Genomic DNA, 281,667 nt, shown 5'->3' with positions numbered 1-281,667 from the left:
TTGTCTTGTGAGAAGAGGAAAACTGTTTCTGTTTGTCAAGATAGGAAAGATAAAAGAAGGAGAAGGTACAAGCTGAGTTTGGACAAGTTAAGTTTCTAAGGTAAGAGGGGTATTTGTGGATCACCTGAAAAGAAGCTGCCCATGAGGGTCTGGAGCTCAAGAGAGACATCTGGGCTGGAGCCAGGGGGAGTCCTGAGCTTTCAGTTGGTGGCCAACTAGGGGGAAGGTGTAGCAAGGGCCAGAAGGGACAGGAAGAACCCTGAGGAATCCCAGTCCCAAAAAGGCAGGCGAAGGAATAGCCATGGAGCAGAGGAGGAAGGAATGGGCCTCTGTAGAGGCAGAAAAGCCAAGGGAGGAAATAATTTCAAGATCTAAGGAAGGGCTAAACTGTGCTATGGCCACCCCTGCGGGACACATGAGGAAGAGCTGTATGTACTGACAAGGAGGAAAGTCCATGCATGAGGTTTTCTAAATAAACCCAGCAACTTCATTCATTTGCCTTATGTTTATTGAGGGCCTGCTAGTGCTGGGCACTGTTCTAGGCCCTGGGAATTTATTAGTGAGCAAAACAGCAAAATCTCTGTCCTCATGGAGCTCACAATATAGTAGGGAAGACAGAAATAAGATAAATAAATGAAATACACGGTACATTAGAAGGTGACAAGTGGTGGCCGGGCACAGTGGCTCACACCTGTCATCCCAGAACTTTGGGAGGCAAAGGCGGGCAGATCACCTGAGGTCAGGAGTTTGCTACCAGCTTGGCCAACATGGTGAAACCCTGTCTCTACTAAAAATACCAAAATTAACTGGGCATGTGATGTGTGCCTGTAATTCCAGCTACTCAGGAGGCTGAGGCAGGAGAATCACTTGAACCTGGGAGGCGAAGGCTGCAGTGAGCCGAGATCGTACCATTGCACTCCAGAGCAAGACTCTGTTAAAAAAAAAAAAAAGAAAAAGAAAAAGAAAAAAAAGAAAAAAGGTGAAAGTGGTAAGGAGAAAAAAATAAAGCAAAGAAAAAAGATATGAAGTGCAGGGAGGGTTGAGATTTCACATAGGGTGGCAGGGAAGGCCTCACTGAGAAGGTGACTTTTTTTTTTTTTTTTTTTTTTGAGACAGGGTCTTGCTCTGTTGCCCAGGCTGGAATGCGGTGGTACAATTCTAGCTCACTGCAACCTCAACCTCCTGAGTTCAAGCAATCTTCCCACCTCAGCCTCCCGAGTAAGCTGGGACTACAGGTACGTGCCACCACACCTGGCTAATTTTTCTTTTTTTTTTTTTTTTTTAGAGAGGTGGGGTCTCACTGTGTTGCCCAGGCTGGTCTCAAACTCATGGGCTCAAGTGATCACCCACCTTGGCCATCCAAAGTGCTGGGATTATAGATGTGAGCCACTATGCCTCGCCTATAAAATTTTTTTAAAATTAGCTGAATGTGGTGGCATGCACCTGTGGTCCTAGCTACTCAAGAGGCTGAGGTAGGAGGATTGCTTGAGCCTAGGAGGTCAGGAGATTGAGGCTGAGGCTGCAGTGAGCTATGATTGCCCCACTAAACTATAGCCTGTGTGACAGAGTGAGACCCTGTCTCAAAAAAAAAAAAAAAAAAGAAAGAAAGAAAAAAGCCAGGATGAAGAGGTTATTTGTGACCTCAACAAAAACAGTTTCCTTGGAGTTGTGGAGACAAAAGAAAACTGACAACTGATAACTGACAAGCATCTTACATGAGAGAGTTGAAAGTAAATAACTGTTTCGATTAGGACAGGAAAGGGAAGGAGAGATAAGGAGGACCCATCAGGGGAGGAGGACTCCAGACTTTTTTAGATGGAGGATACTTGATGGTGTTGGCCAGATAAGAGGGTAACTGAAGGAGGAGAGAGAGTTATTAAGATGTGGCAAATAGAAAAAAAAATCACTAAGACTGTTAAAGGGAATGCCCAGGGAAAGAGTTGGGCACTTCTTGGAGCCCAGAGGGAAGGTTGTCCAGGCAGAGCTGTTGGCACTTGGCTGGGTGAGGGCTGGGGAAGGGCTTTGGAGGCTGGCCAGTGCCCAGCGGCTTCAGTTACAGAGTAGCCAGCTTGTCCTGGTATCATGACCATCTGTACTTTTCTGAATTCCCACTATACTGTGAGGGCAAGAACCACACCTGATTTATCCCCCTGGTGCTAGCACACAGTAGGTCTTTAATGTTTTTTTGAACCAATAAATAGGTTTTCTTTGTAATAAAAGAGATCAAGGCCGGGTGCAGTGGCTCACACCTCTAATCCCAGCACTTTGGGAGGCTGAGGCAGGAGGATCATTTGAGGTCAGGGGTTCGAGACCAGTCTGGCCAACATGGCGAAATCGCATCTCTACTAAAAATTAGCTAGGCGTGATGGTGGGTGCCTTTAATCCCAGCTACTCAGGAGGCTGAGGCAGGATAATTGCTTCAACCCAGGAGGCAGAGGGTGCAGTGAGCTGAGATCGTGTCACTGCCTTCTAGCCTGGGCGACAGAGTGAGACTGTCTCAGAAAAAAAAAAAAAAAAAAAGAGGACAAAGCATCAGCTGAATGTGAAGGGGGCTGGAGGCAGGGAGAGTGGTTAATATTTGGGGCTGCTGCTGTGGAGAAGGGACAGGATGGTGGCCAGAAACAAGTGCAGGATTTCCAGGCAGCTCTGGGAGGCCTGCTGAGCAGGGAAGCATCAGGATGTAGTGCTGTCAGGCACCAGGGCTGGTGATACTTTTTTTTTCTCATGAAACTCTGGGCAGCTCAGGAGCATGCCGAGAAAGCAGATGGATTTCGTGTAATGTGAGTTGACCTGCTGTCATTCTCTCAGTGGTGGCCTGGAAGAGCTAATGTAGCTCCCCAAGGCCCTGGCTTCATTCCTGGAGAGTGTCTTTGCCTTGGGTGGGCTCATCGTTTGTGTTTGAAACTGCTGCTGACCAGAGCAAATTAGTATTTAAGCCTCAGCCCAAATGTCATCTCCAGGGACGATCTCCCTCCTCTCATTCTCCCCTGGATCCCTGGCAGGGGGTACCAGGGCAGTGTGCTTCCTGATTTGTGATGGTCTGGGTCCCACCAAGACAGCCTGGGCTGGGGGCGAAGCATTTGCTCTAGCAGAGCACACACTGGGAGGGTGAGAGCCAGGTTGAGCCATCAGGTGTCCACCAGTATGCCTTCAGTAGGATTGCTGAGGCAAGGAGAGCAAGAACAATGGGGATGGCCAAGACACAGGGTTCTGGAGGCCAGCAGAAAACTAAAGGAATGTCACCCTGGGCGGGCAAGGTGAGTGAGGTGAGAACAAGGAAGAACTAGGTAAAAGTTGGCAGTGAGAGACCGGAGCAGGCTGCTGGTACCAGGTGGCTCAGGATTTGGGCTTTGTAACGCTGGTATTTTGCCCTTTTATCTTATTCTTAGCATATTTTGCTTGACTGAGGGCAGATTTCTTAAAGGGGTGGTCAAGTTGGTCTGTGTATTATTTTAATTAATACTTTTTATGTGTGCTTGCCTGTTGAACTCTGAACTCTGGCAGGCAGCATCCATGCCTTCTTTACCTTCATGCCCATGGCACACTGTAAGCGCTCAGTAAATCTTTGTTGTGTAAATGACCCCAGTGTTCAATTGTTGAGGAACTTCTATAGTCATAACCTGGGCCAGCAGGATCCTGAGAAGTGAGCCAGCCCTTCCCCTCCCCTCCAAGTGGGACTTCACAGATAAGAACAAATTCTACAGGCCCCAAATCCATAATTCACCAGAAAAACAGACACTTTCCTTTATCTAAAATGAACTCAGCCTGCCTGACCTGGAGTCAGAAGGCCAGACTAAGTGAACTCTTGTGCCTTCAGGCACCTACCCAACAGCCATTCTCTTTCTTTTCTAACAGACTCCAGTTTTTTCAGATAGCAATGTGCCCAGCCCTAGAGGCAAATCATTGTTTTGTCATGTGGGAAATTATCTTAATGCAATGTAGCTTCCAAGTACCCTGTCAGGTAAGCTGTCTGGAGATCATGAACAGAAAGACTCACAGACCAATTTAAGATACTTAAGTCACCCTGCTTATTGATCCAATTTAAAGCGTACAGTGAGAAGCTAGGGGAAAGAGGTGGGGTAGGTTAACCCAGTTAGGGTATGGGGTAAGCAAGTTGGAGGGAGCATACTGCCTGAATCCTGTGTTCCAGGGTTCACATACTATCCCTCTATATTCCCCCCAACCCCTGTCTCTCTCTCTCTCTCTCTCTCTCTCTCTCTCTCTCTCTCTCTCTCTCTCTCTCTCCCTCTCCCCCATTATCTGTCCACACTGACAATGTGATTATGAAAACAAGAAAATAAGAGTTAGCTGGGTGCGGTGGCTCACACCTGTTATCCCAGCACTTTGGCAGGCCGAGGTGGGAGGACTGCTTGGGCCCAGGAGTTAGAGACCAGCCTAGGCAACATGGTGAAACTTCCTCTCTACCAAAAAGATACAAATTAGCCAGGCCTGGTGCACACACCTGTAGTCCCAGCTACTTGGAAGGCTGAGAAGGGAGGATTGATTAAGCCCAGGAGGTCGAGTCTGCAGCAGTGAGCTGTGATCACATCACCGCACCCCAGCCTGGGCGACTGATGGAAACCCTGTCTGAAAAAAAATAAATAAATAAGTAAAGTGAGAAAGATAAAAGAAAACAAGAGTTAAGGTTGAACAAAGGGGCTCAGCAAACAAGGTGCCTAGAGCTAACAGGCTTTATCAAAGAAGCCTAGGGGCAAATACACTGGCTAGACCCATAGCATATAATTTACCTGCCAAGCAGCTGGGAAAGAGTACAGGAGGGACCAGGATGGGATCAAAGTGGGAGTCTCTAAGGGGACCAATTTGAGGATGACAGTTGTCCATCTGGAATTAGCATGATCCTTGCCTTATAACTGGGGGTTTCCATCCCTTTCTATCTCCAAGTAATACTCTTGTGTGTTCTATCCTTTTAAATCTAAGCCTGACACCCATATGTTTCATGTATTCTATGTCTAGCGTGTCTCTCAAGTTACCAACTTACCATCTATTCTTAACACAGCTTTTGAATTTTGCCTACTGTTTTTTGTTTTTTCTTGCCTGCTACAGTAAATTTAAATATTCTCAGTAATACAGCCAACACACATTCCATTAGTCCAGGCCAACCTTTGGCAATCCTTTATATTCTGTGTGGTCAAATGACTCAGTTCTGGTCACTGAGATCTCAGGGGGCATTTTTAGTGGGGGATCTGGAAAGATTTTCTTCCTTGATGAAAGGAAGAGCAATGCAAGGAAGAAGACTTTTGTCCCCTTTCCTCTCTTCCTGTGTCTTCCACATCTGAACCAGTGGCTGGCACATAACAGACACTCAACAAATACTTTGTTGAGTGAGTGAATGATGGATGCTGGTGCCTAGTCTTAACAGCTGTGACATTGAACTTGTCCTTCATCTTCTGATCAAGCTTCATTTCTGGGTCCAGGGTTGGGAAGGTGAAAGCAGGGTGGTGGAAATAAATCTTGTGATGGTAATTTATTATAATAATAATATTAGCAGCAGTTAACATTTATTGAAAAGCTTCCTCTGTGTCAGAAATAGTTTTAAGCACTTCACATGTAATCCTCACAATAACCATATGAGGCAGAAATTATTATTATCCTCATTTTGCACATGAGGAAACTGAGCACAGAATATAAGTTTACTTACCTGAGATCCCTCAGCTGGCAAGTGATGGCCCTGGAATTAGAATTCAGACAACTGAGTTCAGAGAGCACACCCTTAGACACAGTGCCATTTGTATTAGGGTTCTATTGCTGCCACAAACGTTGTGGCTTAAAACAGCACAAATTCATTGTCTTACAGTTCTGGAGGTCAGCAGTCCCACAGTCTTCCTGGGCTGAAATCGGGGTATTGGCAGGACTATGCTCCTTCTAGAGGCTGTAGGGTAGAATTCGTTTCCTTGCCATTTTCCGGTCTAGAAGCTGCCCAAATTCCTTGGCTGGTGGCTGCATCACTCTGATCTCTGCTTCTCTCATCACATCTCCTTCTCCGACTCTTCTGCTTCCCTATTATAGCGCAGCCCTATTACAAGGGCCCTTGGGATTTCACTGGGCCCACCTGAATAATCAGGGATAATCTCTCCATTTAAAAATCCTCAATTCAATCATATTTGCAAAATGCCCTTTGCCATGTAAGGTAAGATATTCACAGGCTGTGGGGATTAGGAAGTGGACGTCTTGTGGGGGGCCACTATTCTGACCACCATACCATCTTGCCTGTGGGTATGGGTCCCATAACCCATACTGCGCTAGGTCCTGGATCAACAAGTCCCAAGTCCTGCAGCAGAAGTTCTGCCGTGAATGGAGGTGTATTCCGTTCAACCTTCTTCCACTTCCCCAAAGGCTTCTGCCTGGTTACCACTCCTTCACAATCCAGCCCCCCTGCTCCCCACCCCAGCAGGCAAGGAACACTTAATAAACAGGTGATATGAACCAAGCAGATGAGTGCTGGGCCTTGGCCTCTTGTTCATGAGTTCATCTAGACTGGATTCTGTATGTTAATCAGGTCCTTAGCTTTCTCCATTTTCATTCCCCAGTCAGATGGCCTCAGCCTTGTGGTGTGTGTTTTCTTTATTGTGAATTTACCGTCATTTCTACTTCTAATTCAACTTAGAGTAATTTCTCTTAGCTCCCTTGAATCCTTTCTTCCAATCTCCCTGGCCAGCCCCTTGGTTCTAGGTAAAACTCTACCTCTCAGCTGTCTGAACTCGGACTCAGTGGTTTCCCTGGATTCCTCCCAGCAGCAGCCTTTTCCAGACCCATTTTGTCTGTCTGAATACATTTCCCCCAGAGAGGTGGTTTGTCAGACTTATTTTTAGCTGCGGAAAAACCCTTTGTTGAAATGAAAGCCTTATATATGAAGCAGGCGGGATGGCGCTGTTTGGGGAGGTTGTAGAGCTCCACCAGATGAGTGTTTGTCCCCCATGGCCCCTTTTGACCCAGTTTGAAAAGCATTGCTCTGCAGACCCCTCTCGTTTTAAATCTTGCCTTGCTGATTTGCCTGTCCTTAGTTAACTGTCTCCTTTCCTGATGGCTTCTTCTAGCACCTTAAACAGCATGAAGCATTCTTTCTCTCTCTGCACTTCCCTCATGCCCTCTGAAGGTCACATTTTTCCAAAAAAGCAAAACACTTTAACTTCCTCATCTTTGCCTAGTGGTGTCACCATGTGGGGCTTCCTCTCACCTGCTTGTATCCCACCTGTTCATGGCTGCAGAGATGGAGACCATGGTGATATGAGCTGGAGCTGGGTGGCCTCTCTGTAATGGGAGCATCTTGAAGTCCTCCACTTCTATAGATTGTAGCTGTTTGGTTACGGGACAGTTGACATATTTTTTTTCCAGATAATTTTTTTTCTTTTTAAGATGGAGTTTCACTCTGTCACCAGGCTGGAGTGCAGTGGCGGGATCCATGCTCACTGCAACCTCCACCTCCCAGGTTCAAGCAATTCTCCTGCCTCAGCCTCCAGAGTAGCTGGGATTACAGGTGCACACCACCATGCCCAGCTAATTTTGTATTTTTAGTAGAGATGGGGTTTTGCCATATTGGCCAAGCTGGTCCCAAACTCCCGATCTCAGGTGATCTGCCTACCTCAGCCTCCAGAAGTGCTGGGATTACATCCATGAATCACCGTGCCCGGCCCCCCTTTTTTTTTTTTTTTTTTTTAAGAGACAGGGTCTCACCCTGTACCCAGGCTGGAGTGCAGTGGCTTGATCATAGCTCACTTCTGTTTCAATCTCTCAGGCTCAAGTGATTCTCCTGCCTCAGCTTCTTGAGTAGCTGTGGCTACAGGAGTTCACCACTATACCCAGCTAATTTTTAAAATTTTTAGTAGAGATGAGATATCTTTATGTCTTCTGGGCTGGTCTAGAACTCCTGGGCTCAAGCCATCTTTCTGCCTTGGCCTCTGAAAGTGCTAGGATTACAAGTATGAGCCACTGCACCTGGCCCAGAGAATTCTTTTTGGCCACAACTACGTTAAAAGAGCAGAATGCTTCCACCTGGGAGAGGCCCAGGGTTCTAGGGGAGGCCATGGGCAGAATCTTTGAATAAGTTTCGTGGAGCTCCTTGTAAAGCTGCTGTCAATGCCCTGTCCTTAGACCCTCTGGGCCAGGCTTGGAGTGGGGTCTGCTCCCCTGCTGGCAGTTCTGGACCATAGAGTTGCTGCAGGGATCCCTGTGGACTCAGGGACTGGAGACCTGTGGGTGTCTCTGGCCCATTCCCTGAGGGCACCCTGGACCTCATGAAACTTGAGGCTTACATTTCCAGGTCACTCACTTGCTTGTGTCCCTTCTAAGTCCTGTTCTTTTCTCATTCTAAATAAGTAATTACGTCCATATCTAATTTTGTCTTTATAACTGTGTATTCTTTTAAATTAAAAAAAAATTTTTTTTTGAGACGGGGTCTCGCTTTGCCACCCTGGCTGGAGTGCAGCGGCGAAATCTCAGCTTGCTGCAGCCTGGATCTCCTGGGCTCAAGTGATCCTCCCACCTCAGCCTCCCAAGTAGCTGGGGCTACAGACCTGTGCCACCACACCCGGCTAAGTTTTTAATTTTTCATAGAGATGGGGGTCTCACTATGTCGCCCAGGCTGGTCTGGAACCCCTGGGCTCAAGCAATCCTCCCACCATGGCATCCCAAAGTGCTGGGATTACACATGTGAGCCACCATGCCATGCCAGTGTATTCTTTTCCTAAAAGAAAGCCTTCCAAATCCCACAAGCTTTAGGCTCCACAAAACCTGGCTGCATCCCTGAGAACCCTGGATTCAGGACTGTCTCAGGGAACCCAGGGACTCATGGGCTAGGCGTGCCTCTTCTATGAAAAAAGGCAGAGATTCTCATTTCCAGGGCTTTCCAAGGTGTCCCTGGTGCTCTGTCTCCAGGACATCCATGCTAAATGCTCTGGTAGAAGGCAGGGAGGCATCCTGCAGCATGAGGGTACACTGTGGAATTCCGAGGCACAGGACAGCTATAAACCCATGAGGCCAGGGAAGGGCTGCTTTCTGCTGGCTGTTCCTTCTGTGCCACATGGCTCCCTGTACCCAGCCTCAGTACAAACTCTTGCCAATCTTTCTGGCACGCATAAGAAAATTGTTCCTTCTCTCTAGGCTAACTTTTCCATCAGGCCAGGACTCCTGATCTAGGCCTCAACCTGGCAGCACTGCCATGAGACTGTAATTCCTCAATCTGGCTTTTAAGAATTCTGGTTTTCAAAATGGGAGAGTTTGCCTGCCAGCTGAGACATCTCGGGACTTTGGAATTCAGTAGGCTCTTCGAGTCTGTTCTTGTTTTGTATTGTTTCGGCAGTCATTGGGACAAGTCAGACCTCAAAGCCAGAAGTAACATGTGCTGCTTTAAAAATGTGCAGAAAGCCAGGCATGGTGGCTCACGCCTGTAATCCCAGCACTTTGGGAGGCCAAGGTGGGCAGATCACTTGAGATCAGGAGCTCAAGACCAGCCTGGTGAACATGGTGAAACCCCGTCTCTATTAAAAATACAAAAATTAGCTGGGCATGGTGGCGGGTGCCTGTAATCCCAGCTACTCGGGAGGCTGAGGCAGAAGAATTGCTTGAATCTGGGAGGCAGAGGTTGCAGTGAGCCGAGCTCAAGCCACTGCACTCCAGCCTGGGCAACAGAGCGAGACTCTGTCTCAATAAATTGATAAATAATAAAAATAAAAATGTGTAGGGACACTGCTGCTTACAGATTATGGATGAATGCTTCCCCACAGAACTTCTCTTTCTCAATTCCTAACAAAATCAAAGAAAGTAAATAAAACAAGGGAGTAAAATCTATTATCAGCAACCAACACAATAAACTTCCAAATTGACATCTAAAGAAAGACGTAGAGGATTCTGGAGTGGCAAGGAATGGCACCACACGTCTCTGCTCCCTACCCTGTCCCGAGTGCCCAGAAATGGACCAAAACCTGAACATTCTTCCTATGGCTCCTGAATCTGAAAGGAAGCAGATGTGAGTCATGCCCTGTCTTCTTCCTCTTCTGAATGAGCTGTATTAAAAAGCATGCCGGGGGGAGATGGGGAAGCAGGGAGCACGAGCCACCAAGCTGACTTGGCTGATGGAAATAAAGTCTCCAGAACAACACTCCCCATGGGGAAACTGATCCTGAGTTCTGCCCCTTCCTCAGAAAAGGTGTATAGAGTCCTGCTTTCCACCCCAGTTAGGTGGCATGAGCCCGTACAGGACATTAAAAAGGCTCTCAGGACAGGAGCATGCTGAGGCATTCCAACAAAGACCACAGGCTGCTTCAGCTCAGCTGTCCCATCCAGACTACCAAAAAGTGTAGAGAACCTAAATACTCAGCCTTCTGCTTAGCTCAGAGGGAAAAATAGGGTCTCAAACAGTGGGGAGACGTCAGTAAGCTCTTCTCCCTGCTGCTGTGTTACAGTGGCATAAAGAAGGTCTGGACAGAGCCACCAAACCAGAAAGAAAAGAAATGGATGCAAACACATGGCAGCAAAATATTAATGATAAATAAGGGGAAAAACAGAGAGCGAAAGATGAGGGCTCCTCCCCACCCCTAAAAAAACTTAAGGAATTTCTTGCAACTGCTTCATATTATGAAATGACTTAAGAATGTGAATTTAATAAAGTGGGGGCTCAACGATAGGATGCTAGAACACAAGAATGGGATGGAAAGGCAACAAGTTGAGGACAAAAACATATTATTATAGACAAACAAATTAGAACTAACAAGAAAGAGAATGGGCCCCATTGAAACTCAAATTACTGAATTAGGGCAGCTAAACTAGGCAAAGAGATTAAAGCAATTAGAATTAGTAGAAATGAAAGACAGACAAAGCTGATCTGATATAAAAATTAATTAAAATCCCTGAAGAAGGAAAACCAGAAACAGAACCAAAAGAGAATTCCTTTAATGGAGAAACAAACAGGTAAATTTCAAAACTAAAGCTGCAGATTGAAAGAACACACTATATTCCAGAAAAGCTTGATTTGAAATGTTTACTACTAAGACATCTTAGTTAAGTTATTGAACCTAAAAAAAAGATGAAGAGTGACTTCTTTAGGCATTCAAGCAGAAAAAAATGTCTCCTATAAAGGGGAAAATTCAGGCTGGCCTCAGGCTTCTTCCCAGAAGAAAAAGAGGCAAAACCTACCACATTCAGTGGGAAAGATGAGACTCAAGGATATTATACCCAGCCAAGATATGGTTCCAGTATCGAGGCACAGACAGATACTGTTAAACATCGAAAATACTTCCTGGAAAAACAGCTTAACGATTAATTTAGTCCATGAAGAGATGAACAAAAATAAAGAACTTGCAAATGGAAAAAAAAGCCTTGGTAAGAAGACTAACGATGACCATTGAATTCATTTTAATTCAGAATATTTATCAACTAACTATGAAGTTATGTTTACAAAACAGAATATGAGTGTTATAAACATGGATAATGTAACAATAATATGTAACTAAACTTAGGAAGCAGGTCAGTCAGAGATGGAAAGAATCATGAGAGCGAATTTTTCAAAGCAATGAACACACTGAACACACATACACACACACACACTCATATGTCACTGAAATGTGCATTTTAAGAAAATAACTCTAACCTCAGTGTTTTTTACAATTTTTGTTTAACCTCAGAGGTATCTTTTAGGAAGTAATATCTCTTGTGGTCAAGAAACATTCTTTGAAGTTCAACTCTTTCTTCAGTTTCAACTTCTTTGTCTTCTTTTAAATTCAAGTAAAATTAAGTACTTTTAATTTAAATAGCATCTGTATTATGGCCCAGATTCCTATAAAGTATCTCTATTATCTTTCCTCCTATCAGTAAATATACATAGAAAGTTTTCTGGAATGATATAAATGTAGTGTTCATGATGGTGATTTCTGAGTGGTGGGATTGGGATAATTTAATATTCTCTGTATTCAAATTATTTAAAATGTACATATATCACTTAAAAACATGAAATTTTTCTTTAAAAGGGGTGGAAGGCTAAGAAATTATCTGTGGCTGATTCTGTTGGTGTATGGCTGATTATTTTCTTGCTTGTCATTTTTTATATTTTAATTTTCTAATAAACAAAAATTTCATAGTATTAGAAAAAAAGATTTTCAGGCATCTCACTGGAACGGATAGTCCAGAAACAGACTTGGCAGAGATGGCTGCAGCCTCCCAACATCTGCTCTCCTCTAACATTTTATGGACTTTTTAGCTGTGCACATGATAGCCAGAATAAAGACCCCATTTTCCAGCTCTGGCCAATAGCATGTAAGCAGAAGTGCCACATGGCAGCTTCTGGAATCCTCTGAGAGTTGGCTCATTTGCACTGTATTACTATCATTGCCTCTTGCTGCCTGGAATGCAGATATCACCATATTGGACCATGAGAGCAAGACCACGTAAGGCCAAGCAACAAGAAGAAAGTGTGCGTAGAGAGTCACATAAGCCCTGGACTACCTACCTGGACAATGTAAGAAAGGAAGACATTTCTATCTTGTTGAAGCAGCTGAACATAATCCTAACTGATGCACAACCTGCACACACATACAGAAATGTCGTCTGTGATACCATTTGCATTGTACATCAGAGGGGAAAGATGAAACAACTGGTTTGGCATACACATACACAAATTGCCTAGATGTGAAGGAGTTAAAAAAAAGTTTTTAAAGAAAATTTATTCTTTTCTCACAAACACAATATCTTTGTGAAGTTAGGGAAGGGTCTTTATTTTTAGAAGCCAAAGTAAAAATAATAAATAAAATAACAAGTACACTTGACAACATCAAAAATTTAAACTTCTACATGACAAAAGAAAGTATAAACAAAAGTAAAAGACAAGCAAGAGGCCTGGAGGGCAGCATTTCCTGAAGCGAAGTCTTGTCATGTTCAAGTTCAGTGTGGTGCTGGGTATGTATGCAGGGTAGAGACAAGGGGCAACAAAGTGTGGGTAGAGCTGTATATTCCCCTTTCTTTTGCACAGAAAATGCATATTAGCTGATCAAAAGCTGAGGACTTCTACAGAACCCTGTCTGTGTATGGAACTCAGCATTCCCCAGTTATTTGACGGTGAGACCAATCTTTTTGTGGTAAAATCTATGAACTAACCTCTAGGTGTATACGAAACACTCAGAAATGCTGCCATAAGAAATAACACTTTGCCATGTGAGAAATGATCGTTATATTCACCTTTTGAGCCCTCATAGATAATTCTCACTCTTTTATAAGTTCTGACCAGCAGCAGCATAAAATGAGAGAAATTTCGGCATTGTGGAATAGGAGGAAATTCTCCTGTTTACTCCTACAGAGCAGAGTGAATATATCCCAAAAGAAGGAAGTCACCTGTACTCTGAGCTTTTCCTTCTCATAGCCACTGGCCAGGACTGTAAGAAGTACATGTTTTGAAATATTTCCGATTAGAGATAAAAGACCATTTTGAAGATAATTTAGGGCTAGTCCCAGAGAGTTGTAATGCAGAACTGCCATACGGATGGCAGTTGGTCGTGATTTCTTGTTAGTTATAGGGAAAGAAAAAGGAAACAGTAGATACAGTCTAGGATGATCAATTCAGTATTGACCACACATTCTCTGGGCTCTGAGATTAAGGCCCTTGTAGTCTAGAGAGGGAGATTTTATTTAATATTATATTTTAAGTACAACTTAAAGCCCTTTACTTATGTTATTTAATCCTGTAACATAGGTGCTATACTTGTTCTCATTTTTAGGACCAGGGAAGGGAGGCATAGTTAAGTAACTTGCCTAGCTAAGGTTAAAAAGCTAGCAGGATTCCACCAGGAAGGTTTGCCATAGATCCAGCTACCCTAACCACTGCTCTGCTCTATTTCTTGTAGATAACTTTAATACAGCATGGGAAACAGCAACATAGAGAGAGGAGCAAAGTGAAAACATTGTCAGGAAGGTCCAGCGGGAAGTCAGTCCACCTTGGGGACAAGCTACAGTTTGCCTGGGAGAGTGAGGAGGGGAAAGCCAAATCAGGGTGACAAGGTCAAACAGCAGAGAGGGGGCTCCTCTTAAGCCAGGTGTGCTAAGTCGAACGTGGTCTTTAGGCACCTCCAGTCAGCACAAGTTTCTGAGTAGGAGAAACAGGTCAGGTTGCTTCTCAGCATACTGGGGTGAGGGGTGTGTGTGGAGGGTGGACCAACCTGGGATGAGGCCAGTGGGGGGTAGGGGGCAAACCTTGCCACATTCCCAGAAAGAGCAGAGAGAAAGGCAGAGGGAAGAGAAAGAAACGGGGTTTCAGAGGATTTGGGAGCTGCTTTTGTATAGATTGTCAGTGAGAAGGATACAGAACCTCCTGAGGCCTCCGACCCTGGCGTAAGTGTTAATTTTCTGAACGTTTTGAGCAGTGACATTAGCGGAGAGAACGTGCACGCACTGGGAGTGGTCATCCTCTTTGCACAATGGTGGAACCATTAAGACGTTGTCCCAAGCCCTTGGGACAGGCAGGGTGATGGACACTTGCAATCTGACGCCTTGACCGTCGAGCTCCGCTTTTCTATTGCAGGAATCCCAGCCTAAACTGCGCATCCTGCTCGTTGGTTGCACAAGGAGCCGAAGGCTGGTCCCTTGCCCGGGAAGGCCGCCTGGCCGGACGCGCGGGTCCCGCCGGGGTTCCCGCCTTAGCTCCGGCCGGAGCATCAGGTGGGGCCCAAGACACCCGCAGACTAGGCTGCCGCGGCCTCTCCCGGATCCGACGGGTCTCCCGCAGCTTGTCCACACTCTGGTTGGTGGTCCCAGCACATTTGCAGGCTCCAGCGGGTGGAGACGGCTTGGTGGGGGAGATCTCTAGGGCGCACGCCGTGCCCCACTTCCCCCTTACGGGAAAGGCTTTCCAGCGCGCGGACCCAGGAGACTCTCACCTAGGCTCGGCCCCAGGCTCCAGGGGACACGCAGAGGCCCGCCGGGCACCAGCCCCGAGCCCCCCGACACTGCCGTCCCGGTCCCCCAACGCGCGGACTACAAGTCCCAGCAGTCCCCGCAGCTGGCACCTCCCGCCTCGCCGCGGAGACCCCCGGCCGTCCAAGCGGCGGGGCTCCGGCTGCGCTCGTGGCCGGGCCGGGCGGGGAGGCCGGTCCCGCGGGCGGGGGCAGGGGCGGCTCCGCGGCTTCTCCCGCCGCCGCCGCCAAGGGGAGTTTCCAGGAAGTGGCCATATTGGATCCATTCAGCCGCAGCCGCCCGGGCGGAGCGCGTCCCGCAGCCGGCTGGTCCCTGTCGCTGCCCCTGCGCTCGTCCCAGCCCACCCGCCCGGTGCGGAGCTCGCCATGGCGGCCACCGACCTGGAGCGCTTCTCGGTGAGGGCCCCGCTGGGCCACGGCGCGCGCGGGAGGCGCGGGGCGCAGGAGGGGCCGCCCTGCAGCTGGCGGGGGGCGCGAAGCGGGCTGTCAGCGCCTCACGGCCGGGCCTCGACACCGGGCCAGCTCGAGGACCCCGGCGCGGGCTCTCGGCCGCGCTATCGGGGGGTCCCGGAGCGTCGGGCGGCCTGCCTTGCCGGGCGGCTGGTCGGGGTCGCTTCCTGGGGCGCAGGCAAGGCTAACCCCTTTCGCGGGAAGGAGCAAAGACCCGCCTGGCTCCGGGCAGGTGCGAAGATAGAGTGGCGCCCGCGGGGCCGCAGGTGAGGGTCCGGGACACTCCGGACCCTATCGCCCAGGGTGTTTCTTTCTGCACACTTGGGGAAGAGTCCTAGCCGCACAGGTGCTGCGGGATAGGTACAGCCGGGGAGGATGGAGGCCCCAGGATCCGAGAGAGTCTCCCACACGAGCCCAGGACAGTTGCAGACTTGAGTCCTGAAGACCCTTGGCCTGCTTTTCCTTCCTCCCCCGCTCCCCTCTGCCCCGCTCCCCACGCCGGAATCCTGGGTGCGACTCCAGGCAGGTCAGGCCTCAGTGGTCGGGTCTGCGGCAGCCATTCGCCAGGAGCTGGAGGGATTCCAGACTCAGCCCAGTGGGCGTTTATTTGGGCTCCAGTCCAGGTCCTCAGAAGGTTGATGTCCCTGGTGGTCCCTGCAGGGGTCTCACTGGGCCTGAGCCTGCCGACAGCCAACTTACTAAAGGCTTTCATAATTCACTCGCGGGAGGGAGGCCTTTGGGGGGTTGTATCTGGACATCCCCTGCTGTCTAAGGCTGGATCTGGGTGTGTCTGGGAGGCTAGGCTGTGACAGTGAAGGAAGCTGTGTCCTCTTGCCAGCATGTAAGGCCCTGGTCGGCTGGAAGGGGGAGGAGGGGGAGAAGGAGGAGGAGGAGGAGGGAGGCCCAGGGCTGTTGGAGGGAAGGGGGAATTCTGAATATGTGAACGATAACGAATTGGTTCTGGGGCTAAATAAGGGAGCCAGGACTTATGTAATTAATGCTATAAATACCGTCATCCCAATTTATATATGTAAATTTTCCATTTAATCTGAAAATACATTTCTTATTCTACTTTGGAAATGTGCATGACTAAAGCAGGAGCTCTTGGTTTCATAATTTCTAGACTCGGGTGTTTTATTCCCATTGGAGAGGGGGTCGTATGTCAGTTAAGTAAGTTTAAATACATGAGGAACAGATTCAGAGGCTGGGCTACTCAGAGATTCACTTCGCCCCGTATTATAAATTGGAATTTATGTACCGGAGGAGGGCAGTGCCTGAATCCTAACAGACCTGCTGATTAGCTGGAGGCCAAGAGACCCGTGAGTGCCTGGGTGTCTCTGCATGTGTGTCTGTGTGCATTTTCTGTGCCCAGCTGACCAGAAAGTTATGTCTGGGTCTTGTCTGTGGCCAGAGGTTTAACAGTTGATGTTGCAGGTGGGAGAGGTATGTAGAGAAACCAGAATCAGACAGCCTGATAGGAATCCTAGACACTCCTTGTTGGCCATGTGACCTTGGGCAGGTTATTTAACCCCTTGGTGCTCTCATGCGTATAATGGGATAGAAATATTTCTTCCCTCATAGGGGTATTGTGAGGATTCAACAAGAGAATCCAGGGGAGGTACTTAGCCCTGTGTCTGGCACATGGTAAGGACACAATAAATAATATATGCTACCTATTGTCCACGTGGATGTGAGGACTGGCCCCCTATGTAAGAAGGGAGCAGAGGATGCATTTGCCCTGTTCATGGCACTCTCTGTAGAGCTTCCATCCCTGCTCGTCCAGAGATGGTCCTCAGAGGGTTAGCTGAGAGGCCATGCTGTGGGCTGGTCAAGCCTTCCCCTGGGGTCCTGTGTTTGCTCTCGGACCATTCCTGTGAGGAGTTTTGGTATTAGCTGCGGGGTGGCCAGGGCACAGAGAGGGGACTGACTCAGGCAAGGGCGTAGAGCCTGAGCGCAGGGCCTTGGTTGCTATGCCAGCTTCAGCTGGAGGGATGGACACCTTCCACACCCTCTGCACTTTGGGCTGTCAGCCTCCTGGAAGGGCTTGGATAGGGTTGGATTTGGGTGGAGACCTTGGGTGGAGTTTGGCCTGAATTTAAGTCTGGACTCCATTCACCCTTCCTGGCTTGTCATCTTGGGAAAATCATTTCTGCCTTTATCTTGCTGTAAAATGGGCAGAGCCACACTGGTTCCTCAGAGAGTTTATGGAGGGTTAATTGCAGTCCGTGGCATGTTTGGAAATATGCTGAGGTGTCTCGCAAGCCCCAGGATGTGATGGAGCCATGACAGGTCTACACTGTCCCTCTGGCCAGCTCAGTGGTCAGTCTAGCCCTGCAGGCCTGAGAATTGTCCTGACCTGGAGCTTAGACGGCATACAGAGTTGTACTTTGAGATGGATGTGTGCTGGGTTCCTGTGTCCTCACATAGCATGGTGTACACACCACAGGCCAACAGCCTTGGCATCCTGACTGGGCTCTGCTCCACCCTAGATCAGTATTGGGGTAAGGGTTGGCATCCCCTGTGTGTGGGTGTGTGGAGCAGCCCTCTGAGGAGGGTGTGTTGCCTCTTGCCTTCCTCGGGCAGCCAGATTCCTGTCCACTCTTGCTGTGCCCCTCCTCCTAACTGGAACCTTGACTCTGGGGCTCAGCCCTTTCTTCCCCGAGGGCCAGCTCCGGTGTTTTCTCCTGCCAGAATCTCACAGGTTCAGACCCCGTGGTGAGCAACCCTTTAGGGCTTGGGGAAAGTGAAGCTGAGGGGGAGAGGAAGAAACGTGCAGCACACAGCCTCACACTGGCGTTCTTCCCAGCCAGTCACTTACCCCCATCTCTGCTTTATCCCCAGCACCATCTGTCACTTCCGTTGTCACCCCTGCAATCTTGATACTTCCCCAAGAAGCGGGCTCTTCAGGGAGTACCTAGTCCCTCCTGAAGCAGGAATTGAGAGCCCGCACCCAAATGAGGCTCAAGGTCTCTGTCAGAGTGATATCTCCCCATCTTGTAAAAACGGCCAGTAGCCTCCTTGCTGAGCCATGCCGAAGAAAAACGGGAGCTGAGCAAGAGATGCCCGTGCAGCTCCCAGGGCACATGTGAGCACCACCTGCAGAGCTGCAGCTCTGCCCTCTCCCCCAGGAGGTGAGTCTGCCTGCCCTCCCTCTCTCTTGGGCATCAGACCATGCTATGTGTGCCCACCTTAGGAAGGTCTCCTTGGGGTCTTGATTGCAGTGGGTCAGAGCTGCGGGGCTGATGGAAAGCATTGGTCATTCCAGGGAGCACATGCTAAAAGACTGACCATGATAGGAACAGAGAGGATGGCAAGGAGGAGACCAAGCTCAGGGCCAAGGAGGAGGGAGACTGGATGGAGCCTGGGAACCCAGGGTCTGACTTGTGTCAAAAACCTTGGATGGCAAGGAGGGCAGTGGGTGCTTTGAGCGCATTATCTTGTTGATGCCAACAGCCCAAGGTTGGGTGAGGATGCAGACTTTGGTCATTGGCTAGCAAAGGTAGGGGGAACAAGATCCAAATTCCAATACCAGAGATGACAGAGAGGGTGGATACCTTGGCGTTTTGAGCCCTCGGATGGGCTAGGTGGAAGCATATATTATATTTGGGGCAGTAACTACCACGAATGTCTCTGTGGCTCAAGTCCAGCTACCAGAGGCGAGCAGCTGCAGGATGGTAGAGCAAAGGGCCTGAGGGCCAGCTGGCCTCTGTGTGTCCCTTGCAGCCTCCCCAGCCTTCCTGCCTCTGTGCTGCCAGCTTGGGTTTCAGGATCCCCAGGCATGGCCCCCAAGGCAAAAGCTTTGCCAGATAACCAGATGCAGAGCTATGCATGCAGGAGGGAGACACATCTGCCTGGGGAGGAGACGCCCTCCCAAGGTCTCCATGCCCTTGTGGTAGAGCTGGGGCACTCTGTTGGCTTCTTTTGGAGCCATCTGAACCTTCAGAGCTCCTGAAAGAACTGGCTGGGAAGAGGCAGCGGAGGACGGGGCAGGGGGCATCTTGGCTCTGCGTGCAGTTGCCCTACATGTTCTTGGGGCAAATTAGATATTCTCCTCAGGATACACGGCTTTCAGGTGTTCCCTATCCTAGAGGTCAGATTAGAGGGACAGAACCAGCAGAGGAAGGTACAGGGGCCCATGTCTGCTGGCAGGTGGCTGGCTGTTTTCTGAGGGGGCTCCAGGGCTTGGGCTGCCTGATGCTTGGGGTTCAGGAGGGGCTGTGGGTATGGACCCAAGCCCACTTGCCAGACATGGCTCTTGGGCCTGGGTACAAACCTGACATTCTGCCTGGTGTTGGAGTGAATGGACAAGCAGCAGAGAAGTATAGCAGTGCCACCCCCATACCTCTGCCAACCCGTATTGGTGCCCATGCATTCCTCCGTCCCTTTCCAGCACTGGCATCCATCGTGGGGTTGGACAGAAGGCGGGGCACCTTTGCTGCCCACATTCTCCCTCCAAGGGTTTCATTTGCTGTGAAACAGAGGCTGCCTTCTCCTGCCAGTGATACCCAGACCACTCGTGGCTTTCCCTGTTACAAGGCAGTGGTGGCTGCCACTGGAGTCCCTGAGCTAAGTAAGAAAATATGAATGCCTGGAGTTCTAGTACATTCTGCAGCCCAGAGCACCTTCCCCATCTCCTCTGTGGTGGGATAGACCACTCCCTCTCAGGCAGCACAATAAAGGCCAAGAATGTGTCTGTCCTAGGCCTGGGGGTTGGGGTGGCGAGTACTGGCCCAGCTACCAGTAACTGTGCTCTTAGCTTCCTGGAAATCTGATTTTGATGGGAAAAGCTTGAAACACACTATCCCAAATTAATAAGCTCCAGCCTGGCTGGCTGTGTGCAGAAAGGAAAGACAGTGCCTCTTAGTGAGACAGAGAAACAGAGAGAATGGAGTATTGGGGTCAGGGGATGGTTTTGCTCCCAAAATTCCTTCTCTTCCCAGGATGGGTGGAGTAGGACTGGCCTTGTGAGGATGATTGGCTTCCTGTTACCTTGACTGCCGTCATGTTGGGACCATGGCGGGTGATCCTTGCTTGAATCTTCTCTCAAGTTTTCTGTTGCCACTGTAGGAGAAAGATGCTTTGGCTCCCAGGTGTCCTCTTGATTTGGGACAGGTATATCCTGCCTCTATTCTTCCTTCCTGGCCCCGGGTAGCAGCATCCCACCCCCACCCTCCCACGTATGTCTCCTTGGTTATTTCCCGTAACCTCTGACCTGGGCTTAGAGGCTTGCTGTGGAATCCTGGGACCAGAGCCGAAGCCTTTCCTGGGAAAATTCCTAGGATTCCTCTCAGGCTCAAGGACAGTTGTGCTTATGACCGCGACCACGGGTTCTGGCTAGAGGCCTCTGCTCTGGCTATTTAAGGCCCAGGCTCCTGGGAGGAGCTGGAGCCGGGGCTAGCATAGTTTGTGCCAGGAACATGGGTGGAGAAAGCTTCCAGTGGTCCATTGACTCCTGAGTCCATTGCTCAGTTACTTAATAGGGCCACCCCCAGGGCTGGAGCTCCCCTGGGGAGTGGGCTTCCTGTCTGCCTGACTGGGTGTACAGGTGAGTGGGTGCTAGGCATGGGAGCCCAGAGGAAGAAAAGCATCCAAAGTCCAAGGCACTGGAGAACTCTGGAAGGCCTGAGGTCTGGGGGCTGCTCTTTGTCCATTACTCGGTAGCCAATCCACCTATGGTGGGGTATCCTTTCTACTCCCACTGCAACAACCAGCCTAGTTTGGGGGTTTGGATCACAGGGGTCTTTATTTACCCACAGCTTCCCCGGCTCTGTTGGTTTAGAGATTCAGTAGATTTCCAGTTCCTTCTGGATAAAAACCTGTTTTTGTGTGTTGGCAACCATGAGATGCAGTTTCTTCCCAGATCCCACCTTGTTTCATGGTAAAAGGGACAGCTCCTCTTGGCTGGTGATGAGGGCTGCTCTAGGAGGCTCAGACAGAGCATTTCCTATCAGGAAAAGGGCGTCCTAGTTATCCACTGGGCTGCGTAACAAAATGCTGTTCTCTACTTTGTCTTGGACGGCCGGGCATGGAGGCACGCAGCCGGCCTGAGAAGTTATTGTTTTGGTTGTTGTCTTTGATGTGCCAAAGAAATGATGACACAGAAGCCTGGGGCCTGGCTCAGGAGCCAAAAGCTTGTTAGTGATTAGAGAGGGGATAATGGCCCCATGGAGTTTCTCATTGCATATGTAGAGCTCAGAGCTGCCAACTCCCTCTATCCTGGGACTTTGAAGACATATACAACGCTCACCCCTGTGTGAGCACCTCAGGGAGCTGGGTGTGTGGAATGAGCCAGAGGCTTTGGGTCCACCTCTCTCTGGGGTCCAAGTTAAGTTGTCCTGCCTGAAGGCTCCTCCCCACAGAGCAGTCTGCCATGGGGCTTCCTGACTTGAGAATGGAGCCTGGCTGCAGGGTCCGTCCAGCTCACCCTCCCACCAGAGCCAGCTTACAGACCAGCAGGCCTTTGGCCCACACCAGCCCCCTGACATGTTGTATTGGGCCCTCATGGTATTCTCAGTTTGTATTGGTTGTCAATCTTTAAAAATTACAGAATTTCACATAAAAATATAGATTTCTGGGCCAGGCATGGTGGCTCACACCTGTAATCCCAGCACTTTGGGAGGCCAACGCAGGTGGATCACCTGAGGTCAGGAGTTCAAGACCGACCTGGCCAACATAGTGAAACCCCGTCTCTACTAAAAATACAAAAATCAGCCAGGCGTGGTGGTTGCGTGCCTGTAATCCCAGCTACTGGGGAGTCTGAGGCATGAGAATTGCTTGTACCTAGGAGGCGGAGGTTACAGTGAGCTGAGATCACACCACTCCAGCCTGGGTGACAGAGCCAGACTGTGTCTCAAAAAATACATACATACATATATATACATATATACATATATATATATATATATATACACACACATACACATATATACATATATATATATATACATATATACATATATATATACATATATACATATATATATATATATACACACACACACACACACACACATATATATATATGTGTGTGTATATATATATATATATATATATATATATATATATATATATGTATATATAGAGAGAGATTTTTGGGTTCTCTTTAAAAACGGGAAGATTTGGCAACACTAGATCTGTGTTCCCACAGTTGGCTGGCGTTGTGGAACTGTGGCCACCATGGATTGAGCATAAGCACAGGCTCTCCAGTTCTCTGCCATTCCCACCTCTCCCCGGGAACCCCCACGCTTGGCCAAGTTAGTGGCTGTCTTTCATCCAGCAGGCGGGGAGTGATGTGACTAGAAGTGTGGGTTTCACAGTCATGTTGTCTCCATTCAGATCCTGGCTTTGCTCTCCTGAGCAGTGTGGTCTTGGGCAAATTACACACTCTCTTGATGCCTCTATTGTCTCATCTAGACAATGGGGAGGCTGCTACGGCCTATGTCATAGGGCTGATGTGTGGACTAAATTAGATTAAATTAGGGTTGCGCAAAGCAAGCATGCAATACATGTTAGTTATGTCTGTTGTTGTTGCCATTGTTATTAAGGTGCTGCTCCCCTTCACCTATATATGTTACCTGCCTGGCTTCTAAAGGCATTTGAGTTTAGGCTTAGCCCTCTGAGGTCAAGGATCTGATGTCCTCATCTTTTCACTGGCAGCCATCTCAGTTCCTGGCACACAGCAGACATGTCCAGTGCGTGTGTGTTGAGTGACTGAATGAATGAGTTGGAAGCCTGCTAAGAACAGGGGAGGCAATGTAGCAGAGTGGTTTGGGACAAGAGCTTGGTCTGTTCTCAGGTCCCTGCTCTGCCCTGGTTAGTTCCCTAGCTTCTGTGTGCTTCAGTTTCCTCCCCTGTAAAATGGGGATAATCATGGAGTCTGTCATCCACAGTGAGGAAGGACCAAGTGAGAGCCTGGGTGTAAATCACTTGGCTTAGTTCACACATGGTGGTCCTCAGTGAGGTGTTGGTATCATCCCAGACGTCCCTTCCTTCCTTTGGTTGTGAATACTGAGATGTTTTACCTTCCACACTGTCCCTCCTTTCCTGGCTCTCCTCGCTTTCTCCCTGTTCCTCTGCATCCAAAGAGTTTTACTTTGGATCCTATGGCACCGAAGATGTTTCAGTTGCAAGTAATAGATAATACCACTCAACTAGCCTCAGCAATAAAGAGGATATGGCCAGGGGGAAGGGGAAAAGCCCAGAGATAGGGCAGACTCTGGCTCCCTCTTTTCTCTGTGATTTTCTTGGCTCTGCCATCCTGTGAGTAGACTGCAGCCTTAGGCTAGCTCCCCTAATGGTCTCAAGATGGTCATAAAGGCTCAACCTGCGTCACTTGCCTGTACTTGCACCGATCATGGCATCACGCTGATGGGCTCCCACCCTGGGAGTTGGAGCTGTGGTCTCACCCACCAAATTGCAGGGCTGGTAGCCACTGGGTCACCTGACTTTATTTCTGAGTCATGGTAGCTGAGATGTGCAGGAGGTCCTTCAGGGGCTGCTGGTTCCTCCTAGGTTGTAACCCCACTCAGGTTGGTAGAGATGCCTGGAGCAGGCACCCTGGAGTGAGCAATGCAACTTAGATCACATGTCGATGCCAAATCTATGATCAGGGAGTTGGCATTAGTGAGAGTTACCCCTCGGTAAAGCCTGGAGGTCAGATCAGTCTCCTGGGACCAGGTAACAACACTGCCTCCATCAGGGCCAGTGGCCATTCTGTGTGTGTACGTGTGTGTGTGCATGCATGCTCCATAGACTCATACCCCTGACTGGTCCCCGGGGCTCCTAAACAGGTATTGCCCCAGATGTGTGGCCCCTGCGATAACAGAGTGTAGCCTGGGTAACAACTTAGGGATGATGACCTCCCTGTACCCCACACTTCCACAGAGAGAGCCAAGCTGTGTGAGAGGAGGCCACTCTGCAGTTGCTGTGTGTGGATAGGTGGTTTATGTGAGACCCACCCCAAGAACCCCCAGTGCTACACTTAGCCTCTGGGGCCTAGAACTGTAAGAAAGTGGGGGAAAACAGGAATGGAATGGCCTCTGCTTCTCAGTAAGTGCTCTGCGGCTGCGTGTGTGTGTGTGTGTGTGTGTGTGTGTGTGTGTGTGTGTGTGGTTTCCAGACACAGCTGACTTGGTGGGGTTTGGCGGCAGACTACAGGATGTTGGATTGCATCCTGATTGTGTCACCCCTTGGAAGAAGAGGATGAATAAACACATAGCCTTCTCTGCAAGCACAGCACGCCTTAAATTTTGGAGATTTTCAGTCTTGCCTGAAAAGAAAAAAGCTCTAGACCGACTGTGTCCTCCATTTGATCCTCAAGCCGACACAAGGAGGTGGAACAGAGACTAAATAATGAAGCCCTGTGTAAGGTGGGCAGGTGCTCTGATGCCGTAGCAGTTGGAGGCTGTGTTCAGTAACTTATAAATGGTAGCATTGTCCAGCATGTTGGGCATAGTAATGGGAGGGAAGGAAGAACAGAAAACCTGACCTCCCCAACCTGCAGCCGACATCTAGAAGCTTATAGAATAGGTGGAGAATCAAGATGCATTAAAAAAGGATAACCAGTAGTACTAGGAAACAGGATAACTGCCAAGTGAGGGGTCTGGAACGTAAGTGCTTGGGGGCCAGGTGAGAGTGGGTGCCAAGGGAAAAGTAGAGTAGCTGTAGAGCCGAGGGGAGGGGCAGAGTTTGAAAAGAGAGCTCAGAGTTACCAGCTGGGCTGGAACCAGGCCAGTGAGGAAGGCCTGGAACACCATGCTAAGGGCTTTGGACCTGACCCAGCACCTCCTAGGCTTCATTAACTACTTTTATGTGGGCACCAATGAGAGGAAACTGCCTTTGGGACCTCCTTGTCCAATTATGTTTGCAGCCCTAAGGAGATCTGGGCTTGAGTGGGGAGATTGGGACATGATGCTTTGGGGCTAGGTGATGGGGAGAAAGGGTCAGCTATAAGAAAAGAGGCTCCGTTGAGAGAGAGTCATGGGAGAAAGCAGGTTTAGGGGTAGCCCTGACTTGTTTGAGGGGATGGTACAACTGCCCAGAGGGGCCATGTGGGGTCTAGGTTGCCAGCACCCACACTTGGGAGTCGTTGATGCAAGGCTGCTGTGGGGAGGTAGACATCAGTTGTGCAGAAGGTTGGGTTTGAGTGCCAAGGTTCTCTGGTTGGGAGGGAAGGATGGCCAGAGGGGTTCAGGCCAAGGCAGTGGGCTGTGGCACAGGTCAGCTGCTCAGGTGCTGAGGAGATGCTTCTGTGGGGCAGGAGTCAGGGCCCCCTGTCGGTTCCTGACCCCGAGCCTGTATCCACATCTGCACAAGGGCTGCCACTGGCCCTATCTCCTGGGCTGTCCTTAGCTGGACCTGCTTCACCACCCTGCGGCTATGGGCAGGAGAGACTCTGAATCCGCTGCCCCTTCCTCTCCTTCCTCTTTCTAGCTGTCTCAGGGCAGTGGGGCTCAGGAATGGAGGAGGCATGACTCTGCACAACATGGAGCTGCCTAAGGTCTGCCCTCCAGAGGGGCTGAACCTGGGAACCTTCCCTCGGGCAGCATTTTACCCCATTCCAGGGAGTCAGAGAAACCAGCCACACAAGTTGGAGTGTGACCATGACCCTCTGCTTTGGGTCCTCGTGGTTTCTTTTTATAGAGCGGTGGGCCACCTCCAGTGGCCCCAGCTCACTCGGGGCCTGCCGCTCAGCCCTCTGCTAAGGCCAGGCCTCCACATTCTTACCCGGAACCTTCTGTCTAGACAACCAGGGCTGAGATGGGGGTGGAAGGGTGGCAGGAGTCAGGAGCCAGGAGCTGGGGGTCTCTAGAGAATACCACTGAGGCAGAAGGGAGGAGGCCTCAGAGTCTCAGTCCCTTTGAAACCCACCCCTGAGCCCCACGGGGGGGTTGTGTGAGTGAGGGCCGGCTCCTTTAGCAGGGTCCATGCATGAGTCCCACACGTGGGTGTGTGAGGAGCAGGGGTGAACATGGAGGGCTACGAGCCCAGCTGATAGAGAAGGCTCCTCTGAGGGAGCATGCTTGTGAGGGGTTTGGACCAGACGTGGCCCTACTTGAGTCCTGCATCAGTGGGAGGGCCTGGGAGGACTAGGCAGGGGCAGCATCCCCCGTCTCCTAGAGCTGGCTGCAGGAACAGACACACTTTCCAATCTGGTCCTCTGGGACCATCTGGGGCCTCCTCCTGAGTAGGAAAACAGGTGGGCCCTTATGGGTAGCAACCACAGCCCCTGGGGCCACCTATGCCAGGAGACATGGAGCCCTCAGCCCAGGCATCCCTGGCCATCCCAGGTGGAGCAAAGCTACAGAGTGGAAGGGCCTTTCCCCCTGGGGGCATCGGGCTCCCTCTGGGGAAACTTGGCCTGGAGTTGGTGCTCGGGTGTACTCAGGGTGTGTCTGAGATTTGTTGAGAATTCAGACATCGGGTGGGGCTGCTTCACTGTTTTAACTCAGATTTAGCGCCCACCCCGCAGCTTGACCTTTCTTCCCCAGTGGGCTCATGTCTTGCTTTATTTCTCTCTTGGCAGAATGCAGAGCCAGAGCCCCGGAGCCTCTCCCTGGGCGGCCATGTGGGTTTCGACAGCCTCCCCGACCAGCTGGTCAGCAAGTCGGTCACTCAGGGCTTCAGCTTCAACATCCTCTGTGTGGGTGAGTGTCAGGGCCTGGCCTCAGACAGAGGGTGGGTGAGAACCTCCTGGGAGAGGGGGTGCTTCTGGCCCCCTGTTGAGCTGCAAGGGGGCTTCCCAGGCAGAGTGAAACTTTGGGGGTGTCAGGACGAGGATTTGGTTGGTGTCTCTGCCAGAGTCAAGGATAGAGTTAGAGCCAGGGCCTGACACAGCATTGTCATGAAGAGTAAACTGGATCGGGCACATGAAAGTGCTTTGTAAACTGTGGGTGTTTATCACAGAGATTTAGGTTCATTTATTCATTTGTTTGTTCATTTAAAAAACATGTACTCATTTACTGCTTCCCACCCTGTGTCAAGGACGTTATGGTAAACAGCTCTGCCCCTCATCACCATATCCTATGGTAAGTGCTCCAGCACGCATGTGAACAAATAACAGCCCCAAGCAGAGAGGCTCTCGGAGGTTCCCTGGGACTCCCAGAAGGACACAAAGTGCTCTTCTGGTCCCTCTGCAGGTGTCCTTCGGGAAGCAGCCCATCCTGAGTTCCCCCAGCTAAAGCCATGTGGAGCTAGGGCTGTCCGGGGCGCATGGGTTGAGCCACTGGTGGCTTTAGACCCTGGCCCTCTTGGTCCCATGACCACCCTGGTCCCAGGAGGGGTGTTGTGTAGAGCAGGTTATGTGTGAGGTGATTGGGTCTGCAGTGGTGTCTACACAGCTGCCTGGCTCTGTCTCTTCCCTGCTCCCTGAGGAAATACATCACATATCACACACAGCTATGTCTTCTGTCCAAGTTCACCTTTTGGCTCTTCCTTCCACAGGTTATTTCTGAGGCCACAGGAAAAGATAGTTCCTGGGGAATGGGGGTGATGAGGGATGGGGTGGGCGGCCTGCCCCTTTCTCTTATCCAGGGGCCATGGATGCCTGAGCCCTGCCTGGCCTAGCCACCAGTCAAGGACAGCCCATTTCCAGCCTATGACACCCACTTCTTCCCCTCCTGTCCTCACTGCCCAGGGGAGACCGGCATTGGCAAATCCACACTGATGAACACACTCTTCAACACGACCTTCGAGACTGAGGAAGCCAGTCACCATGAGGCATGCGTGCGCCTGCGGCCCCAGACCTATGACCTCCAGGAGAGCAACGTGCAGCTCAAGCTGACCATTGTGGATGCCGTGGGCTTTGGGGATCAGATCAATAAGGATGAGAGGCAAGAGGCGGGAAGGGCGGCCCCACCCAGCCTCCTCCCACCCCACCTACATTGGCCCCTATAACAGTAGCCCAGCCCTCACACTGCAGGGGGCCAGGGAGGGCCTCTTGGGGAATATCTGAGGCTCTGTGGTCACCAACAGACCAGTTACTCCTTTAGGTGTCTGGAGAAGGGGTCAGCTGCCTGTATCCAGTCAGGGATCTCAGGCAGAAGCTGTTCCCAGAAAGAAAAGGCCAGGGGGCAGCCTGGCTTGGCCCCGAGCCCTGAGCCCCCCAAGCCCCAAGCCCCTGATCTCAGCTGGCAGCCTCCTGGGTGATGGAGCTGTCTGTAGTTACAGGCCCATAGTTGACTACATCGATGCGCAGTTTGAAAATTATCTGCAGGAGGAGCTGAAGATCCGCCGCTCGCTCTTCGACTACCATGACACAAGGATCCACGTTTGCCTCTACTTCATCACGCCCACAGGGCACTCCCTGAAGTCTCTAGATCTAGTGACCATGAAGAAACTAGACAGCAAGGTATCCCTGTCCCCACCTGCTGTCACAGGCTCCATAGTCTTCTGCTGCGATGCGATGTGGTGGCTGCCTCATGCCTGAACACCATGGTCCTCAGGGACCTGGTCGGGGGCTTGTGGGTGGCCCCCCATTGGCTCGGTCCTCTCTCTGTCTTGCGTCTGTTCCTCCTGCTCCAGTGGCCCCCAATGCTCTGGGCTCATTCTCCAGAGTCCTGTGCCCTGGGTCTGACCCTGAGCCCCTTGCTTGCAGCTGAATCATTCTCATTGTCAGCCCCTCCCGCTCCCGATAGTGTTTGTTCCCCTTCGCTCCAGGGAACCTCCCTTCCCATCTCAGCCTCTTCTCTGCTCATTTTCTATCTCTCAATTCCTAATTTCTAGCTCCTCCTTTCACTTCCCCCTTCCTCCCTGACATAAATGTCCTTTGGTTCCTTCTGAGCCCATCAGGGAGAGGAGAGTTAAGGCCCAGAAATGGGATGTGAATGAGGGGTGGGTACTGTAGGGGTAGAGAAGGGAGGCAGCTTCATGGGAAGGACTGGAAGTGCTGTGCATCTTGAAGGGCATGTGACCCCACATCCCTTGTCAGCTCTCACGTGACTGCCCTCCCATCTCAGGAGTTCATTTTTATTGTAAAAAACGGGATAGCCTGGGCCTGGGAGATTTTGGGATCTTCTTATGGCTACTGCTGATGGGTCCTTTTACCTGCTTAGTGGGGAGCATAGCCCCCCCACCACTCCTTCTGTTAGGCCCCAGGCCAATTAGGACCTTCAAAGGATTCTGGGTCAAAGCTGGGTATGCCTAGGGGGACCAGTTTTGGGGCTGGATGGTGATTTGGGGGAACCAGGGCTGTAAGAAGCACTGCAGCCAATTGTTGAAACTCATCAGAATGGCCACAGGTGGCTGGGTTTGCACTATGGCTGCCCGTGGGAGTGGCTCCATCTCTCTGGCCTCCTTCCCCCTGCCCAGGGATATGGCCTGGGCATGTCTATCCATATCCTGGGCATGGCATGGGAACCACCGCTCAAAAGAGCCAACCAGCCTGCTGTCCCCTCCCCTGATCCTGGCAGGTGAACATTATTCCCATCATCGCCAAGGCTGACACCATCTCCAAGAGCGAGCTCCACAAGTTCAAGATCAAGATCATGGGCGAGTTGGTCAGCAACGGGGTCCAGATCTACCAGTTCCCCACGGATGATGAGGCTGTTGCAGAGATTAACGCAGTCATGAATGTGAGCGTTGGGTGAGGGCCTCAGGGCCCTGGGGCCAGAGGGCGAGGAGCCGGCACAGATCTGACACAGCCCCAGGAGACTCTTGTTCCCCAGGATTCCAGCCTTAGCTTCTCCAGGACAGAAGGGTGGGCATCTGGAGCTGGCCAGTCCTACATCTGTGGGCAGGGGACAGGAAGAATCTGATAGTGGGCCTACACTGGGGACCCCAGGTTTGGGTGTCATAAGATCTGGACTCATGGAGGAGCCTGGAAATGGAAGCAGTTGAGCAGGCTTAAGGGTTTGGGAACCTGGAAGGGAGCCAGGCTCACAGGTCCTTTCAGGAAGCTCTAATGGCCCCTGGGAGGCCCGAGTGCTGAAAGAACAGCCTGGAGAATCAGGAGCACCAGGGAGGGGGTTGAGGGTTCAGCCCACTCCCCTGTTTGGAGTTCTGGGACATTTCTCCAGAAGAGAGCCAGGAAGTAAGCATCTGGCCCTGGAGCCTTTGTTCAGGTCTGGCTGCCCCTCCCTAGGACCCAGGGGCAGGGAGGGAGAGTCTGCCATTAGTCTGTGTCAGCTCAGGGCTTACGCATACCCGGGCCCCTTTCCAGGCACATCTGCCCTTTGCCGTGGTGGGCAGCACCGAGGAGGTGAAGGTGGGGAACAAGCTGGTCCGAGCACGGCAGTACCCCTGGGGAGTGGTGCAGGGTGAGTGTGGACAGGAAATGCATCCTGGGGGTAGAACTGAGTTCCCTGGCCTGCCCTGCTGCCTGTAGTACCCTGTGCTGTTTCCTCCTCATGCCCACCTGCGTGCCTACCCTGACTCTGGAGTGTGCCCGCCTGCATGCCTGCCTGATACCCCACCGGCCCTCTGCTTTCAGTGGAGAATGAGAATCACTGCGACTTCGTGAAGCTGCGGGAGATGTTGATCCGGGTGAACATGGAAGACCTCCGCGAGCAGACCCACAGCCGGCACTACGAGCTCTACCGGCGCTGCAAGTTGGAGGAGATGGGCTTTCAGGACAGCGATGGTGACAGCCAGCCCTTCAGGTGACAGCCTGAGCCAGAGTGAGCCTGTCTTCACAGCTGTGGCCAGACACACCACCCTGGCATCTGTTCCCTGAGGGACCCCACATCCTCTTACCCCTCGTGCCCACATGATTCTACTTCTCTGGCTCTGCCCTGCCCTATCCCATTCCGTCATAATCCCATCCTTGGCCTCTTTTCTCTGGGTCTCCACAGCCTACAAGAGACATACGAGGCCAAGAGGAAGGAGTTCCTAAGTGAGCTGCAGAGGAAGGAGGAAGAGATGAGGCAGATGTTTGTCAACAAAGTGAAGGAGACAGAGCTGGAGCTGAAGGAGAAGGAAAGGGAGGTATGTGCCAGGCTGGGGGCTGGGATGGGGAAGCTGAGGGAGGGAAGGCCTGGCTGAGGGTAGAGGTGGGGGTGCCTTCCTGGCCCAGGCTCAAGCCCTCCTCTTGCTCCCCGCATCTTCTGCCCCCTTTCTGATGCCAGCTCCATGAGAAGTTTGAGCACCTGAAGCGGGTCCACCAGGAGGAGAAGCGCAAGGTGGAGGAAAAGCGCCGGGAACTGGAGGAGGAGACCAACGCCTTCAATCGCCGGAAGGCTGCGGTGGAGGCCCTGCAGTCGCAGGCCTTGCACGCCACCTCGCAGCAGCCCCTGAGGAAGGACAAGGACAAGAAGAAGTAGGTGGCAGGCTGCGCCTGCGCTGGCTCCTCTTGCTCCTGTGGGCTCTTGCTTTCGTTCTTGTCCCTCACCTCCCTTCTCGCTCTCCTGCTCGCCCTCTCTTACCCCTTTCCTGTTTGGTTTTCCCTCATCTTCAGTGGCTCTCCCCCCAGCTTTCTTGGTTGCCTTTTTCTTTCACTAGTGATCCAGTGTCTCGCCGTCTGGATTGCTCTGATACTCATGCAGTCTCACTTGCACAGGCAATCTTGTGCTCCCCCTCCCTCTCCCTTCTCCCTTTTTCTCTCCTTCTCTTCCCCCTTCTTCCTCTTCCTCCAACTTTCTTGCTCACCCATTCGCTCTCCCATAGCCCCCTTGGCAGCTGTGGCCCTGTTGCAGCGTGGTGAAGGTGGGGCTGCACGGGTGAGGAGCAGCGTGGAGAGGGCGAAGCTGCAGGGCTCTGGGAATGCTGGGAATGGTCTTTCAGGCCAGGGGCGGGACAGGACCTGGGAATGTCAGCATCTCCAGCCAGATTCCAAAAGCCGTGGTGGTTTCTGCTTGGACACCTGTGGCGCATCCCTCCTCAGTCTGTGGGGCAGTGGTGTGGAGCCCGTATTGGCTGGCAGGTGGTGATGGAGAACTGCGGGCACTCGCGCCAGCCAACACTGGCCTCCTGGAGACTGGTCACCACACAGCTGTTCTGAAGGGCCCGCAGGGCTTAAGGGAGGAAAGCGGCTTCCCACAGGGGCTCTGTGGGTTCTTTTGGGGAGAAGAGCTGCCCCTCAAGTAGAGGCTGGAGTTGTTCCTGCAGAGTGGAGAGAGGAGAGAAAGACTGGATGGCAGGGAGGCCTTTCCCAGCACCAGGAGTGCAGTCAACGGAGTAGTCAGGTGGGGACAACTATGAGTCACTTCTCCCTGGCGATCTTCATAGCCTGTTTCCACACCCTTAGCTGGAGTCCAGATGTCCTGGCTTCTGGGGCTCACCCTCGCCCACCCACCTCATTCACAGCCATGCTATGTCACACTGTGGGGATCCCATCCATCCCTGCTTCTCCCTGCCCCGGCCTATCTTGGGTACCATCCTTCTCTTGCCAACCTAGGAACTAAGCAGGTGAACCCAACCTGGCCGTCATTCTCGGGATCCATTTCCTCCTGGGATATTTGGGGATGTGTATGCCCAGGCCCTTCCTTCCTTGGTGGCAATGGAGCCTAGCCATTAGGGCCAGCGGGAGTCTGTGACCCAGGTACTGGCACCCAAAGTGACTTTGCCCTGCTTCCTGCCATCTTGTTAAAGAAAAGGTAGCCAGGATTCCCTAGGAAATAAGCTGTGGAGAAACCACTCAGCAACTGCAGACAGGGGTCTGTGGCCAGTTCAGGGTCTGAGGGCCAGTGAAGGTGGGTGCAGGCAGGCTGAAAGGACACCAGCACAGCCCTCGGGGTGGGGGCTTGTCACTGGTGTCTGGTCTCCCTGCTTTTCCCATGTGGCCTGGGCTCCATGATACGTTCTCCAGGCCTGGGCCTGGAAAACAGGTCTTTCCTGTTCTCTGGACCTGCTAGAAAGCTTCAGTCAGTTTGGTCCCTGGGAGAGAAAACGCTCTTCCCATGACGGCTCTGTGGAGGCCAGGAATGGGGTAGGTGGGTTGACTGGGAGTACTCCTTCCTGCCGCCCTGGTCAAGGGACTAGTGTGAGTCGGGAGTGCATTTTTGGAATGGGGGCAGGGGTGTTTTTCATGACCATTTATTTGAGTGGTTTTGATTGGTTATGCATACTCTTTAAATTTGAATCCAAATTTTTTGCAAAATTACTTCCCAATCAGATCTTGACCCTTAGCCTGGGACACCACAAACTGAGGTGAATTCTCTGCTTTGCTCGTCACAAATGCCAAACTGACTGCCCTTTCACGGTGTCCATCTTGCTGTCTTTTGCTTCTGTTTGATTTGGTCTGCATATCTTTTAATGTGTCTGTTTTTGTTTTGTTTGTTTTATTTTTATTTTTCAGTTAACGCACGCACAGACTTACATGTCAAGAGTGGACTTTAGACTTTCATGTGTTAAGTTGCTTGAGTTACACCTTGTGACCCTTCTCCCATAACATGGTGTGAGGACGGACTGGGAGCCGGTACAGACTCCAGTGTTTACAGCCTTGCTTTCCTCCCACCGACCCTGGCCCCAGGCTGCCCCGGGCCTGGCGGGCCACCCCTCTCTATGCAAACACGTAAAAGCCATGAATGCTGGAATCCAAAACTGACGAGGTTTATTTTTTTCAGAGCCAGTGGCTGGTCTTCCATTTACAGTGTCACTATTCCCTGACGGAGCTGTTATGTGCCGCTCTAGCGAAGGCCCCAGCCGGGATGCTAGGCCTAATTGTTCAGCGTGGAGATGGCAACTCACGTGGTGCCCTAGGTGCAGCTGCGTGGTCTGGTATACATGCTGCAAAATTCACCCAGTTCCCCTCATTTTAATTTTTCTAACCTACAGCTTAATTTTAATAACTTTAAAACACTTCTAAATATTTATTTTGGCACCAGCGTCAAGACAAATAATATCCTCTCCCATTATTTTCATAAGTAACACAGATTCCCTGATTTTTAAAAACTAAAAATACAGCTAAACCTTTCTTATGTATAAAGTATGCCTATCATATACAGGGAGAGGTGGGTAATAAACTTCCTGTAATGACAGTGTTTGGCATTTCTTTATGGATGGAATTGGAACATGAACAAGACCATGTCCAGCGTTTTTACTGTGAATGTAAATGGAACAGCAGCCCAAAGCTGTTGTCTGTGCCCCAGAGGTGCTACCTGTAGACAGGGACCAACTCCATGTGTGTGTGTTAAGTGTTTGACTCCAATTAAGACTCCCAAGCAAATCCTGCATATTCCAAATGTAAAGAGTACTCAGTGGGAAAAAGGTTGTTACCTCAAAGTCATTGCTTCTTTCCTGGCTGGGTCACAGGGTGAAGAGATGAAGGTGTCTGATGTATATAGACAATTAGGGAAAAATGAGCGGCAAAGGAGCTTTCCCCTTCAGCTGCACTCTAAAGGGGAACATTTTAAGGAAGTACTAGCAGCTTTGACTCTTCTATGCTCCTGTTGGTTTACAAGCCACCAAGAATGTCAGTGTTGAGAATACGGCCTGGTAAAATGGGAGATGTAAAATGACTAAATGAAAGGAAGGGTAGTTTTAATGTTGAAGCACCGTGCTGGGCACTGGAGCTACCCAGAGGAATGCACAACGCTCCCCTCAAGGAGCTCACAGTCTAGCCTACTCCCTGGCTGGAAGCCTCAGGAAGACGTGCTAATTTATTGTGGAATTGGTAGTTTGCTTTTCATGCCCCTGTCTTCCTTCTCATGACCATTTCCCCCTTTCTGTCTGGCTTGCATTATTGATTTCCAGGACCAAGTCCTGGCTTCCTCCTGCCTTCCTGAGATGATGTTCTGCTCAGGGAGAAGTGGAGGGGTGAGCTGTGTGTGTCCACCGAGGCACGGCCAGGAAGAGGCAGCCTTTACCTGTGAGGGGCTCCATGCTCCAGCAGCAGAGCAGGTTCTAGTGACAATTCAACTTTTTATGCTATGACCAGGGGTGGATCTAAATTTTATGGGGCTGAAAGCTTGAATTATTTAGAAAGACTTCTTTAAGAAAAACAATGTTAATATAAAATTAGGTACAGGGTCTTGGAAGGGGCCCTGAAGATTAAGCTTCCTTAGCGTCACAATAAGTCCGTATCTGGTTGCAATTGAAAACTGATGCTTCAGTGAGGGTATCTAAAAAGGTAAACTGGCATATCCAGGGCAAATGTGGGCTGCCAATGGCTCATCTCTAGGGTAATTTTATGTCTGAAAGTGTATGCAGTTGGGTCAGAGCATGACCTTTAAGATAGCCTCTCTCAGCTAACATATTTATGAAGATGAGGCCTGGTGACCCAGCAGGTTCATTGGATACATAAGAAATGAGAATTCCTGGTTCATGGGCCAACCTAGGACTCTGGAGTATGCAGACTTGGCCATTCGTCCATTGTGGCCTGCGGGTCGCACCCCAGGCATACTGAAAGGCCATACTCGTGGCTGGCTGCCTGCGGGCCTAAGCCTTCCCAGGATCTTCAGGACACTTGACAGACTTGTGTTTTCTGGTCTGAGCTGCCTCCACAGGTCCCTCCAGCAAGCCTCACTGCACCTCTCCCCTGCTGTTTGTGTTTGGAATTTTGTCTTCTTTAGCTGAGACCAAATTAAACCTTGGTGCATAAAGTGAGCTTAAAACTTGCCACTGTTTAGTAAGTTAGCCCCCATAGAATGTGACCCTGTCTGCAGAGTCTCATTTACCCCTCTTTTTCTCATTGTCATTTGTTGGCTTTATTAGGGCTGTCTTACAGGATCATGTTGGCATTTACTATCATGTCTTTATCATAAACCATGTTTGTTTGAGGTAGAAGAATCACCATATAATTCGTTGCCCAAATTGGGACTATTGAGAGAGAAAGGGGATGCTATTAATTACACCAGATCAAAAGGCATAAACCAGACCTGTCCCAGGCCGATGTGGAAATATGTTCTTTCTAGTTGTGGGTACCCTGATCTAGGTGGTTTGTAATTGTGCATTACTGACTGCATATGTTTGTGTATGTGTAAATGTGGGCTCCCTGTTAAGTGGGGCTCATGGATACGAGGCCTGAGGAAGTGTGGCTTGCTAGTCTGTTACGTTAACATGCTTTTCTAAAATTGCTTCACGTGTTAATTCATTTACTCCTGCATTCATTGACTGTTTTTGTTCTTTTCCATTCACTTTGTACTTATTTTTTTCATTAAATTTTGCATTTATTTTGAGTTTTTGTGGTGTCTTTTTTGGGCAGTAGCTTTTCTGATTTAACGTTTCCTGAGCCCATTAATCTGCTACAACTGTGGTAAAATACAGCTTGTCTGTTCTTTGAATTTTGTGGAGGTTGATCTACTTCTGTAGGAATTGTTTTAATAGGAAACCCTGCTACAGACATCTGTGAAAGGCTCTTGCATAGGTGGGGGATGGAGGGAAGAGTCACAGGAAAGTTACAGGAAGGTAAAGGGGCAGCCTGTGGTCCATGAATCTTTATTGGTTAACTGGGTGCAGGACATGAGAAAAGGGGCACCTGCCCTTGAGGAGTGTTCCTCCTTAACACAAAGGCTTGCCACGGGACTACTAATATTCGAGTGCCAGGACTGCTCGGAACCATATTACATGCATTAACTCCTCTAATCCTCATCCTAATCCTATGATTAGGGACCATTCATCCCCATTTTATAGCTGAAGCACAGAGGTTTAAGTAATTACCCAAGGTTACATGGCAAGTAACTGGAGAAGTTGAGATTTGAACGCTGGTAGTCTGTACCCTTAAATCCTGAGCTACACCTGCTCCTTGGCATCTCAATGGAATGATGGAAGAGTAGTGAAAGTGTGGCTAGTGTTAAAGTACACAGCCTGATGGTGTGGGCTGGTGGACCTGAGACTGTTTTTTAGAGGTAGAAAGCCCTAGGGGACAGGCAAAAGTGGCTGAGGAAGAGCAGACTGGTGAAAAGAAGTGATAAAAAGTATGTGGGTTTGTTTTTTAAGGAGCTTTCTCCATTGAGCACTAGGTAGGTTTGGGAAGACCAAAATGAGAAAATGGGGACCCCTGCAGGGAGAGTGGTATGAACACATCCCTAATGCAGGCATAGCTCAGCTCTACTTGTGCAGGCAGCAGGGAGGCAAAGTAAAGTATTCACCAAGCTTTGAAGGACAGAGACTCTCCAGGAAGCCAGGGGGAGGAGGGCCTCCTAGGTGGTGGAAACATCATCAAATGACTTGGCTCATTCATTTCAGGGAAGTACTGTTTGGACAAGTTTAAGACAGGTCTATGATGCTCCCCCTGCCCTGTTCCTCCCTGAGCCCACCTACCTTTCTTTCTGCCATAGCATCTGCCTCTGAGCTTTTTCCATCTCCATTTTCTTCAGCCTCATTCCTTCACCAATCCCTGCCTTTCAATAGCTGGGGTCAAAAGGAAAATAGATTGTATCCATATTTCTCCCTGAGAAATGTTTCCCAATCTCTGAGTTGAGGTGGGATAGGAGTTCCTAATGTCAGAAAAGAATATTAGAGGGAAGTAGGATGGGACCTGGGGCCCCACGGCAAGCTTGAAAAGCACATAAGATTTTTAAAAATCCACGAGTGGGACTTCGGCAATACAAAAGTGAGCTTCCCTATAGAAGAGTTCTATCATTTATAGAAAGCCAGAGCAGAAGGTTGTCTCTTACCCCAGTCCTAGGACTCACATGTCTACCCTCTGCTTTCTCCAAGAGGTTTGAGTTGGATCAGCTCTCAGAATCCAGCTCACATCCATAGCCACCTGGTTAAGCAGCAGATGTCTTCCAGCAGTTCCCCTAAAGCCTGGGATGCCTAAACTGGTATGGGCCCTCAGGATGTCCTTCTGCCTCATGCACTGTGGTCCCACTTACACTGGAAGGAAGGAGGCAGAGGGCACTCAACGGCCACCACTGGAAGCTGTGAGCAGCATGGCCTCAGCATCTCCATCTGTAAAATGGGTTCTGGACTAGAGGAGAGTTCTTGATATGACCTAGGAGATAGTGTTCCAAATGTATCTGACTCTCGCAAGGCTAAATGCATGGTAGCTCAAAATAAGACTCATACAGGATCGGAAGCAATTAAAGTGTAATTTTAACGAAAGCACCAACAAGCAAAAGTGTGTCAAGAAAAAATACAGATGTATACTAACTCTATAATATAGACAATTATAGTATATCTGGCCCTTGACCACTTTGCACCTAGTAAATCTTTCCCCTCCCACCCCATGGCTTAGCACATTTACACAAACACACCAAAAAAAAAAAAAAAAAAAAAAAACCATAGTTCACAGTGGAAGACTTCACAAACCACCTCTGAATGTGTGGCTCAGTCATTCATGCCCCCAACACAACTTACACAGCCCCAGCTGGCATCTTTGTCAGCTGCACTCCCCTGCTTAGAGAATGGCTCTGTGGTAGCACAGCATGAGAGAGGCAGCCGGCTCCTCCTCCTGGCAGCACTGTGGTTGGAGCAGGCTTGGCCTCAGAACCTGCTCATCCCAACAGAAAGCATTCAGAGCTGTGCCTCCCATCACAGGTGTTAGCCTATAATACCCATTCATTAGCACAAAATCCCTCTAGTTAAACTAATAACTGAAACCACTTTGCTTAAGAGTAACAAAGGAAAGATATGCCTAAAGCTTGCTCAAGTTACATTAAACAAAGCATACTTTATAATCCAGTCCTTGTAAAGGGAAGACATAAGTCATAGCCATGGTTGGGTAAATGCATCTGCAGAGACTGTCCCATGTGAGGAGTGGCAGGCAGGGTAGTTGGGACTGGAAGCACCACATATGTGTTTGGGATAAGCCTGGGAAGTTGGAAGGACCTGGCCAGCTCTGGCAGGTAGAGCAGCAAGAACTGGTCAGAGCTAGCCCCAGCCCTTCAGCCCTGAGCCAGGCCTGCCTCTTGGTTTCATATTCCAGCGCTCCCAGGGGCCAATGCCAACCCTTGCTGGAGAAGGAAGGTAAAACAAGCTGCCATTTGAACATTCATTCATACTCCCTGGCTTCAGGCCCAGAGGAGAAAAAGGGAAGACAGGGTCATAGTCTATCAGACCACCCTGACCTCTACTGACCTCAGCCTGCCTTTCCCCTCTCCCCTTTATTTTTTTTCCAAGGGCTCAGTTGGGAACTTTTTCTCAGTTGCTCTTCCAGAGCCACCTTCCCTTTTTACAGGATTCATAACAAGCCAAAGAACTCATGGTAGTCCAAGCAAGGAGGTTTCACACTATGCTCTGAAAGCCCCGGGGTGGAGGCAGAGGGGCTAGTTGGCAGGTGACACAAAGTTGTCTGTGCAGGAGGATGACTGAAGACTTCTCAGTTGCTGCATTACAAGTTCCTTGCAGCAGCTGTACTGCATATCACCAACCTGTATTAGAATAGAGTGGCCATCTTCAAGCAGAACCATCATACATTCTAAGAAATTGGCAATTGAGTGCCAAAATGTTAGCATGAAGCAAGTTCAGGAAGGTCCAACCACCCAACTAAGGACCACTAATCCTACCATCTCAGGGACATCCATTTCCAACCTCAGTAAAGTTGTCATTAGTCTAACTATGCATTCCATCCTAACCTATCTGTTCTGAGGGATTCTGACACACCCCTCTCCTCCTTGTGCCCCCACAATGCTTGCCTCATGGTACCCCTGTACCTGGTACCACACACTCATACAAAGGAGAGGTGAAGGAGTTTAGAATTTATGCTCCTCAGTATTAAGCTCAGGGTTGCTTCCTCCTAAGCCAGACATACCCCTGACTCCCCACAGTCCTCTTGGCTACAAGGGCTCCCATTGAGATAAAGATTCTCTCACTCTCAGAGACCACCCCCATTGGTCCAGTGAAGGGAACACATGTCCCATCTCAAGTGCATAGAGCGTGACCAAGTGTGGAAAGCCTAGCCTTTGGGCAGACTCTTTCCAGGGTTATGGCCAGAACATTTTCCAGAGGCTACAAGGGCAAAGGGTACCCCTTTGGGGTCAGAGTGTGTCAGCTAAAGGGGCAAAACACAGAGCCTGGTCTGGGGCAAAGTTGATGTCTACCTGTGCTTTCTTTAGCAGATCAGATATAGGAGCACACCAGCCGGGCATGAGCCTCTCCAGCTCTAAGGTGATGATGACCAAGGCCAGTGTGGAGCCCTTGAACTGCAGCAGCTGGTGGCCCGCCATACAGTGCTGCAGCTGCCTGGTCAGGGATGCGACGTGGAGGGAAGGATTCCTCTGAGGCAGCAGCTCCAACACATGGGGCCAGCTCAGGACCACCAGGGCATGGAACTGGAGACCATGGTTTTTAATGTTAGAACAGAAAACGCCATACTTTTCCTATATCAATGATCAAAAGTGCAAACAATTTAAATTTCCATCAGGGAACATCAAATGTTGCCCAACCCTTTTCATTCCTATCCATGGCTCCGTAAGGGGCTTGAGGCTTAATGCCCATCCTGTGGCCAAGCTGAGCTTCCACTCCGGGACCAAAAAAAAAAAAAAGTCTGCTTTGTGACATCATCGTTATGAGCGGAAAGTACCTAGATGACAATGTTTCCATTCTGAAAAATAGAAACATACTATTCAAGACCAAGGTAGCAGAAAAGTTACTTGTATCTGCTTATCATAAGACGAAACTCTGCAACTTGGCAACGGTGGCCAGTTTTCGTAATGAAACAGTCTTTAGTAATTTAATCTTCATGCTTCATAACAAACCAAAACCCCATGAGATTTCCACATTGCATAATTTTGCCTTACTAACAGAATCATATCCTTAAGGATGACCATCATTCCCCCAACTAAAACAAATACAAACTAATGTATGATATTTTTTTAAGTGCCAGATCAATATGGTCTAAAGCTTCAATAAGGATTGTGTGTAGGTGAATAAAGACAGCTAAGTGAATGTGTGTAAAGTGTAGCAAAAGCAGACAGATATTTATGTACAGTATTCATAGAATGGAAAGTTAAATATTTTTGCAGTGTGTATTTAAAAGAGAAACTCACCATAATAGTGCCGTCTAAAAATCTTTGTAAAGTTAATTTAATGTCCTTTAGAAGTGGGAGTCTGGTGGAACTGTGTTGGATTTAAGATACCTTTTCACTCTTCCGTATGTCATGAGCCTTGTGCGTCACCTCACTGTGGTGCATGTGCAAGGGCGTGTGCACGCCTGTGCTTTGCCATCCCATGTTGTAAACAGCTGTTCCAAAGGCACAAACGAGTTTAGGGTAGACTCTGTAAACACCTCCTTACTCACTATAGTCAAGAAGTCCAGCGGCGTCCCAATATAGAGGTCCCAGTGCAGTCTGTCCAGAATAGCCAGCTCCATCCTCAGCAGCTCATTCGGGGAATAGTCAGAGCCATAGTGCTTTGTGAAGTCTTTTACTTGTGGAATAAACTGTAAAAAGAAAATAAAGAGGCCAAAGCCCTACATCATGTCATAGTAGCTTTTGTTTTCTTACCCATGGGGACTGGGCATTCATGACCTTAGTGGAGTTGTCTTCCTGTGGCCTGCCACAGAAAATGCTTCTGAAAGAAATACTAAACCAGATCTTGGCTATCTGTCAAATCCTCAGGTAGTTATGTAGTGAACATCACATGGTCCCCCTCTGAAACCGGGTCTTGATCCCCCAGCTGCATGCTAGCTCATACCCAAAGGTGCTTTGGAGGCTGGGGCTGTGCCATCTCCCCTGTTCAGCTGCAAGAACTCACCCCAAGCTTTCCAGGAGCCATGGGTTCTGCCTCTCCCTATTCCTGATCCCTACCGTGGGTACTGGGCATAGAGAAAAAAACTATGCTTTTGAGCTTCCTAGTCTGTACCAGACACATTGATAAAACCTCCTATGGGTTTTTTAGCATCGCAACTGCAAACACATTTCCTTCAACCTTGATTGAAGGTGGTTCAGTTCTGGAAAAACTATGGCTTTTCCCACAGAGGGACTAATGAGGCTTGTCTATGAGTAAACATTTGAGTACCAAGTACATTAAAGGCTTGATCCTATGTTTTTAGATAAACAGAAGTATTACTATAACCTCCAGAAAAAGGGTCACTTGATTTTTAGTTGGACAAAAGCAACTTGGGCATTAATTCTATTCTAATAAACAGGAGTTTAAAACATTTTTATTGAAGGTTTGGAACTGGACACACAACTTCTTCCCTGCCTCCTCAGACCCAGAGATCAGCTAAGGGTGACCCCCGTGGCAATGGCAGTGATTTCACCATCCCCAAACTGGGAGAAGTTGGAGGGAGGTAGGAAAGCTTGGAAAGGGTATTAGGAGATGATCTCCTCCTGAACAGATGCCACAGTGAAATTCAGCCATCCAGCCATGCCTGAAATGCTCATGGGCCCCTTGTACTTTACCCCCAGCACATGGCCCTCCTGTCCCTCTCAGGGGTCCCAGAGTTCCCAAGGACCAGCTTCATTGACACAGCCAAGTCCTCAAGTCTCAAGCAGCTTTCTTAGACATAATTGCTTGGGGTGGATGTTAAGTCACATGGTTTGGGAGGCCTTTTTCCTTGCTCAACAGCAGATGCCCCTGTTTAGAGAGAGGTAGCATCTGTCATCAACCAGTGAGGCCAGATGTATCTGTCAAGAGTTCAGGTCTCTAGGTTTGGTGGGCCAGGACAGTTCAGCTGCTCTACTTGTTCATTTGTGGGGTCTCAAAGCCTGACAAGCCGATGGAAGGGATAGCAGAGATGCCGGCAAGTTGGTGACTTTTTCAAAACATCCACCATACCTAAGGGCACAGACCTATCAGGAAACTGGAGTCCTCCAATGTTACACCCCTATACCTCAAGTGCAGCCCAGTGTGGACTTCCAAGGATGCATACCTCCTCTTCTTCATTAACTTTTGCAGCGAGCCTCAAGGAAGTAATTGTGGCGCAATGCAGGTATTTCTCTTTTACCTGCAGTATGGAACAAACACATTTGAGCAGAATATGAATGCCAGAAACAAACTGAAAAGCATCTGTGTTTGTTTTCTTTTATACACTTTTTTGACATGGAGTCTCACTCTGTTGCCCAGGCTGGAGTGCAGTGGCATGATCTTGGCTCACTGCAACCTCCACCTCCTGATTTTGAGCGATTCTCCTGTCACAGCCTCCTGAGTAGCTAGGACTATAGGGGCGGGCCACCACACCTGGCTAATTTTTGTATTTTTAGTAGAGACAGGGTTTCACCATGCTGGCCAGGATGGTCTCCAACTCCTGACCTCAAGTGATCCACACCCCTTGGCCTCCCAAATTGCTGGGATTACAGGCGTGAGCCATTGCGCCCAGCCGTTTGTTTTAATAAGCTTTTTTTTCCCATTTTTAAAAGGCTCAATTTCTCCACAAGACAGAATGTTAGTGCCGTTTTTAGATCTGACCAACGAAGATGCTCCTGATTTCAGAACTGCAGATGACTGGGCAGTATTCCTTCATTTCGGGACTGACTGGAGGTGGGAAATATGGCACCTTCTCAGGGAACCCAGTCTCATCCTAGCCTCAAGCTGCCCTCGACAGGTCGAGACAAGCACATCCTACCTCATTACACAGGAAGCCCTTTCCCAGCTAGGTCCTCTCACGCTCCCCAAGTCCAATCCTGATGACTACATGACCCTGAGACAGCCAGTGTAGGATGTGGAGAGGTTCCAACACCAGCTCTTCCACTCGGAGCAAGTTAGTTTATACACCTTGGTTTTGAGCATCTGGAAACCCTCACCTCTCAAGCAGGAATGGGGAGCAAAGGTTAGTTTCTTCTCTCACCATCTGCCACCGTCCCTCAGAGGCCTCCCTACCTTCACTGAAATCAGGAGGCGGCCAAAGATGGTGAGGGCCAGGTTAAAAGTGGACTGGGAGAAGTAAAAGGTGTTCTGAAGCCGCAGGAGCCACAGCACGACTTCCTCGAAGGCGTCGCAGATTTCATCCTGCTAGGAAGAAGAGCAGGTGGGGCGAGGAAGGTCGCTAGCGGCCACTCCTGGTCCCCCAGCAGCAGGAGCCTCCTGCTTAAGGTGCGGGGGGTGGGGCAGTGAGAAGTCCCTTCCTCTGCATGCCCGCTGGGAGTAAGCGCCCCCCGGCGCAGCGGCTCACCCATCACCCCCACCCCTCGCGCCCACTTTTCGTCGTAGGCTGAGTTCCTTGATTCAAACAGGCCCTCTTCCGAAGGCCCTGCTAGCAAGACGCCCTCCTAGAGAGAAGCTGGTGGATCCAGCCTCGTGCCTCTCGTGAGGGGCCACACCTGGGGAAGGGCCCGGCCTCCAGTTTCAGAACACCCGAGCGCGGGTGCAGGTGGAGGCCACATCCGCCTGCCGTGCACGCGCGAGGAGGGCCACGCGGCAGCGACGGGTACCTGGGGTTTGCCGCCCCGCCACAGGCGCGCCTCGCGGTCCTGGGCCAGCTGCAAGTGGCAGAGCAGCCGGCGCTCGTCCAGGTCGCCTTCCAGGTTGCGCGGCTTGCGGGACTGTGGAGCCGGCCGCGGAGCTTGCTCTGGGGCGGCGGCGGGGACCGCGTCTGCGGTTTTCCCGGCTGGCGCCGTACCGCGCCGGGGCCGCACGGGGACTGCTGCGGACGCCGCGTGGAGGGAGGCCGCTCCGGGCTGGCGGGTCCCAGGGCACCTGCTCCGGTTGCTTCGGGGCAGAGGGGCCTCCCCCGGAGACGGCGGGAGAGGAACGCCCAGGGCTGTTTCCTCCAGACCGGCGCCGGGACGCCCGCCTGGGCTCTGGACGGCGCTGACCTCTGAGCTCGACGGCTGCGGCGGGAGCTGAGCGCCCGAGGCCATGTCGTGAGCGGGATCCTGAGTCTGAGTTGCCGCTTAACCCGGCATTTTATAACCCAGCTCCCGGAACACTGCAGCCTGGGGCGCCGCCGGGGGAGGTGGGGAGGCGGGCTCGGCGGGCCCCACCCACAACGCTCGCGGTGGAGCTACCTCTGGCGCACCGGGCCGCGCCTCGCCTCCTGGGCACTCGCCCCGCGGGTGGGCGGCGCGCACCCAGGATGCGGCAGGACTGGGCGCGCACAGGCGGGTGGCGGACCCCCTCCCTTCCCTCCATCCCCGCTGCTGCCTAGCGCACGCCTCCTCCCCCCTGCCGGCCGTGCTCCCTGAGCAGAGCCCCCAGCCAGGGGTGGGGCGGCTGGAGACTGCGCCCGCCTTGGGCCAGGACTCCCGGACACAGACCCTGGGTCTTACCTCACATTACACACTTGGGGACACAAGACCAGGTAAAGAAGCAGCGAGAGCGCCCTCCTCAGACAGGCTTGAAATGGAATTCCAGACGCGCTGTGTGATCTCATGCATGTGTCGTGACCTCTCAGAGCCTTGGCTACCTCTTCTCCGAAAAAAAAAGTGATAATACCTCCCTCACAAGGTGATTCATTCATATACATATATGTTTATGTATCTATACATACATATATAGCTATAAACGTATAATAAGGAAAATCATACAAATCATATATATGTATACACATACATACATAAATTTTAGGGGTGGATCTTGCTATGTTGCCCAAGCTGGAGTGCAGTGGCTATTCTCAGGTGTGATCGCAGCACACTACAACCTCAAACTCCTGGACTCAAGCTACCCTCAACCTCAGCTTCTCAAGTAGCTGAGACTTACAGGTGCACACCACCACACCTGGCTCCTAAGTTATATTTTGTTTAAAAAATTCATTACATTAAATGTATATTAAAAATATATGGGAATACCAGAAGGACAAGAAAGAGAGGAACAGAAGAAATATTTGAAACAATAACGACTGAGAATGAATATTTCCAAATTAATGCCAAACACCAAACCACAATTCTAGGAAGCTCTGAGAACATTAAGCAAGATAAATGCCAAGAACTACACCTAGACATTCCTATTTAAACCGTAGAAAATCAAAAGAAACTATCAACAGAGTCAGCAGACAACCTATAGAGTGGGAGAAAAGTATTAGCAAAGTAAGCATTCGACAAAGGTCTTAATATCCAGAATCTGTAAGGAATTTAATTAAACAAGCAAAAAACAACCCCATCAAAAAACAGGCAAAAAGACATGAATAGACTTCTCAAAGGGAGATATACAAGTGGTCAACAAACATGAAAAAATGCTCCACATCACTAATCATCAGAGTAATGCATCTCACACCAATCAGAATGGCTACTATTAAAAAGTCAAAAACCAACAGACGCTGGTGAGGCTGCAGGGAAAAGGGAATGCTTATACACTGCTGGTGGTAATGTAAATTAGTTCAGTCACTGTTGAAAGCAGTTTAGAGATTTCTCAAACAACTTAAAACAGTACTATTCAACCCAGCAGTCCCTTTACTGGGTATATACGCAAAAGGAAAATAAATTGTTCTACCATAAAGACACATACATTTGCATGTTCATCACAGTACTAGTCACAGTAGCAAAGACATGGAGTCAACCTAGGTGCCCTTCAGTGATCGACTGGATAAAGAAAATGTGGTACATATACAATATGGAATACTATGTAGTCATTAAAAAGAATGAAATCATGTCCTTTGTAGCAAACATGGATGAAGTTGGAAGCTATTATTCCAAGCAAATGAACACAGGAACAGAAAATTATATACTACATGCTCTCACTTTTAAGCGAGCATTGAGTACACATGGACGTAAAGATGGCAACAGTAGACACTGGAGGCTACCAGAGCGGGGAGGGAAGGAGGGGACAAGGGTTGGATAACTATGGGGTACTGTGCTCAGTACCTGGGTGACAGGATCATTCATACCCCAAATATCAGCATTGCACAATATACCAGAATCTAAAATAAAAGTTGAAAAAAGCCTGCAGGAAATCAAGATTAAAAAAAAAAAATCTCAAAAGAAGCTGGCCTGTAATCTCAGCACTTTGGGAGGCTGAGGTGGGCGGATCACTTGAGGTCAGGAGTTCAAGACCAGCCTGGCCAATATGGTGAAACCCTGTCTCTACTAAAAATACAAAATTAGCCAGGTGTGGTGGCACATGTCTGTAGTCCCCGCTACTCAGGAGGCTGAGGCACAAGAATCGCTTGAATCCAAGAGGTGGAGGTTGCAGTAAACTGAGATCATGCCACTGCACTCCAGCCTGGGTGACAGAGGGAGACTCCATCTCAAAAAAAAGAAAAGAAAAGAAAAAAGAAAGAAAGAAAGAAAGAAAGAGCAAGCAAAGCTGGGAGCAGGAGCTGGGTAGGATGAGGTGGAAATAAGATAAGGTGGGATAAGGATAAGAATCACATTGGACTTGTCTTCGGAAATCATGCAAGCAAGAAGAGAGTGGGGTGAAATATTTAAAATTTTGAGAGAAAACCCCCACCATCCTAGAATTCTGTATTCAGTGAAATTATCCTTCAGAAGTGAAAGAGAAATACTTTTACAAACAAAATTGAAGGTATTTCTCACCAGTAGACCTGCTTTGCAAGAAATGTTAAAAGAAATTTTTCAGAGAGAAGGAAAATGATATAGGTCATAAATTTCGACATAAAGAAAGAACTTTAAGGAATAAGTGAAAGTAAAATAAAACTTTTGTTTTTCTTATTCCTAATTGATCTAATAATCATTTATTCAAAATAATAATAATGTATTTGATGATTGTAGGTTATGGATAAGTTGAATGAATGACAATAATGATACTAGCCATGAGAGGGAAGAATTAAGAATACTTTGTTTTAAGTTACCTGCATTACCTGGAAAGCAGTATAATGTTACTTGAAAGTGGACTTGAATTAGTTATAAATGTATATTGCCAACTCTAGGGCAACCAGCAAAAAAAGTTTTTAAAAAGTATAATTCATATGCACTAAGAAAGGAGAGAAAATGGAATCATATAAAATGCTAATAACACCAGATGGTAGCTTGAATCCACAGGAAACAAGGAAGAGAACGAGAAATAATAAGAAGATTAATATTACAAATTATAAATATAAACTTGGCTCTGTTTTCTTCTCTCGGCTACTTTGGAAGATTTAAAATACATAAAATTTTATAACATAAAGTTATAACAAAGTATTGTTTGGTTTATAACATGTAAATGTAATCCATATAACAATAATAGCACAAAAAGAGGAGGAGGGAATAGAGCTATACGGGAGTTACATTTATATATGTCACTGGAATTCAATTATTATAACTCTGAAGTATTATAGATTCTGATAAGATCTATATTGGAAGCCCTAGAGCTTTTTTTTTTTTTTTTTTTTTTTTTTGAGACGCAGTTTCACTCTGTCACCCAGGCTGGAGTGCAGTGACGTGATCTCAGCTCACTGCAACCTCTGCCTCCCGGGTTCAAGCGATTCTCCTGCCTCAGCCTCCCAAGTAGCTGGGACTACAGGAGCCCACCACCATGCCCAGCTAATTTTGTATTTTTAGTAGAGACGGGGTTTCACCATATTGGCCAAGCTCGTCTCAGACTCCTGACCTTGTGATCCGCCCACTTTGGCCTCCCAAAGTGTTGGGATTACAGGCATGATCCACTGTGCCCGGCCTTTTTTTTTTTTTTTTTTTTTTTTGAGACGAAGTCTTGCTCTGTTGCCCAGGCTGGAGTGCAATGGTGCGATCTTGGCTCACTGCAACCTCCGCCTCCTGGGTTCAAGCGACTCTCCTGCCGCAGCCTCCTGAGTAGCTGGGATTACAGGTGTACGCCACTGTGTCTGGCTAATTTTTCTGTTATTTGTAGAAATGGGGTTTTTCCATGTTGGCAAGGCTGGTCTCGAACTCCTGACGTCAAGCGATTCACCTGCCTCTGTCTCCCAGAGTGCTGGGATTACAGGCATGAGCCACTGGGCCTGCCAAGAAAATAACTTTAAAAAATAGTAAACCAATAATTAAAGAAATTCAAATGTTAAACTATAAAAGATTCACATAATGAAAAACCATTGAAGGAGGAACAGAGGAACAGAAAGACAATATGACGTATTAAAAAACAAAAAGCAGGCTGGGCATGGTGGCTCACTCCTGCAATCCCACCACTTTGGGAGGCTGAGGAGGGAGGACTGCTTGAGCCCAGCTGTTTGAGACCAGCCTGGGCAGCATAGAGAGACCGCGTCTCTACCAAAAAAAAGAAAAAGCAGGGTGTGGTGGCACACACCTGTGGTCCGAGCTACTTAGGAGGCTGAGGCAGGAGGATGGCTTGAGGCTTGAGCCCAGGAAGTTGAGGCTGCAGTGAGCCTTGTTTGTATCATTGCACTCCAGCCTGGGTAACAGAGTGAGGCCCCATCTCAAAAAAGGAAGGAAGAAAGGAGGGATGGAGGGAGGGAGGGAAGGAAGGAAGAAAGGAGGGATGGAGGGAGGGAGGGAGGGAAGGAAGGAAGGAAGAAAGGAGGGATGGAGGGAGGGAAGGAAGGAAGGAAGGAAGGGTGGAAGGGAAAGAGGGAGGGAGGAAGGAAGGGAAAACAAAAAGCAAAATGGGAGACTTAAATCTAATATTATCAATAATAACATTAAATGTGAATGGGCTAAATAATTGTATTAAGTCTGCTAGGGCTGTGTTATGGACGGAATGTTTGTGTCCCTCCCAAATTCATATTTTTTTTTTGTTTGTTTTTTGTTTTTGAGACGGAGTCTTGTTCTGTCGTCCAGGCTGGAGTGCAGTGATGCCATCTCGGCTCACTGAAAGCTCCACCTCTTGGGTTCAAGAGATTCTCCTGCCTCAGCCTCTCGAGTAGTTGGGACTACAGGCACATGCCACCATGCCCGGCTAATTTTTGTATTTTTAGTAGAGACAGGGTTTAGCCATGTTGGCCAGGCTGGCCTTGAACTCCTAACCTCAAGTGTTCCTCCCGTCTTAGCCTCCCAAAGTGCTGGGATTACAGTAGTGAACTACCACACCCTGTTGCAAATTCATATTTTGAAACCCTAACCTGCAATGTGATGGTATTTAGAGATGAGGCCTTTGGGAGGAAATTAGGGCTCTCAGACATCATGAGGGTGGGACCCTTGGGATGGAATTAGTGCCCTTCTAAGAAGAACTTGCTCCCTATCGCTCCCTATCCTCAGCTTATTCTGTGAGGCAAGTATCACCCTGATGCTCTAACCAAGAAAGAGAGAGAGACAGAGAGAGAGACAGAGAGACAGAGAGAGAGCCAGAAAAGAAAACAAGGTTGGTTTTAACATCTAAAAATCAATATGTATCTGATAAAGGACATAAACACATTATATCAGAAAAAGCATCTGACAAAATCTGACACTTTTTCATAATAAAAAACACTCCACAAACTAGAAAATGTTCCAGCATAAAGGGCATTTATGAAAAACCTGCAGATAACATCAGACTTAATGGTAAATGACCAAATACTTTCCACCTGAAATCATCAATAAGACAAGAATGTCTGTGTTCACAGCTTCTGTTCAACAATGTACAGGAGAGTCCAGCTAGGGCAATTAGTCAAGAAAAAGAAAAAGCATCCAGGTTGGAAAGAAATCATATCATCTTTATTTGCAGATGATATGACTTTGTATATAGAAAATCTTAAGGAATCCACTAAAAAGAAAGTTCAGGAAAGTTGCAGAGTACAAGATCAATGTACTATAAAAGTCAACTTTATTTCTATACACTTTAATGAATAATCTGAAAATGAATTTTAAAAAACAGTTTCATTTACAACAGCATAAAAAGAATAAAATATTTGTTAAAAAAATTAGCCGGGTGTGGTGGCACGTGCCTGTAATCCCAGCTACTCGGGAGGATGAGGCAGGAGAATCGCTTGAACTCGGGAGGGAGGTGGAGGTTGCAGTAAGCCAAGATTATGCCATTGCACTCCAACCTGGGCCACAGATTGAGACTCCATCTCAGAAAACAAACAAACAAACAAACAAAAAATAAAGTATTTGGGAAAAATATTAATATAATCAAAAAATGTAAAACTTATACATTGAAAACTACAAAACATCACTAAAAGAAATTAAAGAAAACCTAAATAAATGGAAAGACATTCTGTGTTCATGGGTAGGAAGACTTAAATTGTTAAAATGGCAATACTTTCCAAATTAATCTACATATTTTGCATAATCCCTGTTAAACTTCCAGCTGTCTTTTTGCAGATATCAACAAAGTGTTCTTGAAATTCTTATAGCAATTCAAGGGATTCAAAATGGCCAAAACAATCTTGAAAAAGAAGAAAGTTGGAGGCCCCACACTATATAATTTCAAAACTTACTACAAACATGTAGTAGTCAGGACAGTGTGGTATTGGTATTAGGATGGACTATACATCAGTGGACTAGAATTGAGAGTCTAGAAATCAATGCTCACATTTACGATCAGTTTAACAAAGGTGCCAGTTCAATGGGGTAAAGAATAGGTTTTTCAGACAAGATCAGGCTCTTTCAGGGTGGTATGGCTGTAGACAAGAATAGTCTTTTCAGCAAATGGTTCTGGGACAGCTGGATATTCACATGCAGAAGAATGAATCTGAGTCCCTCCATCACACTCTATACAAAAATAAAATAGTACCGGGCATGGTGGATCACGCCTGTAATCCCAGCACTTTGGGAGGCTGAGGCGGGTGGATCACTTGAGGTCGGGAGTTTGAGACTAGCCTAACCAACGTGGAGAAACCCTGTCTCTACTAAAAATACAAAATTAGCCGGGCATAGTGGCGCATGCCTGTAATCCCAGCTACTCAGGAGGCTGAGGCAGGAGAATTGCTTGAACCCGGGAGGCAGAGGTTGCGGTGAGCCAAGATCGCGCCACTGCACTCCAGCTTGGGTGACAGAACGAGACTCTGTCTCATAAACAAAAAACAAAAAGCAAAACAAAACAAACAAACAAACAAACAAAAAAACAAACCCCGGGCCGGGCACGGTGGCTCACGCCTGTAATCTCAGCACTTTGGGAGGCGGAGGCGGGCGGATCACGAGGTCAGGAGATTGAGACCATCCTGGCTAACACAATGAAACCCCGTCTTTACTAAAAATACAAAAAAAAAAAAAAAAAAAAAATTAGCCAGGCGTGGTGGCGGGCTCCTGTAGTCCCAGCTACTCAGGAGGCTGAGGCAGGAGAATGGGTGAACCCAGGAGGCGGAGCTTGCAGTGAGCCGAGATGGCACCACTGCACTCCAGCCTGGGCGACAGAGTGAGACTCCGTCTCAAAAACAAAAACAAAAAACCCTGAAAAATAGGTTATAGACCTGAATGTGACAGCTAAAACTATAAAACTCTAGGTAAATCTTCATAATCTTGGGTTAGGAAATGGTTTCTTACTTATCAAAAGCATAGTGACAAAAGAAAAAATATGTAAATTGGACTTGATCAAAATTTAAAACTTTTGTGCTTCAAAGGACGATATCCATAAAGTAAAAAGAAAACCCACAGAATGGGGGAAAATATTTGCATGTCATATACTTGAAAAGGGCTTTGCATTCAGATTATGTAGAGAACTCTTACAGCTTAATAATGAAAAGGCAAATAAAATGGGTAAAGGGTTTGAATGGACATTTCTCCAAAGAAGTTATACAAATTGCAACAGCACATGAAAAAAAATGCTCAACATCATTATGATCAGGGAAATGAAAATAAATAAATACTCCAGCAAGATACTACTTTACACAAAAGTGAGTGTTGGCAAGGATGTGGAGAAATTGTAAACTTTACATGTTACTGGTGGGAATTTAAAATGGTGCACTACTGTGGAAAACAACTTGGCAGTTCCTCAAAATGTTAAACATTAGCATTACCAAATGATCCAGCAATTCTACTTCTACATATGTAACCAAGAGGAATGAAAACATAGGCTCATACAAAAACTTGTAGCAGCATTATTCACGATAGGCAAAAAGTAGAAACAACCCAAATATCCATCAATGACAAATAGGTAAAAAAACATGTTATAGCCATGCAATGGAATATTATTCAGCCATAAAAAGTAACAAATTGCTGATATATGCTATAATAGGGATACAGCTTGAAAACTTTGTAAGTGAAAGAAGTTACTCACAAAAGGCTGCATATTGTGTAATTTCATTTATATGAAATGTCCAGAATAGGCAAATCCACAGAGATAGAAAGTAGATTGGTGGGTTGTCTAGGTCTGGGATGTTGGGAGTGGGGTGGGAGGAGGGTTGCAGAGAGCAAGGGGGAGTGGCTTATGAGTACAGAATGTCTTTTTGGAATGATAAAAATGTTCTAGGTTATGGTTGCACAACTCCATATATAGTAAGAACTATTGACTTGTACAATTTAAATCGGTGATTGTATGGTATGGTGTGTAAATTATATCTCAGTAAAGCTTGTATGTGTGTATATATAAAATATTGAATGGTGATAGGTACTATGGAGAAATATAAAGTGGGGAGGGAAAAAAAGAAGAGTTTGGGCTGAAGGTTGAAATTTTAAATAAGGAAATCATGTTAGGGTTCACTGGGGTTATGTGAACAAAGACTTTCTGGAGGAGGTGAGTGGTCAGGTGGTTTTTTAGGGAAAGAGCTGTCTAGGCTGCCTGGGTTTGGACCTGGGCTCTGCCATTGTTTATATGTATGACCTTGGAAAAGTTATTTAATGGTCCTGTGCCTCAATTACTTTATCTGTAAAATAATAATAAATAGTATCTATTTCAAAAGGTTATTGTGTGGATTAAATGAATTAAAAAACGAAAGCATGTAGAACAGTACACTGGCACTATGTAAAATGCTTTATCTTTATTTCTATCAGTTCCTACTGCAAGCTCACAGCCCTTGCATGCTAAGATGGAAGCACGACGGGAATGTTGGATGAAGCAAGGAGGCCAGGTGGGGCTGGTGCAGAAGAAGCAAGAGGGAGGATTGTAGGGCTTGTGGCTTTAGCTTTGTAAGATGGGAAATCAATGGAGGGTTTTGAGCAGAGAAAAGAGAAGATCTGATTCATGTTTTAGCACCAGCACTCTGGCTCCTGTCCAGCACACTGAAAAGGGACAAGGACACACAATCAAGGAAACCAGTTCTGAGCGATTGTAGTAATGCACGTGAGAGACGATGGTGGTGGTAGAAGTGGCCAAATTCTGGTTCCACTACAAAGATAGATACAACAGGCTGTATTTAAAGATAGAATATTGTGTATGAAAGAGACTGCAATTTTGACCTGAGCAGTTGTCGGAATTAAGCTCCCACATATTGAGATGAAGAAAGTCTGAGAGGGATGAGAGAGAGCCCTTTTAAATTTTTTGATGGGGGTGGAGTGGGTAGTGGGGCGATTGATGGGGGATCAAGATTTCAATTCTGGACATGATTAACTTGAAATGCCCATTACACATTCAAGTGGACTAGAAAGAGGATGGACGGATCACTGGTTCTTTGACCAACACGTATAAAAATCCCACTCTGTGCCAGGCTCTGTGTGGGCTCTGGAGATAGATGTGAGAATACTAACAATCTCCTTAAGAGAGCTCACTTTCTAATGGTAAGACAGGTCATGAGGAAGTTAGCAATCAAGCGAGGTCAGGTAGGTAAGGTCTTCAATTCTTCGGATGAGACAAAATGTACAATTGCTATTACTGATTTTAATATTCCGGGTATTGCAAGGGCCAGAAGACGGGCCTAAGAGCAGCTCCTCCTCCCAACCCCGGGCTGCCAGGTTACCTCCGCCTCAGTGCGTGCCACATTTCTAGCGCAGCAGAATGGCAGCATTGCGCACGCGCGGCCTCAGTCTGGCGTCCTAGGAGATGGACTCGGAAAGCCTCCGCGCAGGCGTAATTCAAGGGCCGAGAGAGCCTGAGACTGGGCTTGGGGCGGGGCGAGCTCGGAATGCGGCTGCGCACTGGGCGCTCTCGCCCGAGAAGCCGCAGTCTCGAGAGCGTCAACGAGGTGTTTCGGTAGTCTCTGGCCATCCTTTCTGCGCACCCGGTGTCGCTGGGCTGCACCCCGGGCGGGGACGTCCGCCGGGCACGGGAGGGGGCCAAGATGCCGGTGAGGAGAGTCGCTTCGCTTCTGGGGTTTCTTCTCATCCTAGCGGCCTGGCCCGGGGGCGCGGCCGTTGCCATGGAGGCGCGGAGCCGGCAGGCGGCCTGGGTGGGGCGGGGCAGGCTCGGTCGTGCGGTGGAGGTGGTTGGAGAGCCTGGCTGGTCAGCCCCGGGGCCGCGGGGGTCCGGCCGGCCTCGACAGGGACCTGGGGTCAGGCCCTGCCGCCCTCGTCGCTGCTGCATCCCGTGGGGCCTGCGCCGCTTATCAAAAAGGCGCTGTGCTGGAGGATGCGCTCTGGCTCGCAGCCCTTCCTGCTGAGCGGGGCGTCTGGGGGTGGCCACGGTGGGGCTCTTTGGATGCTGCACACCTGGTGAGGCCTTTGCGCCTCGGAGCAAGCGCAGGGAGGCAGCGGAGCGAAGGCTGCCTGCCCCTATTCCAGGCCCCATACTCCGAGTCTCCTAGCCTTGAGCTGTCATTGCTCTTGTGGCGCTTTAGCTTATGATGCAGAATGAAACCCGTAGGTGTCTTTGTGTGTGTGGCGGTGTTATGTTTATCTTCCAGGATTTCACAGATTGTTATCGTGAACTTAATAATGGGGCCTTCTAAGACCCCTTATTAGGGGTCATGGAGGAAAATTGAGCCATGGCCGCTTATTTAGTGGTTGTGAGGCCTCGGATAATTATTTAATCTGTCTGGGTCCTTAGTTCCCATGTAAACTTTACCTCATGGGGTTGTTATCCGCGTGAAATAATACACAGGAGACTAGAAGGACAGTGCTTGACATTTAAGATTAAATGCTCTATATTTGTTCTGTTCACTGCTTTCAAGTTTTAATTCAGTAAATATTGGGCACCAACCACATGCTAGGCCCTGAAGATACAACATTGAGCAACACCAGTCAGGTTCTTGAACTTGGAAAGAGAGAGGCTTGCCTTCTTGGGCAGAGGTGAAAATCATACATATTTACAGACGTAAGACACAAAACCTTAATAATGAAGTGGGTGGGTATCCTACAATAGAGAGAAGTAGATTCTGGTGAATTGGAATGTATTGCCATGTAAGAATGATGGTCTGCAGATGATAACAGGTCATTTTTTTTCCTCCCAAGAAGAGACTTTAGAAATTATTTTTGTGAAATTTCTCAATTTTAGCAACTAATTCAAAAGCTCTTTAAATACTATGAACCAAACAAAAGAAATTTGTGGGCTGAATTCAGCCTCTTGACTACCTGTTTGCAACCTCTGGTGTAGACAGAAAGACATTAATCAAATAAGGAACAAGCAAAAGTAAAATTTGTGTCCAGGAAGGGGAGAGCAGGGTGCTCTCTGAGCCTATAAGAGTATTTGACCTAGTCAGGAAGTCTTCCCAGGTGAAGTGGCTGTTGAGTTCTGAAGGATAAGTAGATGTTAACTAAGTGAAGAGGGGATTGAAGATGGTTCTAGGTAGAAGGAACAGCACATGGAAAGGCCAGTGGTGAGGAGCATGGTGACAAGAAAAGGCCAAGCAGCTCAGTGTGGCTGTGGCATGGATGAGCCAGGCAGAATATCTTGTGAAATAAGCCCAGTGAAGCAGACGTGGGTGGAAGCCAGACCTTACAGACCACCTTAAGGATTCTGGTTTTTGTTCTGAGATCTATGGGAAACCACTGAAGAATTTTTAAGTAGGAGAGTGACATGATTAGATGTGTGTTGACACTGACTGCTATTTGGAGAATAGGCAGTAGGGCAATCTGATTAGATTCAGGAGTATAGTTAGGAGGCAGTAATCCAGGGCCAAGATGATGGTGATTTAGACTAGGGTGATGAATAGATGAGAGGAATAGGATGAGAGATAGATAGAAGTGTATTGTACTGATATAATCTGTTACTTGTCAGTGACAATGTCAGAGTCAATGACAATGACTCATATTTGTTTCTCTTCAATGCTTAGAAGAGAATCTGAAACAGTAGGAATTTAACAAGTATCTGTTCAACTAAACTGTCCTTTTCACTTCAATAATAGGATTGTGTTTCATTATATTTTCTTAATCATAAAATTTCAGAAATGACGGGGTGCGGTGGCACATGCCTGTAATCTCAGCACTTTGGGAGGCCGAGGTGGGTGGATCACTTGCGGTCAGGAGTTCGAGACCAGCCTGGCCAACATGATGAAATTCCGTCTCTACTAAAAATACAAAAATTAGCTGGGCATGGTGATGGACGCCTGTAATCCTAGCTGCTGGGGAGGCTGAGGCAGCAGAATCGCTTGAGCCTGGGAGGCAGAGGTTGCAGTGAGCTGAGATCACGCCACTGCACTCCAGCCTGGGTGACAGGGTGAGACTGTGCCTCATAAATAAGAAAAAAAAAATTCAGAAATGGAAACTTTACATATACAAATGCTTATAAGGTTAGGTAATACTAAGGCATTTTTCTTTGCCATTAGACTTTCATTTCTGTCTTTATCTTATTATTGTTTTCTGTAGAGAAGATAAGCCATATATGGATATATTACATGATAAAAACCATTTTACAGATGCGTGATAGGAAATAAAACTAAAGTCTCAGGGGAAACAAAGGACCTACTATTTTCTTGAGTTAAAGTTGTTAACCATGTTCACATGTGTTTTCCTACAGGCAGGAAACGCTGGGTCAGAGACTTTTGTGCAAAAAGATGATCTATAATATACTGGTTCAGTTTCTGCTTGTACAGCCTTTGCCACAAATGTGAACTAGCTCTTCTCTCCCTTTTACATTTTAAAAGAAACGATTTTCCTTTTTGTATCTTTTAATAAACTTTTCAGCTATATGTAAGATCTTTAATTGCATTTAACAAATACCTGTGAAGTGTTTAATGTGTGCAAGGCACTGAGTTGGAAAAGTAGCCTTTTAAAGTTTATAAATTTAATCTGATGAGGGTAAAAATTAATGTTCTTTTCATTATTTGTAAATATTATCTCCAACAGATCAATAAATCAGAGAAGCCAGAAAGCTGCGATAATGTGAAGGTTGTTGTTAGGTGCCGGCCCCTCAATGAGAGAGAGAAATCAATGTGCTACAAACAGGCTGTCAGTGTGGATGAGATGAGGGGAACTATCACTGTACATAAGACTGATTCTTCCAATGAACCTCCAAAGACATTTACTTTTGATACTGTTTTTGGACCAGAGAGTAAACAACTTGATGTTTATAACTTAACTGCAAGACCTATTATTGATTCTGTACTTGAAGGCTACAATGGTAAGTGAATCTTTACTTTTTAAAAAACTCCCTTATTGAGACATAATTACTGTGCCATAAATTCACATATTGCAGCTGTGCAGTTTGATGAGTGTAGTAAATATATACAGTTGTGAAACCATCATCACAATCCAGCTTTAGAACACCCTTGTCATCCTCAAAATTTCCTTTATGCCCATTTGCAGACCCACCCCCAAGCAACTATTGATCTGCTTTCTGTCACTATAATTTTGCCTTTTCTTGAAATGTCATATAAATGATGTCATATAATATGTCACCTTTTTTATCTGTTTTCTTTCACATCAAATAATGTTTTTGAAGTTTATCCTGCTAGGATTTTCATAGGGATTGTGTTGAATTGTCATTCTGACAATATTGAGTCTTCAGTCCATGAACATGATACTTCTCTTCATTTAAAACGTTGAAACATTAATGAATTATGGACAGGGTCTTGCTCTGTTGCCCAGGCTGGAGTGCAGTGGTGCAGTCATAGCTTACTGCAGCCTTGAACCTGGGCTGAAGCTATCCTCTCACTTCTGCCTCCTGAGTAATGAGAACTACAGCTGTGCGCCACCACACCTGGCTCATTTTTTTGTTTTTGTAAAGACTGGGTCTTGCTGTGTTGCTCAGTCAGGTCTTGAACTCCTAGGCTCAAGCAATCTCCTACTGAGGCCTTTCAAAGCCCTGGGATTTCCCATGTCAGCTACCATGTCCAGCTTCTCTCCATTTATTTATATCTTAATTTCTCTCATCTGTATTTTGTAGCTTTTAGTGTACAAGTATTGCACTTGTTTTGATTAATTTATTCCTAAGTATTTTTTTGATGCTATTGTGAATAGGATTGCTTTCATAATTTCAATTTTGGATTGTGTGTTACTAATATATAGAGATGAAATTGATTTCTTTAGGTAGCTTTTGTGATAAAATTCAAATATCAAATTTATGATTTTAACCATTTTACACTTTATAGTTCATAGGTACATTTACAATGTCGTACAGCTGTCACCGCTGTCTGTTTCCAGAACATTTCTATCACTCCAAAAAGAAACCCTGTATCCATTAGCAGTCAGTCACTCCCAATCCATTACCACCTCCCTTCCCCCAACCCAGCAACTACTAATTTACTGTCTATATCTATTCTATGAGTTTGCCTATTCTGGACATTTTCTATAAATGGAATTATATGCTATGTGGCCTTTTGTGAATAACTTCTTTCACTTACAGTGTTTTCAAGCTTCATCCCTATTGTAACATATAAACATATATCAGCAATTCATTACTTTTTTTTTTTTTTTGGAGACGGAGTCTTGCTCTGTCGCCCAGGCTGGATTGCAGTGGCGTGATCTTGGCTCACTGCAACTTCTGCCTCCTGGGTTCAAGCGATTCTCCTGCCTCAGCCTCCTGAGTAGCTGGGACTACAGGCGCCCGCCAACACACCCAGCTAATTTTTTGTGTTTTTAGTAGAGACGGGGTTTCACCGTGTTAGCCAGGATGGTCTTGATCTCCTGACCTTGTGATCCGCCTGTCTCAGCCTCTGAAAGTGCTGGGATTACAGGCGTGAGCCACTGCACCTGGCTGATTTTTGTATTTTTAGTAGAGACGGGGTTTCACCATATTGGCCAGGCTGGTTTTGAACTCCTGATCTTGTGATCCACCCGCCTCGGCCTCCCAAAGTGCTGAGATTACAGGCGTGAGCCATTGCACTAGGCCAGCAATTCATTATTTTTTATGTCTGAATAATATTGTATAGATATATCATATTTTGTTTATCCATTTATTAGTTGGTGAACATTTGTTGTTTCTACTTTTTAGCTATTACAGATAATGTTACTTTGAACATTCTTTTACAGATTTTTGTGTGAACATATGTTTAGTTTCTCTTGGGTATATACCTAAGAGTGGAATTACTAGGTCACATGGTAACTTTGTTTAATGTTTTGAGGAGCTGCCAAACTTTTCTACAGTAGCTACACCATTTTATATTCCCATCAGCAATGTGTGAGGTTTCTGATTTCTTCACATCTTTGCCAGCACTTGTTACTGTCTTTTTGATGACTGCCCTCTTAGTACCCACAGTTGATTTTTGTATATTGACCTTGTATCCTGAAACTTTGCTAAACTTATTAATTCTAGTAGTTTTTTTATGTTTTGGGTTTTTTGTAAATTTTGTAGGATTTTCTACTTGTAAGAATATGTTGGCCAGGCACAGTGGCTCACGCCTGTAATCCCAGCACATTGGAGGCCGAGGCAGGCAGATCACGAGGTCGGGAGTTCGAGACTAGCCTGACCAACATGGTGAAACCCTGTCTCTACTAAAAATAAAAAAATTAGCCAGGCATGGTGGCACGTGCCTGTAATCCCAGCTACTCGGGAGGCTGGGGCAGGAGAATCGCCTGAACCTCGGAGGCGGAGGTTGCAGTGAACCAAGATCGTGCCATTGCACTCCAGCCTGGGTGACAGGGCAAGACTCTGTCTCAAAAAAAAAAAAAAATGTTGTTTGCAAGTAAAGACAGTTTTTACTTTGTCCTTTCCAATCTCCTTTAATTTATTTTTGTTACCTGATAGCACCTGGAGGCTAGAACCTCCAGTAAATTAGAAGTGGTGAGAGTGGACATTTTGGTCTTGTTCCTGATCTTAGGGAAAATGCATTCATTCTTTCACCAGTATGATGATGTCTGTAAATTTTAACAGATATCCTTTGTAGGTTTGAGGAAGTTCCCTTCTATTCTTAGTTCGCTGAGAGTTTTTGGATTGTATATTGGATTTTGTCAAATGTAATTTTTTTTCTGCACCTATTGAAATAATCTTTTTTTTTAAGGTTTGTTAATATGGTCAATTACATTGATTGATTTTTGAATGTGAAACTAGCTTTGCCACTTGGTCATGATGCATTATTCTGTTCATATATTGTTAGATTTATTTGCTAAATTAAAAAAATTTTGGCATCCATGTTCATGAGGGATGTAAGTATATAGTTTTCTTCTAATGCATTTTTCTGGTTTGGGTATTGTGATAATGCTAGTTTCATAGAATGGGTTAGAAAGTATCCCCTTCTTTTCAGTTTTCTAGAAGAATTTGTCTAGAATTGGTATTATTTCTTAAATGTTTGGTAGAATTCATCAGTGAAGCCATCTGGGCTTGAAGTTTTCTTTGTGGGAAGGTTTTCAACTATTGATTCAATTTCTTTAATAGACATAAGACTATTCAGATTATGTATTTTTTCTTTTTCTCTTTAAATCAGGGTCTCACTCTGTTACCCAGGCTGGAGTACAGTGGCACAATCACAGCTCACTGCAGCCTCGACTTCCTGGCCTTAAGCAATCCTCCCACCTCAGCCTCCCCAGTAGCTGAGGCTACAGGTGTGTGCTACCACGCCTGGCTAATTTTTTCTATTATTATTATTTTTTTCTTGAAACAGGGTCTCACTCTGTCGACCAGGCTGGAGTGCAGTGGTGTGATCATGGCTCACTTAGCGTCTACCTCCCGGGCTCAAGCGATCCTCCCACTTCAGCCCCCTGAGTAGGTGGGACTATATGTGTGTGCCACCGCACCATGCCCAGCTAATTTTAATTTTTTTTTGGTAGAGATAAGGGTCTCACTATGTTTTCTAAGCTGGTCTTGAACTCCTGGACTCAACCAGTCCTCCCACCTCAGCCTTGCAAAGCACTGGGATTACAGACATGAGCTACCGTGCCCGGCCAGGTTATCTATTTTTTCTTTTTTTTTTTTTCTTTTTTTGAGACAGAGTCTTGCTCTGTTGCCCAGGCTGGAGTGCAGTGGCGCGATCTCGGCTCACTGTCTCCTCTGCTTCCCCGGGTTCCAGCGATTCTCTCGCCTCAGCCACCTGGGTAGCTGGGATTACAGGCACACGCCACCATGCCTGGCTCATTTTTGTAGTTTTAGTAGGGACGGGTTTCACCGTATTGGCCAGGCTGGTCTCAAACTACTGACCTCAGGTGATCCGCCTGCCTTGGCCTCCCGGAGTGCTGGGATTACAGGCGTGAGCCACCGTGCCCAGCCAGTTTTTTCTTAAGTGAGGTTTGGTAGCTTGTCTTTCACGGAATTAGTCCGTTTCATCTAAGTTGTCAAATTCATTGGCAAAAGGTTGTTTATACTATTCCCTTATTATTCTTTTAGTATGTTGAATGTAGTGGTATAACTTTTCTCATTTTTGATATTGGTAACTTACGTCTTTTCTTTTTTTCCTGATTAGTCTGACTAGAGGTTTATCTTATCGATCTTCTCAGAGAACCAGCTTTTGGTTTTATTAATTTTTCTTTCTGTTTTTATGTTTCCTATTTCATCTATTTCTGCTCTGATCTTTATTTTTTTTTCTTACTTACTTTGGGCTTAATTTCCTCTTTTCTTTCTACTTAAAGTGGAAGCTGAGGCCATGGTTTGAGACCTTTTTTCCTTTCTAATATGGGAGTTTAATGCTATAAATTGCCACTGAGTACTGTTTTAGTGTCATCCCACAGATTTTGACATACTATGTTTTCATTTTCATGTAGTTCAAAATACTATTTTACCTCCTGATTTATTCTTTGATCCTGGGTTATTTAGAAATGTGTTATTTAGTTTCCAAATATTTTTAAATTCTCTAGAGATTTTTGGTTATTGGTTTCTAATTTAATCTCAATTTAGAGAACATATTTTTTATGGCTTGAATGTTTTTAAATTTATTAAGACTTGTTTTATGACCCAGAATATAGTTTTGTTGTTGTTGTTGTTTTCTGTTTGTTTTGTTTTTTTCAAGACAAGGTCTCACCCTGTCACCCAGGCTGGGGTGCAGTGGCACTATAACGGCTCATTGCAGCCTCAGCCTCCTGGACTCAAGTGATTCTCTCGCTTCAGCCTTCCCAGTAGCTGAGACTACAGGAGCATCCCACCATGTCTGGCTAATTTTTTTTTAAATTTAGTTTTAATTTCAATAAGTTTTTGGGGAACAGGTGGTGTTTAGTTACATGAATAAGTTCTTCAGTGGTGATTTCTGAGATTTTGGTGCACCCATCACCCAAGCAGTGTACACTGTACCCAATGTGTAGTCTTTTATCTCTCACTCGCCTCCCACTCTTTCCCCTGAGTTCCCAAAGTCCGCTGTATCGTTCTTACGCCTTTGCACCCTCCTAGCTTAGCTCCTACTTGTAAGTGAGAACATACGATGTTTGATTTTCTGTTCCTGAGTTACTTCTCTTAGAATAATAGTCTCTAGTTCCATCCAGGTTGCTGCCAGTGCCATTATTTTGTTCCTTTTTATGCATGCCTGGCTAATTTTTAAAATTTTTTGTAGAGATGGGGTCTCACTGTGTTGCCTAGGTGTTGCCTAGCTGGTCTTGAACTCCTGGGCTCAGGTGATTCTCCCACCTCAGCCTCTCAAAGTGCTGGGACTATAGCAGGAGCCACGGCACCCAGCCCAGAATATAGTTTATTATATTTATTTATTTATTTATTTATTTATTGTATTTTTTGAGACAGAGTCTCACTCTGTCACCCTGGCTGGAGTGCAATGGTGCGATCTTGGCTCACTGCAGCCTTCGCCTCCCAGGTTCAAGCAATTCTTGTGCTTCACCTTCCCGAGTAGCTGGGACTACAGGCATGTGCCACCACACCCAGCTAATTTTTGTATTTTTAGTAGAGGTGGAGATTCACCATGTTGGCCAGGCTGGACTCAAACTCCTGACCTCAAGTGATCTGCCCTCCTTGGCCTCCCCAAAGTTCTGGGATTACAGGCATGAGCCACCCCGCCTGGCCATAGTTTATTATCTTTAAATAATAGTAATAATAATAAATAGTGCCTATTTTTTAGGATTGGGGTGAAAGTTAAATAAGAATGCAAACATAGCTGGGAGGTGCACCTGTAATCCCAGCTATTTACAGGTGGATTACAGGCAGGAGGATTCTCCTGAGCCCAGGAGTTTGAGGCTGCAGTGAGCTATGATCGTGCCACTGCTCTCTAGTCTGAGTGACAGGGCAAGACCTCATCTCTTAAAAAAAAAGCATGTAAAGTACATGACCTAGCACATAGCAAATGATCAGTAAGTGACAGCTGATGTCCTTATAAAGCTTATTTTTTATTTAATAATTTAATGTGTCTATTCTGAAATGCAGTCTATGAGCTCATGATATTTTCTGCTTCAAGTGCAGTGTTATATTCCTAATAGCAGAGTTTGAAATACTTAGTCAGTTTGAAAAAATTAAGACTTTTTTATTCCCATGTGTAAAAAATGGCTTCTGGTATGATTCATTTATTTTCACGGAAAAGTCTGAAAAGTGTGTTATGATTATTTTCACAAAAAAAAGTCTGAGAAAAGTTGAGGTTAACTGAATAGAGTAGTATTAGTTGAGGAACCGTTTTCATATATGCCATCACATCCAAGGCTATCTTTTCTTACTACACTGTGTCCTGACCAACTACTCCAGCCCTCTGTTTCCCCACATCGACCCTTGGTTTTCTCCAATTCTTCATCCACAATATAGCCATAGTGATCATGATGTCACTCCTCTGATTGAAAAATCATTCTATGGCTTCATGTTGCTTTTAGGATAAGGTCTAAAAAGTTTAATACCGTCCTTATTATACTGTGTGATTATGGCATTGTCAGTTTCTCTAGCTCTGCCTGCATCCATCTTCCCTTTCCATCTCTGTTTCTTCCATTCTGGTCTCATTTCAGTCCTCAAAATTTCCATTCTTTTTCTTGGCTCTTGCTGTCCACACTGTTCCTATCTGATTCTTACTTGTATTTCAGATCTAAACCTTACCTCTTCTGGAAAGTCCTCCCTGACCCCCTCTCCTTTTTCCCATTACAATTCCTGTGCCTAGTTGATGTCCCTGACTCCCATCTAGAACTCCCTGTTTCTCATTCTGAATACTCATCATCATGATAAACCCAAGATTATACACATCATAAGATTAGGGATTGTGTTTGTCTTGTCACTGTGTCTCTAGTGCCTAGCACAATGCCAAACTCAGGTGTGTGGTAAATGTTTGTTGAATGAATGAATTTGGGTATTTAGAAAGTTGAGATTTTATCTTTAGTTACCTGTAATAATTGTATTGTCATCTTTTTGTTAACTCTGTTTCTTACAGCTGTTACTTTAAAACAATTGTTTAAAAACACACTTATTTTAGGATTAAGAAAAAAGCTATCATTTTACTGATACTTTCTATGAGGTGTTGTGTTGGTCACTTGAAGGAAATTGTCTCATTTGGTTCTTACTATCAATGGCGAATTTTCTTATCCCCATTTTACGGTTGAGGAGACAGTCTCTAGGTAGATAACTTGTCCAAGGTCAGTGGCTAAAAAGTGGCAGATGTGGTTTGAGACAGGTCTTCCTGCTCTAGAGCCTGTATTCTTTTTCTGTGCTTATACTGCCTTCTCCAGTTTAATGTCCACAATAAGTACTTTATATACACATGACAAGAAATGTCTCATAATTAGATATACTGGAAGATTTTTGCATTTAGGGCTTGGGATGCTTTTTATTAATTCTTAGGGATATCTCTCATTGACTGCTGTAACAGTGCTTTGTGCTTGTGGTACAGAGTACGCATTGTAATTGTTGATAATAAAGGTGAAACTTGTGCTAGAATAAATTTTGAATCCAGGGGAGAAATTACATCACAGTGTCAAAGGAATTAATTTTAAGAGCTATTGTTCTGTAGCATTAGACTTTAAGAAGTAACTGATTCTCTTCATCATTTTCAGGGACTATTTTTGCATATGGACAAACCGGAACAGGCAAAACTTTTACCATGGAAGGTGTTCGAGCTATTCCTGAACTTAGAGGAATAATTCCCAATTCATTTGCTCACATATTTGGTCATATTGCAAAAGCGGAGGGTGATACAAGGTAAAAGGGAATTCTTTTATTTTCTGATATTGAGAAGTACAAACACTGGAAAGGCACATAGGTATAAATTTTATAAACATATTTTAAAACCGTTCTTATGAATATTTCACTCTTTGACTTTTTAAAAATGATGTTTTATAGATTTTTGGTTCGAGTGTCTTATTTGGAAATATATAATGAAGAAGTTCGTGACCTTTTGGGCAAGGATCAGACACAAAGGTTAGAGGTAAGGATAATTGAAATTGGTGGAGTACTTTTTCCAAAGCAATAGAATATTTGCTAAATTAAGGTCCCCCTTCTTTTTTTAAACAAAAGTTGCTTTTTATATTTTAAATAATCTCGTACATATATAATGTCGTACATCTGCAGACATATCTGGGGATAAATTACTGAAGCAGGATTGCTGAGTCAGGTGGTAAATTATTGGTAAATTTGATATTGCTGCATATTTTAATATTTTAAGATGTGAGACATACAGCAAGGAAAAGGTTAATACTGGAATTTTAGTTGGATTGCATCACCAGTAAAATAGAGGAGAATAATGTATGTAGAGTAACATGTAGAACAGCAGTAGCTGCCATTGTAGAATAATATAGAGCATTTGTAGAACAGCAGCCAGCATTACTGAGCTCTTGCAATGTGATATAGGCATTCAGTGCAGTAATTGATGGTTGTTGGTAGTAGTAAATAATTTATTTCATTTAATCTTCCCAGCAGTTCGATTTTACTGATGTGGGAACTGAAATTTAGAGGGGTTTCTTGACTTGCTCAAGGTCATATAGCAAGTGAATGGCAGTATCATCTAGGATTAAGAAGGTGGTTCTAGCAGTCTACCATCTTAGCTTGAATTCTGGCTCTGATCTTGAGCAAGTTACTTAATCTCTGTGAGTCTTGATTTGGTCATAAAAATGGAAATAATAATGGTATCCACTTCGTAGGATTATTACCAATACTAACAGATGAAAGTGTTTAAATCAATGCCTGACATAATAAATATTAGCTTTTTTTTCTTTTTAAGTTTACTGCATAAACTGAGTTTTTGGAGCAGTGTATTACAGTGTTAAGGATTGTTTGTGCTTGTTGGACCTCATGAAGCCTTATTCTCTGATACCATTTATATAGCAAATATAGAAACAAATTTCTTTGTTGCTGGTTTTCAACTTTAGTTCTGATTAATTCTGTGCTTTCATGTCCTAAAAAATTTGTTGTGTTATGCAAATTCTAGGAAAAAATCATTTGGAAAGAACATTTCCATTTTTGTACCAGTAATTATAGATCAGATTTATTCTCAGGAACATTCTTGTCAATGGTTCTCAACTCTGTTAGACCCAGTGCTCCTTTTTTTTTTATTTTAGGAAAGTTTTTTTTATTGTTGTTATAGTTTTTAGGATTTCTTATGTTCCATTGCTTTAATTTTAATTTAGGGGATTCCTGTTATGCCAGGGAGTTTTGAACCTCCATTGAAGATTGTAATCCCTTTCTTAGAATGATTTTTTAATATATATATATATATATATATATATATATATATATATATATATATATATTTTTTTTTTTTTTTATTATACTTTAAGTTCTAGGGTACATGTGCACGACGTGCAGGTTTGTTACATATGTATACATGTGCCATGTTGGTGTGCTGCACCCATTAACTCGTCATTTACATTAGGTATATCTCCTAATGCTATCCCTCCCCACTCCTCCCACCCCACAACAGGCCCCGGTGTGTGATGTTCTCCTTCCTGTGTCCAAGTGTTCTCATTGTTCAGTTCTCACCTATAAGTGAGAACATGTGGTGTTTGGTTTTTTGTCCTTGTGATAGTTTGCTGAGAATGCTGGTTTCCAGCTTCATCCATGTCCCTACAAAGGACATGAACTCATCATTTTTTATGGCTGCATAGTATTCCATGGTGTATATGTGCCACATTTTCTTAATCCAGTCTATCATTGTTGGACATTTGGGTTGGTTCCAAGTCTTTGCTATTGTGAGTAGTGCCACAGTAAATGTGTGCATGTGTCTTTATAGCAGCATGATTTATATTCCTTTGGATATATACCCAGTAATGGGATGGCTGGGTCAAATGGTATTTCTAGTTCTAGATCCCTGAGGAATCGCCACACTGACTTCCACAATGGTTGAACTAGTTTACACTCCCACCAATGGTGTAAAAGTGTTCCTGTTTCTCCACATCCTCTCCAACACCTGTTTCCTGACTTTTTAATGATCGCCATTCTAATTGGTGTGAGATGATATCTCATTGTGGTTTTGATTTGCATTTCTCTGATGACCAGTGATGATGAGCATTTTTTCATGTGTCTGTTGGCTGCATAAATGTCTTCTTTTGAGAAGTGTCTGTTCATATCCTTCACCCACTTTTTGATGGGGTTGTTTGTTTTTTTCTTGTAAATTTGTTTGAGTTCTTTGTAGATTCTGGATATTAGCCTTTTGTCAGATGAGTAGATTGCAAAAATGTTCTCCCATTCTGTAGGTTGCCTGTTCACTCTGATGGTAGTTTCTTTTGCTGTGCAGAAGCTCTTTAGTTTAATTAGATCCCATTTGTCAATTTTGGCTTTTGTTGCCATTGCTTTTGGTGTTTTAGACATGAAGTTCTTGCCATTCCTATGTCCTGAATGGTATTGCCTAGGTTTTCTTCTAGGGTTTTCATGGTTTTAGGTCTAACATTTAAGTCTTTAATCCATCTTGAATTAATTTTTGTATAAGGTGTAAGGAAGGAATCCAGTTTCAGCTTTCTACATATGGCTAGCCAGTTTTCCCAGCACCATTTGTTAAATAGGGAATCCTTTCCCCATTTCTTGTTTTTGTCAGGTTTGTCAAAGATCAGATAGTTGTAAATGTGTGGCATTATTTCTGAGAGCTCTGTTCTGTTGCATTGATCTATATCTCTGTTTTGGTACCAGTACCATGCTGTTTTGGTTACTGTAGCCTTGTAGTATAGTTTGAAGTCAGGTAGTGTGATGCCTCCAGCTTTGTTGTTTTGGCTTAGAATTGACTTGGCAATGCGGGCTCTTTTTTGGTTCCATATGAACTTTAAAGTAGTTTTTTCCAATTCTGTGACGAAAGTCATTGGTAGCTTGATGGGGATGGTATTGAATCTATAAATTACCTTGGGCAGTATGGCCATTTTCACGATATTGATTCTTCCTATCCGTGAGCATGGAATGTTCTTCCATTTGTTTGTGTCCTCTTTTATTTCATTGAGCAGTGGTTTGTAGTTCTCCTTGAAGAGGTCCTTCACATCCCAACTCCTTTCTAAATAACATACGTTTTTGTCCTGAAATAAAACTCATATGTGACATTAATAAAATCTACCTATACACATACTTTTTAAAAAATTCGTATACTACCCTACTGTAATATAAAGGAGAATACAAGTAATTAAATATAAATGCTAGTATTTAGATATGTAAACACTTAGATATGACCACACTTAATGACATAATAAAATAGAGGCATATAGAATCATCAAAATTGTAACAGCTACAAATGCAGTGTCAACAGGTATGTTGTATTGTTGATCTAAACCCCTTGATTGGTGTTATTGCCAATGACATGGTCTTTTACAATAGTGACTAGCTCTTGGTAGAGTTTGGAGCGAAATAAAGCACAATTCTTCCCTCAGTTTTTCTGTGTTCTCATATTATTGCTATATGGAAAAGCACTTTGTCTTTATATGTGAAATAAAGTTACATATGACAGACTCAGATATAATTATCTGGGTCTAGACTCAGATAATTATAAGTAGTTTTTTTACCATGTGAATATCTGGTAGGACATTCAAAATTCTGTGGGACAGTTCTTCATTGGGTGAGACTGTCCCACTTATTTCAGGATGTTTAGTATTCCTGGTCCCTGCCTGTCAATAACTACAGTGTCCTCAAGTGAACCAGAAACTCTTGCGCAAATTTCTAAAATATTCTAGGACAAGAGGGTAACTGCTTCCATTGAGATCCATTGTTATAAACTGTGTTTGTCATAGATATTGAATTCCTGTGTTTTTTTTGATAAAAATTCTTTGGTAGCATTTCCATCCAGTTTTTTAACTTTCACACATTTGGAATTATATTTTCTTTCTTCATCTTTCATATCTAGTCAGTTATTAGTTGAATACACTTATTAATTGAATTTTGAATTAATAGCATATTGTGATTGGAAGACCACTAGTTTGCAGACAGATGTCAGTTTGAAGAATGTCCATTTTCAGTCTGCGGTGAGAATGAACACAAAAACTGAGAGTAGGTGCTTAAAAACTTCCATAGCAATTTGACATTGCCAAGGCATCCAAGTGCATGATTTTTGTATTTTACAAAATTATCATATTACAAATATGTACATCCTTTATCAGAGATTTTTTGAGAAGCATTGATATAGACCAGTAATTTTCAAACCTTTTAAAAGGTGTAAAGCATTTCAACACTTTCATCAAACCAAACCTTATGTGGAAGCTCAATGTGTAAAATTCATGAAAGCGCCCTTCTCTTTAGAACTTCTCTGGGCCTGAAGACCCCTAAACTCCTACAGTGGCCGCCTCAGTGCCACCATGGACCCTCTAGGGCTTTTCAGAGCAAGGTCTGAAATCCACTGGCTTATAGAGATCATCATACTTTTTTTTTTTTTACTACTAATAGAATTAGGGCTTAATTTATATCCCATGACAGATAAAGGATTTTTCCTAATTTGTAAATTTATCTTATCAATTGTTATAAAAGGCGCATGCACACACACACAACATTGAAAATCAACGACTGGAATGTTGAGTGTCTACCTTTATAACGTTTTCCCCTGGAATTGTTTATCAGATTTTCATTTGTCTTCGATGTCTATGAGGTCTTCCTACCCGTGGAATGGCTTTTCCCACTGGCAACCACAGGCCTCTGCCTCAGTTTCACTTTTTATTCTTTTGGTTTGTAGAGATGACTCTGAGCCTTCCAAAGTGAATTTTGTTTATACAGTGCCACTTGTATTTTAGGTAAATCCATCCTAAATACATTTTTCAAATTTGGTTAAAATTTCTCATAAGGTAATTCACAGAAAGATCATATTTTAACATTGATACTATAGATCTGATTATTTCCCTCAGTTGCTTGAAATTCTCCAAATTATTCTTACCATAAAGACCAAAAACTATTCTAAACTTGTCTCTGTCTTCCTATATAACCAGATATCTCACCTATTTTTCCCTGTTTCCTGCTCTCTCCAGCCACATTGTCTTTTTCGGTTTGTTAATTTTTTGTAAGTGCCTAGTTTTTTCTTATTTCAGGATTCTTGCACATTTTCTTCTTCTCCTACCTCAACTGACTAACTGCCTCCTTTTTATTTAAAGAAATTTTAGCTTAAACATCATCTTGGGGAATTTTATCCTATCTCCTTCACTAGCTTAGTAGTGTTCTGTACTTTTTCTGTATTTTTCTTCATGTCATCACAATTGAAATAAAATAATTTTTATGTGTAATTCTTCATTTGTATGTTCTTCCTATAGACATCTCCATGCGTGTAGGAACAGTGTCTATCTTATCAGTATATTCCCTCTGTCTAGTAGAGTGTCCAACACATAGGAGATACTCAATAAATAATTGTGGAAGAGTTATTGATATAGTATAAAGTCTTAATTTTTTTTTAGGTTAAAGAAAGACCTGATGTGGGAGTTTATATCAAAGATTTATCAGCTTATGTGGTAAATAATGCTGATGATATGGATAGAATTATGACGCTAGGCCACAAAAATCGTAAGTATAGTGTGTAATTGTGATTAAGCATCTGTGTGTTGAGTAGGCTGGTTTAGAAGCAAATTTGGTATGGCACTTTACCCTGTAGAGACTGGATTTTTTAGGTTTCTTGAAAACCATTCCACTTTGATTATTTACCATGTAGAGAGCATAGATGAATGAAAGATACCACAAATCATTTTCCATGCCGAGCAAAATTTTGTTTCTTTTTAGTAGCGCCAATCTATGCAACTCTCATACGGCTGTCTCTTGGTAGCTATAATAGTAAAATTGGTAATGTTTATTGAGCTCTTAGTGGAGAGTGCTTGTGCTAAGTGCTTCATAAAGATGCTCTCTTAGTCCTCACAGGAGACTATGAAGACATTAAATTCTTACTTTATGAATGAAGAAAGTGAGACTTAGTTTAAGTAACTTGTCTAAGTACTATAACTACTAAGTGGTAGAGTGAGTGATCACACCTAAGCCATAGCCACGCACAGTGGCTCATGCCTGTAATCCCAGCAACTCGGGAGGCTGAACTGGGAGGATCATTTGAGGCCAGGAGTTTGAGACCAGCCTGGACAATAGGGAGCCCCTGTCCTAAAGAAACCCACCTGGAAGAAACCCAAAAAACCTAGGCCAGTAGTCTGCATTAACTAGGCACTGTAATGCTTCCCTTTTGTTGACAAGAAAAGCAAAACAAAATTTAAATTAAAAAATTGTATTCTTTTTAGTAATTGTGTCACATTTTTAGTCTAAAGAGTAGGAAGCTTCAGCGATATTATACAGATGCCTCAAACCTAGTACTGGTGATGCAGCTAATAGCAATTAGAAATTAGAGGTGAAAAGTCTGGTCGCGGTGGCTCACACCTGTAATCCCAGCACTTTGGGAGGCTGAGGTGGGTGGATCACTTGTTTGAGACCAGCCTGGCCAACATGGTGAAACCCCGTCTCTACTAAAAATACAAAAATTAGCTGGGAGTGGTGGTGGGTGCCTGTAATCCCAGTTACTCGGGAGGCTGTGGCAGGAGAATCGTTTTAACCAGGAAGGCAGAAGTTGCAGTGAGCCGAGATCGCGCCACTGCACTCCAACTTGGGCAACACAGCAACCAAAAAAAAAAGAAAAAAAGAGGGATTAGAGGTAAAAGATGAGAAATAGGAAATGAAAAATTTTTATAAGTTTCTGTGACTTGACGATAGATATATCAAACCCAAGGAAATCAAACAACAAAACTTCAAAAATCAATTACATTCTTATGAACCAATTAATAGAAAAAGACCAAATCTTAATAGAAAAATTAGCAAAAAATATGTATGTTATTCGTAGAAGAACTAAGCACAGCAATAAGTATGTGAAAGGCTGTTTAACTTCACAACTAATCAGGAAAATGCTAAAACAAGATAGAGAGAGATGTTTCACCCATCAGATTAGATGAAGGATATGTAGGTTGGTGAGACTTTGAAGAAATGGGCACTGAGGATGGAATATAAATTGGTGCAGCCTATTTGAAGGGCATTGTTAACAGTATCTGTTGACATTTTAAAATACATTCCTTTTGACTCTGTGTTTCTAATTTTAGACATTCTGGAAAATATTTTTAGATGTAACAATCTAAATAACCTTCAATAAAACCCTGATTATGTAAATGATGACACAAAAATACCATAGACTGTAATAAAGCTGTTAAAAACAATGAGTTAGGCTGGGTGTGGTGGCTCATGCCTGTAATCCCAACACTCTGGGAGGCCAAGGTGGGCAGATTTCCTGAACTCAGGAGTTAGAGACCAGCCTGTGCAACATGGCGAAACCCCATCTCAACTAAAAATACAAAAAAATCAGCCAGACGTGGTGGCTTACGCCTATAATCCCAGCTACTTGGGATGCTGAGGCAGCAGAATTGCTTGAACCTGGGAGGCAGAGGTTGCAGTGAGCCAAGATAGCACCACTGAACTCCAGCCTGGGCAATAGAGGAAGACTCTGTCTCAAAAACAAAACAAAACAACAACAAAAAAAACAACAAGCTGAGTGTGGTGGCTCATGCATATAATCCCAGCACTCTGGGTGGCTGAGGCGGATGGATCACTTGAGGCCAGGAGTTTGAGACCAGCCTGGCCAACCTGGTGAAACCTCGTCTCTGCTAAAAATACAAAAATTAGCTGGGCGTGGTGGTGCGCACCTGTGATCTCAGCTACTCAGGAGGTTGAGGCCGGAGGATCACTTGAACCTGGGAGGTGGAGGTTGCAGTGAGCCGAGATTGTGCCACTGCCCTCCAGCCTGGGTGACAGAGGGAGACCCTGTCTCAAACAAAACAACAAAAAAACCCAGTCAGGTAAATGTGCCTACACAGAGCTGGAAGATTTTCAAAGTATGTTTGTCAGTGGGGGGATAAAAGCAAATTGTAGAACAGTATGTATGTACTGCCTTACCCCATTTATTTATATGTGAAAAATTGTTAAACCATATATTTATTTGGGCAGTGTGTGTGTGTTTGTGTCTACACGTATGTATATAAAATACAGAATGAAAGGACAGATTGTAGTGGTTACCTTTAGAGAAGGAGAAATAAAATTGGGGAAAAGGAATGTCAGGAGCTTTCACTTTATGCTTTCTGTATGCTTTTATTAAAAAAACAAATACCAGAAATATGTTAATTATTGGTTATTTAATTAAAAATTTTAACACAAGATTTCATTCATAGAATGAAATTAATTTAATTCTCAGGTAGTTAATTGGAGCTTTTGGTCACTTCATTAAAGATTACCCTTTTAATGTTTCAATTATAAAATCAAAGCTTGCACAGAAAAATGCTGCATGAATGTATAGTAGGAAGATAATTTTGGCATTGAGTAAAATTAACTTTAAAATACTTTGGAATTTAAGAAAAAAACTAATACAGGTCTATTGTAAAAAAATGTTTTTTGTTTACACAATATATTCATATATTTACACATATGCAAATACTTTGCATATTTTGAATGGATTTTTTTTTTTTACAGAAGTAGGATTATGTTATGTATTTCTTTCTAACTTGCTTTTATTTTTAATTTATATGTTATGGACATTTTTCCACGTTTTTAGATCTACCTTATTTTTTTTAATGCTGCACTGAATATTGTTGTATTGTCTAACATATGTGTGCAAGTATTCCTGTGGTTTATATGTTCAAGCTGGAGTGCAGTGGCGCAATCTCAGCTCACTGCAACCTCCACCTCTCGGATTCAAGTGATTCTTGTGCCTCAGCCTCCCAAGTAGCTAAAATTCTCTTTATTATTATTGTTTTTTACTTCCTGCAGTACACCAGCATGCATACTTCTCTTTAGATAGCTAAATCAGCAATAATTTTTCCAATTAATGTGGTTTTTTGGTGTAAATTAGTTATTTTTTAGGCAGTATTACTAGGGATTGAAATTATTTTTTGCTAAAGTTATGTCTTTAATATGAGAAACCTTACAAATTTGTTATCAACAAAGTATAAGAGAAATTTCATGTAGTGGCTAAGTACACACCCATGCCTTTATGGTTTAGCCATGCTCTCTGGCTTTTGATTGTGATAAAATTAAGTGTTTTAAACTGTTCAGGATGTTTAATTATTTTTAAAGGCACTCTCTGTTACACTTTTAAAGGATTTCGTTTATTTATTAAAGGTTCTGTTGGTGCAACTAATATGAACGAACATAGTTCCCGTTCCCATGCCATCTTTACAATTACTATAGAATGCAGTGAAAAAGGCATTGATGGTAACATGCATGTCAGGATGGGGAAGCTCCATCTTGTAGATCTTGCTGTAAGTAACAGGACACTGCTTAAGGAATAACTCTTTCTTGTGATCCATTTATTTTATAAATGAATGAAAATTAAAGTGAAAAGGTATGATTTACATATGATTTTTAAGGTGTTACTTGTGTATGTTTATTATTTATTATGGAACATTTCAAATGTATATGAAAGTAGATAGAATAGTATAGTGATCCCCCATACACTGATCACCCAACTCCCAACAATCAGCTCATGGCTAATCTTGTTTCATGTACTCTCCCCCACTTCTTCCTTTCCTATATTATTTTGAAGTGAATTCAGGCATCATATCAGGTTTTTTACTGTTACATTACTTTTTAATAAAACCTTGGGAAGAATATTCTATTTTTAAAAAAATTTTAGCTTTACTTTCATCTCTGTTTATTGCTAGGGTTCAGAAAGACAGGCAAAAACTGGAGCTACTGGACAGCGCCTAAAGGAAGCTACAAAAATCAATCTTTCACTTTCCACCCTTGGTAATGTAATTTCTGCCTTGGTTGATGGAAAAAGCACTCATGTGCCTTATCGTAACTCTAAACTGACTCGTCTTCTTCAGGATTCCTTAGGAGGAAATTCAAAAACCATGATGGTAAGACTTAATTGGTGATATAGTTAACATCAGGCAAATTTAAGATTGTAATTTATGCCAATAATTGATACGTATCACATTTTTTAAACTTGATTATTTTACTTTTTTTGACTTGTGGTTGTCCTTTTTGTGGTACACTCGTGTATTAGCCCATAATAGTGTCCTTTGGAAACTCATGTGGTTGACACTCTCATTTTCGAGAAGGCCAAGGGTGCATATGTGCTTTAAATGTTTTTGATGTATTTGTAATGGTAGTATTAATTTTAACTCTGTCAAGTGTAAAATGATTTGTTTCATATTTCTAATTCAATAGTGTGCAAATATTGGGCCAGCAGATTACAATTATGATGAAACTATCAGTACATTACGGTATGCCAATCGTGCTAAGAATATTAAAAATAAAGCTAGAATTAATGAAGATCCAAAGGATGCTTTGCTGCGTCAGTTCCAGAAAGAAATAGAAGAACTGAAAAAGAAGCTTGAAGAAGGTAGCTTTTCCTCAAAATATTAATCTTTATGTTGGCTAAAAATACATTGTTGAACCACTAACTGTTCTAACAAAAGCCCTCTATTAAACCTTTTTTGAGCCTCTAACATTGGTAGTTAAATGAATATTTCTAGAAAGTGACTTGGTACTTACATACTTTCGCATTTTCATATTAAGCTTAAGTAAAATTACATAATATTTGTGTATGTGGTTTTTTAAAAACATTTGCATGATGTTTTGTAGATTTCATATGACCACTTTTTAAGGAATGAATGTTTATTTGTCTCTGTATAAGAGCAAATTCTGCAATGTATGTATTTAGGTGAAAATGACCAGAATTCTGGCATTGCAATCAATATCAACTAACTATTGTTTGAAGTAAAGCAAGATATTAGACAGTCATGAGTAAACCAAGTTTGCTATAAGGAAAAATGCATTGCATGACCTTTAAAATATCCTTTCATACCTAAATTTGAACATGAGATTGTATTTTGGAAATTCTTTTCTAACAATATCATGCTAGAAAGTTGGAAAATTTGAAGATCTTATTTATGAGAGTGAGACGCTTCCCAGTCATTAAGTGCTGAGTGAGTCCTTGCACCTTAATGCGAGAAACAGATCCTTTCTGATTGGTACAGAGCTCCTTCGCGAACCACGTAAACAGGGCTTTGGTTTCAAAGCACCTTTGTAGTCTGTGAGAAGACTGACTAGATCAGAGGTGAAATTCAGAGACGCCAGCATCACAAATGTTTAGAGAGGGTACTTATTTAGTAAACAAGTAGTTATTGAGGAAAAGCAGTAAGAGAACTGTTAGATAATGAAATTTGGTGTTTTAAATGTGACCACTAGGTGGTATTTATAGCCAGTATGTTTTAAAGATTTTTAATTTCTTAGCGATGTTAACGGTGAGTGCATACTTTTATTTTGCTGACTTTATGTTTTACATTTTTTTGTTGTGGTAAAATATACATGACATAAAATTTATCATTGTAACCATTGTTAGTTAAGTGTACAGTTAGTGGCATCAAGTATATTCGCATTGTTGTGCAACTGTCACCACTATTCATTTCTAGAAATTTTTCATCATCCCAAACAGAAATGCTGTGCCCATTTAAGTAGTAACTTCCTATTCTTTTCTCCCCCAGTCTCTGGTAACCACTATTCTACTTTCGGTCTCTATGAATTTGACTATTCTAGGTACCTCATATAAGTAAAATCATGGAGTATCTACTTGTGACTGGCTTATTTCACTTAACAGAACGTTGAAGGTTCATCCATATTGTAGCAAGTGCCTGAATTTTATTCCTTTTTAAAAAATTGTGGTTAAACTTGCATAACATAAAGTTTACCATTTTAATCACATTTAAGTCTACATTTCTGTGGCATTACATTCACATTGTTCTGCAGTTATCCGTCTTCAGTTTTCTTCTTGCAAAATTGAAACTTTGTACTCATTAAAAACAGTATGTACCCATTCCTCCCTTCCCCTAGTTCCTGGCCAACAACCATTCTGCTTTGTCTATGAATTTGACTGCTCTGGGTATCTTACGAAAGCGGAATTGGTGGGGCGCAGTGGCTCACGCTTGTAATCCCAGCACTTTGTGAGGCCGAGGCGGGTGGATCAGTTGAGGTCAGGAGTTCGAGACCAGCCTGGCCAACACGGTGAAACCCCATCTTTACTGAAAATACAAAAATTAGCTGGGCATGGTGGCTCTCGCCTGTAATCCCAGCTACTTGGGAGGCTGAGGCAGGAGGATCACTTGAACCTGGAAGGTGGAGGTGGCAATGAGCCGAGATTATGCCACTGCACTCCAGCCTGGGTGGCAGAGTGAGACTCCCATCTCAAAAAAAAAAAAAAAAAAAAAAAAGAAAGTGAAATACAGCATTTGTCTTTTTGTGACTGGCTTATTTCATTTAGTATAATGCCTTCAAGGGTCATCCGTGTTGTAGAATGTATCAGGACTTCTTTTTAATTCTGAATAACATTCCATTGTGTATATACTACATTTTGTTATCCATTCATCCACCAATGGACAGTTGGTTCTTTCCACCTTTTGGCTATTGTGAATAATGCTGCTATGAACGTGGGTATACTAATACCTGTTTGAATTCTTGTTTTACCATTTTTGGGGTATGTACCCAGCAATGGAATTGCTGGATTCTATGATAATACTGTTGTTAATACATTTCAGTTCATTTTTGCTCTTATGACATTTCTTTTTATAATCTAGTTAATGGAGTTGATCATATCAACAATAAAAAAGTAGGCAATAGCATTAAAATAATAATTTTTAAACTTAAAAATTATTGTAGGCTATATGCAACTTGCAAACATGATATGGAGAGTTCCTATCTACCCTTCACCCAGCTTCACCTCATGTTAACATTTTTTATAAGCATACAACAGTTATTGAAACCAGGAGATTTACATTGATATAGTCTTATTAACTAATCTGTGGACTTTATTCAAATTTGGCCAGTTTTCCTTCCAGTGCCTCTTTTTCCTGGTCCAGGATACAATCCAGGATCACACACTGCATTTATTTGTCATGCTTTCTTTGTTTTGTTGTTGTTGTTGTTGTTGTTGTTTGTTTTTTGTTTTGAGACAGAGTCTCGCTCTGTTGCCAGGCTGGAATTCAGTGGCACAGTCTCAGCTTACTGCAACCTCTGCCTCCCTGTTCAAGCGATTCTCCTGCCTCAACCTCCTGAGTAGCTGGGACTACAGGCACATGCCACCTCGCCCAGCTAATTTTCGTATTTTTAGTAGAGACAGGGTTTCACCATGTTTGCCAGGATGGTCTTTATCCTCTGACCTCGTGATCTGCCTGCCTCGGCATCTCAAAGTGCTGGGACTACAGGCGTGAGCCACCATGCCCGGCCATGTCATGCCTTTTTAATGACGATGTCTAGCACACTTGTTCTTCAGTCTAATTCCCCAGTCTTTCTTGATCTTGACATTTTTGAAGAGTACTGGTCATATATTTGTTGAATGTTCATTAATTTGGGTTTGTCTACTTTTCTTTTATAATGACCCTGCAAAGTTTCTCCACTGCAAATCTATTGTTTTATGTTTCCATTCGTAATTAACATGTATCTTGTGGGGGATACTTTGAGACTGCAAAGGTCCTGTTTCTTGTCATACTTTCTTCTACTATTTTTAGTATTCATCAATAGTTCTTGTCTGCAACAATAATCCTGTGGCATTTGCTCAATGTTATTTTCTATTCTCATCATTTCTTCCTTGTTTAGTGTTTAGGATTCTATTGTATGGAAGAACAGCCCCTTCATTCCCATTTGTTTATTTATTCAAGTATTTATCTTATTTAGATCATGGATTATAATCCAGTGTTATCATTATTTATTTTGTTCATTGAATTGTTCCAGCTTTGGCTATTATGAGATCCTTCAGAGTAGTTCCTGTATTCTTTCAGCATGTGCTCATCAGTTTTTTTGAGCATTTGATTACTTTTTGGCACTACAAAAGGTTTTAGGTTTATCTTGTGTCTTCCTTGCCCAATCTTAGAATCATTCACTTCTCTCTGGTCCCTTCTGTAGGAGAATGGTATTTAGAAACCCAGTTTTGGGCACTAGCTGTGCTCATTACTACCAAGATGTCATTGTTTCTAAGCCCGAAGAAAAAAATATTTTTCAGAAATTTCTTCTCCCAAGACTCTGTGTTCCTTTCCATCTTGTACTTACAGGTACAATTATTACCTGGTTGTGATTAGAGTATATTTTACTTTTTTCTCCTCTATTTTATTTTGTTAGACATTTCATATGTAAACAGTGGCATTTAAAAATAGCTAATTTGAAGATGATATAGTGCTGATCTGTTTTATTGGCTTCATCATTCCTTTTTTGTTTTTTATCTTTAAGTTAATGTGTAGTTAACACTGTCTTTGTACAAATAAGCACTTCTTTTTTTGAAAATATCTTGTGATACAGTCCTAAAAGTGGGATCATTGTTACATGACAGTTCTGTGTCTCTTAAAAATACAGATTGAATGAATTATTTGAAATCTTAAACAGGAAGCTGTTTTAGAAGAAATTGTTCCTCAAAAGTGATCACATTTTTAAAAGACTGAATTAGTAACTCTACCACATAATTTATATATATATTTAAAATTATACATAAAGAAATGATTTGAATATTTTTATTTTTTTTTTTGAGACAGAGTCACTCTGTTGTTGAGGCTGGAGTACAGTGGTGCCATCTCGGCTCACTGCAACCTCTGCCTCCTGGGTTCAAGTGATTCTCCTGCCTCAGCCTCCCAAGTAGCTGGGATTACAGGTGCATGCCACCAAGCCCAGCTAATTTTTGTATTTTTAGTAGAGATGGGGTTTTGCCATGTTGGCCAGGCTGGTCTCAAACTCTTGGCCTCAAGTGATCTGCCTGCCTCAGCCTCTTAAAGTGCTGGGATTACAGGCGTGCGCCACCTTGCCTAGCCAGAATGGTTTGAAATTTTAAGTGGGTCAGAATTTAACTTCTCTTTAGAGACTTTAAAAATAAAGTCTTTTTGGATATCTCATCTGTGTCTGAGATTGGCATATCTGTTATACTTTCTAGGAGCATTTAAATAGTATTTAAATTTGTTGTTTGCAGTAACAAAAATCTGAGGAAGAAAGCTGATATAGGTATTTCCTAAATAGCTAATGACTTCGTACAGGATAAAAAACATTGTATTAAATTTCTGTCCAAGGAGAAGAAATATCAGGCTCTGATATCAGTGGGTCAGAGGAAGATGATGATGAAGAGGGTGAGGTTGGAGAAGATGGAGAGAAAAGGAAAAAAAGAAGGGGTAAGTTCTGTTTAGTAATCTGATTTGTAGAAATTAGGTGGTTTCACAAGGTGGTAGAGTGCATGACTTTTATTTTGCCGTTATCTGTTTAATATATTAGATAACAATTAGAACAGAAGATGTATGCCATTTACCTGGTTAACTTTGCATTTTTTCTCCTGTATTGATCCGTTTATAGCTGACTTTGAATATATGTTCTGTTTTTTTAGAATTTAGAATTGTAAGACTCTATAATACTGGGTATGCCATTTTAAAATTTCCTGTGTGTTTTAATTTTATGTAGGGACTTACATCTGTGTTAGGAACCTAAGTTTTTTTGTTTGTTTGTTTGTTTGTTTGTTTTGAGACGGAGTCTCATTCTGTCGCCCAGGCTGGAGTGCAGTGGCGCGATCTCGGCTCACTGCAACCTCCACCTCCCAGGTTGAAGCGATTCTCCTGCCTCAGCCTCCCGAGTAGCTGGGACTATAGGCAAATGCCACCTCGCCCGGCTAATTTTTTGTATTTTTAGTAGAGACGGGGTTTCACCCTGTTAGCCAGGCTGGTCTTGATCTCCTGACCTCATGATCCATCTGCCTCGGCCTCCCAAAGTGCTGGGACTACAGGCGTGAGCCACCATGCCTGGCTGGAACCTAAGTATTTTAAGGAAATTAGGATAATGTGGAGTTTTTCCACAAACAAGATTAGTCTTTAAAAGTCATTGAATTTTTAAATAGTAAATTTGTATGAGGAATTCCATTTTTAAATTTAGTTCTTTTTCTTTATAAAATGTATTCTCATTCTCACTCTGTTGTGGGGGATTTGTTGCCACGTGTGAATTAAGACTGTTTATTATGATCAGAATATAGATAATATGCAAATGAAATGGACATATTATAATGGCCTACATTTCAAACCTTTTTACCATAAATATTTATTTCAGAACTCTCTTCCATTAATGTGGTCATTGTTTTCAAGCTGGTGCATATTTTGTTTGTCTTATTAAAATGATTGTGCTAAAAATAAACCCATCACTGCTTGATTAGGAGTCCCAAATTTAAAAACTATAAAGATTTTGTAACTTCAAAAGACAGAAAAATAATGATTTATGGCAAAAATTGGCAAAATGTCTGCTGGCTAAATCCAGCTCACCACCTGTTTTTGTAAATAAAATTTTATTAAAACAGCCATGCTCATTTATTTACATATGCTCTATGGCTGCTTTCACATGAAGCCGTATGGCCTGCAAAGTCTCAAACACTTATCTGTCCTTTTGCAGAAAACGTTTGCCTGATTTAGAGAAATTTTTTTTGTTCACACCTAGTTTTTCACAGAGTAGATTATTATTTTCAAAGCTAAAGCTGATAACAGATTTGTTAAAAATAAAATTTTAAATAGAAAAATGCCAGTAATATGTTAAAATATTTAACAATAATGTATCTTCCTTCCAGGCTTAGAAATTTAAAAATTTTCAGTGAGCCTTTTGAAAGTTTTGCTATCAAACCTTAAACATATTTGATAGTTTGATATTTTGGGGGAGGGAGAGACTGAAAGTGGAGATAGACTAACCTATTATGAAGGGTAATTTATCACTCCTATAATATTTATTGTGTATGACTTTGAGTTTTAAAACTCCATTCCTTTAACTTATCAACCTAAATAGTTTCAGTAGACTAAAATCTCACCAAATGACTTCTTTATTTTTTATTCTTGTCATTTCAACCCTTTGAATGATTAGGCTTTAGGTGACCAGTAGGATCTGCCCACAGTAGTTGCTTAAAGCAGTACACTTTCTAATTCCTCTGTATGGCTTTGTAAAGTAGAGAATATTGGATAAACTACCAAGATTGGTTTTTAGGAAAGTAAATTTTGGTTCTTTAATACAAAGCTTGATTGTCCTTTAAAATTTTTTTCTCTGAAAACTGAATTTTTCTCTGTGTGTGTGTTCATTTTCTTGTTTCCTCTTTCTTTGGTTCCTGTTGGGCTCATTTCTTTGTTTTCCAGGCAGTAGCAGCAGCAGTAGTTCAGACTCCACATGTTCTGTCATAGAGAAACCTCTGGATAAGTTCTTGCCTAGTGAGTGGTAGCTCTTACATTCTCTAACAGAGCTTTGGCTTTTCCATAACCCATGGGCTTCATTTGAGCAATGCTGCACCACTCCCTGTCATTACCTAAAGAATACATGTTGGATTCCTCAGTAGAACAAAGCATGTGATGATTCCTCCACCCCCTTTCATTGCTTCCAGTTAATCATAATTGTTAAAACATAGGCTTTAGCTTATGTTTGAGACAATGGAAGAGAGATTCATGCTTTTGCAATTGAGATAATGTAAAGAGAGCTAGTAAGCTGTATAAAAGAATAATTCTTATGCTTATTTTTTAGGTTTCATGACACATTTCTAATCCTGCTCAGAATAAGGGACACGTAACATCAAATCTTGTATTTCTAAAAGTACAAATTATATTTGAAGTACACCAGTGCCCATTATAACATGTCGTACAATTACAAATTTTTTACACTTTGGTGTCCTATTCTTAGTGGTAGCTTAAGATTAAAGGCTCCCAAATAAAGAAAAACATAAAGCTTGAAGCAAGTAAAGATGAATTGAATAGTGTTTTATTTCAAATGGACATTTATCCATATTTCTGTATTACCTGATAGATTTTAAGAAAAGTTCTTTCTTTTTTTTTTTTTTTTTTTGAGACGGAGTCTTGCTCTTTTGCCTAGGCCGGAGTGCAGTGGCGCAGTCTTGGCTCACTGCAAGCTCCGCCTCCCGGGTTCACGCCATTCTCCTGCCTCAGCTTCCCGAGTAGCTAGGACTACAGGTGCCCGCCACCACTCCTGGCTAATTTTTGTATTTTTAGTAGAGACGGGGTTTCACCGTGTTAGCCAGGATGGTCCCGATCTCCTGACCTCATGATCTGCCCGCCTCGGCCTCCCAAAGTGCTGGGATTATAGGCGTGAGCCACTGCGCCCGGCTGATTTTAAGAGATTTTCTAAGGTATGATTAGAGAATGCAGAATCACGTGGATTTTATGCAGGATCCATCTAGACTTATTTCAAACTTAAAGGCTTTTGTTAAAACAATTTAATTAAGTTGAAAAGTGTTATTTAATTTAATTTATTTATATTTTATTTTCAGAAGAAAGGGGAGTAGTGTTGCTTTCTTGTACCAGCCTGCAGCTTACTGTCTTTTAAAGCATTATCTATATACTTACCCTTTCAAAACTAATGACAAAAATAATTGCTTATTGTTCTTATGCTTTTAGCTTTCTAGAAGAATAATTCCAAGAATATTAGAAATCTCCTTCTCTATTGACAATTTGTAGGCAAGTTACCAAAACAATTCATTTCAAAGGATAATTTGTAAAATACTTGGAATTGCATTAGAAACCACATAGAGGTATTACTTTGTATAATAAACTGTGAAATATGCGAAAATATTTGAGTGGGAGGCGTTGCAATTTAGTTTTCTGTTTTAAAACTTAATTCTTAAAGAGTAGTTATATGAAAGTATGTTATGAAATGAGTTGTACTTTGTTCAATTCAAGAAGTTTTAATTCCTATTTGCGTACCTAGCACATAATTTTTTTCTTGTAATGTGGGCGTGTTGGTGAAGTGGAGAGATGGTTGTCCTAGCATGTGGTTGCTGTGTGTACCTTCCCTTTTAAATATCTCAATGGCCTTTTTAAAAGGTGTTTCTTGCTTGAGTCCTTAATTGGCAGTGACTCCTGTAGAATCATTGTTTATAATTACCCTTAAAAATCTACTAATAGAAGGAATGTAAGTTTGTTACTGTACAGGTATACTTCATTTTATGTAATAATTTTATTTTCTGGAAAAAAAAAAAAGCCCTTAATCCGGTTGGGAAATCGGATGTATTGGGAGAACTTGTGTCTTTAAAAATTCTTCATTAGACCTTTCTGTTAATCAAATAATCAGTGGAAATTACTGTAATCTAATTTATCTGTTGGATTGGTTCAGGTTTTTGTGTTAGATTTTCTTAAAGTGAAGCATGCCTATAATAGATCCATATACTAAAAGAAATATTGAATTGGGACATTTTTGATATGGACAGTGTGAATTTTGTCACTTTAAATGTACTAGTTGTTAAAATTGCCTTAATTTTCTGTTTTGCCCTTTTAGATTACTTCCCAGATCTTAGCAGGTTCCTAATTCCATGTCTTCTGTTAGCATAACCACATGGTGTTGAACTGTGACCTTTGCAGGACTTGGGGAATCAGTGTGAGATCTTGAGATTGACTTGAGTTATAATCTAAGACTAAGTTAACTTTAATATTCTTGCTTAAATGACATCTCTCGTTGTGTTGAATATGCTTTCTTTTTACATGGGCTCTATTTCAGTTTTGATAACGGTTTGATTTTTATTTCTACACTTAAATGAATGCTATTATATATTTTTCTTTGTTTCACAAGAGAAATAATGTTTTCCTTTTTTTCCTCCTCATCTCTGTGCGTATTGCTTCCTGTCTGCGATTTGCTTACTACTTCTTATTGCAAGATCAAGCAGGTTGGTGTGATTGATTTGCACTCCACATGGTACAATTATTTATCCTATAAAGAACTATGTTATTTAAATACATTAAATTTTTAAAATTTAGTAGTTTTTTTACCAGGTAAGTATCTATCTTTTGTATTTTTAACAATCTTTCAACTTTAGCTTTTAAAAAGAACTTCATTTTTTTCCCTAAATTCTTAAAGACTCATTAAGCCAAAGTTTGGAAATACAAGTGTAAATTATTTCACATTCAAACATTTTTCTCCTTTTTTCTTAAAGCCAAGAATCAAATACCTGGTTATGCCGTGGTTGCTTATGTAATAAAAATGAAATTAATTCAATTAGGACTGCCCTGAAGTTCTTCCCCTTTGACTTACCCTGGCCGGTTAACGTTCACAATATTGGTTAGAGCACATGGCAAAGGGCAATAAAAAAATGTTGCTACTTATGTCTGGTTTAGTTAAATACTGTTTATGGCATTAACTTTTAAAAATATTTATTTACCTGAAATTTTGTGCTGAATTTTATCATGCATTGTTAGAAATAGATTTCTTTTTTGTTTGATTGGTTTAAGAAGGTTTTTTTAAAAAAAAGTCCTTTGAAAAATACATATAAAAGTGACTTTTACTGATGTCACATTTTTAAATACCTGGTTAGGAGAGTTAGCACATATTCACATTTAGCTTAAAATATTATTTGTGGAGAAATATAATGATTTGTCAGAGTGATTCTGGCTAAAGTAATATGTTACTTAAATATTAGGCTTTTGAAACTAACCCTGGCTATATATCTTTGATTGTCTTCATGAAAGTGTTACAAGACCACAATAAGATTTTTGCTGCTAAAGTATCAGTTTGGAAACATACCTGAATGGTTTTAAATTACTAATGTAATGCATTAATGCATGAACAGTTATGTGTCTTTGTATTTCCACATGTAAAATCTTTTTATTTAAAAAACTTTTTATTTTACTGCTTCTTAATGGGTTTTGAAACTGTTTTTAACTATTGAAACAATTAGAACCCTTGAAGCCTGTACATACTACTGTTCATATGTTGATTAGATCATTTCCTCTATACTGTTAGCATCAGTGTCTTCATGCATTTATTATTTTTGTCTTAACATATGTCCCATTTTGTCTTTAAATATTTATAATTCTCAGGTGGAAAGGAAGTTACACTTTTTTAAATGCGTATACTTACTATATACCTGAACTGATACTTTTCTCCTTCAAATTTCTAAGACATAGTATGACTGATGGGATAAGTAGTTTGGGAATAGTAGTTAAATTATTTTAAAGTTATTTTTTAACAGCTAATTCAAAAGATTCAATACAGATGACTGTGCCAAACAAGCCAGTAAATAGAATCAGTCTACATCCTGACTTTTGGAATGCAATGAATCACACCACACCAAAGCATGAATTTGGATCAGTGCTTTTATTTACTCTTTTATTTCATTTGTCTTGTGTCTTAGGTTTGCTCTGGACTTACAGTTCTATACAAATAATGTATTTTAAACCCTAGAGTTTTTTACATAATTTTGTCATAAAGAGTTAAAGCCTATTAATGATTCTTCATTTCATAGTTCCTGAAAAAATATACTCAGTTATATATCTCCATCATAATTATTTTTCAGTTCTTTTTCCTTGTTAGGTGGTGGGGGTTAGCTTTTGGGTGGAGACATTAACAATTTATACACTCTTATGATTTACACTCTTCTTCTGTAGTTCTTTGGGAAGGAAGTTAAGAATGACGGAAAGGTTCTAGGAGAGCCTCAGACCAATTCTGTGAAAAGTGTTATTGGTTTTCTGAAGGAATGTATGTTTCTAAGAAACTGTATGACCAGAAATGAATTGTCTTTGATTCAGTTTCATCACCAGTTTAATAAGCTAGTTTTATTTTCTCTTTTTCATTTGGATTTTGTTATTTTGAAATTCATTAATAAACTTTCTTTGAGCACCTATTACATGTATGTAAAATACTTTATTAGACATTATTAGCAAAAATAATCAATTGGAAGCCATATTCCAGCTTTATTATTTGGTAGTATTTCTACTTATATTTGACACTTGGCATGTTTACTCTGACTTAGGGAGCCTTCGGGTCCTGAGTTTGACATAATAACAAGCTATTTTAGTTGTTCCTTTAGTGTATGATGATATATCTTGACAGCTCAGCAACTGTGAAATGCTTGGTTAATTACTGTGTATGTAACTGTTACATAATTACATAGTATAGAATTTTTTCCTTTAAAAGTATGCTGTGAAATAAAATACTTTAATGTTATTAAACAAAAATTTTAGAAAAACTCTGAAAAATATATTAAAACTACTTGATGTAAATTCTGCCTGATATTTTCATCTGTGCATTTTATACCTATATATGACTTTTATTCACTTGTTTTATGTGAACTTGGGGAAGATATTTTAAGGAGTCGCTTGATTTTATACTTGGTTATCAGGAAAAAGTAACTGAAGAATCATGTTGCTTTTTTTTTAACCTATATTTGTTATCTGGGGACATATATATTTTTTAATTTGGCTTTCCTGTTAATCTTTCTTTTCCTATTATTTAGCTCATCTATTTTGCTTCTCTTTCGCTTTTGTTCTTAGTTATCATTGTACAATTGGACAACAGTTTGAATTTAGCAATGAGTTATAAAGTTCTAGGAGCATAATAAATGGAAATGCATGATATTATTGGTTTGATTTCCTTAAAATATTGATAATTGGTTTTGTATTATTGAGGAGTGTAGGCATTTCTATATTGAAGGAGGTAATTTATATAAGTCTGAAACATTGATTCATTTTAGTGATTGTTGCAATTAAATGATTCAAATAGGAAAAAAGAAAGTCTCCCCAGACAAGATGATTGAAATGCAAGCAAAAATTGATGAGGAGAGAAAAGCACTTGAAACAAAGCTCGACATGGAAGAAGAAGAAAGAAACAAGGCTAGAGCTGAATTAGAGAAACGGGAAAAAGATCTTCTTAAAGCCCAGTGAGTATTATTGAATTGAGATGAATTCATGATTTAAATTTCTGTTTTTTCCTAGGATATATAAAATAGGAAAATTGAATAGTAATTAAAAGCTTGGATTTTTGTCTCCAGTGTAGCTATTTTGGATAGAAGGGTCCATTGTATATAGTGTATTTCTAAAAACTAGATCTATTTTGGTTATTTTATTTCCGTGTGATAGGAAAACATATCAATGAATTAGAATGAGTTATAAATTAAGTTAGAAATCGATACTACACAGTGGTGTAATTTGGCAGAGATGTTACATAATTATATTTCTATTTTGAAATTGTATATCCAAATTTTAAATTTTGGGAAATGATATTAGTAGAATAATAGATCATCAGTGAATATAGAGTATTCTCATTCTAATCAACAGACAAGAGCATCAGTCTTTGCTGGAAAAATTATCTGCCCTGGAAAAGAAGGTAATTGTTGGTGGGGTTGACTTGTTGGCCAAAGCTGAGGAACAAGAGAAACTTCTTGAAGAATCTAACATGGAACTGGAAGAAAGGAGGAAAAGAGCAGAGCAACTTCGCAGAGAACTTGAGGAAAAAGAGGTAATGTGACTTTCTGTTTTTAGTTTGGTATTTTGCCAGAGAGATTTAACTTTTCTAGTGGAAAGCTAAATATCTATAATCGTATTGAAATTTTAAAGCATATTTATGGATTGCTTTGAAGATCAGATTTGCTAAACATTTATGTCATTTGTTAAAGAATTAGATATTTGATTTTACAAAGAAATTTATTCTGAAGTTTACTAATTTTTGTCATAGCAAGAACGCTTGGATATTGAAGAAAAATATACCAGTTTGCAAGAGGAAGCACAGGGAAAGACCAAGAAGTTAAAGAAAGTTTGGACTATGCTGATGGCTGCAAAGTCAGAGGTTGGTTCTCTTAGAAATTACCTACTAATGCAGTTCTGGATTTTTTAAAAGGGAGTTCTTTGATTAAGAATTTATAAATAATCATAATGTGAGCTTATAATTTAAAAGAAATAAAATATTTCTTTATGTGCAATTTTTAATTTTATCTATTAGTCTAAATTGTTTCTTTTCAACCTTAACAAATAGTGTAGAATAGATGCTGATAGTGTCACGCTGTTTATCATTTTTATAAAAGAACTAGGTAAGCTCTCACAAGGTTTCTTAGACAAGCATCCTATGTGAGATGGTGCTGTTTTGTAGTTAAAGTCTTGTTTGTTCATAATATTTTTATGGATTTTCTGGTAGATGGCTGATCTCCAACAAGAACATCAGAGGGAAATTGAAGGCCTACTGGAGAACATTCGGCAACTTAGCCGGGAGCTTCGACTTCAGATGCTTATTATTGATAACTTTATACCTCGGGATTATCAGGTAAAAAGGAAGTTCTCTGACCGAGATAGTCGCTTGACTGGGATTAAGGAACAAAGATTTCTAATTTAACTGATGATAAATACTTAATACTTCAGTTATTGAATGTACAATTTTTTGAACAAATGCCATCACATTTCACTTTAGTTGTTAACTTTTAATACATAATCTCTGTTTGAGTATCTAGCCTTTTAGACGAACTCAGATTCATGTATATGTGATCAGAATCAAGGTGTAGGTCCCATTCCTTCATTCAGCGCCCATTATCATACAAGTAGAATAAATGGAACCTCTGTGCTGCCTTTTTCTCCCTGCTGTGGGTGCTGATTCTTTGTGTGTGTGTGTGTATATGGTAAAATATAGATAACATGAAATTTACCATCTTAGCTATTTTAAGTGTGCAGTTCAATGGCATTTAGGACATTCACATTGTTGTGCAACCTGTACCATCATTCATCTCCAGATGGATGCTAATTCTTAGTACTAGTATAATTTTAAAATCTCAGCCTCTATTTTTTTTAATCCAAAATTTGTCTTTCCAGTGCATTTTGGTAAACTTTAACATGATTTTTTTTTTTTTTTTTTTTGTCAGGGAGACAGAGTCACTTTGTTGCCCAGGCTGGAGTGCAGTGGTGCAATCTCGGCTCCCTGCAACCTTCACTTCCCGGGTTCAAGTGATTCTCATGCCTCTGCCTCCCGAGTAGCTGGGATTACAGGCGTGTACCACCACACCCAGCTAATTTTTGTATATTTAGTAGAGATGGGGTTTAGCCATGTTGGCCAGGCTGGTCTTGAGTTCCTGAGCTCAGGTTGATCTGCCCGTTTTGGCCTCCCAAAATGATGGGATTACAGGTGTTAACCACCATGCCTGGCCAATTTTTTAAAAATCTGTTTTGAATCTCAATACAGTTTTAAGAAATTTGTCTGAAAATAAGTCTTAGTCATTTTTTTTTTTTTTGGACCTCAGGTACATGGAATTAGTCCTGGGTTCATGGTACATTCTCCTTATTGGTCCTTGGATGGCCTGCTTTTATTTAGTTATTTTGTAATGAACTCATCACCCAAAACAATATCTAGGACCCTGATAATAACTACTTCTAACCAGTTTCCCCTTCCCTTATTTCATTCCTTTGCCTCTTCCAACCCAAGGTAATCATTATCTTGATTCCCAAGTTTCTCATTCTGTTGTTTTTTCATTTTCATTTAGTTTTATTTCATCTGCATGCATTCCTAAGAAATATGTATTTTAGAATTTATAAAAAGGTTATATCAGTATATAATGTTTTGAGACTTTTATTACTCAATGTTATTAAGATTTTAGTTTTATGACTTCAATATTTTAGATGTTATTAAATATTAAAAATAGGCTATCTTTCACCCTTTTAAAAGGAAATGATTGAAAACTATGTCCATTGGAATGAAGACATAGGAGAATGGCAGCTAGTGAGTATTACCTTCATTCTTTCACGTAATAATTAAAGAGTACTTCCTATGGTCTAGAAATTGTGCTGGCTACAGTGGGGAGGAACATGGTCCAGTAGATGAATCAGATGAGAATCCAGTAGGGCAGATAAAATATTTTTCTAATTCCATGTAATTAATTGTAACATACAGATCATGGTCTGGGTGGAAATGGTCAGAGTTAGGGGCTATGTGGGACTAAGTGACCTCTGGGGCCCTTTCTGCTCTAGCATTCAAATCATGTTTTACTAGTGTAATGTTAGGATTTCTCAGTTATTTGCCTAACTCACAGTATTGATTACTAATTAAGACATTTCTCTGTCTCTCCCTTTTCTTTTTTTGAGAAATGTGTTGCTTATACAGGAAATAACATGAGGAAGCAAACCCCAGTACCTGATAAAAAGGAGAAAGATGTAAGAGTACTTAAAAAAAAACAAAACAAAACACAAAACTACTGTTGTTTCTTTATAGGAATATGAGTCATTAAATTGTATTATCAACTTGATATCTGTTAATCAGCTCTGCTGAAAAATGGGCTGATACTTTTGGGAATAAAGGCTCTAGGATGGGGTGATGAGGAGGACAGTTCTGCTTACCATCAGTCTTGATGTCAGGCTTATTCCCACCACAAGAGGGGCATGGACTCACTCTTTGGAGTCCTCTTTTCACTACCACTCTGGGTCGTAGGATTATGGGTGGAGACTAGAATGTGTCTTTCTTTCTCTTCAAAGCTAGTTCTAGTCCTAGGTCAAGAAGAAGAGGGAGCGGGCCGGGCGTGGTGGCTCACGCCTGTAATCCCAGCACTTTGGGAGGCCGAGGCGGGTGGATCACGAGGTCAGGAGATCAAGACCATCCTGGCTAACACAGTGAAACCCCGTCTCTACTAAAAAAATACAAAAAAAATTAGCCGGGCGTGGTGGCGGGTGCCTGTAGTCCCAGCTACTCAGGAGGCTGAGGCAGGAGAATGGCGTGAACCCAGGAGGTGGAGCTTGCAGTGAGCCCAGATCGCGCTACTGCACTCCAGCCTGGGCGACAGAGTGAGACTCCGTCTCAAAAAAAAAAAAAAAAGAAGAAGAAGAGGGGGCAGCTTTAAGAAAAACAGCAACAGTTTTTATGTCCAAGGAAATTTATAGTGTGTCAGGGCTTCTTACTCACCAACCTTTATTAAGTACATTTTAGATACTGGGATTAGAAGATGATGTCATTAGACATTTCTTTGGTTTTAGCTTCTGTGGGTTTGATCAAGGAGTTTATTCAGTATTTTAAATCTTCCCCCAAATCTGGCTTTAACTCTTTGCCTTAAGAGTGCTTTGTGTTTGTTTCTTTTACTTAGCCCTTTGAGGTGGACCTTTCTCACGTGTATCTTGCCTATACTGAGGAGAGTCTGCGTCAGTCTTTGATGAAACTAGAAAGACCACGAACTTCAAAGGGGAAAGCAAGGCCAAAGACAGGGAGAAGGTAAGGACTGTCCTTGAATCTGGTAAAACGAAGGCATTGAGGTATTCTAATTAGATACATGTACAGGAAGTTAAAATTTATTTAGTTAAAACATGATACATATTTTGGCTGATTTATTAAAAATCAAATTCCTGGCTGGGCACAGTGGCTCACGCCTGTAATCCCAGCATTTTGGGAGGCCGAGGCAGGTGGATCATTTGAGGTCAGGAGTTTGAGACCAGCCTGGCTAACATAGTGAAACGCTGTCTCTACTAAAAATACAAAAGTTAACCAGGCATGGTGGCGCATGCCTGTAATCCCAGCTACTGGGGAGGCTGAGGCATGAGAATCGCTTGAACCCAGGAGCCGGAGGTTGCAGTTAGCCGAGATCATGAGATCATGCCACTGAACTTCAGCCTGGGTGACAGAGCAAGACTTGGTCTCAAAAAAAAAAAAAAAAAATCAAATTCCTTATGTATTAGAATTTGAGTAAATAAAATCTGGCCAAAGAATTAAGGTCTTCCAACTTCTTAGGCTTCTGAGTAATAGAATTTATTTTTAATTCACTCTGTTATTTCCAAATGTATAATGGGTTTAATTCCTTAATTCTTAGACTAATTCTTCTTATGAAATGCTAATTAATTTGCCTGTTTGGTCTCCCAAGGTATTGTATTCAGCTGGTTAGTTTTTCTGTCAGGTGCCCCAAGAACCTTGATTTCCTCAGTCACCAGCTAAGGAGAACTTCCTTGGACATTTCCCCCTCTCCTTTGGGCACTGGTTTTGACTGTTGGGTAGTCTGCGTGTATCATCACATAAGCTCAGGGAAATCGGGATATGGGAGTCCTGGGCTGGAGCTTATTTTTTTTTCCTTTCCCTTTCCTACATCAAGGACTGTTCAGTTTATTTAAGCTGATTTTAAGACTCTGGGGCTCCTAAAATGTAGGAAATAATAAGCTGCTTTTTTCCCTACTTTGAGTGCATGGACTTTCAAGTTACATGTGGGATGAAGTTGTACGGTTTTGATATCTTTGTGTTACATAATCTCATAGACATGACTTAACACTTATAAATTTGGGATGGTTGAACTCAGGGTTGGGCAAACAGTTGAATATTAAAAATGTACAAATTTTTACATTCTTTAGCATTTAGGTGAGGGGTTAAAAACTTTCCTATACCAACACATGCCAAGCATATTGTAGTGAAGCAAATCAGTTCTAAGAAACATGAGTCCCTTTAGATGTATCTTTTTTTCCATTTTTAATAAAATGACAGTGCAAGTGTGATGATAAATGGTAAGACATTTGTCCCCAGCGTAGGAGAAAAATTGGCAGTGGTGAGCAGTCCTGTCTAAAGTGAGTGGCTGCTATTCTCTTCCTAGTTATCTATGGAAATAGAGGGCTCATTGTTTCTGGATCTTCTGTTTTCTTTTCTTTTCTTTTTTTTGAGATGGAGTCTCACTCTGTTGCCCAGGCTGGAGTGCCCTGAGTAGCTGGGATTACTGGCACCTGCCACCATGCCCAGTTAATTTTAGTATTTTTACTAGAGATGGGGTTTTGCCCTGTTGGCCAGGCTGGTCTCGAACCCCTGACTTCAGGTGATCTGCCCACCTCAGCCTCCCAGAGTGTTATGATTACAGGCATGAGCCACCGTGCCTGGCCTGGATCTTCTCTTTTCTAAGGAAAAGCCAGAAATTCGAATTATTTACTTGAGATCTGTCAATTTTACTTTTTTTTTTTTTAACTATATGGACCCTAAAGCAAATGAATAAATAATATGATATTTGAATACGTTTTCCAGAACATCCATTTTAAGATACGTCATTTTTTTAGTTTAACATTAAAAAAATCGTGTGGCCCAACATTATATGAGCCAAACTCACCATCTCTGTATACTGGAATTGGCCTGCTATAACCATGGAAACCCTAAGAAAATGGTAGCCATAAACATGGACAAATACATGCATTAAATGGTTTATTGATGCTATGTTACATTATATGATATGTTCAATGTGATGTTCCTTGTTAGAAACACATAGTTAGATGGGCTAGGCAAAATTGCAATAAATATAATACATTAATGTAGCATTTCCATAAGTCCCTACATATGCATCAGGTATTGCCTGAGATGATTTGTTTCTGATTTCCTCTGAATCCACTTGCACCTTTTGAGTACCTCAGAAGAGATAATCAGGAAGTTCAAATCTGGCAAGCATGCAGCTCACTTGGCCTGGCCACATGACCTAGTCTAGTCTTGGAAATTATCACCTGTCCTATCCTTCACTATCTGGCATAATGGGGTGGGCTGCCATCCTCTTGCATTTACTTTAAGTTAGCTTCCCGTAGCCTGAAAAGGCGAGCATTAATTGAACACTTACCATGGTCAAACGTGTCAAATTTTGGCTTGTTTCCAGACTATACAGGCCACCCCATAGTTTCTATATAATGTTAAATGTTTGCATTTCAGTCTTTTAGGAAAGCATTCATGATTGCTTTTTTTCTTCTCCAAACAGAAAGCGTTCTGCAAAGCCTGAAACTGTAATTGACTCTTTACTGCAGTAAATGTTACAGACTTAAAGTCACAATAAAAATTAGTGATATTCTCATGCCTGGACAAAATCTTTAATTAAAACAGTGAAGACTTCTCTATAATTTCAATTAATGGAAGTTGTAGATCAATGAATAAGACTGGAAATAATAATTTGCTTAAGAACTTTTAGTCTACATATATTAATATAACATTAAAATTGTACAACTGGTGATTGTTCAAATTGTTGTACTACTACTCTTCAATTGTACTGTGCAGGGAAGTTGGGGGAACAGTTCATACTATAGAGAGTTACAGTTTAGATGTATGTGTAAATCGATTAGCTATTTATCCAACTACTGTATATTTAGGTAACTAGAATTTCAAAATAGAAAAAAAAAAACTGTGTCCTGTTTTGCACATAGAAAGAAGCAGATCAGATTGTCCTATGTTGCGCTGTTATATATGAATGTTTGGACTGTACATCTAAAGAATGATTCCGTCCTAACACCCACCCAGCCTGTTTGAACACATTCTAATTGTCTAACATTTGTTGCATTTTAAGTATGAGATGACTGATCTTATGAATGTTTTGTAGAAAATGTTATAATTTAACAGTCTTTGCGAGTATACATGTTTTTTAACAAGTTGAAAATGTTTCATCTGAACCTTTCCTAACTTTTTTTTGCCAGTTTGAGTTCAAATCAAATACACCTTAAGTTCTGGTTTCATGTTCTCTTGAAACATTGAATTGTACGTAAATATAAAGGATCTACTGTTGCGGAAAATTAAGAAGCTAAATACTGCTCAGTTATCTTTGCCTGCGTGTATATTTTTAAAAATTCACTCTGAAGTGTTATGGATGCTTTTCTTTGAGTTCTAAATTTTGGTGGGAATTACTTTATGTCTCCCAGTTAAGAAGAGTCTCCATTTTCCAGAAAATACAGCTAAGCAAGAAAAATATCTTTTAAATACTTTGCCTTTAAAACACTTTTTTATTTTGTTTTTCTATTTTAAAAATAAAATATTATTTTCTGAATTTCTTCTATTGGGTAATCCAGTTAGACCATATTCCTCTACAAATAAAAACTATGTTGATTTCATAGTAAAGTAAGTTGTAATAGAGATAATTATTTTTTTCTGTTGTTAGCTGCTTATGAAACTTTTATTGTATTTTTTTAAAGTTATGCTACTCCTGGCCGGGCATGGTGGCTCACGCCTGTAATCCCAGCACTTTGGGAGGCCGAGGCACGTGGATCACTTGATGTCAGGAGTTCGAGACCAGCCTGGCTAACATGGTGAAACCCTGTCTCCAGTACAAATACAATAATTAGCTGGGTGTGGTGGCGCACACCTGTAATCCCAGCTACTTGGGAGGCTGAGGCAGGAGAATCACTTGAACCTGGGAGGCGGAGGTTGCAGTGAGCTGAGATGGCATCACTGCACTCCAGCCTGGGTGACAGGGTGACACTCCACCTCAAAAAATAAAAATAAAATAAAAATAAAGTTATGCTACTCCTAAACCACTTAATATATGTTTTGTGGTTTTCAAAATTATGTAATCAGCCCTGAAACACATTGGTTGAAAATATTTTGAGACTTTATAAGTTAGTATTTATTAAATTAATATTATTTTAATAAGTTTTGTTAAATCCTAGTTTAAATGACAAAGCTGTGTATAGAGTAGGGGTGAGTGAAGGTGGAGTACTCTTGAGGTGGCGATAAAAATGTACCCATAAATTTAAAGTCCATTCTGTAATTGGAATACTGAATGTCCTGTGTGTGGTGAACATTTTCTAGGTGATTAGAATTGCATTTCACTGGCTGCATTTGTTTGTGGTATGTAAGATAGCTAGAAATTTATTACTTAACTCTGTGGGGCATTGTTTAGATACTGTGAAGAGTTGAGGTAAATATGTGTCTTGTAAAAGCTTTGTGTGATCAGAATATTTTGGTAATTATAAAATGTTTTTGATGATACACATTTAACTCTGTTAGTAATTACTCTAAAGAAATCTTAATTTTACCAGTTTAAAAAAAACGCTTCTTTTTAAAAGTTCATGTTTCTAACCTTTAACAATTCAGTTAATAGGAAAGGAGTAACTTTTAAATCAAGCTTTAAAACATGGAAATTTAAGCCAGTATGTTAGATATTTTTTCTATCCCACCCTACCATGATAATAAAAATAAATCTATAAAAAGTCAAAATAAAAAGCCGATCTATAAAAAGTCAATTGAGAAGTTCTAAAAGCAGGCTACTATAGCAGGGGTGTTTGTTTTTTGTTTGGAGACGGAGTCTGGCTCTATTACCTAGGCTGGAGTGCAGTGGGACAATCTCGGCTCACTGTAACCTCTGTCTCTTCAGCCTCCTGAGTTGCTGGAACTACAGCTGTATGCCATCATGCTCGGCTAATTTTTGTATTTTTTTGTAGAGATGGGGTTTTGCCATGTTGCCCGGGCCTGTCTTGAACTCCTAGAGCTTAAGTGATCCACCCGCCTCAGGCTCCCGAAGTGCTGGGATTACAGGCATGATTATAGGCCTGAGCCACCACACCCCGCCTACTATAGCAGTTTTTTAAAAAAAGCATTATGTTAAAACTGATTATACCAGATGGACATTAAATATCCATCTCAGAAATACCAAAATTTGATACATAAGCCTGGCCTGAATATCTTTTTTTTTTTTTTGAGACGGAGTCTTACTCTGTCGCCCAGGCTGGAGTGCAGTGGCGCGATCTCGGCTCACTGCAACCTCTGCCTCCTGGGTTCAAGGGATTCTCCTGCCTCAGCCTCTTGAGTAGCTGGGATTACAGGTTTGCGCCACCACACCCAGCTAATTTTTGTATTTTTTTTTTAGTAGAGACCGGGTTTCACCATGTTGGCCAGGCTGGTCTCACCTGACTTTGTGATCCGCCCGCCTCAGCCTCCCAAAGTGCTGGGATTACAGGTGTGAGCCACCACGCCTGGCCTCAAGCCTGGTCTGAATATCTATATGCAAATATGGGACACTGACTTCAGAGCTATTCATTTAGCTCCAGTCATAGCAATTCTGTAGTTTCCTCACATTTACTGTGTCTTTGTCCACAAATGAAATATGTTGTAAGGTCAGTGTTAATTTCGTGAGACGATATAGATGAACACACTTGCTCATTTTTTGAAATAAATATGCAGATTTAAAATGAGTGGCACATATATATAAATAGGTTATTGAATGGGTATTCTCTTTTCCCTTTAATTTAAAAAGTGATATTTATTTATTAAAAGGAGCATTGGTAGAATTATTGGTTTATAGTATCTTCTTTAATAATCCTTACAATTACATATACTAATAGGATGTTAAAATTATCATCGTGTTTCCTATTTGTGTTTAGATTCTTATAAAGCATGAGATGAGTAATCAAGGGAAGGGTCGCATCTCCATGTTTGCCCCATGAATAGAATCCATTTGACAAGCCATTTCATTTCCTTTCTGGAGAAAGGGAGTTGTTTTTTTTTTCTTTTTACAGCAAAAATTTAAGGTTTTATTGGGGGAGGGGGTGGTGCTACTTCCTCTGTAACATGTTTTTAAAACTATGATTATGGTTTTTGGTTGTTTTTTGTTTTGTTTGTTTCCTTTTAGTCTGTTTTTAATATCCTTCCCCTTAACTCTTAAGGAAAGTCTTCTTTCCTACAGGGCTGTGAATTAAGGAATGGGTAGCGTTTACATTTAAGTACACCAATGTCTGCCCAATTTCCTAATGTATACATTTGTTTTATTTTAAATTATTTTTTGTTCTTAAAAATACTAGAAGAAAACATAGATGTTTCTAGTGCCTTTGAACTTATACTGTAGTCTGACTAATTTAATGAATAACTTCAGTAGCATTACTATAATACTGTATGCTGGCCAAAATTACAAATTACAGTTTGTTGCATCAGTTTCAAAAGCCATGCTTTCATTGTATTTTATGTATAAATTGTATTTGTTCAAGTTGTATATATTGGTATTGTATGTATACATGCAGCATGGTTAAATAAGAATAAAAATCTTTTACCTAATGCCTGTAGTAGTGGTCTGCTGCTTTTCTCAACTATCTTTGTGGTTACTTCCACCCTGATATTAATGAGCAGGTTCTTTGTGCTTGGCATCTCAATTTGTGGTTAAGAGAGGCCTGTGTAGTTTCACACCCAGAAACGCTTAATGTTGTGGGTCTTTTAAGCAGAAATCATGAAGCAAATCTGGGAGAGATGTTATTTACATCTTTAAACTTTTAGGTTTGGCGGTACATGTGAAGGTTTGTTACATAGGTAAACACATCTCATGGGGTTTTGTTGTACAGATTATTTCATCACCCAGGTATTAAGCCCAATACCCAATAGTTATCTTTTCTGCTCTTCTCCCTTCTCTCATCCTCTCCCCTCAAGTAGACTCCAGTGTCTGTTGTTTCCTTCTTCGTGTTCATAAGATCTTATCATTTGGCTCCCACTTATAAGTGACAACATGCGGTATTTGGTTTTCTGTTCCTATGTTAGTTTGCTAAGGATAATAGCCTCTAGCTCTATCCATGTTCCCACAAAAGACATGATCTCATTCATTTTTATGGCTGCATAATATTCCATGGTGTATATGTACCACATTTTCTTCATCCAATCTGTCATTGATGGACATTTAGTTTGATTCTTTGGAGAAACTTTTTTTTTAATTAAATTTTATTTTATTTTATTTTAAATTTTATTTTATTTTATTTTATTTTATTTATTATTTTATTTTATTTATCTTATTTTTTGAGACAGAGTTTTGCTCTTGTTGCCCGGGCTGGAGTGCAGTGGCACAGTCTTAGCTCACTGCAACCTCCACCTCCTGGATTCAAGCAATTCTCCTGCCTCAGCCTCCTGAGTAGCTGGGATTACAGGCATGCACCACCATGCCTGGCTAATTTTGTATTTTTAGTAGAGATGGAATTTCACCATGTTGTTCAGGCTGGTCTCGAACTCCTGACCTCAGGTGATCCACCCGCCTCAGCCTCCCAAAGTGCTGGGATTACAGGCCTGAGCTACTGTGCCCAGCTGGAGAAATGTTTTTAAATGTGCTTCTTCTCATTGATAAACTGTATTTTTCACCAAAAATACTTTTTTTTTTTTGAGATGGAGTTTGGCTCTTGTTGGCCAGGATGGAGTGCAATGGCACGATCTCAGCTCACTGCAATCTCCGCCCCCCAAGTTCAAGTGATTCTCCTGCCTCAGCCTTCAGAGTAGCTGGGACTACAGGCATGCACCATCATGCTTGGCTAACTTTGTATTTTTAGTAGAGACGGTGTTTCTCCATGTTGGTCAGGCTCGTCTCGAACTCCCAACCTCAGGTGATCCACCCACCTCGGCCTCCCAGAGTGCTGGAATTACAGGTGTGAGCCACTGTGCCTAGCCCCAAAAATACTTCTATCTGAATTTTGTTATCCTTTTCATTATGTGTTTGAGAACAGAAACCAATTCTCAGGTCATAACTTAAGGAAGTGTGTATGTAGAATGTATTCTATGAAAGGTACCATTACTTAGTGGTAACAGTGCCATGATCTCATTCAGAAGCTTGAAGTATCTCCAAGACAATAACATTACTTGGGTTATTGTTAATCATGTTCTTTTGACAAACATTGATTACCAGGCACTGTGACTGGCAGGCTTAAGAACTTCAAAGTAGAAAATGAGAAATTTTGATTTGTCAACAAGTTTCAAAGGACTTTAAATTTTTATTTTTGTTTTTATTTTTTTTTAGAGTCTTGATCTGTTGCCCAGGCTGGAGTGCAGTGGCACGATTTCAGCTCACTGCAAGCTCCGCCTCCTGGGTTCACGCCATTCTCCTGCCTCAGCCTCCCGAGTAGCTGGGACTATAGGCATGTGCCACCACGCCCGGCTAATTTTTTGTATTTTTAGTAGAGACGGGGTTTCACCGTGTTAGCCAAGATGGTCTTGATCTCCTGACCTTGTGATCCGCCTGCCTCGGCCTCCCAGAGTGCTAGGATTACAGGCATGAGCCACCGCGCCCGGCCTGAAATTTTTATTTTTTAATTGACACATAATTATATTATGAGATATATCGTGATGTTTTGATAAAATACATGATGATCAGATCAGGGTAATTAGCATATACATCTTCTCAGACATTATGTCCTTGTGAACACTCAGTATTTTCTTTTCTAGCTATTTGAAAATGTTGTTGTTTACTATAGTCATTCTACAGTGCTATAAAAACACTAGACCTTCTATCTAGCTGTAATTTTGTGTCTCAAATGACTTTGTTTTTAAAGACAGGGTTTTGCTCTATTGCCCAGGCGTGAGTGCAGTGGTGCGTTCATAGCTCACTGCCCCCTTGAACTCCTGGGTTCAAGCAATCCTTCTGCCTCAGCCTCCTGAGTAACTAGGACTACAGGTGCATGCCCTCACACCTGGATAATTTTTTATTTTTACTTTTTATTTTTTGAGACAGAGTCTCACTCTGTTGCCCAGGCTGGAGTGCAGTGGCGCAATCTCAGCTCACTGCAACCTCTGCCTCCCGAGTTCAAGCGATTCTCCGGCCTCAGCCTGCCAAGTAGCTGGTACTACAGACGCAACACCATGCTCGGCTAATTTTTGTATTTTTAGTAGAGATAGGGTTTCACCATATTGGCCAGGCTGGTTTCAAACTTCTGACCTCGTGATCTGCCTGCCTCAGCTTCCCAAAGCGCTGGGATTACAGGCGTGAGCCACTGCACCTGGCGTCAAGTGGCTTTTTTAAAATGTGTTTTTTGTAGGGGTGGAAACTCCTCTGGTCATTCCAGGGGTCTTCCTCTCCCCCACTTCCAGCTTATGTAAAACTCTTACCTGTGTGTAGAACATGAAGACAAAATTAAAGGCCTGCCCTGGCATGTACAAGATAATAAATCGTGCTGCCTTTTCCCCCTTTGCCCCTCTTCTGCAATTGAGTTCTGGAGCTATGGTGTCCAGTTTCATCAAGCGATACCACTGAGCCACTCCCTTACAAACGCGTCTGTTACTGCCTGTGTTGTCGGGATGCTGCTGAAGACATTGTCCATCCTATCATCTTGTGAAGATTCTCGAGAAATTTCTTTTAAAGCTAAGTACCAGATTATTATATCAGACTATTTTCTCCCCGCATATATAAAAAGAGTGAAGTAAAATAATGCGTTTTCCACTGTGCTTTTGCTGATAGGACTATAATATCTGATGACCTGCTTATAGTCTTATTTTTCTCTGGATCATCATTTCCTCCTACTCCCTTTCTGCTTTGGTCCTAATAATGTTATTTTCTGTCTTAATCTTTTCCAATAAATCACTTTGAATCCATTTTTAAAACAAGGTAGAGTAAAAATCACTGAAGACCACCGTTAGCCTGTGCCTTTACAGAAGGAGTTAACACAGTTCTGAAGCCACAGCCTGAACTTAAAGCGAGCTGGAGGAGCCTTCCAAACACATTTATTAATTATTATCTCAATTTCTCTGTCTTAAGCTGTTTCATTTGCAAAGCAAATCAGGTATTCAGTCCTTTTTCGGAAGTTGAACAAATGTGTGGGAAAATGATTACGAAGAGGCTACTTCAAAAAGAACCTGTTTCCTCTCAGCATTTATCTTGGGCTTCCTGTGACCCAATCTTCAAGTGACTTTTATCAACGTTATCAGAAGATCAGATTGTCTCACCCAAACACGTTTATGGCTCTGACTAAAGAATATGACAGATCAGATATTCCTCTCCACCTGCTCCCCTCCCCCATCCCTTTTTAGAGGGCTGGGGAAATTTTAGTTTTTAATCAAAGGCTTTATTTCTCCAGTTGTGCAAAGGAATTTAACTGGGACTTTACAACTGAATAAAGTATTTCTCAGAGTCGATACTAATCTTAGCAAGAGGATATTGCCTAACCCAACCTAAAAGCAGCAGAGTCATTACAGAAATATTATGTTGGCCTTGATTTCTACCCCACCATGAGTTATGCTACTCACCAGGTAGCCTGTTTTGTTTTTCATTTTTAGAGACAGGGTCTCACTCTGTCACCCAGGTTGGAGTGCAGTGTCACAATCATAGCTTACTATGACCTCAAACTCTTAGGCTCAAATGATCCACCTCAGCCTCCCAAGTAGCTGGGACCACAGGTGTCTGCCACTACACTTGGCTAATTTTTTAATTTTTTGTAGAGATAGGAGCTTGCTAAGTTGCCCAGGTTGGTTTGGAACTCCTGGCTTCAAGCAGTCCTCCCGCCTTGGGCTCCCAAAGTGCTGAGGTTACAGGCGTGAGCCACTGTGCCCAGCATGTGCCCTGTTTTAAGTGTATCTCCTGCTGTAGTCCGTTACATGTGCACATCTCTTCTGTGTTTACTGTGTACCTGCTCTATGCTGAGAAGAATGTCTTTTCAAAACTCACACCCTCCCTTAGGAGAGAGAGGTGGCCACATGAATGGAGAATGACTGCATAGCATGCTGAGGGCTGTGGTAAAAGAGGCTGAATGGTGAGCTGCCAGGTACGGCATCCTTCCTGTGCAGCTGACATGGTGCCTGACACATGTCTGCCTGACCAAAGGGGCAGAAGAGGCTTCTCAGGGGAAGTTCTGTTTGAGGTCTTCAGCAGTTCAACAGCTGGGGAAAGGTATTCCAGGAGCGAGTGAGTTTGGATGCCATGTGCGTTGGTGGTGTGCTTGAAGTAGAGCAAACGGGGTGGAGGCAAATGAGCCTGAAAAGGAAAGAGATGGGACAGGATCCTACTGTGGAAGAGTTTTCTGTAAGCAGTGGGAAGCCACAGAAGGATTTTAAGTGGGCCATTCACATTGTGTTTTATTTTGAGACAGGGTCTCACTGTCACCCAGGCTGGAGTACAGTGGCATGATCAAGGCTCACTGAAGCCTCAACCTCCCAGGCTAAAGCAATCCTCCTGCTTCAACCTCCCAATTAGCTGAGAGCACAGCTGTGTAAAAATTTAATTTTTTTTTTTTTTGTAGAGACAGGATGTTGGCCAGGCTGGTCTCGAACTTTTGGGTTCAAGCGAAGCTCCCATCTCAGTCTCCCAAAGTGCCGGGATTACAGGCGTGAGCCACTGCACCTGGCCTATTTGTGTTTTAGAAAAACAACTGCTGGGCCGGGTGTGGTGGCTCACCCCTGTAATCCCAGCACTTTGGGAGGTTGAGGCAGGTGGATCACGAGGTCAAGAGATTGAGACCATCCTGGCCAACATGGTGAAACCCCGTCTCTACTAAAAATACAAAAAAATTTACCTGGGCGTGGTGGCATGCACCTGTAGTCCCAGCTACTTGGGAGGCTGAGGCAGGAGAATCACTTGAATCCCGGGGGCGGAGATTGCAGGGAGCCGAGATCGCACCACTGCACTCCAGCCTAGTGACAGAGTGAAATTCTGTCTCAGAAAAACAAAACAAAACAAAAAGAAACAACTGCTGGAGAGTTTGTGAAGGATTAGAGGGAGCAAGACGGGATGCTGGTTGGGATGGTGGTTGGGAGAGCAGATGCTATACACACCTGTGTCCCGGAGGTGGAAAGGGTCATCAGCCAGAGGAGTAACCGCCCTCTCTTCTCAGCTGTTTTGCTTGCACTCGTGATTGGTATAAACTGAGGGAGCAAATGTGTGTCCTCTTATTCACGTTGCCTAGTAAGTACCCAGGTGTGCAGTGAGCATACAAAACATCAAAACATATTTTCGTTTGGCTGAACTCTGGCTAATCAGAAACTAGAAGGAACAGACAGCTTAGAGACTTAAAGTTGGACTAGGAAGAAGTTGACAGGATGGATTAGAAGATAGCCACTTTAGGCTGGGTACAGTGGCTCATGCCTGTAATCCCAGCACTTTGGGAGGCCGAGGTGGGTGGATCACCTGAGGTCAGGAGTTCAAGACCAGCCTGGCCAACACAGTGAAACCCCATCTCTACTAATAATACAAAAAAATGAGGCAGGTGTGGTGGCAGGCACCTGTAATCCCAGCTACTCAGGAGGCTGAGGCAGGAGAATTGCTTGAAGCTGGGAGGTGGAGGTTGCAGTGAGCCAAGATCTCGCCACTGCACTCTAGCCTGGGTGACAGAGCGAGACTCTGTCTCATTAAAAAAAAAAAAAAAAAAAAAAAAACAACAACACTTTAGAGAGCCAAGGAGAGGGTGTCTGGGTACTTAGGGCAAAAGCCCAGTTGAGGAAACGCTGGGCGTGACAGCTAACTGGGGATTTTAGTACTCCACCTGGGAATGGAACTCAAACTTGAGCTAATAAATTGAATCTAGAAATCAGCCCCAAGGCTAGAGAAAGTGCCTGCCTTGCTCCTAGTGGAAGCTACTAGAAACTGAGAAGCCAACCCTGTGTGTCATAGGCCAGGCTGTGCCTAGCTCCATAAGGAAGCTCTGCGTTGTGCTTAGCCTTGAGATTCCCATCCTTAGATAATGTGGGCACCCTGAGATTATGTGAAGGAGGGCAGAGAAAAACCAAGAGCAGGGTCAATGACATGGACAGCAACAAGCAGAGCCCCCTTGGCATTTGTAACAGAGGTGACCCTTTGTAACTGTAGCCCAACAATGTTTCCATAAAAGACAGCCATAGATTTGAGCCAAATCATTTTTTGATTCATTTTTCCAATAAATAATTATTACCCCCTAGATGCCAGTTACAGATAGTTTATTCATTGGCAAAAGGTGGAGGTATGATAGCCAGGAGGGAAAGGTTCAGACTTACTGTCAATGTCATATTCCACACACAGACAAAAGGCATGTCCCATGAAGCAGGCACGGGCTGTGGCTGAGTTTGCTACATAAATGTGCTCAGATGACAAGCATCTTAACTTTCACTTAATCCTGAAGGTTTTTCACCCTCTGTTTTTTGTTTTGTTTTTTTTTTTTTGAGACAGAATCTCGCTCTGCCGCCCAGGCTGGAGTGCAATGGCACGATCTTGGCTCACTGCAACCTCCACCTCCCAGGTTCAAGCGATTCTCCTGCCTCAGCCTCCCGAGTAGCTGGATTACACGTGTGCACTAGCATCCCCAGCTAATTTTTGTATTTTTAGTAGAGACGGGGTTTCGCCATGTTGGCCAGGCTGGTCTTGAACTCCTGACCTAAGGTGATCCGCCTGCTTCAGTCTCCCAAAGTGCTGGAATTACAGGCGTGAGCCACTGCGCCCGGCCTCACCCACTGTTTTTATAAGTATCCCCCTCAATTTGTGTTCTCATTGTCTTCGGAAATTCAAAGGCTTGTTGTTGTTGCATGTTTGCATCCAGAGTCCAGGACTGCCTGACTGGGAGTAAATGGAAATGTGAGTTGCATCTTGCCTAATGAAGCTTATGTGATGACAGACCTGCTTAGAGTCTGCATGTGTCCTTTCCATGGCGTGCTCTAAATCTTCCTACTTTCCTTTACCATCCTGTCCTCATATACAAACTGTAACCCACTACCCATATCCTGTGGCAGACTACAACTCACATTAGCCATTGAATGCAAATGAGCCTCAATCAAAGAAGAAAGGAAATTAAAATTTACAGTATGTGTCTTCTCCGGTTGGCCTGAGGAGCCTCCATGACTCTCATAGCTATTTATTGCCCTTGGCATGCTGGTATTTTATGTGGGCAGGGTGAAACTGGCTGTGGTCAGGGTGAGACTTGAAGCTTTTGATTTGTTCCCTTATTTTGAAAGGGTTAAAAAGATGTTACATGTTTTGGTGTAATTTTAGTACTCATATTAATTTTGTCACATCTCTGTAAGCGAGGATGAAAAGAGAGTGCTCAATCACTGTTACTAGATCCATATTCTTACAGAGAACAAGTCTTCAAAAGGCAAGTTTTGATGACACTTGGGTTTTTTTCCCCCTTTTAATTTCTTTTAAATAACAGCTTTATTGAGATAGAATTCACCTACTACGAAATTTATCCTTTTAAAGTGTACGAGTCAGTGCTTTTTAGTATGTTCATAGAATTGTGCAACCATCACCATTATCTAATATCCGAACATTTTCATCACCCCTGAAAGAAACCCCACCCCCCATTATCAGTCACTCCCCATGCCTCCACACCCGCCTCCCACCCACAGCCTGTAGCAATCAATATTCTATTTTTGCCTCTGTGGATTCTCCTGTTCTGAATAATTCATATCAGTAGAATCATACCATATGTGGTCTTCTGCATTTGGCTTCTTTCCCGTCACATACTGTTTCCAAGGTTCATCCGGGTTGTGGCCTCTGTCAGTACTTCATTTCTTTTTATTGACAAATAATATGCCATTGTATGGATATGCCACTTTTTGTTTATCCATCAGTTGATTGACATTTTGGTTGCTTCTACTTTTTTTTTTTTTTCTTTGAGACAGGGTCTTATTCTGTCGCTCAGGCTGGAGTACAGCAGCGCAGTCATAGCTCATTGTAGCCTCAACCTCCCAGGCTTGAGCCATCCTCCCACCTCAGCCTCTCCAGTAGCTGGGACTACAGGCATGTGCCACCATGCTCAGCTAGTTTTTTGTAGAGACAGGGTTTTGCCTTGTTGCCCAGGCTGGTCTTGAACTCCTGGCCTCAAGTGATCCTCCTGCCTCGGCCTCCCAAAGTGCTGGGATTACAGGTGTGAACCACTGCTCCCAGCCACTTCTACTTTTTTGCTATTATGAATAATGTTGCTATGAACATTTGTGTAGAGGTTTTTGTGTGGACATGTGTTCCTAGTTCCCTTGGGTATATACCTAGGATTGGAATTGCTGGATCGTAAACTATTTTATCCTTTTGAGGAACTGCCAATTGTTTTCCAAAGTGACTACACCATTTTTCAATCACTCCAGCAATGTAGGAGGGTTCCAATTTTTCTACATCTTCACCAACAGTTATTGTCTTTTAAATGTTATTTCTTTAATGAAAAAACTTCATTTATGCACATAACACACACACACACACACACACACACACACACACACACACACACACACACACACACACACACACACACACACACACACACAGACTTATAATGGAAAGCCGAAAGTCTCCAGCCCTGTTTCACCCCTCCTTAGTCCAAGTCCCATTCCCAGCAAACCATCTTCCATTTTTATTTTTAGTTTTTCCAGTGACTATCATTATAATTCCAAAGATTGCTTGATTCATTATTTTTTCTTCTCTTTTTATTATGAAAACTTTCAATTATGTATAAAAGGAGAATAGTATAACCAACCCCCTGTACACATCCCCAGCTGCAACAACTGTCAACCCATGACCACTTTTACCCACTGTTTTTTGCTTTATCAGTGTTAGATGTCATACATTGATTTCCCTATTGAAGAAAGAGAATTTACCTAATTCTATCACTTCCAAATTTTTATAGTAAATTATTTTTAGTTCTTCTATTACCTTTGTGATTTTGATAAATCCCTAAACCTTGTGTTCTTGTTCCATCCACTGTGCACAGTGTTATTTAACTGCCCTCTTGTCCATGCAAGCTGGAGATAGCAATGCCCACCTCTCTTTTCTTCTGCTTTCACCTCCCAGCCATTTCCAGCTATAGCTCTTATATTATTCAGTGGATAGCAATTTATAGTCTGTTCTCCAACCATCATCAAGTCTTCTGTGCTTTGTCTATTGGTTGGTTCTAAGACTTGAGAATCAAGAGAATTTACATTATTATGACTTTAAATATCGTTCACTGTAGAGCCATATGGTGTACTGAGGATTACTTCTTTTTTCTGTAGACTCAGTATAACAATCCTTGTGCCAATGGGGGAAGAACGTTTTAGACATCCAGTTGATACCTTTTCTGTTCAGAAATATATGGTAATCCATAGCACTCTTGGACCCAAGGTGTCTTATTTACATCTTGTATGGCCTTGTGTTCTTTAATTATCTTGTGTGTTATGTCCCTAACTCGAGAGGGAACCCCTCGAGGGGGAAGTGGTCTTTCCTGTTTTGCTCCCATAGCATTTATAGTCTCTTGGTAAACTAAATTGATTTCCCTAAAAGTTGCAAACCATAATTTCATTTGTCAAGTAAACATAGCCAATACATTAAATGCCATTGCTGTTAGATTCTATATATACTTTATTTTATGATGAGTTATAAATATATAAATACTTAAAAAATAAAGCTATCAAAAACTCATAAATTAAAATATTCAGCTCGAACACTTTGAATATTTCTCTCTCATGATCGTCTTTAGCCTTTCCAAGAAGTTTTCCAACGTACTCTGGTTGGCTTCCTTCACAGGACAGGAATTCTGCAAAAGAAACATTTCATTAGCTTGCATTGGTAAGCATTTGTCTTGCCTGCCTGTCTACTTGATCAAGCCTACTGTGGCACTTGTCACCTGAACACTTATAAAACCAAGGCCTCCAGTCTAGCCTGACTGGGAGTTGTCTCTATCACTAGGCCAGCAGGTTTTGCCTATTTTGGGTGCATACTACTTACACTTCTAGAAATGGTTACTGTATACCATTACCTATCTGCTTTTGGGGTGGGTGGCGCGGGGGGGAGTGCAGTCTCTGGAGAGGTGTGTCACAGCTAGGTGCTTGCTCAGAGGGTGGAACTTGAAGATGCTGGCTCAGACCTGCCCGGTGCTCTACTGGGCCTTCTGCATGACTGCCTGGACTGCTGAGAGAGATTCAGTCATGTGGCCCTCCTGTGCCATTAAACAGCAGCACCGCAGCACAGCAGCCCTAAAGGTGGGAAGGATTCCAGATGCTACCCCCAGGCCACTGCTTCAGTTTGAATCTCAGCTCTACCATTTATTAATTGTATTGCTTAGGATGTACTACTTAATTTATAAAAGCTTCAGTTTCTTTTGTAAAGTTGGGACAATTGTTTGCCTACTTGCCTGCTTCATAAGATAATGGAGAGAATTAAAAGAGAGAACATGTGTTGTGCCAAGTTCCTATCCCATGACCTATCCCATTGTCTACAAGGTGATAGGCCCAGAGAGGGGATACATGTCCTTGTTCTCCTCTAAAGCCAATTAATTCCTCCACTCGATATTAGATAACATCCACTCTGGGCTACAAGGACTTCTGCCCCCTAATGATTCTTCCTCTTTCTGCTCTCTTCAGTTCTTCCTGCTCCACTGGACCATTCCCCCAGGTGCATTAACATGCTGGGTATACCCCCAACCTTAAAAGAGCTTCCCTCACTCCATAACCACCCTGCAGCTGTGGGTCAGTTTCTCTGCAGCCTTATAGCTAAACATCTTCAAAGAGTGTTCTGCCCTCACTGTTCCTTCTTTGTCTCCTCTCGCCACCCTATCCTCGGTGAGCCCACTCCAGCTGGGCTTTCCTTCCTGCCTCTCCATTTACATCAGCCTCACCCATGGCCTCCATCAGCCAAACCCAGGGGCCTTTCTTGGTCCTCACCTGACCTGTCCTTTCAGTACATTTGACACAGTCAACCCTCCCTCCTTGAGTGTCCTCAACGGCTTCCTGGGGTACCGCCCACTCTCCAGTGTTCTCCTGCCTCACTGGTCACTCCTCCTCAGGCCCCTTGGCTGGATCCTCCTCTCCTGACCTCCATGTGTTGATCTCAGGCTCAGTCCTTTGATCTCTCCCTTTCTGTCATTCAGATTTTCAGCAGTATCTATCTAAGGACTCTCCTTTTTGTATTGCAAGTTCTGACCTCTCCCCTAAGTTCCAGACTTTTCTAACCATCTTCTCAACACCTTCACTTGGCTATCCAAGAGCCACCTTACATGTACGATGTACAAAATTGAACTCTTGATCTTCTGCTGAACCTCCAGCCCTGCCTTGCCGCCAGTCTTTCATCTCTCTGTAAACAGTACTGACCATCGCCAGAGGGGTTTGGGCAGGAACAAAGAGGTCATCTTTTCCTCCCCTGTATCTTACCCCCTACAACCGATCTGTCAGCAAATCCTTCTGGTTTTATTTTTAGTCATATCCCAAATCTGTTCACCTCAACTGCTCCCATTCTGTCCACGCCACCATCATCTCTAGCCTGGTTTACTGTGGTAGCCTCCCAACAGGCCATCTTGCTTCATTCTGTCCACGCCACCATCGTCTCTAGCCTGGTTTACTGTGGTAGCCTCCCAACAGGCCATCTTGCTTCATTCTGTCCACGCCACCATCATCTCTAGCCTGGTTTACTGTGGTAGCCTCCCAACAGGCCATCTTGCTTCTATGCTTTCCCCCTTTCAGCCTATTTACCACACAGTAGCCAGACTGACCCTTTTAAATCACGTAAATCAGATTGTACAGTCTTTGTCCTGCCCAAAGCTCTGCAGGTGTTCCCTGCCATACTCGTGGTGGAATCTAAAGGCCTTGTGTGATCTGCTGTCCTGGAAACTACCCCTCACTCACTCTGATCCAGCCACACTGGCCTTCCTACTGGTCTTTAAATACAGGAAGTTAGTTCATTTCCATCCTAAGGCCTTTGCATACCTCCTCCTTCTGCCTGGAATGGTCTCCCTAGTTAGTCATGTGGCCTGCTCCCTCAATTCAAATATCTGCTCAGATAATGTCACCAGCTCCTAAGTCAGCCCCCTCCCCCATGACTCTTATGTTCTTTATTTCTATGTTTTTCTTTGTAGCACGTATCACTGCTGGCCATCATTTTACATGTTTGTTTTTCTAACTCTCCCATTAGAACATTCCATGAGAACAGGGACTCGGCCTGCGTGTCTTTAGTGACACGTCCTCAGCACCTAGAACCACACCCAGCACTTGTGGAACTTCAGCAAATACTTATTGAATGAGTGAATGAATGAATGGGTTGACCAAGGGTGCTGCAGCTCCTAAGGAGTGTTTAGAAGTGAGGCTGCTGTCCACCAGGAGCCACGCGGCCGGCTTGCCAGGAATACAGTGCAGCTTACCAAGCCCGCCAGGCCCCAGAGGTTCCTGTCGAGCCGTTTCAGGAATCGGATCAGCTGCTTGTGCCTGTGGAACTGCTGTGCAGTCGCACCCAGGCAGCGAGTGTCCTTCTCATGGTGGCTGTAGAACTGCCGGAGCACAGTCGCAGCCCTGCAGAAGGTTTCCTTCTCAGTTGTGTTCTGGAAAGACAAATGCCACAGATAGCAATGTGCCAGCTCCATTTGGAGGATGGGAGAGAGATTTTTCCTCTTGATTTCTTCTTTCCAGGAGGACAAATGGAGGTGAGTTTGCTCAACTACAGACCTGTCTTCAAGTATTCCACTGAAGGAAGGCTGCTTGCCACAGACATAAACCTCTGTCAACAACCTCTCCCAATTGCAAACGCAGCAGCCTTCTCCCCAGAACCTCCCAGTTTCCTTTCTCTTGGAGGATTTTGCCGAAAGGGTACCTGAATAAAGTCATCCCATGAGGAAAAGGCACAGTGGGGACTAGAATGCAGGACCATCTGTCGCTACAGCCCACGTTCTGCGTCCGTGTCTCTATACCTCATGAGCTATTCTGCTATGAAAAGTGCCCACATGAGCTCTCAGTCAGGTTCTGCTCTTGTTCCCAGAGGTTTTAAAATCCAGCTTTCCCTGGAAATCCTGCATGCCTGTTGAATAAATGAGTGCACATCCTTTGGCCTGAACTCTGCTGCTTTGGCCAGCACTCTCCGTGTGGCTCTCCCCATGGGAGAGGAGAGCAGCACATGGCCCAAGTGAGGAGCTAAGACATTTTGCCAGGCAGCAAGAGATAAGTGCACAGATCAGGGAAAGGTGTCCTGGGAGATCAGAGGAGGCTCTGGGAGCAGGTGCCATTGATCTGAGCCTTGGGCAGAGCTTCTGTAAGGGGCCTTTTGGCCCCAAATGATGCGGAGTGAGAATCTCCTTGGAATGCCAGCAACTGTGAGGGTCTGGCCACATGGCTCTTCCTGGGGGCCCTTAGCCTTAGAGAAGGGAATGGACAAGAGACAAGTCATTGGGAACCCAGGAGAGGGATTGTGTCTCAGTCTGAACCTGGCCTGGTGTGTCCTCTCATTTTTCACTGAAGAACAAAGATGCAGAACCTGGAGAGGGTTCTTAGCTTGAGCCCAGTTCCTTTATCCAGTTCAGATAAAGAAAGCTATCCCCAGCCTCTCCCCCGACATGCTCTGGTCCCTTGATACTCAAAGTGTGGTCCATGGACCAGCAGCATGGACATCACTGGGAGCTTCTTAGAAATACAGAATCTCAGACCACCCCTGCCCCACCCAGACCCTCTGAATCAGAAGAACAGTGACAAGATGCTCAGGGGTTTCTATCAGCAGCGCTGTCCAAGCAGCTTTCAAGTTCTTACATATTTTTTTTTCTGATGATCAAGATAACATATATTTACTATAAAGGTAACATATATTCAACAAAAATACATTCACTCATCCCACCAGCCAGAGGTAACTATTGCTGTTAATATTTTGGTAAATATCGTCACACTTTTAAAAATACTTTTTAAAATAGGGGTCAACTGTTGATACTGTTTTGTAACTTCTTTACTCTTTACATATACCATAAGCATTTCCTAAGCCCTTCGGTGGTATTAGAGAACATGGGATTGAGAGCTGCGTAGAAACGCATTGCACAGTGGTACTGTCATTTGTCAGGCCCCTATCGTGGCAGATTTTTGCTTCTGTAAATAAGCGGCAGTGAGTAAACTATAGAAATCTTTGTGTTCATCTCTTATTTATGTAGGCTAAATTCTAGGAATGCAGTTCATATTTTAACGTTTTTTCAGGAAAGTCTAGACCCAGACTGAGGCACCAGAATCCCAGGCTACAGAAGCTTCCCCTTTCCCCTGTGGGGCGTGATGTCCCATGGGCAGAGCGGTTAGAAAGACATTTACTTAATGAACTGACTGAGAGTCACTCCTCGTTCCTGATTCTAGTTGGAAATGTAAGAGTGTGTCAGTATCTTTGGGCTCTGGGGGCCAAGAAACAGACCTCTCTGGGCTTTGTAGGCGAGTCGAGGTGGAAGGGACACGGGCTGATGGGGGGCGGCAGATGGTGCCTGTGTGTCTGGAGGTGGGCAGACATGCATGCTGCTGCAGAGGGAACAGTGAGATTCAAGAAAACCAAAAAGTCAGCCCTTTGCTTCTTTTACCACAAACCTTGGTGAGATTTTTCTGAAACGCTGGCTTGGAGCCTGGAAATTAAACTTAATTTTGACCCGTATATGGCCACATAGTATAGGAAAAAACCCTCTAAAGATATTTTTGAAAGGACTTTCTAAAGGAAACAAGGATAAAATAAGAATTGAAAAGAGTCTGCATTAAATGGAAAAACTTTAAAAGAATGCATCCTAAGGGCAGCTTTAGTGCAAGGCCTTAACGTTTTAGTTGCTCTGGTATCGCAGCGAGGGGGCGACACTCCATCCCTGCCGTGGCCCTGGACTCCTACCACCTGCCTGTCTAGCTCTGGCTGCTGAGTGTGTCTGCCAGTGGCTCAGGGAGTGCACTTGGACAGCCTGGCTGACCTCACAGTTCAGAACTGCTTAGGGAGTGACTCAGAAGGAGGCCTGTCCCTCCCGGGAATGTCAGGAAACAGCCACTTGGGAGATTTCTTCTGTGGCAGTGACTCTGTGAGAGTTCTAACTCGGTTCTTGACCAGCCTCACTGAGGACCATATAAATCCAGCCCGATTGGCACTGCATTCATTATCTCCCATCCTGCCCAGGATAGTCAGCTAGTGCTGTATATGAGAAACTCCTTCAAAAAACAGAGGTATTTGAGGTTCATTATGGAACTCTCTGTAGAATTATGAACTTTAGCTCTCTTTGGTAAATAGGAAATAGCTCCAACTACTTGTCCACCCAAGAAACCCTTCATCAGCCAGCCAGCTTGCTTCTTCCCACTTTGCTGTTCCTCAGACAGCCTTGACTTCATAGACACCCTGACAGGTGTTACCTGTGAAGCCCAGGACCTAGACCAGTGCCTTCTTTCCAGCAACTGCCAAGAGTAGAATGCTACCCAACTTAGAGATACTAAAATTCTTGTTCCCCCGAAGAAATAAAATCAATAGGCTGGATTTTGGAAAGATGTTTTCTTTGGGAACACAAAGAAGTACCTTTTCCTCTGCATACCACCTTTGTAGGTTTTTGAAAATAGCAACATTTCACTGTTCTGAAATATCTTAACATGTAAGTAAGCAGTGCTGAATCTTCGAGGGGAAGAAAAGAGTGAAGAGTGAGATCGTGAACTCCAGGAGGATGAAGTTCAGGGGAGGCAAATGAGACGGGTAAGAGTGAAGGCAGGCAGTGGGGATTATTCTAGGAGATGTTTGTGTGTGTGAGAGGGAGGTGAGTGAGGACTGAGTGAAGAGGGGAGTTAAGGACGGGAGGGCAGCAGTGTCCTGGCCTGCACCCGGGGGTCTTCCAGAAACAGCCCAGATGGATTGCCCCAGACTCGGCATCCTGGATGGTTTGATCCTTTCCAACCCGGTCCCCTCCTTCTTAGAATCATCGCTTCTCTGCACCTGTTCTTGCTTTTAATCGTGGTTATATCATCTCACAATAACACTTTGCACTAACTCAAGAGCTGGATTCCAATCAACCTTGCAATCACCTTCAGAATCACTTTCATATCTTCACATGTGGAAACTGAGGTGCAGAGAGGTGTGAAGATGTGCTGAAGGCCAGCCACACAGCTAGTCAGTGGCAGAGCTGGGTCTAAAACCACAGGCAGTCTTACCTCCAGGCCCTCAGCCCTCACCCTTCCTCCAGGCCTGGCTTCTAGTGAGGTGGCCCTTCCCTTGGCTTTGTTAGAGCCTTCTCAGCAGTGCCACAGGCCTCCAGAGACCCAGTGCTCAACCCGGTGGACTCTTGGCTTCTAGTAGGAGCCATCTCGGTTGGATGGACTTGGAGATTTTATACACACACACACACACACACACACACATATACATACACATATATACATACACACATATATATACACACACACATATATACACACACACACACACACACACACACACATAAACTGTTGCCCAGGTGCAGTGGCTAATCCCAGCACTTTGAGAGGCCGAGGTGGACGGATTGCTTGAGCCCAGAAGTTCGAGACAAGCCTGGGCAAAATGGCAAGACTCCATCTCTACAAAAAAATACAAAAATTAGCCAGGCGTGGTGGTGCACACCTGTCGTCCCGGCTACTTGGGAGGCTGAGGTAGGAAGATAGCTTGAGCCTGGGAGGTGGAGGCTGCTATGAGCTGAAATCGCACCACTGCACTCCAGCCTGGGTGACAGAACAAGACCCTATCTCAAAAAAAAAAAAAAGTGTGTATTTGCCCTTCAGAATCTCATCCTGTATCGGACTCCCGGGATAACTAATGAAATGAGATAGTCCAGCTAAAGGCCCGAAGAGCAGTTTCCCTCATGAAGCAGGATGGGCCCTGTTCTATGGTCTGGGTGCTGGAGTGTGACCCTGCCCAACACACAGGGCTTCACTCCTGGCCATATCATCTCCCTAGTTTGCATGGAAAGCAGGTAGTTAGGAGACCACTGTGAAATTGAGGCTTTGGGGCTTTCATTCTCAGCCGTGTGTTTCCATGAAAACAGGAACTGAAATGCACAAAACTATTGATACGGCTGTAGTCATGTGTTTGTCAGAGAAAATGCACTATCAGCTGTCAAATCTATCTCCTCCCACTACAGATAGAGGGGTGGGGGTGAGGCAGCACAGGAGGCAGAGAGGCGAGGTGCCCAGGCAGCCCGAAGCAGGGATGTGCTGGACGCTGCCCAGCAGGATGGTTCCAGACCGAGCTGGAGGGGAGTTCGGCCGGCCAGAGCAAGCTGAGGAGCTCTGGACGGCCAGCCCCGGAACCCAGAGGGCTGTTAGGTGGCCAGGCTGTGGAAGAGGAGGGGCTCTGGCGATACCTTTTCTGTTGCCATAGGAAGTCTCTTAGACAAAATGAAAGCTCCCTCAACCTGTCATCTCAATATCTGTTTCTGTGAGAGTATTTGGTTTTTCAGAAATGTATGGGCCAGAAAAATTCTCTCATTCAACAGGCATTTATTGAGTGCCTCCTACGTTCCAGGCACTATGCCAAAGCTAAGTAAAACCCAAGAGGGCTTTTCTTTGACCAGGATCTGAGTCAGGACTACAGCATGTAAGCTTTCTATTACATGTCTTCTAAATCAAGTGAAACCAGAAAGACCAAAACATGCTTAAGAGTAAAGATCAGACTTCTCGTTCTTTGAAAACATCTAACACCTTAGAGTTAATTTGGGCCCGCTCGTTTTCCATTAGACAAGTTTCTTGTTCAGACATTTGGGGATGGATCTCCCCATTTGCTAAAACAGACCGTGGGACGGCTTCTTACCTTGGAGGCAGCAAAGATGTCTGTTACGGTCAACTCGGTGCACAGAGTCTTGGTCCAGGCAGAAATGAGAGAGCAAGAGACAGAGTTAACCTCCAACCGGACAGAGAAGTCCTTGATGAGCAGCTCTCACTCCCTCCAACTGAGGAAACTTCCTACAAACCCTCAGAAAAAAGAGTGGCAGGGGAGAAGCCTCGCTGTGTGCCCTGGACTGCCACCAACCACCAGTTCCAACTTCTCTAGCAGCTGTTAACGTTTTCATGCCTAGAAATACTGAGAGCATCACCAGAACATCTGGAGAGATGGTGCCAGATAGGTACTCACCTTCTGCTCTGTGAGGCTGTTCAAAGTTTTGATGATCTCCTGTAAGGTGATATCGCACTTGTGTCCGTGGACAAAGTTGCCGGCACATGCTAGCAGGAAGAACAGAGGGGGAAGCAGTTGGGAGGTGAGACCCATTAATAGGTGTCGATTTGCAGTGACAATGTGAGGCAATTAGTTTATCAGGAGAAGCTAACGATGCAATGCTGACAAAGATATCTCTATATATAGATTTAAAATTGCTGAAACCGAGGGAAAATGAGTTTACATTGGAAATTTTCGTTACACCAGATTGTCAGTCACTTGGGGCCAATCAGCACCTCTCTTCCAGGAGAAAAAATGCCTCACAAACAGGTAAAATGTTCCTGTGAAATCAGACCAATAGGAAAATGAAACCTTTTTAAAAAATTAACTACAAAGTTTCAGCATAGGAAATTACACCATAATTTGCTCTTTAGATTAATCTTATCAGCTTGGGGCTGCTGCTGGCTTTTTGCTTTGCATAGAAGGGAGAGGCCACAGGTGTCCGAATTTGTTGTAATGCAGTCCTCCTGGGGAAAGATAGAGTAATATCAAGAAAGTTTTACTTGAAAAGTATTTTAACCTGGCTTCTTCCAAGTACAGGTGGCATCTTGGAAACTGTCCTGTCATGGAAAAGCTGATCTGGGGCTCCTTCTCTGCATAGAGGCAGAATAACAGGCAGACTCTCCTACCCCAGCACTGGGGGACAATGTTCTCCCAAGTTTAGGTGTTTTGAGAAGGACAGGTCGTATCAGGTGAGGCCTAGTTTGGGTCCCAGCAGGTCCATAAGGTCCTTACCCATAAGGAAGCCCTTGGCAAGGTAGGTCTATTCTGAGGTTTCAGGAATGACTTTTTTTTTTTTTTTTCTGAGACAGGGTCTCACTCTGTCACCCAGGCTGAAATGCAATGTTGTGATCAGGGATCACTGCAGCCTCAACCTCCCAGGCTCAAGTGATCCTCCCACCTCAGCCCCCCTAGCAGTAGGTGCGTGCCACCGCACCATGCCTGGCTCATTTTTATTTTTATTTTTTGATAGAGATAAGAGTCTCACTATGTTGCCTAGGCTCATCTCAAATTCCTGGGCTCAAGTGATCCTCCTACCTCAGTCTCCCAAAGCTCTGAGATTACAGGTGTGAGCCACCATGCCTGGCCAGGAATGCCCACTTTTTGAATGGAACCTAAACACATCCTCAGCTAATTAGGAAAAAGAGCTACAGTCTTACCAACTTACAAATCAGCCCTCCTAGTCAGTGCCCCACCACCCGCCCTGCTTGTTTTTTATTGAATTCATGTGGACACAATAAGGTGCTCATTGCCTCACCCCAGCAGTGAACGTAAGGACCCCACCACTCACTCAGGTGCCTGGGCCCTGTGCAAGGCCACCCCACCTCCCAGTAAGGGCTCATGGGCAGCAGGATTCTTGGGCCCTGCCTGCCCCCTGCTTTTCTCCCAGAACCTTCCCTTCCCTTGGTCTCTGACCTTCTTTTCCCTATGAATTTCTTTTTTTTTTTTTTTTTTTTGAGATGGAATCTTGCTCTGTCACCCAGGCTGGAGTGCAGTGGCGTGATCTTAGTTCACTGCAAGCTCCGCCTCCTGGGTTCATGCCGTTCTCCTGCCTCAGCCTCCCCGAGTAGCTGGGACTACAGGCACCTGCCACCACGCCCGGCTAATTTTTTGTATTTTTAGTAGAGACGGGGTTTCACCGTGTTAGCCAGGATGGTCTCCATCTCCTGACCTCGTGATCCGCCTGCCTCGGCCTCCCAAAGTGCTGGGATTACAGGCGTGAGCCACTGTGCCTGGGCCTCCCTATGAATTTATTCTGGAAGATCATCTAAAAATGTGTGTTGCTAAGGTTTTGCCTCTGTTCCACTTCCCCGCCCCCCCCTCACCACCCCCTGCCCCCATACTCTGTCACCCAGGCTGGAGTGCAGTGGTGATCATAGCTTACTGTAGCCTTGATCTCCTGGGCTCAAGGCATTCTCCAGCCTCAGCTTCCCGAGTAGCTGGGATTACAGGCACATGCCACCACGCCTGGCTAATTTCTGTATTTTTTTTTTTTTTTTAGTAGAGATGGGGTTTCACCATGTTGGCTAGGCTGGTGTCGAACTCCTGGCCTCAAAATGATCCACCCACCTCAGCCTCCCAAAGTGCTGGGATTATAGGCGTGAACCACCATGCCCGGCCAAGGTTTTGCCTCTGTTTTGGATCTTTTCTTCCCTTATTATTATTATTATTAAATTGACAAATAAGTATTGCACATATTTGTGCTGTATGATATAATGTTTTGAAATGTGCATGTTATGGAATTGCTACATCAAGCTACTTATACAATACTTCACATATTTATTTTTGGTAAGAACATTTAAAATCTACTCTGTGATTTATTTATTTATTTTGAGATAGAGTCTTGCTCTGTTGCCCAGACTGGAGTGCAATGGCGCAGTCTCAGCTCACTGCAACCTCTGCCTCCTGAGCTCAAGCAATTCTCCTGCCTCAGCCTCCCGAGTAGCTGGGATTACAGGTGCCTGCCACCACGCCCAGCTAATTTTTGTATTTTTAATAGAGACAGGGTTTTACCATGTTGGCCAGGCTGGTCTCGAACTCCTGACCTCAGGTGATCTACCCACCTCAGCCCCTGCAAAGTGCTGGGATTACAGGTGTGAGCCACTGCGCCTGGCCTGTCTTCATGATTTTTAAGTATACAAGACATTGATATCAACTGTTGTCACCATGTCGTACAATGGCTCTCTTTAACTTAACTCCTCCCAGTTGAAATTTTATATCCTTTGACCAACATCTTCCTGATCACCACCCTCCCAGCCCCTGGTGACCATCATCCTACTCTCTGCCTCCCTGAGTTTGGCTTTTTTATATTTCACATATGCGTGAGATCATGTGGTATTTGTCTGTCTGTGCCTGGATTTTTTCACTTAGCATAATGTCCTCCAGGTTCATCCATGTTGTGGTGAATGACAGCGTTTCCTTCTTTTTTAAGGCTGTATAGTATTCCACTGTCTATATATAGTTTTGGATCTTATCGCAGTGCCTCAAGTTCTGTGAAGGAGAGAATCTGGATAATTGTATCAGGAGGTCCTTAGACCATATTTAGGATCCTTCCATTGGGACTGGGCAGCAAGGTTACCAAACTAAATGCAGTGGCTTCAGATGCCAAACCACCTGAGATGAGCCACACCTCACAGGTGAGGGGTATGGTCCCCCACAACACTGCCCTTGCTTCAGACGCCAGCTGCACATTCAGGGGTTCCCAGCCCACCCTCACTGCTGACTGGCTGCAAATCTGGGAGTTTCCACTACCCCTCAGGTTCCAGAATGCACTAGGATGACTGACAGAACTCAGGAGAGTGCTATACGTAAGGCCACAGTTTTATCATAACAAAAGCATTCAAATCAGAACCAGCCAAAAGAGGAGACACAGGGGCGAGATGGAGGAGGGGCCCAAACACAAAGCTCTCATTGTCTTCCCCGTGTGGCGTCAGAGGCATCACCTTCTCAGCACTTTGACGTGTGACAAAATGCTGACTATTTCTAAGCAGGGAGGCTCACTTGAGCTTTGGGGTCCAGAGTTTTTATTTGAGTCTTATCATATAGGTGTGGTTGATGGACTCATTGGCCACTGGGTTGAACTCATCTTCCTGGTCTCCTTCCGGGAGGCCAGGCTGATATCACAGAACCTCAGTGGCGTGGCCAGCCCCTCCATGGTCGTATTGTCAGCAAAAACTACCTAGGGCCCACCATGAGTCACTTCACTCGCATAAACTCTCAGAGACCACCATGAATAATAAGATACTCCTATCACTTGGGAAATCCCTAGGAATTTGGGGCTACCTCCTGGGAACTGGTGACAAGGACTAGCCACGTTGTTTACTCCAAGGGTTTGTAGCTGGTAGGACCTCCCAAGAGCCAGGACAAAGGCCAGACTTCTTGGATAAAGGTTGATTCTTCACTGCACAAACTGGAGGAGAGTTATGAGAAGAGCAGGTGGTTGCTTCCAAAGCAGGTGGGGACTTTGGATCCGATGAACTATTATGTGGAATGAAGTACAGCAGCGGTTCCAGTTAACACAGGAGGGAGCTCATCAAGCTGCGGACTTGCTGGGTGGAGAGCTTCTGCCAAATAGGTTCTCAAGGAGAGTCGGGGATGCAGAAGGGGAGCTGGTGGGGAGGGCGGGGTTCTGGGGCGTCTGTGGGGGCAGTGGAACAGCCATTTATGTGTCCATCTGGTGTTTTTCTAAGCACCCACTAAAGGGCAGACCCTGGGCTTGAGGCTCTGAGGGCAGAGCTGGTGAGTGAAAAGGGAATATTAGGTGGGCACCTTCAGCTCAGAAGCAGAATCCAGCTTGTTTTGTTTGTTTCAATGGTGAAATGAGGCCAAAGATGAAAGGATAAACTGTCCAGAACATTCGAGAGTGACCAGGAGTCTCCCCAGAGGGCAGAAGTGGGGGATGGGCCATCCTCGCCTGCAGGGACAGCACCATGGCAGCTGCAGGTGCGGCAGGTGGGTAGAGATGGGGAAGGTGGGTGCCTGCATTGTCAGGGACAAAGAGGAGGGCAGTGATCACCACCACTACCACCACTGCGAAGGAGTCTCCGAGCCTGCAGGGCCATGGGCAGTGCCTTGGCGGGGTGTGGTGGGCCTGACACCAAAGTTCAGGAGGGAGGTTGAATACTGCTGTCTCTGGCTGTGTCGGTCACAGGCCCCTTCCCCTCCCCTGTGTGAGAGCTGAGAACCAGCGCCGGCCCCTCCATGGATGCAGAGTTTTTCCTTCAGGCCCTGGAACGTAGCAGTTATGAGCACTGCGTTTGGGAGTCCAGCAAATGAGCCCTTATCAACTCTGTGACCATGAGTAGATCATTAACTCTCTCTGGGTCTCGATTTTCTCACCTGTGAAATGGGAATAATGTGGCTCTTCCTTGTGAGGAGCAAGTGAGTGGTTCCATGGAAAGTACTTGGCATGTGTCATCCAGAAAGGGGGTCTGTTAACAGAGGCTGCTATAGTACACGGTGGCTAAGAGAGCGGACGCTGGGCCCAGGTGGTCTGTCAGGCCTGGCTGCTGTGCCTCCTGGCTGTGTGACCTTGGGCACGCTACTCAGCCTCATCTGTGAAATAGGGGTCATAGCTGTCCCTGTCTCATGAAGTTGCTCTGAGGAATGAATACATTTAAAGTTTTCAAGTATTTAGAATAGTGCCTGGCACACAGTGAGTGTGATGATGATAATGATGACTCCTATCTTGAGTTGCTGAAATGACTGATGCTTCATCTATTAGGCAAGCCCAAGTCTGGACAGGGCAGTGGAGATCTGGCCAGACGGGCCCTCCCCACAGGTTCCTCCTGGATGTGCCTCCTCCGTCTTTGAGTTGCCGTCCTTGTTTCTGGTGGGTCACGGTCTCCACACTGCAGCCCGCCTACTTTAGTATCTGGATTCATTACAGGGAACAGACACAGCTGTGGGTGCTTTAGTCAGGAAAGGATTTCATGCAGGAAAGTAGGTGCTTCTAAGAATGTCAGGAGGGCTGGAGGGGCAGGCTCCAGGCTGGGCCCAGAACCCTAAAGACCTGACCCACTCAGCGAGCCACCCCTGAGGCTGCAGTGCCGGGATTCCAAAGCTGCTGCCTCTGCTGACCCCCTACACTGTGAGTCTGCTCCAGGAGACTCCCGGTCTGACTTCCACACCATGAGTCTGCTCAAGGACACCCCTAGTCTGAATGACCAGGTACATGGTATCTGCCGCCCTCCCCTCCACAGCTTGTCAGCCTTCATCTAATTGGAAAAGCCAGATGCTCGCTTCAAAGGAGTCAGAAACGCGGCAGTCAACTAGGAGAAAGGAATACAGGTCGCACAATGCAGCCCAGTCTCCACGGGCCTCGTTCATTGATGCTTGCTGTCCCAGCCATTCCTGTGGTCCGAGTCGGGTGAATCTCACCTCCCTCCTCTTCTGTCAGTCCTGCAGGCCAGCACCCAGGAGAGTGCTTTCCAACCCCCACAGGCTTAGTCATGGAAAAAGGTGAGACTTCTCTGAGGGAGGGGCACTTAAGCAGAGTTAGGGATGAGCCGGCTTTAGCCAGGAGCAGGGGCTGCAGGGTGGGGTGAGTGCAGGCAAGGGACAGCAGGTGGAAGGCCCCGAGGTCACTGAAGAGAGGGCTCCCAGGAGGGGAGCACGGGCCGAGGGGACCCAGCCAGAGCATTGCAGGCGCCCGTGACAGAGGCAGCTGGCGCGAATCGGGTGGGATGGTGGCAGGGAGAGCTGTGGGCTCTTGAGTCATTTGGCCCAGCACAGTGTCTAGGTTAAGACCTGGTGTCTTGGTGCCCACGGGACCTGACTGGTTCTGAATCCCAGCTCTGGGTGACCTTGGAAAAGTTCCCCCATCCAGGCTTCTCTGTAAAACTGGGCTGATTACAGGGGCGAGGGAATACTATAGAAGGTGACAAATATGAAGTGTTTGGTGTGGTGACCGGCATATTGCAAGCCCCCGGAAAATGCCAGCAATCACCATCACCACCACCATCATCATTAATAGCACTTGGAAGTGACTGAATGTGGGGGTGAGGGAGAGCAGGAAGTCGCAGGTGGCCCCAGGTCTCTGGCTTGGGGAGGAGGCAGGGGAGAGGGCAGGCGGCGGGTGGGAGCCACCAGCTGAGGGGCTGCTACGGGCCATACTCTGAGAACAGGGGAGGGTCCAGCCTGCAGGCAGTAGACATGGAGGGTGACTAAGCCAAGGGGAAGAACACAGTGTTGCTGGAAAAAGGGGTCCCGATTCAGACCCCGAGAGAGTTCTTGGATCTCGCACAGGAAGGAATTCAAGGTGAGTCGTGGTGTGTGGTAAAGAAAGGATGTAGAAAACTACTCAGAGTAGGGTGTCCTCAGAAAGCATGAGCAGGAACGCCTTGTCTGCTTAAAGCTTTTCTTATATAGGGGTCTTGTCTATACAAAAGCCAAGCTACATTATGTCTATGTGCAGGTGGGCTGACAGTGTCACAAAATTTAGTACTTTGTTGATTTAAATAATGTTTTATCCTTGGCCTTTTAGTGAGTAAGTACATCAAAGCATTACTGTAAATAGCTTGAAAGCATATATTGTTATGAGACATCAGGACACCCAGACATTCTGCTGTTGTAGGAGTTTGTCCTTGCGGGCGTGACTAAACTGCTTCCTTGGCGTAAACATCTCATGACCATGGGTAGTGACTGGCAAGGAATATGCCTAGCTAGTTTTAAGATGGAGTTGATTTTAAAATGGTGTCACCCTGGCTCTCCTCCACTCCTGTTGACCTAACAATATGGCCAAGGGGTGAGAGAAGACAGGGGACAAGAAATGAGCCAGGGCACTCCTGCGACACTGGAAGGTGGTGAGGCAGGGTGCAGAGTCCAGGCATGAGAGAGGCCCAGGGAGGAGGAGCAGTGGTCAGCGGCAGCAATGTTCCTCGTAGGTGAGGCTAGATAAGGGCAGACATGCGTTGCTGCACGGAGTGGAGTTGATAATCAGTGACCTCATGAGATATCTGAGTGCAGTTGGGGGCACAGGAAGTGGCCAGATGAGGTGGAACTCAGTATGGGCATCTGGGAGGGCAGCTGTGTTGGGCTGCAGGCTGCGTCGTAGGTTGTCAGCTGTGTTCTGAATGGGACACAATCAAGCACAGGCTGCCCCAGCTCAGCGAGCGGCAGCTTCATCCTTGCAGTTGTTCACACACAACACGGGAAGACCTCACACGCTCATATCCAAGCCACCCCAAAGCCTCTCCTTTCACTGATGTGACATCTCGGATTGGTGGTGGTGGGGAAGGGGCGGGGGTAGAGATGGAACAAAATTGACAAAACTGGCCATGAGTTGCTCATTGTTGACGCTGGGCAATGGATGCTTGGGAGTGACTTTCGTGTATATTTGAAATTTTCTGTAATAGAAGATTTTAAAATTGTAATTGCATAGCAAATGTAAATATTAACATATATGCACATTTATATATTATATATTTATATCTATACTTTATGGATTATATAATATACTATTTAAGTAAATAATGTATACGATAGCAGTATAATGTATACATGCATCTTACACACACGCCCCTCTCCAGTCCTCCACTACCACAAGCACCATCGCTCCCCACCAGCATCTCTGCAGGCACCTTGGCGCTCATCTCCCTGCTCCGCCTTCGCCCTGCGTTGCGTTCTCCACACAGCAGCCACGGTGACTTTGTTAAAATGTGAGTCAGACCACATCACTCCATTCCACTTAGAATGAAGCCCGGTCCTGGCCTCTGAGGCCCTGCTGGGCTCCTGCTGCCCTTGCCGTGGCCTCTGCTCCAGCCCGAGGGCCACCCGTGAGTGCTGGGAAGGGCATCCCCAGCTCGCTCTTGCTCAAGACCTTAGCACCTGCAGTTCCCTTTCCCTTGATGACTTTGCCCCGATCTGTGCATGGGTGTCCCCTCCCCTTGTTTCGTCCCGATCTCTGTTCCCATCTTATCTCATGGGGAGGATTTCTCCAACCTCCTCGCATAACACAGCACTCTCCCTGCTGTGCAGCCCCGGACTGTTCTATTTCCCACGGTAGCGGCTACCACCGCCCGACACACTGAGTGTTCTCTCGTTGGCTTATTCTGTCTCCCTGCTAGAAGCAACCTTGTTTTGTTTAGTGGACCCCCAGCACCTAGAGCAGGGTCTGGCACCCAGGCAAGGCCTCAATCCATACTTGTTGAATGAATGAGTGGAGCTCCATTTCCACGGAGCCACTGAGACGTGGCTGAAGTAACAACACTAGAAGTCAGGGACACAGCTGGGGCTTGAAGCTGGGACTAGTTTCACCCTGAGCCCCCGGCTATATGCTCTGCCTGTGTTCCTGAGAGGGGAGGGGATGGGGCCCAGAGCACAGACACATGGAGGGCCCCATCCAAGGGCACAGGGACCGAGGGGAGGAGAGAAACGAGGCTGGCAGGCAGTGGCATAGACTCCGCTTTGCGGAGCTGTGGGGAAGTAGCTCTGCAGGCTGTTGGCTTCTCTTGCCTTTCAGAAGCAGGTGGAAGGTCCTTCTCCCAAGAGAGGCAGAGCTGCTGAGGAGTCTGCAGGAATGCTCCATCTGTCCCCATAGTGTTAATGTCACTTCAGCCTCAGAGCTAGATGGGCGGCCTACCCTTTCCCTTCCCACTCCCGCTGGCTCCTGTGCCCTGGCAGGCCAGGGCCTAGTGAAGACCCCCAAGAAGGCAGCACCTTCCTCTGTCTTTGGCAATGTGGGATCTGATGGGTCCAAGAGTGCCCAACCCATGGGAGGAGCGGTGCTAGTCCTGTCTGGCTGAGGGGCTGCCTTGCAGGCCCCTGCAGACCCCCACCTCCTCTCCCGAGAGGGCCGGCTCCCCAGGGAGGACTTAGGCTGGTCTGAGGGGTGCTGGTGCTGGTCCAGCCGGGGGATGCTGCAACCAGGTCTCCTCACTGGCCTGTCTCGGTCCACATCCTCCATGGAGCAGACATCACGTTCATGTTCTTTTTGCTTTTTAAAAATGAAATTTATCCTTGTCTCCCATTGGAAAATGAATGCATGCTCATTATAGAAAATGTGGGAAACAGATCAGAAGAAAGAAGAGTAAATAAAAATTGCCTTTTCCAATGTGGCATCACCACAGCTCCTCTGGCACAGGGCCCTGGGCTGGGCAGGGAGTTGTGGACTGTGTGGCCAACAGGCCATCGGGCTGTGGGTCTACAGGGGATGCCATCGGTGGCTTGGGCCTTCCTCCCTTGAGGGTTTGGGGAAATGGTGTCCAGCCCCCGCACAGTTGTCCACAGTGATGCAGAGAGTGGAGCTGACGAGAGTTGCTATATTTAATTTTGGTGCCTGCGTCACCTCTGACCACACAGCAGCGTCTGCCCAGGCAGGCAGCACATGGCTGGGGGTGTTTCTGAACGACGCTGTGAGAGAATCACTTTCCCCAAGAAAAGGTATAGCAGAGGGGAAGGGAGAGACAGCAACAGAAAGTGAGGTCGTAAGTAGAAAATTGCTTCTGGGATTTCAAATGGCTTTGTCATGGGGCCCTCCCTTGCTGCCGAGAAATCAGTTGATCTGGGAAAGTTTGTTGCAAACCCTTGCCCTCTTGCTTTTGGGTGGAGCTGAGAAATGAATGAAGATAATGGGGCTTTATGAGTGTGGGGGAGGGTAGCTGAGGAGACAGCCACCAGTCCTGACCCCAGCTTGGACCCCTAGAAAGGCCAGATAGGAGCTGGCCAGTGTGTCCCTGGCCAGGCTGTCCTGTCTGGAACATAGTCAGCCTGGCCCCAGCCGGACCTTCTTAGAAGGGAGGCAGGCGAAGTGGGAAACAGGTTTGGAGTGTGTTACAATGCACCAGCTAGATGAAGGGCATAGGCAGAAGACATTTCTCTTTGACCCTAATGAAAAAGCGATAAGCCGCTGGGCCAGGTGAAGGCCAGGCTTCAAGCTGCTGCCTCGGTCACAAGGAAATAAGATGCGGGCCTGGTCCCCTTGGGGCCTGCTCCTTCTCGTCCTGCGCAGGACAGGGGGCCAGCCTCGGAGAAACCTGCCAAGTGACTGGGAGCATTTTCTGACACCTCATCTGAGCAGCAAACTGAGGTGTTTGGTGCCGAGTTCACCGGAAACTCGCGTGTGTCTCACTTCTCACTCAAGCCCAGCCTCTCTTCCAGTGAAACCTCCTGGGCTGGGGTTCCCGAGGTGCCAAGGGGCTCCCCGCCCTGGGCCCCATGGCCAGCATCTTCCTCCCACTCACCAAGCACTCTTCTCCCTTCTCAACCCCCTTCTCTCTGAGTCCTGCTGAGGGCTTGCCTTGTTTATGAAAGAACTTAGGCCACGTGGTTAGAGAAAACTCCCAGCAAACACCACCAGGGCTCAGTCCCCAGGGAGGGAGGTTCCCAGCCACAGTTGCAGTGCTGACACTTACCTACCTTGTTCTGTCTTCCTTTCTCATTCCTGACAGGGCCCCTTCCCTGTCGCCACCAGCTGCAGCTTGGTTCTGTGGCTCAGTAAGGTGTCACTCATCCCTGGAGAGCCCCACGCCCTCTCCAGCCCAGGGCACACTGCCAGTGACCACAGGTCCCCCTTCCTGGGGAGCAGCCTGGAAGGTGTGAGGGACAGGAGCTCGGCGGTGGCTGAGGAAGTGGCGAGCTGCAGACCCCTAGTGGGGCCCGGGACGGCCATCCGCACTGTGCACCTGCCTCGCAGGCTGTCCTGAATGTGTGGCTCAGAGCACGGCCTTGGAGGATCCCGAGGAACCTTGCCCCACATCAGCCTCAATTCCAGTCTTTGTTCTTGAGGGAGTCACGTGGAATTTCACTGGAAGGGTTTCCATCTTTCTGGATAGGCAGGGCAATACTTTGGCTGGGCAGAGAGGACATGGGTCAAAGATGATGCTACTGGGAGATAGATTTCTAGGTCTTGTTTACAAAGTCATTACCCTCCGTAAATATCCTTCCAGCCTTAAACCCTAGGCTCTGGATGGAGAAGAATGCCGAGACCCTGACTCCCACCCACCTCCCCTGGCTTCCAAGACTCTCTCGTCCTTTGCGGAAGCAGCCACTGCTCACCTCCAGAGGGGAGGCCCTCCCGAGGGAGGACATACAGCTCCCCCAACCCGACCCTCTGTTGTTTCTACAGAGTTCTTTCAGGGGCTAAATCTTGAGTGCATGTGGTGTCTTGGTTGTCACTAGCCCAGGTGTCTGCTGTGGGGTGGTCCCCCGCAGGTATTTCCTCAGCAAACGTGGCAGGACTTAATAGGCTTGGCACCAGAGAGCCGGTCCTGTCTCCTGCCCGGGACAGCCTGCTGGAGACCCAGCTCTTGCACCATCACCCTCTTCACCCCCACAGTCTTCTCTCCTCTAGGCCAAGTGTCCCCTGCCCCCTGCACTGTCAGGTTTGCCTTCTTCCGTCGCCTCTCCCTGGGGAAAGTGAGTGGTTCTGGAGTAGCTGGCCACCATCATCAGCCCCCTGGCGAACTCCCTGCCACGTCCTCTGCTGTTGCGTGAATGACACAGCCATGAGCAGTCGAGGGCGGCTGCCTTCAGGGACTTCTGAGCATCACTGTGGTGTTCCCATAGGGCTCTGGGCTCCCCAGGGAGGGCACCTGCCTGTCACTACAAGTTTGAGACTGGTTCTTGAAGACCATCACCCACTGCAAAGGCATCCCATCCTGGAGTCACCCTCTGCCCTGGGCACCTCCCAGAGAGTCACAGTGAAAAGTGTTGCTGACGGGCATGGCCTGGAGCTGTGGCTTGGTAAGGCCCGCTGGTCTCTGCACTCCAGCTGCTGACCAGGGCCATGGGGAAGGAACAAGAGCTGCTGAGGAGTGGCCTAGCCAGAGCCCTGTTCACAGAGGTGGTGCGTGTGTGCACCCTAATGGCGAGAGCTGTCCAGAAATGCAATGGGCTGCCCCTCAAATATAGGTAGGGACCTGCCTGTCAGTGAGAGGGCCCGAACAGGTTGATGACAGTTGTACAGGGGGAAAAACTCCATTCAGGACAGGTGACATTTGGACAGAAATAGGCAGGGTGGTTAAGTGTGTGGGCTTTGGAGTTAAAGTGAATTTTGGACCCCAATCCCAACTTTGCTCCTTTACCTCAGATGAGGCTCTGAGGCCCCAGGACCCCAGTGAGGAAGTAGCTACGTGACCTTAGGCAAACCGCCCACGCTTTCTGAGCCTCACAGTTCTCATCGGCCTCCTGGGTTGTGAGGGAGACATGGATGTGTGGGTGGTGCCAGACACAGCTGGCCAGTCCTCAGGAGATGTGATTGTGAGACTTCCTGGGTCTCCGTCTGCTCCTGATGCCCTCCTTGAACCCTGACAGTCTGGCCCAAGCCTCTCCGTCCTTGCTGGTGCAGCAGACAGAAGGTGGGGCTTCCTTCAGGCCATGTCCCCACCCTCGGGAGCTAGCTTGCATTCAGCCCAGGTCACTGCACCCTACCCTCGCTGTAATCCATCCCAGTCCCCTCCTCCAACCCACCAGCCTCCCGAAGAGCTCCTCAGAGTCTTCAGACCACAGACCAGTGTCCCCAAAGGCCAAAATGAAAGACAAATACAATCAGGCCTATCTGTCACCAACTTTATTTCTGGCTTCAGTTTGATAGTCAATGAAACAACTTGTTCAATGTCCCCTCCCCCAGTGTTCAAGGTACCCTTCTATATATTAACTCTTTGCTAACATATTTAATATTTAAATACAAGGAAAAACAATAAATTACTCGTTGGCTGAGAGCTGGCTGCTGGCTGGCAGACAGGAGCGGCTGTTCTGCCCCTCTCCTGACCCTGCCTCGGATGAGGCTCCGAGGCCCCAGGACCCCAGTGAGGTAGCAGAATTCTGTACACAGTACTTATTACCAGGGACTCCTGGTGTCCACTGCTTTAGTGCTGGGGCCCTGAGTCTCTGAACCCTTGGCTCCAAGTGCTAGCAGCCACAGTCTTCCCCAATCCCCAACGGTGACAAACACACTCATTTAAATAACACACAATAATAAATAAGACCAAGAAGAAGTGTGCCTGAGCTGCTGTCTGCCTCAGTTGCCTGTGTGTGAAGTGGGTCCCTGTCCCACCACATGTCTGGCAAGGGGGGCACCCACTGTAATGCTACAGTGTGCTCTAGGGCAGGGGAGGGGTGTAGGGACATGTCATCCCTGGGTCCACCGAGCTCAGGGCCCTGGACAGAGGAGGCCCACCAGGCTGAGCCCTGGGCAAGGGGAAGGCTGAGGTCGGCTAGGCTGAAGACGGGCAGCACAGGCTGAGGTCTAAGCTAAGGAATTTTACCCCTCCCTAACCCTCCTTCCCGCCTACCCAAGACATTTTTGACATCAGAAAGAAAAATGAATCTGCAACTTCAATAGTCAGGTCCTGTCTCTGCAAATAATGATGCTTTCGAAGTTTCAGTTGAACTGTCCCTCGCGAAAAAGTTTCTTTAAATGTAAGAGCAGGTCCTTTACAAACTGGGCCACCTCGATTTTGGTGTCTCGGACATGCAAGCTGGAAAACTGCTGCAGGACAAAGAGGTCAGCACATGAGTAGAACGCCAGAGGCCGGGACGACTCGCACAAACCAGGGGCTTTCCAGGGACTGTCTCATTCAGTCCTCACGGAAGTCCCCATGAGGTGGGTACTGTTAGTACCTCTACTGTACAGATGTGGAAATTGAGGCCCAGGTAGGAGTTAGGAGCCCTTGAGCCCAGATCCTGTAAATCCCGAAGGCCACGTCCCTGCTGCCACAATGGCCCCACCCCTGGGTGGACACACACCATGGATATTCAGCCAGCTTCCCTTCAGCGAGCCCAGGGTTGGCAGGAGGGGGTGCAGGGTGGGTGTGAGAGGGTGGGGGATGCCTTACCCCAGCTGAGACCTTGTGCGGGCAGAATCCGCTCAGCATCCTCTGGGTCTTCTCGATGGCACTGCAGCCTGACACGTTGATCAGGGATTCCAGGGCTGCACAGTACTGTGGGGAGGGGACACCGAGGGGTCAGGCCCTGCTTGGGCAGCTGCCTTTTGTGAGTCTGCAGGAAGATGGGGCTGAGATGCCTGGCGCAGGTGAGTCTGGGTGGTGGGCGGGAAGGGGCCAGATTATGGCGGGAGGGAGGAGAGCACTTGAAGCTTGCTTGGAACCCCAGCCATGGAAGGGAGGCTCAGAGAAGATAAGCCCAAGGCCTGGAGCCTCTGCCCCATCCTCCCTGCACCCAAAGGTCCTTACCATGCCAGCTGTCAGGTTGATGCTCCATACCATGCTGCCATTGCAGAGCGGAGCCTGTGGGAGCAAAGTGACAGTGAGCAGAGTGCTGGCAGGGGTTGTGGGCCTGCCCTGGCAGCCCAGGCCAGGTCTGCCCCAGCACAGGCCCCACAAGCATCCCTGGTGTGGCACAGAGGCAGGCCTGGCAGCCCCTCAGCATTCCTGAGCTTCGTTTTCTGCTTTGAACAGCAGGCATAGGGGTGAGGTCCCACTGTTTAGGGTCTTGGAGCTGAGAGAAAAAAATTGACACCACTAGTAAGGGACAAGCTGCATGCAAGGCTTGCCATAGTCAGGGCAGGAGGACAGGGGCCTGCGGGAAGGGCCAGGGTGGGGACGAGTGAAGTAGGAGTGGCCTGGGCCACTGTTGACCAAGACAAATCAGATGGGAGGCGGTGGGGATCTGGTGTATTAAATGCCCTGCCTTCTGATGGTGAGGGAACACTGCAGTTAGGAGCATGGACACTCTGGTGTTGGCCAGGCCTGGCTTGAATCCAGCCTCTGTCACTTAACCTCACTGAACCTTAGCAGAATGGGTTCATCGTACCTGCCTCTTGAGGTGGCTGGCAGTGATGAAATGACACATAAAGCACGTGCACCAGGCCTGGTGTAAGCAGTGCTCAGACATGTGAGCTGTTACTAGTGGGGCAAGGAGCGGACTCTACTAAGGAATCCTCCTGTAAGGGCGGGCCTATGATGGTGCTGGGGAGAATGGCTGCATTGTTATGGTCAAAATCCAGTTGGCAAATGCCACATGGTTCTGGGAGGGTGCTGGCCCTTCTCTGCTGTCCTCTGTTCAGGAATGGCTGAGTAGGAGCTGGCAGTGGCAGACAAGGCCAGGCCAGGAGAGCAGGTAGTCCCTGGGGAGTCTGCCAGACACCTCCATAGGTCCATCCACAGTGCTGAGCCCCCCAGCCCAGCTCCTCTCTCCCTCATGGCTGGGCCGGGCCTTGGTCCATGGAGATTTTTCCTGACCTACAGGCATCTTAGGACCAGGCCCAGCCTGCTCATGACCTCATCTTGGGAATCACCCACCCTGGAGCCCTCATAGCTAGGACCCTGGCTAGCCGACACTCACCTTCTGGTTCTGGGTGATGTTGACCAGCTCCTCAATGAGCTCCCTGAGGGCTGTAGAGGGAGGCACAGGGCCTGGGGAGGCAAAGCCGCCAAGGCAAGTGAGAGCAATGACCGTGGTCAACAAAAGCGCCATGAGGCCCAGTGCCAACAGGAGAGGATTGAGGAGCGGATGCATAGGCTGGGTGGCTTGTGGCCTTGGCGTCTTGTGGCAGCTTTTATAGGCCCAAGTGGTGACGCCTGACACCATGGTCTCTGCTTTTTCAGGCACTATCTAGAAACCACATCTTTACTCATCTTGATTTTACTTTGTGGAAAATCCAGTGTCGCATAAAGGAAAGAGTTTGATTTCTCATGGACTTATTGAGAAGGGTCCAGGGCAGAGTTTCCAAGATCTGGGTGGGTTTAATTCCAGCGGCAGGCAAGGGGCCCTGAGAGCGGCGTGGCATTTGCAATGCTGCCCTGAGTTCCAGCAGTTTTGCCTGTGACAACCCTGAGTACCTGGACAGCTGACCCAACTCTGAGCTCCTGTCCTCAGACCCTTTTGGGTCACCAGAAGTGCTGAGCAGATAGTCTTAGTGCACTGTGGCTGTGACCACAGTCTACCAGCTATGGGAATTTGGGGAGTTTTATTTTTTCGATGAACCAGTCTCTTAAATTACTTAAGTAACACTTGCTTGGATACAAAATTCAAACAGGCAATAGAAGAGTAAAGTTCACTTCTTTTGGCTTGCCTAATTCCTCCTTGGCCCCACTGTGAGAGGGATTGTCAAAGTTCAGATTTCCAGGTCTCCACTGAGAGATCCAGAAAGATTCAGAGGTCTTTCTGGGAGCTTTTTTGGTGTTTTTTTGTTTTGTTTTGTTTTGTTTTTTTGGAGATGGGGTCTCACTATGTTGCCTGCCTAGGCTGGCCTCCAACTCCCAGACTCAAGCGATCCCCCCACCTCAGCTTCCAGAGTGGCTGGAAGTAGTGTGCACGTGTCTGGCCCCTTTAATTTAAAGTGTATGGGCCATCCTTCTGGGAAACTCTTAACTGGGCCAGGCTGGCAGCCTTAGTCCAGGTCAGAGATTGTAAGTGTTCCTAGTGCCACTGGGGCTTGGGGTGATCCCCTTTGCTCACCAGTCTCTGCAGGATCAACCCCTGCCGTCTGGGGGCCTCAAATTTCCCTTCTGCAGAATGAGTGCTGTGGAGGGCGGCTCCTGGGCTTGGCCCCTGCAGCCATGTCGCCTTTTCCTGCTCTTCCCTCGTTTTCCTAGAAGTCCTCCAGAAACCCCCACAGCAGAGGCCACGGCATTTGCCTGTTGGGTGTTGATGTCAAGATTTCTCCCCTACCCACTTCCTCCCCGAACCAGCGCCTCCCCAGGCCCCCTCTCTGCCTGCTCAGGCTCCCTCCGTCCTGTCCTCGATGGGGCTCAACCTCCTCACAAGGGTGTGCTTGTGACCCTCCTCACAAGGCATGCTGGATTCCCGCTCAGAGGCATCCCAGGCTTGCCCACCCTCTCTTCCCACAGGGAACGTCATTCCCACCCTCTCTGTCCACACTCGAAGCTTCCCAGCCCAGCTGCTGGCTCTGACTCCCAGAAGTCTGCCCCTTCCCCTCGAGGGCCCCCAGTGCCTGGAGTGCCGCTACTTGGCCGTGTGACCCCTCTACGGGCCTGTTTCCTAATCTGTAGTAGAGGGCCCACGGCATCTCCCACAGGGTCTCCGTGATGGGGGAAGGAGCGGGGAACTACCTTGGTCTGTGCAACTCCCGGAGCCCCGCCCGGGTGAGTCAACGCCCCTTATCCCCCATGGCCACCAAAAGCCCTGCCGGGAGCGGTGGGCAGGGGCGCCCCCGCGCGTGGGAGAAGGCGCTGGCGCGGCGGTTGCGGCGGCGATGGCCCGCGGAGATAGGGGGGTGGCCTTATGTAACGGGAGATGGGCCCGATAAGCGGGATCTGCGCGGCCGGGCCCTCCTCCGCGGCCTCCGGCGGTGGCCGGTCCGGGAGGCAGGGGTGGGCGCGCAGACCGGCCAGTCTGGAAGCTGCGGAGGCTGGCGAGGGGGCGGCAAAGGTGGCGGTCCGAGCGCCAGGCAGGGCAAGGGCCGGCTGGACACCCGGGCCAGCGGCTCCCCGAGCGCCGGTGCGCACCGGCGAGGGGCGGGAGCGGCCGAGGGGCCGAGGCGCGCACGTGCCGCTCCAGCACCGGCCATGTCAGGCCGAGGGACCCCGCGGGCCCGGCCGAGCGGCAGCCCCTGCCCTGGAGGGTGGTCTCCAGGGACCAAGGCGTGGCGGGCGGTGCGGAGAGGCGCGGCACAGATGGCTACATCAGAGGGTCTGTTGCTTGTTTCTAGATTGTCAGCGGGGATCCACTCCCGTGCGGGTAATTTTAATTAACACTAACTACCAAAGGGCCGCTCCGGGCACTTGGCGCATGTGGCTCGCACCTGCCTGCAATGCGCTGCGTGGGCCGCCCGCTTATGGCCATGGGGAGCCTCTTCGCTTTGCTCTGGCCCCGAAGCGCTGGGATTGGGACCTCCCTTCCTCCCGACCAGCTCATCCTGGGAAAGCTGGGGTTGCTTTTTCGGGTTTCTCTGGACTCTGGGTCTCCGTTGGCAAAGACATGATGCCCAGTCAGGAGGAGTAAGGCCTGAGAGAGTTGTTTTTGTAAGTGAAAGGATTTAATTTTTTAGATTTTTATTTTTAGGAAAGTTACGAATGCAGATAATTTTAAAAATCAAGAAGGCTGATTATGTAAAACGGCAGCGCTGGGAATCCGTGCTCTATGGGCCTCTGGCATTGCTGCTCCTCTTGTGAGTGAGGCACTTACTGCCCTGCTGTGTCCCTTACTGTCTTTTAAAGGTTGTTTATAGGCCGGGCGCGGTGGCTCACGCCTGTAATCCCAGCACTTTGGGAGGCCGAGATGGGCGGATCACGAGGTCAGGAGATTGAGACCATCCTGGCTAACACGGTGAAACCCCGTCTCTACTAAAAATACAAAAAAATTAGCCGGGCGTGGTGGTGGGCGCCTGTAGTCCCAGCTACCCAGGAGGCTGAGGCAGGAGAATGGCGTGAACCCGGGAGGCGGAGCTTGCAGTGAGCCGAAATCGCGCCACTGCACTTAAGCCTGGGCGACAGTGTGAGACTCCGTCTTAAAAAAAAAAAAAAAAAAAAAAAAAGGTTGTTAAGAAAATCACAAGGAAGGAGGAAAAAATATATTTCCTATTCATTAAGTGGAGGTGGAACATCACAAAGGTCTTCAGCGTCACTGTCTTCACGTTGAGCAGGCCGAGGAGGAAGAAGAGGAGGGGTCGGTCTTGTCATCTCAGGGGTGGCAGAGGCAGGAGAGAATCCGTGGATAAGTGGATCTGTGCAGTTCAGAACCTGCTGTTCAAGGGTCAACTGTGTATGTAAAAAATTCAGTGGAATCTCCACCTTCCCTCACAAGTAACTATTTTTCTTAGGTGTTGTTTTTTTTTTTTTTTGGTATCCTATTAGTTTATGTAAATACAAGCAACTGTGAATATATGGTCTTATTTTCCCTTGTCCCTACATGTGAAGTGGCATCATATACACCTTTTGCACCCTGTTTTTCTCACTTACTATAAAAATAATATATTTTTGTATTCACACTTAGATTGGGACATTTTATGACTTTTCTTCTTTGTTCTCTCTTATTGGAACTGCCATTTTTTTTGACTATATACCTCTTGGACTTGTCCTTTAATTTTCTTTTTATTCTATTTTCCATTTAAAAAATTTCTCTTCTCTGGGATATTCTCATAGCTTTATCTTCCTGAGGGTATTTGATTCTTTGTGTGTGTGTGCGCATGTGCACATGCACGCTAACAGCACTATGTTCTTGTTTCATTGATATCTTCTAAGTTTCCTTTTTCATACATAATCTTTATTTTCTGCAAGTTTTCTTTAAAAAATTGTTTTGAACTGGGCGCGGTGGCTCACCCCTGTAATTCCAGCACTTTGGGGGGCCGATCGCTTGAGCCCAGGAGTTTGACACCAGCCTGGGAAACATAGGGAGACTTTACTTCTACAAAACATAAAAAAAACTTAGCCAGGCATGGTTGTGCATACCTGTGATCCCAGCTACTTGGGAGGCTGTGTGGGAGCATCACTTGAGCTCAGGAGTCGAAGCTGCAGTGAGTTGTGATCACACCACTTCACTCCAGCCTGGGTGACAGAGCCAGACCCTGCCTCAAAAAAAATTTTTTTTCCATCTTATAGGCTTTCCTTGCACGTTAGGTAATCCTGGATTGCCTGCACATGTTAAAACAGGGATCTCTGAGGGTAATTGTGTGGGAGGGGGCTGTTTCCTATAGGGCAGGTGGCTGACTGTTTTCACTTGGGGAACCTCCTGTGGCAGTTTCTTTGTCGTTTTTTTGGCAGGCAGGTCAGCTCGCGCAGAAAAGATTCTCCCTGTCTCCAGCATTCCAGCAGCAAGGGTGGAGAGAGGGCTGGGGTGGGGGCCTCAGCATCTGTTGACTGTTCCTGATTTCAGCATATTTCGACCGCCCTCTACTGTGTCTAGTGTTTCTTGGTCCAGATATCCTATCCGGAGAAAACCCTGCTGCAGGAGAGTCACTCGACTTTGATGAACAAAAATGGATATCTAACTGTTTCTTAAACTGAGTTTCAACAACTTTCCTTATTTTCACCCCCTTCTCTTCTGATGTCCTTGGTCTTCTCCCAGTTCCTGAGCATTCTTGGGATTCTGTAAATCAACATAGGTCTCAGCTGGCCTAGGATTCAGTTTTCTTGGGTCAGCCAAGTAGTCTGCCCACCGTCCCTCCACTTTCCACCTTTCAAACGCTGGTGCTGTCATCCATTTCTCCCATTTTGGTGGGTTTAAAACTTTAGAAAATTCAGTTACTGTCATTTTAGTTGGTTATAAAGTGGGAGTTTGTGTTTATTCCATTGTTTTCATTTGGAATTTATATTTTTAATGTAGAGAATTTATAAACAAGACAAGAAATAAGAGGCAAACACTAGTCTTGCACCCCTTTTCCCTGGCACTATAACACCTCTGTATCTTTGCTATGCACATTTACATTTTGTTAGAAAAATGAGATAATACATTATATAGTTTTTACTCCTTTTTCACTTAAAATATATGAAGAGCATTCTCCAATGTCAGTATTCTGCATTTAAAAAAAGATTACACAAAATGTTATTGTGTAAAGTACAGATATGCAAAAAAATAAAAAGCCCCATAGTCCCAGCATCCAGAGATAATAATCATTGTAATATTTTGGTATCTGTCATGCTAGTATGTGGATATGTACAGGGTAAGTACCTTATTCCTAAAATAAAAGGGAAATAACTTTTTTTCTTTTTCTTTTTTTTTTTTTTGAGACAGAGCCTTGCTCTGTCACCTACGTTGGAGTGCAGTGGCACCATCTTGGCTCACTGCAACCTCTGCCTCTCAGGCACAAGCAATCCTCCCACCTCAGCCTCCTGAGTAGCTGAGACTACAGGTGAGCCACCACACCTGGCTAATTTTTGTATTTTTTGTAGAGACCAGGTTTCACCATGTTGCCCAGGCTGGTCTCATACTCTTGGGCTCAAGCAATTTGCCTGCCTTGGACTCCTGAAGTGCTAGGATTACAGGTGTGAGCCACTGTGCCTGGCTGACATATTTTATTTACTTATTAGTATTTTTTTTGAGATGGGGTCTCACTCTGACACCCAGGCTGAGGAGCAATGGTGCAAACACGGCTCACTGCAGTCTCAAACCCCTGGGTTCAAGTGATCCTCCCACCTCAGCTTCCTGCGTAGCTGGGACTACAGGGCACCATCATGCCCACACACATTGGCTGATTTTTAATTTTTTTTTGTAGAGATAGGGTTAAACCTTTAGACTTACCACGGTTTTACTAATACCAGATCAAAGAGGTGCAAGATAAATGTTTGCCTTTTATTGCTTGTCTCTTTTATAAATTCTCTGCATTAAAAATATAAATTCCAAGTAAAAACAATGGAATGAACATAAACTCCCACTTCATAACCACTCAAACCATAGTAGCAACAACCTTATCCTGTTGCCCAGGTTGGTCTTGAACTCCTGTGCTCAAGTGATCCTCTTATCTTGGCCTCCCAGTGTGCTGGAATCACAGGCATCAGCCACTGCACCTGGCCTATTACTTAATCTAATACATTTCTGCGCCAAGCCCCGGAAGACAAATAATTACAAATAATTCCCATAACAATGATAAGTTCATACATTCATTAAGTAAATGTTTATTGAGTGCTTACTGTGTAGGTGCTAAACAAAACAGCACAGTCTCTGCCCTCTTAGAGATACATTCTAGTGGGTAGAGATAATGAACAAACACATGATATATAGTATGTTAGACCGTGAAAAGTACAGTGGAGAGGGAAAAAAAAGAGGGCAGGTAGAATGAGTGAGTACACTATTATATATGGGATGGTGACGTAAGGCATCACTGAGAAGGTGTTATTTGAGCAGAGACCTGAAGGATGAGAGGAAGTGGCCATGCAGATATTTGGGGGAAGAAATTTCCAAGCTGAAGGCACAAGTAAGTGCAAAGGCCCTTTTCTTATTTTGTTCATGCTGCTGTAACAGAACACCTAAGACTGAGTAATTTATAAATAATAAAAATTTATTGCTTACAGTTCTGGAGGTTGGGAAATCCAAGATCAAGGCTCCAGCAGAATTCGTGTCTGGTGAGGGCTGCTCTCTGCTCCCAAGATGGTGCCTTCTTGCTGTGTCCTCATGTGGTAGAAGAGCCAAAGGGAAGAACTTTCTCCCTCAAGCCCTTTTATGAGGTCATGAATCCCATTCCTCCATGGCCTAATCACCTTTTAAGTGCCCCACTTCTTAATAGCATCACCTTGGGGATTAAGTTCCAATGTATGAATTTTGGAGGGAAACATACACTCAAACCATAGTAGCACCAAAGCAGGAAAATGCCCACTGTGCTGAGAATTAGCAAGGAAAGCCAGAAGGAGTGAGGGGAGGCATGGGAGAAGATACTGTCAGAGAAGTATGTCCAGAGCATATGGAGACTTGTAAGCCATTGAGAGGACTGAGGATTTCATGATGAGTGACATAGGGAGCCACTGGAGGTTTTGAGCAGAGGAGTGACATGACTCAATTTACCTTTTTTCTTTTTTTAAAAAAATTTGAATTAACGTTATATTTACGGAAAAGATACAAAAATAGTACAGACAGTTTCCATATCCCCTCCACTTACCCAGCTTCTCCCAATGGTAACACATTACATAATCATAGTGCAATGATCAAAAACAGAAAAATGAGCATGGATTTATTAAGTAAACTGGATCCTATTCTAATCTCACCAGTGTTTCCATTCACATCCTTTTTCAGTTTCAAGATCAACCCAGGATCTCACAGTGCATTGAGTTAATTCTCTTTGGTCTCCTGCAGTCTGAATGGTTCCTCAGTCTTGTCTTTCATAACGCTTACATTTTCCAGGAATACTGATGAGTTATGCTGTCAAATGTTCCTCAGTTTGGTCCCCTTGGTGTTTTCTCCTAATTGCACTGAGGTTCTACATTTTCACAGAGATGAAGTTGGGGCCTTCTCACTGCATCAGGTCACAGGGTTCATGAGGTACATGCCTTCTTATTGGTGATGTTGACCCTGACCACTTGGTTAAGATGGTTTCTGTCAGGTTCTTCCATGATAAAATTACTATCTTTCCCTTTTTAGTTAATATATTGGGAAAGATAGTTTGAGATTATATAAATTTTTTCTCAGATTTGTGCCTACTAATATTAGCTTCATCAGTGACTCTTGTCTGAAATGATTTTTATTGTGGTATTTGCCTAGTGATGACTTTTCTTTTTCCCTTTCCTTCTACATTTATTACTTGTAATTCTACTATAAAGAAGTGCTGTCCTTGTCCCTCATTTTTTTTAAAGTAAGTACTTGTGTATAGCCACATAAGTTCATGAATATTTATTTTACTCTATCGGTTATAATCCAATACTGTCTTTATTTTGTTTCTCAAATTGTTCTACCTTTGATCATTGGGAGTTACTTCAGGTTGGGTTCTGTGTTCTTTGAACAAACTCTACCTTTTTTTTTAAAAAAAATATTTTCTTAATTTCTGGCACCACAAAAAATTCTAGGGTCATTTTGTATTTTCCTTGCCTCAGCCCTGAAGTCAACCACTTCACCAAGGAGCCAGAGTTCTTTTTATTGAAGAGCGTGTTTTAAAATCGAGATCTTGGAAGTAGGTGTCCTCATTATTACTGGGGTGTCATCACACTGGGCCCTCTTTAAATAACTTTGTTACTTTCACTATAAGTTTTCATTATTTTCTTAGTGGTTACCCTGGGGATTACAAATGAACACCTTAATTTAGATGAATGTCAACTTAATTTCCATTTCAAAAGTTCCTATATAGCTCTGTTGCCTCTCTCTTTTGTAGCATTATTGTCATATAAATTATATTTTTATACATTATAAGCCCATCAACAGTGTTAAAATTCTTAATGCAGTTCCCTTTCAATCATGTAGGAAAAGAGTTACAACCCAAAATACTTTTTTTTTTTTTTTGAGACCGAGTTTTGCTCTTGTCACCAAGGCTGGAGTGCAGTGGCGTGATCTCAGCTCACCGCAACCTCCGCCTCCTGGGTTCAAGAGATTCTCCTGCCTCAGCCTCCTGAGTAGCTGGGATTACAGGCGCCCACCACAACGCCTGGCTGATTTTTTGTATTTTTAGTAGAGACAGGGTTTCACCATGTTGGGCAGGCTGGTCTCAAACTCCTGACCTCAGGTGATCCGCCCACCTCGGCCTCTCAAAGTGTTGGGATTACAGGCATGAGCCACTGCTCCCAGCCCCCAAAATACATTTATACTTTTATATTACCTATATATTTACCTTTACCAGTACTCTTTATTTGAGTATTCATGAGCATTTGAGTCTAGTTTCATTTTACCCTAAAGGATTCATTCTCCTTTTATATTTCTTGTAGGGCAAGTCTGGTGAAGACAGATTATCACAATGTTTGTTTATATGGGAGTGTCTTCATTTCTTGTTTTTGAAGGACAGTTTTTCTGGATACAGAATTCTTGATTGAGGCTGGGCACAGTAGCCCACACCTTAATCCCAGCACTTTGGGAGGCCAAGGTGGGAGGACTGCTTAAGACTAGGAGTTTAAGACCAGCCTGGGCAAGACAGCAAGACCCCCTGTCTCTTAAAAAATTTTTTTTTTTGAGTGTGGTGGCACATGCTGGTAGTCCTATTTGAGAGGCTGAGGAAAGAGAATTGCTTGAGCCCAGGAGTTTGAAGCTACAGTGAGCTATGATTGCACCACTGCAAAAATAATTCTTGGTTGATAGTCTTTTTCATTCAGCACTTTGAATATGTCATCTCACTGCTTTCAGGCCTGCATTGTTTCTTAAGAGAAGTCACTTCTTAGCTTTACTTGCTTCTTTCGTTTGAGATCTCTTTTTCAACAATTTGACCATGATGCATCTAAATGTGAATCCCTTTGAGTTTACCCTACTTGGAGTTTGTTCAATTTCTTGGATACGAAGATTAATGTTTTCATAAAATTTGGGAAGTTTTGGGCTACTATTTCTTCAAATAGTCTTTCTGCTCCTTTCTCTCTCTCTCTCTTCTGGGATTCTCATTATGATTGGTATACTTGGCATTTTGGTACACTTGATAGTGTCTCAAAGGTCTCTGAAGCTCTCTTCATTTTTCTTCATTCTTCTGTCTATTCCTCAGACTGTATAATCTCAATTGACCGGTCTTTGAACTCACTGATTCTTTCTTCTGCCAGTTCAAATTTGCTGTTGACCCCCATCTAGTGAATTTTTATTTCCATTACTGTATTTCTCAACTCCAGAATATCTATTTGATTCTTTTTTATAATGTTTGTCTCCTTACTGATAGTCCTGATAATTTGGTGAAACATCATTCTCATAATTTCCTTTAATTCTTTAGACTTTGTTTCTGTTAGTTCCTTGAACATGTTTATAATAGCTGATATCTAAAGTCTTTGCCTAGTAAGTCTAACATCTGGGCTTCCTCATAGATTGTTTCTATTGACTGTTTTTTAAATTGCTGTTTATGGCATGGGTCAGATGTTCCTGTTCTTTGTGTGTCTTGTTTTAAATACTCTATCAATTATTGAAGTCAGATTACCTACTCTCCAGGGCTTGCACCTGTTACTATTTCTTATTGTTGCTGCTGTTGGTTTGTTCTGTGTCTTTCCTGGACTAATTCTGCAAATTCTATATGCTTTGTCATGTTTGGTTCCTGAAGTCTCTACTCAGCCTAGTGGGTAAGCGAATAATTGGACAGATATTTCTTTCTAATGCCTTGAACCAATAAATTTTCTAGCTTTTGTCAAGTGTGTGCATGTGTGTGTATTTGTGGAGTCATGTCATTGATGTGTCAGCAGACAGTTTACAACTGCCTTTATCTTCATTTCTGGCATGAATTGAGTTTCAAGGTCAGTCAGAGATGAGAGCTTAGGACCCTCTCAGGACATGCATACATCCCTGCACATGCACATGGACTTCTAGATTCCCAGGAATATGCTTGAGCTTGTCAAAGCTCCCGTGGACATCTTCTTCCCAGATTTTTCCTTTTAAGTTTCTTGGTCAGCCTTTTGTTAGCTCCACCTGGTAACGCTGCCTCAGGCAGCCACAGGGTTAATCAGTTGCCACTGATTATTCTGCAGGAAGGGCTGTTTTCAGAGTGAGCTCTGAGTTAAGTCAAATAAAGATAGGTCCTGAAAATGGAGCTTTTCAGTGAGTTGCCAGACAAGACAAATAGAGGCAGTTCTCTAGTAGTGGAGATCTGGGGGACCTCCAAATCTATTCTGTCTCCTCCAGTGGCTACTAGGTTGCTGATTTTCACAGATACTAAGAGGGCTGTTGGTTTTCAAGTTACCATGGATTAAGAGAGAAGGGCATGGGATTAGGGCAACTTAAAATGCCACTTTCTGCTCTGAGATTCAGCTGTTTTCCTTTAATAAACACACCTCAGTTTGTCGCTATCCATTAGTTAATTTCCAAAGTTCTGAAAAAGTTGATTTTGACATTTTTGCCAGTCTTATTGCTTTTATGAAGAAGCAGATTTTGGATGGCTTTTACTCCACCCTTATGGAAGTAGAAATCCTTTAGATATTAAAATTATAAATTTGTACAGATCCTTTGGATTCAATCAACACCAAGGGGTTCTTTTTATGGCCTCCTTTCCTGATATGCAAACACCTTTTTCCAACAGTGAGAAACTCAGTTCGTATTATCTACAACACAGGTATGTATTTGTTTGACTTTAGTATGTACATAAAAATTTCGAAATTGCTAACCCACACCCCTGTGAGAAACACATTTTCTTGAGTTACTTTTTAAAAAGATCACTGGCTGCTGTGTTGAGAACTACAGGGAGCAGGCCCCAAATCAGTGGGAGCAGTTACGTGGTTACTCAGATTATTCAGGTTAGAGATGGCAGTGGCTTGGACCAGAGCAATGATGGTTTAGATCAGGGGTCCCCAACCCCCGGGCTGCAGACCATTACCTGTCCTCAGCCTGTTAGGAACAGAGTCGCACAACAGGAGGTGAGTGACAGGTGAGGGAGCATTACCGCCTGAGCTCTACCTCCTATCAGATTGGTGGTGGCATTAGATTCTCACGGGAGTGCAAACTCTATTGTGAATTTGCACGTGAGGGATCTAGGTTGCGTGCTCCTTATGAGAATCTGACTAATGCCTGATGATCTGAGATGGAACAGTTTCATCCCGAAACCATCCCCCTCACCCCACCCGTCCATGGAAAAATTGTCTTCCACTAAATCGGTCTCTGGTGCCAAAATGGTTGGGGACTGCTGGTTTAAATGGTGAGGCATGGTCAGATTCCGGATGTTTTGAAAATTGAACCCATAGTATTAAACTGACGAATTAGATATAAGATGTAAGATAAAGAATCAAGGATAATGCCAATTTTTGCCTGAGCAATTGGAATAATGGAGTTGCCATTAACAGAAGAGATTCAAGTTCTGGGAGAAAGACTGGTTTTGGTCATTTTAAGTTTTAGACGTTTATTAGATATTCAAGTGCAGATAGATGCCCAGTTATCCACAGGCAGCTGAATATATCAGTCAAGCATTTAGGAGAGATCTGGATTGGACACAAACATTTATGAGTTATCAGTGTATAGATGGTGGTTGTAGGAGTGGTCAGTGCCCTGCCTATATCCTATGATCCTAGGAACTGCCAGTGTGCTCCTGCCAACTTTCAGCTGCTGCTGCTTTTTTTTTTTTTTTTTTTTTGTCTTTTTAGACAGGGTCTCACTCTGCCACCCACCCAGGCTGGGGTGCAGTGGCACAAATCACAGCTCACTGCAGCCTTGAACCCTCAGACTCCAGGGATCCTATCTCAGCCAAGTAGCTGAGACTACAGGTGTGCACCACCATGCCTTGCTAATTTTTTAAAAATTTTATGTAAAGATGGGATGTCACTATGTTGCTCAGACTTTCTTTTTAAACTGTGGAAAGCAGCTGTGTCGGTACACATGGCAAGCCAGTAACTAACATGTGCTAGAATAGCCTTCACTCAGTAACCCTGGCAAGTTGTTATATAAATACTCCAGGTCTCTTGCCCCTTAGGTGGGATAATTCTGAGGTATATATTTTGCCAAACTCCCCAGAGTCTCCCTGGGGCACCAAACTCTAATTGCCCACTTACCGTAGCTGGCTTAATAGTAAACTTTTCATTGGCTGCTTTCTCTTTCATACACAATTTCCCCAATTTCCTACTGATTACTTTCACGTGAAGCATTGTTTTACGCTCTGCTTCTGGGAGAACCCAAACTAAGATAATTTAAAGCTATGAGACTGGATGAGATCACCAAATAAGTGAGCACAGAGAAGAAAAGAGGTGCAGACTCTGAGTACTAAAACCTGTGACATTGAGGGGCCAGGGAAATGAGGAGGAAACAGCAAAGGAAACGGGATGTGCAGGTGTTGCAGGGAGGAGGCAGAGCTGGATTCCAGTAGGGCTGGGGATTGTCGGGACAGTTTGAGTACAATGCAGTGGAGGGTGACATAATGATGAGCCATGGAATTTAAGTTGAATAAGGAGAGAAGTACAGGCATCAGGGAAACAACCTGTGAAAAAGCCATAGAATCAATGGATTGAAATCTCAGTGGGGTCAAAGAATTGCTGGGGTTGAGGACCACAGGAAAATTGTAGACACCATGGGGTTATTGGAGAGTGAGATGCTTAAAACTGAGATTTTGGAGGGGTGCAGTTATTGTTATTAAAAGGACGGGGCTCTAGAATAAGACCATAGAACTGAGTATCTTCTCACTGGAGGAAACAAAAAGGGGCTGAGGGAGGCCAAGGTAGGCAGATCACTTGAGGCCAGACGTTCAAGACCAGCCTGGCCAACAAGGCGAAACCCTGTCTCTACTAAAATACAAAAATTAGCCTGGTGTGGTGGTACATGCCTGTAATCCTAGCTACTTGGGAGGCTGAGGCAGGAGGATTGCTTGTATCAGGGAGGCAGAGGTTGCAGTGAGCTGAGATGGTGCCATTGCACTCCAGCCTGGGTGACAGAGCAAGACTCCACCTCAAAAAATAAAAAAGACTGAGAGGCCAAGGAGTTGTATTAGACCATCACTTGGATATTGAAATCAGCAATGATTATTAGTAATGGGGTGACACTGAACCGGGAGCTAAACTCTTCAACAAATAAGAGGGAGTGACCAAGCTGGGAATGAAAGATAACTGCAACAAGAGTGAAATGAAGACAGCTTTTTCTTGAACACTTACACAGTATTTAGTAGGTGGCAAGCAGTTCTAAGCAGTTTGTAAATAATGTCATTCAATCTTCATAACAACCCTACAAAATATGTACCATTTTACCCACTTTTACATATAAGGAAACAGAAAACAGGACAAATAACTTGCTCAAGGTCCCCAGCTAGTGAGTGGTGTGCTAGGATTTGAGCCCAGGCAGTCTGGCTCATTCTAACCTCCATCCATGCTGTGATGGCTATTCATTCCAATGTGGGGAAGGGGGATATTTGGAGACTGATCTAGAAGCAGCAATGAGAAGCCAGAAAGGCACCTATCCCACCTCCAAACCCATGGGCTTCTTGGAATGAAAGCAGCCACTCTCAGAAGTGCTGCCAAGGATGCCACATATTCAGGGGGAAACCAGATTTAAAATTGGGAAGTCTGTTTTAACTTGCAAATGATACTTTTGTTTCACTGCCTATATTGATCGTGTATTGCCTTTGTTATTCTTTGCTGCAACAACTAGCACTTTCATTAACATGTTGATAGAAGGTAACTGGCTTTAATATTTACTGAGAAATGTTTTATTTTGCAGTTAAGATGACTGTTTAATTTTGATTTAGCAACAGATAACATTAAGAAAATATTATTTGCAAAACTGTGAGTTTGCTAAAGCTAGGAGATGTTGAATTTTATCAAATATAGCTGCTAGAATTTTTTCAGAATTTTTTTCACCTTCGGTTTTATTATAGTGATGGATTTATCAACAGATTTTTCATTTTCTGAAATCTTGCATTCTTGGGATAAAAATATCTTGGTTATTGTGGATGTTTAATATATGACTAGAATTGATTTGCTCTTAATCTTACTCGTGATTACATTTAGGACCCCCCCCCACCCCACCACCACCCCCAGGATACTCTGTCTTAAGGTCCTTAGCTTTAATCACATCTGCAAAGTTTCCTTTGCTGTATAAAGTAACAGTCACGGGTTCTAGAAATCAGGACCTGTCTATCTTTGGGGGCCAACCATTTAACCTAGCACAGATAGATGCCTTAGGACCTTAGGGCTTAATTCTCTTCTGGACCCAGTTGAGAAAAGCTGTCTAGGCAAACATGCTCATTATAGCTACAGATGGCACAAAACCATGCCATGTGACTGAATCAAGACCCGGTATGGTCCTGGCTGACTCTGAATGACAAAACTCTACAAAGCATAATTCAAAAGCGTGTGACTTGGTTGCATTCTGTGTGGAATGGAAGGATTCAAGATGTCAGCTGGCAATTCCAGGAAAAACTGTGATTAGGCTTTTCTTAGAAGTGGCATCTGAAGAGCAAATGGAGAGGCCTGTTCTTCCAGGTCTGGTTGGACCCTACAGGGAGCAGGCCTTGACTCTGTGAGTGAGCCTGGCTTGCCTTCCACATGGCAATGCCCACTTAGAGAGGAATCAGGATTGATGGTGAAGCCAGTATGCTACACAGGATAGACGCAGAGGAGTGTTACAGGCTTCTTCACGATGGGCAGATCAGGCCTCAAGTGGTCAGAGCTTTCCAAAGGTGGGTGTGCACAGTGGAGAATTTCCTCTCTGTAGAGAGAGCTCTGAGTCTGGATGACCATCTGGAAGGGATATGTAGGAGAAGAAGGTGGTGGGTACTGACTTAGATGATTACTTAAGGTTCCTGTCAAACTTTGAGACCCCATTCAACTACTTCAAATTTTAGTTGGGGAAACCAAGTCCCAGAGAGAGAGGTCACTGGATTTATAAAGTTAAAAGCAGAGCCAAACATACATCTCACCATTTCTGGTCATCCTCAGATATTAATACTCAGTTTTTCAAACCACATGCAAGGAAGTAAATTCAGAGGTAACATTTAACTATGATTTAAAAAAATACCAAAACCATAAATTTTCAAGGCAGTAATTATCTCCTTCTCAACAGTGCTTTGAGAAGAAGCATGCATTTGCACTGGGGAGGGAGGCACAGAGTCGAGTCTCGGCTGTACTGCTGAACCCTGAAGGCCTGACAGAGGCTGCCTGGAATGGGATGAAGAGCAGCAAATCAGAAACAGGCAATCTGTCCAATTTTCAGTGAAACAAGTTTCATGATTTTAGAACCTCTCAACATCCAAAATCCTAGACACAATGTTCCTTTGAAAGAATATATTTTCTTATTGACTAAGTTGATATGAGAAATAAGTTTCTTATTATACACTTTCTGAGGACCTACATTTCTATGGCATTTAAATCTTGGATATTTTTAATGAACATTGAATCCCAGGGAGCTAACACTGCATTTCACAATCTCTGAGCACTGATCGATGTTCTTTTTAATCCTGTAGAATTTCTCCACATATTCAGAACGTCCTAAAAGCTCCACAAAATCTTCATCATGAGTGATTACCAGAAGCTGGAAGTTACGCTGCTGTGAGCGACTTTTTATTATCCTGCAACAATATATTCAGAACATATTATTAGTAAAGAGCATAACCCCTTCTTTGATTTGAAAAGTCACCGCAAACCTTGTCAGACACATGAACTTGTGCTGTGTGTCAGGGCCCCAGCTACCCTGCAGGAAGTGGAGGGGTGGCCCCAGGCCTTCAGGCCAGCCAGGCAGGAGTCTCTTCTCCTCTCCAGACAGTAGGGACACATGGCCTGACTCCTCACTTAGGTCTGGCTTAGGGACTCACAGGAATACAAGAACTAGTTTCTTCCAGATCAGAAGTTCTCACTAAAGCAGGTATAAATATTTTATTGAGTTTTCCTTAATATCCAAACTGTTCAACTATAGAAGGCTTACTCCTTCGCCTGGGATTTTCCTGACCTGTTACTACTTTTCTCTGGAAGAAAAATTTAAAAGTAATAAAGACAAACTACAGGTAAGGGGAATAACACTGCTTTCTTAAGAGCTGGGTCTACTTAGAATTCTGCCACCACCAGTCACTAGATGCATCATTACTATGACACACAGGGACCTGAGTGGGTGTTCTGGGAACATTTTGCTGAGGTAACCAGCAATGTGACTGAAACCTGAAAGACTTTTTCTTTTAGCTAGCCACTTATCCCCTTCCTGGAGCTGGATGCATTTGAGGTTTCAAAAGCACTCGCCCTTACTTGTGATGATGGCTGCAGAAAGGTGGCCCTGCGCTGCTGAGCTCTCCTTCTGGCCCTCTCTGCCAGAAAGGGACTGTCTGGAGCCAGGAGTGCCTGAAACACCTCCTTTGACCTCAGGGAAACTGCCTTTTTCTCTGCCAGCATAGTCCTTATGCAAGAGCTGCTTGACAACCTTGGCGTCTACACTGACCCCAGGTGAATGTGGTAAAAGGTGTGCAATTTTACCCTCACTGGACTTTACCTAATCTCAAATAAGCTTTTTGAGTAAGAGCTCTGTCATTCCTCACAGTTCTCTGACACATGTGGAAAGCTGGGGAGACAGTCCTAAACCCACTACCACTACCTGCAGATGTCTTAGCAGGGCATGCTAATTGCTGTGCATGACATGTGGGTTCCTCTGGTAGGTTTACAGGAAAACCAGGCCAGGAACCCCTCACAGTGACTCTCTCCCTGTGAACACACTTGGGGAGCTGCAGGATGTGTCTGGGGCTGCTGTTCACCATCTAGTTCCTTTAGGAGGGATCTGAAGAATTACTATCAAAAGGTAAAGCCCAGGGCCTGGCACCAACTGGCTTCCCCAAGAAGTGGGGAACACAGCTAGAGAACGTTTTCATCACAGAACTCTCTTGGTTTTGAAGAACTATCACAACCTGTCCCCAAATGTGAGATACTTACTCAACCAGAGCATGTGCAAGAGATACTTACTCAACCAGAGCATGTGCAAGAGATTCAATGTTTTCTCGGTCAAGATTTGTTGTTGGCTCATCCAAGGCAATGATGCCACAGTTGAGGCAGAACGTTTCAGCCAGGGCCAGGCGAATGATGAGTGAGGCTAATACCTGGAAAAAAGCCCCTATGTGAGAAGCCCAGCACAGACCTTCTCATCTCATGGCAGGCAAGCAGTCCTGACATGATCTTTTCAGCAGGGAAAAGTGGGAAACGTCACAGGTTCACTGTTAGGTAAAGCACTGCCCTCTGGGAGAGCCCAGCACTGGGACCAGATTCTTATGTCCTCCAGAAGGAGAACCTGCATGATCTCAGCCTATCATTCACCACAAAACAAAATGCTCAGAACAACGCTGATGCTCTCACATAAAAAATTACATCAGCTACAACCAACTTGAGACCAAAGGCTAGAAACAGAGACAATGCCATTTATCTGTAATTTTAATAATCCTGTAAGATGAGCAACCTTAAAAATTCTTGACCTGGCTATTTGCCTGATAATGGGATCTGTTAGAAAACTTCGACACGTTTTCTAGAGCCTCTCACTTTTTCTCTGCTACCTTTAAATTTCCATATTCTTGTGTATAATCCTGAGACTGAGAGAATAAAAAAGAAAATCCTAGGTCAAAGTATCAGGAGTATAGAAATGTGGTTTCAGTTAAGCTTACCTGTAGAAAATCCAAGTAACTGGAACTGTTAGGCATTTTCGTGGTTACTAGAAACCTAATACTAAAACCCTCAGACCCACTGAAACCATCTGAGGATACAAGACACACAGAATTGAGAGAGTAGGGCTATTCTAGGAAGTATAAACTACTCTGGTGTGAGCTGTAAGTCCCCTTTCCCCCTCAGTTTGTGGGTGGGTGCGCACACATCAGTGAGTTGGTAATTTTAGAATAGTTTATGTCTTTTCTTTAATGCCTAGGCAAGCCAGAAGACAGGGCCACAGCTTGGCCCTGTGAGGGACAGGCATTTCCTTCCTGTCTTTGAATCCAAACTGCTGTCAACTCTACCACCACCCACTCACATGCAGAGCCCCTGGCTGGCTGCTAGAGCCTCAGCAAAAGCCAGTGTTAGGTAGGCTGGAGGCCCACCTCCATTATTTGTTCTCTCCCCTCACACCAAGGAGACAATTATTGCTAATTAATTTTCATAACTCAGAATAGCTACAAAAAATCTTTTTCCTCAAGATATTTTTGAAAGTATTTTTAATTCAAAGAGACCATGTTTCAAACTCTGTATTTTCTCATTTATAATTACCACTAAAAATCATCAAAGCACGTAGGGATACTGATTACAGATCACAAGTTTGTCATTTTTGTAGACTATGATTTAGACAGTAATCTGCAGATGCTTTAAATTGGGATCAGCTGTCTAGGCTGACAACATAATACATATATGCATGGCATGTTCTTTTTTTTTTTTTTTTTTGAGACGGAGTTTCGCTCTTGTTGCCTGGGCTGGAGTGCAATGGCACGATCTCGGCTCACTGCAACCTCCGCCTCCCAGGTTCAAGCAATTCTCCTGCCTCAGCCTCCCGAGTAGCTGGGATTACAGGCACATGCTACCATGCCCAGCTAATTTTTGTATTTTTAATAGAGACGGAGTTTCACCATGTTAGGCTGGTCTCGAACTCCTGACCTCAGGTGATCTGCCCGCCTCGGCCTTCCAAAGTGCTGCGATTACAGGTGTGAGACACCATGCCCAGCTGCATGGCATGTTCTTTAAGCAAAAACTGCAAACTATGAAAATGAGTTAGATAATGTAAGCATCTATTTCTATGATTTTAGAATTTTATTTAAAAAAAGTCAAGGGCCTAGAGGTGTTATCAAGTGTAATCTTCTGCCTTGATCTGAAAGCAGAAAGCTCAAGTATCTGTGACATCTTTGTTACAAACCTGTGCACAGTGAAGGATCCAGCCTTGTTCCCCAAGGATGCCATATTCCTGATTCTTTAAAACTTCATTCCTCTTCCTGATTTCCAATGTAGGCTGTCCTCACAGAGCCTTACCTGAAGCCAGATGGCCTGACCCAGCAGCTAAGTCTTTGTGTATGCTGTGGTAGGGACTTAGTTCTATGAGGGGCTACTTTCTTAATGAGACTCCTTACTATACTGGAATATTCATTCTAGCTTAAGCTAGAATCTGGTTTGCAATACTATTATGTCATTGATTCTGAAACATCTTATGGTTATAATTGCATTTTTTCATTCCTGCTGGCACATAAAATAGTGGTATGTCTTATAACTGATGAGACAGTGACCTTATTCTGATAAGGAGTGCCATGAAAACTCTAACGGGTCTTCAGCTTCTTGTTCTACATTTAGCCTATCCTGTGAGAATGCTTCAGGCCCTTCTTTTAAAAGTCTACATAATGTTGCAGGAAATGTTGGTTAGCTTCAGGAGAGTGTAATAATAGTAGCTGAGCCTGATTCATTTTATATAGCAGCAAAGAGCTTCCCACCATTCAGGTGTAGCCTTGGGTGCTTCCACTGCACTGATGTTTGTTTCTCTCTTTCAGTTACTTGGGTGAGTTGGCTCCCCAGGCTTTTGAGATACCTGCCTTTTGTCCAGCACTGCATCGTCCTCGCATATCCAAGGCTGTGTCTCCCTTCAGCATCACCACTCGGTAGTTATAATTCCGCCTTTTATCAGAAGCTGATACATTTTCATCGGCATCAGACCGTATTTCTATGTATTCAATATCTGACACAGGAAGAAGAATATTTTAGAGGAACCTATGCTCTGTAGCCTTTTGTCATTTACAAACATATCAAGTAAGCCTAGGAACAACAGATGAGGCTGACATTACCAGAGGAAAACAATGGCTGGTGTGGAAACTCTTTCTCTGGCTGGGAGGATTCAAGAGCCTGGTGGTCTGGCCAGAAGCAACCCAGATGCCCCAGTTCCTCAGCCTCAACTCTTTCTTAGTTTCCCTGTTAAGAGTTTCCTCCAGGCCAGGCGCGGTGGCTCACGCCTGTAAACCCAACACTGGGAGGCCAAGGTGGGCAGATCACCTGAGGGCAGGAGTTTGAGACCAGCCTGGCCAACATGGTGAAACCCCATCTCTACTAAGAATACAAAAAATTAGCCAGGTGTGGGAGCGCGCACCTGTAATTCCAGCTACTACTCGGGAGGCTGAGGTGGGAGAATCACCTGAACCCAGGAGGTGGAGGTTGCAGTGAGCCAAGATTGCACCACTGCGCTCCAGCCCGGGTGACAGAGAAGTGCGAGACTCCATCTGGAAAAAAAAAAAAGAAAAAGAAAAAAAAAAGAGTTTCCTCTGGATGGTTTTTCTTATTGCATTTTGGCTTATCCCTATCTACACTATGACAGAACCTATTATGTCATCAGCTAAATATAATGCCTACTGCAGTCAAATATGTAAGTCCTGTTAGGCTCTGGAACAGAAAACTTTACATTTTCTTGCTACAAGATGTTGCCAAGATAAGAATTCTTAGAAAATCTCAAAGACATGCTTAGAAAGGGGTCCAGGGAGGTAATGCTGGCATGATGAGAGGTCATAAGGGGAAGAGCTGCGGAGAGGGCTTTGGAAAGAGCATTTGTGATACACCATGGTACTCACCTTGTCCACGATAGGTACTTCGCCACAGGTCACGTATAATTTTATTGATTTCTTCCATTTTCATACTGTGAAATTTCATTATTGCTCTGGAAAAGGAAGTCATTGGTACTTCATATATATAAAAAATAATTATGTGTAATAGTAATATTAAAATACATAAAATATATAATATATAAAAAATAGAAATATAAATAACTTCCTCAATATTTTCAATGGTAAAAGTAGAATATAGTAAGAGCTACAAAAATAAACAGCAGCAAAACTTTGCTGCTTGGCTAATACTGAAAATTGGCAGGCTTATTTCTAGTGCTCCAGGGGTACCCTTCTCCATATTCACTCTCTAGGATACAACAAATACTCCTTTACGTAAATACTTAAATACTGTGAAAACTTCAGGAAACATAATTTTTTAGACTTTTTTCTTAGGCCGTGGTAACTTATTGGAGGGAATGCTTCCACTGATACTCACGGGTCACAGGAAGGCCTGCTGAATGGACGACAGGGAGTTAAAGGGTAGAAGGTTTACGGTTAGCCAAGGGGCCTGCAGTCTATGGGGAAAATAGGAGAATCGAACTGCCACCTTGTCCCTCTTCTATCACTGTTAAGGCTTACCAAAAGTCAGCTTCTTATGTTGGTTTTATTCCTCAGATCTTAGATTTTTACCAACTGGAAGCTTTGGTTCAGCGAGAATGATTTAGAAGCTTAAGCTGAACTGACATCAAAATTTTATTTTACCTTTCCTTCACAGATTCAGAAATCCTAATTCTAAATATTAACTTCCATATTTATATTCCAAATCCTAACTCTAAGCACTAAATTCCACTTAGTCCAGACATGTCCCTGTCCTCAACTCTCTTTTAAGGTAGTAGTTTCTAAACACTAAAAACAAAGAGGAGAAATGTTTGTAAAAGCAAAAGTAGCCTGTCAAAACCTAACATTGTTCCCACCACAGTCACCTTTCATCAAAAAGCCCTTAGGTTCTTTGGAAGCGGGTTTATGAACTAATAAATGTTGCACCAGTGGTAAAAAGGCAAACATTACTGCGATCATCATACAAAGGATGTGAGGATGTGAGGCGACTTACTTCCATTTGCAGGCCTCTTATCTGATGCATACAAAAAAAGAAACTGAATATAATGCTACTGCCTCTGTAGAATCATTTCGTGATCTTCTGGTTCACCAGCAAGAGAGAAAGAAATGACTCAACATAAATACATTTTAAATATCAGATGAAGGACTGTGAAGTAGTAGAAGACTGGAAAAAACCATATTCTGCTTGTTGATGAGAATGCAACAAGTCTCCATTTTCTACCTTATACATTTATCTCAGCCTAACATTTTATGCTCCTTTCAAAAGGAGACAAAACATCTAAGTATTTCCTAAAAACAAAACAAAACTGATGGAATGTTAGACCAATCATGTAAAGACTGCCTTTCCATAGCTTATATATCATGATCCTGATTTTTCAAATGACATTAAAAAAAAGTTATCTTTCCATTCAAGTTAAAAATCTTCAAAAACTAACATAAGCATTCTAATGTGGAGAACAAGCTCCAGACAAGGCAGGGGTGGCCAAGGCGCACACGTGCAGTCTGCCTTGGCTCCCTTATACAACACAGGTGGTGCATCCTGTCCCATGGCCAGGTCTGCTGAGACACAGCACTGCGGGAAAAAGATCTAGTTCAGGGAGAGGTCTCAACCCACCAAAGAGTGTGTCGGATGGAGTTGATGACTACCACTGTGGGACGGACCATTAACTCATCTTCGTATCCTCTCTGTCTACTATGGAATTTACAGCTGTACTGTGTAAGAGATGGGGATGACTAAGGTCGCTACAGTAATCTACATAAGGGAATAACAATGATAATAATGATTATTATTGATGACCATTTACCATATGCGAGACAAAACTATGCTAAATAATCAATTTCATTTAATCCTTACGACAATACTGGGAATTAGATACTGTTATCTCTATTTACCATTAACAAAACTAAGATTCAATGAAATCAGTGACTTGTTCAAGATCAGAGAAAAGTGGCTAGGATATTAACAGCCCTTGAATATGACAGTTAAAATTGAAAAGGCAGTCAAAATTCCATCTTTTAAAGCCACCAGACTCAGTTTTATGAGGGAATGTTATCAAATCTTCAAGACACACCTAGCTCCCAAGTATATAAGGTATGACACAGCAAGGAGAAACATAAGGGGAAAAAAGTACAAGGCTATTTTTCTTATGAATATAAACATTCTAAATAAAACGAAATTTAGTAGTAAGGGTAGTAAAAAGAATATATCATGACCAAGTAGTGTTTACAACAAGAAAGAAACAGTAAAACTGGGGAAAATAATTCAACTAATATAGTAGCAGATTAAAAAGAAAAAAATAATTTTTCAATAGATGTCATAAAAACATTTGATACACTATAACACTGAATTTTGATAAAATATCTTAAGTGAAAAATCAAAGAATGTTTTCTTAACTGGACAAAATGACTCCCTCAGATATCCACAGCAAGCATCAAATTTAATTTAAAATCTATAGAAGTGTTCCTCCTAAAACTAAGAAGAGAAAGATGCCTCCTATTATGGCTGCTCTAAAATAAGGTCCTGGAAATCCCTAACGATTCAGGGATTTCACGATTCAAATCCCTACCTAAAAAGAAATGAGAAATGAAAAAAAGAGAGAAAAGCCTGTCATTATTTTTGCAGGTGACAGAATTGTATGCTTAGAAAATCCAAGAAAATCAACTGAAAAATTATTCAGACTAATGAGATAGCCAGAGATAAATATATAAAAATGAAGTTTTATTATCTAGAGGCAAACACCAATAGGAAAGGCAATAGAAAAAAAAAGGATCCTATTCACAGTGGCGATAAAAACCCTAAAATGCCTAGGAATAAGTCTAACAAAAGGGTATAGGAGCTAGAGGAAAAAGCTGTAAAACTTTACAATAGGATAAAAGGAAATGATTGAGCAGGAGATGCATACTAAGGAGTCCAGAATGGTAGATGTGATATTACAAAGATGTCCGTTCTCCTCAAATAATCCATAAATTAAATGCAATCCAAACAGAAACCCCAATAAAATTAAAAAATGCTTAACAGAATCCATAAGCTGACTCTAAAGTTCATATAGAAGAGATAATACAAAAGAAAAAAAATAAATTTTAAAAGTTGGTATACAAAGGAAAATCCAGAAACAAACCCAAATGCATATAGAACGTTAGTTTATAACTGCAACAGTTCAAATCAACTGGAAAGTTTTCAACAGTGTTACAAAAGATAAAAAAAAAATTATTACCCGTTATCCAACCTCAAAATAAAATCCAAATGAATGAAAGGATTAAAAGCTAAAGTATTTGGGCAGCTGAGGTGGGAGGATTGCTTGAGCCTGGAGTTTGAGACCAGCCTGGGCAACATAGTGAGATCCCATCTCTACAAAAAAATTTAAAAATTAGCTGGGTGTGGTGGTGAGTGCCTGTAGTCCCAGCTACTTGGGAGGCTGAGGTGAGAGGATCAACTGAGCCCGGGAAGTTGAAGCTACAGTAAGCTGTGATCATGCCACTGCACTCCAGCCTCGGTGACAGAGTAAGACCCTGTCTGAAAAAACAAAAAACAAAAAACAAAAGCTAAGGTAAAATAAAACAATCAGATGAAAACATTTTGATAATTTTAGGATTGGGAAGCCTTTCTAAATAAGGAACAAAATTGAGAAGCCATAAATCAAAAGACTAAAGATTTGACTACCTAAAAATTAAAAGTTACAAAAGATACCATAAAGAAAGCTGAGGCAGCTGGGTGCGGTGGCTCACACCTGTAATCCCAACACTTTAGGAGGCCAAGGCAGGCAGATCACTTGAGGTCAGGAGTTTGAGACCAGCCTGACCAACATGGTGTAACCCTGTCTCTACTAAAGATACAAGAATTAGCCAGGCGTGGTGGTACATGCCTGTAGTCCCAGCTACTCGGGAGGCTGAGGCAGGAGAATCGCTTCAACCCGGGAGATGGAGGCGGAAGGAAGTAAGCTGAGATTGTGCCACTGCACTCCAGCCTGGACGACAGAGCTAGACTCTGTCTCAAAAAAAAAAAAAAAAAAAAGAAAAAACGAAAGAAAATTGATGGACAAACGATAAACTGGGAATAGGTACTTGCAATGTATGTGAAAATAATTAACATCTAGAATCTATTAAAATGTGACAAATCAAGAAACAGACAACCTAGTAGAAAAACTGGCAAAGAGATATGAATAGGTAATTCTTGGAGAAGAAATACAAATAGACAACATACAAAAAGACATTTAACTTCACTAGTAAAGAGGGAAATGTAAATTAAAGTGCAAGCTTTTTTTGTGCAGCCAATAAAATGTCAGTAACAAAATCCAGACATGGAATGGGCACTTTCATATACTATTGGTGGAAATTTTCTAAGTGTTTTTAGAAGGCAATTTGGCATTAACTAAAAAATATACATAACATCTGAGCCAGTAACTCCATTTCTAGGAAGCTGTCTTTTTGACATATCTGCTTTAGTGTGCAAAGACACACTCTGCAGCATTATCTGTAGTAGCACATATTTAAAAGCTTTCTAATATGTTCAATAGTGGTTAAATAAAGTAGATATCATGCATTTTACAGAATATGCAGCCATTAAAAATACAAGGTACTTGAATATATGAACGTAAAAGATTATCACCACGTTAAATGGAAAAAAAAACTCAGAAAAATATCTACCTTGTGATAATGCTTACAAAGAACAAAAAAGATGTATTTGGGTGTACTATGTGCAAAGCCATTGTGAGGGAAATGAAAATATGTCACCAACTTAATAATTCTTAAGGGCTGAATCAAAGTTAGACACTGTCATGGAAATGAGCCTAAGTCTACCTTGAAGTGTGTTCTGTGGTTTGCAGTTATGGAGCGTGGGGAAGCCCAAATATCTGTAATACAAGGCTGAATGGCTTTAGTTGTATAAGTGGTACAAAATATTATTAAGTACAAAGGTAGGAAAAAAATCACATATGTTTGGGAAGGGCTTAATCAACATAACATTCCAAGGATGGGAGAGATAGCACAGGAAAATATGGGACAAAATTGTTTGGTTAGAACACACTTGGTAGTAGGAATTGAAATGGGAAAGCCCAGGTATGGAAGTCATTCCTAAAATTAGAAGGGAATAGGGACCACCAGCTTTAGGAAAATGAAGCTGGCAGAAGTATAATGGGTGGAGGTGGGGGTAGGAAGGACGGTAAGAGATAAGAGGTGGGAAAGGTGCCACGGTAATAGGTGAGAGTTACTTAGGCTGAAGCCATGGAAAGAAGGCAGCTCTGGGCTGGGTGCGGTGGCTCACACCTGCAATCCCAGCACTTTGGGAAGCTAAGGTGGGAGGATAGCTTGATCCCAGGAAGTCAAGGCTGCAGTGAGCTGTGATCATAGCACTGCACTCCAGCCTGGGTGACAGAGTGAGATCCTGTACAAGAACCCTATAGGAGCTATTGAGTGACATATAGTGGCCCAATTAACTTAACACGCTTTTATCACTTGGACTTTACAGGCATTTAACATCAAATAACTTACAGAATGACCTTGAAAGTCCATGACTGTCTGGTGAGGCAAAGATTTGAATTTCATGGGCTGCAAACTGTTATGGTCAAGTAGCCATCTGGCTAGTGTATCAGCTCCACCACCTGCCTGGAGTATGCACATCTCTCAGTTAAATGCATATACTAACTCATGCGAAGTAGTATGATTTCTTTGTGAAAACTGGCTCTTAAAGTGAGAGGCCAGGTGAGGTGGCTCACGCCTGTAATCCCAGCACTTTGGGAGGCCAAGGTGGGTAAATCACTTGAGGTCAGATGTTAGAGACCACCCTGGCCAACATGGTAAAACTCTATCTCTACTAAAAATACAAAAATTAGCCGGTGTGGTGGTGGGCACCTGTAATCCCAGCTATTTGGGAGGCTGAGGCAGGAGGATCGCTTGAACCTGGGAGGTGGAGGTTACAGTGAGCCGAGTTTGCAAGAATGAACTCCAGCCTGGGTGACAGAGCCAGACTCTGTCTTAAAAAAAAAAAAAAAAAAAAGTGAGACTCTCTCGGAGCTCAGAAAATAATGATTTATAAATTACTTTAGTCTGATATTTAAATACTCATTAAGAGTCTGAAAGATTTCATTAAAAATTTCAGTAACAATCGATTGCATTTTATGAGGAAAAATGATGGCTTTAATGGCATTTATATTTCTGGTAATCCATGAAAGTCTTAACAAGCTTGTCCAGCCTGCCTTATTTTGTTGTTCTGTTTTGTTCTAGGCTTTTAGCAGACTGAAGCCATGGTTTTTAGTTTTGTCTCTAGTGATGAGCAGAAAAGAGGGATGAGGAAGAGGCTTTACTGGTCCAACCAGAAAGAGAAGCTAAGAACCCATGACTGGATTCTCTCCCTTGGACACCCCACAGACCAATATCTCACCTTCCAGGAGAAGACCCTTCCAGCTCTTGCTTCTTTAAACCTATTAACTTAGTTTTCTTTAGCTAGACTCCCAAACATCAGCTTTTACAATTCAGCCTATGGTTCAATCACTATGGCAAGATAAACATTTGTTTAGGTGTGAAACACCACTGGCTATCTTTGGGTTTTGTAATCTACCCTCTTGAGGTTGCAGGAGCTACTGTGAAACCTTACTGCATCCATGGTCATGATAGAGATGGTGACTCTAAGGTGAGCCCTGAATAAAGCCCTCATCTGAAGCTCCCCTCGAATGCAGGGACCCAGGCTCTGAAGAGCCTCACAGAAAGCTGGCTACCTTGGATGCAAAACTGTAAAGGTTACGTGTTTACAATGAGTCTTAAAAGAAGCATGACCTGGCCAGGTGCGTGGCTCATGCTTGTAATCCCAGCACTTTGGGAGGCCAAGGCAGGTGGATCACAAGGTCAAGAGATCAAGACCATCCTGGCCAACATGGTGAAACCCCGTCTCTACTAAAAATACAAAAAATTAGCCGGGTGTGGTGGCAGGCGCCTGTAATCCCAGCTACTTGGGAGGCCGAGGCAGAAGAATTGCTTGAACCCGGGAGGTGGAGATGGCAGTGAGCTGAGATCGCACCATTGGAGTCCAGCCTGGGCAAAAAGAGCGAAACTCTGTCTCAAAAAAAAAAAAAAAAGTATTACCTAATATGCAACCTTCCACATCTGGGGAAAAATGAGAGTAGAACATTTTGGGCATGGGGTAGAACACCATATCTTGAGTGATATATTCTAACATCATTTAAATTGGTATATTGTATTAGTATGGGGTAATACATTCCAAATGATGGATAATTTCCCCCTTTTCATCTATGTGTCTCTGACCACTGCCAATGCTTATACTTAGTGATGTTTTTAGATGATTACTAATAACAGATGGTAATCAGCTTTTCTTGAAAATGCACTGCTGACTTCCTGTGTTACCTTAAATAGACAGCTGAACGCAACAATTACACTGACTGCATGCTTTATTCTAAGACGTGAAAGAATGAGGGAAATTTTGTACCTTACTTTCTTCTGGGTGAGAAGGCAAATTTAGGGCTCACCGTATAAATCTTGAGAAGGCCACTGTTTGCGAGCATAAGCCACAAAGACTCAATTTTGGGGAAATTTGTATCACCTCTTTTCATTTAGAAGAATCCATCTGAGTACCAGGTAAGAGAACTCAGTAAACAGCCTGGCTTTGTTCCTTAACAAGCCTAAATTGCTAGAAAGCACTCCTGTACCTCTCCACCCCGCCAGGCTCCACCAAGCTCCCTCATAGGTCCTCATTCTGCTCAGCATGCCTCTGTGACTGAGGCACTTTTCTCTGCTGAAAAGCCCTTCCTTCTTATCCCAGGCCCAGGTCAAAAACAGACTATGGAGCACCTACCAAGGTCTCCATCAGACAGACTGTCAGCAGTTTGGAGGAGGGACAGGGAAAGATATTCCTGTTTTCCCAGAGCCTGACAAGAAAGTGGCAGAGCAAGGGTTGTTGAATTCTTTTTTATTTTTTCTCTTATAGCCTAATCTTGGAAGTGAAGGGAATTCTTATTCCTGCTGCCACTGGTTCTCAGGGTATGCAGGGATAGCTGGAGAGCTCCTACGTATGTTTTTCTATTCAGTGAATACATATGAAACCCCAGGTCTGCAGGTCAATGGGCTGTAAGAGAAGAGCTGACCTTGCAGCAAAATACTTACAAGTAAAATTGAAAACAAAACCAACCTGCCTATTTAACTTGGTCCCTGGTCCACTCTAACCATTGCCCCATTTTTCTTGCTCCCCGTCACAGGAGAAGTTGTTATAAGAATTATCTATATTCTCTGTCTCCATTTCTTTTTCTTTTTTTTTTCTGAGACAGTTTTTTTCTCTTGTTGCCCAGGCTGGAGTACAATGGCACGATCTTGGCTCACTGCAACCTCCGCCTCCCGGGTTCAGGCGATTCTCCTGCCTCAGCCTCCTGAGTAGCTGGGATTACAGGCTAGGCACCACCAGGCCCAGCTAATTTTTGCATTTTTAGTAGAGACGTGGTTTCCCCATGTTGGTCAGGCTGGTCTCGAACTCCTGACTTCAGGTGATCCACCCGCCCTGGCCTCCCAAAGTGCTGGGATTACAGGTGTGAGCCACCGTGCCCGGCTGCTGTCTCCATTTCTTACTACCCATTCTCTCCCCACCCAACTTGACCGGGCTTCAGTTCCAACTGTGCCACTGACTGCTCCTCAGTCATTAACAACTTCCATTTTGTCAAATTTAAGGGCCACTTCTTAGTCCTTATCTTATTTGACTCCAAATAGCATTAGATTCTTGATATATTTGCTTCACTTGGTTTTCAAGATACCACATCTTTTAAAATCTTTTCCCACATCACCAGCTGCTTATTTACTGGATTTGCAAACATAACTAGTGGTGGGACCTTTCCCTTCTCTCTCTATGCTCATTCCACATGTGATCTCATCTCATGGGTTAAATGCCGTGGATATGCTGATGACTCCCCAGTGTACACCTTTCACTTGAACTCTAGGCTCGAGGTTATATATCCAACTGCCTGCTTGACAGCTCTGCTTAGATATCTACAGGCACTTCAAACTTAAAGTGTACAAAACGGAACTACTGATTTTCTCTCCCCAGTCCCACCCATTTTAGGGAATGGCAACCTGTTCTCCCAATATCCTGTTGTTCAAGCAAAAATATGTAGGAGCAACCTTTGGTTATTTTACTTTCCCTCCCTTACACTCAATTCAGAAGCAAGGCCTGTCAACTCTCTCTCCAGAACAAATCCCAAGTCTATCACTTCTCTCCATTTTCACTGCTACCACCTGATCTAGCCCACCACCATCTCTTGGTTACTACAAGTCTCCTCATCAGTCTCTGCTTTTACTCTTGCCCTTTACAATCCATTCTCCACACCCAGCAGCCAGTGCAATTTCTTCCAACTAGAAATCAGATTATATTACTTCCCTGCTTCAAACCCTCCAGTGACTGCCCAATGCAGTTAGAATGAAATAAAACTGTTTGTTTACCAAGGCTACAAGGCATGACATACTCTGGGAATGGTCTATCCCTGACTATATTCCACCCATGCTTGCCTTCTTCCTGGTCCTTGAACACTTTCTGTTCGTACTGGTCTTGGCTGCTGCAGTAACTATTCTCTCTACCTGGAACGCCTGCACCCCATTTTTTGCATATCTTGCTCCCTTCTCATCAATCAGGTCCCAGCTTAAAGGCCCATCTGTTATGCTCACATTGTTCATTTTCACTGTAATACCTACCACTACTACCCATTTTGTTATTAATTTATTTCTTAATTTTGTTTCTTCATCCTTATATACTTAGTATCTAGAACAGTATCAAGCATTTATGTACTCAAATTTTTATTGAACAAAATCCTAATATACAACTATGTATTATGTACACAAGCACCTCACTGAAGAGTTACAAAATATATAGAAATAAGTTATGGTTCTAAACCAGGAAGTATAAGTAACAGTTAAAATGCTTTTATATAAATACTAGTTTTTTAACGGTTATAAAAAAAGGTCATGCCCGTAATCCCAGCACTTTGGGAGGCTGAGGAGGGTGGATCACTTGAGGCCAGGAGTTCAAAACTAGCCTGGTCATCATGGCGAAACCTCGTTTCTACTAAAAATACAAAAATTAGCCCAGTGTGGTAGCACATGCCTGTAATCCCAGCTACTTAGAAGGCTGAGGCATGAGAATCGCTTGAACCCAAGAGGCAGAGGTTACAGTGAGCAGAGATCACGCCACTGCACTCCAGCCTGAGAGAGCTGAGAGAACCAGTGAGACTCCGTCTCCAGAAAAATAAAAAAAAAAGCAGGGGGCCACTATGGTAGCAGCATGTCACAGTGGTTCTGATATCTAATTTTATCTCTACCATTTACCTGGGTAATCTTGGGTAGCCTGCTTAATCTGTCTGATAAATACTTGCCCTTTAAAACAGAGTTAGATACAATAATTAAATCGATTATGCTATCATGTAGTATTCAATTGCTATTATTGTCTTCTATGCACAGCCCTCAACCTCAAAGAATGTTTAAATGGGAACAGAAACCTACGTTTTCTTAATGAATTTAGTTCTTTAGTGCTATTAAAGAATAGAGAATTTAAGAACTTAACTTACATTAAAGAATGGAACATGACAAAGGAAGCTGGACTAAATCGCCTCTGAGCTTTTCTGACTCTATACTGAATAATAGTATAGATTTTTAAAAATTCTATTTTATAGATGAGGAAACGGAAACTCAGAGTGTCTAAATAATTTGCTAAATATCTTCAGTCAGGACTCAAAATCACCACTATGGAGAATAGTATGGAGGTTCCTAAAAAAACTAAAGACAGAACTACCATATGATTCTGCAATCCCACTTACTGGATATTTACGCAAAGGAAATGAAATCATTAGGTTGAGGAGATATCTGCACTCCCATATTTATTGCAGCACTGTTCATAATACCTAAGATTTGGAAGCAACCTAAGTGTCCATCAACAGATAAATGGATAAAGAAAATGTGGTTCCTCTCGGGCGCGGTGGCTCACGTCTAATTCCAGCACTGTGGGAGGCTGAGGCGGGTGGATCATTTGAGGTCAGGAGTTCGAGATCAATATGGCCTACATGGCAAAACCCTGTTTCTACTAAAAATACAAAAATTAGCCAGGTGTGGTGGCAGGAACCTGTAATTCCAGCTACTCGGAGGCTGAGGTGGAGGTTGCAGTGAGCTGAAATCACACCACTGCACTTCAGCCTGGGAGACAGAGACTCCGTCTCAAAAAAAAAAAAAAGTTGTTCATATATACAATGGAGTGCTATTCAGCCATAAAATAAAATGAGATCCTGTCATCTGGAATAACATGGATGGAACTGAAGGACATTATGTTAGGTGAAATAAGCCAGGCACAGAAAGACAAACTTTGCATGTTCTCATTCATTTGTGGGAGTGAAAAATTAAAACAATTGAACTCATGGAGATAGTGGAGATGATAGTTACCAGAGACTAGGAAGGGCAGTGGAGATGGTTAACAAGTACAAAAATATAGTAAGAATAAGATCTAGTATATTATAGCACAACAGAGTGACTACAGTCAACAATGTATTGTACATTTAAAAATAACTAAATAGTATAATTGGAATGTCTGTAACAAAAGGAAGGATAAATGCTTGAGGTGATGGAAACCTCATTTACCCTGATGTGATTATTATGCATTGTATGCCTGCATCAAAATATCTCACGTACCACATAAATATACCGGCTATATAGCCATAAAAAATAAGAATAAAACTTTTTTTAAAAAAAAGAATTCGGCCGGGCGCGGTGGCTCACGCCTGTAATCCCAGCACTTTGGGAGGCCGAGGCGGGCGGATCACGAGGTCAGGAGATCGAGACCATCCCGGCTAAAACGGTGAAACCCCGTCTCTACTAAAAATACAAAAAATTAGCCGGGCGTAGTGGCGGGCGCCTGTAGTCCCAGCTACTTGGGAGGCTGAGGCAGGAGAATGGCGTGAACCCGGGAGGCGGAGCTTGCAGTGAGCCGAGATCCCGCCACTGCACTCCAGCCTGGGCGACAGAGCGAGACTCCGTCTCAAAAAAAAAAAAAAAGAATTCAAAATCTGGACATCTGTAGTGTTCAGAGACAGCACTTTTAACCATGTATTATGGACTTCTGAGGCTTTTTAAAAAAGGTAAAACTTATCATGTTGGACTTTTATACAAAGTCCAATGTCTTGCTTTTAATATCCATTTTTATTTTTCCATCACAACCAACTTATCTTATTCCAAATAGAAGTTTTGGTGATTTTTTTTTTTTTTTTTTTTTTGAGACAGGGTCTCTTTCTGTCACCCACGCTGGAGTGCACTGGCACAATCTTGGCTCATTGCAACCCGCCACGGGCTTCTGAGTAGCTGGGATTACAGGTGTGTGCTACCACGCCCAGATAATTTTTGTATTTTTTTGTAGTGATGGGGTTTCGCCATGTTGCCCAGGTTGGTCTCAAACTCCTGGACTTAAGCAATCCACCCACTTTGGACTCCCAAAGTGCTAGGATTACAGGCGTAAGCCACTAAGCCTGGCAAAATAGGTTTTTACCAACAAAAATCTGTTTTGATTTGTGTCTCTTCAAATAAACTATAATATCCTTGCTAGAAGTTACTGGATCTCCTATTCCTTAATGCTCAATGAATGTTTGATAAGTCTATTAGATACACAGCATCTGTTGTTAAAGAACTAAGAAAAACTAAAAAGTCCCCTAAAGGCATAAATGAGGTAGCTGAGAAGACTAAAAAGAATTATTAAAGGCAAAAAAAACCAAAAAACAAAAAACAAATATATGTATGTGTAGTCTACTGGGCAAGAATTCCTTAAGTTTTGCTTATGTTCTTGTTTCAGCACCTTAAATTCCAAGACTAACCACTTTAAACTGCTGGATCTAATATCTAGGAGAGATGGCAATATTCAAAGAAGTTAAAAAACAAAAGTTCTCATTTGGTGCAGGCATATAATTCTATGAGCCATTTTGGACCCAGGGAACATTGTAATGTTAACGTACCCACTCACAATGAAATGGGACAAAAGATATATCCATGGAATACTCTCAAAAAATTGTTTTAAAAGTTAAACTTAATCTAACAAAAATCTTAGTATAATTTATTTTTAAAAAATAACATGTTAATTGGCTCACTCCCAATATTTCACAGTAAATGGATCTAATTTGTCTTACATGATTACGTACTTCCTAAAACTTGTATATGCCAAAAATATGCCTAGGCAATTCTGGGACCACCTTTGTTATCATCACTAACTAAAAAAGTCCTCATACTGAAACCAGAGTTCTCCTGTCTTCCTGAGCCCTGTGGTCTGAATGCCACTGCTCAGGTTGGTCTGTTGACTATGCTGTATCTGACCAGAAGTCTTAGAAGAGAAGCTCTCTGTGTAACTCTCTTAGTGCTAAGGAAGATATTTGCCATTCTGGAAAAAACAACCACCACCAAAATCTAAGGTAAGTAATAATTCTCCTGCCACAAATGAACAGAACTACTAGATAGACTTATAACAAAACTTATTTTAAATTCATAGTTGAGCTCACAAGAAAGAAAGGGAAATCCCTACATAATAGAAACGAAGATAGAAGTGAAAACCAGACCAGTCAGTATGTAACCTGACAGACAAACTAAACTTGGGGTTATTATTATTACTGTTATTGTTAGTTTTGAGACAGAGTCTCGTTCTGTTGCCCAGGCTGGAGTGCAGTGGTGCAATCTTGGCTCACTGCAACCTCTACTTCCCAGTTCAAGCGATTCTCCTGCCTCAGCCTCCTGAGTAGCTGGCATTACAGGTGTGCACCACTACAGCCAGCTAATTTTTGTATTTTTTTTAGTACAGACGGGGTTTCACCATGTTGGCCAGGCTGGTCTTGAACTCCTCACCTCAAGTGATCCGCCCACCTCGGTCTCCCAAAGTGCTGGGCTTACAGGCATGAGCCACCGTGCCCAGCCATGAACTTGGCGTTATTGTTTTTATAACCTAGGGATTGGTTCTTATCATCCAGGACAGAAGATGAAGGATAGGACCCAAGTAAGGAAGAAGATTAGAAGTGACTCCCAACACACAAAAAATGGGACTCTTCAAGAGCTATAACATCAATCCTCAATGAAAGAGTGGAAAATTAATGAGTTGAAAATTCAAAGTCTTGGGCAAATGCTTTATATAGTTTTGGGGTTCAAAGTTATGCTACCAGTGAGTATAGTCTAGGAACCTACCAACTAAGAAATTAACAAAAACCCTACATGCAGGCCAATGTTTTCTCTGGAGCTCTTAGTTAATATAAAACCAAAATTTCTGTGTAGATGGACCTCTACAAGGAAAGGTCACAAGGGAGTCTCATAGAAAAAACAACACTACTAAAGATAAGCACACAATTAAATGTTAATAAAACACAGAAACTTCACTAGGGGATAGAATCAACATACAAAACAGCAGAAGCAGACTCCTCAAAATGTGAAATTAAAAAATAACAATCTGAAAGAGAATATAAAATGTGTATAGTTAAAATGAGTAAAGACACATTCAAGAAGGAATCAAAATACTAAGGAAGAAAATACATCATAAGCCTGGCACAGTGGCTCACATCTGTAATCCTAGCACTTTGGGAGGCCTAGGTATAAAATGTGTATAAAATGAGTAAAGACACATTCAAGAAGGAATCAAAATACAAAGGAAGAAAATACATCATAGGCCTGGCGCAGTGGCTCGCATCTGTAATCCTAGCATTTTGGGAGACCTAGGCAGGAGGATCGCTTGAGGCCAGGAGTTCAAGACCAGCCGGGGCAACATGACAAAACCCCATCTGTAATAAAAATACAAAAATTAGCCGAGTGGTGGCATGCATCTGTAATTCCAGCTATCTGGGAGGCTGAGGAATGAGAACTGCTTGAACTCAGGAGGTGGAGGCTGCAGTGAGCCGAGATCATGCCACTGCACTCTAGCCTGGGCGACAGAGCCAGACTCTGTTTTAAAAAAAAAAAATTATAAAAAAACCATGTGAGTTTCTGAAAAAGAACAAAATAGAACTTATAGAAAAAAATGGAGGAAAAAATGACAACTCAATAGGCAGTATAAGTAGCAGCTAAATAATTTATTTAACAAGATATTTACCCAGAGCCCAGTATATGCAAGAGGGGTTAAGCAATGTAGAGGAAAGAGGAGGTTATGTCTAATAAAAAGTGAAGAAGGGGAAAATAGTGAGAAATGGAGAAAGAATAATATTTGAAGAGATAATGTATGAAAAATCCCCAAAATTGATGGAAGATATCAATCCTCAGATCAAAAAGCATAATTTATGAGCAGAAGAACTAAAGCTGAGTCTAGACACACTATTATAAAAATACAGAACACTGAAGACAAAGGGAAAAATCCTAAGAGAACCAGGGGAAAAAGGCAGATTACTTTTAAAGGAATAATTAAAATGATTTCTCAACTGTAACCATAGAGGCCAACAAAAAATGAAATATTTTCAAAGTGCCAAGAGAACAAAACTGTCAATCTAGAACTCTATGCTCAGCTAAACTATCAAATTAAGGGGAAAAACTTCTCAAAGACTGATTGTTTACCACTAACAGTCATTCACTGAAAAAACTATTGAAGAATATACTCCAAAAAAAGAAAACTGAACCTAAAGAAGGGAGGAGTGGGATTTAAAAAGCAAGAATGAACAAAGAAATTGGGAAACATGCGGGCTTATGAAACCACCACAATAATTATTACTCATTTGTGATGATTTAAAAACAAGGTAAAACTAAAATATTAGACAAAAGAAATAATGCAGATGAGAGAAGATAATTAGTATTCAGGAAAAAGATAAAACAATTCACATTAAAGCTATGGTTTTTAAACTTTGATGTGCATCAGAATCACCCAAAATGTCTGTCAAAAATAGACTGCTGGGCCCTACCTCTCAAATTTTTGATCGAGGTCTGGGGTAGAAGCTGAGAGGCATTTCTAACATGTTCCAAGGTGATACTGATAATGGTGCTCCACGACCACTTTGAGAACTAATGCATATGATTTTAAGTCAAATAAGTATTTAAAAATTAAAAAGTAAACACTCAAATAACTAAAGTAGAATACAACCGATCCTTGAACACAGGTTTGAACCATGTGGGTCTATGTTTATGTAGATTTTCTTCCACCTCTGCCATCCGAGACAGCAAGACTGACCCCTCCTCTTCTTCCTCCTCCTCTTCAATGTGAAGAGGACAAGGATGAAGACCTTTATGATGATTCATTTCCACTTAACAGAAAATATATTTTCCCTTATAATTTTTTCTTGTCTCCAGTTTACTTTATTGTGAAAGAATACTGCATATAATACACATAACATACAAAATATATGTTAATCAACTGTTTCTGTTATCAGTAAGGCTTCCAGTCAACAGTAGGCTATTAGTAGTTAAGTTCTGAGGGAATCAAAAGTTATATGTGGATTTCTGACTGCGTGGGGGGCTTAGTGTCCCTAATCCCCATGTTATATGGTCAACTGGATAACCCAAAGAAGGGAAAAAGGAGGAGTCAAGAAAAATAAATCCATCTCAAAAAGGCAGGAAAGGAAAAAAAGATGGCAGAAATAAATCCAACTCAATTGAGTAATCAGAATGAATATGAAAGGCCTAAATTCACTGGTTAAAAGACAGACATACACTGGATAAAGAAAATTCTGCTATATGTAATTAAGATGGTGAGAGAAATGGCACAGAGATAGACAAAGTGATGAATTAAGTAGAACAGAGAACCCAGGCCAACCCAGGCACATAGGGAATTCTGATATATGACAGAAATGACACTGTAGGTCACTGAGAGAAGGATAGTCTACAATAAATAGAGCCAAGACAACCAGTTATTCATAACGGAAAAAATTCAACTTAGAATTAAATACTTAAATGTACTTACATGTGAAAGGCAAAATTTAAAACTTTTAGACAAAAATATAGAAGTAGGGCGTGGCAGCTCACGCCTGTAATCCCAGCACTTTGGGAGGCCAATACAGGTGGATCACGAGGTCAGGAAATCGAGACCATCCTGGCTAACACGGTGAAACCCCATCTCTACTAAAAATGCAATAAAATTAGCCGGGCGTAGTGGCGGGCGCCTGTAGTCCCAGCTACTCAGGAGGCTGAGGCAGGAGAATGGCGTGAACCTGGGAGGCAGAGCTTGCAGTGAGCCGAGATGGCGCCACTGCACTCCAGCCTGGGCGACTGAGTGAGACTCCGTCTCAAAAAAAAAAAAGATATATCTCTCTCTCTCTCTCTCTATATATATATATATCTTTATATATATATATCTTTATATATATATATATAGAGAGAGAGAGAGAGAGAGAGGAGTAGAGAGAGAGAGAGAGAGAGAGAGAGAGGAGTAGGGAAGGATTTCTTAACAAGACACACAAAGAGCTAACCAGAAAAGGCTGCTAAATTCAACTAACTCAAAATCAAATCCAGTGTCATCAAAAGATGCTAAGTAAAAAAGATAAGCATAATGTTTGAAAAGACATTTGTAATACATATAACTGAAAAGGAATTGAAATGCAGAAGAGATAAAGAACACATTTAAATCAATAAGAAAAGACCAATAGGGCCAGGAACAATGCCTCACACCTGTGACCCCAGCACTTTGGGAGGCCGAAGTGGGAGGAATGCCTGAGCCCAGGAGTTTGAGGTTACACTGAACTATGATTGCACCATTGCACTCTAGCCTAGGTGACAAAGAGAGACTCTGTCCCAAAACACACAAAAAGACAAGACTAATAATGTATAAACAACGATTCATCATTTTAAACCTATGAGGTTGGCAAACATTAAGAAATTTATAAAACCAATGTCAGAGGATCCATCAAATAAACCCTTATATACTGCTAGTGGTATAAATCAGTAGTCATTTCTGGAAAACAATATTATTTTGTAAAATTGAGCATACTCCACAATGCACTCCCACAAATATAACCTTATACCTTTCCTCCAGAAGACATGACAAGACCTGGAAAAAAACCCCAAATGTCCATCTGTAGGAGAATGAATGCATTGTGGTCTATTCCCATAGTAGATTATGTACATCAGTGAAAATGAATCAACTACGGCCATAAACAACATGGATAAACAAAAGCAAATCCAAATAAAAAAGCAAGTCCTAGAATATCATATCATTTTTAAAAAGCTCAAAATATGACATATATATGATAAAACTGTTTTTTAAAAAAGCAGAGAAAGTAAAAATCTTTGTCACTGGTTATAGGGAATGGGGATGACAGAAGGTTGAGATAAGAAGGGAGCATCTAAGTGGATGCCAATCAGTGATAATGGTAGATTGGTTAGAGGGAGGTAGTATCATGAATACTCGTAGATATTAATATGCTTTATATCTTAACTTCATAACTTAAGCTAGTGTGTGTTTACATACATACATACATATATTTTCCAATCCATGGTATACATAAAATACCATATTTAAAGAGAAAAAATGAGGGGCTGGGCGCAGTGGCTCATGCCTGTAATCCCAGCACTTTGGGAGGCCGAGGCGGGTGGATCACCTCAGGTCAGGAGTTCGAGACCAGCCTGACCTACATGGAGAAACCCCGTCTCTACTAAAAATACAAGATTAGCCCAGCGTGGTGGCATGCACCTGTAATACCAGCTACTTGGGAGGATGAGGCAGGAGAATCATTTGAACCCGGGAGGCAGAGGTTGCAGTGAGCTGAGATCGTGCCATTGCACTCCAGCCTGGGAAACAAGAGTGAAACTCTGTCTCAAAAAATAAAAAAGAAAAAAAGAAAAAAATGAGAGAAAAGATGACTAAAGTATGTTAGTTAATATTAACTGCAATAAGAAAATCCCCAGTCTAATACTTACTGGTCAAGAGTCTTATAATAAATATCCAGATCCTTGTTCACAAGTTCTGTTGTCCTCATAACAATCATCATTTCTCTATACTTTTCCTCAGCATCCCGAAATTGTGGTTCTCGAAGTTCTTTCTTAAAATGAATAATTTCTTCTTCATAACCTTTCTGTCGCCCTAATGCCAAATTATGATTTCTTTTTATATTGTCTATGTTCTCTTCCAACTTCTGATGTTCACTGTAAAAAAGAAAAATGACAAATGAGGACCATTTTTTAGCTTTTAACAACCTGAAGTGGAAAAGTCATAGATTTCTTTAGATAGGTTAAGTATCATTCTCCTTAGCAATCAGTATATTATAACAGAGTCTCTCCTTGCTTATTATTTAGGGCTTTGGTACTAAAGAAAACCCCTCTCTTCCTTCCATATCTCTGCCGCACATAGGTTGCTAAATAGCTAATTTTGTGTATTACAGAACCCTCATAGCATGTGATCACTGATAAAGTTCCTGGCCTTTAGACGCTAAGTAAAGCACTCTGGTGATTAATATTACAAATTCACAATCTTCTGATTGTGAACTGAGAATGCACAATTATCAACACTAAGAAGTTATGGATAACAGGCTTCATCATCATTTTGCTCATGTCAAAGGCACAATACGAATTAAATCATATATTAATTTTCTGCAGTAATACTTATTAAAAATTTAGATTCCTCCATGAAAACAAAATTTCTCTTGCACAAGTGTAAAAACCATAATAATGACCAAAAAAGTAAAATATTCAAACTTTTCTGATATTTTGGCAGATTATACAAATTTCAATGTATGCTTTAAAAATCTTCATTTATTTATTATCACTTATTAAGCATCCTCTTATGTGTCAGGCACTACTCTCAAGCTTATGGGCATCCTTACAGAGTCGACTGGATTACAAGTCTTGTTGGCATTTCTGTTATGTCCTGGTTGAAGAAACGTTTGAAAAATAGTTGTACTTAGTAATGTGAATGAATGTAAAAAGTACTGTTATGTACCAATTACAGAAGAAATTTTTTAAATATCTGGTTTTGGTCTTTAGTAGCCACGAATATATTATTTTATATCAAAATTTCTTCTAGAAGCATTACTTTTCCAACTTGCCATGGAGAGTATCGTGTAAAAGAACTGAGGCTTGGGAACTAGGATATTAGGGTCACATTCTTGGCTTTCATCATAATTTCCTCTGTGATTTTTCTGGGTCTAAGTGTGCATAATGCATACAAAAATGAAGACTCTGAAGATGATGAGCTCTTCTAGTTAAAAATCTGATTTCCCTGATATAGGAAAGAGATTTTAAATAGCTAAGAGTACTTAACCAAAACACAGGATTAACCATTTGTTAGGCTTTATAAATTAAAATTCACTTTACTATATCCTTTAGAAAAGCCTGGGCATTTTTTCATTCAGATTTCTGTATAAATTCAAGAAGACATGAAAACTCTACAAGGAAGGGTTTAATAAATGAGAGGCCTGGATTTAACCAGCTGAGGTGGTTGACAATCTAAGTATTTGCCTAGTACAACCTTTTATACCAGTCTAGTGCCTTAGCATCAACAAGGTTCTTACAGAATTCCTAAGGCAACTAACTCTAAGGCAGTCAAGGCAGGAATAAAATCTTTTCTGCTGTACCAGGAAGGTAGCAACTACAATAAGTAACAATAAGACCAGATAAAGGAAGAATGAGGCTCATCTTTCAAAAGAAATGCTCTGGTGGACACATAATTACAAATGAGAAAATCTAAAATGAATCTCTGTGGATAAATCACTCTGGCAACAACTCCATTGACAATATTATAGACTGTACAAGCTCTGACCCAGACAAGGTCCACAGCTCCATATTCTTTATGCTTAGTACCACTATTCTGTGCAGCAGGCTAGCAGATGTATGGGGACTAAGCATGTTCAATACTGAATAACTAAGGCCCATCACTACAGTGTGATTACCAATTCTATATCACTTCTTCAGTAATAAAGTTCTTAAGGCCATGAAATATAATTGTATCAAAACACTGTTCACCTTCTAGTAACTCTCAAAGGATACCAGGCTGAGGCTAAAATTCTTTTAAAACAGGTATTTAATATTCTTCACATTCCAGTAATAAAGACGTTTATTTAAACTGAAGATTATTTTAAAAGCATACCTTTTCATTTGCAAAACCTGCATTTGACCCATTTCCTTCAAATGTTGTTTTCTTTCTTCTTCAACTTCTTTTAGTTCCTCATTTCTTTTTCTTAAAGTAAGGTTATCTTGTAGCCACCTTTCTTGTATCTAAAGGTAAACATTAAATTAGTTAACAAAAATAACCAAGTTACTAACATGAAATCTGTAACAGGCAACTGGTGACAGCAAGTGCCATTTCTGTCTTACTTAGAATCATGTGAAATTCAACAGAGGGAGAATAAGCCAGTGTGAAGGAATCTACAGGTCTGGGGCAATCTGGATGGCCCATCCCCATCCACAGTGACAAGTGTAATACCTCCTGTAGCGCAGCTTTTACTGCTCTTTCACAACCATAATCTAAAAACCAGGTCTACTGTTTGATGGGGAGTCTCATAAAGATTTGAGCATATATCTGTGTACTTATTTACTTATAAAGTATTAAAAACATACAAAACAGACATTTTAAATGGTGAAATTAAAAATATAACTAGATATTTTAATACCTACATCCCCAGTGGATCATTTTGCATAGGAACCCCATGATAAAGCCTACTGACCTGAAAGATTATAAGAGATCAATACTACTACTGAAGTCTTCCCCAACTTTTTCGTCCTAGTTCTGTCTCCCAACATGTACCAAGACCATTAGAACCTGTTAGGTATATGTTACCTGCAACTTCTACCTTTAGGTTGACAAATTGTAATCACTCAAGGCAGTAAGAAGTGCCACAATAGTAGCATATATCTATGAACTTGGTACCTCCTTAGCCACCGAAATGAAATTTCAAAAAATTGGCTGTTCTTGTTGAGTAGTTTTGTCCTTCAAAAGAGACTCAATAACACTTAGCAGCAGCAGCAACAACAACAAAATTATTTCAGTGGTTTTCCTGGTGATTAAAATGAACTATGTTGTCAAGAGACAATCATTAGAAAACAGTTTTTAAGTTGATTCTTTGGAATTTAGAGGAAAAAAAATTTCCTGCAGAAAGAAGGGTGATTTGGCCCACAAATCATGTGTATAGAAAACTTATTCTGAATTTGGAGTAAGGATTTCTCAAAGAGGGAGCTGGGACCCTCCTGCAATAGCCCTTGCAGCTAAGCTAAACTCAGTGACATGGGAAGTGAGAGAGATGGACAGACCTGTGGCAATATCTTGCACCAACAGTAAAGGCCAGGGACTGGTAGATGAGAGAGGGAAATCAAGGATTTCTCTCACATGCTTAATGTTCATATCCAATCCTGCCCCTCTATGCGTGACTATTTTTAGAGTTTTTTTTTTCTTTTTTAACAGTCACAAAGTAAGGCTACTTTCATTTTTCCTGGAAATAATATAAACATACAATTTATCCACAGGGTCCACATCTACGGATTCAACTAACCATGGATCAAAAATATTGGGGAAAAAAAATAAAAAGTAATAGTACAATAAAAAAATACAAATTTAAAATAATACAATATAAAAACTACGTATCATTTACATATTAATATCAAAAGCAATCTAGAGATTAAAGTATATCAGAGGATATGGATAGGCTATATGTAAACACTAGATATGCCATTTTATATAAGGGACTTGAGCATCCTAGATTTCGGTATCTGTTTTATCGGGGGATCCTGGAACCAATCCCTCCCAGAGATACCGAGACAACTGAATATGTATCTACTAAAGGCATTATTATAGGCAGTTAAAGGTGACTAAAATGACATGGTTATAAATGTCCTTTGTTGCTAAAGCAATCTAATGTACCACTGTAGCTGGTGTGACTTACCAAGGTTCTACTATGGGGTACTATGCTTGTTGTTCCTTATTAGGAACAAGGGAATGTGCTACTGCTTACTTTCATCTAATACCCCAGAACATTTGAATTTGTTTTCACAATTGCATGAAAGGACTCTTTAAAGTGCTATCACATTTTTAGATGAGACTGATTTTTGGCACAAAATATTGTTGCTGGTCTGTCTACCTGCATTGTTACCAGACAGCTAGGCATTTCTTTGTTTTAGGTCAGCTTCCATTATTCTTCTAGTTTTGAAAGACAGTATATACCACATCAAGAGTGTAATGCTTTGAAGTCAGATACATCTAGGCTCAAATCACAGTGTTATTACTTTTAAACTGGATAACTTTGGGCAAATTAGTTTAAATTCTCTGAACCTCAGTTTGCTTATAACATGGTCAATAATGATACTATCTATCATAAAGAACTATTGTGTGGCCGGGCGTGGTGGCTCATACCTGTAATCCCAGCACTTTGGGAGGCCAAGGCAGATGGATTACTTGAGGTCAGGAGTTCGAGATCATCCTGGCCAACATAGTGAAACCCCACCTCTACTAAAAATACAAAAATTAGCCAGGCCTGGTGGCACTCGCCTGTAGCCCCAGGCAGGTTGAGGCAGGAGAATCACTTGAACCCGGGAGGCGAATGTTGCAGTGAGCCGAGATTGTGCCACTGCACTCCAGCCTGGGTGAGAGAGCAAGACTCCATCTAATTTAAAAAAAAAAAAAAAAAAAAAAAGACTATTGTGAAGATTAAAGGAATGAGTGTATGTAATCAGTATAGTGCCTGACTCAATAATTGCTAATAAAATGCCTTTTGGGTCAAATTTGTCCTTTGTACTGTAAGCAGTGAGAATTCCAATTATAGTCTACAAAATGTATCAGAGAAAGGAAGGGAAAAAAAATCAGATGCAGTTATAGTATACCACAAATGTTTTTCCATTCTACTAGAAATTTGATAGTGTAGGGTCCAGTTCTACCTGTTACTACTTTTTGTGACCTTGGACAAGTCAGGTCACCTACAGTTCTCTTCATATATTCCTTCAGCTGAAAACTGAGAAAGGCAGTTAAGTTTCCAAATTATTTTATTCTGTGGACTAAATTTAGCAGGGCTTAAATCAGTACGTAAATAAGTGACTGTTAGGCTCCTCAGCTCTTAAATATTAACCCCAATCATCCAACTCAGATGACAGTTAATGCATGCAGCTGGTCACCTATGGAAACATAAAAATTAGCTGCATTCTAGATACCTGTGAGAGAGTGGCATGCTGAACAGATTACAGTCCAATGTCCACCAAAAGTCTAGCTGGGAATAACACCACTTCTACAAGACTGCCTGAAAGCTATGCAGTCCATCCAGTGCTGGCTCAGTTATTGACAGCTAAAGGGATATATTAGAACCTCTAAGGAATTTCAACAAAACACACATATCTCTGCCCAAACCCCCAAGATTCTGATTTACTGGTGTGGATTGGAGACATAGACATATATATATATATATTTTTTGAGACAGGGTCTTGCTCTGTTGCCCAGGCTGGAGTGCAGTGGCGTAGTAAGGGCTCACTGCAGCCTTGAACTCCCCAGCTCAAGCAATCCTCCCACCTCAGCCTCCTGAGTAGCTGGGACTACAGGTATGCACCATCACACCTGGCTAATTTTTTTGTAGAGATGGGGTTTCGCCATATTGCCCAGGATAGTCTGGAACTCCCAGGCTCAAGCAATCTGCCCGCCTCGGCCTCCCAAAGTGCTAGGATTACAGGCATGAGCCACTGTGCCCGGCCAACACATGTATTTTTAATAACCTAAGTCATTTTTTAAAAACTGAGATGTAATTAATATTCCACAAAATTCACTGTTTAAACGTGTACAATTTAGCAGTTTTACTTTATTTACAAGGTTATACAACCATCACCACTATCCAATTCCAGAGCATTTGATCATCCCAAAAGGAAATCTCATATTCAATAGCAGTCACTCTATTCCTTCCTCACCTCTAGCCCCCTGGAAACATTAATCTGCTGTCACTGGATTTACCTAATCTGTACATTTATTATAAGTGGAATCGTACATTATGTGACCTTTTGTGACTGGCTTCTTTTGCTTAGCATGTTTTAAGGGTTCATTCATGTGGTAGCATGTATCCTTTTTATGGCTGAATAATATTCCATTGTATGGGTATACCACATTTTGTTTATCTGATCATCAGTTGATGGCCATTTGGGTGTGTCCATATTTTGACTATTACAAATAATGCTGCTATGAGCATTCTTGTACAAGTTGTTGTGGGAACATATGTTTTCAATTTTCTTAGTTCTATACCTAGAAGTGGAAAAACTCAGACGATTTACAGGTGCCCCTAGCTAAGAACCTTTGCTTTCTAAACATTAACATTTACTTCAGGCTTCAATCATACCACCCTCTACAGAACCTCGTATCAAGGAATAATGATGCTGAGATACACTGTATTTTTTTTAAAGCCCTGCGAAGTCTGTTGAAGACTATACATGTCTTCCTTTCTATGAATAGAGACATTATCCTGTAGTCAGTATAGGAAACTGGTTTTCTTTTAGCATTGACACAATGTGAATCTTGACTAATTGTGACTTTTTTTTTTTTTTTTTTTTTTTTAAGACGGAGTCTGGCTCTGTCACCCAGGCTGGAGTGCAGTGGTGCGATCTCGGCTCACTGCAAGCTCTGCCTCCCAGGTTCACGCCATTCTCCTGCCTCAGCTTCCTGAGTAGCTGGGACTACAGGCGCCCACCACCAGGCCTGGCTAATTTTTTGTATTTTTTAGTAGAGACGGGGTTTCGGCGTGTTAGCCAGGATGGTCTCGATCTCCTGACCTCGTGATCTGCCCGCCTTGGCCTCCCAAAGTGCTGGGATTACAGGCGTGAGCCACCACGCCTGGCTGTTTTTGTTTCTGTTTGTTTGTTTGTTTGTTTGAGACGGAGTTTCACTCTTGTCACCCAGGCTGAAGTGCAATGGTGTGATCTCGGCTCACTGCAATCTCTGCCTCCCAGGTTCAAGCGATTCTCCTGCCTCAGCCTCCTGAGTACCTGGGATTACAGGCGCGTGTCACCACACCTGGCTAATTTTTCTATTTTCAGTAGAGATGGGGTTTTACCATATTGGCCAGGCTAGTCTTGAACTCCTGACCTCAGGTGATCCGTCTGCCTTGGCCTCCCAAAGTGCTGGGATTACAGGCATGAGTCACTGCGCCTGGCCTCCTCTCTTTATTTGACTACTAGAATCTTCAGCAAGCATATCAGACTTCATGCATACTTTTTATACACTTCTCTCCTGGTTTCATTACTTTCTTGCCCTTATTTCTACACTGCCTTGTTTTCCCATTAATTTGAAATACATTTATCTTTGCTCTATTGTATATAACTAAGTAAATAATTTCTGGAACAAGGAAGGTTACAAAGTAAACTAATACCATCAGATCCACTAAGTTTAGACCATCACTTTAAAAGGGGTCATAGATCATTAATCTTAACAATTTCGTATATATATACAGAGAGCTGCTGCGAATTTACAGATTGTGATTTTTATATAGGCAACTACATAAAAGCTAGTGATAATTATTTTGTTATATATGCATCATAAATTTATACAGTTATTCAATATGTATTAGGCCAGGCAGAGATTTGATCTCCCTTTGACTGATATTTCATATATTTGAAATTCTTGGTGGTACAGAAAGAGACCCAGCAGAAAACTAATGTAACTAATCTTCCAAATGATTTTAAGCAACCACTTATAACCAAGTGGTTAAGGCATTCAAATAGTAAATTTTGTTTAAAACAGTAAGAACAGAGAAATGGTATAGTTTTTAAAGGCATTAACTACCATGCTTGCATAAAGCATGTGATGATGGCTTCTTAATATGATTTTGATTATACTATAGAAATTAATTTCTTTAATAGAGAAAATAAATGATATAGGAATCAACTGGAAAATGACTTAATATATAAATATTTTCCTTACAGATTACTTTCAAGATTATTAAACCTTAATCCGTCTTTTGTGAATTTATGCTACATAAAGATATGTTAGAATAAGAAAAGATACAGATACATGTTAAAGATGTTCATTGTCACACAGTTTGTGATAAGGAAATGAAATCAATCTGAGTAAGTGCTGGTATATACACAAAATGGACTATTTTATAATCATTAAAAAGAATGTGATACATCTGTGAGTTGATAGGTAAAATCAAATTATGTTAAGTGAAAAAAGGTACAGAATAACATGATACGACCCCATCCATAAAAGTAAATTTAAATATATATATATATATATACACACACACCTAAATTTATCTACCTATCTGCTGGTATATGAATAAAAAACTTCTTTAAGAACAAATAAGTGTAACAGTTAATGACATGTAGAAGTAAGATTGAGAATTAGGAGAAGGGGAGGAACACTTTTATGCCTTTATGTTCGAACTTTTACCATGAGTCTTTTACTGAAAATAAAAATAAAAAATAAATGAAGTAAGAATGTTATTGGAATTATTTTTCTTTACTTTTTGCATTTCTTTTTAGAGACAGAGTCTCGCTGTGTCGCCCAGGCTAGAGTGCAGTGGTACAATCACAGCTCACTGCAACCTCTGCCTCCCAGGTTCAGGTGATTCTCATGCCTCAGCTTCCCGAGTAGCTGGGACTACAGGTGCGCGCCGCCACGGCCAGCTAATTTTTGTATTTTCAGTACAGACAGGGTTTCACTGTGTTGGCCAGGCTGGTCTTGATCTCCTGGCCTCAAGTGATCCACCCGCCTCGGCCTTCCAAAGTGCAGGGATTACAGGTGTGAGCCACCACGCTTGGCCTCTTTCCTTTTTGCATTTCTATTCAATGGATCTTCTATTGAAAATAAAACTATAGAAAAGAATGTCATAGGTGTAAGTGATATCATAAGCAAAACAGACCTACCTTCTGTGTATCAATATCTTGTCTCATGAGTCTCATATCTTCATTTATCTTTTCTTTGTGTTTCTCGCATTCACTTAGTTGAGCTATTACTTTATTAAGTTCAGTTTCTTTTTGCTACAAAAAAGAAAATTCTTTAAGCACATGAATAAAAATACAATCAAATAAATAATTTTAAGTTTTAAATTACCTTCTTATAGTCGTCTTTCCCATCTTGAATATAATTCTCAATGTCTTTCATATAGCCATGAATATTTTTAACCTTCTCTTTAATATCATTCAGCTGTAGAAAAATATTCATTAAATTTACACTGGTTGTACTTAAGGGCACATAACAGGAGAGCACAGTAAAACACTGGCTGGGAAGTTATGAACATTGGGTTCCAGTTTCCACCACTACTGAATTTTATGATCGCAGACAAGTCCCTTTCTCACCTATAGGAATTGATTAATTAGTCTCATTTCTTAACTTCTATTGTAGATCAAGCAGCAAAATAATTTACATCAAATCCTTGTTCTAACAAGAATTTCTAATGTCAAAATTATACCATGAATCTGAAAATACTATTTATCTTATGCTATTTAATTTCATGTGAAATAAGTGTCCGACGTGGTGCTATGAACATAAGTTTAATACAGATATTTGATAAGTAAATATATAAATGAAATCTTACTTTATCCTGTGCTATTTTGTTGCTTGTATTTTTTTTGTTGATTAATTCTTCTTTTTCTTGCTGGAACTTTTCCAATGTTGTTTCCAAAGGGCTTACCTGCTCTTTAGCATCCTAAAAATATAAAAAAGATAAAGTATTATATAATATTCCATTATCTTACTTTAGGGGTCAGACTTCACAGTCTTAATAAAAGCACTTTCTATGTGCCAGGCTCTAAAAGTCAACTCATTTGCTCCTTTCAATGACCCTATGAGGACAGTACCATCATTTTCAGTCCTATATTTCAAACGAGCAAACAGACACAGAGAATGATTTGTCCAGGGTCACAACAGCCAGTAAATGAAGCAGCCAAGATTTTAACCCAGTCCAGCTCCAGAGTTCACGCTCTTAACCACTACGCATGCTATACTGCATCAACCACTAATTTGATTCTTAATCTAGGCCATGTGCTCCCAATTATATTAGCGTGTGGCTTCAAGCATGAGTTTTCATGATTTTATAGGTGCCCGTCACTGCTGCATGATCAAAGAATAGGAAAGCTCATTCAGTCCAGACTTTTCTTTTTCAGATGAAAACATGATGGTAAAAACACTTCTGTCCTTAAGCTTAGCCTGCTAAGGCTACGCAGATATTTCATGGTAATAAAAGCATACTGTTAAACTAATGTTGGTGTCTCCACAACTATTTTGGAAGGAACGGGGCTTTCAAGTAATAAACTATTTTACTAAATAGAAGTCCCCATTATTTAGCCTTGTAACACTAAATCTACAACGTAGTTATATGATAACCACAGTTCAAAACAGAGGTCCTCAAGCACTTTAAGATTCTGAAGTACTGAGTGAATCTATAGAGGTAGATACAATTATTTAGTAATTACTTCAATATAGGTCTATTTTATCATACTGGGAAGTGGTATGGTGTGTTAGGAAGTCAAATGCCCTCAGTGTCAAAAGATCTATCAGAAAATCAACTCTGCTTCCTATTAGCTGCATAAACTTAGGCACTCATGAGACATTTGTAAATCTCAATTTTTCTATAAAGAGATTTCATCATCTAAATAGGGTTGCTGAGGCACTGAATGGTTCAATGTCAAAGTGCTTTATAAATAGTAAAAAATTATACAGATGCAAGTACTATTTTATATTATATTCTGAACCTCTGATATTTTGTAATCTAAAATTTAATAAAAATTTATAGTAATTATTCAGTAATATACTTAGTGCTTATTGAATGAGTACGCATAATTATATAAACCTAGGTAAGATTGTTTATAACTGTTTATAACTGGTTGAGTCTTAGATGTGATTAATCTATATAAGGGATGTCAAATGCATTCCAGTGGCAACTGAGTGCCTGCTCACTGTATTGGTAAGGGTTCTGAAACCACATCCGGAATCAAATGGAAAGAGTGCTATGACTGAGAGTGACCGCCATAGATAAAGGATCTGCAGATAAGACAAACCTCCTGTACAAGCAGGAATCCTTATACAGAATTAACCAACCACCACCTGACCACCTCCAATAACATTTACTACTTAACCAGGCAGCCAGTTCTTCCTTATTATGGCAAACTCCTTCTTCCAGAAATCTTTACTTACTAGTACAAGTTCTATCACTTAGGAACCACACAAATAATTATTATACCATTTTCATTTGATCCTCATAATAGCTGGTTTTCAAAGGGAATGCTTCCAGTTTTTGCCCATTCAGTATGATATTGGCTGTGGGTCTGTCATAAATAGCTCGTATTATTTTGAAATACATTCCATCGATACCTAGTTTATTGAGAGCTTTTAGCATGAAGCGGTGTTGAATTTTATCGAAGGCCTTTTCTCCATCTATTGGGATAATCATGTGGTTTTTGTCTTTGGTTCTGTTCATGTGATGGATTACATTTATTGATTTGCATATGTTGAACCAGCCTTGCATCCCAGGAATAAAGCCGACTTGATCGTGGTGGATAAGCTTTTTGACGTGCTGCTGGATTCGGTTTGCCAGTATTTTATTGAGGATTTTTGCATCGATGTTCATCAGGGATATTGGCCTGAAATTTTCTTTTTTTGTTGTGTCTCTGCTAGGTTTTGGTATCAGGATGATGCTGGCCTTATAAAATGAGTTAGGGAGGATTCCCTCTTTTTCTATTGTTAGGAATAGTTTCAGAAGGAATGGTACCAGCTCCTCTTTGTACCTCTGGTAGAATTCGGCTGTGAATCTGTCTGGTCCTGGACTTCTTTTGGTTGGCAGGCTATTAATTACTGCCTCAATTTCAGAACTTGTTGTTGGTCCATTTGGGGATTTGACTTCTTCCTGGATTAGACTTGGGAGGGTGTATGTATCCACGAATTTATCCATTTATTATTTTCTAGTTTATTTGCGTAGAGGTGTTTATAGTATTCTCTGATGGTAGTTTGTATTTCTGTGGGATGGGTGGTGATATCCCCTTTATCATTTTTTATTGCATCTATTTGATTCTTCTCTCTTTTCTTCTGTATTAGTCTTGCTAGTGGTCTATTTTGTTGATCTTTTTAAAAAACCAGTTCCTGGATTCATTGATTTTTTTGAAGGGTTTTTCGTGTATCTCCTTCAGTTCTGCTCTAATCTTAGTTATTTCTTGTCTTCTGCTGGCTTTTGAATTTGTTTGCTCTTGTTTCTCTAGTTCTTTTAATTTTGATGTTAAGGTGTTGAATTCAGTTATTTCCTGCTTTCTCTTGTGGGCATTTAGTGCTATAAATTTCCCTCTACACAGTGCTTTAAATGTGTCTCAGAGATTCTGGTACATTGTATCTTTGTTCTCACTGGTTTCAAAGAACATCTTTATTTCTGCCTTCATTTCGTTATTTAACCGGTAGTCATTCGGGAGCAGGTTGTTCAGTTTCCTTGTAGTTGTGCGGTTTTGAGTGAGTTTCTTAATCCTGAGTTCTAATTTGATTGCACTGTGGTCTGAGAGACTGTTTGTTATGATTTCTGTTCTTTTGCATTTGCTGAGAGTGTTTTACTTCCAATTATGTGGTCAATTTTAGAATAAGTGCGATGAGGTGCTGAGAGTTCTGGCCATTACACTAATAAAGAGCATTTCATATTAAAGAAACATGGGCTGGGTGAGGTGATGTAAGCCTGTAATTTTGGGAGGCCAAGGCTGCATTGCTTGAGGCCATGAGTTTGAGACCAGCCTGAACAACATAGTGAGACCCTGTCTCTAGAAAAATTTTAAAAATTAGCCAGGCGTGGTGGTGTGTGCCTGTAGTCCCATCTACTTGAGAGGCTGAGGCAGGAGGATTGCTTGAGCTCAGGAGGTCGAGGCTGCAGTGAGTGAGCTGTGACTGTACCACTGCATTCCAGCTTGGAAGACTGATGAAGACTCTGTCTCTAAAAGAGAAGAATGGGGCGGGGCATGCTGGCTCACGCCTGTAATCCCAGCACTTTGGGAGGCCAAGGTAGGCGGATCACCTTAGTTCAGGAGTTTGAAACCAGCTTGTCCAATGGCGAAAACCCGTCTCTACTAAAAGAACAAAAATTAGCCAGGCATGGTGGTGCACGCCTGTAATCCCAGCTACTCCAGAGGCTGAGGCAAGAGAATCACTTGAACCCAGGAGATGGAGGTTGCAGTGAGCCGAGATCGTGCTACTGCACTCCAGCCTGGGTGACAGAACGAGACTGTCTCAAAAAATAAAAATAAAAATAAATAATTAAAATAATTTTACAAAAAACATGTATGGATATTCTTACCTTTATCTCTCTGTACAAAGACTGAACTTCAGTGGATAATTCCACAGTCTGCTCCTCCAGTTGCTGACGACGTTGCAAATTAGTGGATATCTGAAGTTTCTCAGATTTTAGCTCATTTGTTGTACTTTTTAGATGTTGAATCTGTTCCTGCTGGTCCTGTATAAGCTTACGATTCAATTCAATCTTACTAGAAACTACACAAAAACATATTATCACAGTAATTAATGTAAGGGCATAGAAAATACTATTTGTATCATTCTTCCCATTTTTATCGGTCTATGGAATCCACAAATGCTATTTCTGTGGGCCCCACCCACTGCAACAAAAATACAATGAGAACCCTGCTAGTTCTCAAATCAGCTTGATGTTCCCTGCTGGCCACTCACAGGGAAAGCTTACAGGGCAGGTATGAATGAGAAAGAATACAGCTCATGGCCAGGCGCACTGGCTCACACTTGTAATCCCAGCACTTTGGGAGACTGAGGCAGGTGGATCACCTGAGGTCAGGAGTTCGAGATCAGCCTGACAAACACAGTGAAACCCCATCTCTACGAAAAAATACAAAAATTAGCTGGGCATAGTGATGTGTGCCTGTAACCCCAGCTACTCAGGAGGGTGAGGCAGGAGAATCACTTGAACCCGGGAGGCGGAGGTTGCAGTGAGCCAAGATTGCACCATTGCACTCCAGCCTGGGCGACAAAAGTGAAACTCTATCTTAAAAAAAAAAAAAAGGAAAAGAGAATACAGCTTATTTCATACTCTCCTACTGTTCAAAATCTGTTGTGCAAAGTAAGAGAACAAAGAGAAGTGATGCTTTTCAGAAAAAAAGAGCAAATATATGTGGACAGGAAGGAACTTCGTTGTCCATGTAACAGATATAAAATTGACTGTAAAAGGCATGTGCTCGCAATGTCAAAGTCTCTATGAGTACAGAAGGACACAGACTGTATTACCTGTGTCTAACTTGTGCTGTTTCTCTTGTTTCTCCTGGTTGACTTGTTGGACAGTTCGATCTAAGTCTATTCCTTGTAGCTTAGCTGCTTGTTGTGCAATTTTTCTTTCAACATCTTTAAGTTCCATCTTAAGAATATAACAAAATGATTTCCTTTAATAAACTTACTGCATTATTCAAAATCTTTAAAAATTAATTGCTCTTATCATTTATTTTTTAAATCTAAACTTATAAACCATTTCTAGATACAATTTTAGCAAAGTTTAATAGGATAAAAGTGAAATTAATTATCAGCAATTCAAATGATGTAAACAAAAGGAAGCTGACTAAAGATGAAAAACAAACAGAACTGTCTTAATTTTTAAATTTATGAATTAAAAAGTTTAAACCCAGGGATGTAAACTAAGCAGTTTCTCCCTGAGGGTATCTGAAATTCAGGATGGGGAATTCTAAACACAACCTGTACCTGAATACTAGCTACTATTTTTAACTCTCACACTTCAAATTCAAGCCACCATGGAACAAGTTTTATTCTGCCTTAAACTACAATAAACTTACCTGGAACCTCTCCATAATTGTAACATCTGTCAGGCATACTTTGGCACTTTCTTCTTCAGGCATTATTGTACCCAAGAGTGTTTCTTGTTCTTCTATGTCGTTCTTTAGGCGCTGTATGTCTCTATTGACATTCTGCAGTTTGTTTCTTAATTCTGGTATTTCCTTCTCCTTCAAATCAATTATGCTTTGCCTAAATAGAAAACACAATTAAAAATAAAGTATCTGATGTTTCTCACAGTTAGACTGAGGTTATGTATTTTTAGGAAGAATACCACAGAAGTGACATTGTGTTCTTTTCAGGGTATCATATCAGTGGATATGGAATCATGATATCAATATGTCTTATTACTGATGATGTTAATCCTTATTCACTTGGCTTAGATGGTGTTGGCCAGGTTTCTCCACTGTAAAGTTACTGTTTTAGTCTTTGTAATTAACAAGTATCTTAGGAGAGAAATGTTGAGACTATGTAAATATCTTGCTTCTCAACTTTCTGCCTACTGATTTTAGTATCCACTGACAGATCTTGCTTGCAATAATTATTACTGTGGTGTTTGTCAAACTGAGAAATATTCTACTAATGAACTGGTCATATTGACCAAAAGTGTTAAGGTCATGAAAGATAAAGACAGATTGTTACAGACTGCAGGAGCCTAAGGAGAAATAACAACTAGATGCTACGTGGGATCCTGCATGGAACCCTGAAACAGAAAAGGCATTGATGGAAAAACTGCTAAATTCGATATGGTCTGTAATTTAGTTAGTAGCATTATATCAATGTTAATCCTGGTTTTGATAACTGTATTATAACAGAGTACATAAATTGTTAACATCAGGAGGAGCTGGATGAGGGATATATATGAATAATTTGTATTATTTTTATAATTTTTCTGTAATCCTAACATTATTTCAAAATAAAAATTTTTTAAATTACAGGAAAAAAAGGAAGGAAGCCAGCCACTAAGTGAAATGCTACATGGGTTTAAGGTACAAAATGTCAACCCATTTTACTGGTACTCACTACTGTAGCTAATGAATTACCACCTCCATGGCAGGTACTGACAACTATTTTTGCTGATGCCTCTGAAACAATAATATGTATTTAATCTTTTAAAAAAAATTTACTTCAGAAATATTCCAAATTCTTATTTAAAATTATATTGAATTAGTATGACAAAGCAGTAGAATAAATTAAACTGGTCTCTAATAGGAGTCTTATTATAAACTTAAAGAATAACCAGAAACTCAAGTGGCTATTACTTAATGATTTTTTAAAAATGCAAACTATGACCAAGAAATGCCAACCTGACCTGTGGCAACAGACCTATAGTTTTTTAAAATTTTTTAATTATTTATTTATTTTTATGCTTTAAGTTCTGGGATACACGTGCAGAACGTGTGGGTTTGTTACATAGGTATACACGTGCCATGGTGGTTTGCTGCACCCATGAACCCATCATCTACATTAGGTATTTCTCCTAATGCTATCCCTCCCCTAGCCCCCCACCAGCAGACAGGCCCCAGTGTGTGTGATGTTCCCCTCCCTGTGTCCATGTGCTCTCATTGTTCAACTCCCATTTATGAGTGAGAACATGCAATGTTTGGTTTTCTGCTCCTGTGTTAGTTTGCTGAGAATGATGGTTTCCAGCTTCATCCATGTCCCTGCAAGGGACATGAACTCATCCTTTTATATGGCTGCATAGTTACTCCATGGTGTATATGTGCCACATTTTCTTTATCTAGTCTATCATTGATGGTCATTTGGGTTGGTTCCAAGTCTTTGCTATCGTGAACAGTGCCGCAATAAACATATGTGTGCATGTCAGACCTACAGTTTTTTTTTATACCACAGAAATAGGAGGTATTTGTATTCCACATAATAAATATGAAGGTATGCAGGTTATGAGTAATTCCATGCCAATGTTTCCTCTTGAACACTGTTGTCACAGATTAGTAGTTGGCCTTAAATTATGTGCCCAATATCTAAAAAGTGACACAGCTATGACAGCCTAATAATGATGGCCAAGCATTTATTAAACTGGGGACATCTCTGTGAAGAACTGTAGGTATACATACAATTTTAACCCTATTTTTACATTTTCCTACACACACACAAAATCTTTCATCAATATGGTCTAGGTTTTGGTGCCTTCTTTTTTGATGATTACATAAGATGTTAAAAGAAGTTTTCTGGCCGGGTGTGACGGCTCACGCCTGTAATATGAGCACTTTGGGAGGCTGAGGCTGGTGAATCACCTGAGGTCAGGAGTTCAAGACCAGCCTGGCCAACATGGTGAAACCCCATCTCTACTAAAAATACAAAAAATCAGTTGGGCGTGGTGAAGGGCGCCTGTAATCCCAGCTACTTGGGAAGCTGAGGCAAGAGAACTGCTTAAACCCGGGAGGTGGAGGTTGCAGTGAGCTGAGATTGTGCCACTGCACTCTCTGGGTTTGTTTTTCTTTTTTTTAAATTTATGACATTTTATTTTTTATTTTCAAGAGTTAATTTTTCTCACGATTCACAAGGTTTTTTAAAATTATTTTCAATAGATAAATCATAATTGCAAACATTTATGGGGTACAATGTGATGTTCTGATATATGTACACAATGCACAATGATTAAATAAAGGTAATTTAACATATCCATTACCTTGCCTGCCTATCATTTTTTATAGACAGACATTTGAAATTTACTCTTTGGATTTCTGTTTTTTCAGAAACTCAATTCACCTATTTTTAGACAACATTCCTTTTCTAAGGGGATTGTGTGTAAAAAGGCTCACACAGATATGGTACTGAAAAAAACCTGTGGGAGAAATACCAATTGAGTTTGCATTTAAATGAGGTGCTATAATAAATGAATCTGAGTCAGTACTAGACAAAATGATAAACAGGTACATTTTCAGCTGAGATCTCAGTCATGATGTTAGGTTTATATTAGATACTGGCGAATTTGAGGCTTTAAATGAAAATATTTCCCGCAAAGAAGATAAGCAAGATATGGCTCCCCACTACCTCTCTGAGCTCATCTTCCACAACTTTTCCCTTTGGCCTTCAGGTCAAATATGTCTCAGAGATTTTGCACTGCCTAGAATATTCTTCTTATGGACAACTGCATGGCTGACTCCCTCACTTCTCTCAAGTTTCCACTCCACTGCCACCTTCATCAAGTCCCCTCCTACCACCCTTCAGCTAGTCCCTATTCCCTTATCTTGCTGTAGTTTTCTCAATGCCCCTGATCATCCCCTGGCATATTATATATTTACTTATTTGTCATCCATCTCCTCCCCACTGGGATATAAACTCCATGAGGGCAGGGACTTTGTCCATTTTGTTTACTGCTGTATTACCTGCACTCCAGTAGACTGCCTATATTGGTTGCATGAATAGACAGTTCTCATGATAGTGGTGGCATCAAGGGCATATTCTAAAGGTGAAAAAGCAAATGGTGCACAGATAAATTTAATCTTGTTACTTTACCCCTCTTCACCAATAACCTTCCACCTAAGTGACTATCATAAATAGACCTCCACAATGTCTCTGAAAGTGACCCCACGGGATATTTGAAAGTAGTATCCTAACCAGAGGTGGAAGGAAGCTTAATGATCATGTAAATCAATCCCCTCACTTTACGTGGGGGATACGAAGGCCCAAATGGGTTAAGTAACATCCCTAAGGTCACCCAGCAGAGTTGGAATTTGAAGTCAACCTGACTGCACTCTTAGGCAATTGCTTTCCCATATTTAAAAAAAAAAAAAGTCCTCTTGGTTGGGCATGGTGGCTTATGCCTGTAATCCTAGCACTTTGGGAGGCTGAGGTAGGAGGATTGCTTGAGCTTAGGAGTTCGAGGCTTCGATGAGCTATAATCAATCACACCACTACACTCCAGCCTGGGTGACAGGAGCAAGACCCTATCTATCAATCAATCAAGTCCTCTTAATTCATTATTGACCTTTCATTTGTGGATTTATTTAAACTTAAAAAAAGTGTTTTATAATGTTATTTCCTACTATTGGGAAGAAGACTTCCTCTCTCATTTGTCCCAAACTCATCCTTCTCCAGTTTTCCAGAATGGCCCACTGACATTCTGTTAGAGCTTGCTAAACAAACAGGGGTTCATCATTTCCCTGCTCTTCGGGTCTTCAAGTTTTGGTTTCTTTATAAAAATGGTTTCCTCACACATGTGTCCTCACTTAGCAGCCCTGCCAGCATCTTGGTCCATTTTCAGTGCTTCCTGTAGGCCTTTTCTAGCTTCAGGTTCTCTTAAAATGTGTGGTAACCAGCCATTTACCTGGCTAACCTAGCTGAGCCCAGTCATCCCATGAAACCATGAAAAACTAATCACTGCGAGACAGTTTTGAGGGGGTTTGTTACAAGCAATCAATAACGGGAATAGACACTACAGTTCTCATTCATTCAGCAAATAGTTATCAAAGTTACAATATAGAATATACAAATGTGTGGTTGCCTAGTCTCTAGGTAACCAGAATGGCACACAGATGCTACTGCAGATATAGGGTTAGGCAGATTCAAGTCAGCCACAAGTACTTCGACACTCTTCCCATCAAGAGATACAGTATCCTCCCTCACTGAATCTTGGGAGTTTCTGTGACCACTCTAACCAACAGAAAAAGAAGTGTCACCATGCCAGTTTCTTGGTCTAGGCCTTAAAGGACTTGCAGCTTCTACTTCCTGTTCATGGAATACTTACCCTTAGGATACTCTGTTTAGTAACCCAGTCACTGTGCTGCCAAAAGCCCAAGACGCATGCAGAGGCCATGTGAAGATGTCCTATTTTGACAGCCCCAGCTGAGCTCCCAGACAATAGTGAGCATCACTGTCAGTCATGTGAGCCATCAAGAACATCCAGCTCGGTTATGCTTTGAGACGACTGCAGCCAACATCTGACTGCAACCGTAAGACCCCAAGTGAAAGCCACCTAGCTGAGCCCAGTCATACCACAGAACCATGAAAAATTATTGTGAGACAGATTTGAGGTTTGTTACATAGCAATAAATAATTGGAACAGACATTACAGTTCTCATTCATTTAGCAAATAGTTATCAAAGTTGCAATATACAAGGAACTGTGGAGATACAACGAGTAAGACATGCACCTTACTCTTAGAGGGGAAACTGTGGCCCAGCACGGTGGCTCACGCCTGTAATCCCAGCACTTTGGGAGGCTGAGGCAGGCGATTGCCTGAGGTGAGGAGTTTGAAACCAGTCTGGCCAACATGGTGAAACCCTCTCTCTACTAAAAATACAAAAAAAATTAGCCGAGCCTGGTGACGTGCGCCTGTAATCCCAGCTACTTGGGAGGCTGAGGCAGGGGAATTGCTTGAACCGGGGAGGTGGAGATTGCAGTGAGCCAAGACTGCGCCACTGTACTCCAGCCTGGGCGACAAAGCAAAACTCTGTCTCAAAAAAAAAAAAAAGGAGCCGTGATAGCTAGGGTCCTAAAATATAATACGATGTTAATTTCTGCCATTTATTGTATAACAGTCTAACACAGAACTAAGCTCATATTTCTACTACGTGTACTTTCTACCAATTTCAAATTTTATCCATTTGATCTTTTTCTTTTCAAGATACTACCTTATTCCTCTCCTTCCTTTTTATTCTCAAACTACTGCCTCTGTCTCCTCATCTCTGTGGCCCCAATAATCTGGTTTTCACCCTTGATGCTTGTGTTGGTTATCTATTGTTGCATAACAAAGTATCCCAAAACTTAGCAGCTTAAAATAACAGCACTTATTATTTCTCAGAGATATGAGGATCAAGAGATACGCTTCTGACTCAGGGTCTCGCATGAAGTCGCAATCAAGCTGTCAGCCAGGACTGCAGTCATCTTAAGGCTTGACTGCTACAAAGTCTGCTTCCAAACTCACTTGCTCAAAGGCCTCAGGTCCTTGGCATATGGGCCTCTCCAGAGGGCTGCTTGCAACATGGCAGCTAGCTTCCCTCAGACAAGAGACAGAGGGAGACAGAGTGAGTGAGAGAGGGGAGGAGTGGGGGAGAGTGAGCGAGTTCACACAAGGGTACAAGCACATTGCGAGAACAGAAGAAGCCATAGTACCTTAAATAACCTAATGTTGGAAAGGCCATGCTATCACTTCTGCCTGTTTTATCAGTTATATAGACCAATCATGCAACAGCATGAGATGGGACTATACAAGAGTATAAATACCAAGAGGCCGAGATTACTAGGGACCATCTTAGAAGTTGGCTGCCACAAACCACATCTTCTTAGGCCTTTCTTTCTCCTTTTCCTGAAACTCCTCCTTGGTTTTCCAGGACAATCACTTTCACTCTCCTGGTTTTTCTGCTTCCTGAGCTTTTCTCAGCCTGTTTCAGTCAATATATTAATATTAGATTAATTTTCCTAAAATACATCTTTCACTAACTCCCTTAGGTTGGCTCCTCATCACCTATCAGAGTTACAACTAGACCTGAATATAATGTAGCCCTATCTCCCCAACATACAGGACTCAATCCCTATAAATAATTCCCCAAACTCCAGATAACATTTCTACTGCAGCATAGGTCATACTCCTCTTCCCTTTGCACCGTGTTCTGACTTCCGTCTCCTCTCAGTTGAGCTGAATGAACTTCTCCAGGTCTTATATTCCTCTTCCTGCCTCATTCTCAAAATATTCTTCTCATTCTGTATCCATTGGCTCCTCCCTTCTTACCTAACACATCTGTTTGAATCATTTTTTAAGCACTTTATTAAGCCTAGCTTTCTAAATGTTGAATTCTGAGAGCTTGTCTTCTTAATCAGACCATTAGCTCCTGGAGGGTCATGTCTTAGGTCTCTGGCACTAGCCTTGTTCTCTATGTTCTGGGAGACACTAAGGCAATCATCACATATTTCCTGACTTGATTTTTGTTTGTAAACAGAACATAACACGAATTTCTTGTATAAGTGATGGAAAATATAAACAACCGAAAATCATCTATGATTCATTCTTTTAGCAAGTGGAAAAGACATTAAAAACATAGTTTAAAATCTGTCTTCTGGGAGAACTTTTCAATACTTAAATTCTTTTGCTGGGTTCAGAAAGTGGCATGTCAACAGACAGTCCTAAATCTGTGAAAATCTATGCCCACAAGCTAAGTCTTGGGAATTAAACACACATACAAAAGAACGTAAAGACTGTGTCTACCTCATAGTTTAAGAAATAAGCTTACTGGCTATGCACGGTGCTCACACCTGTGATCCCAGCACTTTGGGAGGCCGAGGTGGGCCAATCACTTTGAGGCCAGGAGCTCGAGATTAGCCTGGCCAACATGGTGAAACTCCATCTCTACTAAAAATTACAAAAATTAGCTGGGCGTGGTGGTACATGCCTGTAATCCCAGCTACTGAAGAGGCTGAGGCATGGGAATCGCTTCTGGGAGGTGGAGGTTGCAATGAGCCAAGATCATGCCACTGCACTCCAGCTTAGGTGACAGAGAGAGACTCTGTCTCAGAAAAAAAAAAGAAAAAGAAAAAAAGACAGGAAACAAGCTTATCTTTAAACAAAATAATTGAATCTTCTTATCATAGAAGTGATATAAGACAGGGCATACCAGCTCAGAGTCCTTACTGAGTAACTACCATCTGCCCAGGCATGAGATGGGTACCTTTTACAATGTGCTGCTACATGTACAGTGAAGGTAAATCCCATTCTTACCTCATGGGCACAAGTCCCAGCATTTCATCACGCCGCTTTTCCTTTTTTTTTAGCTCTGATTCTGTTGACTTGAGTTTATCTGGAGCAAGTCGCAGTTTAGACTGCAAATCACTGATGACTTCTTGTAACTCAGCCTCTGTCTGAAAAACTCTCTGACAAACGGGGCAACATGACTGGTTTTCGTCTGTTAGCTGAGTAATGAACTGGGAGTAAACTGCTGTGGCTCCAGCCAGCATGGCTATTTTAAGAAAATAAATTATATCACCAATGAGAAAAAAACATAAAATACAGTATTCTGAATACGGTTGTATCTTTTTCTATAAATATATGATTATTCTTGCTTTATAAATATATTATAAAAGAAATAAAAATTCTGATATTTAAAATTCCGATATTCGCTTCCAAAGAGCATGATACATTCAGATTTGTATAAATATTTTTTGGTAACACATTATAAGTATAACAAAATGCCTACTGAGAGCTTTCTATGTGCCAGGCACTGTTCTAAGGGCTTTATAATTACAATCTCATTCACACCTCAGTACCACAGGTGGTAGTTGTGTCCTCATTTTATAGACAATGAAACACAGGAAGGTTTCAGTAACTTGCCTAAAGTCACACAGTGAGTAAGTTGTAGAGCCAGGACTGAAATCCAAGCCATTAGGCTCCATAACCAGGTTTTTAAATTCCCCATCCTTAACAGTTACCTGTGAATGAAAATTCAAAGGTGTCAAAGTATCCTGATAATATAAAGTAGACAACTTACCTCGCTGTTTTGATGATTTTTCAATTTCCTCTTTAAGCCTGTCTAAATCACTTTCAAAATCCTGGCTACCACAAACATCAAACAGCTTGTCTTCGTAACTGGACAACTGCTCTTCCTTTCTTTTTAGTTCATTATTTATATGATTTTTATTCTGCTCAGATGAAGCTAGTTCCTTGCTAAAATAAGAGCAAATATGGATTTTCATTTTAAAATAGGAGAAATTAGTTTGAAAATTTGAGTAGGCAAAAACAAGACAAATTCTGCCAACAAATCATGACAAGAGTTTGGTATGACCAAATAATTTTTTTCAGAAGTTGAGGGACTAGTCCACTTCTGCCTTAACTCTCCCCCTAGGACACTGACTCACCTGCCAGTCCTACTCATGGGCCTGCTCCCAGAAAAATGTACACAGAATTCTGCCTGGTTTCTGGGGGTTCATGGTCTTTGATCCCAGGTTAAGCCTCAGCAAGATGCTTGCTAGGACTATTGGACAGAAAGAAGACAAGAGAACATCCCCGTAATTCCCTTTAGTCCTTTCACAAATACTACTTCCTTACTCTCCTGTAAATACTGTTTCTTTTGTATCCTCCCCCTCCTTGTTGCTGTCATCCACTTGCGTCCAGATCAGTCATTCCCTCTCATTCATCAAAGATTTTGCTTACTAGTACAATTTATCCCCACTTTAATTCTTAAACATCATCCTAGCCAACCTCAATACTCACACATAACATGGTTTTTCAATTTGCAGGTTTAGATGCATTAGCTACCATGTAATCAATTTAATGTATTCAGCATATTTTTTAAAAATGAAACAGAATAGACGGTAATATATTGGAGTAGGCTGTATGTATATGTACTACTTTGAGAAATTTGTTTCAGATAAATGTGTGTGACTGCACACATGCTTCTTCATCATGACTACCCATCCTGAGTCACAGTAAACATTTGGAAAAAAGTAACTAATATGATGATATTTTCATTATCCTAGACTCCCTTGAGCACTTCTCATCAAGATCACCAGTGACCTAAGTGCCAAGTACAGTCTTCATCTTACTCTACCTCTACGTAGCACCAAACACTGTTGACCTTCTCCTTGAAGACTATTTTCCCAAGGCACCTAGACACCACAGCTATCTGGCTCTCACCCTGGTTCCCTGGGCACATCCCAGTTTCCTTCACTTGCTCCTTTTCCTTTGCCTGCTAACATTTTAAATGTTTGTGCTTCCCAGGAATCTAATTGTAACTCCTTCCCTTTGCATAACTCTCTCAAGGTGACATACTAATGACTTTGAGTATCCCTTACATAGCAACAACTTCCAATCTCCTGAATTTCAAACTCCAATATTGTATTCCCTCACAGATACTTCCACAAGAAACACAGATTAAACACCACCAAAGCCAAGTCCTTCTACTTTCCTCAAAAATCTGTGTGGAATTTTTGACCCGCTTATCCAACCACTATCCAAGGTAACATCTGAGAAACATGATCACTTTTTATAATGGATTACTCACAGAAATGAAAATAGAATTTTTAAATTTTAATCTTCATAGGTCTACAAATTTTCAAGGGACAAGAGGCCTAAATTACTATCCGTTACCATTTTACTTAATTTGCAAAATATGAGGGGTCTTCAAAATGTTCATGGAAAATGTGTATTATAAAAAAAACTATGCATGAAGTTCAAAATGTTTTGCACTGAAACAAACTCATACTAACTTGTTATAACATGTCTGAATAGGATCTAGTTTAAGGCACTAACAAGGTTAAGACATCAGTTTGAAAAGAGCCCCAATTAAACTGAAGCAAGAACAAGTATCAAATTTATGGTGAAGTGTGGGTGGAAGAATGGTGAAATCATTGATACTTTACAACAAGTTTATGAGATCAATGCCCCAAACAAATCAGCAGTTTACAAATGGATAACTCAGTTTAAGAAGGGATGAGACGATATTAAAGATGAAGCCCACAGTGACAGACTGTTCACATCAATTTGTGAGGAAAAAAAATCATCTTCTTCATGCCCTAACTGAAGAAGATCAATGATTAACAGCAGAAACAATAGCCAACACCATAGACACCTCAATTGATTCAGGTTACACAATTCTGACTGAAAAATTAAAGTTGAGTAAACGTTCTACTTGATGGATGCCCAAAATCACTGCTTCCAGATCAGCTGCAGACAACAGCAGAACTTCCTCAATAAGTGGGATCAAGTTCCTAAAGCATTTCTTCAAAGAATTGTAACAGGAGGTGATGGAATGTGGCTTTACCAGTACAATCCTGAAGACAAAGCACAATGAAAGCAATGGCTAACAAGTGGTGGAAGTGGTCCAGTCAAAGCAAAAGCAGACCAGATAAGAGCAAAGGTCATGGCAACAGTTGTTGGGGATGCTCAAGGCATTTTGCTTGCTGACTTTCTGGAGGGCCGAAGAAAGGTAACAACTGCTTATTATGAGAGTGTTCTGAGAAAGCTAGCCAAAGCATTAGCAGAAAAATGCCCAGGAAAGCTTCACCAGAGAGTCCTTTTCCACCACAACAATGTTCCTGCTCATTCCTCTCATCAAACAAGGGCCATTTGCAAGAGTTTCGATGGGAAATCATTAGGCATCCACCTTACAGTCCTGATTTGGCTCCTCCTGTCTTCTAGTTTCTTAATCTTAAAAAAATCTTTAAAGGGCACCCATTTTTATGCTAGCAATGTAAAAAAGACTACACTGACATGGTTAAATTCCCAGGACCCTCAGTTCTTTAGGACTGAACTAAATTGCTGGTATCACTGCTCAGAAGAGTCTTGAACTTGATGGAGCTTATGTTGAGAAATACAGTTTATTTAAAATTTTTATCTTTTAATTCCATTTTTCCATGAACTTTCTGAAGTCTCCTTGTATGTAAGAACTAAAGTTTATCAATATAACATACCATTTCATGACAATAAATTATTTTAAAACAATTAAACAGGTAAGCATGAAATAAGAGATTTCTATTACATCTCCAAATGTTGCAACTTACTTCAATTTGGCAAGTCTGTCCCTGGTCTGATTAATTTCTTTTGATTTACTATGTAGCCAGTCTTCAAGCTGTTTTTTGTTGGGAAAATATCCCAACAGTGAGGTTAATTCATCACTGTGCCTAGATTTTATTTTTCTGATTTGTTCATCTTTGTCAGCCTATAGGTAAAAAAAAAATCTTTTAAAAATAAAGTCTATATCTCCACATTATATCAAGAACAAAAATAAATTCTAGACTGACTAAAGTTCTAAGCTTAAAACTATAAAAATATGAAAATAAAATATAAAATTTCTTAAAGTTCTTAAAGTCTTCAAGTGGGGATGGTCTTTCTAAGCCTTAAGAGTGGAGTACCAAGTCGAACAATATAAAATTTTAAAATTTGTGTATGTTAAAAGTTAACAGTAATGTGCATGTGTGTATATACATATATATACATTTCTGTATTAACTTTTTGTAATTAAACAATAACTTTTAAGCTTGAAAGTCTATTATATAGAGTACTAAGCTCACTTAGCCTCTAAAATATAGTCAATACCAACTTAATACCTTATAGTCTATGACTTATGAGTGCAAGGTAGGCTATTTTAAGTACCAGACAGTATAATTAGAACAAAAAGAAAAATCATACTTTGTCTTTGGTCAGCATCTCCATTTGGGTACGTGTTGTTGTATGATGGTTTAACTGCTCCATCTCCTGGTCAAGTTTACGCAGGGTCCTGTCTAAGTCTGCTTTTTCATTTTGGAGACTTATTACTTCCATTTTTAAGGTTTCTACATTGCTGTTTTTCTCAGCCTTGCTTAACTCACGTTCCTAGTCAATAATTCATACAAATGCAAAGGTGTTATATATTTTGTGCAAGAATTAAAATAATGACAAAGTGTATTAGAAATTAACTACTCCTCAGAATGTTCCAAATATTACTGTTTGCATCCAACAAGAGAAAAAAACATAAGGCACTATATATGCTCTAAGGTATATCTTATTAAAGTGACCTTACTATGTTATAATGGTAGAGAATTAGTAAATAAACCTAGAAGGGTCAAACAGGAAAGAAATGTGAGAATTACTGTAAAATTAGGAGACATGTGTCTAAGTACACAGATTAGTGAGTCCTCAGTCAACAATTAAATATTTATTATGTCCCCATGTAATTCACTATATTGCCTGGTATGTAGAAACTATAAAAATAGTGTGATGTGGTCCCTGACCAAGTATCTCCCCACCCCAACAAGACAACACTGATGAAGTGCTAAACTGACAAAAATGTATGCTACAATGGTGAGTTATGGAGCAAAAATAAATGTTTACATAAATTATCAAGATGGGCTTTAAGAAGTTTGCCATGCTTTAGAATGCTTACTTTGGTAATGGAGATGTGAAGAAGGAGGACAGACTAGAAGCAAGAAAGAAAATATGGAAATACCTGAAAAGATTGGCTAAGAAAGTTTTTAACACAGAAAAAGTAATAATACAGCAAAAATCATCTAGAATTACAACGTGTGTGACCTAGAGGAAAAATACTTGCTTTTTTAAAACTTTGGCAAGTGTTCTTTTTCTTTTTTTTGAGATGGAGTCCCACTCTGTCACCCAGGCTGGAGAGCAGTGGCGCAATCTTGGCTCACTGCAACCTCTGCCTCCCAGGTTCAAGCGATTCTCCTGCCCTGGCCTCCCAAGTAGCTGGGATTACAGGCACACGCCACCACGCCCAGCTAATTTTTGTATTTTTAGTAGAGACGGGGTTTCACCATGTTGGCTGGACAGGTCTTGAACTCCTGACCTCACGTTATCTGCCTGCCTTGGCTTCCCAAAGTGCTGGGATTACAGGTGTGAGACACCGCACCCGGCCTGGTAAGTGTTCTTAATCAAGGTGCTCATAAGAATTAGCCAGTTTTGTTGTGTTTTGAATGTACATTTCTATGCCCCATTCTCAGAGATTTTGATTTGGAAGGTCTGAAGCTTTAAGGTCTGAGTACAGTATCTTTAAAAAGCTCCCTATGTGATTCTAATTTTCAGGCTATCGGGTTGTAGAACCAAAGAGTCAGAAGATCAAGATATTCAGATGAATTCATTTTACATGAGAATAAGACAAAGTTGATGTTTTTATTAAAATGCTATAATCTTAGGATCAAAAATAGACAAAATACTTCTAAAAGTATTATATCTTAAAATTATTAGATTATTCAAACAATATCTTACAGCTTTTATGAGCTCCTGGTCCAGTTCAAGAATCCTGTCTGAAGATCCTTCCAACTGCTGTAATTCATACTTCACATTTTTCAGCTCATTCTGCTTCTTACTTAGGATTTCTGATTTTAACTCAATTATTCTTCCCAGTCCAGTTTTCTTATCTCTTATCTCATCTATCTGTTTTTGTTTCAGAGTCTCTTTTTCTGCAAAGTCATTCTAAATGCATATGTAAAGAATGAGCATTAATAATTTACTAAACAATTTAAGTTTTTTAATTGCAAAAGGAATATATGTACACTGAAGAAAATACAAAAAAGTACAGTCGTGTGTTGCTCAGCAGGGATATATTCCAAGAAATGCATCATTAGGCAATTTTATCATTGTGTGAACATCAGAATGTATTTACATAAGCCTACATGGTATAGTTTAATACACACATAGACTATATGGTATAGCCTATTGTTTATGGGCTACAAACCTATACAGCATATTACTGTACTGAATACTTTGGCAACTGTAACATGATGATAAGTATTTATGTATCTAAACATATCTAAACACAGAAAACATACAGTAAAATACAGTATTATAATTTTATGGGACCAATGTCAAATATGTGGTCTATCACTGACCAAAACATGTGGTTCAAGACTGTATTTTAAAAACAATCAAAACCATTACCCAGAGATAATCATTAACTGTGAGCAAATGTTTTCTCTGCAATTAGTTTTTAAAAATTTTTACTTAAAACCAAATAAAAAATGTAGGTTTACATTTTCTTCATATTTTTATCTTTATACACTTAAGAACATTTGCTTCAATAAAGGTTTTTCTGCCTTGTAGCAGATTTTATCCTAACACTAATAGAAAAATATGCCAAAATGGAGTCCAACCAAAAATTAAAACAATTCAAGTAGAGAATATGATGCAAACAAAATAACAAATACTGTATTTCAAAATACTTGCCATCAGTTGGTTGGCAGTTTTTGCTTCCCCTTCTTGTCTCTCTCTCACAAGTTTGTGAAAATTTTTAATCTGTCTTTCACTGAATGGTCCACGCTCAAAGCCATCCAATTCTAGCTGTGTTGCCAAAGACTGAATTAATGAATCTCTAGCTCGGATATGTTCTTGATGGCGATCTGCTTGCAGCTGTAGACGACCTTTTAAAAAAAAAATCTCATAATTTTTTTTTCAACTGGTGCTTAAAAAGTTGAGATAGCTGCAGATTCACGAGTTATAAAAAATAATGCAGTGTGTCTCTTGTACATTTTGCCCAGTTTCTCCCAATGATAACATTTTGCAAAACTGCAGTAAAATATCACAACCAGAATACTGATATTGATATAATTCATCAATCTTATTCAAATTTCCCCAATTTTATTTGTACCCCTGAGCATGTGGATGTGTGTATATTAAGTTCTATATAATTTTATCACCTGTGTCGGTTCATATATCCACTATGGCAGTCAAGATACTGAACAGTTCCAATACTACAAGGACTCTCTTTTTGTTCTAATCATAACCATACCTAGCTCCCTCCTGTCCTTTCTCTTACCCAGTATCCCTGGCAACCACTAATTTCTCCACTATTTCTAAAATTTTGACATTATAAAAATGTTATATAAATGGAAACATACTGTGTATAGCCTTTTAAGATTGGCTTTTCACTCAGCATAAGTCCTTGGAGATTCTTCATTCATACAGAAAATGTATAACATCATAGTAGGAAAAACGACCAAATAAACATTTTGTCCTACCCTGTTCAACAAGCAGTTCTGATTTTTCCTGATTGAGAAGCCTAGATTCTTTATTTAGTTTTTCCAGTTCACGATGACAGTCTACCAATTTCCTTTCTTTCTCCCTTACTGTTCTCTGGTGATTGTGATATAAGTCATTTAGTTGCTCATCAGTCCCTTGAAAAACCTGTGTAACACCAAAATAAAAAGCTTTAATGTACAAACATAAGAAAATATGATCACTTTGAGGTATCAAATATAAACCAAACCTTATTCAATATCCTTCATTTTAACATATACATAGAAGTAACAAGATCTGTATTTGTTTTTTTCCAATGTGGATGGCAAAATGGATTCAAATAAAGTTCATTACAATAATCCCAAAATTTTGAAGCAGAACAAAATTCTACCACCACAAACCTTTTCCATTTTCTCTTCCAGTTCACTATTATCTTTCTCCATTTGCTTCTTTCGGCTATCCAAGGCTTTAATTTCATTGTCAAGTTTCATTATTTTAGAGAGATTATGTTCAATTTCTTTTAGACGATTCTGAAAATAAAGAAACATTACATAAATAAAACTCACTATAGCTTACATGGCTGATAGATGAAGACAAGTAAGATACTCCAGGTCCAGGCATTTAGTAAAAGTGATCTCATTTAAGGCTAACAATAACACTGTAGAGCAGGCCTAGAGAAACTGAAGTTCAGAGACATTAAGTAACTTGGCCCAAGTCCTCACAGCTAGTAGAGAGAAGCAGGAATTAAATTCCACTTCTAACTCCAAACACCATGTCCTGTCCTCAACACCTGCCACAAAAGTCATTATTCATTCATTGGGCATTTAGAGTTACTTAATCCTTAAAAAGGTAACTATTTAATGTATTTTTTTAAGTCAGGACTACTGAGAAGGCTAGAAATTCATGGTGAGTTACCAATGCATTCTGAGCCTATAGGCAAATTTACATGAAGAGTATACTTTAATCCAAAGCTTGCTCAACCACAGAGGACTCTGAGCAAGTAAAGTACAACAAGGGAGCTCAGTGGCCTGCTCTGAGGCTCGCTTCCAGAGACAGCTGGTTGCCTCATCTCCCAGGAATACTGGGATCTGGTTCGGGGCATTCTCTTATTGGATGATGCTGGGGATATTCTTCTAGTGTTTGCCTCTATGATTCCAAAACTGACCAACTCTTCTTCTAAGACATTTTTACAACCTACTTTTATTATTATTATTTCAAATGCAGAGACAAGGTCTTGCTATGTTGCCCTGGCTGGAGTGGCTATTCACAGGTGCAATAACAGTGCAATACAACTTGAACTCCTGGGCTCAAGTGTTCCTCCCACCTCAGCCTCCAAGTAGCTGAGACTATAAGTATGTACCACCATGCCCAGCAGAACCTAATTTTAAACTAACATATGAAGTTATTGGAATGCTTAGACAGCAATTGCAAGCTTTCATAATTGCACCAAAATGCATCCTCGACTTTAACATAATTTATTAAAATTATACTAATAGTATAGCTTGTGATTTGTATATGAACGTAAACGTTCATATACAAATGAACCTAAAAACAGAAACTTTGTTTACTTTGTTCCCTAATGTATCCCCAGAACATGCAATAGGTGTTCAATGTTAGCTAAACGAAAGAGAGATTTGAAAAAAATAATTTTACCAAGAGCAACAGTCACAGGTATCACTGATTGAATGTCTGCTATGTTCCAGACACTGTACTAGGTGCTGCTATAAATTCTCTCTAATCCTCACAAAAGTATATACTAAGCAGGAAATTCAAAGGACTTAACTGACTTGTACAAAATTGTATAGTTAAGATTGGGAGACAAGATAACAATAAGATTAGAAGGCAGGGTATCATAATGACTAGGCTCTGGGTGCTAGAAGAAGTGGACATTTGTATGTAAGAAAGTAAACCTCAACTTTTACCTCATATCATATTAAGATTCTGAAATGAAGCATATACTTAATTGTAAGAACTCAAACTATAAAACTTTTAGAGGAAAACACTGAAGAATATTTTTGTGACACTGGGTCAAAGACTTCCTAAATAATAAACAAAAAGTATAAACCATAAGAGAAAAAAGTTTATAAACTGTACCTGATCAAAATTTAAAACTCCTGTCCTCTGAAAAGCAGTTAAGAAATATCTGCAAAACCAATATCTGATAAAGGGCTTGTATCCAGAACATATTTAGAACTCTCTGCCTGGCACTGTAGCTCACACCTGTAATCCCAGCACTTTGGGAGACTGAGGCAGGCTGATTGCTTGAGCCCAGAAGTTTGAGACCAGCCTGGGTAACCTGGTGAGACCTTGCCTCTACAAGTCTCACCGGTGTGGTGAGTGTGTGCCTGTAGTCCCAGCTACGTGGGAGACTGAGGTGGAAGGATCACTTGAGCCTGGGAGTCAGAGGTTGCAGTGAGCCAAGATCACACCACTGCACTCTGGCCTGGGTAAGACAGCGAGACCCTGTCTCAAAAAACAAGAAAAAAAAAAAAAAAAAAAAGAACTCTCACAGCTCAATAATAAAATGACCAATAAATAAATAACATTGAAAAATAGGCAAAAGACTTTTATATTTTACTAACGAAGATATTCAGGTGGCAAATAAATACATGAAAAGATGCTCAAAATCAATAATCAATTGACTGATCAACTAGGAAAACACAAATTAAAAATATAAAGAAATACAACCTCACAATGTCACAATGAGACACTACCACACCCCTACTGTTATGGCTAAAATGAAAAAGACTGACAGTACTAAGTGGGGATGAGAATGCAGAGCAATTACATTCCCATAAATTGTTGGTATATTGTTGGTAGGACTATGAAGTGGTACCAGATGGTACAGCCATCTGGTAACTTATAAGGTTAAACATATATTTACCACACGACCTAGCAACCCGAGTCCTAAAGTTATCCAAAGACCTGTATACAGAAGTTTATAGCAGTTTTATCTGTAACAACCCAAAGCCGAAAACAACTTATTTCTTTTTATTATACTTTAAGTTCGAGGGTACATGTGCACAACATGCAGGTTTGTTACATATGTATACATGTGCCATGTTGGTGTGCTGCACCCATTAACTCGTCATTTACATTAGGTGTATCTCCTAATGCTATCCCTCCTCCCTCCCCCCACCCCACAACAGGACCCAGTGTGTGATGTTCCCCTTCCTGTGTCTGTCCAAGTGTTCTCATTGTTCAATTCCCACCTATGAGTGAGAACATGCGGTGTTTGGTTTTTTGTTCTTGCGGTAGTTTGCTGAGAATGATGGTTTCCAGCTTCATCCATGTCCCTACAAAGGACATGAACTCATCATTTTTTATGGCTGCATAGTATTCCATGGTGTATATGTGCCATATTTTCTTAATCCAGTCTATCATCATTGGACATTTGGGTTGGTTCTAAGTCTTTGCTATTGTGAGTAGTGCTGCAATAAACATACATGTGCATGTGTCTTTATAGCAGCATGATTTATAATCCTTTGGGTATATACCCAGTAATGGGATGGCTGGGTCAAATGGTATTTCTATTTCTAGATCCTTGAGGAATCGCCACACTGACAAATGGGTTCTAATTAAACTAAAGAGCTTCTGCACAGCAAAAGAAACTACCATCAGAGTGAACAAGCAACCTACAGAATGGGAGAACATTTTTGCAATCAACTCATCTGACAAAGGGCTAATATCCAGAATCTACAAAGAACTCAAACAAATTTACAAGAAAAAAACAAACAACCCCATCAAAAAGTGGGTGAAGGATATGAACAGACACTTCTCAAAAGAAGAGATTTATGCAGACAACAGACACATGAAAAAATGCTCATCATCACTGGCCATCAGAGAAATGCAAATCAAAACCACAATGAGATATCATCTCACACCAGTTAGAATGGCGATCAATAAAAATCAGGAAACAACAGGTGCTGGAGAGGATGTGGAGAAAGAGGAACACTTTTACACTGTTGGAGGGACTGTAAACTAGTTCAACCAAAAACAACTTAATGTCCATCAGCCACAGAATGGATGAGGAAAAAAATTATAATACATGCATACAATGGAAGGAATGCTCCTCCACAATAAAAAGGAATGAATTGCCGGGCACAGTGGCTCACACCTGTAATCCCAGCACTTTGGGAGGCCGAGGTGGGCAGATCATCTGAGGTTGGGAGTTCGAGACCAGCCTGACCAACATGGAGAAACCCCGTCTCTACTAAAAATACAAAAAAAATTAGCTGGGTATGGTGGCACATGCCTGTAATCCCAGCTACTTGGGAGGCTGAGGTAGGAGAATTGCTTGAACCTGGGAGACGGAGGTTGCAGTGAGCCGAGATCATGCCATTGCACTCCAGCCTGGGCAATAAGAGTGAAACTCCGTCTCAAAAAAAAAAAAAAAAAAAAGGAATGAATTACTCACACATGCAGCAACATAGATAAATCCCAGACACAAAAGTCTGCATACTGTATGATTCTATATATGTGCCACTCTCTGGAAAAGGCAAAACTATAATGACAGAAAACAAATTAGTGGTTACTATGGATGGGAGCAGGGGAGAGGACTGACTGCAAGGACTTTGAGAGAACTTTTTGGAGTGACTGAAATATTCTACATCTTCATTTTAGTGATGGTTATGCTACTGTATGCATATGTCCTAACTCATAGAATTTATACTCTAAAAAGGGTGGATTTTACCATATATATATTATACCTTAATAAACTTGACTTAAAAAGAAAAAAAGGTATAAACTTAGGAATCAGAGGACTCAAATCCTACCTTTAACCCTTATTTCCACTGTGAATACCTGTACCTCAGTTTTCCTGCCTATACAACCTCACAGTTACTATGGAGTTTACATTATACATTTTAAAGCACTCGGGTTAGTGTTAGGCAGTAAACATTCAATTAATGAGACCATTTGCACCACTTGTGAAAAAAATTCTGTACTCAGAAAATACCTTTTGAGTAGAGTCTAACAAATATAACTGGATGGATACTTAAGAGCAATGAATACTAACAGCTCTACTATGATACTCTACAAAGTGCTCAGTTTCTTTCCATCAGTGTTTTCACTGCCTCTTGGTAGCACAAACATTATGATAATCATCTGGGCTTGGATCTTTCATGACATCTCTACCTGCTTCATTCCTTAAATCCAGCCAGTCACCAGATCCCCTGAATTCCTTCTTTGACATCTGTGTTTTGGTTCTAATCTCAGAGCACAAAACATAGGTTCTATCCCCAGAGTACACACCTAGTAAAAGGAGCTAGGACAAGCAGGCAGACAACAATAACAAAAACAGCCAAGGGTTTAAAGCTTAGGTGCCAGTGTGAAATGAGATAAAAAAAATAGAGCAGCTGGGCTATCAAGTATAGAAGGACCATGAACTTGTGTGCAGAAAAAAAAAGTTAGAAACATATTCCTCTAGCAATTCCCATTTAAGGCAAGAAAGGAAAACAGATCTAAGTAGGCCAAAAAAAGAGGACAGGATATGGTGGGATGGTAATAAAGTAGTTTATGAGAGAGTGAGAGTTCCCGAAGATAAAGGGAATCAGTAAAAATGGGAAAGGATGCATTCTAGTGCATGGTTGAAAGGACGTAGTCTTTTCTGGGAAGGTGATTTGACCCAAACTTTAATTGGGTTCTATGAAGGGAAGAATCTTCACATGTCAGAGCTAAAAAAAAGGACTTTGGAAGTCATCTACTTAATAAACATTTATTGAACCACCTGCTATGTGCCAGGCACTAGGCTAGGCTCTGAGGATACAGAGAAGAATATTAAACCCTTGGAGAATTACTCACAATTAAACACAAACAAGTAAATAAATACCTCAACCTCTGCTACAGCCTTGGTTAGAATCTTGGCACCACTCACTAAATCCTAGGTATTATCATTTAGCCCTACCTTGACATCATTTCCAATATAAATGCTTCATTTCAACAATATGGATTTCCTTGACAGTGTTCAAAGACAGCTTGGATTTTACTGTCTCTATGTCTCCAATGACTTACTCATTTATGATCAAAAAAGTCATGGCCAAATTCAGTCCTATGAAATCCTCTCTGGCTACCTCAGATAGAAATTCTCTTTCTTTATCCTCAGAGCTCCTACAGGTCTTGTTTTTTTCTCTGCCTTACCATTACATGTGCTTGTCATCTCTCCAACCAAGATGCTCCTCAAGAAAATAAAACGTGGAGTGGGGCAAGGGGGAAAGAAGAAAAAAAAAGGAAATCTGTTCTAATATCTTGGTAATTACCACGGGACCCACACAGAGTTATCAGGACAACTCATCCTAAAATATAACATAGTCTTCCACTCTTCTGTCTATTGAACTAAGTCTGAAATCCATTAGCTTTCTATAATCTGACCCCGATTCATATTGGTCATTTACTCCTTTTATATTGATTTACTTAACCCAGACTCTTCCTCTCATAATCCTGTTCTGATTAAGCTTGTAAAGGTAAATATGCACATACATACAAGTGAATGTTTGTATATACATATGTATTGTATATATGCAGTTAAAAAAAGTTGCAGGTAAAATATACTCTGGAAGGTTAGAGATGAGAAATGGAAGACTATCTTTTACTTTTCACCTAATATCCTTTTATAACTTTTTTACTAGGGGCACATATTACTTTTAAAAGAAAAGTCAAAATAAATACAAACATTTCCAGGTGCGGTGGCTCACGCCTGTAATCCCTGCACTTTGGGAGGCCGAGGCGGGCAGATCACTTGAGGTCGGGAGTTCGCGACCAGCCTGACCAACATGGAGAAACCCCGTCTCTACTAAAAATACAAAAAATTCTATTTTTTTTTTTTATTTAGCCGGGCGTGGTGGCTCATGCCTGTAATCCCAGCTACCCTGGAGGCTAAGTGGGAGAATTGCTTGAACCCGGGAGGCAGAGGTTGCAGTGAGCCGAGATCGTGCCACTGCACTCCAGCCTGGGCAACAAAAGTGAAACTCCATCTCAAAAATAAATAAATAAATAAATACAAACATGTATAAAATGTCTTCTAGTTTGCTGACTTGATTTCTTCCCATTCTTCAAGGCCCACCTCAGCCCTACCTCCTCCCAGAAGCCCTTGCAATATATTTCTATGCATGGCCATCATTAAAAATATATATATATTTTCTACTTCATGATTCAAAGATCTATACTGGTATTTACAGGTGAGTTTTTTAAAAACCAAATCAATAAATTTTTTAATGACTTTAAAAAATCTACTATCTAAAACATAGCAAATAGCCATTTTTAAGAATGCTCTTATTTAGACTAGGAATACCTTAAGGACAGGGGTGCAGTTGTAGTCCTCTTTGTACCCAAGCACAGTATACCCTGGTACAAAGAAGACACCCAATAAATGCTTATTAAATGAATGAATGGAATTTCCTGTAGGCCTTTCTTATAAATCACCGGGTTGAGGAAGGTATACTCATTTGCAAATATATGAACATGTTATGGATCAATTCCAAATTCTGTGCAATTTTTGAATGCTTCAAAAACTTTCTGCAAATTTTAAAAATTCTCTAGAAAGATGTCAATTTTTAAAAATATTAATACAGAACTGTAAGGTTGGGTAATGATATTGCTATTTAACACCTAGTGATCTATACTACTAATTTAGTGTGATGCTACAAATTTGTTTTCTTTCAAATCCAAGCTCTTTCAGCAATTTAAAGACTAACATAGACCTAAAACATTAGCTCCCTGATAATTCAAGAAATATACAAGCCATTCAGTTTCATATACAAATAAGGGGAGAATGCTACTATAGCAAAAAAAGGACTACCTATTTAGTATACAAGAAATTAACTACTGTACATCACTGTGACTTTAGTTAATAACAATATATAATTGCTAAGAGAGTAGATTTTAAGTGTTCTCACCATAAAAAAATTGAAGTAATGAACGTTAAATAGCTTGATTTAGCCAGTCCACGATGTATACTTATATCAAAACATCATGCTGTATACCATAAAGATATACAATTTTTGTCAATTAAAAATAAAATCAAGTTACCTTCAATGGATCAAGTTCATTCTCATAGGATTTGACAATTTCCTTTGAAGATGTTAACTGGGCTTCCTTACTTGTAATCTGATCACGAATCTCACAAGCTTTTTCCTTATATTGCTTCAGATATTTTAGTTCCATTTGATATTCTTTTACTTTCTGACCTTGTGTCTGACGTACCTGCCGAAGTGTTTCTAAGGCTTTAATGTATCTTTGAAGATATGAAACAAAAATCAAATTTCTGGCAAAGTAAATTATGGTATATATTCATACAGTGGGATATTATGCTGTCACTAAGATTACAGTTACAATGAGTTTTTAATAACTTGTAAAATGCCTATGACATAATGGTAAGTGAAAAAAATTACATTTATACTGTCAATCAGGTAAATAAATATACGCACAGAAAGACAAGTGAAAGAAAATATGCCCAATGGTTGCTGCTGGATGAGAGGTAGTAACTGATGACCTTTCTGCTTTTTAAATTTTTTCTGTTAAAAAGAAGCATCCAAATTGCAAACACAGTTCAATAACTTAATGGACTACAAAGTCTATTTAAGGGTTACAAACCTTGTTGCTGAAAAAATCTCATCAAACTTTTGCTTCAAAGCCTTTCCTTCACTTAAAGGCCAATTAGAATCTTCTTGATGACAGAAAATGACATTATTTAGCACAGCCTTGGAAACCCCAAGAGAACTGATCATTTCTCGGTCAATTTCTGCACACTTAGAGCTCAGACTGACCTTTTCACCATGCCTACAGAAAATGAAAATCAAGAATATATGTAAAATAACCTTCAGTGTATCTATTCTATTGCTTAATCAATTCATACTGTACTTCTTTAAAAGAATAAAAAAAAAGGCCCTTCACCTATCCCGTTAGAAATGGCTTCATCATGCTAAAAAGTGTAACTCTTAAACTATTTAACGGTTCACAGATGAAAAGATATGTAAAACAAAGTAGTTCAGGAAAGGAAGCCAGAATTTATTTTTTACATATTTGGACTTTTAAATATAATAATTTAGAATACTTAGAGATACTATATAGAGCATTAACTGTCTTAAAAATAAGAGACAAAGAATAAAACAAAACATGATGATCAATAGCAGACAGGCAAAGGTAAGTTAAAAACATCTTAGAATGGGGTTCTTTCTTCAGTAACAGACTGCTCTGGTGAGCAGAGGCAATATCTGTCTTTACTGTTTTTTATACATTTCAATTTGTATTTTGAAAATATTACACTGGGCCAGGCACGGTGGCTCATGTCTGTAATCCCAGCAATTTGGGAGGCCGAGGTGAATGGATCACCTGAGGTCAGGAGTTCGAGACCAGCCAGACTAACATGGTGAAACCCTGTCTCTATTAAAAATACAAAAAAATTAGCCAGGTGTGGTGGTGGGCACCTGTAATCCCAGCTCCTTGGGAGGCTGAGGCAAGAGAATCACTTGAACTCGGTGAGGTTGCAGTGAGCTGAGATTGCATCATTGCACTCCAGCCTGGGAAACAAGAGCGAAACTCTGTCTCAAAAAAAAAAAAAAAAAAAAAAAAGAAAGAAAAAAAATATTATACTGAATATATTAAGAATGCTTTGCAGAGGGCTAGAATAGACACAGATAAATCAATAGGTTATCACATGAGGTCATGGAAAGACAATGGTAGCTTGGACTAGGACTAGAATGGTGGTTGTAGAGATGGAAACAGATTCCAGAGACATTTAGATTAAATTCATAGGTCTCAGTAATAGACTGGATATGGAAGGCAAAGACATATCAAGACTTAGGTTCTTGGCTTTTGTCACTGGACGGATAGTGGTATCATTCACCAAGGTGAGGTATACCATAAGACCAAGTTGTTGGAGGTTTTTTAAGGGGGGAGGTCAAAGAGAAAGGACTGAGTTTGGTTTTGGAAACGTTGAACCTAAGTTGTCTTTGAAACAACTGGTAAAAAAAATCAGAGATGGGGCTGGGCGCGGTGGCTCACGCCTGTAATCCCAGCACTTTGGGAGGCTGAGGTGGGCGGATCACGAGGTCAAGAGATCAAGACCATTCTGGCTAACATGGTGAAACCCCATCTCTACTAAAAGTACAAAAATTAGCCAGGCATGGTGGTGCACGCCTGTAGTCCCAGCTACTCAGGAGGCTGAGGCAGGAGAATCGCTTAAACCCGGGAGGCGGAGGTTGCAGTGAGCTGAGATTTCACCACTGCACTCCAGCCTGGGTGACAGACAGAGCAAGACTCCATCTCAAAAAAAAAAAAAAAAAAAAAAAAAATCAGAAATGGGTAAATAGGTCTGGGTAAATGGGTCTGGAAACAGAGGTCTGGTTTGGAGATATGACATAAATCTGTGAGTCATCTATGAACACAGAGTAGTTTGAGCAATGGATAAGAATGTGATTACCTAGGAAGAAAATACAGAGCAAAAAAAAGGAGAAGATACAGGACTGAGCCTAATGAGACTTCCAACCTTTATTGATGGGGTGAATGAAGTAGTATGTAGCTGTGATAGAAAGAGAGAACAGTATTGTATCATGGAGGTCTAGAAAAAGAAATTTTCAAATAAAAAGTAATAAACTAGCATTTACTTAGCTATGGTACATGGAACAATGGTCCTCCAAGATGTCCACATTTTAATCCCTTGAATTTGTGAATGTTACATTGCACAGCAAAAGAGAATTAAGATTACAGATGGAATTAGGGTGTTAATCATTTGACCTTAAAATAGACTATCCTGGATTATTTGGATGGGGCAAATGTAATCACATGGGTCCTTTAATGTGAGAGAGGAAGGCAGAAGAAGAGAGAAGAAGAGGTCACAGTGATTTGATATGAGAAGAACTCTGCCCACTATTGCTTGCTTTGAAGACAGAGTAAGAGGGCATGATCTAAAAAATATGGGTGGCCTCTAAAAGACGGAAAGAACAAGGAAACATATTCTCCCTTAGAGCCTCCAGAAAGGAACGTAACCCTACTAACATCTTGATTTTAGCCCAGTGAGACCCAATTCAGACTTCTAAACTACATAAGTGTAAGATAATAAATTTGTATTGTTTATAGCACTAAGTTTGTGGTTTCTTATAGCAGTCATAGAAGACTAATACATGAACTCTTACTACATGTTAAGCATTTTATATGCATTAGCTCAACCTTGACAACATCTAAGATACACACAGTGAAAATGAATGCCTACTTTACAAATGAAATAAACAGAGGCTCACTCTTAGGTCTACTTTGTATAGCAGCAGCATTACCCTAATTAAAAACAGAGTTATTAGTAACTTTAGTCAGAGGTGTTTCAAAGGACGAATGGGACTGCAATTGGAGTGAAGAGGAGGTGAAGAAATGGAGACAGTATCAACAACTCTTTTGAGAGACTGGCTATAAAGGAGAAGAAGGAGACAGGTAGTAACTGGAGTGGAATGAAATCCCAGGGTATGAGAGATACTTGAGTGTGTTAAAATGGCAATGATGAAAACCTGCTTGAGAAGCCAGTATAGTGCCTCCAGCACATAGTAGATGTGCATTATTGGTTAAATAAAGGAATTACTTAGCTAGTTAAATAAAAGGGAGGAGAAGAAGCTGAATAGTCAAGTAATTTGCTCAACAAAGACAGAGACTTGAATCTAAGGTAGTCTAATCCCCAAATCCATATCCATTAGAAAATGATACCTGCCTCTAACAGAATGATAATGGTTGAAAGGAACAATTTATCATTCTTTCCTACTTGTCTGCTTCTCATCTCACCCATTCTTAAACATGACACTAGAATTTTTTACTCATTCAACCTGTATTTGAGTGATTATGTGCTTTCAATTCAGCAACTGTTCAGAAATTACTCAAGAGAATGGAACATAACCCTAAGTCTTTCATGGGATCATTCTATTTAACTGACAAATAGTATCCACAAAAAATCAAATGTTCATAGTGGAGGAGGCTGTGTGTGCGTGGGGGTAGGGAGAAAATGGAAGCTCAGTACTTTCTGCCCAATTTTGCTATAAACCCAAAACTGCTCTAAAAAAATAAAGTCTAAAGTCTATTGAAAAAAATTTAATATGCTCCCCTAAACTTATAGTAGAAAACAACCATCAACTTACAGACCTAAAAGACTGAAAATGAACAGAAATTCAAATATCATATAAACACCTACTTTGTTCTAGTAATGACTCCTTCCAGAGTTTTAAATTCTGTCTTTTTGCTTTTCTGAGTACACACCATAGATCTTTGCACAGCTATAAGTTCTCCATTGACATCACGAAATTGCAGACGAATCTGGGCTCTCACATCTGTTTCTTGAGCAACCTTTGAAGGAAAACACAGAAAAAACTTATGTTACTTTAATAAGCACCAGTGTTGGTTCTGAGAAAAAGGCATAAGCAATCTTACCCAAAATGAGGGAACAAAAAGAAAAACATCCAAAATGAGTGATATTTTTACATGCTATCCAAAATATAGAAGAATACTGTTTAATTAATTTACAAAAATGATATACTATCTACCTCCTTTATTCAGCATCATTAGGAGATCAGGTATGCAGATTTTTCAAATAAATGAATTTTATCTCTGTAAGCATCAAAAATGTTTTTTATCCTTAAAAATTGCAAGTTTATAGAAAGGTAGAATGATTTGGTTTGTCTTTGTCTCCACCCAAATCTCATCTTGAATTTCCACATGTTGCAGGAGGTACCCAGTTGAAGGTAATTGAATCATGGGGACAGGTCTTTCCCATGCTGTTCTTGTGACAGTGAGTAAGTCTCACGAGACCTGATGGTTTTATAAGAAGGAGTTTCCCCGCACAAGCTCTCTTTGCCTGTTGCTGTCCATGTAAGATGTGACTTGCGCCTCCTTACCTTCCACCATGATTGTGAGGCCTCCCAAGCCAGGTGGAACTGTAGTCCATTAAACCCTTTCTTTTGTAAATTGTCCAGTCTCAGGTATATCTTTATTAGCAGTGTGAAAACGGACTCATACAGTAAATTGGTACCAGGAGTGGAGTGCTGCTGAAAAGTTATCCGAAAATGTGAAAGCGACTTTGGAACTGGGTAACAGGCAGAGGATGGAACAGTTTAGAAGGCTCAGAAGAGAGGAAAATATGGGAAAGTTTGGAACTCCCTAGAGATTTGTTGAATGGCATTGACCAAAATGCTGATGAGGATATGGACAATGAAATCCAGGTTGAGGTGGTCTCAGATGGAGATAAGGAACTTGTTGGGAACTGGGGCAAAGGTGACTTTTGTTATATTTTAGCAAAGAAACTGGCAGCATTTTGCCCCTGCCCTAGGAATGTGTGGACCTTTGAACTTGAGAGAGATGATTTAGGGTATCTGGTGAAAGAAATTTCTAAGCAGTAAAGCATTCAAGCGGTGACTTGGGTGCTGTTAAAGGGATGCAGTATTAAAAGGGAAACAGCATAAAAGTTTGGAAAATTTGCAGCTTGACAATGTGATAGAAAATAAAATCCCATTTTCTGAGGAGGAATTCAAGCCAGCTGCAGAAATTTGCATAAGTAACAAGGAACCAAATGTTAATTACCAAGACAATAAGGAAAATGTCTCCAGGGGCATGTCAGAGACCTTTGTGACAGCCCCTCCCATCACAAGCCCAGAGGTTTAGGAAGAAAAAATAGTTTCGTGGGCCAGGCCCAGGGTCCCTCTGCTGTGTGCGGTCTAGGGACTTGGTGCCCTGTGTCCCAGCCACAACTAAAAGAAGCCAAGGTACAGCTTGGCCTGTTGCTTCAAAGGGTGGAAGCCCGAAGCCTTGGCAGCTTCCACGTGGTGTTGAGCCTGCAGGTGCACAGAAGTCAAGAAATGAGGTTTGGGAACCTCTGCCTAGATTTCAGAGGGTGTATGGAAACACCTGGATGCCCAGGCAGATGTTTGCTGCAGGGGTGGGGCCCTTATGGAAAACCTCTGCTAGGGCAATATGGAAGGGAAATGTGGGGTTGAAACCCCACAGAGTTCCTATGGAGGGGACTGCCTAGTGGAGCTGTGAGAAGACAGCCACTGTCCTCCAGACTGGTAGATCCCCCAGAATAATAGATCCACTGACAGCTTGCACTGTGCACCTGGAAAAACTGCAGGCACTCAACACCAGCCTGTGAAAACAGCCAGGAAGGAGGCTATACCCTGCAAAGCCAGAAGTGGAGCTGCCCAAGGCCATGGAAGCCCACCTCTTGCATCAGAGTGACCTGGATGTGAGACATGGAGTCAAAGGAGATCATTCTGGAGCTTTAAGATACACCTGCCCCACTGAATTTCGGACTTGCACGGGGCCTGTAGCCCCTTTGTTTTGGCCAATTTCTCCCATTTGGAATGGCTGTATTTGCCCAATGCCTGTATCCCCATTGTATCTAAGAAGTAACTAACTTGCTTTTGAGTTTACAGGCGCATAGGCAGAAGGGACTTGCCTTATCTTGGGTAAGACTCTGGACTGTGGACTTCTGAATTAATGCTAAAATAAGACTTTGGGGGACTGTTGGGAAGGCATGATTGGTTTTGAAATGTGAGGACATGAGATTTGGGAGGGGCCAGGGGTGGAATCATATGGTTTGGCTGTGTCTCCACTCAAATCTCATCTTGAATCCCCATGTGTTGTGGGAGAAACCAGGTGGGAGATAATTGAATCACGGGGGCAGGTCTTTCCTGTGCTGTTCTCATGATAGTAAGTCTCACGAGATCTGATGGTCATTATAAGGGGGAATTTTCCTGCACAAGCTCTCATTTGCCACCATGTGAGACATGACTTTCACCTTCCACCATGATTGTGAGGCCTCCCCAGCCACGTGGAACTGTAAGTCCATTAAACCTCTTTCTTTTGTAAATTGCCCAGTCTTGGGTATGTCTTTAACAGCAGTGTGAAAATGGAGTAATACACAGAACTACAGTATACATAGCTTTCCTGCCCCCCAAACCACATGAGAGTAAGTTGCTGATCTGATGTCCCAACACCAGTATTTCCTACAAAACAAGGACATTTTCAACAACAAAAATCAGGAAACTGATACTGATATATTATTACCACATGGTCCACAAATCCCATTCAAGTTTTGCCAGTTGTTCCAAAATGTGATAAGTTACCATTAACTCAGCTGTGGCATATAAAATAATGGTTCTCCAAAGATGTCCACATTCTAATCCCTTGAATTTGTGAATGTTACATTACACAGCAAAAGAGAATTAACATTACAGATGGAACTGGGGTGTCAATCACTTGACTTTAAAATAGAAAGATTACCCTGGATTATTTGAATGAGGCAAAGTATCTACAAAAAGTTAGATGCTGATAGTAGAGGAGGTTGTGTGTGTACAGGCAGGGAATATACAGAAACTGTACTTTCTGCTCAATTTTGCTATAAACCCGAAGCTGATCTACAAAATAAAGTTTAAAGTCTGTTGAAAAAAATTTAATATGCTCCCTTAAAGTAGTAGAAAATGACCATCATCTTATAAGACCTAAAAGACCAACAATGAACAGACATTCAAATATCATATAATCACCTATTTTTTCTGATGTCTTCTGTCTTATATTAATATGGTCACTTCAGCATTCTTTTCATTAGCTGGCACGGTATATTTTTTCCATCCTTTTGTTTTAAACCCATCTGTACTATTATATATAAAAACACTGTTATTCCTTTTACTTTATTTAGGGTTTTTTGGTTATTGTCCTCCATTTTTCTCATGTTTTTATTTTTATGTTTTTATTTATATCTATGAACATAGTTATAAGATTTATAATAAGATTTTAAGGTTCTTATCTACTAATTCTATCATCTATTCATCCCTAGGGTACTTCTGTGGATGCCTTCCTCACTCAGTCCTACCTAATGGCTTTTGGACTGAATTAATCAGGAATGAATAACTATTCATCCATTAGTTATGCTGAGAGTTTTTATCATGAATGAGTATTAAATTGAAAAGCTTTTTCTGTATCTATTGATGCTCATATGATTTTTCTTCTTTATTCTATTACTGTGGCAAATTATACTGATTGTTTTTTTCTTTTTCTACAGCCTAATTCACTTGTCCCAGTACGTCCTTTAGAGCAAAAGGATTCAGTTCAGAATTACACTTTGTATTTGGTGGTTATGTCTCTTTACTTTCTTTCAGCCTGAAATAGTTGCTCAGATTTTCCTTGACTTTCATGACTGATAATTTTGAAAAGTACAGACCATTATTTTGCAGAATACCTCCCAAAATTTGGGTAATATTTCCTCACGACTAGAATCAGGTTATGTATCTTTGGCAAGAATATTATACAAGCGATGATGAGTTCCTTTTACTGCATCTCATCAGACAGGACATCATTTCCATTTATCTCATTACGGAGGGTATTAACTTCAATCCCTTTATTTATTTTTTTGAGACAGGGTCTCACTTTGTCATCCAGGCTGGAGTGCAGTGGCATGAACACAGCTCACTGCATCCACGACCTCTGAGTCATAAGCAATCCTCCTACCTCAGCCCCCCAAGTAGCTGGGACTATAGGTGCATGCCACCACACCCCGCCAATTTTTGTAGTTTTTGTAGAGATGTGGTTTCACCATGTTGCCTAGACTAACTTCAATCTCTTGATAAAGGTGTATCTCCTAGCTTCACCAAAAAATTTTTCTTTACAATTAATTAATAATTTGAGGGAGAGATGCAGAGACCATACAACTATCTCATACTTCATCAAACTTTCTTCCATTAGTTTTAGCATCTACTGTTTCTTACCTGAATGAATTATTATTATGACAGCTATCAAATACAGGCATACCCCATCTTATTGTGCTCTTCAGAGGTTTGTGGCAACCCTGCATCTAACAAGTCTATCGGTGCCATTTTTCCAACAGCATGTGCTCACTTTGTGTCTCTGTGTCACATTTTGGTAATTCTCACAATATTTCAAACTTTTTCATTATTATTGTATCTGTTATAGTGATCTGTGATAAGTGATCTTTGATGTTACTACTGTAATTGTTTGTGTGCCACAAACCATCCACATATAAGAGGTGAACTTAATCCATTAACGTGTGTGTCCTGACTGCTTTACTGACCTGCCATTCCCGTCTCTCTCCCTCTCCTTGGAACCTGATTGCCTGAGACACAATAATATGGAAATTAGGCCAATTAGTAACCCTACAACAGCCCCTAAGTGTTTAAGCGAAAGAAGAGTCAAACATCTCGTTTTAAATCAAAAACTAGAAATGATTAAGCTTAGTTGAGAAAAGCATGTCAAAATCCAAAACAGGTTGAAAGTTAGGCCTCTTTCATCAGTTAGCTGAGTTGTGAGGGCAAAGGAAAAGTTCTTGAATAAAATTAAAAGTGCTACTTTAGTGAACACACAAATGATAAGAAAGTGAAACAGCCTTACTGCTGATATGGAGAAAGTTTTAGTAGTTGGGATAGATTAAACCAGCCACAACATTCCCTCAGGCCAAAACCTAATCCAGAGCAAAGCCCCAACTCTCTGCAATTCTATGAAGGCTGAGAGAAGTAAAGAAGCTGCAAAGAAAAGTTGGAAGCTAGCAATGGTTGGTTCATGAGGCTTAAAGAAAGAAGCTGTCTCCACAACATAAAAGTGCGAGGTGAAGCAGCAAGTGCTGATGCAGGAGCTGCAGCAAGTTATCCAGAAGATCTAGCTCAGGTAATTGATGAAGGTAGCTACACTAAACAACAGATTTTCAATGTAGACAAGACCGCCATCCATTAGAACTTAACCTGCAATATCTAAGGTATGCCTATAGTAATTTTCTAGTTCCATTATTCCTTTTATATTAGTTAAGGTTCTAGTATAAGGGGCTTTGCTCTTTCTCCATTTCCCCCCCCATTTTCTTGTATCAGTATAAACTCATAGATTCCTTACTTGGGCTCCAATCCCCCACCAGGCTGTCACAGCTTGTTTTTGTGGATGCCTTCCTCACTCAGCCACACCTAACGGATTTTGGACTGAATTATTCAGGAATTAATATTCCTCCATCAGTTATGCTGAGGGTTTTTACCACGAAAGACTATTAAATTGAAATGCGTTTTCTGTATCTATTGGTGTTCATATGATATTTCTTTTTTATTCTGTTAATGTGGCAAATTATACTGATTGGTTTCTTTTCTACCGTATCTCTCTAAGCATTATCTAGCTGCACCCCACATATTTTTACATGCTATATTTTTGATTCATTTAAAGTATTTTTTCTAATTTCCCTTGTGATTCCTTTTTTGATCCATGTAATATTTAGAAGTATGCTGCTTAATTTTTCAATTATTTGGGGATTTTCCGGATACTTTTCTGCTACTGATTCTGGTGTAGTCACAGAATACATTATCTATGACTTTACTCCTTATAAATTTATTGACACTTGTTTTACAGTCCAGAATGTTGGTCTATCTTACAGAATGTTCCACATGCACTTGAAAATAAAGTGTATTCTGCTATCGTTCAATGGAATGTCCTATAAATGTCAATCAGGTTGATTTGGTTAACAGTGTTGTTAAAATTTTCCATATACTTACTGATATTTCATCTGCTTCTTTTCTCTACTGAGAGGGGTATTGAGATCTCCAATTGACCTTGCAGATTTGTGTATTTCTCCATTCTGTTCCATAGGTTTCTGCCTCATATATTTGGAAGTTTTACATTTAGAATTTTTGTGTCCTTGCATTAAATTGACCTCTTCTCATCATAAAATGTTTCATTTTCCCTAGTTCTGATGTCTTCTGTCTGGTATTAATATGGTCACTTCAGCTTTCTTTTCATTAGCTGGCACAGTATATTTTTTCAATCCTTTTGCTTTTAACCTATTTGTACCATTATATACAAAACACCATTATTCCGTTTATTTGGGTTTTTAAAATTATTTTCCATTTTTCTCATTATGCTTATGTTTTCCTTTATATCTATGAGCATATTTATAAGAGTTATAATAAGGTTTTAGGGTTCTTATCTACTAATTCTATTATTTCTTTCATTTTGGATCTGTTCATATGATTGATTTTTCTCTGATTATGGGTCCTATTTCCCTGCTTCTTTGGATGCCTGTTAACTTTTGATTGTGAATTTTGTATTGTTGGGTGAAAGATTTTGTTTTATTCCTTTAATGAGTACTGAACTTTGTTCTGGCATGCAGTTAAGTTTTTTGAGCAACAAACAGTTGGATTCTTTTGAACCTTTGTTGTTAAGGTCTGTAAAGGGGGACCTAGAGCAGCTTTTACTCTAGGACTAATTTACAATCATTTTCGACATTTTCCTTCAGCCTCAAAAACTTTCTTTAACAATTACTATAGTGCAAGCCTGTCTGTAACAAATTACCTCTACCATTTTGTTTTAAATCTGAAAATGTCCTCCATTTCACCTCCAATTTTCAAAGAATATTTTTGCTGGATATAGGAGTTTAACTTTTATTCCCTAGCACCTTAAAGGTGCTGTCCCACTGTTTTCAGGTTTAGATTGCTTTTCCTAAGAAGTAATCATACTCATTATTCTTTCCCTCTGCATGATGTGTTACTTTTTCCTCCACCTGTTTTTAAGATTTTATATTTAGTTTTGAACAATTTGAATGTAATGTACAACATAGTTATGTTTATGCTGCTTGTGATGCATTCAGCTTCTTGGGTCTTTTTTTATAGTTTTTATTACTCTGTTTAGATGTCTTCCCACACATTATGTCCATCTTTTCCTTTAAGTCCTTGAGCTTATCTATCATAGCTTTAAAAAAATCCGGTCGGGCGTCGTGGCTCATGCCTGCAATCCCAGCACTTTGGGAGGCCGAGGCAGGCGGATCACAAGGTCATGAGTTCGAGACCAGGTTGGCTAATATGGTGAAACCCCGTCTCTACTAAAAATAAAAAATAAAAAAATAAAAAATCAGCCGGGCATGGTCGTGGGCACCTGTAGTTCCAGCTACTCGGGAGGCTGAGGCAGGAAAATTGCCTGAACCTGGGAGGCACAGGTTGCAGTGAGCCGAGATTGTGCCACTGCACTCCAGCCTGGGAAACAGAGTGAGACTCCATCTCAAAAAAAAAAATTTAAAAAAAATTTAAAAAAAAATCCTTGTCTGCTAATTCCAAAATCTGTCATCTCTGGATCTGCTTCTACTCACTTTTCCCTTCTCAGGTATAGACCACATTTTCTTTTGCATATTCCCATTAATTTTTAAAATTATATTCTGCACATTGTAGATGCCACATTGAGAGCTTCGACTGAGTAGGCTTCCTTTAAAAAGTCTTGAGTTTTGTTCTAGCAGCCAGTTAATTTACTGGCAACTCAGCTTGATTCTATCAAAACCTGGTTTCAGTATTTGTTAGGTGGGCCTTTCTGAGGTCTCAAGTGAACACTGGAGAGTTCCACAAGGTCACTCCATTCTGGCACATCAGGACTCAAATGTCTCACAGCATTGTGTGACCTTTAGAATACAACACTCACAGCCCCACTTGCCACCTTGGTAGTTGTTCTCTACTAGCCCTCATTAAATCTCATCCTATACATGGATAGCTTAGTATTTGGCCAAAGACTCAAAAGATCCTTATGCAGATTTCTGGTACACCATCTCTGCACAACAACCCTACTTCAGTACTCTGCTCTACAATTTCCAGTCACTTTAGCAAATCCAAAATCCTATCTTTGTTTCATCTGCCTAGTGATGCCCAATTCTGCCCAGCTCTCTACTGGATTCCAATTCCATGTGCCAAAGTTTACAAAGTGTTCCCAGGTAGAAAGCTGGAATGAATGCAGAATCACCTTTTATGTTTCTCCTTTCTCAAAGAATATAGCCCTGCATTATCTGTGGTCCAATGCCTGAAAATAGTTGTTTCACATACTTTTCCAGTGTTACAGTTATTCATCTTGCGAGTATAAGTGTGATACTCATTATTTTGTTGCAACCCAAATCACAAGTACTGGATTCTGCTTTAAAAAAAAAAAATCATTAAAGATCCTTTGCTGACTTTTTAATGACTTCTTGGCATGAATTTAACTTTGATACTAATTCAATTAATCATTCAACAAATATTTACAGGCACTTTGTAGGTTTCATGTGTTGTTTTGGTTCAAACTGACAGACTTTTTTTCCTTTGAAGCATGCAAGATAGGTTAAATGTAGACAAGGTGTGCTAAACACCATCATAAGCACAGGATAATCTGGGAGTACAAAGCAGGAGCATCTAACCTATCTAGGACAGCTCAGGGAAGGTAGTCTAAAGGAAGTGAATGTTTAAATGAAACTTCTACCAATCTGGGTAGAAGTTAACCAGATGAGAAGATCTGAGTCACTACGTGACTACAGAAATTTCAGAATGTTTGGCATAGAAAGTAGGGAAAAGAAGAGTATCAACCTAAAATGTTTCAGAAATTAACAGCCTTCTAAACTTGGTAAGGCTTTTGGATTTAAGGTGATGGCACTAAATGGTTTGAACCAGGGGAATTGCATGAAGTAGATATGCATTTTAGAAGAATTATTTTGTCTTTAGGGTGAACAGAGTGAACTGAGACAAGACATGAAGCAGGGAATAATCGAGGAGAGATAGGAAGGCAGCCTGGACAAGGGTTGAGGATGGAGGTAAAGAGGAAGAAGTCGCTGAACTGGCTACTCAGAAACAGCCTCTTAGGATACAGACATTTCAATGAGGAGGTGGCCAGAGGTCAGTATAAAGCTTTGAAAGCCCAGACTTGACTCTGTCATTTCATCATAAGGAGAGCATTCTGCTGAAGGTTTAATCCACAGTAGTTGAACTAAGGAGCTATGTATTTATGCAGCAAAAAATTAATTTGTTTACAGTGTTCCTGAGTAGCAAGCCAAATACACATACTCTTTCTCCATGGCATCTACTTTTCGAGGACCTAGCTACCCGGCAAACATCAAATTAGTAAATAGAATTCAAGCAAGGGCTATCTTGTAGCATTTCTATCACTACATTGTTGTTGACACTCTTATTGAAGAAGAGTCACTTCAAAAGTGAAGTGTAATTTAGATTGAATTATTAAAACAAAGAAATGTGTATTATACTTCAGAACAATTTCTATCAAAAAGAATAAAATAAAAAATAAGAAAAACCCTTCTTTCTCCAAACAATCTAGTTGTAAAACCATTAGGTGGGGCAGAAGAAGGTGCGTGTTCATGCCAGCTGAAGGTTAAGGCACCTATAACTCAGCCTAGAGTGGAATAAATGAGCTTGAGTAGGCTGAGAAGGGTACCCTCATGGGGAAACAGCTTGGCATAGACAGAGTTTCAAGAGTCCAATGGTATCAGAGTTCCAGCAGGATGAAAGAGGAATCCACAAATAGGGGGGATCCAGCTCAGAAGCAGAGTGTCCACGCCAGGGAATAGTGTGGGGATTCAGAGCCTGATAATGATGAGAAGGGGGCCCACCTGAGGGTTAAGTCGGCTAGGGGGAAGTCAGATCATAGAGTAGAGACGGCATTCTTGCAAGAAGCCACCTGGTATAAAGTATCAGACTGAGAAGAGTGACCCTCTCAGTGACACAGATCTGGGGAGATTCAGGTCAGAGTACAGTGGGCATCCCTGCAAGAGGCCACCTGGTATCAGAGAAGGGCGGGGAATGAGGACATGATCTAGCACCAGAAGTCAAAGTGTATACAGAATGGAAAAGCATCCCATGAGGGAGTCAGAATGAAGAGTCAAGAGCCTACGCAGGATAAGGAAGACTGGCATACAGGGATGGAGTCAGCCCATATGAGGTGCTAGGGCCCTGATGCAACGATGAGACATTGATTACATACAGGAGGATTGATTAAGTCAATATATTAAGATTATGGTTGTATAAGTACATTCTTGCACTGCTATAAAAAAAAAACCTGAAACTGGGTAACTTATAATGAAAGGAGGTTTAATTGGCTCACAGTTCCACATGCTATACAGGAAGCAAGACTGGGGAGACCTCAGGAAACTTACAATCATGGCAGAAGGCAAAGGGGATGCTGGCACATCTTACATGGCTGGAGCAGAAGAAAAAGAGTAAAGGGGGAATTGTGACAGATTTTTAAACAACCAGATCTCATGAGAATTTACTCACTATCATGAGAACAGCAAGGGGGAAATCTACCCCCATGATCCAATCACCCCAACCAGGTCCCTCCTGCAACAAGTCCTGCAGACTTCTGCCTGGACATCCAGACGTTTCCATACATCCCCTGAAATCTAGGTGGAGGCTCCCAAGCCTCAACTCTTGTTCTCTGCGCAACCCCAGGCTTAACACCATGTGGAAGCTGCCAAGGCTTACAGCTTGCAGCCTCTGGAGCAGCAGCTTAAGATATATCTGGGGCCCTTTTAGCCATGGCTGGAGCTGGAGTGGCTGAAACACAGGGAGTAGTGTCCTGTAATGGGAGGGGCTGCTGTGAAGATCTCTGAAATGCCTTCTAGCCATTTTCCCCAGTGTCTTGGCTATTAAACATTCTGCTCCTCTTTACTTATGCAAATTTCTGCAGCCGGCTTGAATTCCTCCCCAGAAAATGGGTTTTTCTTTTCTACCACATGATCAGGGTGCAAATTTTCCAAACTTTTATGCTCTGCTTCCCTTTTAAATATAAGTTCCAGTTTCAGATCTCTTTGCTTGCACATATGAGCATATACTGCTAGAAGCAGCCAGGCCACATGTTGAAAGTTTTGCTGCCTGGAAATTTCTTCCACCAAATACTCTAAATCATCTCTTTCAAGTTCAAAGTTCCACAGATTCCTAGAGCAGGGGCACAATGCTGCCAGTCTCTTTGCTAAAGCATCGCAAGAGTGACCTTTACTCCAGTTCTCAGTAAGCTCCTTATCTCCATCTGAGACCTCCTCAGCCTAGACTTCATTATTCATATCACTGTCAGCATTTTGGTCAAAATAATTTAACAAGTCTCTAGGAAGTTCCAAACTTTTCCTCATCTTCCTGTCTTCTTTTGAGCCCTCCAAACTGTTCCAACCTCTACCCATTACCCAGTTCCAAAGTCACTTCCACATTTTCAGCTATCTTTATAGCAATACCCTACTCTCGGTACCAACTTTCTGCATTAGTCTGTTTTCTCACTGCTACAAAGAAATACCTGAAACTGGTTAAAGAAAAGAGGTTTAATTGGCTCACGGTTCTGCAGGCTGTACAGGAAGCATGACTGCGGAGGCCTCAGGAAACTTACAATCATGGCAGAAGGTGAAGAGGAGGCTGGCACATCTTACACGGCCAGAACAGGAGGAAGAGAGTGAAGGGGGAGGTGCTACACACTTTTAAACAATCAGATCTCATGAGAACTTACTATCACAAGAACTGCAAGGGGGAAATCCACCTCCATGATTCAATCACCTCCCACCAGGCCCCTCCTCCAACAATGGGGGTTACAATTTGACATGAGATTTGGGCAGATACAAATTCAAACCATATCGGTACTCAATTCCTTGCTTCTCATTACCTTCATAGTATTTACCAAATCCCCAACCATGGATAAATGCAACTTTCCAATTTATTCAGTGCTTGGGCTGAACAAGACTGAAAAAACATACATAACCATGATGGCTGGTCTCTCTTTAAATTTTCACAAAACCCCTGACACTGTCATGTAATCCCAGAACACCTCCCTTAATCAATTTACTTACTGAGGTTAAAAACTATTCTATGTTTTCTAGGCTCAATCAACCCCTTCTGCCACTCTCAACCAGTAACTTCATTTCTTTTTTCATTTGAGAATATAAAAGCAATCAAAAGAGAACTTACTCATTCTTTCACCACTAAAGTTTCCAATCATATAATCTGCCTAAATCCCTGTTACAATGGATAACAGTGGATGTTCCTGGTATCCCCTCCAGTTGGGCAATGGATCTTATCTCTTTTTGCCTACTCAAGAATTGTGCTCTGTAATTATCCCCTCTCCTGCATCAATGTTTCTGTCCAGAGTCATTCCCAACAGTCTACAAATGCTCTAGTATATCCCACTTTTAAAAACACAATAAAACAACAACAACAAAACTTTCCTTTATCCTGTTAACCTCTTCAGCTACTGTCCTATGTCTGTGTCCACTTACAACAAAATTCATAAAATAATTCTGTTTCACTTCTTTATCTTTTCTCTGATTACTGGAACTGGTTTTGTCAAGAGCAACAACGGACTCCACATATCCAAACACTCCTCTTCTTTCTTGAGCTATCAACATATTTGACACAGTTGATGATTTCCTCCTTATAACACTTTATTCTCTTGTCTTCCAAGACACCACTCTCTCAGTTTTCCTTACTTAACGAATTGCTCTTTTACTAGCTTCTCCTCCTCTTCCCAATTTCTAAAGGCATCATCGGCTCTAGTGCTCTAGGTTAAGGTCTTGAATATCTTTTCCATATTCACTCTCTATTTGATCTCATCAGGCTTTAAAAATTAACTATGTGGAACTACCTGTATACACTAATGATTCCTAATTTTCTTTCTCCAGTCCTAATCTCTTTCCTGAACAGACTTCTGCTTGCCAACTGGACATCTCCTTTGGATATTTAACACATATCCCTAATTTGCATGTTTAAACCAGATCCACCCAAATATTTTTTCCATAGTGCCCCTATTATAATAAATGACAAAACTATTTTATCCAGTTGTTCAAGCCAAAAACTTTGGAGTTATGCTTGATGCTTTTACTTCTTTCATACACCATTATCCAAACCATTAGCTAATTTGTTGGTTCTATCTTCAAAATACATCCTAAATCCAAACATTTCTCACCATTCTACCACTACCTTAATGAAGCCACCTATATTTCTCACCTGGATCATCACAAAATCTTCTTAATTTGTCTCTGCCCTATCTTTGCTACCTACGGACAGTCTTCTCTCAGCAACCAGACTGAGCACTTTAAAAGATAAATCAGACCATGTCCTTTCCCTGCTCAAAATCTCCCAATAGACAGATTCCTATTTAAATAAGACTAGAATCCAAGGACCTACAGGATCTAGTCTCTCCTATCTTTCTAACTTTATTTTCTACCATTTTCCCTTGTTCTTCCTTGTCATTCCTTGAACACACCAACCATGCTCAGGGACTCTGCAACTAGACTGAATGAAATGTTTTCTTCCCAGATTTTGAACAACTCATTCCCTCTTGAATGAATATTTAAAAGACAACTCTGATTACTCTGTGAGAAAGAGAGAGCTTCAAGAATGAGGGCAGGAAAATAAGTTAGGAGACGATTCTAATAGTTGAAAGGGAATATGATGGTGGCTTGGAACAGGAACACAGTGGCCGATGGAATGAAGTAGACAAATTCTGACATATTTTAGAAGGGTAGGTAAGAATTGCTTATGTAGGGATGATGACATCATTTACAAAACTGGCGGGGGTGGGGTACTGAGGTAGTAACAGAGCTGAGAATGTAGGCAGGAAGTGGGTACAAGGAATCAAGAGTTCTGTTTTGAACATGTTAAATTTGAGATGCCCATTAAATATCCAAACAAACAGCTAGACATATATGTCTAGAGTTAAGGAAAGAAGTCAGGGTCAAATATATAAATGTGGTAGTTACCAGCACATAACCAGTACTTAAAGCCGTTAGACTGAATAAGCTCATCCAAGAGAGATAGGGAAGAGGGTTAATGCAAAGATGGCCAACTCTTGTGTCACACTGGCTTTTAGAAATCAAGCAGGTTGGGTGCAGTGGCTCACATCTGTAATCCCAGCACTTTGGGAGACTGAGGCAGGTGGATCACCTGAGGTGAGGAGGTTGAGACCAGCCTGGCCAACATGATGAAACCCCGTCTCTGCTAAAAATACAAAAATTAGCTGGGTGTGGTGGCACACCCGTAATCCCAGCTACTCAAGAGGCTAAGGCACAAGAATAGCTTGAACCTGAGAGACAGAGGTTGCAGTAAGCCAAGATCATGCCACACTGCACTCCAGCCTGGGCAACAGTGCAAGACTCCGTCTCATAAAAAAAAAGAAATCAAGCAAAGGTAGACCCAACAAAGACTAAAGTATAGCCAGTGAGAAAGAAGGAAACTATGAGATTATAGTGTCACAAAAGCCAAGAAGGAAATATATTTTAAAAAAGAAATAGCCAACTGTGTCAAATCTGACAAGATGTTAATGAGAATTAGAAACTGACCACTCTATCTGGCACATTGAGATTATTGGTGACCTTACAAAGGCACTTTTAGTGGAGGAAAAAAAGAAAACCTGAATGGAGTAGATTGAGGGAAAAATGGGAGTCAATGAAGTAAAGACAATGAGGACATACAAATCTTATGAATTTTGAAATATATTGGAACAGAGAAAAGGTAATGGCTAGAGGGTAAATTGGAGTAAAGGGAGAGTTTTTTGTTTGAAGACTAGAGATACCAGAGCATGTTTATATGCTGATGTGAATGATCCATCAAGAGAAACTGCTGATCCAGGAGAGAGATGGAAAAACTGAAGGGCAAAATCCTTGGGTGGATAAGAGGGATCAATGAGATCTAGCCTCCAAGGAGCTGGTTCATGTTTAGATAAAACAACAAATAATTTATCCAAGAAAAAACAGTATGGGCACGTATGTACAGTAGTTTCGTAGATGTGATGATTGGAAAATAAGGGAATTCTCATTTGATTCTTCCTATTTCTCAATAAAGTACAAAGCAAGATCATCAATTAAGGAAAGTAGATTGTAGATTTAAGGAGAGAGAAGGTGGGAAACAGTCATTATGGAGAGGACTCAGTAAATGTACTAAATACTATTACATTTCTAAGAGGAAAATTCATAAATATTTTCATAATTACAGAGTTATCTTTAATCACACTAAGGTAGAAACAAATAATAATCAACAGGGGGTCATTTAATAAACTACAGGATATAAACTCAATGGAATACAATTTACTAATTAAAAACAATAAAATAGAAGTATAAAATTATATTAATGTGCTAAAATATGTATGTGTGAATGCATTTATGTGCTCACGTAGACATGGTTTTATAAGCAGAAAAAAGCTTGGAAGAATACGTAACGAAAACATAGTGGAACTGGGGTCAGGGAGCGGCTAGAGAGGCACATGACCCCACTAAAAACGAATAAACTATATATATATGTGTGTGTGTGTGTGTGTGTGTGTGTATTGTTGTTTCACTTCTATATGTGCAAAAACAAACCTATAGACCAAATTCTATGTCCTTTACACATACGAATAGTATAAACACCATAATTCAAACAATGATTCATACACAAAGATTTTTATCATGATACTTTTTTTTCTAGACAGTGGGTCTCACTATATTGTCCAGGCTAGCCTTGAACTCCTGGGCTGAAGCAATCCTCCCATCTCAGCCTCTAGAGCTATCTGGGAGTATTGGCACACACCCCCAAGCCTGGCTTATCATGGTACATTTTAATGAAAAACTGAAAGCAATCTAATGTAAGAAAATTACATAACTACTAAAGTGTTCATGCACTTTAAGTAGAAAATATCTCAGACATACAAAGCAGTATAAAGATTAAAAGAAACACTTACATACCAAACACCCAGATGATAGTTTTTTAATGACATAGGACTTCATGATAATGTTAAGTGGGGAAAAAAACCCAGAATACAAAATTAAGAGTATGACATCAGCTATATAAAACAGTATTTAAAGGAGGAGGAAAACACATGAAAATGTCAACAACGGTTACTACTGGGTGCTAAAACTGTGTGGGGCTGACTTTCATTTCTCTTTATAGTTTTCCAGTGCCAAGTTTTCTATAATAAGCTATTATCATTTTTATAATTATAAAAATACAAAATTGTACTAGCACCATTACCTTGGGATCGTGTACAAATGTATTTCCTTTGGTTCCAGGAGGGAAATCTCCAGTACAAATATATTTTAGACATTCAATGATGGTCTAAAGAAATAGAAAATTACATTATTTCGTTATAAGAGAACCACAGAAGTTTACCATAAAATATGAATTCATTACAAAAATATTATTTATCATGGAAACTATAAAAGATAAAATCTGACATTATAAAACCTGTAATAAAAATATGATTAAGTGTTAATGCTGTAAGTTCACAGAAATGCTATATAACTAAGAAGTTATCCTAATATGAAGAATTGTTACTTGGGAAAAAAATAATTATTTTCAACTGAAACCCTTTAAACTAATTTAAGTTAATAATAAGAATGGCTAACAGTTAAGTACTGTATTGTACTAAGCACTCTTACATACATTTATTTAATTCTCACATTAACTCCAGGCTGTAGGAACTTTTTGTTTAAGAGACAGGGTCTCATTCTGCTGCCCAGGCTGCAGTGCAGCTGCATGATCATGGCTTACTGCAGCCTCGACCTCTCGACCTCCTGGGCTCAAGCAATCCCCCAGCCTCAGCCTCCCAAACGGCTCGGATTACAGTCGTCAGCCACCATGCCCAGCCTGTAGAAACTTTTTTTTTTTTTTTTTTTTTTTTGTGGGGGGAGAGAGTCTCCCTCTGTCACCCAGGCTGGTGTAGTGCAATGGCGTGATCTCGGCTCACTGCAACCTCCACCTCCCCGGTTCAAGCGATTCTCCCGCCTCGGCCTCCCCAGTAGCTAGGATTACAGGCATGCGCCACCACGCCTGGCTAATTTTTGTATTTTTATTAGAGATGGGGTTTCGCCACGTTGGCCAGGCTGGTCTCGAACTCCTGACCTCAGGTGATCCACCCGCCTCGGCCTCCCAAAGTGCTGGGATTACAGGCGTGAGCCACCGTGCCCAGCTGTAGAAACTATTTTTAATCTCCATTTTATAAATGAGAAAACTAAGGCACAGAGCAGTGAGGTCACTCGCAAACAATCAGACAACTAATAAATGAAGCGAAAAAGCTGTATTGAGGCAGCCAGTCCTCATAAACACTATACAGTACTACTCTCCCTTCTGCTAGTATTTAGTACAATCCTAAGTACATAACAAGCATTCAACAAATAACATTTTTACAAAAACAAAAGTAAACAAGTTTGGCATTCAATTCTCAACCTTCTCTCTTTCTACACTCTTCACAAATCCTTCCTTTAGACTCTTCTCCCTGCTATACTGACATCGTCTTGCTTTTTCTTAAGCCACTATTCCTGACCAGAATGCCTCTTGGTTATTCTTTCCATTCAAATTTATAAATATTCCCACGGCTTTAAAAAAAAAAAAAAGTCAGTCGTGCACCAACGTTAAATTTTTGACTGAGTTTTAAGAAGAGAAGTTTTCCAAGTTAAGCCCCACTACATCAGTTACATTTTGAATTTATTTATTTTCCATGTATTATGTCTGGACAGTTGGCATACTTGGAAACTCTTTAGTCATGTATGTATCATTTTATAACTTTTAAAGGAATTCTTGTATGGGACAACTACTGGGAAGTGAATGCTATGCTTTGAAAGCAAGGAGACAGCGTTAAAAACATCAATACAGACCAAAGGGCATCCAGTGGGAACTGAACTCTGAGTGAGCGGCGACAGCTCCCGGTATCGTGGGATTCTTAAGTAAACCTTGTCCCCAGGCCAGGTCCGGACATCCTTCCGAGACTGCTTCAGGCAAACTCCTAAGGTCGCTGTAGCCTGCAGGCCACACCCTAAGGCACTTTAAGGGCCTACACCTGTGGAGCCCTAGGGACGCTTCTGCTCCTAAGGAGAGTTCTCAACTTCCCATTTTATTCTCCGAAAGATGTAGCGACCTGTAAACTGAAGGCGGCTACTGAAGACTTACCGTCTTTCCCGCCCCATTGGGTCCAACCAAAATTGTAAGGGGGCTGAAGAAAGTGATAATTTGCTTATCTTTGTCCTCTATTCCAAAACTCCGCACGCCCAGAATGCTCATCTTTTCGATCCGGGACATGTTTGCAAACGTTTCTAATCTCACCAGGGACCTGGAGCCCACAAAGGCTTAACTGAGGCCGAAGCAAGGCGTGCACGGGACGTGAGACCCGCGAATCTCAGGGTCAGGAGGATCCGGGCGGGGAGCGAGGCCACAGGACTGCCAAAAGATCCTGCCAGCCAACAGCGGGAGAGAGGGGGCGGGGGATGGAGCCTTTCCTCCCACACCAGCTGCTTTCCCCGCCGGTGGGGAGAGCGGAGGCGGGGACCAGCCTGGGGCTGCCCGCCGGGGACGCAAAGCCGTAGCCACAATGCGACCCCGCAACCGCGCACTCACAGCTTCCTGCCTCGGCCGCCCTGCGGATCACGTGGGCCTCTAGGCCCGCACGCGTCCACGCCGCTCTCCTGGGGCACGCCGGGAAATCAGAGTCCCGCGGTGCGTGCGCAGCTCCGACTTCCGGGTGCGGTACGGCGAAGCAGAGGGCTAGGTGCTGGGTGCTGTTGCCAGGGGCAGCGGACTTCCGGATCTTTGCTGGGGATGGGCAGCCTGGAGAGGCACTGACTTTTGGAAGGGGAGACCAAGACCTGTGACGGATGGCGCTTCCCAAAGCTTGATCCTGGGACTCCTGGAATGGGGGTAGTGGTGGGGTGGATTGGAGACCCAGGAAGCGGGGTCAGTTCGTGTCAAAACTATTTTCCTTTTCATTCTCATTCTCTCTCTAACGTTCGTGTAGTAATTTCCAGTGATCACATAACATGTGATGACGCCATTGCAGTGGCGGTTAATGGAATGTGCGCATGTGTATTCTTGCGCTTAGAAATACCAATTTTAATTTCTAATTGAGTAAATGTTGATAATTATAACTCACGTACACGCTCTTTGAGGTCCCCCGTAATTTTTTAGTGTAAAGGCGTCTTTAAGACCAAAAGTCTGGGAACTAAAACTAAAAGCAGTCTGCAAATATGAAGAATGTAGAGGTAATCCATTCCGATCAGTGCTCCCAGCAATAGATATCTTTAAAAATAAGGGAAAGAGAAGTTACCTGTCTCAGAAGTAACTGAGAATATTGCTTTCTTGGAAACAAACTTAATGGAGGGATATCACATTTAAGGGCCTAGAGAAACATACATAAAAATTACTGAAACAATAGTGGAGGACATTTAAATGAAACACAAATTTGGAATTACTGTAGTGGTATAATTTGCCTCTGCCTGCCTTGGAAAAATGTAGGAAATGTTTCTCCAGTCATACAATCCCAAGCAAATAATTTACAGAACCTAATACATAAATGTATGTGCCAAAGGATGCAAGTGGGGAAGACCAGTGAGAAATAGTCTCTTGCTGTACCAGGTTAAAAAAAACCGGAAAGTGTCAGTTATTACAAAATAGTTAAAATAACTAATGGAACAAAACATTAAAATTATATAGGAATGTCTTACTTGGCAAAGCAAATGTAATAAAACAATGGGAAAAGACGAAAGACCTTTTTTTATTTTAAAAATTGTAAAATACACATAAAATTTACTGTCTTGGCCAGGCGCGGTGGCTCACGCCTGTAATCCCAGCACTTTGGGAGGCCGAGACGGGTGGATCACGAGGTCAGGAAATGAAGACCATCCTGGCTAACACGGTGAAACCCCGTCTCTACTGAAAACACAAAAAATTAGCCGGGCATGGTGGCAGGCGCCGATGGTCCCAGCTACTCAGGAGGCTGAGGCAGGAGTATGGCATGAACCCGGGAGGCGGAGCTTGCAGTGAGCCGAGACCGCACCACTGCACTCCAGCCTGGGCAACAGAGCGAGACTCCGTCTCAAAAAGAATTTACTATCTTAACCAAGTGTACATTTCAGTGGTGTTAAGTATACTCACGTACAACCGTCACCACCTTTCAACCTCTACAAATCTTTTCACTTTGCAAAACAAACTACCCATTAAACAATAACCCTTTCCTCCCCACATCCTCCAAACCCTGACAACCAACATTCTACTTACTGTCTCTATAATTTTTTACTAAGTACCTCATATAAGTGGAATCATACAGTATTTATCTTTTTGTGACTGGCTCATTTCACTTATAATGTCCTCAAGGTTCATCCATGTTGCAGCTCAGTCCCCAACCCCTGGGTCACTGACCAGTATGCATACCTGGCCTGTTAGGAACCTGGTGGCACAGTAGGAGGTGAGCAGCAGGTGAGTGAACATTACCACCCGAGCTGGGCCTCAGATCAGTGGGGGCATTAGATTCTCATAGGAGCACAAACCGTATTTTGAACTGCCCATGAGAAAGATGTAGGTTGCCCCATGCAAGGGATCTAGCTTGCCCATTCCTTATGAGAATCTAATGCCTGATGATGTGAGGTCGAACAGTTTCATCCCAAAACCATCACCCCACTCCTGTCTGTGGAAAAACTGTCTTCCGTGAGACTGGTCCCTGGTGCCAAAAAGGTTGGGGACCACTGTAGCATATATCAGAATTCAGGTCGTTTTTAAGGTTGAATAAGATTCATTACAATACACATCACATTTTGCTTATCCATCTATTGATGGACATTTGGGTTACTTTCACGTTTTAGCTATTGTGAATAGTGTGGCTATATATATTGGTGTACAAATGTCACTTCTGGACCCTGCTTTCAATTCTTTTGGGTATATACCCAGAAGTGGAATTATTAGATCATACAGTAATTCAATTTTTAATTATTTGAGGAACTGCCATACTGTTTTCCACAGTGGTTGTACCATTTGACATTCCCACCAATAGTGCATAAGGGTTTCAATTTCTACATATGCTTGCCAACACTTGTTATTTTATGTTTTTTTATGGTAGCCATCCTGATGAGTGTGAAGTGATACCTCATTGTAATTTTGATTTGCATTTCAATAATTATTAGTAGCATCATTTCATGTGTTTATTGGCCATTTGTGTATCTTTGAATAATTGACTATTCAAGTGGAGACTTTTTTTTTTTTTTTTTTTTTGAGATGGAGTCTCACTCTGTCACCCAGACTGGAGTGCAATGGTGCGATCTTGGCTCACTGCAACCTCCACCTCCCGCGTTCAAGTGATTCTTCTGCCTCAGCCTCCTGAGTAGCTGGGATTACAGGCACGTGGCACCACACCTGGCTAATTTTTTGTATTTTTAGTAGAGACGGGGTTTCACCATGTTGGTCAAGCTGGTCTCGAACTCCTAACCTTGTGATCCACCCGCCTCGGCCTCCCAAAGTGCTGGGATTACAGGTGTGAGCCACTGCGCCTGGCCAAGACCATTTTTTAAGTCAGATTTATTGAAGCATAATTAACATACAGTAAAATTCACCCTTTTCCAGGGTACAATTCCATGTGTTTTGGCAAATATAAACATTTGTGTAAACCACCAAGACCTTTTTTTTTTTTTTTTTTTTTTTTTAAGACGGAGTCTCTCTCTGTTGCCCAGGTTGGAGTGCAGTGGCGCGATCTCAGCTCACTGGAAGCTCCGCCTCCCGGGTTCACGCCATTCTACTGCCTCAGCCTCTGAGGACTGTAGCTGGGACTACAGGCGCCCGCCACCGCGCCCGGCTAATTTTTGTATTTTTAGTAGAGACGGGGTTTCACCGTGTTAGCCAGGATGGTCTCTATCCCCTGACCTCGCGATCCGCCCGCCTCGGGCTCCCAAAGTGCTGGGATTACAGGCGTGAGCCAGCGTGCCCGGCCACCACCAAGACCATTTAAATGAATACTGTGGAGACTTGGATATCAGTAGGAAGAAAAAAGCAAATCTACACTTTACTTTACTTACCACTGTAAGTTCTGGTGGATAAAATTTCAGAAAGATATTTCGGGAAGCAATAAAAGAAGAAGCAAGAAATGTAATTACCTCTACTTTTAAAGGGGAATTTTATGACCCAAAGTAGCATAAGAAATTAGCAATCACTGAGATAAGATATTGCTTGTCTCTGGTCTTAGCATGAAGTACCCAACATTATCTCTTATGCAGTTTTGCTTTCTTAAAAACGGAAAAAAGTTGAACTTGAATCTAATCATACCTTTAGATGTAACTTTCAGTTCACAGGAATTACAAGGATTAAGCTAACAGCAACACAGGGTTGGAAAAGGCAAATCCAGAAGCTAGAAACTGTTACAAGACACTGGCACAGGCTCTCAGGAGATCATTATCATTAAAGCAAAGACTATTGTAGATTTTAAAAGACTTATTAAAAAACATTTTGTTGCAAATTAAGAGATTTGAGATACATACCACCCCAATGGAATGCATGGTCCTAGTTTGGAAACTGGTTTTGCCATAGATGTGTGAAGGAAATTTGGGAGATAAGTAGGGAAATTTCAATGTAGACTGGAAATTAGATAATAAAAAAATTCTCTGAGGCAGGCGGATCATGAGGCCAGGAGATTGAGACCATCCTGGCTAACACGGTGAAACCCCGTCTCTACTAAAAATGCAAAAAATTAGCCGGGCCTGGTGGCATGCACCTGTAGTCCTAGCTACTCAGGAGGCTGAGGCAGGAAAATCGCTGAACCCGGGAGGTAGAGGTTGCAGTGAGCCAAGATCACGCCACTGCACTCCAGCCTGGGTGACAGAGCAGGACTCTATCTCAAAAATAATAATAATTCTTGTTAATTTCATTGTATTTGGTGTGATAATATTTTGCTATGTAAGAAAATGATCTTTTTTGAGATGCATATGGAAGTATTAGTGATAGTGTGTCATGTTGTCTGTAATTTAAAATACTTCAGAAAAAAAATAGTGAGTTGAAGGAAAAAAATGGACATGCCAAGGTAACCAGGTTCCATTACAAAAAAATTTCAACTTTGTAACAATGGAAACTATAAAACTAAGATAAAAGCTCTAGGATTGGGGTGGAAAAGATTTGTAATCAAAATGATTAATCCCTAAAATAAAAAGGCAAATCAGTGAAGTCTCCACTTCTTAGTAAACTACTACTTCCAAAAAATATTTAGTTTCACTGGTGCTAAAATTAATGAAATAAAAAATAAAACTACTATGAGATACTGTTTTATACCTAATAGAGAACTTCTTTATTCTTTGTTTTTTGTTGTTGTTGTTGTTGTTTTTGTTTTTGAGACAGAGTCTCGCTCTGTTGCCAGGCTGGAGTGCAGTGGCGCAATCTCGGCTCACTGCAACCTCTGCCTCCCGGGTTCAAGCGATTCTCCTGCCTCAGCCTCCTGAGTAGCTGGGACTACAGGCGTGCACCACCAAGCCCAGCTAATTTTTGTATTTTTAGTAGAGACGGGGTTTCACTATGTTGGCCAGGATGGTCTCGATCTCTTGACCTCATGAACCACCCTCCCAAAGTGCTGGGATTACAGGCTTGAGCCGCTGCGCCCAGCCTGAGAACCTCTTTATTCTTACAATACTTTCTAACATAATTCTCCCTTTTTTCTGATATTAATATTGGTACATGAGCTTTCTTTTGACTAGTATGGATTCGTTCTTAGAAATTGCAATTTAAGGGAAGTGAAACCAATTTTATCATAGCCTAGTTGATATAAACAAGAGACAAGTTCGTAGAACATATTTTTGGTCATAAAAATATCATCAAACTTATAAATAAAGATGAAAACACTTCTATTCAATATTAAACATTGAAACAAATGTGAGCAATAGATACATTTAAGAAAGATTCATAAAAGCAAGTAAAATAAGTATTTGCCCAACTATTCCAGTTCAAGTTTGCAGGTGGCTGGAGCTTTTCCCATCAGCTCAGGGTGCGAGGTGGGCACCAACCCTGAACAGGATGCCATTCCATCACAGAACACACACACATGCATGCACGCACACACACACACACGCAGACTGGGACTATGTAGACATGCCAATTCACCTCACATGCACATATTTGGGATGTGAGAGGAAACTGGAGTACCCAGAGAAACCCCACACAGACATTAGGAAATGTGCAAACTCCACACAGCCTGGCCAAGAATTAATTATTGTTTTCTCGTGAATGTTATAACAAAGTTATTCTAGGACCTGCTATGTATCTTTGCATCCAAACTTCCTATGTTGTTTTGCATTGTGTATCTCTTGAAAATAGCTGATAGATGATTTCTAATGCAATTTTATAGTATTTGCCTTTTAATAAATGACTTTCATCTGTTTTCAATTACTGTGATTGCTGGTAAATTTAGGCATATGTCTTATTCCTGTGCTTTTTCTTTGTTTCTTTGTCTCCTTTCCTGCTTTGTAGAATATCCAAGCTTTCTTTATTCCTTGTTTTACTCTACTGATTTGGAAAATACACATTCTATTTCTATTCTTTTACTGGGCACTCTTAAATTTTTCACATTACTATTTTGAAGTCCAGAGTTAATATCATTAGGATCCTTCTGAACAATACAAGGACTGTAAAATGTGCCAGAAGATCACCCCCCACCTTCCACATTATCACTATTTAGCATTTTTGTTCCTCATTGTCTTCAAATAAGAAACAAAACAAATGAAATCAGTTATTTTTAAACCAGCATTATTCATTTAGGTTTACCAGCATATTTATCAAACTCTTTGATTCCCACTGCTTCTGCGTCACTTCTTCCTTCTGGGTTCATTCGCTCTCCATTAGCAAAACCTTTAAAGCCTGGTGCTAATGGACCTTCAGAGAAAGAAATATATCTCCTGGTGCTAATATCAAGATTAAACAAAGCTATTTTTGTGAAAATGCTTTATAAATTGTAAAACCCTGTGAAAATATAAGAGTTATTTTTTCTGGCCAGGCGCATTGGCTCACACCTGTAATCCCAGCACTTTGGGAGGCCGAGATGGGCAGATCACGACGTCAACAGATCAAGACCATCCTGGCCAACTTGTTGAAACCCCGTCTCTACTAAAAATACAAAAATTAGCTGGGCATGATGGCGCGTGCCTTTAGTCCCAGCTTCTCTGGAGGCTGAGGCAGGAGAATCGCTTGAACCCAGGAGGCGGAGCTTGCAGTGAGCTGAGATTGTGCCACTGCACTCCAGCCTGGCGACAGAGTGAGACTCTGTCTCAAAAAAAAAAAAAAAAAGATTTCTTTTTTCTGCATTGGATATTTTCAGAGGGTAATCTGGTAAAATGTAACAAAGCTATAAACATGATTATACAAGTTCATTAGCATAAGGAAAATTTTTAAAATTTTACACAGGTGTTTATAGTAGCATTGTTTAAAATTGTGGAAGGCTAGAAACAACCCCAGTGCCTAAAAGTTGGGAAATGGTGATGGAAACTATGGTACATCAGTTTCATCTAATAGCAGGTTATCACTAAAATAATAAGTAGGAAATTGTATAGATATGTGAAAAAGAAATACTCATAAAAAAGATAAATACAAACTGCATATATTCACTGATTAAAACTGTAAAACTGTCTATGTGTTGGTAAGGTTTAGAAGATGATTTCAAAAAACTGATAGTTGCTATACCAAGAAATTCTGTGTTTATTTTCCTATAATGTTATTTATTCAATTAAAAAATCATATTAAAGGGAGATTGAAAGGATAGAATTTCGAATAGAGTCAAGAAGAAAAAGAGATGTTATCAATTTACATTTAGTCATCATGAAAATTGCGAGGCATCATGCTCAGTTGATTAGAATCAGTTCATGGAAAAGTCATTTGACCTTAAGGACTACACAGTAAAAACCACAGTTATCAGTTTTAAAGACATGTTGCCAATGTGTTACCCACTAATAGAGATAAAAGTTTTAGGGCAAAAGGATGGATGTTACCCACCAATGTAACTTTTCAATATTAATCAAAGTGCTTTTTTTAAATTATAAAATTACCAACCAGTAATTATTTAAAAATCAAAGTACTAATTGTTTATTTCTTTCTATTTCCCTAAAATAACGTGGATTTTAAAAAATCTAAATGGTAGTTCACATTGCCTCCGTCTCTGTAGCTGAACTTTAAAGCTTTGCTCTCTTTTGCCCAGGAGTTCTGCCAAAGAACTCCTGTTGTTTGTTACTTTAGGCTCCTAGCTGCAGGTAAAAGACTCCTTGAGGCCGGGCACGGTGGCTCATGCCTGTAATCCCAGCACTTTGGGAGGCCGAGGCGGGCGGATCACGAGGTCAGGAGTTTGAGACCAGCCTGGCCAAGATGGTGAAACCCCGTCTCTACTAAAAATACAAAAGTTAGCCGGGCGTGGTGGCAGGTGCCTGTAATCCCAGCTACTCAGGAAGCTGAGGCAGGAGAATCGCTTGAACCTGGGAGGCGGAGGTTGCAGTGAGCCGAGATTGCACCACTGCCCTCTAGCCTGGGTGACAGAGCAAGACTCTGTCTCAAAAAAAAGAAAAAGACTTCTTGAGTTTCCACAGTATAGTAATCCTCACTTAATGTCATCAATAGGTTCTTGGAAACAGACTTTAAGGGAAACGATGTATAACAAAACCAATTTTACCGTAGGTGAATTGATATGAACAAAGCTTACATTCCTATGGCATATTTCTGGCCACAAAAATATCATCACACTTCTAAACAAAGACCAAACACTTCTAATATTAAACATTGAAACAATTATGAGCTATATGTACATTTAAGAAAGATTCATAAAAACAAGTAAGATAACTTACCCAACTATTCCAGTTGAAGGTTGAAGATGGCTGGAGTTTATCCCGGTAGCTCAAGGTACAAGGTGAGCACCAATCCTGGATAGGGCGTCATTCCATTGCAGAGCACACAGACGCACACACAGACGCACACACACACACTCACAGACTGGGACTGTGTAGACATGCCAATTCACCTCGCGTGCACATCTTTGGGATGTGAGAGATTGTGCAAACTCCACATAGACAATGGCTTTGGCTGGGAAGCGATTGTTTTTCTTATCAACAGTATAATGAAATAACGTGGAACTAAGCAAAGTTATTCAAGGACCTGCTGTATTCACATTAACTCAACGAGTACAACAAAAGATAAAGTTGTTGTAAGTGCCTGCTTGTTCATTCAGTTAGTTATTTAACAAATCTTTATTTTACTGTCTACAATAGGCTAGTCCTCAAGGATGAAGAGATCGATTCAATAAAAACCTTATTCTCAAGGAGCTCATAGTCTACTGGTGAAATAAAAAGGTGCCAACTGCATTACACTCATGGAATTCAAAGTTCTGCTTTTTTTTTTTTTTTGAGACAGGGTCTCACTATGTTGCCCAGGCTAGTCTTAAACTCTTGGGCCCGATTGATCCTCTGGCCTCAGCCTCCTGAGCAAAGCCTTTTAAATAATAATGGTAAAAACAATCATTAACTTTTTCAATGTGCAGTATTATTATTTATTTATTTATTTATTTGAAATGGAATCTCGCTCTGTCACCCAGGCTAGAGTGCAGTGGCGCTATCTCAGCTCACGGCAACCTCTGCCTCCTGGGTTCAAGTAATTCTCCTGCCTCAGCCTCCCAAGTAGCTGGGATTACAGGCGCCAGCCACCAAGCCTAGCTAATTTTTGTATTTTAGTAGAAACAGGGTTTCACCATATTGGCCAGGCTGGTCTCGAACTGCTGACTTCAACCAATCCACCCACCTCAGCCTCCCAAAGTGCTGGGGTTACAGACCTGACCCATCATGCCTCGCCGCAGTATTATTTTTAATACACTTTTTATTTTAAGTAGTTTTAGATTTATAGAGAAGTTTCAAGACTGTTAGAGAGCATTCCAGTGTGCCCTGCACCCAGTTTCCCATTGTTAACATTACTATGGTACAATTGTCACAACTAAGGAACTAATATTGGTACATTACTAAACTCCAGGCTTTTTCCAATTCCCTTAGTTGTGCCCGTTGTCCTTATTCTGTTCCTGAGTGTCATCCATGATACCACATTGTATGTAGTCATCACGTCTCTTAGAGGCCTCTCTGGCTGTGTCAGTTTCTCAGACTGTGCTTGTTTTTGATGACCTTAACAGTTTTAAGGAGTACTGGTCAGGCATTTTGTCTTTCCATTTGGGTATGTGTAGTGTTTGTGTCATGGTTAGGCAGAGGTTACTGGTTTTGGGGAGGAAGATGACAGGGATAAAGTTCCTTTCTTATCACATCAAATCAAAGGTACATGCTGTTAACATGATGTTTCACTGCCACCATTGACTGGGATCACCTAGCTGAAGTAGTGTTTGATCAGGTTTCTCCACTGTGAAGTTATTCCTCTTATTCTCCCCTTTCCATACAGTTCTCTTTTTTAAAAAGTCACTCTGTATATCCCACTCTTAATGAAAGGGGGTTGTGTTCCATCTCCTTGAGGGTGTAGTAGCTACATACATTATTTTGAATTCTTGGGCACAGGAGATTAAAATCATTAACTTTTATTTGGAGTTTTGCATTAATAAAGCTCTTTCTTTTTTTTGAGATGGAGTCTCGCTCTGTTGCCCAGGCTGGCGTGCAGTGGCGTGATCTCAGCTCACTGCAACATCCACCTCCCAGGTTCACGCCATTCTCCTGCCTCAGCCTCCTGAGTAGCTGGGACTACAGGTGCCGGCCACCATGCCCAGCTAATTTTTTTGTATTTTTAGTGGAGATGGGGTTTCACTGTGTTAGCCAGGATGGTCTCGATCTCCTGACCTCGTGATCTGCCCGCCTCAGCCTCCCAAAGTGCTGAGATTACAGGTGTGAGCCACCATGCCTGGCCAATAAAGCTCTTTCAAATACATTATTTTACAGGTCCAACTCCGAGACAGTTTACAGTCAGGTTGGGGAGATCACACTTATAGAGGAAAAGTTAATGACACGAAAACTTTATAAGAAATTTAATTTTGTACACCCATGTTCATAGCAGCATTATTCACAATAGCCAAAGGATGGAAGCAACATTGGTGTCCATCGACAGACCATGGATAAACAAAACATGGTATAGACATCCAATGAAATATTATTCAGCCTTAAAAAGGAAGAAAATTGACACATGCTACAACATGGATGAATCTTGAGAATAGACATTATGCTAAATGATATAAGCCAGTCACAAAAAGCCAAGTACTGTATATCAGGTACCTAAAGTCATCAAATTCATAAAGACAGAAAGTAGAAGCGTGGTTGCAAGGTGCTGGGAGAATGGGGGCGGGGGTTGGGAGCTGTTGTTTAATGGGTACAGAGTTTCAGTTTTGCAAGATGAAAAGAGTCCTGGAGATTTGTCACACAACATTATGAATGTACTTAAGGCTACTGAGCTGTACACTTAAAAAAATGGTTAAGATAGTAAATTTTATGTGTATTTTGCCACAATTAAACATTTCTAAAAGAAATACAATTTTGAATAAGAAGTATTTTTTATAACTAGCCTTCCAATAAGAACCCACAGTTTTGCTGTAAAACAGAGGCTGCAAAATGGTACATTATACAGTTGCCAACATTTGAAAAATCCAGAGATTATATATAATAAGCAGGATTTCAGCCTTCCTTTTTTGTTGTTGTTGTTGTTGTTGTGCTTTTTGTTTTTTTGTTTGTTTGTTTGTTTTGAGACAGTCTCACTCTCTTGCGCAGGCTGGAGTGCAGTGGTGCAACCTCAGCTCACTGCAACCTCCGCCTCCTGAGTTCAAGCAATTCTCCTGCCTCAGCCTCCCGAGTAACTGGGATTACAGGCACACACCACCACGCCTGGCTAATTTTTATAAAGGCTTCTTTGAAAAACAGAATGATCGGGTAATGTGAGCCCAGGTGTGTCACCTGGCAACCATCAGCTGGAGCTGAGCAGCACCTGCCACCTTTAGACAGATCATGCATGCTATAGTTTCATGTGACCCCCACCAGCTTTGATGTATTACACCCTGCCCATTTCACTCACTGGTCTTGAACTCCTGGGCTCAAGGGATCCACTGCCTGGGCTTACCAAAGTGCTGGGATTACAGGCGTGAGCCACTGTGTTTAGCCCAATTTTTTATTTTTTCTAGAGATGGAGTCTCACTATGTTGCCTGGGCTGGTCTCAAACTCCTGGGCTCAAGCAATCCTTCTGCTTCAGCCTCCCAAAGTGCTGGGATTACAAGCATGAGCCACCTTGCCCAGCCTCCTATGATAGAATTTAAGCACTCAGAACTTTGTGTATTTAAGGTACTAAAATAACAAGTTATTTGGCAATTCCCCTGAAACTTTCACCTAAGCCCTAACTTCCTCAGTGTAACATAAAGGTGTCAGGGGGAATCAGAGAGAACGCTCTCATATTCTCTGGGAAGAGAAAGCTCCTGCCAGAACTCAGCTTCTTTTCTGAGAATACCATTTTAAGAGCACTTTGACCAAGCCTATTGTGATTCCTACTCCCGAAAATCTCACTCCCGATAGATTTTCTGAAGTGAGCCAAACTTCTGCAGTCTCAAGGAAACATTTCTCAAGGAAAACATTTCTCAAGTGCGCAAATCAGACACATCTAACCAAGAGTCCAAAACTTCAGCACAAACAAAACCAAACGTGGTACAAGAAGGCCGCCACTGAAATCCAAGACTGTCTTTATCTTTCCAGTGCAGAGCTGGGATTGAGTATGTATGAAAGGTGTGTCTACCTCCCAGCTGCCTCTACTTCTCCTACACAACTGCACCTAGCTTTGGAAAACTGTTCTGGGCAACAGTTTGTGTTTGGTACCATCTGTTCTTGACGCTCAAGACAGGCCTGAAGTCAGGCTTCTAGGCTGCAACATAGAGCCACTCTGGGATGCTCACTGAAGCACTCTATTAAAAACAATGAGCCACATACACCTCCATCATATGTGTTCAGGCCAGGGAAAAAGGAAGTGTGTGATCTAGGAGGGGGCCTCATTTGTACCTTTCTGGGATTACAGGTCTGAGCCTAAGGAACAAAGGCTGATTCCCCTAATTTCATGGCCCGCCCAAGGTGTGAAAGGACACCTCCACCCTTATGGGACATAAAGGAGAGGACACATCCATGTATTGTGTATCTGTGACAGATATTTATTGGTTGCCTTCCTAGAATCTGTGTCCCCCTTACTACTGGGACCCCACATTTCTAAGCTATGCAGTTGAGGTAGGATTAGGGTCACCTCTAGCTCCAGGGAGAGCCAATCAGTATATACTACACCCTGGTCACAGTTCAAGGATGAACATGTGACCCTTGTCAGAAAGAGACTGAATTTGAAAGCTTTTGATTAAACAATCAGAAAAGCACAGCTTGCTTTTTCCTGCTGCTCATGAACAGAATACATATAGATCCAGGAGTCTGGACATCATCTTGAGACCTCAATGGGAAAGGTGCCCAAGGATGGAGTCAAGGAAGAGTCACTGAAGCCATCAAAATGTAAAAGAGCCTCCATTCCTGGACTGTTTGGTTCTATGAGCCAATACCTTCCCTCTTTATCTTCAACAACTTTAGGTTAGGTTTTTAGTCACTGGCAACAGAAAGGATCCTAATCAAGACCCCAGTGAACAGAACTCGACCCTGCCAAGGCTTGGCAGTTTCCATTTCAATCACTGTCTTCCCACCAGTATTTTCAATTTCTTTTAAGACAGATTAATCTAGCCACAGTCATAGTAGAACATAGCCGATCTGAAAAAAACATTCCCAATATTTATGTATTTTAGCATAAAATTCTGTTTAGTGGTCTACCTTATACTTTGTTTTGCACACATCTTTTAAGAGGAAGTTAATTTTCTGATTTTAAGAAATGCAAATGTGGGGCAATGATGTATTAACCCAAAGATTCTTCGTAATAGAAAATGTTTTTAAAGGGGGGAAACAGGGATTTTTATTATTAAAAGATAAAAGTAAATTTATTTTTTAAGATATAAGGCATTGGAAACATTTAGTTTCACGATATGCCATTATTAGGCATTCTCTATCTGATTGTTAGAAATTATTCATTTCCTCAAAGACAGACAATAAATTGACTGGGGACGCAGTCTTGTACTATGCACTTTCTTTGCCAAAGGCAAACGCAGAACGTTTCAGAGCCATGAGGATGCTTCTGCATTTGAGTTTGCTAGCTCTTGGAGCTGCCTACGTGTATGCCATCCCCACAGAAATTCCCACAAGTGCATTGGTGAAAGAGACCTTGGCACTGCTTTCTACTCATCGAACTCTGCTGATAGCCAATGAGGTAATTTTCTTTATGATTCCTACAGTCTGTAAAGTGCATAGGTAATCATTTGTGATGGTTCCTTTACTATATATAGAGATCTGTTATAAATAATAAGATTCTGAGCACATTAGTACATGGGTGATAACTACATCACCAGCAAACATTCTGTTAAAAGTTATGAATGCTGGTGTGCTGTAAAAATGATTGTATTTCCTTTCCTCTCCAGACTCTGAGGATTCCTGTTCCTGTACATAAAAATGTAAGTTAAATTATGATTCAGTAAAATGATGGCATGAATAAGTAAATTTCCTGTTTTAAGCTGTAAATCATTAGTTATCATTGGAACTATTTAATTTTCTATATTTTGTTTTCATATGGGTGGCTGTGAATGTCTGTACTTATAAATATGAGGAATGACTTTTTATCAAGTAGAATCCTTTAAACAAGTGGATTAGGCTCTTTGGTGATGTTGTTAGTTTGCCTCCCAAAGAGCATCGTGTCAGGGATTCTTTCCAGAAGGATTCCACACTGAGTGAGAGGTGCGTGCTAGTCTCCGTGCAGTTCTGACTCTTTCTCACTCTAACGTGTTTCTGAAAGTATTAGCAACTCAGAATTATATTTTTAGAACCATGATCAGTAGACATTAAAATATATAACAAATGCCCTATATTAATAATTTCTGCATACTTAAATAATTATGACTATATGATGGTGTTGTATGCATTTGAATATGTCCTGGTCATATTAAAATGTAAAATATATAGTTTTATTAGTCTAAATAGAATAAAACTACCAGCTAGAACTGTAGAAACACATTGATATGAGTTTAATGTATAATGCATTACACTTCCAAAACATTTTTTTCCAGTTACATAATTAAGTTATATCCTTTATAAAACTCCTCAGTAATCATATAAGCTTCATCTACTTTTTGAAAATTTTATCTTAATATGTGGTGGTTTGTTGCCTAGAAAACAAACAAAAAACTCTTTGGAGAAGGGAACTCATGTAAATACCACAAAACAAAGCCTAACTTTGTGGACCAAAATTGTTTTAATAATTATTTTTTAATTGATGAATTAAAAAGTATATATATTTATTGTGTACAATATGATGTTTTGAAGTATGTATACATTGCAGAATGGACAATGGACCAAATTTTTATACCTTGTCTTGATTATTTGCATTTTAAAAATTTTCCTCATTTAGCACCAACTGTGCACTGAAGAAATCTTTCAGGGAATAGGCACACTGGAGAGTCAAACTGTGCAAGGGGGTACTGTGGAAAGACTATTCAAAAACTTGTCCTTAATAAAGAAATACATTGACGGCCAAAAAGTAAGTTACACACATTCAATGGAAGCTATATTTGTCTGGCTGTGCCTATTTCTATGGAATTGACAGTTTCCTGTAATACCTATTGTCATTTTTCTTTTTTCACAGAAAAAGTGTGGAGAAGAAAGACGGAGAGTAAACCAATTCCTAGACTACCTGCAAGAGTTTCTTGGTGTAATGAACACCGAGTGGATAATAGAAAGTTGAGACTAAACTGGTTTGTTGCAGCCAAAGATTTTGGAGGAGAAGGACATTTTACTGCAGTGAGAATGAGGGCCAAGAAAGAGTCAGGCCTTAATTTTCAGTATAATTTAACTTCAGAGGGAAAGTAAATATTTCAGGCATACTGACACTTTGCCAGAAAGCATAAAATTCTTAAAATATATTTCAGATATCAGAATCATTGAAGTATTTTCCTCCAGGCAAAATTGATATACTTTTTTCTTATTTAACTTAACATTCTGTAAAATGTCTGTTAACTTAATAGTATTTATGAAATGGTTAAGAATTTGGTAAATTAGTATTTATTTAATGTTATGTTGTGTTCTAATAAAACAAAAATAGACAACTGTTCAATTTGCTGCTGGCCTCTGTCTTAGCAATTGAAGTTAGCACAGTCCATTGAGTACATGCCCAGTTTGGAGGAAGGGTCTGAGCACATGTGGCTGAGCATCCCCATTTCTCTGGAGAAGTCTCAAGGTTGCAAGGCACACCAGAGGTGGAAGTGATCTAGCAGGACTTAGTGGGGATGTGGGGAGCAGGGACACAGGCAGGAGGTGAACCTGGTTTTCTCTCTACAGTATATCCAGAACCTGGGATGGTGCAGGGTAAATGGTAGGGAATAAATGAATGAATGTGCTTTCCAAGACTGATTGTAGAACTAAAATGAGTTGTAAGGCGTCCCCTGGAAGAAGGGCAGTGTGGGAACCTGTAACTAGGTTCCTGCCCAGCCTGTGAGAAGAATTTGGCAGATCAATCTCATTGCCAGTATAGAGAGGAAGCCAGAAACCCTCTCTGCCAAGGCCTGCAGGGGTTCTTACCCCACCTGACCCTGCACCATAACAAAAGGAACAGAGAGACACTGGTAGGGCAGTCCCATTAGAAAGACTGAGTTCCGTATTCCCGGGGGCAGGGCAGCACCAGGCCGCACAACACTCCATTCTGCCTGCTTATGGCTATCAGTAGCATCACTAGAGATTCTTCTGTTTGAGAAAACTTCTCAAGGATCCAGAAAATATGCTCTTTAAAATATTTTAAAACTGATATAGACCCAAAGGAGAGACCCTCCATTCTCTCTTTCTTTCATTCAACAAATCTGTATTGATCACAGGCTCTCTGCTGGGTGTGGGATGCAGCTGTGGGCCTGTGCTGGAGGTCCTTAGAGGCCAGTACTCCTATCCTGGGCTTTATCTGCATGGATTGCTGCAGTGTTGGGCTCCACTGCTGTGTGAAGCAATTGCTCCTGCTCTTTCTGGGCATGGGAGAAGGGTCAGAGCAGTCGGACACAGATTCCCAGGCAGGAGAATGGAACTCCTTCCGAGGAAGAAGACGTGTTTTCCTTCCAGCACACACCCAGGCATGGTGGTCAGGACCGTGGACCAGGTCCCCAACTTGTGCATGCACCAAGCCCCAGGATCAGGAGCAGAGCTAGTGAGGGAGCAAGATGGATGAGGACAGCACGGTGCTGACCACTCTAGACAGACAGGAGACAGGAAACAGGAAACTCAACTTGCAAAAAGACTGAATCTCAACTTGATTCAATTAGGCAGATACTGAGTTCCAGTATACTCCAGGACTATTCTAGGGGCTAGGATTCAACAGTGAATAAAACAGACAAAATCCTTTCCCTTGTACACTTATATCCTCTCAAAAAAGCTCCTTTCCCCTCTTTCTTATCAGGGTCTAATATAGTTAATAAGGACTTAAGACTGGAATATCACATCTAAATCCCCAATAATGAGCCCTCACCAATCTGCCAGGTCCCAGAGAAGCTAAAAACAATCAGGGCTGTTTGCAACTAACTGAAATAAAACTTGATTCGAACTCATGTCAAGCCTGTTGACAACACACACACATGTCCACGTGTCACTGCTGTGCATAGAAACCTCTGACTCACTACCATCTGAAGTCCAGGCTCCTTCACAGGTCATTCAAGGTCGACCTCTGCCCCCTCTGACCCCTGACATACAGAAATACAGGCATCATCCATGTAACAACCTTGGCAAGAAAACATTAACCAGGTGCCTCATTCCCATTATTTTAAGTGCGAAAAATTTTAATGCATTATGTCTCAACCCAAAATCTTCAACCAACTTCTTAAAACATAAAACATAGTAAAATGCCTGTATATAAGGAAAAAACACATTAGGGTGTAAAAATTTAAACAAAATATTTTGTATTTATTTATTTAATTGTAGTAAAATAAGGATATAAGATATTTAAAACAGTACTTCCTGATCACTCAGCAGTTAATATAATGGTTGCTTTGTCTGTATAACATGCTGCACGTCCCCTTAGTTAACATTCAGAGCCTTTCCGATTGTCTTCTGTGAACGCTGATTTGCTACTAATCATATGTGGAATAAACCTAAAGACTTTGTCCATTGACTCCCCTCATCACTTGGTTAAAGAATTTCTTATGTTTAGGGGACATAAATATTTTTACAATATAAATATTGGTGGGAAAGCATTGTATTGAGAGACACGTTCTATGAAGAAGAACTGTATGTGGAAAACATTTATTGTGGAGATGTTCAGGCCAGGCATGGTGGCTTATGCCTGTAATCCCAGCACTTTGGGAAGCTGAAGCAGGAGGATCACTTGAGTCCAGGAGTTCAAGACTAGCCTGGGCAACATAGCAAGATGTCTCTACAAAAAGAAAGAAAAGTAGCCAGGCGTGGTGGTGCACATCTGTAGTTCCAACTACTCAGGTGGCTGAGGTGGGAGGATCACCTGAGCCCAGGAGGTGAGGCTGCAATGAGCTCTGATTGTGCCACTTTGGGCAACAGTATGAGGCTGTTTAAAAAAAAAAAAAAAACAAAAAAAACAAAGAGATGATCTGTAAAGAATGCTAGCTCTTATTCTTCACAGAATATCCATGAATTTTCATACCTCTGTGCCTTGGTCCACACTATACCCTCTGTCTCAGTATCTTTTTTCTTTCCCACCCAACAAACTTGTAATTGCCCTTTAGATGTTTTCATTCACCATATCCTCCTTCTTTTTTTTTTTTTAGAGACAGGGTCTTGCTCTGTCACCCAGGCTGGAATGCAGTGGCGTGATCATTGCTCACTGCAGCCCTGAACTCCTGGGCTCAAGTGATTCCCCTGTTTCAGCCTCCCCAGTAGCTGGGGCTACAGGCACTTACTACCATGCCTAGTTAATATCTTTTAAAATTATTTTGTAGGGATGGGGTTTCACTATGTGACCTGGGTTGGTCTTAAACTTCTGGCCTCAAGTGATCCTCTCACTCTGGCCTCTCAAAGTGCTGGGATTACAAGTATGAGCCACCACACTGCCCTCTTTTTATTTTTATTTATTTATTTATTTATTCATTTATTATTTTTTTCGAGATGGAGTCTCACTTTGTCACCCAGCCTGGAGTGCAGTGGCATGATCTCGGCTCACTATAACCTCCACCTCCTGGGTTCCAGTGATTCTCCTGCCTCAGCCTCCCGAGTAACTGGGACTACAGGTGCATGCCACCACACCCAGCTAATTTTTATATTTTTAGTAGAGACAGTGTTTTACCATGTTGGTCAGGCTGGTCTTGAGCTCTTCACCTCAAGCAATCCACCTGCCTCAGCCTTCCAAAGTGCTGAGATTATAGGTGTGAGCCACCGTGCCCGGTCTTTTTATTTATTTATTCATTCATTTATTTATTTATTTTTTGAGACAGAGTGTCACTCTGTCACCCATGCTGGAGTGCAGTGGCATGGTCTCAGCTCACTGCAAGCTCCGCCTCCCAGGTTCATGCCATTCTCCTGCTTCAGCCTCCCTAGCAGCTGGGACTACAGGTGCCCACCACCACACCTGGCTAATTTTTTTGTATTTTTAGTAGAGATGGGGTTTCACCATGTTAGCCAGGATGGTCTCGAGCTCCTGACCTCATGATCTGCCCATCTCAGCCTCCCAAAGTGCTGGGATTACAGGCATGAGCCACCGTGCCTGGACTGTTTTTATTTTTTTAAGAGATAGAGTCTTGCTATGTTGTCCAGGCTGGACGCAAACTCTTGGGTTCAAGTGATCCTCCCATCTCACCCTCCTGAGTAATTGGAACTATAGGCAAGTGCCACCATGTCCAGCAGTTTTTTTAATCTCAATGTACCTGCCTGTGGCCAGCTGACCTACTGCTTTCATGGTCTCATATCATTGTGTACATTTACCATCAGGATCACGACATAGAGAGAGTAAAATGCACAGGCCTATAAATGTAACGAGCTGTTACAAAAGTTTCAAAGCCACAGGAAGGTTCTACCAGGTGCTTAGAATGTTTATTCCATTTATACAACAAAGAACTAGAAAAACAGTTCCAGAGTATAAAAGACTCAAGCCTAGGAGTCTCCATGTTTCACTTGTCCGATGGAAGTCCCATTCTTACCAAAGAATCATGGCAGATTTAGGTTTTCCTGGTGTCAGTATTAGCTCAGACCTCATATTTAACAATGTTTGAAAAGTTTGGGTATCTCCTATACTAGTGTGTACTTATCCTGATGAATGGCTCCAGATCGCTTTGGTAAAGGATTAAAGAAAGTTTACTGCATGTATATGTAGTGGGATTATAGAGTCCTCCTGTTCAATCAATGGACACTGGGTTTATGAATGCCTTAGATGTGGGAACTGGATGAAGAGCTTGCATTTCCACTGTGGTGGCTGATGTCAGCCCTTTACCACTTGATTACATATACATGCTAATTGATTATCAACGTTTCTTGTCTCTAGGAACACTTTAATTTCTTAGCCACCACAATAGATCCCTGAAGGTTAAGAGTCAAGGCACCCTGGTTGGCACCATGGCCTTGCTGTTTGTGGTGGTAATTATGTCCCCCTTGCCTCTAATGTTTAAGTGCTTCCAACCTGAGCTCTGCCATTCTAGGGATCTCATGTTGCCTATTGATATTAGGGAGTCCATGTCATTGGCAGCATCTTTCACCTTCAACCCAGCTTACAGGGGACATCCACCACCAATGTTTGCAATGATGCCTGCTTCTCTTCACTAGTGTATCTGTTGCTGTGTTAGTAAAAGGAGTATATTCTGTGTCCTCCAGGAACATACTCAGATAGTAGGTTCTCAGGCCAGATACAAAAAATCCATTTTAGTATTCCTGCTTCTCTGAGCTATCTGCTCTTTTCTTCAATACTATGGGAGGAAGTTCAGGTGTCTCCACTTCATATTCTGTACACCATCATCAGGATCAGGCTTCAAGGAGCCACTCCAGCAAACTATTAGGACTAACTCCAGTTGTTCTTGCGAAAACTTAATTCTGAGTCGTAAGTATACCCACACCAATAAATCCAATCCCATTCAACTCTATATTCTTCTGGACAAACAGCTGCAGGATGCACTCGATTCTGGATTCTGACAGTACATATTAGTAAACTCCTGCACACCTTACACTTCCCTGCCAAGACTGTATGTCAGCTGTGAAGCTATTGTCTCTCAGCTTCAAGCCCACTATACTATACTCTGCTGCAGCTGGGATTCTGCAAACCAATTTCTCCTTTGCCAGCTGCAACCCTGTTAGGATCTGTCAATGGAGGGTGTAGACTAGGAGGCTGGAGGAAGAAAAGGGGACTTTTTTCTTCCTGTTGCTTCCTATTCTTTGTTTTTGTTTCCTGTTCCTGTCCTCTTATATTCCTATTCCTAATCCTAATCCTAACATGAACCCTGGCAGCAGTAGTTGACTCTAGTAGCAACATTTGATTATAGTTTGCAGTTTTTCCACCATTCATAGAACCGACCTTAGCACACCTCATTTCCCTCTGAGACCCCAGCAACAGCCAATCAGCATCCCCTCAGAGGTCTGGATCCCATTCCCAAAGGACCCCTTTTCTGAGCTCAGGAACTGCACTGCATGCAGAGCAGTGTCCCCTCTACAGATGTCTGAGTTTCAGGTCCACAAAGCCCGTCCTCCAAATTTATAAGTTTTAATAATTTTCACCTGTTCCCTTTGCTTCCCAGACATAGAAGTGCTAGCTGCTTCCCACAATTGCCACCTCCTTGATACCTTATTGTTCCCTTTTTGCCTGCCTAGTTTTCCAATACCTGGCTAACAGTTCTTTATATTTAATTCTGCTTATTAAAATAACTGGTATAGTTTGTGTCTCCTGGTTGGTGCCTAGTTAACACAAGATGTTCTTAGATCTGACTTTAATTATTGGCCTTGAGGCAATAAGGGGTGTTGAGGGAGGGTTGTGGGCAGAACAAATGTCATCTTGTGAAGTATATGTTTCAAGTGAAATAGTTATTCTGTTTCCAGGCAAGGAGAAGTTAGTCTACTCTGGCAAGGGGGAAAGGTCTGCTTCTACCAGTTAAGGAGGGCTCAGAGAATTTGGAGGTTCAAGAGTTTTAGGTTTGTCCACCCAAATGTTTCTATCCCAGGTCTCATGGTCCCAGCCTTTCCTCATAAGAGCCCTGACTTTGACACAGAATGTGCAAAATCCACTCTTCTCCTTTGAAGCTCTTCAAAGGCTGCAAATAATCAGATCCTGAGCCTAATTTTCAGATCGGTTTGCCCTGCAGTTGCTGGAAATAAGAGTCTCCTCTAAAGTTGCCATGGGAGTTGTCGAGCATTCCGAGAATATGTTAAGTTAGAATTAGATTGCCATGAGCCTATCATTTTCTTTTGGTAAGGTCTTCAGTGCTGTCAGAAGAGTCATTGTACTCTGCAATCTTTATAATTACCATTGTTCTCATATAACCCTGTCATTTTATCTTTCATTGTCTTGCTGTCCACCTGCCCCTCATCTAAATTAACCAGAGCTAAAAGCTTAAGAAATTGCAAAGCCACTGCCTGCCAGAAGTTATTATCAACCTACTTATATTCAGCAATAGGTTCATATTATTTTAAAATAGTGAATAATCCAATGTCAATGTTCCATTTCCAAGTGTTTGTTACCTAAAATTACATCTGATACTAATTGTCATAGCCAGGTCTCTTCAGAAAGCAGAGCCTGAAGTCAGGCTCTGCTTGCCTTCTATGCCTGGAAATTAAGGGTGCTGTGTTGGTGTTGGTGCTGACAAAGAGACAGATAGGAGGCAGTGAGGGCAATCTGAGAAGGCACACAAATATGTATCCAATACAAACATAAATTTCCACAACTGATGCAAGAAGACATAGAAAAATCTAAACAGATCTAGAACCACTAAAGAAATTAAACCAGTCATTTAAAATCTTTCTTGAAAGAATACACCAAGTCCAGATAGTTTTCTAGGTGAGTCCTTCTAAAGTGTCAGGTCACATATAATTCCAAACATATATAAACTCTTATAGAAAATAAACAAAATGAGATATTTCCCAGCTCATTTTGTGAAGCTAATATGTAGCATACGAAAGTCAGAGGAGGAAAATATATGAAAGAAAAATTATGATCCCATACTCACTCATGAATGTGGACATAAACATTGTTATCAAAGTTTTATAAATCCAAATCCAGCATGTATAAAAAGACATTACATAACAACTAATGTAATGTCTTTCTTTCAGGAATATAAAATTAAGTGTCAGGAATATGAAATATTCCTTTATTTCAGGAATATAAAATTAAATGTCAGAAAATCTATTAATGTAATTTACCACATTAATCACTTTTTAAAGAGAAGAATCAGGCTGGGCACAGTGGCTCACGTCTGTAATCCCAGCACTTTGGGAGGCCGAGGCAGGTGGATCACCTGAGGTCAGGAGTTTGAGACCAGCCTGGACAACATGGTGAAACCCTGTCTCTACTAAAATTCCATAATTAGCTGGGCATGGTGGCGGGCACCTGTAATCCCAGCTACTCTGGAGGCTGAGGCAGAAGAATCGCTTGAACCTGGGAGGCGGAGGTTGCAGTGAGTTGAGATCGTGCCATTGCACTCCAGCCTGGGTGACAAGAGCGAAACTCAGTCTCAAAATACAAAACAAAAAAGAGAGAGAGAGAGAGAGAAGAATCACATGATGATATCAATGCAGAAAAAGCATTACTGAAATTTTACATTCATTTATTATAATTACTTTTTAACAAAGTCAAAATAGAAAGGAACTTTTTTAACCTGATAAACTTACAGAAAATACTGTGCTCAATGGTAATATGTTCAAATCATCTCTTTAAAAAAAGAATAATGCAAGAATACCTGCAGGACCACTCTGTGCACTGCACAATCCCAGGAAGCACCATTTACATCAGAGACATTATATATTTGAGTATGTATGACAATTTCATACCAGATAGAAGTATCTTTTTCCAATTTGCACAGAGGCTTTATATGATGTACTAGTGTCCCTGGAGACTAACTTTGTTTCCATTAAAAACTGACCAAAGGTCCCAGCCTTTGCAAAAAGATCATTCATATTAATAGAACTAATAAATATGAGGATTATAAAGGAAGAAACAAAAATCATATATATATTTGCAGATGATACACTATGATAAAAATGGAACTCAAAAACACGTAGAGTCAGTCAAATGATTATAAGGAATAAGAGAGTTCAGCAAGTTGCTGGATAAATATGCAAAATCAATTACAAATTATACATTACCAAAAAACAGATAATGTAATTTTAAAGAAGACATCATTACAAATAAGTATAAGCATTATTATAATACTTATAAGACTATAAAGTGCCAAAGGGTATGGGGGCACGTGCTTGTAATCTCAACTACTTGGGAAAGGCTAAGGCAGGAGGATCATTTGAGGCCAGAAGTTTGAGGCTGCACTCCAGCCTAGGCAACTGAGTAAGACCCCATCTCTCTCTCTCTAAAAGAAAAAAAAAAGAAATGTAAAGTGCCAAAGAATAAATCTAACAAAACATGGAAAACATTTAAAAACTTTATGAAAGATAGTAACAACAGCAAATGCAGAGACCTAGTATGTCCACGGATCAAGACTTGACACTGTAATTTGCAAACTGATTTATACATTTAATGTGACTCCTATCAAAATCCCAAGCATTTTTTTCATGATCATACTATGCTGATTCTAAAATGTACACGGGAAAATGAGAGTCCAAGAATAGCCAATACAATTCTAAAGAAGGAGCTGAAAATGGGAGAACGTGGCCGGGTGTGGTGGCTCACACCTGTAATCCTAGCACTTTGGGAGGCCAAGGTAGGCAGATTGTCTGAGCTCAGGAGTTCGAGACCACAATGCGCAATATTGCAAAACCCCATCTCTAGTAAAAATCCAAAAAAATTAGCTGGGCGTGGTGGCATACACCTTTAGTCCCAGCTACTTGGGAGGCTGAGGCATGAGAATCGCTTGAGCCGGGGAGGCAGAGGTTGCAGTGAGCTGAGGTTGCACCACTGCACTCCAGCCTGGGCAATAGAGTGAGACCCTGTCTCAAAAGCAAACAAACAAACAAAACAAAACAAAACAAAACCCAAATGGGAGAACTTGTCTTGCTAGATATCAAGCCTTAATAATTAAGTGTGGTTTTGACAAGGGGTTATAACAGTAGTTCCCAACAGAGGGTGATTCCCCAACCCCAAGGGAACATTTGGCAATTTGGGGTTGTCAGAATTGGAGGGGAAGGAGGGGATGCTACTGGCATCTACTGGGTAGAGGTCACGGATGCTGCTAAACATCCTACAGTACACACAACAGCCCTCCACAGCAGAATTCTCCCATCCAAAATGTCAGTAGTGGCAGGGTTGAGAAATCCTAGGGGTAGACAGATAGACCGGTGAAAAACTAATTTAAAAACAGAAAATATGACCTGGGAGTGGGCTTATCCAGCAGGAAACAGTAGGGACACTCATATTGAGTAACTTAAGGCAGTTTATTTAATAAAGGGACCATTATAAAAGAATAGAGTGTAGGGAAAACAAAGCCCTTGGCGACTGGTAACAGGAACTGCAACAGGAGAGGGACTATTTACTGAAACTCAGAGATACAGAGCACACAGAGATACAGAGCACTACAGCGATACAGAGCACTACATGCAGACGGCCAATTGGCAAGAGCTGGGACCTTAAGTCAAGGGACACAACCAGCTTGCAGCAACCTTGCAAGGAGAGAGCTAAGGGCATACATACCTTGCTTCACGCACCTCCTACCTTTTGATCACCTGTCAATGCTCCCATGGTCAAACCCAATGGGAACCTGTGGGCAAATAAGCTATTAATGTAGTTCATACTGGTCAGCCTCCCAGGACACAGAGGCTAAAAGGGGGTGGAGAGCAGATCTGGAGAGGCAAATAGGAGCTTTCCAGATGGAATGGAAGGATTTCATAAATAAAACCCCCAAAGAGCAGAGCACCAAGGAAAAGACTGATACATTCAATATTCATCAAATTTACCATAAGGAGAGTGAAAAGACAAACCGCAAGCTAGGACAAATATTTGTTTCATATATAAATGACTAAGGATTAGTTTCAAGAATGTCTAACAAAATCCTCTTAATCAGTAAGAAAAAGATAAATTACCCACTAGAAAAAAAAAAAGGTAAATGACATGAATAAGTATTTCTTAGAACAGGAAACACAAATGGCCAATAAACATATAAAGAGATGTTCAACCTTATTAGTAGTCAGGAAAATCCAAAATTAAACCACAGTGAGATAACATTTCACACCCACCAGACTGGCAGAAATTAAAAAGTCAGACATTACAATTCTTGCCCAGGATGTAAAGTAAAAGGAATTCTTACACATTGTCCACAAAAGAGTAAAATGGTACTTTTGAAATGTAGTTCTTAGTAAAAAATTGAACGTGCACGTACCTTATGACCCCGAATTTCAACCTAGTGCATATTCTAGGGAAATTCTTGCCCATGAACGTCAGGAGAGATAAACAACCACAATCATAGTAGACTGTTTTCTTAAATAAACTTATTTTAGGAAAACTTTCAGGTTTACAGAAAAATGGGGAAGATAGTACAGAAAGTTCCCACGTACTCCATATCCAATTTTCCCTATTCTTAACATCTTTCTTTTTTTTTTTTTTTTTTTTTAGACGGAGTGTCCCTCTGTCACTCAGGCTAGAGTGCGGTGGCACAATCTCAGCTCACTGCAATCTCTGCCTCCCGGGTTCAAGCAATTCTCTTGCCTCAACCTAGCTGGGATTACAGGCATCCGCCACCGTGCCCTGTTAATTTTTGTATTTTCATTTTTTAGTAGAGATGGGGTTTCACCATCTTGGCCAGGCTGGTCTCGAACTCCTGATCTCATGATCCACCACCTCGGCCTCCCAAAGTTCTGGGATTACAGGTGTGAGCCACAGCACCCAGTCCTTAACATCTTACATTAGTATGCTATACATGTCACATTAATGAATCAATATGGATGCATTATTGTTAACTAAAGTCCATATCTTATTCAGATTTCTTTAGTTTTACTTACTTTTTGCAGCATGTTCTTAACAACTAAAACTTTTAAAACCCCCAAAATGGGCCAAGAGCAGTGGCTCACGCCTGTAATTCCAGAACTTTGGGAGGCCGAGGTGGGCAGATCACCTGAGGTCAGGAGTTCGAGACCAGCCTGGCCAACATGGTGAAAGCCCGTCTCTACTAAAAATACAAAAAAAAAAAAAAATTAGCTAGGCATGGTGGCACATGCCTGTAATCCCAGTTACTCGGGAGGCTGAGGCAGGAGAATCACTTGAACACAGGAAGCAGAGGTTGCAGTGAGCCGAGGCGGCACCATTGCACTCCAGCCTGGGCAACAAGAACAAAACTCCATATCATAAAAAAAAAAAAAAAAATCTGCAAAATGTCCATCAGTAATAAAATAGATAAATAAATTATGGCTTACTCATTTAGAAGATTATAGTAAAGTAAATACAGTAAATAAATAAACTACAGTTATATGTATCAACATGGATGAGTCTGAAAACATTTTGTTGACCAGTAAAAGCAAATATTAAATAAATACATCCAACATGATTCCATTTATAAAGAGGGCAAAAATAGGAAAAATGAAATCATATATAATTAGAGGATATTTATATATATAATAAAACAAGAATAACAAATAAATGATTAACCAAAAAAATAAGGATAATGGTTCCCTTTGGTGGGGAGGGACATGGAAGCTGTTGGAGGGACACCTTCATGGGGAGAGGGAATGTTCCCTTCAGTTGGGTGGTGGACACATGGGTTTTTGTTATGTTTTAAACTATACATAGAGATTGTAATTTTTTTGTATGTATGATGTTTCATAATAATAATTTTAAAGGCTCTGATCCCTGCTCTTTTCTTTCCCCTTGAAAGCAGGTTGTCTAAATAGTCCTCATCCTCCAACATTCTGGCTTAAGGGAAAAGGTGACACTTTAGAGTCAGAGCAAACAGGAACCCCAGCCCTCTGTGCCCCAACCAAAGAAATGTGATTATGTCTCTTATCATCTTCTTCAAGCCCCACCACACATCATGATGCTTCCTGTTTCTCAGAAGCTGAAAAAGGTGCTGACATAATGTAATGAGTAGAATCGAGGCAGTATACACGGATCTACCCAGAGCCATGTGTGTCACCCGAGGGGCAGGTTGGACTCTCAGCTGTGGTTGGGAACATAGGCCAAATCTCTGCCTTTAGGTGGGAAATGACCCCAAATTTGAAGATTCATGGAGCAGGGTGACTCTTGCTGTTAAGAATGAGAGACTCACCGTCATCAGCCCCAAGAGATGCCTTCTGCAACAGCGAAAAGCCACCTCTTGGCAGATCCCTTTACGTGGGTACAGCTGGACTGGGCACTGGGATCCAGCTGGGGCCTGGGAAACTGCCACACTGGCACCCCCTATTCCTCCACAGTCATCCCTCACTTGTCTGTTCATTTGGTTGTTTATTCATTCACTCAGCAAATACTCACACAGCTGCAATGTGCCAGGCACTGTTCTAAGTATTGGTGGCACAGCAGGGAGCAGGACATAGCCCTGCTCTAGCAGCATCATACACATTTAGGAGGGTCAGACAACAAACAAATAAAACAACTATAAATTGTGGTAAGTGCCTTCAGTGCAAGTAGTAGAAGCAAAACAACCCAGTGTTAAGATGCTAAAGTCAGGCTACCTGGTTTTAAGTTCTGCTTCTACTGCTACCTGCCATTGGGCAAGTTAATTAATCTTTCTAGGAGTCAGTTTTCCTTTCTATAGATTGGAAGTGATCATCAAACCTACTGAATAGGATTGATTGAAGATTTATTCTTTCCAAAAATATTTATTGAGCACCACTATGTGCCAGGCACCATGCCAGGCACTAAGGATTAATAGTGAAGGTGACAGACAAGGTTCTGCCCTCCAGGAACATACATGATAGCAGAGGAAGAGTCACTGGACAAGCAAAGGCCATGTCGGATGTGATAAGGGCTAGGGACTAACGTGATCCAGGGAGATTCAGGAAGTGCCAGGGAGAGAGGGCCACTTTATATGTCTGACAAGGTGACATTTGAGAGCTAAATGATGAAAAGGAGCCATCTATGTGAAAGCCTGGGGGCTGGCGATAGTTAAACAGAGGGACAGCAAGTGTGAAAGTATAGTAGCAGGAATGAAGTTGGTGTGGTTGAAGAACAGCAGGAAGACAGATGGCTGGAGCACATTAGCAGGGAGGTAGGAGATGAGGCTAGGGAGGGAAGAGAGGGCTCATGCAGACTCATGCAGGCCAGAGAAAGGACTTTGCATTTCATTCTAGTAATGGGAAGTCCCTGAGGGTTTAAAGCAGAGGAGGGTCAGATGACTTACTTTTTTTTTTGAGACAGGGTCTCACTCTGTCATCCAGGCTGGATTGCAGTGGCACCATCACAGCTCACTGCAGCGTCAACCTCCTGGGCTCAGGTGATCCTCCCATCTCAGTCTCCTGGGTAGCTGGCACTATAGGCATGTGCCACCACGCCAGGCTAATTTTTGTATTTTTTGTAGAGATGGGATTTCTCCATGTTTCCTAGGCTGGTCTCAAACTTCTGGGCTCAAGCAATCTGCCTATGTTGGCCTCCCAAAGTGCTGGGATTACAGGTGTGTGCCACTGCACCCGGCAACTTACATTTTTAAAAGATCTCTAGCTTTTGTGTGGGCACAGATTAGGTTGTAATGTTCGACCAGAGAAACAAGTTAGGATGCTATTGCTCCATGGTGAGTGACATGGTTATACAGGGTGAATGGTGCAGGGTGGGCTGGAGGAGAAGACAGAATCCTACAGTGCAGGGCATTGTAGTGGGCATCTGATCTCTCTCTTCTCCCACCTCTATGCAGCTGCTTCTCTCTCCTCAGAATCCAGACCCAAATTTTACCTTCTGCTGGGAAAGCCTTCCTTCCCTATTTTTTGTTTGCAGGTGGCGGGGGCTCCCTGGACCTGGGATTCCCACGTTCTTCCTCCTAACTTGCTGCCTCGTGGCCCTAGACCCCTCTTGTGTAACACAGACATCAGTCAGGCTCTCTCAGGCTCCTAAGACCTGGACGACAGGCTCAAGCTCCTATTTGCTCACGTGCAAGTGGAAAGCTTTTGCCAGGGTGTTTGCAAGTTCCCTTGTGCATGACTGTGCATGACTAGCACTGACTCTCTCCTGATACAGCATGGTTAGATCTGTGTGTGGCTCATCAGGACATTCAAAAAGTAATGCCCCTGTTCTGCACCCCACAGAAGGCAGTCCTTTCCACTGAGTCCCATTCACACAGCCAAGCTGACCATCACCCGGATCTGCCTGTGGCAGAAGCAACTTCAAAGTGAGCGCTAGTGCTCCTATTCTTGAAGTCCTGTGGTCACGCTACAGTGATAGAACTTCTTCTTCTTCACCCCCTTTCCATTCTGTCTGCAGCTTTGTGCCATCTTGCCAGTTCCCCCTCTCTCTTCACCCAATTGCAGTTTATTTCTAATACACAGAGCAATTTCTGTAGCCCTTTTGTAACAATTCATTGCTCACCTATGGACCCAAGATCTCAGCTTCCTACCTCCCTCTAGTGGCTGATGCAGGTATTTCCAAAAAAAAAGTCCTAGAGCAGGATCCTGGCTGGCCACACGGCTGTCCAGTGCTGCTCCTGCCCACAAGGTTCTAAGAGGTTAAGGCTTGACATATCAGAAAAGGAAAGGAAGCCTGTGTGACACAGAAGCCTGGGTTGAGGGAGGCTACGCTCTGTGTACTGTCCCCGGGCAGAGGCGGTTTTCTGGGTCACCTGCATGTCCCAACACCGGCCTCTGGTGGTCGGCAGATGTTAATCCTAAAACCCTTCTGTCCCCACCTCAGAGGTGAAGTACCTGTGCACTAGCCTTCCCCGTCTGGGTCCCCCAAGGCCCCCACACTGGGCGCACAGGGTACAGGGAGGAGCCAAGCCCTCTGCTCCAGTTCTGCCTTCTGCGCAGGAGCCCTTTGACTTCTGGGAGTCAACCCCAGCTCACCCAACAAGGAGATAGGGCAGGTGGGAGACACCCTAAGCTCAGAAGGCCTACAGGAGATGGAGAGCACCCATCCTCCACCTCTACTCCTTCTCCAGACCACTCCACACCTCGCAGCTTCTTGCTCCTCACCCTCGCATTTGGCCCAGTGGGCACCAAGAACAAGACAGGGTGACTGGCTAAGCTGGGGCCAAACTCACTGACAGAATTGGAATTGTGTCAAAACACCACTTTTATGTCCTCACCTTTCAGGCCTGCATCAGTGTGAGCTCTGCAGAGAAAGGGGCCTGTCTTACTGAACCCTCAGATCCCAGCACGCTGCTGTCCTATGGAGGCATCCATGCATATCAGCAGCAGAATGAATGGATGGAGGGAGGAATGAATGTAATGAATGCTGCTCCTTCACTGCCACCTGCCTTCTCACCCTGCCCCTCGAGGGCAGAATACTATGGCTTTTCTTTTCTTCTTCTTCTTCTTCTTTTTTTTTTTTGATGAGGTCTTGTTCTGTTCCCAGGCTGGAGTGCAGCAGTGTGAACAGATGCATGGCTCACCGCATCCTCCACCTCCCAGACTCAAGTGATCCTCCTTCCTCAGCCTCCCAAGCAGCTGGGAACAAAAGTGTGTGCCACTATACCTGGCTAATTTTTTAGCTTTTGTAGAAGGGTCTCACTATGTTACCCAGGCTGGTCTCAAACTCCTGGCTTCAAGCCATCCTCCCACCTTGGCCTTCCAAAGTGTTGGGATTACAGGCGAGAGCCACTGTGCCTGGCTTGCTATGGCTTTTTAGAGTTTCTCACCCAATTACCTCCTCTACTCAATTTCTAGCTCCCATTTTTGGTTCCTCCATGGCCTTTGTCCCCCAAATCTGCCCTTGTTGTCAGAGCACTGGACTAGGAGTCAGGAGTACCAGGTTTGTCATCAGTTAGCCCTTTGTGTCTCATGGCCCCATCTGTAAACTGGAATGGGGTTTTCTCTTGATCTCAGGATGTAAGTGGGATGGAAAAGTGCCCAATCTCACTTAAGACTGTGGTTTCCTGACCCAGAGTTTCAGTTCTGTCTTTTCTTTTTCAGTATCAGGAGTGTTACATGCCTGTTATCCTAAACACACACTCACACTCATAAAGGTATAAAACTGAGTCCTCCCAGAAGTATTATCTGTCAGTTGGGTATCTGTTGTTATGTTACAGATGATTCCTTCACTCCTTACACCAACCCTGGCAGTTGGGTATGTGGATTACCCATGTGTATTAGTTCATTCTCACACTGCTATAAAGACATACCCAAGACTGGACAATTTATAAAGGAAAGAGGCTTAATTGACTCACAGTTACACATGGCTGGGGAGGCCTCAAGAAACAATCATGGAAGAAGCCAAGAGAGAAGCAAAGGCACGTCTTACATGGCAGCAGACCAGAGAGACCGCAAATGGGCGAAACTGGAACAGCCCCTTATAAAACCATCAGATCTCGTGAGAACTCACTTACTATCACGAGAACAGCATGGGGGAAACCTCCCTCTGATCCAATCACCTCCCACCAGGTTCCACCCTCCACAGGTGAGGATTATGGGAATTACAATTCAAGATGAGATTTGGGTGGGGGCACAGAGCCAAACCATATCACCATGTTTCATATGAAGAAAGTGGGAATTAGAGAGGCCAAGGAACTTGCCCAAGGTCACATGCTGGGAATGGTAGGCTGCGGTACCGCAGGAAGACATAAGATGAAATGCATGAAGAACATTCTGAAAAAAGTGAAATTTTCTCCAGTGCTTGGCTTTATCGTGAGCTGATCTTGTGATTTCTGTCACTCAGGCTGTGGATGCAAGTTAAAAAGCATCAGCTGTAACCAGTCACAGGAGGATTTCTGAGTTGGGCTGGGGTAGGGGAGAGAGATTTCTGCTTTGGGTCCCCATAGTTTCTGTAACTCTGGTTTAGTTTCCTTGTCACTGGATCCTGCATTCCTTGAGGGCAGCCATTGTATTTTATCTTTCAGCTTTACTAAAGTATATGAAAAGCCGGGCATGCTAAAGTGTACAATTCAATAAGTTTAGAATGTGTATTCACCTGTGAAACTATCAGAACAATCAAGATACTGAACACATTAATCACCTCCAAAATGTCCTCATGCCTTCCAGCAATCCCTTCTTCCCAGGCAATCACTGACCTCGTTTCCGTCACTATAGATTAGTTGGCATTTTCTAGAATTTTATAAAAATGGAATCATAGTCTAGTTTCTTTCTTTCTTTCTTTTCTTTTCTTTTCTTTTTTTTTTTTAAGAGTCTTGTTCTGTTGCCCAGGCTGGTGTGCAGTGGCGCAATGTTGGCTCACTGCAACCTCTGTCTCCCGGGTTCAAGCAATTGTCCTGCCTCAGCCTCCCGAGTATCTAGGATTACAGGCGCGTGCCACCATGCCTGGCTAATTTTTGTATTTTTAGTAGAGACAGGGTTTTGCCATGTTGTCTAGACTGGTCTCAAACCCCTGACCTCAGGTGATTAGCCTGCCTCGGCCTCCCAAAGTGCTGGGATTACAGGCGTGAGCCACCGTGCCCGGCCAGCCTGCCTTCATTGACTTGGAATAATTATTTTGAGACGTATCCATGTTGTTGCATATATCAAAACTTTATTCCTTATTTGGTTTATTATATTTTTAACATATAGTAAAAATAACATCCTTTGGTGAACAGTTCTACAAATGTATAGATTTGTGTAACCACCACAATCAAGATACAGGGCAGTTGCATTAACCCAAAAAACTCTCTCATGCTATCCCTTTGTAGTCCTACTTCCCTCTACCCAGTACCGCGACAACCACTGAACTGTTTTCCACGAATATAGTTTTGTTCTCTCAGGAATATCATATTAATGAGACTGACTTTTTTACTCATCATAATGACTTTGGAAGTCTCCCAAATTGTGTGCTTGCTCCTTTTTTGCTGAGTAGTATTCCAATGCATGGATGTATTACAATTTGTTTATCCATTGGTTGAATGATATTTGGGTTGCTTCCAGTATTTGACAATTAGGAATAGAGCTGCTATACACATTCTTACAGGTATTTGTGTTATCATATATTTTTATTTCTCTAAAATAAATACCTGGAGTAGGACTGCTGGATCACATAGTAAGTGTATGTTTATAAGAAACTGCCAAATTGTTTTCTAACGTGACTGCCAGCCTGGTGCGGTGGCTCACACCTGTAATCCCAGCACTTTGGGAGGCCGAGGCAGGTGGATCACCACTTTGAACTCAAGAGTTCAAGACCAGCCTGGGCAATACGGCAAAACTCCGCCTCTACAAAAAAATACAAAAATTAGCCAGGCATGGTGGTTCATGCCTGTGGTCCCAGCTACTCAGGACACTAAGGCTGGAGGATCCTTTGAGCCTGGGAAGTGGCAGCTGCAGTGAGCCAAGATCAGCCTGGCTAAGTGAGACTGTATCTCAAAAAAAAAAAAAAAAAAAAAAAAAGGGACTGCCATTTTGCATTTCCATCTGTAATGCGTGAGAGCTCCAGTTGCTCCATAGCCTTGGCCTTGCCAATATTTTTTATTTTAACCATTCTAATAGATGTGTAGTGGTATCTCATCATAGTTTTAGTTTGCATTTGCCTAACAGCTAATAATGTTGAAACATTTGCATTTAATGTAATGGTTGATATATTATGGCTTGAGTCTGCCAGTTTATTTTTTGTTTTCTTTTGTTTTCTCATTTCTCATTGCTTTTTCCTGACTTCCTAAGAGTTACTTAAACATTGGTCATTCATATATCTTCTTTGGTAAAATGATGATTCAAATTTTTTGCCCATTTAAAAATGGGTTTATTTTTCTTATTATTGAATTGTAAGTGGGCTGGGTGCAGTGGCTTATGCCTGTAATCCCGGCACTTTGGGAGGCCGAGGTGGGCAGATCAACTAAGGTCAGGAGTTTGAGACCAGCCTAGCCAACATGGTGAAACCCCCTCTCTATTAAAAATACAAAAATTAGCCTGGAGTGATGGCATACGACTGTAGTCCCAGCTACTCCGGAGGCTGAGGCAGGAGAATTGCTTGAATCCAGGAGGTGGCGGTTGCAGTGAGCCAAGATTGTGTCACTGCACTCCAGCCTGGATGACAGAGTGAGACTCCATCTGAAAGAAGGAAGGAAGGAAGGAAGGAAGGAAGGAAGGAAGGAAGGAAGGAAGGAAGGAGAGAGAGAGAGAGAGAGAGAAAGAAAGAAAGAAAGAAAGAGAGAGAAAGAGAAAGAAAGAAAGAAGGAAGGAAGGGAAAGAAAGAAAGAAAAAAGAAAGAAAGAAGGAAGGAAGAAAGGAAAGAAGAAAGAAAGAAAGAAAGAAAGAAAGAAAGGCATTTTTTATATGAGTCCTTTATCCATTATAGGATTTGCAAATATTTTCTCCCAATCTGTGGCTTGACTTCTCATTTTCTTGATGTTGTGTTTTGATAAGAAAACATTTTAAATCTTGAAATCCAATTTGTTAATTGTTCACATATGAATTATGATTTTGGTGCTGCAGCTAAAAAATCTGTGCTTAACCCAAGGTCACAAAAATATTCTTCTATGTTTTCTTCTAAATATCTTATAATCTTATAGCATTTGCTCTTGCATTTTTTATTCATTTGGAATTAATTTTTGTGTATGATGTGAGGTAAGTGTATAAATTCTTTTTATATGTAGATATTCAATTGTCCCAGCACAATTTGTTGAAAATACAATTGAATTGCCTCAGCATCTTTATTGAAAATGAACTGACTATAAATGTGAAGGTTTATTTTGGTACTGTCAGTTCTGTTCCATATAAATATATCTTTATGTTACTGCCACACTGTTTTGATTATTATAGCTTTATAGTAGGCTTTTAAATAGATGAGTGTGAGTCCTCCAGCTTCGTTCTTTTTAAATATTGTTTTCGCTATTTTGGATCTCTTTCACAGGAATTTTGTGATCAGCTTGTTGATTTCCATAAAAAGCCTACTGGGATTTTCACAGGGATTGTGTTAATTTAGGAAGAATTGCCAACTTAATAATATTGAGACTTTCAATTTTTAAACATGAAATGTCTCTCCACTTATTTATGTCTTCTTTAATTTCTCTCATCAACATTTTGTAGTTGAGTGTATAAATCTGGTATCTTTTTGTTGTATTATTCCTAAGTAGTCTCCTCGATACTATTACGAATGGAATCACTGTCTTAATTTCATTTTTGATTTGCTAGCATATATAAAAATATAATTGATTTTATATATTGATTTACTATTCTGAAAACTTGATGAACTTGTTTATGGTTGTAGTAAATTTTTTCTCGTGTGTGAGTGCCTTAGGATTTTCTATATACAGGATCCTGTTGTCTGCAACAGTTTTACATCTTCCTTTCCAATCTATGAGGCTTTTATTTCTTTTTCTTGTCTTCATGCACTGGCTAGAACCCCCTGTATAATGCTGAATAAAAGTAGTGAGACATGACTTCCTTGCATTGTTCTGAAACATCCGGCAAATATGGTGTTAACTATAGGCTTTTCATAAATGCCTTTTATCAGGTTGAGGAAATTCCCTTCTATTTCTGGCCTGTTGAAAGAATTTTTTTGTTTCATTTTTGTTTTTGCTAAATCATGAATGGGTATTAGATTTGGTCAGATGCTTTTTCTGTACCTAGTAAGATGATTTTTTTTTTTTTTTAAGACGGAGTTTCACTCTTGTTGCCTAGGCTGGAGTGCAATGGTGTGATCTGGGCTAACTGCAACCTCTGCCTCCTGGCTTCAAGAGATTCTCCTCCCTCAGCCTCCCGAGTAGCTGGGATTACAGGCATGTGCCACCATGCCCAGCTAATTTTGTATTTTTAGTAGAAATGGGGTTTCACCATGTTGGTCAGGCTGGTCTTGAACTCCTGACCTCAGGTGATCCACCCACTTCAACCTCCCAAAATGCTGAGTTTACAAGCTTGAACCACTATGCCCAGCCCAATCATATGGTTTTTGTCCTTTATTCTGTTCTATTAGCATGGGGTATTAAATTTCTTTAAATTCCTGGGATAATCCCATTTGGTCATGGTGTATGCTCCTTTATATATGTTCCTGGATTTAATTTACTAATGTCTTATTGAGGATTTTGCATTTCTGTTCAATAAGGAATATATCTTAGTCTGTTTTGTGCTGCTATAACAGCATACCTGAGACTGGGTAATTTATAGTGAATGGAAATTTATTTTCCCATAGTTCTGGAGGCTGGGAAGTCCAAGATCAAGGTGCCAGTAAGGCACCTGCTACATCATCATGTCACAGAAGGTGGAAGGGCAAAGAGGCAAAAGGAGCCCAAACTTGCTCTTTTATAATGGTGTAAATCTTATCTTTGATCAGGTTGAAGAGTTCCCTTCTATTTGTAGTTTATTGAGCATTTAAAAAGATTATACCCAATAATTGGATTCTGTCAAATGTGTTTTCTGCATTGATATCTGCATCAGTCAAAGCTAAAGAGATTTTTCCTCTTCATACATTTAGCATGGTGGATTACACAGATTAATTTTTTTTTTATTATTATTATACTTTAAGTTTTAGGGTACATGTGCACATTGTGCAGGTTAGTTACATATGTATACATGTGCCATGCTGGTGCGCTGCACCCACTAACTCGTCATCTAGCATTAGGTATATCTCCCAATGCTATCCCTCCCCCATCCCCCGACCCCACCACAGTCCCCAGAGTGTGATATTCCCCTTCCTGTGTCCATGTGATCTCATTGTTCAATTCCCACCTATGAGTGAGAATATGCGGTGTTTGGTTTTTTGTTCTTGCGATAGTTTACTGAGAATGATGGTTTCCAATTTCATCCATGTCCCTACAAAGGACACGAACTCATCATTTTTTATGGCTGCATAGTATTCCATGGTGTATATGTGCCACATTTTCTTAATCCAGTCTATCGTTGTTGGACATTTGGGTTGGTTCCAAGTCTTTGCTATTGTGAATAATGCCGCAATAAACATACGTGTGCATGTGTCTTTATAGCAGCATGATTTATAGTCATTTGGGTATATACCCAGTAATGGGATGGCTGGGTCAAATGGTATTTCTAGTTCTAGATCCCTGAGGAATCGCCACACTGACTTCCACAATGGTTGAACTAGTTTACAGTCCCACCAACAGTGTAAAAGTGTTCCTATTTCTCCACATCCTCTCCAGCACCTGTTGTTTCCTGACTTTTTAATGATTGCCATTCTAACTGGTGTGAGATGATATCTCATAGTGGTTTTGATTTGCATTTCTCTGATGGCCAGTGATGATGAGCATTTTTTCATGTGTTTTTTGGCTGCATAAATGTCTTCTTTTGAGAAGTGTCTGTTCATGTCCTTTGCCCACTTTTTGATGGGGTTGTTTGTTTTTTTCTTGTAAATTTGTTTGAGTTCATTGTAGATTCTGGATATTAGCCCTTTGTCAGATGAGTAGGTTGCGAAAATTTTCTCCCATGTTGTAGGTTGCCTGTTCACTCTGATGGTAGTTTCTTTTGCTGTGCAGAAGCTCTTTAGTTTAATTAGATCCCATTTGTCAATTTTGGCTTTTGTTACCATTGCTTTTGGTGTTTTGGACATGAAGTCCTTGCCCACGCCTATGTCCTGAATGGTAATGCCTAGGTTTTCTTCTAGGGTTTTTATGGTTTTAGGTCTAATGTTTAAATCTTTAATCCATCTTGAATTGATTTTTGTATAAGGTGTAAGGAAGGGATCCAGTTTCAGCTTTCTACATATGGCTAGCCAGTTTTCCCAGCACCATTTATTAAATAGGGAATCCTTTCCCCATTGCTTGTTTTTCTCAGGTTTGTCAAAGATCAGATAGTTGTAGATATGCGGCATTATTTCTGAGGGCTCTGTTCTGTTCCATTGATCTATATCTCTGTTTTGGTACCAGTACCATGCTGTTTTGGTTACTGTAGCCTTGTAGTATAGTTTGAAGTCAGGTAGTGTGATGCCTCCAGCTTTGTTCTTTTGGCTTAGGATTGACTTGGCGATGCGGGCTCTTTTTTGGTTCCATATGAACTTTAAAGTAGTTTTTTCCAATTCTGTGAAGAAAGTCATTGGTAGCTTGATGGGGATGGCATTGAATCTGTAAATTACCTTGGGCAGTATGGCCATTTTCACGATATTGATTCTTCCTACCCAGGAGCATGGAATGTTCTTCCATTTGTTTGTGTCCTCTTTTATTTCCTTGAGCAGTGGTTTGTAGTTCTCCTTGAAGAGGTCCTTCACATCCCTTGTAAGTTGGATTCCTAGGTATTTTATTCTCTTTGAAGCAATTGTGAATGGGAGTTCACTCATGATTTGGCTCTCTGTTTGTCTGTTGTTGGTGTATAAGAATGCTTGTGATTTTTGTACATTGATTTTGTATCCTGAGACTTTGCTGAAGTTGCTTATCAGCTTAAGGAGATTTTGGGCTGAGACGATGGGGTTTTCTAGATAAACAATCATGTCGTCTGCAAACAGGGACAATTTGACTTCCTCTTTTCCTAATTGAATACCCTTTATTTCCTTCTCCTGCCTGATTGCCCTGGCCAGAACTTCCAACACTATGTTGAATAGGAGCGGTGAGAGAGGGCATCCCTGTCTTGTGCCAGTTTTCAAAGGGAATGCTTCCAGTTTTTGCCCATTCAGTATGATATTGGCTGTGGGTTTGTCATAGATAGCTCTTATTATTTTGAAATACGTCCCATCAATACCTAATTTATTGAGAGTTTTTAGCATGAAGGGTTGTTGAATTTTGTCAAAGGCTTTTTCTGCATCTATTGAGATAATCATGTGGTTTTTGTCTTTGGCTCTGTTTATATGCTGGATTACATTTATTGATTTGCGTATATTGAACCAGCCTTGCATCCCAGGGATGAAGCCCACTTGATCATGGTGGATAAGCTTTTTGATGTGCTGCTGGATTCGATTTGCCAGTATTTTATTGAGGATTTTTGCATCAATATTCATCAAGGATATTGGTCTAAAATTCTCTTTTTTGGTTGTGTCTCTGCCCGGCTTTGGTATCAGAATGATGCTGGCCTCATAAAATGAGTTAGGGAGGATTCCTTCTTTTTCTATTGATTGGAATAGTTTCAGAAGGAATGGTACCAGCTCCTCCTTGTACCTCTGGTAGAATTCAGCTGTGAATCCATCTGGTCCTGGACTCTTTTTGGTTGGTAAACTATTGATTATTGCCACAATTTCAGATCCTGTTATTGGTCTATTCAGAGATTCAACTTCTTCCTGGTTTAGTCTTGGGAGAGTGTATGTGTCGAGGAATGTATCCATTTCTTCTAGATTTTCTAGTTTATTTGCGTAGAGGTGTTTGTAGTATTCTCTGATGGTAGTTTGTATTTCTGTGGGATTGGTGGTGATATCCCCTTTATCATTTTTTATTGTGTCTATTTGATTCTTCTCTCTTTTTTTCTTTATTAGTCTTGCTAGCGGTCTATCAATTTTGTTGATCCTTTCAAAAAACCAGCTCCTGGATTCATTGATTTTTTGAAGGGTTTTTTGTGTCTCTCTTTCCTTCAGTTCTGCTCTGATTTTAGTTATTTCTTGCCTTCTGCTAGCTTTTGAATGTGTTTGCTCTTGCTTTTCTAGTTCTTTTAATTGTGATGTTAGGGTGTCAATTTTGGATCTTTCCTGCTTTCTCTTATAGGCATTTAGTGCTATAAATTTCCCTCTACACACTGCTTTGAATGCGTCCCAGAGATTCTGGTATGTGGTGTCTTTGTTCTCGTTGGTTTCAAAGAACATCTTTATTTCTGCCTTCATTTCGTTATGTACCCAGTAGTCATTCAGGAGCAGGTTGTTCAGTTTCCATGTAGTTGAGCGGCTTTGAGTGAGATTCTTAATCCTGAGTTCTAGTTTGATTGCACTGTGGTCTGAGAGATAGTTTGTTATAATTTCTGTTCTTTTACATTTGCTGAGGAGAGCTTTACTTCCAACTATGTGGTCAATTTTGGAATAGGTGTGGTGTGGTGTTGAAAAAAATGTATATTCTGTTGATTTGGGGTGGAGAGTTCTGTAGATGTCTATTAGGTCTGCTTGGTGCAGAGCTGAGTTCAATTCCTGGGTATCCTTGTTGACTTTCTGTCTCGTTGATCTGTCTAATGTTGACAGTGGGGTGTTAAAGTCTCCCATTATTAATGTGTGGGAGTCTAAGTCTCTTTGTAGGTCACTCAGGACTTGCTTTATGAATCTGGGTGCTCCTGTATTCGGTGCATAAATATTTAGGATAGTTAGCTCTTCTTGTTGAATTGATCCCTTTACCATTATGTAATGGCCTTCTTTGTCTCTTTTGATCTTTGTTGGTTTAAAGTCTGTTTTATCAGAGACTAGGATTGCAACCCCTGCCTTTTTTTGTTTTCCATTGGCTTGGTAGATCTTCCTCCATCCTTTTATTTTGAGCCTATGTGTGTCTCTGCACGTGAGATGGGTTTCCTGAATACAGCACACTGATGGGTCTTGACTCTTTATCCAACTTGCCAGTCTGTGTCTTTTAATTGCAGAATTTAGTCCATTTATATTTAAAGTTAATATTGTTATGTGTGAATTTGATCCTGTCATTATGATGTTAGCTGGTGCTTTTGCTCGTTAGTTGATGCAGTTTCTTCCTAGTCTCGATGGTCTTTACATTTTGGCATGATTTTGCAGCGGCTGGTACCGGTTGTTCCTTTCCATGTTTAGCGCTTCCTTCAGGAGCTCTTTTAGGGCAGGCCTGGTGGTGACAAAATCTCTCAGCATTTGCTTGTCTATAAAGTATTTTATTTCTCCTTCACTTATGAAGCTTAGTTTGGCTGGATATGAAATTCTGGGTTGAAAATTCTTTTCTTTAAGAATGTTGAATATTGGCCCCCACTCTCTTCTGGCTTGTAGAGTTTCTGCCAAGAGATCCGCTGTTAGTCTGATGGGCTTTCCTTTGAGGGTAACCCGACCTTTCTCTCTGGCTGCCCTTAACATTTTTTCCTTCATTTCAACTTTGGTGAATCTGACAATTATGTGTCTTGGAGTTGCTCTTCTCGAGGAGTATCTTTGTGGCGTTCTCTGTATTTCCTGAATCTGAACGTTGGCCTGCCTTGCTAGATTGGGGAAGTTCTCCTGGATAATATCCTGCAGAGTGTTTTCCAACTTGGTTCCATTCTCCACATCACTTTCAGGTACACCAATCAGACGTAGATTTGGTCTTTTCACATAGTCCCATATTTCTTGGAGGCTTTGCTCATTTCTTTTTATTATTTTTTCTCTAAACTTCCCTTCTCGCTTCATTTCATTCATTTCATCTTCCATCGCTGATACCCTTTCTTCCAGTTGATCGCATTGGCTCCTGAGGCTTCTGCATTCTTCACGTAGTTCTCGAGCCTTGGTTTTCAGCTCCATCAGCTCCTTTAAGCACTTCTCTGTATTGGTTATTCTAGTTATACATTCTTCTAAATTTTTTTCAAAGTTTTCAACTTCTTTGCCTTTGGTTTGAATGTCCTCCCGTAGCTCAGAGTAATTTGATCATCTGAAGCCTTCTTCTCTCAGCTCGTCAAAATCATTCTCCATCCAGCTTTGTTCCGTTGCTGGTGAGGAACTGCGTTCCTTTGGAGGAGGAGAGGCGCTCTGCGTTTTAGAGTTTCCAGTTTTTCTGTTCTGTTTTTTCCCCATCTTTGTGGTTTTATCTACTTTTGGTCTTTGATGATGGTGATGTACAGATGGGTTTTCGGTGTAGATGTCCTTTCTGGTTGTTAGTTTTCCTTCTAACAGACAGGACCCTCAGCTGCAGGTCTGTTGGAATACCCTGCCGTGTGAGGTGTCAGTGTGCCCCTGCTGGGGGGTGCCTCCCAGTTAGGCTGCTCGGGGGTCAGGGGTCAGGGACCCACTTGAGGAGGCAGTCTGCCCGTTCTCAGATCTCCAGCTGCGTGCTGGGAGAACCACTGCTCTCTTCAAAGCTGTCAGACAGGGACACTTAAGTCTGCAGAGGTTACTGCTGTCTTTTTGTTTGTCTGTGCCCTGCCCCTAGAGGTGGAGCCTACAGAGGCAGGCAGGCCTCCTTGAGCTGTGGTGGGCTCCACCCAGTTCGAGCTTCCCGGCTGCTTTGTTTACCTAAGCAAGCCTGGGCAATGGTGGGCGCCCCTCCCCCAGCCTCGTTGCCGCCTTGCAGTTTAATCTCAGACTGCTGTGCCAGCAATCAGCGAGATTCCGTGGGCGTAGGACCCTCTCAGCCAGGTGTGGGATATAGTCTCGTGGTGCACCGTTTTTTAAGCCGGTCTGAAAAGCGCAATATTCGGGTGGGAGTGACCCGATTTTCCAGGTGCGTTCGTCACCCCTTTCTTTGACTCGGAAAGGGAACTCCCTGACCCCTTGTGCTTCCCAGGTGAGGCAATGCCTCGCCCTGCTTCGGCTCGCGCACGGTGCATGCACACACTGGCCTGCGCCCACTGTCTGGCACTCCCTAGTGAGATGAACCCGGTACCTCAGATGGAAATGCAGAAATCACCCGTCTTCTGCGTCGCTCACGCTGGGAGCTGTAGACTGGAGCTGTTCCTATTCGGCCATCTTGGCTCCTCCCCCCACAGATTAATTTTTGTATGTTTAATAACTGTTACGTTCCTGGGAGAAATCCCACTTTGTCATGGAATATAATCCTTTTAATACGTTGCTGTATTTGGTTTGCTAGTATTTTATTAAGGACTTTTTCATCTATGTTCATAAAGTATATTGGTCTGTAGTTTTCTATTTTCTCTTGAGTCAGTTTTGGTAGTTTATGTGTTTCTAGGAATTTGTCAATGTTATCTAAGTTATCTAATTTTTTGGCATACATTGCTCATAGTATTCTCTTATAATCTTTTGTTGGTAAGGTCTGTAGTAATGTCCCCACTTTCATTTTTTATTTTAGTAATTTGAGTCTTCTCTCTCTTTCTCTTTTGGTCAGTCAAACTATAGGCTTGTCAGTTTTTAACTTTTCTATTGTTGTTCTATTCTCTATTTTGTTTATCTCTGCGCTAACTTTTATTATTTCCTCTCTTCTTCTTGCTTTAGGTTTAGTTTGCTCTTCTTTTTCTAGCACCTTAAAATGGAAGGTTAGGTTATTAATTTGAGATCTTTCTTTTTTTAAAATGTAACTGTAAAGGTGTAAATTTTCCTCTGAACACTGCTTTTACTGTATTCTATCAATTTGGGTACATTGTATTTTCATTTTCATTCATCTTAAAATATTTTGTAATTTCCCTTTTGATTTCTTCTTTGCCCTATGGGTTCTTGAAAAGTACATTGTTTAATTTCCACATATTTGTGTATTTGCCAGATTTCTTTTTGTTGTTGCTTTCTAATTTCATTCCTTTTTCGTAGGAGAAGATATTTTATTTGATTTCTTTTTTTTCTTTTTTTTTTTTGAGATGGAGTTTCGCTCTTGTTGCCCAGGCTGAAGTGCAATGGTGTGATCTCGGCTCACTGCAACCTCCACCTCCTGAGTTCAAGCAATTCTCCTGCCTCAGCCCCTCGAGTAGCTGGGATTACAGGCATGCACCACTACGCCCAGCTAATTTTGTATTTTTAGTAGAGGTGGGGTTTCACCATGTTGGTCAGGCTGGTCTCGAACTCCTGACCTCGGGTGATCTGCCTGTCTCGGCCTCCCAAAGTGCTGGGATTCCAGGTGTGAGGCACCACACCTGGCCCTGTTTGATTTCAATCTTGTCTAATTTATTGAGACTTGTTTTGTGGCCTAACACAATGTCTCTTCTATAGAATATTTCCATGTGCAGAGAAGAATAATATGTATTCTGCTGTCATTGAATGAAATGTTCTGTAGATGTCTGTTAGGTTTGGTGGCTTTTATTGTTGTTCAAGTCTTCTATTTCTTTGTTTACCTTTTGTCTAGTTGTTCTAGCTACGATTGAACATGAGTATTAAGTCTCCAACTTTTTTTTTTTTTTTGAGATAGAATCTCATTCCATCATGTAGGCTGGAGTGCAATGACATGACCTTGGCTCACTGCAACCTCTGCCTCCTGGGTTCAAGTGATTCTCGTGCCTCAGCTTCCTGAGTAGCTGGAATTACAGGTGTGCTTCACCATGCCTGGCTAATTTTTGTATTTTTAGTAGAGACGGGGTTTTGCCATGTTGGCCCAGCAGGTCTCGAACTCCTGACTTCAAGTGATCTGCCTGCCTCAGCCTCCCATTGTGCTGGGATTATAGGCATGAGCCACTGCACCTTGCCTCCGACTATTTTTTAACTTTTCATTCAATTCTGTCAATCTTTTGTCATAGGTTCTTGGTCTCTGTTGTTAAGTGCCTATTTGTTTATAATTGCAATATCTTCTTAATACATTGAGCATTTTATCATATTAATGTACTTCTTTGTTTTTTGAAACATTTTTGTGTCAATGTCCATTTTGTCTGATATTAGCATAGCCACTTCAGCTCATTTTTGGTTACTGTTTGCATGGTATGCTTTCCATCTTTACACTTGGAAATTATTTGTGTCTTTGAATCTAAAATAAGTCTCTTATAGACAGCATATAGTTGGATCATGGTTCTTTTTAAAATCCATTCTGCCAATCTCTGCCTTTTCATTGAAGAGCTTAATTCATTTACATTTAATATAATTACTGATAAGAGAGAACTTAATTCTGTCATTTTGCTATTTGTCCTCTATTATGTCTTTTATCCTTTATGTTCCTCAGTTCCTCCATTATTGTCTTCTTTTGTGTAAGATAGATTTTTGTAGTATACTCTTTTGATTCCTTTCTCATTTATTTTACTACATATTATATTCTTAGCATTTGTCCTGGGGATTACAATTAACATCTTAATTTACAACACTCTAATTTAAATTAATAACAACTTAGTTTCAATGGTATACAAAAAAGTTACTGCTGTATAATTTCATCTCTAACTTTTGTTGTTAATGTCACAGATTACATCTTTATGTAATGTGGCCGGGGTGGTAGCTCATGCCTTTAATCCCAGCACTTTAGGAGGCTGAGGCAGGCAGATCACTTGAGGCCAGGAGTTCAAGACCAGCCTGGCCAACATGATGAAACCCCATGTCTACTAAAAATACAAAAAATTAGCTGGGCGTGGTGGTATGTGCCTGTAATCCCAGCTACTCAGGAGGCTGAGGCACAAGAATTGCTTGAACCTGGGAGGTGGAGGTTGCAGTGAGTCAAGATGGTGCCACTACACTCCAGCCTGGGTGACAGAGTGAGACTCTGTCTACAAAAAAAACAAAAACAAAAACCCAAGAAACAAAAAACAAAAACAAAAACACCAAACCATCTTTATGCAACCTATGCCCATCAACATAGTTTTAGGATCATTGTTTTATGATTGTATTTTAAATCATATAGAAAATAAAGAGTTTAAAACAAAAAATATATCATTAATATTAATGTTTATATTTACCTACATAGTTATCATAACTGGTGTTCTTTATTTTTCATGTGGATTTAAGTTACTGCATAATGTTGTATTAGTTGTATTAGTCAGGGTTCTCCAGAGAAACAGAACCAGCAAGCTGTATATATATATATATATTATATATGTATATACATATACACATGTTTGTGTGTATGTGTGTAGAGAGAGAGAGAGGAGATTATAAAGAATTAATTCTCATGATTACAGAGACTGACAAGTACCAAAATCTCCACGGTGACTTGGCAAGCTGGAGACCCAGGAGAGTTAATGACTTAGTTCTAGTCTGAAGGCCAGCAGGCTCCAGACAAAGAAAGAACCAATGTTTCAGTTTGAGTCTGAAGGCAAGAAAAAGCCAATGTCCCAGTTCAAAGAT

At 42.2% G+C, this 281,667-nt stretch overlaps 7 protein-coding genes and 2 long non-coding RNA genes across 44 annotated transcripts, besides 34 other annotated features; 5 read left to right on the top strand and 4 right to left on the bottom strand.

Moving 5' to 3' along the window:
* Positions 1–12,329: 12,329 nt before the first annotated feature.
* Positions 12,330–41,594, top strand: SEPTIN8 (septin 8). 17 transcript variants are annotated; one of them, XM_005271931.4, is made up of 11 exons: positions 12,330–14,328; positions 14,519–14,737; positions 26,884–27,004; positions 27,994–28,189; positions 28,521–28,707; positions 29,768–29,929; positions 30,517–30,613; positions 30,787–30,955; positions 31,148–31,280; positions 31,421–31,611; positions 40,232–41,594. In XM_005271931.4, the coding sequence occupies exons 4-11, from the start codon at positions 28,023–28,025 to the stop codon at positions 40,395–40,397; spliced, it is 1,272 nt and encodes a 423-aa protein (XP_005271988.1). In that variant the 5' UTR covers positions 12,330–14,328; positions 14,519–14,737; positions 26,884–27,004; positions 27,994–28,022; the 3' UTR covers positions 40,398–41,594. The 17 variants fall into 17 exon arrangements, 16 of the variants coding, with proteins under 16 accessions (XP_005271988.1, XP_047272955.1, XP_016864745.1 ...); XM_047416999.1 differs by lacking the exon at positions 12,330–14,328 and having other exon boundaries at positions 14,401–14,737; positions 28,527–28,707; positions 40,235–41,594; XM_017009256.1 differs by lacking the exon at positions 12,330–14,328 and having other exon boundaries at positions 14,401–14,737; positions 28,527–28,707.
* Positions 14,854–14,903: a silencer, noted in NCBI's record as "silent region_16337". NCBI's record gives its function as "represses an Ori minimal core promoter by ATAC-STARR-seq in GM12878 lymphoblastoid cells {active_cell/tissue: GM12878}" and the evidence as "EXISTENCE:reporter gene assay evidence [ECO:0000049][PMID:35858748]".
* Positions 14,994–15,403: a silencer, noted in NCBI's record as "silent region_16336". NCBI's record gives its function as "represses an Ori minimal core promoter by ATAC-STARR-seq in GM12878 lymphoblastoid cells {active_cell/tissue: GM12878}" and the evidence as "EXISTENCE:reporter gene assay evidence [ECO:0000049][PMID:35858748]".
* CCNI2 (cyclin I family member 2) lies at positions 36,348–44,987 on the bottom strand. 6 transcript variants are annotated; one of them, NM_001287253.2, is made up of 6 exons: positions 44,489–44,987; positions 43,938–44,069; positions 42,991–43,065; positions 41,416–41,556; positions 40,217–40,447; positions 38,010–39,547 (listed from the first exon to the last, which is right to left on the bottom strand). In NM_001287253.2, exons 1-6 carry the CDS (start codon positions 44,915–44,917, stop codon positions 39,443–39,445), a joined length of 1,113 nt encoding a protein of 370 aa, NP_001274182.1. In that variant the 5' UTR covers positions 44,918–44,987; the 3' UTR covers positions 38,010–39,442. The 6 variants fall into 6 exon arrangements, with proteins under 6 accessions (XP_047273479.1, NP_001274182.1, NP_001274181.1 ...); NM_001287252.2 differs by having other exon boundaries at positions 40,217–40,495; positions 43,938–44,066; NM_001039780.4 differs by having other exon boundaries at positions 43,938–44,066.
* Positions 40,563–40,772: an enhancer, noted in NCBI's record as "active region_23096". NCBI's record gives its function as "activates an Ori minimal core promoter by ATAC-STARR-seq in GM12878 lymphoblastoid cells {active_cell/tissue: GM12878}" and the evidence as "EXISTENCE:reporter gene assay evidence [ECO:0000049][PMID:35858748]".
* Positions 44,625–44,814: a silencer, noted in NCBI's record as "silent region_16335". NCBI's record gives its function as "represses an Ori minimal core promoter by ATAC-STARR-seq in GM12878 lymphoblastoid cells {active_cell/tissue: GM12878}" and the evidence as "EXISTENCE:reporter gene assay evidence [ECO:0000049][PMID:35858748]".
* Positions 44,835–44,904: a silencer, noted in NCBI's record as "silent region_16334". NCBI's record gives its function as "represses an Ori minimal core promoter by ATAC-STARR-seq in GM12878 lymphoblastoid cells {active_cell/tissue: GM12878}" and the evidence as "EXISTENCE:reporter gene assay evidence [ECO:0000049][PMID:35858748]".
* Positions 44,915–45,334: a silencer, noted in NCBI's record as "silent region_16333". NCBI's record gives its function as "represses an Ori minimal core promoter by ATAC-STARR-seq in GM12878 lymphoblastoid cells {active_cell/tissue: GM12878}" and the evidence as "EXISTENCE:reporter gene assay evidence [ECO:0000049][PMID:35858748]".
* Positions 45,425–45,504: an enhancer, noted in NCBI's record as "active region_23095". NCBI's record gives its function as "activates an Ori minimal core promoter by ATAC-STARR-seq in GM12878 lymphoblastoid cells {active_cell/tissue: GM12878}" and the evidence as "EXISTENCE:reporter gene assay evidence [ECO:0000049][PMID:35858748]".
* On the top strand, positions 54,867–103,601 carry KIF3A (kinesin family member 3A). 5 transcript variants are annotated; one of them, XM_006714526.5, is made up of 19 exons: positions 54,867–54,999; positions 57,935–58,208; positions 65,915–66,059; positions 66,201–66,285; positions 71,699–71,804; positions 75,429–75,568; positions 75,971–76,168; positions 76,482–76,656; positions 81,356–81,454; positions 83,435–83,506; positions 85,954–85,962; positions 88,794–88,950; positions 89,348–89,528; positions 89,745–89,855; positions 90,201–90,326; positions 91,713–91,766; positions 92,129–92,197; positions 93,118–93,242; positions 102,681–103,601. In XM_006714526.5, exons 1-19 carry the CDS (start codon positions 54,994–54,996, stop codon positions 102,721–102,723), a joined length of 2,175 nt encoding a protein of 724 aa, XP_006714589.1. In that variant the 5' UTR covers positions 54,867–54,993; the 3' UTR covers positions 102,724–103,601. The 5 variants fall into 5 exon arrangements, with proteins under 5 accessions (XP_006714589.1, NP_001287720.1, NP_001287721.1 ...); NM_001300791.2 differs by lacking the exon at positions 102,681–103,601 and adding an exon at positions 95,731–99,782; NM_001300792.2 differs by lacking the exons at positions 83,435–83,506; positions 102,681–103,601 and adding an exon at positions 95,731–99,782.
* Positions 55,003–55,312: a silencer, noted in NCBI's record as "silent region_16332". NCBI's record gives its function as "represses an Ori minimal core promoter by ATAC-STARR-seq in GM12878 lymphoblastoid cells {active_cell/tissue: GM12878}" and the evidence as "EXISTENCE:reporter gene assay evidence [ECO:0000049][PMID:35858748]".
* Positions 55,463–55,562: an enhancer, noted in NCBI's record as "active region_23094". NCBI's record gives its function as "activates an Ori minimal core promoter by ATAC-STARR-seq in GM12878 lymphoblastoid cells {active_cell/tissue: GM12878}" and the evidence as "EXISTENCE:reporter gene assay evidence [ECO:0000049][PMID:35858748]".
* Positions 109,735–118,424, bottom strand: IL4 (interleukin 4). 3 transcript variants are annotated; one of them, NM_001354990.2, is made up of 5 exons: positions 118,228–118,424; positions 117,907–117,954; positions 114,532–114,632; positions 112,523–112,699; positions 109,735–109,927 (listed from the first exon to the last, which is right to left on the bottom strand). In NM_001354990.2, the coding sequence occupies exons 1-4, from the start codon at positions 118,360–118,362 to the stop codon at positions 112,573–112,575; spliced, it is 411 nt and encodes a 136-aa protein (NP_001341919.1). In that variant the 5' UTR covers positions 118,363–118,424; the 3' UTR covers positions 109,735–109,927; positions 112,523–112,572. The 3 variants fall into 3 exon arrangements, with proteins under 3 accessions (NP_001341919.1, NP_000580.1, NP_758858.1); NM_000589.4 differs by lacking the exon at positions 114,532–114,632; NM_172348.3 differs by lacking the exons at positions 114,532–114,632; positions 117,907–117,954.
* On the top strand, positions 109,784–113,328 carry LOC105379176 (uncharacterized). The gene is made up of 2 exons (NR_134248.1): positions 109,784–109,959; positions 112,297–113,328. It is a non-coding gene; the product is annotated as an uncharacterized LOC105379176 (long non-coding RNA).
* Positions 126,927–127,454: an enhancer, noted in NCBI's record as "H3K4me1 hESC enhancer chr5:132000651-132001178 (GRCh37/hg19 assembly coordinates)". NCBI's record gives its function as "activates a minimal SCP1, AML or CMV promoter by ChIP-STARR-seq in primed H9 embryonic stem cells {active_cell/tissue: H9 hESC(primed)}" and the evidence as "EXISTENCE:reporter gene assay evidence [ECO:0000049][PMID:30033119]".
* Positions 128,251–128,560: an enhancer, noted in NCBI's record as "active region_23093". NCBI's record gives its function as "activates an Ori minimal core promoter by ATAC-STARR-seq in GM12878 lymphoblastoid cells {active_cell/tissue: GM12878}" and the evidence as "EXISTENCE:reporter gene assay evidence [ECO:0000049][PMID:35858748]".
* Positions 128,631–128,810: an enhancer, noted in NCBI's record as "active region_23092". NCBI's record gives its function as "activates an Ori minimal core promoter by ATAC-STARR-seq in GM12878 lymphoblastoid cells {active_cell/tissue: GM12878}" and the evidence as "EXISTENCE:reporter gene assay evidence [ECO:0000049][PMID:35858748]".
* Positions 128,971–129,020: an enhancer, noted in NCBI's record as "active region_23091". NCBI's record gives its function as "activates an Ori minimal core promoter by ATAC-STARR-seq in GM12878 lymphoblastoid cells {active_cell/tissue: GM12878}" and the evidence as "EXISTENCE:reporter gene assay evidence [ECO:0000049][PMID:35858748]".
* Positions 129,441–129,520: an enhancer, noted in NCBI's record as "active region_23090". NCBI's record gives its function as "activates an Ori minimal core promoter by ATAC-STARR-seq in GM12878 lymphoblastoid cells {active_cell/tissue: GM12878}" and the evidence as "EXISTENCE:reporter gene assay evidence [ECO:0000049][PMID:35858748]".
* IL13 (interleukin 13) lies at positions 131,303–135,891 on the bottom strand. Of its 4 annotated transcripts, NM_001354992.2 has the most exons (6): positions 135,783–135,891; positions 135,169–135,347; positions 134,053–134,123; positions 132,942–132,995; positions 132,585–132,689; positions 131,303–132,238 (listed from the first exon to the last, which is right to left on the bottom strand). In NM_001354992.2, exons 4-6 carry the CDS (start codon positions 132,972–132,974, stop codon positions 132,131–132,133), a joined length of 246 nt encoding a protein of 81 aa, NP_001341921.1. In that variant the 5' UTR covers positions 132,975–132,995; positions 134,053–134,123; positions 135,169–135,347; positions 135,783–135,891; the 3' UTR covers positions 131,303–132,130. The 4 variants fall into 4 exon arrangements, with proteins under 4 accessions (NP_001341921.1, NP_001341922.1, NP_001341920.1 ...); NM_001354993.2 differs by lacking the exon at positions 134,053–134,123; NM_001354991.2 differs by lacking the exon at positions 135,169–135,347.
* Positions 135,456–135,515: a silencer, noted in NCBI's record as "silent region_16331". NCBI's record gives its function as "represses an Ori minimal core promoter by ATAC-STARR-seq in GM12878 lymphoblastoid cells {active_cell/tissue: GM12878}" and the evidence as "EXISTENCE:reporter gene assay evidence [ECO:0000049][PMID:35858748]".
* Positions 135,596–135,685: a silencer, noted in NCBI's record as "silent region_16330". NCBI's record gives its function as "represses an Ori minimal core promoter by ATAC-STARR-seq in GM12878 lymphoblastoid cells {active_cell/tissue: GM12878}" and the evidence as "EXISTENCE:reporter gene assay evidence [ECO:0000049][PMID:35858748]".
* Positions 135,746–136,035: a silencer, noted in NCBI's record as "silent region_16329". NCBI's record gives its function as "represses an Ori minimal core promoter by ATAC-STARR-seq in GM12878 lymphoblastoid cells {active_cell/tissue: GM12878}" and the evidence as "EXISTENCE:reporter gene assay evidence [ECO:0000049][PMID:35858748]".
* Positions 136,259–161,824, top strand: TH2LCRR (T helper type 2 locus control region associated RNA). Of its 3 annotated transcripts, none has more exons than NR_132125.1 (3): positions 136,259–136,362; positions 150,131–150,215; positions 154,148–154,365. It is a non-coding gene; the product is annotated as a T helper type 2 locus control region associated RNA (long non-coding RNA). The 3 variants fall into 3 exon arrangements; NR_132124.1 differs by lacking the exons at positions 136,259–136,362; positions 150,131–150,215 and adding exons at positions 150,623–150,667; positions 161,522–161,824 and having other exon boundaries at positions 154,148–154,255; NR_132126.1 differs by lacking the exons at positions 136,259–136,362; positions 150,131–150,215 and adding an exon at positions 136,521–136,694.
* Positions 142,780–142,957: a silencer, noted in NCBI's record as "fragment chr5:131985148-131985325 (GRCh37/hg19 assembly coordinates)". NCBI's record gives its function as "represses an EF-1alpha promoter that drives an FKBP-Casp9 reporter gene in an ReSE screen in K562 erythroleukemia cells {active_cell/tissue: K562}" and the evidence as "EXISTENCE:reporter gene assay evidence [ECO:0000049][PMID:32094911]".
* On the bottom strand, positions 146,064–235,436 carry RAD50 (RAD50 double strand break repair protein). Its single transcript, NM_005732.4, has 25 exons — positions 234,960–235,436; positions 233,046–233,129; positions 216,485–216,636; positions 212,911–213,096; positions 212,347–212,551; positions 204,723–204,851; positions 204,324–204,489; positions 203,533–203,726; positions 202,576–202,782; positions 201,007–201,189; positions 200,379–200,536; positions 197,369–197,544; positions 196,603–196,840; positions 188,924–189,113; positions 188,367–188,493; positions 187,414–187,607; positions 183,688–183,798; positions 183,204–183,296; positions 183,017–183,130; positions 176,283–176,410; positions 174,119–174,343; positions 155,213–155,298; positions 154,190–154,332; positions 151,608–151,741; positions 146,064–150,235 (listed from the first exon to the last, which is right to left on the bottom strand). Exons 1-25 carry the CDS (start codon positions 235,086–235,088, stop codon positions 150,049–150,051), a joined length of 3,939 nt encoding a protein of 1,312 aa, NP_005723.2. The 5' UTR covers positions 235,089–235,436; the 3' UTR covers positions 146,064–150,048.
* Positions 150,218–151,613: an enhancer, noted in NCBI's record as "RHS7_1396 bp enhancer fragment". NCBI's record gives the evidence for it as "EXISTENCE:reporter gene assay evidence [ECO:0000049][PMID:24661001]".
* Positions 150,218–163,150: a locus control region, noted in NCBI's record as "human ortholog of the mouse Th2 locus control region; includes conserved DNase I hypersensitive sites RHS5-RHS7; human LCR activity is inferred from the orthologous mouse region". NCBI's record gives the evidence for it as "EXISTENCE:sequence alignment evidence [ECO:0000200][PMID:15589174, PMID:15507491]".
* Positions 150,236–151,393: a DNaseI hypersensitive site, noted in NCBI's record as "RHS7, also known as RAD50-C; the nucleotide coordinates are approximate for this feature". NCBI's record gives the evidence for it as "COORDINATES:sequence alignment evidence [ECO:0000200][PMID:15589174]", "EXISTENCE:in vivo cleavage assay evidence [ECO:0001075][PMID:22955617]" and "EXISTENCE:manual assertion [ECO:0000218][PMID:24661001]".
* Positions 150,902–151,051: a silencer, noted in NCBI's record as "RHS7_150 bp silencer fragment". NCBI's record gives the evidence for it as "EXISTENCE:reporter gene assay evidence [ECO:0000049][PMID:24661001]".
* Positions 150,964–150,995: a protein binding site, noted in NCBI's record as "SP1-binding rs2240032C_Major fragment". NCBI's record gives the evidence for it as "EXISTENCE:protein binding evidence [ECO:0000024][PMID:24661001]".
* Positions 150,964–150,995: a protein binding site, noted in NCBI's record as "SMAD3-binding rs2240032C_Major fragment; binding is lost in the rs2240032 minor T allele". NCBI's record gives the evidence for it as "EXISTENCE:protein binding evidence [ECO:0000024][PMID:24661001, PMID:24866380]".
* Positions 152,715–152,794: an enhancer, noted in NCBI's record as "active region_23089". NCBI's record gives its function as "activates an Ori minimal core promoter by ATAC-STARR-seq in GM12878 lymphoblastoid cells {active_cell/tissue: GM12878}" and the evidence as "EXISTENCE:reporter gene assay evidence [ECO:0000049][PMID:35858748]".
* Positions 154,901–156,781: a DNaseI hypersensitive site, noted in NCBI's record as "RHS6, includes two fragments, also known as RAD50-A and RAD50-B; the nucleotide coordinates are approximate for this feature". NCBI's record gives the evidence for it as "COORDINATES:sequence alignment evidence [ECO:0000200][PMID:15589174]", "EXISTENCE:in vivo cleavage assay evidence [ECO:0001075][PMID:22955617]" and "EXISTENCE:manual assertion [ECO:0000218][PMID:24661001]".
* Positions 156,231–156,280: an enhancer, noted in NCBI's record as "active region_23088". NCBI's record gives its function as "activates an Ori minimal core promoter by ATAC-STARR-seq in GM12878 lymphoblastoid cells {active_cell/tissue: GM12878}" and the evidence as "EXISTENCE:reporter gene assay evidence [ECO:0000049][PMID:35858748]".
* Positions 156,450–156,650: a silencer, noted in NCBI's record as "peak5464 fragment used in MPRA reporter construct". NCBI's record gives its function as "represses an SCP1 promoter by STARR-seq MPRAs in K562 erythroleukemia cells {active_cell/tissue: K562}" and the evidence as "EXISTENCE:reporter gene assay evidence [ECO:0000049][PMID:32103011]".
* Positions 161,845–163,150: a DNaseI hypersensitive site, noted in NCBI's record as "RHS5, includes two fragments, also known as RAD50-O; the nucleotide coordinates are approximate for this feature". NCBI's record gives the evidence for it as "COORDINATES:sequence alignment evidence [ECO:0000200][PMID:15589174]", "EXISTENCE:in vivo cleavage assay evidence [ECO:0001075][PMID:22955617]" and "EXISTENCE:manual assertion [ECO:0000218][PMID:24661001]".
* Positions 162,636–162,656: a protein binding site, noted in NCBI's record as "ETS-1-binding site". NCBI's record gives the evidence for it as "EXISTENCE:protein binding evidence [ECO:0000024][PMID:20038639]".
* Positions 173,841–174,016: a silencer, noted in NCBI's record as "fragment chr5:131954089-131954264 (GRCh37/hg19 assembly coordinates)". NCBI's record gives its function as "represses an EF-1alpha promoter that drives an FKBP-Casp9 reporter gene in an ReSE screen in phorbol 12-myristate 13-acetate-treated (for megakaryocytic differentiation) K562 erythroleukemia cells {active_cell/tissue: K562(+PMA)}" and the evidence as "EXISTENCE:reporter gene assay evidence [ECO:0000049][PMID:32094911]".
* Positions 235,153–235,813: an enhancer, noted in NCBI's record as "H3K27ac hESC enhancer chr5:131892292-131892952 (GRCh37/hg19 assembly coordinates)". NCBI's record gives its function as "activates a minimal SCP1, AML or CMV promoter by ChIP-STARR-seq in naive H9 embryonic stem cells {active_cell/tissue: H9 hESC(naive)}" and the evidence as "EXISTENCE:reporter gene assay evidence [ECO:0000049][PMID:30033119]".
* On the top strand, positions 235,598–250,968 carry IL5 (interleukin 5). 4 transcript variants are annotated; one of them, XM_011543373.4, is made up of 6 exons: positions 235,598–235,739; positions 237,156–237,257; positions 248,911–249,078; positions 249,287–249,319; positions 250,270–250,398; positions 250,504–250,968. In XM_011543373.4, exons 3-6 carry the CDS (start codon positions 248,935–248,937, stop codon positions 250,600–250,602), a joined length of 405 nt encoding a protein of 134 aa, XP_011541675.1. In that variant the 5' UTR covers positions 235,598–235,739; positions 237,156–237,257; positions 248,911–248,934; the 3' UTR covers positions 250,603–250,968. The 4 variants fall into 4 exon arrangements, with proteins under 4 accessions (XP_011541675.1, XP_005272045.1, XP_047273104.1 ...); XM_005271988.5 differs by lacking the exon at positions 237,156–237,257; XM_047417148.1 differs by lacking the exons at positions 237,156–237,257; positions 248,911–249,078.
* Positions 265,598–265,647: an enhancer, noted in NCBI's record as "active region_23087". NCBI's record gives its function as "activates an Ori minimal core promoter by ATAC-STARR-seq in GM12878 lymphoblastoid cells {active_cell/tissue: GM12878}" and the evidence as "EXISTENCE:reporter gene assay evidence [ECO:0000049][PMID:35858748]".
* Positions 271,408–271,637: an enhancer, noted in NCBI's record as "active region_23086". NCBI's record gives its function as "activates an Ori minimal core promoter by ATAC-STARR-seq in GM12878 lymphoblastoid cells {active_cell/tissue: GM12878}" and the evidence as "EXISTENCE:reporter gene assay evidence [ECO:0000049][PMID:35858748]".

This window comes from Homo sapiens, chromosome 5 (assembly GCF_000001405.40).
Source record: "Homo sapiens chromosome 5, GRCh38.p14 Primary Assembly".
In the NCBI taxonomy this organism is placed as follows: Eukaryota; Metazoa; Chordata; class Mammalia; order Primates; family Hominidae; genus Homo; species Homo sapiens.
The sequence above is the reverse complement of the archived record's forward strand: the minus strand, read 5'-3'. Positions and strand labels throughout refer to the sequence as shown.

What these genes read in the sequence shown, in the direction of transcription:
- RAD50 (NM_005732.4), bottom strand. Translation starts at nt 235,088, where the DNA reads ATGTCCCGGATCGAAAAGATGAGCATTCTGGGCGTGCGGAGTTTTGGA. An exon ending in CTGGGACTTGTGCCCATGAG is followed by an intron (nt 189,114 to 196,602) that starts GTAAGAATGGGA and finishes TTTTCTATTTAG; the next exon opens with GCAAAGCATAATTGATTTGA. An exon ending in CAATTATGGAGAGGTTCCAG is followed by an intron (nt 188,494 to 188,923) that starts GTAAGTTTATTG and finishes TATATTCTTAAG; the next exon opens with ATGGAACTTAAAGATGTTGA.
- CCNI2 (NM_001287252.2), bottom strand. Translation starts at nt 44,917, where the DNA reads ATGGCCTCGGGCGCTCAGCTCCCGCCGCAGCCGTCGAGCTCAGAGGTC. An exon ending in AAGTTAATGAAGAAGAGGAG is followed by an intron (nt 41,557 to 42,990) that starts GTATGCATCCTT and finishes TTCTTTTTACAG; the next exon opens with TTTATTCCACAAGTAAAAGA. An exon ending in CGCTGGACTTCTTGACTATA is followed by an intron (nt 40,496 to 41,415) that starts GTGAGTAAGGAG and finishes TCATTGATATAG; the next exon opens with GAAAAGTATGGCGTTTTCTG.
- IL13 (NM_002188.3), bottom strand. Translation starts at nt 134,226, where the DNA reads ATGCATCCGCTCCTCAATCCTCTCCTGTTGGCACTGGGCCTCATGGCG. An exon ending in ACATCACCCAGAACCAGAAG is followed by an intron (nt 132,996 to 134,052) that starts GTGAGTGTCGGC and finishes TTGCTCCCACAG; the next exon opens with GCTCCGCTCTGCAATGGCAG. An exon ending in TCAACCTGACAGCTGGCATG is followed by an intron (nt 132,690 to 132,941) that starts GTAAGGACCTTT and finishes CCCTCCCCACAG; the next exon opens with TACTGTGCAGCCCTGGAATC.
- IL5 (XM_005271988.5), top strand. Translation starts at nt 235,698, where the DNA reads ATGGGGGTAGTGGTGGGGTGGATTGGAGACCCAGGAAGCGGG. An exon ending in CTCTGCTGATAGCCAATGAG is followed by an intron (nt 249,079 to 249,286) that starts GTAATTTTCTTT and finishes TTTCCTCTCCAG; the next exon opens with ACTCTGAGGATTCCTGTTCC. An exon ending in AATACATTGACGGCCAAAAA is followed by an intron (nt 250,399 to 250,503) that starts GTAAGTTACACA and finishes CTTTTTTCACAG; the next exon opens with AAAAAGTGTGGAGAAGAAAG.
- IL4 (NM_000589.4), bottom strand. Translation starts at nt 118,362, where the DNA reads ATGGGTCTCACCTCCCAACTGCTTCCCCCTCTGTTCTTCCTGCTAGCA. An exon ending in ACAGCCTCACAGAGCAGAAG is followed by an intron (nt 117,955 to 118,227) that starts GTGAGTACCTAT and finishes GCCTGGACCAAG; the next exon opens with ACTCTGTGCACCGAGTTGAC. An exon ending in TCTGGGGCCTGGCGGGCTTG is followed by an intron (nt 109,928 to 112,522) that starts GTAAGCTGCACT and finishes TTTCTTTTGCAG; the next exon opens with AATTCCTGTCCTGTGAAGGA.
- SEPTIN8 (NM_001098811.2), top strand. Translation starts at nt 15,276, where the DNA reads ATGGCGGCCACCGACCTGGAGCGCTTCTCG. An exon ending in CTTCAACATCCTCTGTGTGG is followed by an intron (nt 27,005 to 27,993) that starts GTGAGTGTCAGG and finishes CTCACTGCCCAG; the next exon opens with GGGAGACCGGCATTGGCAAA. An exon ending in AGATTAACGCAGTCATGAAT is followed by an intron (nt 29,930 to 30,516) that starts GTGAGCGTTGGG and finishes GCCCCTTTCCAG; the next exon opens with GCACATCTGCCCTTTGCCGT.
- KIF3A (NM_001300791.2), top strand. An exon ending in TGTACTTGAAGGCTACAATG is followed by an intron (nt 58,209 to 65,914) that starts GTAAGTGAATCT and finishes CATCATTTTCAG; the next exon opens with GGACTATTTTTGCATATGGA. An exon ending in GAAATTCAAAAACCATGATG is followed by an intron (nt 76,169 to 76,481) that starts GTAAGACTTAAT and finishes CTAATTCAATAG; the next exon opens with TGTGCAAATATTGGGCCAGC.